The 288,358-nt window shown below is 39.9% G+C and overlaps 1 protein-coding gene and 1 long non-coding RNA gene across 4 annotated transcripts; one reads left to right on the top strand and one right to left on the bottom strand.

Annotated features, from left to right (window-relative positions):
* The first annotated feature begins 99,276 nt into the window (after window positions 1-99,276).
* Window positions 99,277-244,399, top strand: Pla2g4a (phospholipase A2 group IVA). Of its 2 annotated transcripts, XM_021645437.2 has the most exons (18): window positions 99,277-99,432; window positions 122,631-122,729; window positions 140,632-140,713; window positions 159,760-159,908; window positions 160,555-160,668; window positions 176,384-176,421; window positions 178,016-178,157; window positions 189,205-189,341; window positions 201,143-201,365; window positions 202,362-202,476; window positions 209,249-209,386; window positions 209,515-209,607; window positions 214,418-214,489; window positions 217,317-217,559; window positions 224,047-224,231; window positions 234,584-234,779; window positions 236,084-236,241; window positions 243,849-244,399. In XM_021645437.2, the coding sequence occupies exons 2-18, from the start codon at window positions 122,697-122,699 to the stop codon at window positions 243,978-243,980; spliced, it is 2,250 nt and encodes a 749-aa protein (XP_021501112.1). In that variant the 5' UTR covers window positions 99,277-99,432; window positions 122,631-122,696; the 3' UTR covers window positions 243,981-244,399. The 2 variants fall into 2 exon arrangements, with proteins under 2 accessions (XP_021501112.1, XP_060220406.1); XM_060364423.1 differs by lacking the exons at window positions 99,277-99,432; window positions 122,631-122,729 and adding an exon at window positions 140,282-140,466.
* LOC132646369 (uncharacterized) lies at window positions 105,429-140,273 on the bottom strand. Of its 2 annotated transcripts, XR_009584585.1 has the most exons (3): window positions 140,135-140,273; window positions 120,380-120,534; window positions 105,429-108,741 (listed from the first exon to the last, which is right to left on the bottom strand). It is a non-coding gene; the product is annotated as an uncharacterized LOC132646369 (long non-coding RNA). The 2 variants fall into 2 exon arrangements; XR_009584584.1 differs by lacking the exon at window positions 120,380-120,534 and having other exon boundaries at window positions 140,135-140,245.
* Window positions 244,400-288,358: the final 43,959 nt, after the last annotated feature.

Here is a 288,358-nt window from a genome sequence, read left to right as displayed (position 1 = left end):
ATGATATACTGCTGAGTTCATACACACCATATTCTTATTAACCTGTTTAGTATCAAGTGACTTGTGTCTTTAATTTAGTGTTTGTTTGTTTATGAGTTTGATCTTGTAGCCCAAGATGACTGTACCTTTACTGTGTAGCTGAGGATGACTGTGAACTCTTGATCTTCCTGTCTCTACCTCCCAAGAACTGGGCTTGTAGGTTTGTGCTTTGAAAAATGTCAGTAGAATATATGAAACCATTGAAAGGTAATGCAGACTTAGGCTTAAAACCTGTAAAAGTACTGTAATTGGAGGTGCACCATTCACTAGAATTTGCCACAAGAGCAAGCTACAGCTGTTTTATATTTTATCCTTAGGATTTGGCACCATTCTTATAGACACTGAATGCTCGCTCTTTGATGAATGTATAATTCACACAAATTAGCTATAGGTGAAAGTAGCCTGACGTTACAGATTGTTAATGAGCATTCATTATCTCCGTGAAGAGGCTGGTCTGTATTTTTCCATCCTTATTTGAACATGGTGAAAACTTGTACAATGGAAAATCCCAGATAGTAAGAATGTGTTTAAGGATCGTTTCATTAAGAAAATCATGTACTTTTAGCAACATTAGTTATAAAATTTATTGTAGTGACATGTTCTACTTTTTCCTTTATGAGTGGCAGAGCGTAAGTTTAGAGATTTTAACTGGGTATGGCACTGTACGTTATATTCCCAGCACCGGAGAAGTGGAGGCAGGAAGATCTTGACTTTGAGGGCAGCCTGAACTCCATAGTGAGACTCTGTCTAAAGAAAAGAAATCCTGAAACTGAAAACAGATTAGCAGTCAATGGGGAGGTAACCGACAGACAGCCCCCATAGGCTTCCTCATATACTATGTTGATTTCTTCATTGTGGTAGAGCTACCGATCCATTGCATTCTGTGTCACTTCCTGCCTTGCCTCAGCTTCCAGAGAAGTTTGTTTAAGGGAGTTTGATCTTCCCTTTTTTAATATTTCAGTTAAGACTCTTTTTGTTTGGTTGCTTATGAGAAATTCAGGCTGGTTTGGTACTCACACCTTAACCTGGCCTCACACTCACGGCAATCCTCCTGTCTCAGGCTCCTGAATGCTGGGATTATAGGAGTTCATCACCACTTCTGGCCACTCCAGAATCTGTGCTTTCTCGAGTCTCTATAAACACACAAACCTGCTTATTTACAATATTGTACTTATGAAAAGAAACTTGGTCATTGAATGTTTATCACATGAAATGCTTGTTTCCTATTAGTTTTTTTGAGGCAGGGTCTTTGTAGGTTGTCCTGGATGGGAGGGGATTTACTCTGAGGACCAGCCTGGCCTTCAACTAGCAGTAATACTTCTGCCTGTGTGTCCTGCGTTCTGGATGACAGTAGCATACCACCATGCTTGGCTCAATAGGGGTTTTAAAATGCTTTTGAAGCCCTTAAGAAGTCATTGCAAAAACCTAAATTACACCCAGTCTTAAATGGAAATTTGTCTTTAATGAGTCGTTTCTCAGTATCCTTCCTCTGAGTTAGCATTTCAGCTCTTTTTGGGTGATTGACCAAGAACTAAAAGGATTTTTCTCCCTTAGCATTTCTTTGACATTAAAGAAAAAAAAAAAACGTAGTAAAAATCTTACTGGAATCAAATGTAAATTTCCAGTTTCTTCACTGGTCTGTGATACATCCATGAGACATTTGCTTGACTTCCAGTGCCCTTTCAAAAACCTACCTCCAACCACCCCAACTAAATTCATTCTTTAAAAATTCAATTAGAATGTCAGATTTTTATACTCTTTTAGCATTCCCCATCTTCTCTTTTTGATACCTTTTTTTTCAAGACTGTCTTAGCCTACCCTTAAAGTTGCTAGTCAAGAATGACTTTGAACTTCCTGTTTCTCTTGCCTCTGCTTCATTAATATTTCTGCATTGGAGAGTGAACCCAGAGCTTTGGCAAGTGCCCTTTCAACTAAGATATATCTCCAGTCCATCCATAGATGTAGTGAGGAAAGTTTTGTTTGCTGAGGTTTTTTTTTTTTTTTTTTTTGTTTTTTTGACAAGGTCATGCTGTATGGCCTGGCACTCCACGTGCAACCCAAGGGGCCTGCACCAAACTCTCCTTCAATCCTTCTGTGTCAGCCTCCTGAGTGCCGAGATTTACAACTGTTTGCCACATGAAATATTAATCACATGCGGCTGCTATTTTGTATTAGAGACTAATATAATGGTGTGTGGTGGCCTTAACTTCGTAGCACTGAGCAGGAAGAATTGGAAGAAGCAGTAGGGTAACTGATCCACAAGCTGCTTTGTACCTAGGCTGTATTAATAGTGAATTCATGGGGTTAGAGAAGAAAAATTAAAGAAGGTACAGGATTGCATGAACCAGTGAAGGGATATAAAGTCAAATATCATTGGATTTAACTTATCTATTAAGCAATAGACAAGATTACAGGAGGAAAATTCGCTTTTGGTTTATGGAAAACTTCAAATAAGTTTCATAACATATGCTGCTTCTGTATCCGTTTCTCTGTTGAGGGACATCTGGGTTGTTTCCAGATTCTGGCTATTACAAGTAAAGCTGCTACAAACACGGTTGAGCAAATGTCCTTGTTGTGTACTTGAGCATCTTTTGGATATATGCCTAGGAGTAGTATAGCTGGATCTTGAGGAAACACTATTCCTAATTGTCTGAGAAAGCGCCAGATTGATTTCCAAAGTGGTTGAACAAGTTTACATTCCCAACAGCAATGGAGGAGGGTTCCCCTTTCTCCACATCCTCTCCAGCATGTGTTGTCACTTGAGTTTTTGATCTTAGCCATTCTGATGGGTGTAAGGTAAAATCTCAGGGTCGTTTTGATTTGCATCTCCATGATGGCTAAGGATGTTGAGCATTTCTTTAAGTGTTTCTCTCCCATTCTATATTCCTCTACAGAGAATCTTCTGTTTAGCTCTGTACCTCATTTTTTAATTGGATTGCTTGATCTGTTGATTTGTTGCTTTTTAACTTCTTGAGTTCTTTATATATTCTGAATATCAGCCCTCTGTCAGATATAGGGTTGGTGAAGATCCTTTCCCAGTCTGTAGGCTGTTGTTTTGTTCTGAAAACAGTGTCTTTTGCTTTACAGAAGCTTTTCAGTTTTATGAGATCCCATTTATTGATTATTGATCTTAGAGCCTGTGCTGTTGGTGTTCTATTCAGGAAGTTTTCTCCTGTGCCAATGAGTTTTAGGCTCTTCCTCACTTTTTCTTCTAACTGATCAATCCTCACTTGGAAAGACAAATAGGATGGACATTAAAAGAAGGAAAAATCAAGTAACAGGACAGGAGCCTACCACAGAGGGCCTCTGAAAGACTCTACCTAGCAGTATACAGTGTATCAAAGCAGATGCTGAGACTCATAACCAAACTTTGGGTAGAGTGCAGGAAATCATATGAAAGAAGTGGGAGTTAGTAAGACATGGAAAGGACAGGAGCTCCACAAGGACCAAATGTTTCTGGGCACAGGGGTCTTTTCTGAGACTGATTCTTCAACCATGCATGGATATAACCTAGACCCCTGCTCAAATGTAGCCCATGGCAGCTCAGTATCCAAGTGGGTGCCCTAGTACGGGGAACAGGGACTGTCTGTGGCATGAACTCAGTAGTTGGCTCTTTGATGCTCCCCTTCCCCCCGAGGGAGGAGCAGCCTTGCTAGGCCACAGAGGAGGACATTGCAGCTGGTCCTGAAGAGACCTGATAAGCTAGGATCAGATGGAAGGGGAGGAGGACCTCTCCTATCAGTGGACTTAGAGAGGGGCAGGGAGGAGATGAGGGAAGGAGGGTAGGATTGGGAGAGAATGAGGGAGGGGGCTACAGCTGGGATACAAAATAAATAAACTTTCATTAATATAAAACAATAAAAAATAAAATGAAAACAAAAAACATATGCTGCTTCTAAGTCAAATATGTAAAGCATATTTTATTTATACACTGAGTTTCATGGTTTTGTTTTTTTTTTTTTTGACACAGTTTCAGGCTCTCTTCAAATTCACAATGTAGACCATGTTGGTCTTGAACGCCCAGTGATCGTCCTCTTCAGACCTCTCAAGTGCTGGGGTTACAGGAATGTGTCACCATGCTTAACTTTATTGTGTTTCTCAATTTTAGAGTGTTTTCTTTCTATGAGAATATTTAACAAATACGCCAGTGATTTTACTAAGACATCCAAATAAAAGATAGAACATTATACTACATAAAATTATAGAATCTCTCATGTACTACTTATAACAGAAATGCTTATAACAGTCAAAGTTCTGTCTGCTTGTAATTCCATCACTCAGTGAGAGCCAGGAGTTCAAGTTTAATTCTTGGTTGTATGGAAAGTTTGAGGCTTTTTTTTCAGTTGCCCCCCCCCAAACAAGCTCCACAAAATAATTACATTTGAATGTACCTAGTAACATGCTTTAAAATGTACAAAGCAGAAAATGTGCAAAAGCTTAAGGGTAAACATGCAATGTTCAGTTATAGTCTGAAAATATAGGGTAGCTACAATAATCAAAAGATTAGACAGAACTTTAAAATATAGCAGAGATTTTAAGATTAAAAGCTCATCTTATTCTGGACCTCAGTGGCAGCCACCTGTAATCCCTAAGTTGGGAGTCCAAGGCAAGAGGAGCTGCACATAGGCTATCCCGGATGACAAAATAAGAACTGCCTCGCGACAAGGGTATCTTCCGATCTATGCTGTGTAGAATACAGCACCAAATATGTGTAGATAACACATTCTTTTCTAGTAATGAAGAACCTATTTTATTTTGTTTTGAGGTAGGATCTTGTCATGTATTGTTTCTCAGGCTGGCTTGGAGCTCACTAGGCTAGCTCATAATATCTGTTTAGCCTATTAAAACATGCATGCACCAATACACCTGGCCAGATATATGTGCAGATTTAAATCTCTGAGGACTAACTCTAGTACTTCACATATATGCTAGGCAAGTACTCTACTATTGGGCTATAGCCGAGTCTTCTTTCACTTTTTTTTAAATTTATTTTTTTTTATTTATTTATTACAGTGTATTCACTTGGTATCCCAGCTGTAGGCCCCTCCCTCATTCCTTTCCAATCCCACCCTCTCTTCCTCTTCTCCTCCCATGCCCTTCCCCTAGTCCACTGATAGGGGAGGTTCTCCTCCCCTTCCATCTGACCCTAGCCTATCAGGTCTCATCAGGTATGGCTGCATTGTCTTCCTCTGCGGCCTGATAAGGCTGCCCACCCCCAACCTCAGGGGGAGGTGATCAAAAAGCCAGCCACTGATTTCATGTCAGAGACAGCCCCTGTTCCCCCTACTAGGAAACTCATTTGGAGACTAAGCAGCCATGGACTACATCTGTGCAGGGTTTCTTTGAGACAAATTATTATAAATTGTCCAAACTTGCCTTGAACTCAACTTAGTAGACCAGGCTAGCACTGAACTTTGGACCCTCCTGCTTTGGCTTATTTATTATTATTTTTTTGAGGTAAGCTCTCTTTTTATAGCCTTGGCTGGTCCAGATTCAATATGTAGATCAAGTTGGTCTCAAACTCATAGGGATCCTCTGTCTCATCATGCTGGGATTGAAGACATGAGCTATCATGCCTGGCACTTAAGTAGCTGGTATTAAAGGCCTGTGCCACCATGCTTGGCAAACAGAATATTTTTTAAAAATCAACTTAATCTTTGGACATAAACAGATTATAACAAATTTCTAGGGTTGGAATGATTTAGAATATGTTCTTTGAGTACTGTGCAAGTATACCAATCAATAGCACACAGATAACTACAACAGTAGGCAGAGACATAGAGTGGAAGGCCAGCCCTTCTTTCTTTCATTGCTCTTCGGGCCTTTATTCTGAAGCCAGGCAGGAGTCAGGGAAGAAACAACATGTGGAATATATTTATTCTTTAGCATTTTGTCTGCACTTATCAATCATGCAATGAAACTATTCCAGGTTATTTAAAATAACTGTAATTGGGCCCAGGATGTGCAGACCATATCAGAGATGACCTCCCACCCAGTGCTACGAGGCCCATGCAGGGAGCAAGCCTGAGACAAACCCAGTGCAGTACCACATGGTACCAATAGGACACAACACTCCTAAGATGACATTTGAGATGACCCCAGACACCCAGAGGCTCTGGGCACCACTAAGATGAACAAGTCAAAGGTAGAGAGGTGGAAGAGAAAGAGAAACAAAAGGACATGAGCACAATGAAGAAAGGCAGAACTGGAGACGTGAGGGTAATGAGGAACAGTCTGATGTGAGTGTCTGGCAATGCCACCTAAAGCCATGGTGAGGGCCTGGCCTGTGCTGCCACCAAGGCCCATGTCTGGGTCTTGGCAGACAAACAGAAAAAAAATCTTGCTGTGGATGCTGCAATGTGTCACAGTGTGTCACACGGCAGACCCCTTTGTCCACATTTTGCTTGCTGATGTTCACTGCAATGAGTCATTGGTTGGTTAGAGGCCTCTGGCTTCTGCTATACTATCAATACTGTATCCTCACTGGGACTCCTCTGGGATTTACTGTTGTTGCCCTTTGTCATGGGTTCATATTTCTTTTTTGCTTCATTGCCACCAAAGGCCAGACAGATGTCTTTGGTCTGGGCTGCTCCCTGGGTCCATGCTGACATCTGAGGGCTATGCAGAACTGGCTCTACCCCTTGCTTGGACATTTCAGGAGAGCTGGCCCCAAAAGTGTGAGAGCAGAACTGGCCCAGTCCCTTGTCAGCTGCAGTATTGAGGAGAGAGGCCCCCAGCCTCACCCAGGAAGCACGGTAGAGCAGGCCCTGGTTTGGGGAGTTGCAGGTGACCTGGCCTGGAGGGTGTGAGCATGGGAGAGCTTGCCCTGCCACTCGTCTTCTGTGTATGGGTGAAGGAAAGAGATCCTCCACCCTCCTTCACCACACACCACAGTTCTCGATTTTTATCCTAAAATAATTCTAGATAGAAGCAAAACATCAGCAATGAAAACAGACATTTTTACCTTCAAGTAATTAAAAATGCCTGCTGCTTTGGATGTAAAAATTAGAGTACCAGCTAGTTAATGCTGTTATAGGAGCATTTGGGGACCTAGACTGGACGAACATTACATAAATCTGTTAGTGGAGTGCTGGGTGTGGCATAGCTTATATCCTAGTGTTTGGGAGCTGGAAACTGGAGGATGAGGAGCTCAGGGCCAATCTTGTGTTACATAGTAAACTGCAGACCAGCTTGGGCTATTTGGGAGCCTCTTTCAAAACACCCAATATAAACAAAAACAACAATGATGAGAAGAGAAAACTGACTCCACAATCTGTAGCTGTAGGGGATTATCTTTCTGTTTTCTGCTGCTTAAAAAAGCAAATACAAAAAAAAAAAAAAAGGAAGAAATGATAGCAGCAGGATTTGGCTGAGGACTGAGAGGACTTTTAATACATGGAACCACTGACATATCAGGCATTCAATAGTTGGTTCTCAGTGTGCAGAAATTAATCCCAGTCAACAAGGACAGGTTGAAATCTCTTCTGCCCGCATGATAGACCATAGCATGGATTATTATTATGCAGAATAACCTCTTTAGTGGAAATATTAAATTATTTGCACTGTAGCACTGGTCATGCCAAGGGTTACTATGACGCACAGCCTGAATCACAAAGATGTGTCTTGTCATGTAGGTAAAGAAATGATTTAACAACTAGGGCATGATGTATTGGCAAGCCCCTCCCAACCACACCTATCATGGCACATTTTGAATGATTTGTGACTGATTTCTGGTTTGCTCGGAGTAAAGCTGGAGAGTGGTGGGCAGAGATGGGAGGGCTGGTTTATACCGAGTAGACTGGAGACTCTGCTTCTTTAGTCCCCTGCTGTGTCTAGACTTCTTTGGCTCAAAAAAATTGAGGTTTTTTTTTTTCTCTTCAGTTATTTATTATTCCTTATCTGCTACTTAGATTCAAACTGCGATTATCTAGTGCTCAGATAATTAATTCCTGGCCCAAGCTTGTCTCCCCATCTCTCGATCATATCTGTGCCAGCATGGATTGCTTCATCTTTTCATAATATTTTTGTTCCTGGCCTATATTGTTCTTTTATCCATCTCTGCTTCAATTAACCTCCAGGAACCACCAGATACTATTTTTCTCATAGTTTTCTCTGTTCCCTGTTACTGTCAGTAGAAATCTCGACTCACTGTATACACTATACATGAATTCCTTTCCTGAATCTCATAAGTGACATAATGGATTTTCGAGGCAAAATCCTTGGTTGTATATAAGCTTGTTGAAAGCAGAATATCTTTAGTTTTAATCCCTGGTGCACTTAGTGCTCGGTAATATGTTTAAATGCATGAATGAGGATAACGAGCTAAGGAGAAGATGGCAAGATGATTGTGCTGTGAGGTGACTTCATGAGAATGCAGGTAGAAGAAATGTGACCATCTATTGATTAACTCATCACTAATTTTCTGTGGCCCCTGGTAACCACGGAAAGTGTAAGTGGTCATTTGAGTTTCAGAAGTATAAAAATATCTAATTGTAATAGTCAGAGAACTTTAAATCAACAGAACTGGTGTGTGTGTGTGTGTGTGTGTGTGTGTGTATGCATATTAAAATATTTTTTTTTACATGTTATGGTCCAAGTAATCCAATGGTGGTTGTCTCCTGGCAGAAAGGTCATAAAACTGGATGTCTCTTTAGTCCCTCTCTGGTGTTGGCATCCTGGAGGTTTCTTAGAGAGGAGCTAGTCTCCAATCTCCATTGGAATCTTGAGAAGTGGATTCTAATGTCAGTGAAGGAAAAAAAACCTCAGCAGCAGGATAGGTGAACAGCCAGGGAGAGTGGAAGCAAGCAGACAAAACAGGAATGCTTCCTTCTTCTACGTCCTTTTATTTGGGCTGCCACCAGAAGGTTTCAGGTGAGTCTTCCAACCTCAAATGATCCAATCAAGAAAACCCCTCAGAGCCATGCCTGGCTACTTGCATTTTATTTGATTACAGATATAACCAAGTTGACAACCAAGATTAGCCATCACATTAACTTAGATTACAAAACAAGATGTTAAAAATATTTTAACTTTTATTACTTGTTTTATACATGTGCCCTTCTTTATACTTAAGAGAAAAAAAATCGAGAAGTAGGCCAGTCTACTAAGGTGATGTGAAATATTTTTTCAATCTTTGAATGTGTCTAAAATCATCCATTTAGTGCTTCTTTTGCATATTTTTTTCTGTTGAGTATGGGTCTTATTTATAAGGTGTTTGTTACATACCTGAAGTAGCTCATGAGTACAGCCAACATTGGTATATATATATATATGCCTCTGTCTGTCTGCCTTTCTTTCATTCTTCTCCCCACCCCTTATTTTTCTCCTTCTTCTCTCCTTCCTAATCCTTTTCTAACAAGAGTTCACTGTGTAGCCTGAGCTTGCCTTCACCTTGCAGTGTCTCTGCTTCTGTGTGCTGGGATTACAGGGATATGCTACCGTGCTTGACTGTTTATTTCTTTTAAAAATAGTAATGTAATGTCTTTACTTAATTATACAAGTATTAAAAGAAGGCCTCTGTGCTAAAAACAGCATTCTATATTTGCCTTTTAGAGTTGGGTTTTATATAAGGGTGAAAAACAAAAACAGCATTCAGAGGCTTTAATTAAGAAAACTAAGAGGAATGAATCTCTGAGTAGCAATGATTAATTAGGTAGATTCCATCCAATTAAAATAATTTACTCTGGGGTATAAAGAGTCAGGCCAGACAGTGAAGTTCTTGAACAAAAATGCCGACATAAATTTAAATTTTTGGCTCCTGGTATGAAATTGACATTCAGTAAGTGTCAAATCAGTCAAATGAAAAGTGTCAAATGAAAAGGTGAAATAACAAATTCTAGAATTCCTGCTGATTCCAGAATTGGAAGGGGCACACCTGATAATTAAACACAACAATGAGCGTCAACGCTAACCCTTGCCTGAAGTTTCAATTCAAGATGTAACATGGCCCGCTTCAGTGGATTTCCCATCGGCCTTTTATGGACCATGAAATAGGCAGAAGCTTCACTATTGCGCTTTCCCCACCATCCATTCACTCCAACCTCTTTTAGTTGCCTAGAGACTGCTGTTTCCTCTTAGGCATAATGTGACTGGGGGTCAGTGGTGACTCAGGTAAACACCCCAAGGTGATTCATAACAATGTACTGCACCTGGGTGATCCATCCCACAGAAACCTTCTCTAGTTCTGACAACCACTTTAGAGTGCGAGCCTTCTTAAATCACAGGTGTTGTGAGCATCGGACAGAATAATTTGTTTATTGCATAGGAAAATTAACTTATAATATTCTCACTTTAATATCGAAGCCTCAGAATTTTTTTTTAAAAACTCTTAAGGTCATTAGTGAACCGTTATCATTGTCATCTATCACTCAACACTCCAGGCCATCCGTTGTTCACCTAGTCAATCCTGCATTAGGAGTGCAGAAGGAAATCCTATACTTGAGGAAATGAAACACTGAAAAAGAAATGTAACGTTGAAAATATAGCATTGAAAAAGAAACACATTTACCTTTAAAAATAGTTTCATTTTGTTTTGCTTGCTTTTTTTCTGTTTTTTTTTTTTTTTTTTTTTTTTTTTTTTTTTTGTCTGAGACACATCCTACTATGTAGTACCAGTTTATAATTCACTACCTAGACCGAGCTGACCTAGGCAAGCTTCCTCTGTCAGCCTCATATGTGTTGGGATCTCAGGCATATGCTCCCAATACCTGCTAACAAACTTGTTTTTACAGGAAGTAATAAATCTCTGTTTCTACAGAATTGATCTGTGATAAGATAGTCATCTGAGATCTGAGATCTGAGATGCTGCATTCACCTAGGGTCATCATTAGGAGGATGTCACGCATTTAGGAGAATCTGAAATTCTTGGTCTGCTCACCTTCTCCATTGCTGGGATTGTCATCTAGGGTTGGTTGAAGTCCTGAATACAGAGATCGCAGATGAAGAGTATGTCAATGTCTTGATCTATAAGGAGTTCGTAACTATGCTAGCTGAATGAACTCCTGAATCTCAAGTTTCATAGCATCATTTACTAAGCAGCAATAGCTCACCAATGTAAACATACAATAGAGATGTCCTTCTGAGCTCCAAATCCACACATAAGTTGATTGTTGCACAGGTGTATCAGAGAGTACTCAGTTCAACACTTTCATAACTATGCTTACTGGCTCTTGTCCTATCGACTTCAAAGCAGATCATAATCTGTGCTTTTTAATTTTTTCCAAGACAAGGTTTCCCTGTGTAACCTTAGCTGTCCTGGACTCCCTTTGTAGATCAGGCTGGCCTCAAACTCACAGAGATCTGCCTGCCTTTGCCTTCCTGAGTGCTGGGATTACAGGCGTGGGCCACTGCATCCAGCTGTCTGTACTCTCTATACTCTTTTTTTTTTTTAATGAGTGTCCACCATTTGCGTAAGTACAAACTTAGGTACGGACCCACAGTCTTCTCTCTTTCATCCACCCAGAATCAAATCAATTGTTTGTTCTCAAATTTCAGGAGTATCCTAGAGACCATGCTGGTGGAAGCCGAGTGAACAAAGGAGAGAATGTAAAATGAGCTTAGGCTGGGGACAATATGGGGTCTTATCATAAGCCCTCCTAGCCTTTGTCTTTTCTCTTGATGAAATGGGAAGCCATAGAAATGGGACACAGTGATGACACTATGCATGTGATCTGTCAGCAAAAGACAGTGAGAAGGACACAGTGATCAGGGAAATTAAGAAGCCATCAGAATAACGAAGAAGAAATGAGAAAGTGCCTTTGCTTGTGTGTGGTGGAGCAAAAGTTTTATTTCAGTGCAAGAAGCAGAGGAAGGATTTCTGTGAGTGAGGCAAGCCTGGTCTACAGGGAATTACAGGCCAGCCAGGGCTGCGCAGTTAGATTTTGTCTCAAGAAAGAGTGGGAGGAAGAGACAAAAGAAGGAGAAGGAGAAGGAGGAGGAAGTGGAGGAGGAGGAGAAAAAGTGACCCTGGTTATCAGTGATGTTGTTAATAACTCCAGTTCGACTATATTGTAAGAGAAGAGTCACATGATTTATTAATTATTTTATGTGAGATGAGGGATGGAGAGAAGAGTCGACATCAAAGTAAATATACATCAACATCAAAGTAAATATTTTTTATCCTAAGTAATCTGAAATACAGAGTTACCATGTGAATAGATACTGAAAGGAAATACAGATAGTGGACAGATATTATCATTGAATATAAGAACTAAACTTTTATGGGGCTGGAGGAGCTGAGACAGTTTCAATATGTAACCCAGGCTGGCTGTGTATAGGCCAGGATGACCTGGAACCCATGATTCTCAGACTTCCATCTCCCAAATGCTAAGGTTATATGATAGACCATGATCCGTAGCTAGAAGTTTACTTCTGAAGACACTGAGTTTGCAGTGTCTATTAGTTCTTGAAGTAGGGAATATGAATGTGTCTTTTAGTAGATAGCTCTGGATATAGGGAGAAGATTGGGCTAAATATATCATTTGTAAAAAACAAAACAAAACAAAATGCATGGATCAGGTAGAAGATTACAAAACTGGATATAAAATGAAAGGTTGAGAGTTGAAAGAAAAGAGAAACAATTCAAGGACTGAGCCCCAGGGTATATCATTCTTCCTCATTCTAACCAATAAAATTGGGTGACATACACAGAGAAAAAGCTGGGAAAATGTGATTACCAGCAACAGTGGGAGGGCTGAAAACAGCTCAGAGAGGATGAAGATGAAGCGCTGTTTGACCTAGCACTGGGTAAGAAAATGGTGATCTCTGCTGCTTAAATTAAAAATTCCATTGACTTTAAGGGCCAATCTTAGAGTCGGCCTCCTTCTGACTATTGTCCGATGGCACAGAGTTGCAGTAAAGAATCTCTCAAGGTGCATGATAGCAAATGTGTCGTTTTGTGTTCATCCTCGCGTTTTGAAATGCGTTTTCTACTTATCTGACTCTAAATTACGTATGCCTCAAGGATAAATTGGAGTGTGATTGCCATTGTCTCTTGTGTAATACTCGGCAAAGGCTAATGGAGTAGGGACGATATTTACCAAACAGAATTTAATTGAATTGTCTATCAGGTGTGCCAGAAGTTCAACCTTTCCAGGTTAAACACACACACACACACACACACACACACACACACACACACACACACACACACGGTGGATAATATCAGGGAGTAGCCAGGTCTGTCAGGTATCTGTGATTCATCCATTGATGACAAAACTCTTTTTTTTTTTTTTTTTTTTTTTGCCTCATTTGGTTACTTCCGATTCAGAGCAGCTTGTTAGAACAATCCAAGATGAATGCCTTCCTAGTGGAATATCTAGGTGTGCTGGTTTCCTGAGGGCAAAGAACAGCCCAAAGCTAGCTAAGCAAATTAGTGAGCAGTTGTCATTAGTCAGCTATGCCCACCCCAATGAGACTTTATCAATGGAGAGCTTGTAATTTTCCTAGCCTTTTCATGGAAATGTGCAATAGTTCAGTTCTCTACATCTGCAAAAACTGGATCGGGGATACCAAGATCTTTTGTTAAAAATCAAAGATTGATTTCTTCACAAATTCTAAAAATGTTGAATAGTTTTTCATCATTCCTTTTAAAGTGAAATGATTCATACAAGTAGTTGCAAGGTAACATAGAGAACACTAGTAATCATAAAATAATGTTACTGGTAATTACATGGTTAAGTAATAATCACAGGTAATTTTACATTACTGCATTTTATTTATCTTGTATATGTAAATAGCTACACATGTGTCACAGCACACATATGGAAGTCAGAGGAAATTTTGGAGGAGCCAGTTCTCTCCTTCTACTTCATAGATTCTGAGGATCAAACTTAAAATGGTTTTCCTAGGAAAAGAAACTTGCCAAGCAAGACTCTTTCTTTCCTGTTCCTCTCATGTACCCAGGAAAATGCCTGCATGTCCAGTCAATGTGAATTGAATAAATGAGGAATTAATGAATACATGCTCAGGTGATAAACAAAACAAAAACCTATAAATGTTCTTATTTCTCCCCAAATGTGATGGCTGTTACCAGAAAGAAGTGAGAGGGGGCTGGAGAGATCACTCAGCTGTTAAGAGGACTTGCTGCTCTATCAGAGGAGCTAGGTTCTCTTCCCAGAATGCATAGGGAGGCTCACAACCATCTGTAGCTCAGGTTCTGAGGGATCTGACACTCTGTTATCCTCTGAGGACACCAAACACACAAGTGATGTTCATACCCATGTAGACAAAACACTGACACTTACTCAAAAAAGTAGAAATGAATAAAATGAAATACTAGAGAGTAATATATTTTATACCCACTAAACTTTAAAGTAAGCTATTAGAGATTTTTACTTCATATCATCTATTACTGTTACCTCTGTGTCAGTCCAAAATATCTCTCTAATTTCATTTTGTATTTTACTTCTTTATTTTGGGGACAGGGCTAACCTTGAACTCTCTCAGGTTGGCCCTGAAGTTACAATACCCACCCCATTCCCACCCCTGCTTCAGCCTTCTGAGTGCTAGGATTACAGGCACAAATCACTCTGACCACAGTTCTATTATGAACATACTGCGCTAACACCATCCATAAAATCTTGAGCTTAACTAGATGTAGTGACTTAGAAATATAATCCCAGTGCTCAGGAGGCTAGGCCAGGAGGATTACTGTGAGTTCAAGGCTACATGAGACCCAACTCAAAACAAACAAACTGAAGCTGTGTAATATTGCACCTGCCTACTATACTCTTTCTTTCTCACTTTTACTCTTAAGTGAAAGTTGTGGTGATTTTTTTTCTGTTTGTTTGTTTGTTTTTCCTGCAAATAAAAAAAAGGCCTGACAGATTAGAGGAAATGATCTTGAGACATAACTTCCTAACTCGAGACAAAGGTTGATAACTTGGTTTCTACTGTCTATCTTTGCGACAGGAAAATTAGGCAAGCTTTCCTGGATAGATCTTTCAAGAGTATGTGAAGGGGTAAAAGGTTACTTAATGGCAAGCACTAACTTACGCAAACGGGTCAGTGTTAGTTTCACTAGTGACGTATTTCTGATCTTACAGGATGGCGAGTAGTATTTTTTTGCCTCTGGGATAGTCTCCTCATACTCACTACTACCTCTATTTAAGAGGAAAAGGAGCCAAGAAACTCAGAATGAAGCACGTAATAAAATGCTTGACTTGTACCTGTCTAATTGGTCATGGCCATTGCAAGTGTGGAAAGAAGAAACTATAACAGACCGGGGAAGACTAAAGAGACATTGTAACACATGATGTGTGTGTGTGTGTGAGAGAGAGAGAGAGAGAGAGAGAGAGAGCAGTGAGACACCTAATATAGTTTATCTGGTAAAGTAACCTTGGACTCCAGGTCCCGTTACTTCTATGTCCCCAAATGCTGGGATTATGGCATAATATACCACCATGAGTTGTTGTGGTCTATGTTTGTATACAAGAATTTATATACTAAAAATGGCATGTTTTAACTGAAAAAGTAAAAAAAAAAAAATAGACCAGATAAAATCTACCAGCTACTAATAGATTAACCAAATAAATAATATTCTAGATTGTACAAATTAGTAAGGCTTTTAACACTCAATTTTGGCCCTGGTTAATAAGGTTTTTTTTTTTTTTTTTTGCTACGTCAGTTCTTTTTAATTTTTTTTCCATTAGATGAGCATTCAGGAGAGAACAATTATGGTTTTGAAAATGACTGACTTGCTGCTATTTATATTCATTGAGTGCTAAACACCCAGGGACTACATGCCTCGGGGAATGAGGTCCGTGGCAGCCGAGTGGAGGGGTAAAAGGTTTAACACATAAAACTTTCCACTTCTACTTCCCTTGTAGGAAGTTTATTAACATTTACAACCACCATGATGTTAGGAACCAACGCTCATTAAAATCCACTTTGTGAAGAAATAGCTGGCAGCTTCCTGCCAGTTCTTGAGATTGAAGGGACTAGTTGGCAGAGGTGTGACCCAGCTCTGTTCCCGGCTGCTGGGATCACATAGACCCGAATTTAGGAGTCACCACAACAACCACTACTTTGTGAGAAAGCTAAGGTAACCTTGCTCCTCTCAAGGTATTTTAGAAGAGAGGGTTTTGGTAGGTACATGATGTGGTCAGATTTTAATGACAAAGCCAAAGTCTGTTGTGCCTGTTAATGCAGAGGAATTAAAATTGTTACCCTCACATCCCTGACATAAAACAGTACATCCATAATAGATTCAAAGATCAACTGTATTTAAAGAGGGAAGAAACTTGAGAAAGTCATTAATACCTTGAATTTTCATTAACTCATCTCTAGCAAATGGAGGCAACAATATAAATCCTATGTGACATTATTAAAATGATTTTATAAGATAAGTTTAAAAATGCAGAGTGTCTTAATCAGTGTTATTTTGATACTAAGAGACACCATGACCACAGCAACTCTTACCAAACAAACAAACAAACAAACGAACGAACAAACACTTAACTGGGGCTGGCTCTCAATTTCAGAGATTTAGTCCATTAGCCTCATGGTGGGAAGCATGGTGGCACACAGCCAGTCAGAAATGGTAGCCGAGGGCTCTGCGTTTGGAGGTGAAGGCATCAGGAAGAGAGAGATGTTAGGACTGCCTTGAGATTTTGAAACCCCAAAGCCCACCTCCAGCCACACACTTCCTCCAACAAACTCACTCCTCCTGATCCCCTTAAGTAGTGTCTTTATCTAAGCATTCAAATATGGAAGCCTATGGAGACCATTCTTATTAAAAACACCACACAAAGCATCTGGGGATGGACAGATGACTCAGTGATTAAGAGTGTTTGTTTCTGTTCCAGAGACGACCCCCCCACCCTGTTTCATGCCCCACGCCTATATTAAGCTTCTCATAATCATCTGTAACTCCAGCTCCACTGGAATCTAATGGCCTCTTCTGAGGGAACCTAAATACATGTGACACACACACACACACACATACACGAAAGTAAAATAAGTCTTTAAAAAAAAAAACACGAAACTTTTGTCAAATATTTTTTAAATTAATATTAGGTAGTAGATGCAAAAGAACTATAAACAGGTTTGCTTTTATAGCCTTTTTCTGCTTATTTTTACCATCATACCTAAATAAGTACAATACCAACTAATAAAGATAGACAAGCTGGTTCAATCATGGACAGACACATCCATTCTTAGTTTTTAAGCAATTAGAAACAAATGACTCAGTAGAAACCACTGTTTTCACTATTTGCTTTGGTATATAAAATTGTGGGTTTCTAAAGACATTAGATTCTAAATATTTAACTAATGCAGAGCATTTAAATTAGTATTTCCATGCAAATGTAGAAGTCCAAACTGGGCATTTTATTTTTCTCCATTTGTACTTCAGAATATAAGCCAGTCCCTTGTTCTTGAGTGTATTTGTGTGTGTCTGTTTATGTCTATGTGGGTTTGAGGGGTTTTCAAATATTTAGCACTTAACAGAATTTTGTCTCCCCAACCAGATGTTCATTAACCACTTATACTAATTTGTACTTACCAAGATTAAACTAAATTTAAAAACAACATTTACGGATACACAGCAGGTATCCTCAGTATAAAAGGAATGCCTCCGTAAACTTTTCTTGAAAAAATTAGCTTCCAGCCCAGTGTGGTACTGCACGCAAGCAGACACTGCAGTTGGAGGACAGAGACAGGAGGATTCCCTTGAGTACAGGAGCTTGAGGCCAGGCTAGGGGAGATCACAATTTATATTTCTAAAAAATGCAACAGAAATATCATTAAAAAAAACTGTTTTTGCCATGAGAATAAAGGAAGTTCTTTTTTTTTGTAATTTATTTTTTATTGCAGTTTATTCTCTTTGTATTCCAACTGTAGCCCCCTCCCTCATCTCCTCCCAATCCCACCCTCCATCCTTCTTCTCCTCCCATGCCCTTCCACTAGTCCACTGATAGGGGAGGTCCTCCTCCCATTCCATCTGTCCCTAGCCTATCAGGTCTCATCAGGACTGGCTGCATTGTCTTCCTCTGTGGCCTGGTAAGGCTGCTTCCCCATCAGGGGGTGGTGATCAAAGAGCCAGCCACTGAGTTCATGTCAGAGACAGCCGCTGTTCCCATTACTAGGAAGCCCATTTGGAGACTGAGCTGCCATGGACTACATTTGTGCAGGGGTTCTAGGTTATCTCCATGCATGGTCTTTTGTTGGAGTATCAGTCTCAGAAAAGTTCCTAGCTGGGCCCAGATTTTTTTGGTTCTGTTGCTCTCCTTGTAGAATCCTGTTCCCTCCAAGTCTTTCTATCTCCCCCTTCTTTCACAATATTCCTTGCACTCTGATGAACGTTTGGCTATGAGTCTCAGCATCTGCTTTGATACACTGCTGCGTAGAGTCTTTCAGAGTCCCTCTGTGGTAGACTCCTGTCCTGTTCCCTGTTTTCTTCCTCTTCCAATGTCTATCTCGTTTGCCTTTCTGAATGGGGATTGAGCATTTTATCCAGGGTCCTCCTTCTTGATTAGCTTCATAAGTCCTGAAGAAATCTAAGATTCTACCAGGCTTACAAAAGTTGTCATTTTAGTGGCTTTATATAAAAGGCATATCAGAATAGTTAAAGTTTTGACTGTTAAATGTGTGTGCATTTTTTCAAGTGTTGAATAGTGGCCATTCATCAGTCCAAACTGACCAAATCTCTTTAGCTTATTATGCCTCATCTCTGGTATAGGTGAGACTTGCACATTTTCCTGGCCGAGAACAACCTATTTGCTAAATATTGATTTCCATATATATATATATATGTGATGTGTGTATGTGTGATTTGTTGTTATTTTGCTGTGTATGTGCTGGCAGTGGGTCTTTCTTTAGACCTCAGCATCAGTGCTGGTATTGTAGTTCAATAGTGGAAGTCCTTGCCTACTACATATATATATTTATATATACTCCATATATATATATATATATATATATATATATATATATATATATATATATATATCTCCTCTCCATATATATATGGAGAGGAGAAATCTAGGAAGTTGGGGGATGTAGATCACATTGCTCAAAAGCAAGGTCATTTCCTCAGGGAAGGTACGGCCTTTGTTTGCACAGTGGTTGCCGAGACAAACAATGATGCCTAGCAGCGGATAATCTGGAGAAAGACTGGTTAGAATTTTGTGTCTAGCTAAACTAACTGAATGTGGATGGAGGATCAGCTGAGGGCACACCATAAAAAGGAAAAGACGGATTGCTTTGCTGTGTATGTTCTGCTTGCTGAAAGCACCACAGAAATAACAGCCCTGTGCAGAGGTCTGTTTTCTCACAGTACTAGGGATCCAACCCAGGGTATCGAACAGACTAGGCAAAAAAAAAAAAAAAAAAAAAAAAAAATCACACACATGTGCCACATGTGCACACACACAGACAAACTTCTGGAAAAGAATACCACTTTTGCTCCGCATGCACACCAGCCTTTAAAAGTGAATTAAATTGTGTTATTTTATGGCTTTGATTTGTTTATTTTTATCTTATGTCTGGTATTTTGCTCTGTGTTTGTCTGTGCTATGTACACAGTGCCCTCTCAGTGTTTGTCTGTTTGTCTGTGCCATGCACACAGTGCCCTCTCAGTGTTCAGAACAAGGTGTCGGGTGTCCTGGAACTGGAGCTATAAAGGGTTGTAAGCTACCATGTGCGTGCTTGGAGTTGCACCTGGGATAGCAGCCAGTTCTTAACTGCTGAACCATCTCTCCAGACCCCCATATGGTTTTAACTTGCTACAAAATTAAAAATCAATTTTCCCAAAATAAAATCTATTTTAGTATGACAGTGAACATTTTTACCACTTATGGTTGCATTACATTGATTTATTTCCCTGTATGTGTCACTGAATTAATTAATTTATTTCTATTCTGGGCATCAAACCCAAGATCTTGAGCATGCCAGGCCATTGTTCTGCTACTAAGGTACATTCCTAGATAAATGGGATATTTTGTTTAGTTATTTAGGCAGGGTCTCTCCTAGGCTGTCCTCTAACTCAAGATGTAGTAAAGACTGACTTTCAACCAGTACCAGGATTATAAGTATAAGCCAGCTGGCAGACCCAGGTTTCACTTGGTGCTGGGCATTAAAACACAGGGCTTCACTCACACTAATCTGACACTCTGCCAACTGAGCTTGTCCCTAGCCTTAAATGTGCTATTTTTATTAACTATTTCGTGAATAAGTCTGAAAAAGTCGCTGAAGGCAACACCTATACAGCTATTTGAACAGAGAAGTTAAACTGAAAACTGTTCTTAGCACTGGAAGGCACTCTGCCCACGACCAGAGGAGAAACAGAAACAGCCACCCCGCTCTTAAATCTTTACTCTACAGTGGTGACCTGCCCATCGTGCGGCAGCAGTAGCACAAAAATTGTGGAAGTAACCAACCATACCCTATCGTATTTAAGGCCCACCCTATTAAATGCAACCCATACCCGCCATTACTCATGTGGCCAAGAACCTGGGACTAGATAGGCCATAGACCTAGGAGAAAAACCAAAAGCTATTGTTCTGCTAAAGAAACACAGCAATATAATGACATACTGCTATGACCACCTATCGGTGTCTTGTCATCCGTTATCAGAGAAGTTTCCACCTGCAGCACACAGGAACAAATACAGAAGGGAACAAAAACAAAGAGTCACAGCTAGACAACACATGCATTCCAGGCTGGTTGCCAATACTTTCCCTCATACATATTTACTTATGTACCAAGGCTACATGGTAAGACCCTGTTGTGAAAGAAAGAAAGAAAAAAAGAAAGGAAGGAAGAAAGAAAGAAATTCCAATAACAACAATAATAAATAACTGTGGTAATCTATTCATCCATTTACTTAACAAACAAAAACAAAAACAAAAACAACACACTTATTGTCTATGAGATACTAGAGATACTAGTCATTGAACTAGTTAGTAGGGCATAGAAAAATTACTAGAAAACAATGTTTGAAGTTTTCCGTTTAGTAAAGATTCATGAATAAGCAAGTTACTATGATGCATGGCGATAACTGGATATATGTGCAAACGCAAGTATCCTGAGTTTCACAACACACCCCAAGAAAACGGCCCTCCCTTCCTCCCTTCCTTCCTTCTTTCCTTCCTTCCTTCCTTCCTTCCTTCCTTCCTTCCTTCCTTCCTTCCTCCCTCCCTCCCTCCCTCCCTCCCTCCCTCCCTTCCTTCCTTCCTTCCTTTTTCCCTTCCCTTCCTATATCACTCCCCCTTCTAACATTGGTTTAAAAATTGGTATGAAAACTTGGCTGTAAATTGAAGCAATGGAAAGAGCTTTAAAAAGACTTGATAAAATGGGTAGCAGCACTTTGAGGCTGTAATTACTGTGACCGGGAGTCTAAGGCAGGAGAATCACAAACTATGTCAGCCTAAGTTACTCAGAAAGACAGTCCATTTCAAAAAGAAAAAGGAAGAAAGGAAGAAAGGAAGAAAGAAAGAAAGAAAAAGGAAGGAAGGAAGGAAGGAAGGAAGGAAGGAAGGAGGAAGGAAGGAAGGAAGGAAGGAAGGAAGGAAGGAAGGAAAGAAGGAAGGAGAAAGTTGAGAGAGAAGGAGGAGGAAGAGAGAGGAGAGGAGAGGAGAGGATTGGAGATAGAGGGAGAGGGTGAAGAGAAAAGGAAAAGAAAGAGAAGAGAAGAAAAGAGAAAGAATAGTGGCAGAGAGGAGAGTAGAGGACAGGAGGGGAGGAGAAGAGAGGAGAGGAGAGGAGAGGAGAGGAGAGAGAGAGAGAGAGAGAGAGAGAGAGAGAGAGAGAGAGAGAGAGAATAAATGTATTGATGTTTGGTTCTCATACCCAGAGATTTCTATTTTTAGAATAAGAATTAAAAATCATTTTGTTAATTCCAAGTAGAGAATCTTGGAACTAATACATGAAATGACTCTTCTTGAAGATTCCTTGTGGTCCAGTAAAAGGGAATTTTTAGAGGTATTCCCTAGCAACAAAATGAAGACAGGTTTATGGGTTTTCCTGAAAATAATTTATTCACTAGGCTTTGCAGCCATCATGCTTAGGAACCCAATAAAATGTTTTAATGTTATTTATTTATTCATTCATTTACTTAATTATTTTGAAACAGGGTTTCCCTGTGTATCTCTGTCTGTTTTTCAATTTGTAATCCTCCTTCTTCAGTCTCCCAAACCCCAGCTGGGCTTACAGATGTGTGACACTGTGTCCTGCTTAAAGTCCTTTTAAAAAATCAGAAAAAAAGCTGGACATGGTGGTGCATGCCTTTAGTTCTAGCACTCTGAGAGGCGGAGGCAGGAGGATCTCTGTGAGTTCAAGGCCAGCCTGGTCTATAAAGTGAGTCCAGGACAGCAAAGGCTAAACAGAGAAACCCTGTGTCGGAAAAAAAAAATAATCAGAAAGAAAAAAAATTAAGTAGAAGGTAATATCTATCTATCTATCTATCTATCTATCTATCTATCTATTTATTTATTTGGGGTAGCTTTAGCAACTAGTCCACACCATTCGTTCATCCATTGTTCCAGCACTCTCACAGTGGGTTACAGCTAACTAAGTGTGTGCCAGTCACTGCCTGTGTGACCCTGACAAGCTGAGTTAGTCATCCCTTCATACTTAGGCTCTGTCATAAATTCCTAACACAAAGTAGGTGCTTCAAAACATTTATCCATTAATCAAAGCTTTATTAAATATGATAACTTACAAATGTGGACTATGCTTTATGGCAAAAAAAAAAAATCCTAGTGAATTAATAAAAAGTTCTGCCTGACCAAATTTCTTGAGACAAAGTTAGTTCACCTCTCAAACAATTCATGCCTCAAGTAAAACTAAGAAACAAGTAAGAAGGATGTTAACTCCCCCGTATAACTCCTGATGGATCTCAAAGAACTCTTTTCCTTTAGCAGTTACGATGGACGTTTCTCTGAGAGGCCTCAGCAAGGAGGCACAGGCGTGCACACATCCACTTTAAAGATTTGCGGCAATGTGAACTACCTTGGCTTTCCTGATGGCTCAGCCTTGGCCGCACATCTAACGAAACTTTCCATGTCAACCAGTCATTCCGAAATCAATGAAAACCTTTGTTCACAAATGTGCTCGGCGGAACCATCTGCTCACATTTAAACTTGCTTTATCTCCAGGATGATCAGGCAGAAGAACTGGCTCCTGATTTATATTTTCCATGAAGCACTGAGGTTCAGAGTGTTGATATTCCAGCTGTGACATTTGTGCAAACACTGGTTCAATTAAAAAAAAAAAAAAGGATGGAGTTATTTTTAATCCAGGGGCTATTTTTAATTTAGTCTCTCAAGAGTAATTAAATTAGTTGGAAAAATTGCCCACAACAATCTTGTCCTTTCTCTTCTTGCTTGTGCACACTTGAATCTTACTGTCAGTTAGGCCACCTTCACTTTCCTGGACATTATGCTTCCACTTTCTGCAGTGACTATATAGCTTTGGGTCAAGACGCCCTTAAAGATAGCGAACTAACATTGAAAAGACAGCAGACTTCCATCACTAAGCCATGAGTTTTATGGGTTGCCACAGAAAGGTGGAAATAATGAAAGAATCAGTCAGATCAAATAAAAGGAGGACGGCATCATGGAAAGGAGAGATTGAGAACATGGAAAAGCTTTGACAGATTCAAGGAGATAAACTGCTGGGAACAGTTTTGGTGTATCTGTGTAGCTCACGAACTCCACAGGTGTACTGAGAGTTCAAAGCCTGGTTACAGAATAAGACCTTTCCCCAAGCCCTCCTGAACCTCAAAAGGCAATGCATTTGGGTGCTGGTCATGGCAAACATTGTGTCACCATGGAATTTGAGGCTTCGGCAGTAATTTGTAATTTCTCCAGGCCCAGCTCTGTAAATAATGGGGTATGTAGAGCTGGAATGGTGTCCAGAGACCTTTTCTGAAGGGAGATGCACAGAGGGCAAGCACTGGGCATGAACACTGACGTTGCCAGTTCAAAATAACCACAAGTGACAGCGCCCTGTGTTATGTCAGTGGTCACACGTTACAAGGAAATGACTCCAACAGAGACAGAGACAGGTAAGGGTCCATTGGATTCTTGGGCACAGTGTTGTATATAGGTGCCCTGAGAAATCAGGACATGAAAGTCAAGGGTGTAGCTTTCTACTCTTCATCTCAGGAAGGAAAGAGAACCCCAAACGTGGAGACTTAGAGCCAACAGACCCTGGAGATGACACACCCACTGTGAGCTTGCTCCAGTGGCCAAGGTCGCCTGGCGCAGTTAAGAGCACAGGCTCCTACCTGATGCTTCATTTTATTAAATTACTTACATCTTTGTTTCCGTTTTTTTTTTTTTTTCCAGAGTGGAGCTGGAGTTGAGGGAGACAGTGCCCATTTTTTGGTGCCAATTACATAAGTTAGTGTTATGCCTGTGTGTGGCTGATATGTAATAAACTGCTCAAAGATGGTGTCTGTGTTTATTTCCAGATATAAAAAGTCTAAACTGCTTTATCTCCATGTTTCCACTGTTCTTCCACCCTGGCCTTGTTAACATCAATTAAATAACAAAACACCATTCTTACTCCTGTTTTTGCCACCCCTGCCCCAGGTTAAGTATATGATTTTATTATATTAACTCATGTGTTAGAAAAACAATTATTGTTTACTTTTTGTTAAACAGTCCTTACTATTTAGTCTTTTTTGTGTTTTATTGAGATATTTTTAAAATTTATTTGTTTTATTAATTACAATTTATTCACTTTGTATCCCAGTTGTAGTCTCCTCCCCAGTCCTCTCCCAACCCCACTCTCCCTCCCTCATCTCCTTCCATGCCCCTCCCCAAGTCCACTGATAAGAGAGGTCCTCCTCCCCTTCCCTCTGATCCTAGTCTATAGGGTCTCATCAGGAGTGGCTATATTGTCTTCTTCTGTGGCCTGGTAAGGCTGCCCTCCCACCTCAGGGGGAGGTGATCAAAGAGTCAGCCACTGAGTTCATATTAGAGACAGTCCCTCTTCCCATTACTATGGAACCTACTTGAACACTGAGCTGCCATGGGCTACATCTGTTCAGGGGTTCTAGGTTATCTCCATGAATGGTCCTTGGTTGGAGTATCAGTCTCAGAAAGGAGACCTGTATCCAGGTCTTTTTTCCTCTCCTTGTGGAGCTCCTGTGCCTGAAACTCCTCATATGGCTGAGGCTGATCTCAAATTTGGAGTGGTCCTTCCACCTCAGTCACCTGAATGTTGGGATTAAAAGTGCATGCTACCACACTTGGTAAAACGTAAACTTATTATTTTTTTCAAGTGGCAAAGCTTACTGATTAACCAACACAATGAATTCTGGGTCTATAGAAGGTTTTAGCTACTAAGATTAATGAACTCTGTTGGAAACTTCTGGCAAGTAGAAGCAATGGACATACCTCATAAACATCTGCAGCCTCATAGCTGCATCTGATGAAGCAGAATCTATGCATCATCTGCCAGATCCCCTCTCTTAGGCTCAGAATTGCCAACCCACTCAGGAAACAAATAGCTGAACATTGACTGCAGAATCAGTTATATGGAGAAGAGTTCCCCTACTTTCCACACACTCCAAAAAACACACACCCTGACATCTGCAAGCTAACTTTGTGCAGGAATTGTTACCGATGGCTTAAGAACATACCCTCATGTCAGCGGGGTCTAGTAAAAAATAAATTACTTTCAGGAGAGAACAGCAGAAGGGCTCCTTCTAAACCTGTAAGCAATGTTTCAGAAAGTACTTTATGTCACCATTAATTTCTGACAAATAGAAGCCACCTGTGAGTATGAAATACTACTTATATGGATTGAGTCAATCATAGTCTTGGTTTATGAATAATCAGGATTTCACTATAGTCTATCACTTTATACTCACTGATACCCACTAACTCAATGTAAAAATTCACCCAGTATTCTCTCATGCATGGCATTTGCGTAGAATATATGATGTTGATTTTTTGATGTTCCTGTACTTTTAAATTATATGCATATGTTCTCTTAATATCCACTTCCTCAAATTTTTATTTAATATCAATAAAGTGCTGTCAATGGCAAAAAAAAAAAAAAAAAAAAAAAGGAGAGTGCAGTGTTCCGGTAGGACTTGACCACCTTCAGGCTTGAATGAAGTAGTAAAGGGTGGATGGCTGTAACCAAAGAAAGGGACTATGTACAGGAGGCTGCTTGAAAGGATTATGACTTTCGGTGAAAGAATGCAGTCAGCTTGGGGCAGTGTGGCAGGGAGGACATCTGAGTAAACTGCCCTGTGCCTTTTGTAGCTCTGCCAGTGCCTTCTGTGGACCGAATCCCTCCAGTATTTACACAGGAACAGGAAATACATTGTATCTGGAAGTGAACATTCCAACCTCTTTTGTTCACAGTCAAAGAAAATTTTACATCCTCGACACACAAGGAAGACAAAGTACCCTTAACAGGTGTGTCACTGTAGAGCAATGCCAATTTTGTCACAGTGTCATCTGTAATCTGAAACATTTGTATCACTAGTATCAGGAACACTGCTGAAAATCCTAGGTGATGTCAGAACTGTGGAGGCTGAGGTGGAAAGATCATTAGGTCTGAGTCCAGCCTGGGCTATGCAGCAAAACAATCTCAAAGACAAATTTGAAGCATCACTTTTTTTTTTCAATGCAGTTTATTCAGGAACCTTGAACAATCATCTGACCCTGGGGGAAAGCCAGCCCACAGCTTAAATAGCCTCTGGGTAGCCAGCCCCAGCGTGCCTCCTGGGTAATGCAGATAGGTCCACATACATGGAAGCAAGCCAGGTCCTCAGCCTTAGCCAAATGTGGAGTTGTTCGTGACAGAGAGCACTCACCATCGGGAAGGTGGAAGGTGGAAACCAGCTCCATCTTTAAGGCGCGGCATTACCCAGCTCTCTACAGTTCCCCCTTTTTGTTTTAGACACATCAGGCAAGAGTAGAGGTCCGATCTCTGATATTAGATATAAATTGGGACTTTGTACTGATGTTCATTTAGGTGTCATCCACCCAAAGAGCATCAGACCCGTCTGATACCTTTTTCTCAGAGGCGGGACCTGGAGAAGCATCACTTTTAACTACTGAGTCATCTGTTGAGTTGTTGAGCTACAACAATAAAAGTTGGGCCTTTTCTAACACCAGCTTTAGCTCCCAAATAACTGACACAGAGACCTACTAGATTTATTCAACAAGCTTTAAACACTGTACCTGGACAGATATTCATCTGTTCTAACCCCATTATGCTAGACTGGCTACTTCCCAGCCATGTAGTGACTTTTTACCTGCCATCTAGTCTCACCTTGGCCTTCTGCTGTATCTTCTTGTTCTCATGGCAAACTCCTCATGGCACCTTCCTCATAAACCACCCTCCATCTTCTCCCTGACACCCTGAGAATTGGAAATTGAGCCTTTCTATCTCTGCCCAGTCATTGGCTGTTCAGCTTTTTATTAACCAATCAAAGATAATTGGGGAGCATTCTTTACAGAACATTGATACAGTATTCTTCAATAATCATGAAAATACCCATTCTGTGTTGCAACCTGATCTCGGGGCACAGAAATCAGCACCTGCAGACACAGTGCACAGATCAACTACCAACAGTCATCTCTCTAACCCTGATTTTAGAAAAAATTCATCTTGTGAATTCATAAAAGTTACATACATCCTAGTGTATTGGTTTAAACTATCCTGCTAGTTCAAGATGCAAAATGACATTGGTATAAGTCTGAGAAAACTGCAAGAGGTAATAGGAAACAATTCACTTATTTATATAAGGAGGACCTATAAACATCAGTATATAAGAAAGAATAATTTGGCAGGCATTGTGGCTCATACTTTTAACCCCAGAAGTTGGGAGGCAGAGGCAAAGGCAGGTAGATCTCTGAGTTCAAGCCTAGTCTGGCCTGTAGAGTCAGTTCCAGGATAGCCAGGGATACACAGAGAAACCCTATTTTGAACCACATCCCCAAAGTATAATTGTACATTTAGAATAAACAATAAAAAGTTAAATAAGTTACCCAATAGTACCATGTTTAAAATGATGAGTGAAAACTGTAAAAATGAAAAATCAGTTACCAGGGAAAACACACACACAAAACCAGACACACAATTACGGCAAAGTCTCACTGTATATCCCAGATTGGCCTCAAACTTAAAACTCTGCTAAAGCTTTAAAAAAAATCAGGATTATAGACATATACTACCATGCCCAGGAGTTTCTTATTTAATTGAGGTTCTTTTCAGTTTTTCATTTGTTTCTGAGACCTAGTCTGACTCTGTAATCTAAGATATCCTAGGTCCATTATGTAGCCTAAGCTGGTTTTGATCTCAGAGATCAACATGCCTCTGCCTTCTAAGTGATTTCCAGTATACTTCCCTCTTCCCTTTTTTGCAGGAATTCATGTAGCCCAGGCTGACTTCCAATCTCTAGGTGGTCACGAATGATTTTAAATTCCTCATCTGTCTCACCAACACTAGGACCACAAGATTGCACAAACATCATGTGCCTTGAATGAATATATTTTATTGAACAACACTTAAAGTTATTTCCAGCTTTAAAAAAGACATTGTTTTGACCTTGCCTCCTGATCCAAGTGCAGTGAGTTGGTAGTAGTTGTCTTCTCCTCTGTCTTCACGTCTGTCTTTATTATTTTAAAGTCCCATGCTTTGTTGGCTTAAGAACTAAAAGTGCCACCATTCTTCTGTCCAGTGGTGGATCAACTTATATGCCACACAGGAATGAATGAAAATGCATGAACACTATAAAACCCTGTTATGAGCTCATTTCGTGGAGCCTCTTAGCCCTGAGACTGGGAATATCTCTCTTGCCTCTCTCTCTCTCTTGGACTTGCTTTGTAGACCAGGCTGGCCTTGAACTCAGAGATCTGCCTGCCTCTACCTCCTTAAATGCTAGGATCATAGGCGTGCACCTGCTTAGAGACTGGGAATCTTTTAATTCACATTTTATTTTATTAATTTGGACCAAGAACCGTGTATCTTCTTTCCTGGCTCTGCCATTTTGGAGCCTGTTCATTTTTCCAGTCTCCTTTCTGAAAAGGTTGTGGAAGACACTGTAGCTGAGAAGATGATTTGGCACAGGCACGGCCTTAGTCAATCCTGTGGACCCATGGCTTCTGTAACCTCATCTTGTTTCTCCTACAAGAACAGAAGATCCTCCCTTTAGGAGCATCACTAACATCAGAGTTGGAACAAAGCTCAGGACTGCCCTCATTATTACTATTATTTGATGGGGATTGTGGCTTTTATGATTAGGTACAGCTGCTGGATTTATTTGTTTCATCTAAGTATGGTGTTGAGTTGGCTAGTCGTATGTTAGCTTGACATAAATTAGAGTCATCTGACATGAGGGAACAGAATTTGAGAAAATGCCTTCATAAGGTCCAGCTGTAAGGCTTTTTCTTAATTAGTGATTGACTCCAGGCCATTATGAGTGGTGCCATCCCTGAGCTCATGGTGCTGGGTTCTATGAGAAAGGCTGTGCAAGCCCTAGGAAGCAAGCCATTTAGCAGCACCCCTCAGTGTGCTCTGCATCAGCTTCTGCCTCAAGTTTCCTGCCATGTTTGAGTCTCTGTCCTGACTTCCTTTGGTGATGAACAGCAATATAGAAGTGTAAGGCAAGTAACCCTTTCCTCACCAACTGCTTTTTCGTCATGTTGTTTTGTTGCAGCAATAGAAACCCTAACTAAGACAGACGATTATTGCCCTTCACAGTTCTCCATATTCTAGCCTCTTCCCTGTCATGCTTAGTGTGCATTGACCAATGTAAGTCTGCTGTCTTCTCAGTCCCCGTTTCACTTAGCCCATGGGGAGATTCTGCTCTTCCCCCAGCTTTCATGGGTGTAACTTTAAATACCCCGAGACTCCTGTAGGTGTTGAACAACTAGACGTATTTGCACACCACACCATTCTTACACTTATTGTGAGTCCTTTCCGAAGACAGGCCTGATTATTCGCTCTCAGCACCATGCTGAAGCCTTCCTGCCGAGTGTTGATCATCTCCTTCTGGGCCGTGTGTGGGGTCAGCCTGTGGATGGAGACCTTCTCCCAGCCACAGTCATCAACCCGGTGAAAACAAACTTTCAGGGCAGACGTTTTGTTGTTGATGTTTGTTATTTAGTTTTAAAGTAGGGCTGGGCTTGATTTTATCTTTGCAAAGCCAGAACTTTTCTAAATCAGTTTCCAGTGCTTACAAGTTCGGTAAACAACCTGATTGCACAATATGTCCAGATCCCATGTAATGGTACGCACTCCTCTTCACGTCTGTCTTTATTATTATTCTTTTTTAAAAAATAAAATTTATTTTTATTATGTGCGTTGATGTTCTGGCCCCTTGCATGTCTGTGTGAGGGTGTCAGATCCCTTGGAACTGGAATTACAGACAGTTGTAAGCTGCTATATGGATACTGGGAGTCTAACCCTGGTCCTTGGAAGACCAGCCAGTGTTCTTAGTCACTGAACCATCAATCTAGCCCCAAATTTGCATGTTTTATGGTACACTTTGAGAGCAATTCCTTCTTCCATTTTTCATATGTAGGATGCCAGAAGAAGGTGTAGCCCAGATTAAACTTGGATCTTCCCACCTCAAAAAAAAAAAAATCTGGATTAAAGGTTTATCTTTATACCTCAAAGTTCCACTAGCAGTGGGTCTTCCCACTTCAAGTGATTTAATTAAGAAACATTCCCCCATAGGTGTGCCTAGTCATTTGGGTTTTAATTATTTCCATTTGTACTCAAATTGACCGTGTAGAGCAGCCCTCCCAGTACCTGATTGGTGGTGCTCTTTGGGTATGCTCAGAAAGTGTGGCCTTGCTGAAGAAAGTCTATCACTGCAGGTGGGGCTTGAGGTTTCAAAGCTACTGACCATTCCTATGTCACTCTCTCTGCTTCTTGCCTGTGGTTCAAGATGTGATCTCTTGGCTTTCTGGTTCTGTTGACATGTTGGTATTCTGTCATCATGGATCCTAACCATCTAGACCTCCAAGCCCAGATAAACTGTTCCTTCTGTAAGTTATCTTTGTCATGGTATCTTATCACAGCAATGTAAGTGTAAATGATTACTTGAACTTCTGATCCTCTTGCCTTTACTTCCTGAGTGCTGAGATTACACCCAGTTTGTGTGATACAAGACAGAAATACAAGGCATTGTGTTTGCTAGGTAAGCCCTTTGCTAACTGAGCTATGCCCCTAGCTATGTCCTGTTCATATTATTTATGTAATAAGATCTTATCAATAAGATCTTAAATTAACTACCAGACACTAGGAACTACTTATAATTTTTACTTTAAAAAGCATCTCACAGCCAGGTATGGTGGCACAAGCCTGCAGTCCTAGCATTGAGAAGCCAGAGGTAGGAAGATGGTTGAAAGTTCAAGGCCAATGAGCTCTAGGCCAGCCAGATCTACATAGCAAGACCCTGTTTCAAATTATAACAACACCCTTCCCAGTGATAGTTCTTAGTTTACTTTTGTGCCTTCTAGACCTGCAGTTATACTTGCAGTTTCAAGGGTACTATATCAGTCTTTCTCCATAGGAAATAAACTGATGGTCTGCCTTTCTGCAACTTTAGGTAAGAATCTTTGAATCACAAACTACGAGAAAAATTTTGAAGCATAGGTGTTTCCTTGAATTTCTTTTTGCTTTGGTCTTAATCAGATATGAACATTCTTTCTTCTCTTTTTCTTTTGTTGACATGGGATTTTTTTATAGATTCTAGCATGACTTTGTACTTAGTATGTATTCCAGGACGAACTCAACATAGAACAGTATCCTTGCCCCAGTCTCTTGAGTGCTGGGATCACCACTGTGTAATGCCATGCCCAGCTGAAGATTCTTGTAGCTCTATATGAGCTTATGAACCCTATTCTAAACCACAATTCTCTCTTCAGGTTGTTCTTGCTGGACCTGATCATCTCTATTGCTAATAGTAGCAGCTAATTCTATAGTAAATCCCATAATTCTTCTGAAGTTTAATATACAGTATAGTTCGTTACAAATCTATTTAAAGCAGGGTATTTGTGCTGTACAGTCATGTACAGTTGTGTTACAGCTCTGAATTCTATGCACACCTTTAATTCCAGTACTTAAAGGCAGCAATAGGCAGACCTCTGTGAGTTTTAGGCCAACTGGTCTACATAGCAAGTCCCAGACCAATCAGGATTACAAAGTGAGACCTTGTCTCAAAAAGTGGGGAAGGATTTGGACCTTTTTCTGTTTGAATGTGAAAGTTTAATAATTATGTTGTCTTTGTTAGGGTTTCTGTTGCTATGAGGAGACACCATGTAGACAGCAACTCTTAGAAAGGAAAACATTTAATTGGCCCTGAATTAATGTTTTTAGTGGTTTAGTTCATTATCATCATGTCATTGGGCAGGCAGCTAGAGAAGGAACGGAGAGTTCTACATCCAGATCAGCAGAAAGCAGAAGTGAACAAGACACGCCTCCTCCAAAAAGGCCACGCTTCCTAATGGTGCCATTACTTATGGACCTAAATGGGGTCCATTTTCATTCAGACTACCAGAGTTGTTGTCAGACTGCGAGATTAATGTATCTTGACTATTCCATGAACTGCTTGAAAATAGACCTAATGACATCAAGATTTAAAAATGTCTTGTGTTACCTTGTAAAACCAAAAATTTAACCAAGAAGCAGAAATGGGAGAGTGAAAATCAGTAAACCAGTTACCTAAATAAAGCACCGAGGGCCAGCAAGATGGGTAGTAAGTGGAGGTTCTTGCTGTCAGGCCTGATGATCAAGCTGAGTTTAATTTCTGCCCAAAGGTGGAAGGAGAGAACTGAGTCCTGCCACTTGCCCTCTGACCTCCACACACAGGTTGTGGTGTGCATACACACACCAGAATAAATAAATGTATAAATGAAATAGATTATTGAGATTTGTGCTTCATTTCTTCCTTGTTCTCTGTTCAAGTTTAGGATACCTGTGCCTAACATCACTAGTTCCACCATTCCTCTTCCATAGCCGTGGAAAAGCCTACGGCCCTGGGCATAACAATAAATGTTGACATAAACGTTGACAGAGAAAACAAAGCCCAGACTTTAGATCTTAGTAAGAGGATTTTGCTGATGGGACCCGTTTCAACAGTTTTAGCCCTTTTTCAGTTGTTGCTATTTTTCTCTCCGGTTGGTCCCCTAGGACATCTATCTGGACTTTTGAAGAACAGGGAGGACAAATGCAGCTCCATGTTATCCTTCCACATCTCCGGATGCCTGAGCTCCATGTAGACCAGACTGGAGGATGAGGGAGGACACTGGCTGACTTCTGCTATCCAAGAGCAATCTGACCGGAAGAGAAGACAGACTAGAGGAGGCTGTTACCCCAAATGGGAATTCCACAAGATTCCAGAACCATGAGCTGATGTCTTAGTAACTATAACAGTGCTATCAAACACAAACATACAAAGCTTTCTTTTCCAAAATGAATATACAAACACAGGGATTTCCTTCCCTGGGCTGTTTCCACTGGGGAGAACTCTGATGGGAGGGAAAGTCAGCAAGTGGCAACCCAGAACAAGGGTTTGAAACCCCAGCATCGTGTCCTGCAGTAGTTCTTTACTTCCAGGAGCTGACTGATTTTATGACTGCAGTGACTCATCTTCATCCCCATTCCTCAGTTTACAAACCACACTTGTAAGACACCATCACCTTGACAAATTTGAGCTTTGTTGATGTCTGCCATTCATCGTGGGGCAACCACACAAGAAACATAACCAGCAAGATACAAATCTTTCAATTTATTATAACTTTAAAGAAATGCTTAGAAAAGGTGAAATCCAGACAGGTAGCGCCTCAGTGATTGTCTCAGGCCGCAGGTGGCAGCGAGAATTGCTACAGAGGTTGGCATGGTAACTTACATTTGCAATTCTGGCACAAGAAACTGAGGCAGAAGGATCTCCGTGAGTTGGTGGCCAGCCTGGGCTACTGAGTTGCAGTCTAGCCAGGGATACAGAGTGAAACCCTGTTTCAAAACAAACAAACAAACAAACAAACAACTCCCAATCAATCAATCGAGGAATAAATTTTTTATAAAAGATAGAAAACAAGAAAGAAAAGGAGAGAGAGAGAGAGAGAGAGAGATTGTAGAAAGGAAAAGGAGGTCTCTCTGTGAGGAACAGAAGTGTCCTCGGTTGTGTGAAATGCTCTGAATTCCATGCTTATAATGGGTGATTGTTATGCTAAACTACCCCTTAATTAGAAACTCAACTGTATTGTGTCACCCGGAGTAATACACAGTCCTACCTAAGCCTTGACATGTCTGGCCCCCTGTCTGTCCTTCATTCTCCTGCTCCAGCCACTTCCTTCCTCAGGACCTTTGCACACTGGCTCCTCACGTTGCCTGTGACCTCCAAGGGCACTGACCTATAAGTGCACATAATCTTACATAGACACATAATTAAAAAGAATAAAATAGCGAGGCATGGTGGCACTTATGGTTAATGTCAGCACTTGGGAGGTAAAGGCAGATGGTGTCTGTGAGTTTGAGGCCAGCCTAGTTCACAAAATGATTCCAGGTTAGACAGAGCTGCATAGTGAGACCCTGTGTCAAAAAAAGAAAATAGTAATAATAATTAAATCTTAAAAAATAAAGTGTCACTTTAGCTGGACTCAGTGGATCATACCTGTTATGAGTAAGATAACACGAGGCTGAGGCTAGAGTATGCCACAAGTTTCAGGCTAGCTAGTGCTACAGAATAAGATCCTGTCTCTAAGCATGCAGAAAAAGAAGAATAGTTCTGCTTCAGTTGGTAGGACACCAATCCCCTTCTCCCCGCCTCATCCAGTTTTCCAGGAGGGCGCTGCTATCTCACCTCCCATGCACCTTGCTGTGCTTACTCACCTGGACCTCAGCTCCTGCCTCTGACCTGGATGCAGAGCCTCACACCCACTCAGGCTCATAGCCTCTTTCTGAGCTTCCAAACCTCAGCCTCTCCTTAGGCCATGACCTTACTCTCTCAGCAAAGTGGGATGAGTTTCTTTCACTTAGGTCTCAGTTGCAGATAGGAATCCCTGTCATACATACACACACACACACACACACACACACACACACATGACATACACATGAGCTCATACAAATACACACAGAGATATGGACAAGGAGAGGTGAAATTAGGCCAATACTGGGATTTATAATTTGTTTTGAGGTAGGACTACCATAAACAAACAAACAATTCATAGACTCTTAAAATACTTTAAAAAATTAATTCTGTGTATGTTTGTCTGTGTAAAGCTGTGCATATGAGTGCAGATGTTTGAAGAGGCCAGAGGTGCCAGAGTCCACTGCCACTGGTGTAAGCCACCTGATATGGGTGTTTGGAGTTAAACCTGGGTCCTCTGCAAGATCAGTTGCATGCTTGTAACCACTGAGACATCTATCCCTCCAGCCTCCAAAACTCATAAACTTTCAACTCTGTGCTCAACTTCTGGGAGAGCATTTTCAGATTCCACGTGAGGGGGAGCAGGTAGTAATTATCTCCCACCACCACATTTCAATCGCCATACATATCTGTTAAGAAGAGAATTTCCCAGCCTTATTCATATCTGCCGGAGTCAGAGATTACTGGGGCGTTCCTGTGTTCTCTTGGTGACAGAAGCTGAAGAGAACTACTTTCAGGAACTCAGGCCAGGCTTAGTGATGCACAGCCACAATCCCAGCATTCTCAGTGCTGAGGCAGAAAGGTTACTGCCAGGAGGAGGCCACCCACAGCACATCCTGAATACCAGGCAAGCCAGGTCACATAGTGAGAGCCTGCCCCCACCAAAAAATCTGCAACCCTCCTACTCATCCCTGTCTTCAGTTTTATTTCTCATCAGGGTGCCTATTGCCATCTGCTTTACTGCATGTTTTTCTGGTTTATCTTCTTAAGCACTTTGTCCGTGTCCATCTTCCAACTCTCACTATCGTTTTCTTTTCTTTTTTCTTTGCTTTTCTTTCTTAGTTCTTTTTTTCCTTTCTTCGTCGGTTTCTTTCTTCCTTCTTTCTTTCTTTTTATTTTCTTTGTTTTCAACACAGGGTTTCTCTCTATTAATAACAACCTTGGCTGCCCTGGAATGTCCTTTGTAGACCAGACTGGCCTCAAATTTATAGAGATCCGCCTGCCTCTCCCTCCTGAAGGCTGGAGTTAAAGACATAGGTGGCTATGCCTGGTCCAACCCCATTCTTAACAAGAATGTAAGCTCTGGTGCCTTCTAAACCTTGAATATCTCCCAAGGGTTCTCATTGTGAAGGCTTTGACATGATATGACAAGGAACTGGTAGTGTTTGGAATCAGAAGGCAGGGCCTAATGAAGGGAAGTCGGGTTATCAGGAACATACATTTGTCGGGCATACTGGGCGCTGAAGCCTGCCTGCTTCTCTCTTTGCTTCCCTCACACTCTGAGCTCCACAGTCACCAGTTAGTCCTCAGTTTTCAGCTTCCACCCTGCTGGACTGTACTGTGAGGTCCAAAGCAACAGAGCCAACTGACCAGGAACTGAAATCACTGCTTTCAACATGAGCACTTCTTCTTCATATTCTGTCCCAGTGACTTACAACAACCTGACTAACAAAATCTCTTAGAAGACAGGTTATATTTTTGTCCCTAGCATTGGGACAGGGCCTAGCATGTAACAGATGTTCAAAATATACTAGGAGAATAAAAAAGGAAAACAAAGCTATGGGCCCTGCATCTGAGCCCGTATGAAAAGGAGGAACAGGCTATCTGGGGCACGAGACTAGCCCATGAGGCCACCTTCTATGTCCTTGCTTAAGGAAGGATGGTGGTGGCTGTGGACATACCCGTGACTGAGGGCTTGTTCCTGATTTTGAACCTACTTATTCAACCACATACCTAAATGCTCATGACTACTCCCTGAGGGACTCAAGAAGCAGAGGAGACCTTGAAGTGTGTGGGTAGAGGGAGAGACCGAAGTAAACAGGCTTTGTAGTATGTCCAAAGTCTGCTCTTATCTATTACCGCCGTCAAAGAATTCCATCTCAGATCCTTCTGCTCTAGTTCATTGCGTAAAGCTGAATGCTTGCCCCGTGCCTGGCCCAGCCGGGGACGGAGTGCTAGAGACCAAAAAAGGGACCATCTCTGCTTCAGCTCCTCTCTCTGTGCGAGATGAGTACATTGAACCCCATCCCCAAAGTGAAGAGTCTTGATGAGTAAGGATGGGACAAGGGCAGATCAGGGGAAGCGCCTGACTGTTCTGAAAGGAGTAGAAAGGCTTGCTAGGAAGAGTGTGGATGTCTGGAATCTAAGGGGCTAGTAAGGATAGTGAAGAGGGGAAGCTGTGTATTCAGAGGCTATGGGAAGAGATATCCTGGGTTCAGTCTTGGACATGAGCGAGTCAGAGAGTCTAGGAAACCCAGGAGTCCTGTTGTTCCAAAGGGGAGAGAATTTTTTCTGCCCTTCAGAGGGTATTCAGAGGGTTTGGAGGAGTTTTCTGATGTCAAACCCTGAAAGTGCTGTTGACTCCTTAGGTATGGGGATTCCCCTATTCCCTCCCCCCCCAAAAAAAAGAAGAAAAGAAAGCAAAAAAGGAAGGAAGGAAGACAGAAAAGAAGGAAGGAAGAAAGAAAAAGATACAACTCAGGCAAGAGACAGAAATCTCCAGTATTTCAAATAATTGCCCTCACAGGATTAGCTTATACTAAAGGAACTTGAATGAAAAAAGGAAAAGAAAAGAATGTGACTGCTCCTAGGTATGGTAGAGGCAGAAGTTTGTTACAGATGTGTGGAAGAACTTAGCCAGAGGCAGGAACATCTGGGAGACTCCAAAGTGGACGTAACCAGACTGAGCTGGGCCATGTGGGGACACCAGGGAGAGGACTCTGGAAATAAGGACAGAGGAGAGATGGAAACCGGGTGCAGCAGCCAGGAGGCCCAAAAGAGAGTAGATGAAAGAGCAGGTAATGAAAATGTTTGGGTTATATAGGGAAGGGCAGCTGGAGGAAGGGCAGCCCAGCCCTTGGCTGGAGACGTTTAGGGTGGATAGCGGATTATATCAGCCAGGAGGGTCCTGAGGGATTCTGGGAGGACCTGGCAGCCAGGTCTGCTTTGATAACATTAAATGGGTGCCCCAGCCTGTCCAGGTTTGAAATGGAGTCACCTCTCAGTCTTCTAAAAGTATACTTGCAGGGGGTTTGTTTTGTCGTCGTTGTTGTTTTCAAGTTAAGATTGATTTATTTTCATTTTATACGCATGAGTGTTTGCCTGAAAGTATGCGTGTGTACCTCTTGTATGTCAGGTTCCTAAGTATGCCAGAGAGGGTAGTGGATTCCTTAGAGGTGATGTTGTGAGCTGCCATGGGTGCTGGACACTGAAACTGGGTCCTCTGAAAAAGCTAAGTCAGGGATGTTAAACGCTGGGCCAGGCTTCCACCTCAGCTTGTTACTAATCAGTTTTAGAAGCTATTTCTTTTGTTTTCTGAGATTTTATAAAATCACACCATTCCCCTTTTTTGTTTTTCATTCCAAACCCTTCCATAAGCTTCTCTTTGTTCTCTTTTAAAACCATGACCTCTTTTTTTTCATTAATTGTTGTTACATGCATATATGTATTTGCATATGCATACATATATGTTTCTAAATGTATAAATACACCCTGCTCACCCTTTGAAATACTACTCATGTGTATGTTTTCAGAGCTGAGCAATCTATGTGCTCTTCACTGGGGAAGACCATTTCTCCCATTGTCAGCATTTCTTAGTTACCTGTAATTCTTTTTGTAAGGTTGAGGTGAGGCCTGGTGATCATTCCCTAACCCACTTTCGTATGTCTATTTTTGTCCTTGTTCAGCTCATGTTGAGGCAGCCATGTTGGTGAGACTTTATTGGAGTAGCTTCAGATAGAGGCAAAATCGTATAGACAGCCCCTGATTCTGTGGCACTTAACAATCTTCTTGCCCTGTCGTCTGTACTGTTCTCTGAGCCTTAGACGTGAGAGTTATTTTGTAGATGTCTGTTGGGACTGGGATCCCCAACTCTACATCTTAATTGGCTACCGTTTTCTGTAATTGCTCTCTATCTGTTACAAAGAGAAGTTTTCTTGATGAGGCATGAGGACTACATTTTTTTTTTCCTGTGGGCATAATAACAAATGTTGAAGATGTACTTAGGATTATGGTGGTTTAGTAAAGTAATGGCTTTAAGTTCTCTTTAAAAATCCACGACTTCACTAGTCCCATGTAATTTTCTAGGTTTTCAGTACCAGGCATGGTTTTTCTCTTGTTGAGTGGATCTTAAATCCAATTAGAGAGCTGTTGTCACTGCCAAGGTATGGGTTAATGTGCCATGCTTATCATTGTGGTTAGTGGGCGCCATTTTGGGATAAGACTGTTGGTTTATTCTCTCTTTTGGAAGCTTGCAAGGTACCTTCTGGTATCATAACATCTAGCCCACAGGGAGGAAGCTTTCAGGTCAGATCAGCTCAGGGACCTCTGGACCCCTGTCTGAAGTGCATGGTGTCTTCAATATCAGGGACTTACCTTTTATCTCTGGTGGGAAACCAAAGGCAACAGCAAGTTTGTAATGTTCTGGAGTCTCTTGGGCAACCCTGACCAACTATACAGAGGAATTCTCATGCCAGGTGTTCGGGTTTCTGTCAGAAGGTCTTTGGCTTTTTGAAGGATCGCTGTCAGCCCAGATTAGAAATTTTAATTTAAATTGTATACATATACACAGACATACACAGATTAGAGGATTTTGTTTTTAAGTAGTTAATAGTATTCCTTATGACTTTTTCAGATACCCTTACTGTTGTTTTATCTTCCTTTCCTTCTGTACTTAGTGGCCCCTCTAATTAGAGACATCCCTCATTTTTCAGTTCTTCCACCAGATCACTTGTCTCCTGCTATACCTCTCTCTAATTGCTCCCCTACCTTCTGACCCTAGCAGTGGTTTCTTTTGACTTTGCTGATTTCTAAAGTTTCTCCAGGAAATGTACTCCCATCTGAAAATCATCTCACTGCAGAAAGAGGGTAATGATCAAGAAAACAATTGACAACAAATCCTGAAGGGGATGTGGGGAAAAGAGAATCCTCATTCACTGTTGGTGGGACTGTATAGCCTTAAAATCAGTGTGGAGAATTCACAAAATTCTAAAAATAAATCTACCATATAACCCAGCTATAACCACTCCTTGGCATATGTCCAAAGGGCCCAACTTTCTATTCCACAGGTAGTTGCTCAGCCATGTTCATTGTTGTTCTATTCACAATAGTTAGGGAATGAAAACAACCTAAATGTCTTCCTACCAACGACTAGATAATGAAAATGTGGTACATATCCACTATGGAATATGACTCAGCTGTGAGAAAAAAAATGAAATAAGGAAGTTTGTAAGTACGTCTCTCTCACTATTGCTAAACCTGGGTCAGCGATGTGTGATAACGTCTATTTGAAAGAGTTCCCTAATTTAACATGAATAATCTTCTGTGAAAACTCAGTTCCCCTGTTTACTGAATGTATGTTATATAATGGATCTATAGGCCTGCACAGCCCGTGCCTTTCCCTCTCAAGATTACCAGCCTTTGCCAAAGGTAGAATTCCCAATAAATAGCCATTCATATCTCAGGCACTGCAAGCAAGAACTTAATGATAGACACTGTGAATTATTCTGAGGCCTGTAATTTTAGCGTTAAATCCAGGGTCCTTGGAGAGGATTTTGTGCCTCTATTGGCCACCATCTCTCATGCTTGAACAAAGTCTTACAGCCTCTAACACAAGTGTCAGGAAAACCTGACATACAAGCAGCTCTGTTCCAAGTGGCATCTGGTCTCCCTGGGTTAGGTTGTCAGAGTCCATCACAGAAGATATCCTCAGGGCACTGATTCTGACTCTAAATACAGCAGGGCAGCTTTATAAAGGCCTTTCTCACCTCCCACCTCGGTTCCCAAGGGAACAGCCCTCGGCCTCAACTCAGCCCAGACACTGCAAGCACTGGTACTGTCTTCTGGATGTTTTGGTACATTTTGTCTCCTTATTTGAAGTCCCCATGTCCTCAGATTGGAGAAAACATAAACCAAAAATACTTGAAGCCTTCATCCCATCACTGGGGTAGTTAAGGCAGAAGGACTGGCATAAGATCAAGACCAGCTCTTTCCCACTTTTTCTTCTAACTGATTTGGAGTATCTGGTTTTATGTTGATATCTTTGATCCACTTGGACTTTAGTTTTGTGCAGGGTGATAAATATGGATCTATTTTCATTTTTCTGCATGTAGACATCCAGTTGGACCAGCACCATTTGTTAAAGGTGCTGTTTTTTTTCCATTGAATGGTTTTGGCTTCTTTGTAAAAAATCAAGTATTCATAGGTGTGTGGGTTTATTTCTGGGTCTTCTATTCGGTTCCATTGATCCTCCTTTCTGCTTCTATGCTAATACCATGCAGTTTTTATTACTATTGCTCTGTAGTACAGCTTGAGATCAGGGATGGAGATACCTCCAGATGATCTGTTGTTGTACAGGATTGTTTTGGAGATTCTGTGTTTTTTGTTTCTCCATATGAAGCTGAGAATCTTTCTTTCAAGGTCTATAAAGAATTGTGTTGGTATTTTGATGGGAATTGCATTGAATCTGTAGATTGCTTTTGGCAGAATGGCCGTTTTCACTGTTAATCCTGCCAATCCATGAGCATGGGAGATCTTTCCATCTGCTGATATCTTCTTCAATTTCTTTCTTCAGAGACTTGAAGTTTTTTTCAAACAGGCCTTTTACTTGCTTGGTTAGAATCACCCCAAGGTACTTTATGTTATTAGTGGCTATTGTGAAGGGATGGGCATTGGTTGTAGGAGAAAACAAGTAACAGGACAGGAGCCTACTATAGAGGGCCTCTGAGAGACTCTACCTAGCAGTGTATCAAAGCAGATACTAAGACTCATAACCAAACCTTCGGCAGAGTGCAAGGAATCATATGGAAGAAGAGGGAGTTAATATGACCTGGAGAGGATAGGAACTCCACAGGACTAAATATATCTGGGCACAAGGGTCTTATATGAGACTGTTTCTCCAACCAATGACCATGTATGGATATAACCTAGAACCCCTGCTTGGATGTAGCCCGTGGTAGCTCAGTAACCAAGTGGGTTTCCCAAGTAAGAGGAACAGGGACTATTTCTGACATGAACTCAATGGTGGGCTCTTTGACCTCCCCACCCCCCAAGGGAGGAGCAGCCCTGCTAGGCCACAGTGGAGGACTTTGCAACCAGTCCTGAAGATACCTGATAAAACAGGGTCAGATGAAAGGGGAGGAGGCCCTCCCCTATCAGTGGACTTGCAAAGGGGACAGAAGGAGTTGAGGGAGGGAAGATGGGATTAGGAGGGAATGAGGGAGTTGGATACAGCGTTAATAAAATGTAACTTCTACTGCTACTACTACTAGTAATAATAAAGATCAAGACCAGCCTAGGCTACAGAGCAAGATCATCTCTAAAATAAAATAAAACCCAACCAAACATAATAGTATGTGAGAAAACATAACTTCTATGTGAAACATGGCCATTTTTTTCCTTAGTCCCTAAAAAAATACAGTTCAGTAACTTTTTACCTAGCATTTACATTGCTGTCATATTGTAAGAAATGATTACAAGTATACAAAGGGATGGGCATAGGCTCCATGAAGCTATTATACCACCCTTATGTAAGGGATTTACATAACCACAGATGCGTTATCTGCATAAGTCTTGAAATCAATTCTTGAAGAAGACCAGGTTTCAAGTACGTATTCCTTGAGCTAATTTGGGGCCCTTGGTAGACTTTGGAATATTACAGCATGGTTTTATTGCTGCTATAATTTATAATTTATAACTTTTGAAATGATATAATGGACGCAGTTCATTAAGAAAGAACAAAAAATAATAATAATTCAATCTCCAGATGGCAGTTGGCTAGTGAAGTGAGTTGGAAAGACATTGTGTGTGTATTTGTGTGTGTGTGTGTGTGTTGGGTGTGTGTTAGAAAAGAAGCTTATTTATCTCAAGCTGGCCTCAAATTCCTGATCGTTTTTCCTCTATCTCCCAAGTGCTGTGATTTATAGGCATATGTTACCATGTCTGACTTTTTTTCTTCTCTCTTCTTTTTTATTTATTTAGTTATTCACATTACATCTCACTTGTAGCCCCCTCCATCCTCTCATTTTGATTCCTCCTCTTTGTCCCTTTCTCATCCCCCTATCTGCCCTTCCCTGCCCCTCAGAATAAAGGAGCCTCCTCCCCCTTGCTAATCTACCCTAGCACACCCACCCAGTCTTGTCAGGACTGCATACTTTCTCTTTCACAGTGTTCTGGCAAGGCAGCCACCACCAGGGTGAAGGGATATAAAGACATGCAGCAAAGACCATGTCAGAGACAAGTCTCATTCCCTTTCTGGGGATCCACATGGTGGCTAATCTGCCTATTGAGAATATATATATGTAGAGGGTCTAGGTCTAGTTCACGCCTGGGCCTTGGTTGGCACTTCAGTCTTTGTGCTTTCACTACTGTTCTAAAATTTCCAGGAATTTCAGTCACATAAAGATAACTCTCAGAAAAAATAACATTAGAAATTAATCTTTCTAGTAAAACAATTTTCTATTGACTATTTGACTAATAGATTTGGCCACAGATATCTTTTCAGAAAGTTCTGTTCTATTTCTTACCCTAAAATATATTTTTATCCTTGTTAGCTATCCACAGATATGTACCCTTGGGCTGCACATTCCTCATTACAATGCCCAGTAAACTTGCTTGAAATAAGGTCATGAAGTTTGTTCCTTTGAGAACTCACAATGACAGAGAGGGACAACAGACAGACTCCAGTTAGTGCTAAGATAAAGCATTAAGATCTTGTTTGCTGCAATAAGAAGATAATGGCTGCAGGCTCTGGCTAGGCCATTTGCTTGCTTTAGGGCACAAGTTACTTAATCTCTTTATTGTTCAGTTCTTAATGAAATCAGGGTAATGATAGGGTTCAGCTCACAGCAGGATTAAAAAGCTAAACAAATACCTGTGTAAAGTACTTATTTAGGCCTGGCTTATAATAAATGCTTCACAATTGTTTTCTGTTATACTTCACTGTTCTCTAATCCGCAGAGAGATGCTCGGCAAAGAGGCAAAGCTTGGTTCCCAATCATGAAACATATTTCTGGTTGTTGCTATCTCATGAACTTTACCGAAGTTGTTTAATCTAATAGAACCACAGTGCTGTCATTTGTAAGATCTTAAAGAATACAATGAAGACTGAAGTATTGAACTGTGTTGAGGAATTCATAATAAAAGCTCAGTTTTTCTTTCAACGTGAATGCTGTACAAAAATTACACATAAAATGGATATTTTGATATCATCAACTTTTTTGCTTGCTTATAGGAGCTAATTTATTCAACAGTGTACAACCAGCACCTGGTATTGTGGCTGTATCTTATTTGATACCGAGTATTTCTGTACTTCACATGAAGGGAAGGAAAATTTTCTGCAATTTGGAATGTCTGGAAATTTTATGAAAAACAATGGATTCAAATGGACTTCGAATAAAGTTTAGAAAAGATGGTCTTCATTTAAGAGAGAGTGACCTTGCATTTTCTTTCTTTCCTGTTTCCTTTTTTTGTTTGTTTTGTTTTGCCTTTAATTGCAGTATCTGGGTAATACTGCCTTCTAAGAATGAGTCTGGAAATATTTTTTCTCTGTTAACAGACTAGTTTAAACACTTTGAAAGTTTGTTAGGACCAAGAAGTAAATATGTCTAGAGCCTATTGTTTCTTTGGGTTTTGCTGTAGAGTCTTACTATATAGACCTGGCTAGACTGGAATTTTCTATGTAGATCAGGCTGGCTTTAAACTGGCATATATATGCTTGCTTTTAATATCCTGGGTCCTGGACTGAAGGCATGTGCCACAATGTTGTCTTGTTCAGAGTTTTTATATTGTCTTGCTTCAATTTGGTAGGTCTAGAAAATTACATAATTCTAAATGTTTCAAAAGTTCAAAATGCTGCATGATTCCCTGGTTTTCAGTGCTATCTGTTTTAATGCTGTCTTTCTGGCCTAAATTTATTTTAATTTATTTCTTCTCTCTTTTGGTTAGTTTGGCTAAGAATTAGTCAATCTTGCCTATCCTATCAAATAATCAACTCTTGGTTGGTTGGGACAGGGAATCCCATAGACACTGAAACAATACAAGTTATTGCCATTGCTTTTGGTTGCTCACCACCAGAACTTGATGGTGAGATGCTATTTCTAAAGATATCATATACTTGAGTCATAAAAAAAAATACAGAAACCAAAGATATCACAAACCTGAAAACCTTATCCATATTAGCTAGCATTCATAGTCCTGAAAAGTGCTATGCATGCTTCAAGGGAGGAAAAGTAACTGTAAGCCCACGGAAGCTACAATAGAGAACAGCCTGGCAAGACATGCCCATTAATGTATAGAGGCATGAATGTTACAGAAATAACCAGTTGATTTCTAGTTGGATTTAAGGCCTGTTCCACAAGACAGAACTTACTCTTGGCAGTATTAGCTGGGCAAAGAACTAGGTACATCATAGGCCTTAGGGGGCAATTTATTACTATTATTCTTTTAAAAAGACATACTATCAAACTCTCCTTGAAAGGGGGAGGTATAAAGACCTGGAGGGGGCAGGAGCTACACAAGGAGGCCAACAGAACTGAAAAATCTGGGCCCAGGGGTCTTTTCTGAGACTGATACTCCAACCAAGAACCATGCATGGAGATAACATAGAACCCCTGCACAGATGTAGCTCGTGGCAGCTCAGTGTCCAAGTGATTCCCTAGTAACGGGAACAGGGACTGTCTCTGACATGAACTCAGTGGCTGGCACTTTGATCACCTCCCCCTGATGGGAAGCAACCTTACCAGGCCACAGAGGAAGACAATGCAGCCAGTCCTGATGAGACCTGATAGGCTAGAGTCAGAGGGAAGGGTAGAGGACCTCCCCTATTAGTGGACTTGGAGAAGGGCAATGGAGGAGATGAGAGAGGGAGGGTGGGATTGGGAGGGGTTGAGGGATGGGGCCACAGCTGGGATTCAAAGTGAATAAATTGTAATTAATAAAAAATTAATTTTTAATGAATAATTTACCTTTATACCTAAAAATTAGTGCATCTTTCAATCTTCTTCAGAGAATCTTCTTTATGCAGTAGATGATGATTAGTACAGAGACTCACAGCTAGTCCAAGTACAGAAATTAGTAGGCTAACAAGTGCTAAGTTCTTAAATGGGACACCTATCAGGACTCATAAGAGAAAAGGTTCCAAAAATAACCTAGCTATTAAAGATGACTGCTGCCATTAGTACCTGATAGGGCTGCTACACACAAGAGCTCACTGATGGTATAATTGGATGCACAAGACCTGCAAAAATTCAAACCAGTCAAAATTTCTGCATGAAGACTGGGATGTAAAGTGAATTAATTAATTAATTAAAAGTATCAATGACAAAAATTTCAGCATAGATGGGAGAGGGACTCACAAAATCCCACTCCTACCTGAGAAGTTGTTGGCAGTTGACGGCGCTGGGAAGGAAACATCCGTTTTCTTTTTTTAGTTTACAGGTTCTGGTTAGGTTGCCCATGCTCCAGTGACTGGACCTATAGCCATGCATACACTGGTATCGTCAAGTAGACTCATTGGGTTGGAAGGAAACAATGCCTAAAGTTAGTAGGTTGAGGTGGCAGAATGGTGAGAGTGGGAGAAGTTAGGGGGAGGAAAGCAGTGGTGAATTTGATGAAAATACAATGTATTCGTGTTTGAAGGTCTCAAACAACATATGAAAATGTATTTAAGAATCAACTCTTTATTTTTTTTCTTTGTATTTTTCTTTAATTTCAGTTCATTACTTTGAGCTGAGGTTGCTTTTGTTCTTGTTGCAGAGCTTTACGAGTTATTCTAGTAGGACCCTGGAAGACAGTAGCTTCAACAGCAAAGAAGAGTGTGCAGGCGTGCCTCAGAGGCTTCAGATGGAGAGAAGGCCTCTAAGAGCAATCAGATTAGAGATCATTCCTGTGATGTTTTGGCAAAGAATCTGACTGCCTTCTTCCCTTGTCCCAAAAAGTTGCCAGAGCTGAAATTAAAAAAGCAGTGGACTAATGTTTTAAATAAAGGAAATTTCAAGACAAAATAATGTTGAATCTATTGCATGTTGCTTCGTGTTGCTTCTACTAATTTTATAATTTGCTCTTTTTTTTTTTTTTCAATGCAGTTTATTCAGGAACATTGAACAATCCTCGGACCCCGGGGAAAGCCAGCCCACAGCTTAAATAGCCTCTGGGTAGCCAACCCAGGCGTGCCACGGGGGCAATGCAGATAGGTCCACATACATGGAAGCAAGCCAGATCCTCGGCCTTAGCCAAATGTGGAGTTGTTCGTGACAGAGAGCACTCACCATCGGGAAGGTGGATGGCGGAAACCAGCTCCATCTTTAAGGCATAGCATTCCGCAGCTCTCTACAGTTCCCCCTTTTTGTTTTAGACGCATCAGGCAAGAGTAGAGGTCTGATCTCTGATATTAGAAATAAATTGGGACTTTGTACAGATGTTCATTTAGGTGTCATCCACCCAAAGAGCATCAGACCCGTCTGATACCTTTTTCTCAGAGGCGGGACCTGGGGCATCAACCCGCATGCAATCAGACATGCTCTTCTCTGGGTCCAAAGCGGCTGACCCTGAGTGCAGTGCTTAGCCTCGCATCCTGAGCGTATCATTTTAGCTTTTTATGGTATCCAACCATGCTTGGGGAGAATGTCCTGCTTCAATGGCTGTAAAGGCCTGAATGATCATGGCTGCATCACACTGTTGTGAGACTCTAATCTTGCATATATACCACAGGCAAACCAAGGAGACCAACACCAGAAGGCCTGCTAACACTCCCATGCCCGCCCATTCCTTCAGATGATTCATGGCTGCAGCAATCCATGTTGATAATCCTGTGGCTAGTCCTGCGTCCACTCCGGTAGAATTTACTGTGACAATGGCCACTCTCAGCTGCTCCATCGTAGTATCGAATTCTCCAGTCCAATTACCTAAAATATAGCTCGACAATTGTTTAGACAGATTTGCAGCGCAGGAAAAATTCTCATGTTGTATGCTAGTGACACAAAGTCCAGCATACTTTCATTGACAGCCAGGTTGAGCGATTTGCCAAGGTCTATTCTTGGAGATAACCTAGAACCCCTGCACAGATGTAGCCCAGGGCAGTTCAGAGTCCAATTGGGTTACATAGTAATGTGAAGAGGGACTGCCTCTGACATAATCTGATTGGCCTGCTCTTTGATCACCTCCCTCTGGGGGGGGAGCAGCCTTACCAGGCCACAGTAGAGGACAATACAGCCACTTTTGATGTGAACTGACAGACTAAGATCAGAAAGGAGAGGAGAACCTCCCCTATTAGTGGACTTGGGGAGTGGCATGCATGCAGAGGGAGGAGGGAGGGTGGGATTGGGATGGGAGGAGGGAGGGGCTTATGGGGGGATGCAGAATGAATAAAGTGTAATTGATGAAAAATTTAAGAAAAAAGGGAAAAAAATAATTTAAGAACCTTAAATGACTTTCAAAATTGGAGGAAAACATGGAGTTAGTCAATTGGCATGGAGCACGTCTCGCCCCTGGGGGCAATGGTCTCCTGAACCTACTCAGACCTCGGACACCACCACTGCTAGTTCTAGAACTGACGCAGGATGTTCCAACAAGGGGTTAAGGCTTCTCATAATTTGCTCTTTTTTAAGACATCAAGGTGTGCCATTAGGTTGCTTATTTAAATTCTTGCTATTGACGGCATCCAAGATGGCAGCGCCAGGAGGATACTGCATCTGAGGAGCAGGACAGCAATGTTGATACAGCAACCAAGAGACTGAACTCTGGGCCCTAAAATAACAGCGATCATGTTTCCCAGGTGGGAGGAAACTCCATGGTGTGGGAATCAGTCGGATTTGCTCTCAGGTCACCCAGCTAGAACCTTGAAGAGATCCCGGGTCACGCAGGCACTTGGTCGCCAGACCAGAGCCATAAGCCTGCCTGTCCTGATCACATTCCCAGGCTGAAGTGGGTTTTCCCCGTCACGAGGAAAACCCACAGGGACGAACTGACCTCAGGTCACCCAGTCTATCCTTGGCAAAGATCCTGTAGACCAGCAGGCGCCAGCCCAGAGACCTGCTGTGCACCCAACTATCCTTCACAGACAGAACTTTGCGTCCCAGGGCATCAGAGACTGGAGTCCCTGTTGGGAGAAAACCCCACAGGGAAGGAGACATCTTATTGCACTCAGCCGACACCCCGCCCCCCAACACACACGGAAAGTTCTTGGGAAAAGGTCTCAGGTTCCTGCCTAGTCACTAGCTTGGAGCCACCACCCGCCAGCGCCTGCATGCTCTGTGCGCCACTCCAAATACCACAGACTGGGTCTTCCTGTTGGGAGAAAACCCCACAGTGGGGGAAACATCCGCCCCTACCTCAGGACACCTAGCACTGGAAAAATTTCTGGCTATTCCCAGGCTCCTGACTCTAGCCTCCAGTTACATGCATGAGAGCGGAGCTCACCTGCCACTGACTACCACTTGGGTACTGGGGCACAGAACCCCAACCTCAGACCTACAGAAGCCTGGGATCCTCGAGATCAACCCCCAGATACTGCTCCAAGGGGCATCCAGTTATCCCTAATTAAACTGACCAAACCACGGGGCACCCAGCTTACAGCAGCAGCTCACTAAATTTATAGCAAAAACCCAGAAGCAGGGCAGCTGTCTCCAGGACTTCTCCAGGTGAGAGGAGAGCCCCCCTGACTAACAAAGACCGCAGGTACCACTCAGGCCTGAGGTGAGCTGTGGCAATTCCTGAAAAACACCAGCCTTCCAGTGACTATACCCAAAAAGCTGAGGAGGCCTCCTTCAGGAAAAACCATCTTCCTGCCAAGGGGATTCTATTCACCACAGGATTCCAGGAACCACCAGAAACTAGCACCCAACACCAAAGATAGCCCAATGGGTAGAGGCCAGTATTAAAGCTCAGCATAAGGCAGAGCAATATGGTATCTTCAGAACCCAGTTACCCAGGTGCAAGCAGCCCTGGACACCCCAGAATAATTAAAATTCAAGAAGATGACCTAACATCTATGCTTATGAAGAGGATAATAGAGGACACAAATAAAATGCATAAAGAAATAGAGGAAGATAAAGACAAACAGATTATAGCCATCCGTAAAGAAATAAAAGAAGTTGTAGCCAAACAGTTTGTGGCCTTTAGAGAGGACATACTTAAATCACTGAAAGAAATAAAAGAAACGAAGGATTGTCTAAACAAACAGTTGAAGGAATTGAAGGAAAAACAGAAAAATATAGTCAGACAGGTGAAGGAAATCAACAAAATGGCACAAGATCTGAAGATAGAATTTGAAAAATTAAAGAAAACCCAAATGGAGGAAATTGAGGAGAGAAAGAACTTAGGGAAGAAAACAGGAACTACAGAGGTAAGCATAACCAACAGACTACAAGAGATGGAAGAAAGAATATCAGGTGTGGAAGATACAATGGAAGAAATAGATGTATCTGTCAAAGAAAATGTTAAATCTAAAAAATTCCTGACACAGACAGTCCAAGAAATCCAAGACAACATGAAAAGACAAAACCTAAGAATAATAGGAATAGAGGAAAAAGAAGATTCCATCCTCCAAGGCCCAGAAAACATTTTCAACAAAATCATTGAAGAAAATTTCCCCAACTTAAAGGAGAGAACTAGAAGAATACAAGAGGCCTACAGAACACCCAATAAATTAGACCAGAAAAGAAAATCCTCCTGCCACATAATAATCAAAACAAAAAATACTAAAAGCTACAATGGAAAAAGGCCAAGTAATATATAATGGCAAACTGATCAGAATCACACCTGATTTCTCAACAGAGACTATGAAAGCCAGAAGGACCTGGGGGGATATCATGCAGACCCTAAGAGAACATAGATGTCAGCCCAGGCTACCATACCCAGCAAAACTCTCAGTCCTCATAGAAGGAGAAAACAAGATATTCAACGACAAAAACAAATTTCAACAATACCTACACACAAATCCAGCATTACAGAAGACACTAGAAGGAAAAATACAACTCAAGAAAACTAACTACTTTCAAGAAAACATAGGAAATAATTAACCTCACTTCAGTAAAACAAAAAGCAACCAAGCACACAACCTGATGACCACAGCCAACATCAAAATCAAAGGATCTAACAGCCACTGGTCATTAATCTCTGTCAACATCAGTGGACTCAATTCTCCAATAAAAAGACACAGACTAACAGAGTGGATGAATAAATAAGACCCAGCAATCTGTTGCATACAAGAAACACACCTAAGTCACAAAGATAGACATTACCTGAGGCTAAAAGGCTGGAAGATGGTTTTCCAAGCAAATGGACCCAAGAAGCAAGCAGGAGTAGTCATTATAATATTTGATAAAATAGTCTTTCAACCAAAATTAATCAAAAGAGATGGGGAAGGACACTTCATACTCATCAAGGGAAAATTCCACCAGGAAGACATCACAATCCTAAACACCTATGCTACAAATACAAGGGCACCCACATTTGTAAAAGAAACATTAGTAAAACTTAAACTTCACATAGATCCCCACGCATTAATAGTGGGAAACTTCAACACCCAACTCTCAACAAAGGACAGGTTCACAAAACAGAAATTAAACAAAGAAACAGTGTCTCTAACAGAGATCATGAATCAAATGGACCTATCAGACATCTACAGAACCTTACACCCAAACCAAAAGAATTTACAGAAATCATGAAATTTGTAAGTAAATGGTGGGAACTGGAGAAGATCATCCTGAGTGAGCTATCCCAGAAGCAGAAAGACACACACAGCATATACTCACTCATATAGACATATAATATAGAATAAATTTACTAAAATCTATACACCTAAAGAAACTAATCAAGAGGGAGGACTCTGGCTAAAATGCTCAATCCTCATCCAGAAAGGCAAAGAGGATGGACATCAGAAGAAGCAGAAAACAGGGAGTAGGACAGGAGCCTGCCACAGAGGGTCTCTGAAAGGCTCTTCCCTGAAGACTATCAAGGCAGATGCTGAGACTTATGGCCAACTATTGGGCAGAGTGCAAGGAATCTTATGAAAGAAGTAGGATATAGTAAGATCTGGAGAGGACAGGAGATCTACAAGGAGAGCAACAGAACCAAAAAATCTGAGCACAGGGGTCTTTCCTGAGACTCATACTCCAACCAAGTACCATGCATTGAGACAACCTAGCACCCCTGCACAGATACAGCCCATCACAGTTCAGTGTCCAGGTGGGTTCCATAATGGGAATAGGGACTGTCTCTGATATGAACTGATTGGCTTCGATCACCTCACCCTGAGGGTGGAACAGCCTTACCAGGACAGAGAGGAAGACAATGCAGCTACTCCTGGTGAGACCTAATGGACTAGAATCAGAAGGAAGGAAAAGAAGACCTCCCCTATCCATGGATTTGGGGAGGGCATGGGTAGAGAAGGGGGAGGAAGGGAAGGGTTGGGAGGGAAGGAGCGAAGGAGCTACAGGGGGGATACAAAATGAATACCTCCTGTCCCTTAAATTCTAGCATTACAGGTGTGTAACACCTTGCATGGCTTCTTTAATTAAAAAAAAAATTTGTGGTCATGTATATATATGTGTTTGTGTGTAGCATTGTGCACATGAGTTCTCTTGGGGACCAGAAGAGGGCACTGGATACTCTGGAGCTGGAGTTACAAGTAGCTTTGAACCACTCAATGTGGGTGCTAAGCAAGAAATTCAGGTCCTCTAAAAAGCAGTGTGTGCTTGCAACTGTTGAGTCATCTCTCCAGCCTCTGGCTTCCTAATTTTAATATAGGCATTTATAATTATGTGCTTCCTTAATAGATCTTTCATTGTACGTCAGAGGTTCTCGTAGGTTGTGCTTCCATGTACAATAGATTCTATGGAATTACTTATTTGAGACATGGTTCCTATAGTGGATTGAATCAGAAATGCCCCACATAGACTCAGGTGTTTGAACACTTTCACTCCATTAGGTGACACATTAGGAGATAAGGTCTTGTTGGGGATGGGCTTGTAGAGTATATTGCCTCACTCTACTTCAGGTTGGTTGTTGTTCTTCTCTTTCTCTTTCTCTCTGTCTCTGTCTCTCTGTTTCTCTCTTCCTCCTTCCCTCTTTTCTTCATGTTTGTGGTTAGGGATATGATCTCTAGCTTCCGATCCGTGCTCCTATGCTCCTTGTTTGCTACCATGGCTCTGCCTCTGAATGATGGATATTTGAGCCTCTGAAGCTCGAAGTCAAAATAAACTCTCTCTTCCTTGGGTTGCCTTTGGTCCTGTGTTTCATCACTGCAATAGAAAAGCAAACTAAAACAGAAACTGCTACCAGCAGAGAGTAGGCATTACTATGAAGAACCTGACCATGCTGTGTTTTAGAAGAATGTGGAAGGCTTTGGAACTTTGGACTAGAAGAGTGGTTGAATGGTATAATCAGAGCTTGAAGGGTTGTGTTAGGAGGATCCTAGCAGGCAGGAACACTACCAGCAAAGAGGACTGTGGAGGTCTGGATGAAGAGGGTTTAGAGGAAAGGAAAGACTTTATCAGCAAGTGAGCTAGAAGCCATATTTTGGCAAACCATCTGACTGGCTTCTTTCTATCCTTGTCTTAAGAAATTGCCTGAGGTAAAATTGAAAAGTAATGGGCCATTTTTTTTTATTTTAAAGAAAGGAAACTTCAAGACAAAATAATGTTGGATCTATAGTTGTTGTTGATAATGCTTATGAAGTTCTACAATGAAAGAGAACAAATGAGGCAGAAAAATACAATATGTACAGTTCAGAGAGAGAGAAGAAAAGAACACTGGGAAGCTTAACACTATACAGCCAAGGCATGCACTGGAAGAGAGGCTGTAGTTAGTGCAATTAGGATGAGATACAAAGAATTTTATATCTCAGAACAACTTGAATAAAATTATTTCTGAAAATTTGACACATAGAAGGCAGGGCCTCTCACAAATTGATTGTTGATCATGGCAGTGTTATTCATATGATCTGGCTTTAGATAAATGAAAGATTCAAGAGTGAAAGGGGACATATATTTTTCCTCTCATTTTAGATAGTCATGAAAACCAGGCAGTATGTAGCAGAGCTGTCCCTGCAAGACTGTGAGAGGTCTGTGTGAAGCTATGAAAGTGAAACCTAGGTTTCAGTGTAGACCTCAAGAAGCTGGGGATGACAGAGTTGTGGGATGTCAGCCAGAGAGAGCTGCATTTAGAGAATTGAAGCAGCCTAAGAGAGAATTATATTGCAGGTGATAAAAGCTAGAGAGGTAAAGCCATCTAAGTCCTTTGGTATAGAGCATGGAGCTAATGGATTTGGTCTTTCTCCTGGCAGTTCCAGTCTTGCTTTTGATGAGTGTTTCCTCATGTGCCTCCATTTCTGTCATTAGCGATGGCAAAAGTCTATTCTATGCCACTATATATTGACACATTCTTCCCTAAGTTGATTTTGGTCATGGTGTTTTATTGCACCAACCGAAAAGCAAACTATGTTGGCCTTCTAATGACAACAATTTCCCAGCATCAGCCCCTTAAGTGCTGGAATTGCTTAATTATATATGCAGTTTGCTTTTCAGTTTTACAGGGGGCTACGATCAACAGATTCTATTGAGTCTCAGAAAAGATTTTGGACTTCTGAACTGTGCTGAGTCCGTGAAAGACTATGGAGGGTTTTGAAGTTGAACTAAATTCATTATGAATTTTGATGTGATCATAAGACTTTGAAGGAAAGGGGATAGAATGTGGCTGCCCGAGCAAGAAATTTCACCCATTGGCTCAAGTCTTTAACCACTTCGTCACCACTTGGTGTCACTGTTTGGGGAGGTTTAGGAGGTATGGCCTTGCTGGAGAAAGTGTGACTAAGGGTGAGCTTTGAGAGTATATAACCTTGTCTTACTTCCTGCCCCCTTCCTCTCTGTGCGTTATGCTTGCATTTGAGGACACAAGCTCTCAGCTTTCTCATCCATCTGCCATGCCTGCTGCTTGCTGCTGTGCCTCAGCCCTGTCATAATGGATGCTTAGCCCTCTGGAACCATAAGCCAAAATAAATTCTTCCTGAAGTTGCTTTTGGTCATGGTGTTTTATCACAACCAAAAAGCAAACTAAGACACAACCCATGATGGCTTTGTAATGACAGCAATTTCCCAACACTAGCCCCTTCTGTGCTAGAATTATAGATGTTAACCACCATACTGGGTTGATTATGAAGATTTTAAAAATTATGCCTATTAATCTTTTGAATGATCAAAGCATATTTTTCAATTCTGTCTACATTATTGTTTTCTGTAGCTCTCTAGCTGTTGACATCTAATTTTATTCTATTATGATCTGATAAAATATAATCTCAGCTTTTCATTAATACTTATTAAGATTTTATTTATACCTTAAAATATAATCTATTTTTTAAGAATGTTCTATGGGTTTTCATTCCTCAAATAGTGTGAAAAGTACAATTTTCACATGATAGATTTATTAATTGTCCTATTATAGGAACACCTGCACAGTGATGCTTAGTATGGCAATAATGGCACAGCTATGAAATCCAGCTGGATTGCCCATCAATGATACATACATGCATACATACATATATCAAAGACAAATGTGTTTTTCCACATGTGGAATTCATTGATGGAGGGAAATCAAACAAAAGTAAAGGAGTAAAACGGGACTATTCAGGATGAAGAAGAAGAACAGGAAAGGACAGAGGGAAGGAGGATAAGAAAGAGCAATAAAGGGGTGAGTATAATCAAAGCACATTATATGAATGTGGAAATGTCATAATAATTTTTTAAAATATGTTTAGTGGAATTTGTCATGACAAGAAGCTCATAAGACTTAAACTTCAAAGATATGAAAGAACAATGACCCTTGGAAAATTCTAGGGATAATATCATTCAAGTGTAGTGCAGGAAATCTTTACAGTTCTGAGGCAGAAATAATACCTATTTACCATGGACTGAGATCAAGGAAATATGAGTGTAGAACTAGGTGGCTTTAGAAACAGAAAAGAGCAGTCACAATGAACTTTTCCACATCTTCACAGTAGTGGAAGAGAGCCAGTGAGATGGCTCAGTGGGTACTTGCTGCCACTCCTAAGCCCTGACTGAGTGGTAAAAGGAAAGAAAAGGAAAGAACTGACTCACGTAAATTGTTCTCTGACCTCCACACAATGTAAAGCAACGTAATAAGAAGTTGTAGGGGAATAATTTGTCAGGTTGTGTTCACAACTTTGATTTGATAAACTTAATAAAATTAGTTTCTCCTCCATATATTATCCAAGAAAGATAAGATATCCAAGGAAAATAACATTTATCATCTACTTGGATTGGAATCTTTAAATGATATCACACACACACACACACACACACACACATACACACACACACACACACACAGCAGCAGCAGCAGCAGCAGCAGCAGCAGCAGCAGCAGCAGCAGCAGTAGCAGCTTCAAAAATCTGCTGTCTTGTAACTTTGAGTTTTACCACAAACACAAGGTGTGTGTGTGTGTGTGTGTGTGTTTGTGTGTAGGTGTCCTGGTTTTGAACTTTTCTTTTGTGGCTACTTCCTCGTGTGTATGGAAAAACAAAACAAAACAAAACAGATTTCTTTCTGCATGTTGAAACTAGAAGAGGTTGAGGATGTGAGAACTTCAGATCATATTTCCACTACTTGTTAGAAGAGCTTGGCCTGTTCATATACTCTTTCAATTTCTTATTTCCTTTGTGAAAATATCTCCTTTCTAACTTCAAATGGCTGTACTTTGAAGCTTATCACCATCAAGCATCTTTGCAGGAAGTCTGGACAAATCTTTCTGCTCTCTGGTGACACTTGCCTAGCCAAGAGTCTTCAGTCTGTCTCTAAAGATAAAGACTTGTTTGCATCCATGCTTCCTTCTCCCTCTCTCTCAATCCTTTCTCTCTCTCCTCCCTCCCTTACTTTCTTTCTTTCTTTCTTCTTTTTAAATAAATTGTACTGGGGTCAGTTGGTAAGGGAGGAGGGTTCCCTCTTTCTGAGGATTAGGGAGAGGAATAGGGGGGTGAGAGGGAAGAAGGGTGAGACCAGGATGCGACGAGGGAGGGGGCTATGTTCAGGATGTAAAGTGAATAAATTTAAAAAAATAAAATTAAAATAATAAATAAATAAATAAATAAATTGTCCTTTCTCTTCTTAATCTCTCTGTCCAAGCTTTCTTCATTACTCTCCACCCATCTTCTCAAGAACTTTGCCTTGGGGACAGTCAAGATGGCTCAGCAGGTAAAAGCATTTGCTTCAGAAGCCTGATGACCTGATTTTGATAAGTAGAACGCACGTAAAGGTAGAATAAGAAAATCAACACCACAGTTGCCCTCTGACCTCCTTATGCATGAGTTGTGCACATACCTTCATCCACATACACATAAAATAATAAAGAGGTTTTTTTTTTTTTTTAATTTGAAAGAAGTTTCCTTGCTGGTAATACCACATTGCCTTAGGATCCTCAAAGTCACACTCTATGGTTGTTCTTCCCTTTAGCATTGAGCTTGCTTAATTCTCTTTTGAATTAAGAATAATGAACAAAACCTCTCCAATCCCTGGCCTCCTCTACATCCATTCTCATGTACCTGTCCATTAAGGCTAGCCTTTGCAGTGATCTACCAGTTATCATGCCTCCACATCTGAGCGAGCCTTCATTGCTTACACTTGTCTCTATGTATTTCACCCTTAGTGGATACACTACCTTCTTGCAATTAAGTCAATGGATAAGTGTTTCTTCTGACATTCAGTGGCATTAAATATTGCCCATTTTCTTCCTATGCCCATTTTTTTATTATTTTAACAAGCGCCCAATATTTATACATCCTAATATAATTCTAATATATTAGGGTCCAGTCTCCAATACTTCACTTAACTGTAATTCTTTTTATGGCATTTCTACCTTAATGTAGAATAACCTTAGAGAAAGGACTTCCACATATGACATTGTGGGATGCATAATTCAGTCAATAGCAATGTCAGCTTCGCACATTTTCTGCGTTCTCAATTCCAATGGCTGGTTTCAGAGAATAGGACAGTTATCCTCCCAGGATCTGTAAAAACAAAAATGGGTTTTGCCAGGAATTTGACAAATCCTGGAATGCTCAAGTTTCTGTTATGAAGTAGTATGACATTTGCATATAATCTACATACAATAAATCATCTCCAGATTACTTATAAAACCTATTAGAATGCAAATGTTATGCTAATTGATGTTATACTATATTATTTAGGAAATATTGACAAAAAGGAATTTATATATTTAGCAAAAACAATTTTTAATCAAAAGTCACATTTTTTTCTTTAAATACTTTTCATTCACAGTTTGAATTTGATAGTGTAGACTCAGGGATCCAAAGGGATGTCTAGGAGTAATGAAGAGAACAGGTTATCAAGGATTGACATCCACGCTCTTTCTTGCCTCTTAGTTACAATTTGCTTTGGAACTTTTTTCTGTTTCTGAAATGGGTTTGGTACAGCATCAATCTCATAGGACTTTTGTAATATTGATTAAAATAAATTGAAATCAGGCGTGGTTGGTACCACAGCTCACTCTTGTTACACTAGCAGTGTTCAACGTCCTTAGTCATCAGGGAAATGCAAATCAAAACAGCCCTGAAATTTTACCTTACACCCAGCAGAATGGCTAAGATCAAAAACTCAACTGACAATCCATGCTGGAGAGGATCTGGAGAAATGGGAACCCTCCTCCATTTCTGGTGGGAACATAAACTTGTACAACCACTTTGGAAATCAATCTGGCACTTTCTCAGAAAATTGGGAATAGTGCTACCTCAAGATCCAGCCATAGCACTCCTAGGAATATATCCAAAATATGCTCAAATACACAAGAAGGATATTTACTCAACCATTTTCATAGCAGATCTATTTGTAATAGCCAGAATCTGGAAACAACCTTGATGTCCCTCACTGAGGAATGAATACAGAAATTGTGGTACATCTACAGAATGGAATACTACTCAGCAATTAAAAACAAGGAAACCATGAAATTTTCAGGCAAACTGTGGGAACTAGAAAAGATCATCTTGAGTGAGGTAACCCAGAAGCAGAAAGACACACATGGTATATACTCACTCAGAAGTGGATATTAGCCATATAATATAGGTTAAACATACTAAAATCTATAGTCCTAAAGAAGATAAATAACAACGGAGACCCTAGGGCAGATGCTCAATTCTCATTCAAAAGGATAAATGCGATAGATATTGGAAAGAGGATAAGAAAGACAACAGGACAGGAGCCTACTACAGAGGGCCTCTGACAGACTCTACTGATCAAGATATTGAAGCAGAGGCTGAGACTCATAGCCAGACTTTGGGCAGAGTGCAGGTAATCTCATGAAAGAAGGGGGAGATAGAAAGACCTGGAGGGGACAGGAGCTCCAAAAGGAGAGCAACAGAGGCAAACAAACAAATAAACAGACAGACAAACAAACAAACAAACAAAGTGAACCTTGGAGCCCCTGCAGAGACTGATACCCCAACCAAGGATAATGCATGGAGAGAACCTAAAACCCTGGCTCAGATGTAGCACATAGACTCAGTCTTCAAGTTGGTTTCCTAGTAAAAGGAGCAGGGACTTGCTCTGGCATAAACTCAGTGACAGGCTCTCTGATCTCCTCCCCCTGGGGGTGCATTCTAGCTAGTCCACAGAGGAAGAAATGCAACCAGTTTGGTGGTCTTTCTTTCTTGAACCTTAAGAACTGGTTCCCATTCTCTGCTGTCTCTTTGCCCAGGCCAGTAGGTACCACCCTCTTGACCCATTTAATACATTAACTAGTGTCCCTTGCTGGTGGCTGAACTCCCGTGAATGTCTCTTCCTGTAGACATTCTTGAAAACAAGCAATTTTCTTCATGTCATGTGTGTTCTCAGTATAAATTCAACAAATAGACACCCCTATCCTGGGGGATTAATAAGACTTTATAACCTTTCCCAGCCTACCTCCATTTCTCCTCACTAACCAATTTTCATTCCATACCATGCCCTTCAGTTACTTTAGAACAGTGCCTTCTAAGAACTGGTTTTTATTTTTAAATTTATAGAATATGGATCATCAACACAGTACATGCATGACACACTGTCACAAGCTGTACTCGTGTGTGTGTGTGTGTGTGTGTGTGTGTGTGTAGGCAATTAGGTGAGTGGCCCTATCGCTTACCTGACCCACTGCAGATGAGAGAATCTAGATGTAAGCAGGCTGTGACTCTCCCACAACACACCGCACCTTGTGATAGCTGATGAATGGAGCAGATGGCTCTTAATTGAAAATCACCCCCCCCCACACACACACACAATGTGATGATAGGCACTTTCCCCTTCAGGAGCCAGCCTACAGAAAGGTAAAACATGCAGGGAACACAGACCATCATGTGCAGAGAGCACAAGCCTCCCTTACTCCCTGAATGAGGCGGCGTACTTGTGTAGTCCCTTCATTTACGATGCAGAGGAGGAAGATTCTGAGCTAGAGAATTCTGAGGCCAGTTTGAGATATATAGTAAGATCCTATCTTGGACAACAAGAATAGCCAACACTGAAATAAAGTTAACTTTCAACATACTTAACTTTTAAAGCAGTGTTACTAACTTCTGAGCTTAATTGAGTTGATACAGTCTATTGACCCAATAAAACAAATACTCTTTATTTTTATTTTTATTTGTTTTGAGACAAGGCTTTATAATGTAGCTCTGGTTGTTCTAGAACTTGTTATGTAGACCAGTCTGGGCTCTGCCTCCTGGGTGCTGAGGTTACTGGGCTTTGCCACCATACTCAGCAAACAAATACTTTTTAGGTGGCAAACAACTAACTCCCTTCTTAGTCAATCCACTTGTCTATGTGCAGCAAGTAAGCTCATTGCCTTCCTGAAACAAGGTGTGAGCTCCGGGCACAACTGGCTTTGGCAATAGCACAAGATGAAATCTGGCTAAATGGTTAGGTGGTTACAAGCTAGCTTCTTTGTTTCTTTGGTTTTTTTTTCAGAAAAAAAAAAAATTAAAATGTCCTTAAGCTTCAGAATCTGTCATACAGATGTAAATACCATTACAGCTTCCAAAATCAAATGACTCTTAAAAAGCATGAAGATGCTTTGCGATTCTTGACTCACGACTGTTTCTAACTATGTGAATAACTAAGTACTAACTTCTCATCTTGGCCTTTCAATTCTTGGAAATAATGGGCCCCCTAATTTTAAAGTGCTTTCCCAAGATAATCTAAGGTTATTTAACAATGAGTACATTGTTTCATCTTTAGGACTGATAACAAATACATACAAACATAAATTAGCCCCCTTTTCTTCTTCCAGGTGATTAATCAGAGAGATTTGAATTACAACCTATTTCAAAGAAAGCTTTTACACATAAGGAATTTATGAAAAGTGCATAGAAATTTAGGATTATAAACTAAATTCTTTAAAACAGGAAATTTGTGGAACTCTGCTAATAAAAAAGGTCAAAATTGTATTATTAAGTGACTGATTCACAATATAAATAAGCTGACAGTACAAAAATAATTTAAAAGAAATTTAGGAAATCTATTAGGTAAGATATTAAGTCACTTGATTTTTAAGAAAGTAACTTACAGTGTTCTAATACTATAACTTGGCTTGCTTCCTTTGGAAAAAAAAAGATTGGCTAGACATTTTGAAATTCTACCAATATATTCATTCGCTCTCAGAGAGAGAGAGAGAGAGAGAAAGAGATTTGTGATAGTGTCCCATCCTGTAGCCTAGGCTGGCCTCAAACTCATGACCACGGTCTTGCTTCAGGCTTCCAAGTAGTGGCATGAAGCACCACTCTTTGCTCCATTTTAAAGCATCTTTCCATTACCTTACCCTCACTTCCAATATGTTTCTCTCCTTTTTTACTTTATTCCATTTAGTTGTCCCATATTCAAATGCTTCAATTATCAAGTAAATCACAAAAACAGGAAGAAAAAAAAATCCCCCCGATCCTGTGTCCTGCTCTAGCCCTTTTCTTTTCTCAGCTACACTTATTTGATTGGCAACATTTCCCTGTTTTCTGCATTTCTTTAATTTTTCATTATTCTTGGATTTTATGCCTACCTTTCTACTGACAAGGTTCTGTCACATAATGATAGCCTTTTGTCAACATACTTAGGGGATGTCCTCTTTCTCAGTGTGAGCATTGCATACTGGTAATGGTGTCTGCACTTCTTGGCTCACCCTGACCTTGATGGGATGAAATTAGTCACCCACACTCTTGTTGTCTAGTTTAGTTGGGGGCGCCAGACAATTGCTGAGGAAGCAGCACGTTTAAATGGACCAGGGACTACAAGACAAGTTGTCCTTGGGGCAGGGGCATCCAAATTTCAAAGGGCTAACCGGGTGAGGACAGCCATAGAATCCCTGTGGTAGCCACCAGGGTCCATAGAGATCTAGAAACAGTATCATAATTTACGTGATTGGCATTTTTATTTCTCTTGGTATTCTTATATACATCAATTGTTCTCTGCTTTCCCTTAGTTGTTCCCTATCTCCCTGCTCCTTAAGAGTTGGTGGCATTCTCAAAACTCCATTCTTTCATGTCCTCCCTGGAGAGACCCTAGGAACCCACATGGTAGAAGGAGAAAAACAACCTTATCTACACAGAAAGTTTGGCAACAGTTGGGGCAACATAGTGGGAGTAACAGTGATTTCAAAAGAATTTTTCGGAGAGTCTGGCCAGAGGTCTTTCTTCCGTCACTTAGCCCTGCAGTGATTTGTTATGTCCTCCCTCTGCTGCAGTTGCTCGCTTGCGGTCTGGCTTTCCAACCTTTATCTCTCCAGAGATGTTCTTCGTGGCTGTGAGGCCAGAGGGACTGCAGGAGTGACCCATTTACCTTGATAGTTATGTGGACTTTAATCCCCCCCTTTATGTCTGGCTATGTAGACTAGGACCCCAGACACAGTCTGGCACCACCATATTCCTTAGTTCTCATTATTTGCCAAGTCCTGGAAGCATTTTTGTGGCTGAGCACGTACTTTAGCTTTCCAGATTCCCTCTGTGACCTGATTCGTTTTGAAGGAACCGGACCAACCAGCACAGTGCCTTAGACTCGTGCTGAACCAGCAATCGGTTGCTCATGTTCTCTTTCAGATGTTTGAGCCACAGGCAGCCTCTCACCCACTACTGATGATGTCTGCAGTCAGTTGTCTTGCTGCTTTCCTTTGAACCATCCTCTGATGTTCACATTTGACATTAGTATCATTTTCTGTTTACGTAAATGAGCCACACCTGCCTGTCTTACTAGCATGTGGAAAGAACAGCAGCTGTCAGAATGTTGCATCTTACTGACAGGTTTCCATCGTACTGTATCTTCTATCTTTCCAGATGACTTCCCTTTACCTAGAATTTCTTTTTTATTGCTGTTTATTTTTGAGATTGTGATTTAATTACAAAGTTTCTCCCTTCCCTATCCTCCCTCCAAACTCTCCCATACATACTTCCTATGAACCACACAGGTGATCTTTAGTCATCTGTGGCTATGTAAAGAGTTTGTGGTTTGTCTACAATTTCTTTATTTTGTTCTCTATGCTTCCACATTATTTTCTTTTTCTGCTCTCCTCCCCCACTACCATTTCTTTTTTGTTTTTCAGCATCTGTCTAACTGAAAACCAGAATAGCTGCTTGTGGTGGTGCACACCTCTGAGCCCAGCACTGGAGAGGCAGAAGGAGGCAAGAGGATCAGAAGTTCAAAGTCATTGTTAACTACGTGGACAGTTCAAGCCCAACCTGGGATATGTGAGACCCCATTTTGAAATAACTAAGTGCACACAGAAACAATAAGAGTAGATATTCGGTAGGCTTTTTCTGTTCTGTGTGTTTATTATATGAATTTCTCAATTCAAACCGCTGAACATGCTGCGAACCTGATTGCTCCAATACACCGGCATCCAGCAGCAGCTAAGCCAGTCCTCAGAGCAGAGGTCGCAACTTCAGCTGGCTGTGCAGAAGGGAGGCTCCTTCCAGATCCCTTGTTAATCTCTTCTTGCCTCATCCCTGTGGTGTATGGCTGGCTCCAGGCAATATGTCTGGGAGAAGACGCTGTCTTATGCTGTGGGGAGCGAGCAGGGCACTGAACACCTGCCTTGTTGCATGAGCCTGAATGACCTCACTGTTACAGGAGAGGTATGGATGAGATGAGCCATTGTCCTTTGAGGGTACAGTGTTCTCTGATCAGTTAATACTTGAGCACATGTTTATCTTACGTCCTCATTGCTATGGGCTTCTTTAAAGCTTCTTGCTGGGTTTAACACAGAAGATTGATCATATCACTCACAACTGCCATATTACCTGAATGGTGTTATTTATATTATCCTCGTAGTGGAAAACTGTTCACAAATCACACAGACGCTATGCCATGTACCTTCCTCTGCTGAAAGAGCTCATGATATGATAACAAGTGCAGCTCCCAATTGGACAGGTAGCCAGAGTTGAATGTTAGTTGTTCCTTGCTCATGACCTAAGTAAGACTTCTTGCAGCCAGAACTCTCAACTAATCAAAGACGATGTCTGTTCTGTCCTATATTCAGGGTGAAGTGAATAAGTCCTCTCTTCTGAGAAATCTTAATAACACACAAAACAGGGTGCAGCTGCACCAAGCCTTGCATTTTGGAGGTAAGGAGGAATCTTTGAGGTTATTCAGCAAAGCTCATCATCTGTGGATGAGGAATCTGAAGTCCAGAGAGGGCTGTGAGCCCTTTCTACATGTCACGTAGAAAGCTTGTGCCAACCTTGAGGATTAAGACCCCCCTTTTTTCCTTTTATCTTCAGAAGGATAGTATTTCTCCTACTTGACTGTTTTCCTTAGTTCAACTCTTGTGAGGATCTCAGAAGCTAGCTTCATGATTCCAGGACTCTAAACTCTAGAACTCCACATCTATTTTCACTCACTGGAAGTAGGAGCACCAGTCAGATTGGTACTGGGGAATCTGTGTGACCCTAGATGTCTGGGGCTTCCGCTTAATGCTTTTGTGATAACTGGGGCTGTAGCGTGGTTGGTACAGTGCTTGCCTAACATGCAGGAAGCTCTGGGTTAGATCCTCAGCCCTGTATAAAATAGGCACGGTAGCACACGCCTGTCATTCCAGCACTCAGGAGATGGAGGCAGGAGACAAAGGAAATGAGAGTCATCTGTGGCTACGTAAAGAGTTTGTGGTTTGTCTAAGTAACTTTATCCCTGTAGGTTCAGTTTCATCACAAATATGTAAACTGTAGAGAGTCACTCCATTACGCCAGTGTTGAACACTTGATGTGTGTCCTTCCTTTCCTCTTGCCCGTTACTACGAGCCTCTATGTTCTTTTTATGGTACCTTGAAACAAAATTAAGTAGAAATCAGGTAATTATTATAGAGGTTCTCATGTCAAGTAGCTGTTCCTGAGTGTAAGTCTAAGGGGAATTGCATATAAAGATCACACAGTGATTGGTCCCCTTTCTACTTTAGGGTGGGCTAAGGGAAAACACTACTATTTATCTTCAGAGGATATCTATTGGAAAGAACTCTTAAAGGTGTGATCCCCGCCCCCTGCTTGTTAGCTTTTTATACTAAGAATCTTGACTTTAATTACAAAGGCAGTTGGACTGTAGGAACTATTCTGGTAAGCAAACAGGACTAGCCTGGATTTCTCTAATTCCTGTAAGGAGCTTGTGTCTTTTGAGAAAACTTGTTGCTGTCCACAGGGGAAAAAAAATAAACACTAAGAAAATTGGAACTGGTCCTGTAGTTGGCTTACCCGAAAACACAGTGGATTGGTCCTGTTACATCCTGCTTTGAAAGAGAACTGGGGGAGCCCAATGTTATCTTTTCCTGACAACTCTCTGGTTTTGGCAAGGCCACCTCACTGCTCATGCCCTCAGGACCTCCATCTTCTTTCATCAGTAAACAGGCCTTCCTGATTTCACCTCCCAATCTAGGCAAGGCTGAGACTCAGCTTTCCTGTCTCATGCACAGGTTGTTATTCCTCATATCCGTCACAGCAAATGCAAAAATTGCTTCTTTTACTCTAAAGTTTTTTATAAAATTTACCAGCTTTGTCCAGAAGGGTTCCTCATTAATGCAAAGCCCTGTTTGTACAAGGTGCTCCTGCTGTTCCTGTTATTTCTTGGGCAGTTTGACTTCCTGATTTACATACATTCCCACAGATGTCCTATACGCTGCAAAGCTGCTTCTGCCCTGGGAAAGTCCTTACATCATATTTTGTTTGTAGCAGCAGGGTCTCACTACACAGCCCAGGTTGTCTTTGAGCTCCTAACGAAACAGTGGGATTACAGGCGTGCATCACCATGCCCAGCCACTAATCAGTCAATTTGTCAGTATTTTAACATTAAAGTCAATGTACAAACTAACTACAGTTTTATATCCATAGACTTCAAAACCAATACTAAAAGTAACATCTGCTATATCCCGTTCCCAAATATTTGGAATAAATTTAATAAGAATTGTGTAACATTGCTTCACTAAAACTACAAAATATTAGTGAGATAAATTAACAAAGGACTGAGTATGTACAAAGACTCAATACTATTAAGATGCTCCATGGCTTCCTATTTCTCCAAACCCGTGTACAGTTTCTCTTCAATCTTAACTTCAAGAGATTCTTTTAAAGCAAACTTTTTAAATGTAGAAGTTGACAAAATGATTGTAAAGTGTATGTGGAATTGATTCAGGGCTGGGCATGCAACTCAGTCACCGGCATACTCGCCCTGATTTGAGTACCAACACCAAATAAACCAGTTGTGTTGACATACATGCAGACCCATGACCCCAGATCTTTGGAGGCAGAGGCTGGAGGATTACCAGTTCAAGGCTAACCCCAGCTACCTAATGCATTTAACACCACCCTGAGCTACAGGAGTCTCCTTCTAAAAAAAATAAACAATTAAATAACTCAAAAAATGAAATAAAAAAAATTTAAAGTTACATGCTAATAAAAATGTAAAACAAATGAATAATTTGTTCTTGGTAGGAGTATAAAAGAGTTTAATCATTTTTTTAAAATTGGTTTGCTTGGTTGGTTTTGGTCTTGGCTTTTACTCTGTAGCTCAGGCTAGCCTTGAACTCTGCAATCTCCTGGTCTCTATCTTCAAAGTGCTTAGATTACAAGCATGGCCCACTATGGCTACCTTGTTTATTTTGTTTGAGACAAGATCTTCCTACTTAACCTTTGAATCAATTTTAAAAGTTGAGGATTCTGAGAATTTTAAACAAATCTTTCCCTGTGATCTAGGAAATCCATTCTTAAAGGTTTGTTCAAGAAAAGTTAAAGTATGTGGTCACAAACGTTGGGATAAGAATACTAACAATAACTTTATCTAGGTGAGCCCAATTCTAGAAATGGTCTGAATTGCCCCCAGTGAAGGACTAGATAAACGAAAATATAATGAATGGCTGTTTAAACCTTTAGAAGAAATGAGCTATAGATGATTATGATAATACAACAGCATCATACATAATGATACTATTTTGATGTGAAAATGCCTATCCAAAGCCAGATAGACAGACTAGAAAAACATGTCAGAGTAATAAAAATCAGACCCAGGCTGTTCCATGGCAGGAAGACATTGACTAGAAAGGGGCAAACCAGAATTCTCTGGGGCTGTGGGCCCATGTTTCAGCTTGCCGTGGGATATATGAGTTTACCTATTTACATTGTTTTGCTTTGTTTTGGGACAAAATTTCTAGCTTTGGCTGGCCATGAGCTGCTCTTGAGTTTCTAGGGATGACGTGGGACTTCCTCTGTTCCTGCCTTCATCTCCTAGATGATGAAATTAGCTGTGTGTCACACACCTAGACAATGCGAGTTCCCTTCAGGACCTCAATTTTTCCTCTCCTGTTCTCTAGGAGGAGATGAATGGAGCACAGAGCACAGTGAGGTGGATTTAGAGTCTAGCTCAGTGAGTCATGGGAAACACGGGGATCACTTCTTCATACACATTGTTGTTTGACTTTGCTAGTCTGTCATTATACATTAACCTCAATTCTGACTCAGCAATCTTCCATGGCATTGCAAAATATAATTTCCCAATGCTATTCAGGGACAGGTCATTGAGTCTTTATTGCTAAGATACATTTCTTCCGACTTCATAGTAAGTTCTCTTTGATGTGATATTTCTTCTGCCAGAAGTTTAAAGGTCATAGACTAATGTGTAATCTGTGGTAAAGAATGTTTTTTTTTTTTAAAGAAAAAAATTTCTTTTGTCACTTTCTCTTTGACTCAATAGCACACAAAAAGAAATGACTGGCAAGCCTCTTATTTCCTAGGCTACCACCATATTCTACTTTAATGTCCTATTGTGTTTTCACTAGGGTTTCCATGTTATTATTTGTCCATTGTCTTGAGAGTGACTAAATTGAGAGTTCTATGGTTACCTGTAGACCATAGAACCCGAGACCTTAGCTAACAGTGGATATGAATTCTAATTTACAGTCTAAACATCTTTCACTTTCTGGAAATATATTTTATAATGAGATGAGGACTTTTCATACTTGTTGTTATGAGTTCTAGATAGATACACTGAGCAAACAGGCCATTTCTTTTCCTTACTAGGGAATCTTGACAGTGACAGCAAAGGGTGGAGGATTTCAAGTTTTCTTGAAGCATTCGAGGTCCCTAGTGTGTGGTTTGATGCTTCTGTTTTGAGTATGTGAGCAGACATCTGGACACCTGGATTATTTTGGTTACATAAAAAAGCCCAACAACAAACAAAAAACAGGAGAATGAGTGAATTTTAGCATACACTCAGCTTTCTGTGAGAAGAGAATTGTTTTAGGGATTCTTAACTTCCGGCAATTCTTGTTCTTGTGAGCCTGAAAAGGAAAAAGTATACGTCATTGAGTATACACCAGGTTCAGCTGGACTGCACTCATGACCTTTAGGAGGGATCTGGCCATGAGTTTGGAGTTGCCTGAAGCTTAATCTCTTGAGAATTGTATGCTTGAGTGCTTGAGTGTTTTGGGGGCATGACTTCCACTCAAAAGCAAACATGACACTTAAGTTTTAATATTCATATACCTGGGCAGCCAAAGTCTTATGAAACTTATACTCTGGTACTGACAGATAAGACTTGGAAAAGATAGTATTCACAATTTGACATCATCCCTCCCCAGGAAGACTTCCTTGTTTTAATTTCTTCCCCTTTTCAGGCCACTCATCTATGTTACAAAGTTTAGCATTTATTATATTTATTTGTACAACAATTTATAGATATGCAATTCTTGTAATACAAAATTCACCCATCTAAGGTATACATTTTGGTGGTTTTATTGTTTTCTTAGAAGTATGCATCCACTATTGCAACCTAACTTTAGAACATTTTTAAGAACCTAAGAAAGAAACCCTATACAACTTGCACAACCCCAAAGGATACAACACAATCTCTACATCTAAGGCTCACGTCTTGGGAAATGAGTGGAAAGATCGTAAAAACCAGTAGAGCAGAAACTTTACTGTGAGATTGTATCTTTTGCCTATGACAGGGAAGCTACCTACATGACATGTCAGCAATATGGTTGCTTAAACAAAACCAGCACAGTGGCAATACCAGTCGACATACCAATATGCATGGGGAAAACTTCATGGGGTCCCACCCCTAGATGAAGAGCTTCAGGTAAGTAACAACAGTTAAGAGAAGGAGAATTAGTATTCCCCTGGATCAGCACCCCTAGTTGGTTATCCAATTCCAACTGGTCAGCCCTATACAAGCAATGCTAAATGACAAAGTAGGCTCAATTTTTATATTTGGTTGTGAATGAATATGTGTAACAATAATTAAAAATAATGAAAGATATTTGAATTGAGAGAGTTGTGGGAAGAGTTGGAGAGAGGAGAATGAGGGGGGAAAATTTAATTAAATAAAAAATTTAAAAGAAAGAAACTCACATCTATTGGTAGTCATTCTTCATTGTTCTCTTTCTAGCCTCTGGTAATGACTAATCTAATTTTGGTTTTTATAGATTCACCTATTGTAGATACTTTTAACAAAAGCAATCACATCCAATGTATGGTCTTCTTTCACTCAACATAATCCTTCTAAGATTCATCCATATTATAACATGCATCAGGCATCAATAGTTTAGTGTTTGATGGCAGAGGCATTGTATTGTCATGTTACATTCTATTTATCCATTATCACTTGATAAGCGTTTGAATTGTTGTCTTTTTTGTTACAATGTACCTGTGAAGTCTTATGTACAAGTCTTTGAGAATATGTTTTTTTATTTTTTTTCTTTTAGATGCTTAGGAAGGAAATAGCTAGGTCACATGGCAGCTTTTCTAACATTTTTTAAGAACTCTTTTTTCTTAAAGGTATTATTTATTTATGTATATGAGTGTTCTATCTGCATGAATACCTGCATGCCAGACAAGGGCATTAGAGGGTATAGATGGTTGTGAGCCCTGTGTGGTTGCTGGGAATTGAATTCAGAGCTTCTGGAAGAGCAGACAGTGCTCTTAACCGCTGAGGCATCTATGCAGCACACTCTTCTAACATTTGAAAACTACTCAGCAATCAAAAAGGAGGAAATCATGAAATTTGCAGGCAAATGGTGGGATCTAGAAAAGATCATTCTGAGTGAAATATCCCAGAAGGAGAAAGACAAACATGGTATATACTCACTTATATAGACCTATAAGATATGATAAACATAATGAAATCTATACACCTAAAATGATAATCAACTGAGCGGACATGGGGTAAGATGATCAATCCTCATTTAGAAAGACAGATGGGATGTGCATTGAACGTATGACAGGAGTCTACTGAGTGCATCTGAAAGACTCTAACTAGCAGTGTTTTCAAAGCAAAGACTCATGACCAAACCTTTGGCAGAGTACAGGGAATCATAAGAAAGAAGGGGAGTTAGTCTGATGGGGAAAGGATAGGAGCTCCACAAGGACCAAATATATCTGGGCACAGGGTCTTTTCTGAGACTGACATTCAACCAAGGACCATGTATGGATATAACCTAGAACCTCCGCTCAGATGTAGCCTGTGGTAGCTCAGTAACCAATTGGTTTCCCAAAGTGAGGGGAAAAAGGACTATTTCTAACAGGAACTCAATGACTGGCTCTTTGGCCTCCCCACCCCCGAAGGGAGGAGCAGTCCTGTTAGGCCACAGAGGAGGGCTTTGCAGCCAGTCCTGAAGATACCTGATAAAACAGGATCAGATGAATGGGGAGGAGGTCCCCCCCATCAGTGGACTTGGAAAGGGGCACGGTGGAGGTGAGAGAGGGAGGGAGGGACTGGGAGGGAATGAGGGAGCGGGACACGGCTGGGATACAGAGTAAAATGTAACTGATAAGAAAAAAATAAAATTCAAAAAAAAATAAAAAAATAAAAGAAAGGGGAAATGAAAAAAAAACAGTTAATGATTTTATAAAAAAAAAAAAAAGAAAAATCTGCAGAACTGCTTTCTAAAGCGACTGCACACCCTACACAGTGTATGAAGGAACCTGTTACACCCGTGTTTGTTTACATTTGCTATTGCCTGTCGTTTTGACTGGAGTGATCATAGTGAGTGTGCAATGGCATCTCGCTCTTGCATTCACCTTAGCTAAAGGCCACTAAGCATTCTTTTATTAGGTTATTAGATAATTGTATATATTATTTGGAAAAATGTCTATGCAAATTTTTATCTACTGGTAAATTCAGCTCCTTGACTTGACTCTTTTTATTGAATTGTAAGATCTCTTTATTATGGATACAAGTCCTTTATATTGATGAATTATCTACAAATAAACACATCGTCATCATGTGTAGTATGATCCTAAAATGATAGGGATGAAATTTTACTTCATGATCATTGTGTGAACTTCCCCTGTGGAGATGCAAACAAATGTCTGCTCACCACAGTAGAGCTTTAATGACAGAATAAAGTACCATTCCAAAATAGCCAACTCGGAAAACCAGTGAGTTTACTTGACTCACTTATAAAGCATAGGTGAGGGTTTACTCTCAGGATCATGGGTGACCCCAAAGCAGCCTCACCACAAAAAACATCGCACTCCAATATGTATGAAGACTTCCTTATAGGGGCAAGAGGCCCCTCTTCAGTTAATTTTCGATACTTTCTCATCTGCTGAGATCACTAAACCAAATGCAGCTTGGGCAGAGTTACATGTGGCTGGGGAAGACGTGTAGGAGTCAGCGGCTAGAATTTCCGGTGAAAGTTTAATGATAGCCCACCCCCTCTTTCCATGAGAGGGCACCCGCAGGCTCTGTTTTGAGAGATTCTTTCAAGTAGTTTAATGCACCAATGAGGAGACGAAGACCACTTAGGACTAGAAGACAGTACTCTATGGGTGTGATAAGCAGCTATTATGAACTATGTGTAATTCCTGAGACACAGTCTAGATGCGGTCAACAGGTTGAGGTCAAGTATGCGTTTCTACCTCATCTCCCGTTGGGCTTGTATCGTTCTGCTTTTCCAAATGATAGTACTTCTGAGCTGTCTTTGGTAGCCTCAGGTGATGCTTTAGAGTTCTTTTGTATTATTACTAGCATTTCATCACCCATCTTCAGAAAAAAAAAAATGTCTCTCAAGTAGGAATCATCTTCTCTTTTTAAAAATCTGCCTAAAAGCTTACTTAGTTTTAGTTTTTGAAGAAATAATTGTTTTGTAGTGTGTATATATATCTATATTCACAGTTCTCAACTTGTGGTTGCCACCTCTTCGGTGTTGCATATCGGATATCTTGTGTATCAGATATTTGCATTATAATTCATAACAGTAGCAAGATTACAGTTGTGACATAGCAATGAAAACTATTTAATGGTTGGGGTCAGCAGAACATGAGGTGCTGTATTAAAGGGTTGCAGCATTAGAAAGATTGAGAAGCACTGGTCTATGTGCATGAGTACTGGTGCCATTGGAGCCTAGAAGAGAGTATTGCATTCTCTGGTGCAGGCGTTACAGGAGACTGTGTGAGACAGCTGAAGTCGGTGTTGGGACCTGAACTTAGCTTCTCTGTAAGAACAGTATCCATTCTTAATCACTGAGCTATCTCTTTTGCTACCAGCTTATTTATTTATTTCTGTGACGGGGTCTCACTCTATAGTCCCATATCACTTCAAACCCAACTCATTATGTAGCCTAAATTGGCTTTGAACTCATAGTTATCCTCCTGCCTGAGCTTTGTAAATGTGGGGGTTACAGGCATTCACATCCTATACCAACCTTTTATCCCTTTATGTTCTACAGGGCTAGATATTCAATAAACATGTTTTGAATTCTATCACACTCTTTTTTTTTAAATTATTTTTTTTAATTTTTCATCAATTACACTTTATTCATTCTGCATCCCCCCATAAGCCCCTCCCTCCTCCTCTCCCAATCCCACCCTCCCTCCTCCCTCTGCATGCATGCCACTCCCCAAGTCCACTGATAGGGGAGGTTCTCCTCTCCTTTCTGATCTTAGTCTATCAGTTCACATCAAAAGTGGCTGCATTGTCCTCTACTATGGCCTGGTAAGGTTGCTCCCCCCCAGGGGGAGGTGATCAAAGAGCAGGCCAATCAGATTATGTCAGAGGCAGTCCCTCTTCACATTACTATGTAACCCTATTGGACTCTGAACTGCCCTGGGCTACATCTGTGCAGGGGTTCTGGGTATTCTCTATGAATAGTCCTTGGAGTATGAGTCTCTGGGAAGTTCCCTATGTTCAAATTTTCTGGTTCTGTTGCTCTCCTTGTAGAGACCCTGTCCTCTCCAGCTCTTACTATTTCCCAGTTCTTACATAAAATTTCCTTCACTCTGCCCAACAGTTGCCCATCAGGCTCAGCATCTGCTTTGATAGTCTGCAGGGTAGAGGCTTTCAGAGGCCCTCTGTGGTAGGTTCCTAGGTTGTTTCCTGTTTTCTTCTTCTTCTGATGTCCCTCCTCTTTGCCTTTCCAGATGGGGATTGGACATTTTAGTTAGGGTCCTCTCTCTTGCTTAGTTTCTTTAGATGCACAGGTTTTAGTAGGTTTGTCCTATGTTGTATGTCTATATGAGTGAGTATATACCATGTGTGTCTTTTTGCTTGTGGGACAACTCACTCAGGATGATCCTTTCCAGATCCCACCATTTACCTGCAAATTTCATGATTTCCTTATTTTTCATTGCCGAGTAATATTCCATTGTGTAGATGTACCACAATTTCTGCATCCATTCTTCAGTTGAGGGGCATCTGGGTTGTTTCCAGCTTCTGGCTATTACAAATAAAGCTGCTACAAACATGGTTGAGCAAATGTCCTTTTTGTGTACTTGAGCCTCTTTTGGATATATGCCCAGGAGTGGTATGGCTGGATCTTGAGGAAGCGCTATTCCTAGTTGTCTGAGAAAGCGCCAGATTGATTTCCAGAGTGGTTGTACAAGTTTACATTCCCACCAGCAGTGGAGAAGGGTTCCCCTTTCTCCACAACCTCTCCAGCATGTATCACACTCTTTTTTTATACTTTCATTTCTATTCTCTGTTTTCTTTCTCAGATTTTCAGTGTATCCTGGAGCTTTGGACCTTCAGTTTGACAACCAAGTTTGTGGGTACACAGAACAGAAAGTGACTCTAGACAAATTAAATATATAGAAATTCCTTGGAAATATGTATACCATTTCTGGAATTAAACAACAACAGACAATCAAGATTAGGAATTTACAAGAACAAGAGATATTCCCCTAGTGGAAAAGATGTTCGGCAGCTGTACACATCAAACAATGTTTACTTCAGTGATGTCATTCAAATTTAGCTATTCTCTTTGTCATGTGGTTTTTATTCTCCAGAAAAATAGAACTACTAGAAATTCGTGGGTATATAGGTACATGGATGGATGCACAGAAACATGGATAAGGATAGATAATGATGAGATCTCCACATACATGTAGTGGCACAAGTCAGCACACATGCACGCACAACAAACACACAAAATAAATAAGTAAGCATGGCAGAATAATGAGGCACATAGTAACCTATCAACTTGACTCAACTCTAGAATCATCTCTGCAGGATCTTTCTGAAGAGAGAGATCTGTCTACACTGGCTTGGCCTCTGGACATGTCTTTGAGGAATTGCCCTGGTTGTTAACTGATGTAGAAAAACACAGCTTACTGTTGGTGGCACCTAAGTGGGGCCCTGAATTGGCCAAGAAAAAAGAAAACCAGCAAAACTTTAAAAAAGGGAGCAGGCAGACAGGAAGTATGGACGCATCCATTTCTCTCTGCTCTTGACTGTGGATGGGATATGACCACCTATGTCAAGAGCCTACTGCTCTAGCTCCCCTACAATGACTGTTACCTAGAATTTCAGTTAGCCCTTCTTCCCCCAAATTTCTTTCGGTCAGAGTATTTTTTTTTATCACAGCAACAGAAATGAAACCAGGATACCCTCAGAGACACATCTGAAAATAAATGTTCTATCAGCTATGTGTGTCCCTTTTATCTGTCCATTCAAGCTGATATAGAAAGTTAACTGGTGGCTTTCACTTAAAAGTGAAAATCTCAAAAATGGGATTATTGAAGTTCAGGTTATGTATAGAACCTGTGGCTGGGCCAAAGAACTGAATGTAAAATATTGGGCCATCTCCATTCTCCAAAAGGGAGAAAGACTCCTAGTTACAGATTCTTATGGCACCATGTACAGGAGTAGGTGTAATAGGACCCTCCTGTAATCTCAGCATGCCAGAGGAGACAAGAGGATCATGAACTTTGAGTTCATCATCAGCTACATAGCCTGTCTGAGATGGGACTGGGCCATGAAAACTGTCTTAAAAATAAACAGCCCAAAGCAAATTAGAATAGCACAACAAACACCAGCAAGAGTCTCAGCTGAGAAAAAATCAATTCCCCAAATACAAAGAAAACTGTTAGTGAAAAGAAATGTATTCTATGTAGTGAAAGTATCTGAAGGCATTCTGTGTTATTTAGCTGCTAGTCTTCCTCACACCATTGTAACAAATACTATTCCTTCAGGATCTCTCTGACATCCTTATTATCCATTTTTTCTTATGTGGCTTTCTGAGAAAATATGAAACTCAACAACAGATTGAGTTAATGATTGGCGAAAGACAATTGATTAATTGACATATGATAATATCCTTTCATTCATTTGTCCATTCATCCATCCTTCCATTCATCCCTGGATTCACTTGAAATCTCTTTATTTTCTATTTATTGTTCAGGAAAAGACCAATGAAAAGAAACATACTCTGAGCTCCTGGGACATAGACAGTGTTCAGTGAGGCACACAGATGAACACTAATGATTTATGTGACTAAAGGCATTGGACTTTGTTCCATTTTGTTCAGCCAGAGCATTGTTTCCCAATCAGAGATATTTGAACAACTTTAAGACAAGCTAAAATTTATTAGGTGAAGAGCATGTGAGAAATATTCTAGAAGAAAGAGATATTAGCATGGTCCTATAGTAGATGGGTTATGTTATTATATTCCAACTTGTAAGAAAGACAATGAGCTTGAGTAAAGACTATAAGGAAGAAAGCAGCAGGTGAAGAATCTGGGTCTGAGGCAATCTGACACTGCAGAGGTTCAGAACAATTAATTAGTCTCTACCTTATAGCAAGGCATTACCCATGAAGGGTTTGAGAAGAAAAGAGTTAACACTATGAAGTTGTTTTTATCATCAGTTTAAAGATTGATGTGTGAAAGTGTCAATTGAAATGAACAAGATGTATACAGAGTCAAAGGGTAGTTTAGAAGTACTGTCAAGATCCTGAGGATGGAGGATGTCGAGGAATAGGCTATGACAACCAAATATATATTCCATTCACTGAGAGAGGAGATACGAGGGTAGGACAAAGATCAATGTTTTAGAGTCAATCTTATTACATTCCTAGTACCTTTGGATATGGAGATTTCAAGTAGAGAGGTTGATACATAGATCTGCATGTATCATATAATGCTTTGAATTTTAGAAATGTTAAAAGGTCAAGGAAAAGAAAAACCTGTAGTCTGCAAAATTTCACAGAGGCAAATTCTTGCTTATTTACCATACGGGATCACCTTCTCAAAATTACAGAGGAGGCAAATGATGATCATTTATAAATTATATTTTACGAAATTATCAGTGAGAGTTAAAGAACAAATGAAATACAGCTCTTTCTAACACACAAAACTAAATCAAACATGTATCTTTTTTTCTAAATCACTTTGATCAGGGCAGTAAATAATCTCTTTGTTTTTGTTTTATCCAATGTACTAATTCTTTCTCTTTTTGAAGAATGTTTTATGATGAACATTTTCTTCATGGGTTTGGATGTGTTCATGTGTATTTCTACATATTTTGTCTCACTACACCATTTTTCATTGTATTATAAACTTTTCACTGAGTAGAAAAGGTTGTAATTTGCTAGTGAAATTTTTGTAATAACAAATAGGTCACTGACCCTTGAGTAAGTGATCTGAATTTCTCAATGACATGATATAGTTTGTGTCACTCAAAATCCTCAATGGTGGCATTACTGTCATGCTCATGGCAAGTCAGCCCCCAGCTGGCTTCCTGGTTTCCAAACAACTGTAAATATTTATGAGTATCATTTATCGTTGTTAATTTAAGGAGCTCTTGGGGAAAGAAATGGCCTTTTTCAAGTGATTATTTGTGGGAATATGAGTAGGAAATCATCACTCATTTCAGATGATAACATTTGTATCTCAGATGGAACTTTTGACGGTGTCTGACTATAATAAACTTAGAGGTACAGTCTCAGAGCTAAACTTTGATACAGGCAAGAGACATTAATACAGAGCTCTGTGGAATTTTATTATTAGGTGTTTAAAAGAATTATTTTGTACTTTATAAATCACTTTAACTAATACTCTTTAAGAGAGCTAAGAGATCTCTAGAGTCTGTGTTTACGTAAGTTACAACATCTGGGCTCCATCCACCATAAGTTACCACTTTATTTATTCCACTATGTCACTGCCTCTACTTATTTTCTCTCCAAACAATTCTTGGAATCACCTTTATTATTTCACTCCTTTAATCTAAAATTACTAGCTTTTTGATGCTATCTCATATAGTCTAAGCTGGCTTTGAGCTTCCTGTGTAGTTGAAGATGAAACCTGAACTTCAAGTCTTCCTACATCTACCTCCCAAGATCTGGGACTACAGGTGTGTGTAACCACACTCCACAATATATACATACACACACACACACACGCACACACACACACATATATATATAGTGCAAATGCTTCTAGGAATGGTAATTAAGATAATTATTCAAATGCATTTTGGTGTGACAATAGGAGTAAAATGATTTCCCAATACAAGGTCATGACTGGAAAAAATAGGAGTAAGCTCTATTAGAGAAGTAGAAAGATATCATAAGTGAAGAATAATGAAAGGCTTGGAGATCTGGCCACAAGGTTGCAAGGAATATTCCTCAGAGAAAGGCATTCTACTTCTCACACAGAATGTTTCTGATCATATTCTTTCTTTTAGCATTTACTTATTTTTATTTCATATGTATGACTGTTTTGCCTCCATGTATGTGTGTCCAATATGTACATAACTTATGCCCACAGATCTTAAAAGAGGGCTGTGGTGGTCTGAAGGAAAATGGCCCTCATGGGCTATTAGGAAGTGACACTATTAGGAGGTGTGATCTTGGTGGAGAAAGTGTGTCATTGGGGATGGACTTTGAGGTCTCAGATGTTAAAGCCAGGCCCAGTGTCTCACTGTTTCTTCCTTCTGCCTGCAGATCAAGATATAGAACTCTCAGTTCCTTCTCCAGCACTGTCTGTCTGCATACCACCATGACAATAATAGACTAAACCTCTGAACTGCAAGCCAATTATTTTCCTTTATAAGAGTTGCTGTGGCCACGATGTCTATGCATAGCAATAAAACCCTAACTAATCCAAGGGTATACGATCCTCTGGAACTGGAGTTACAGAAAATCCATTAAAGAGATGGTGGGAAATGAACTCATTCCTTTTAATAGGCAGCAAGTACTCGTTCTTAATCACCAAGTCATCTCTCTCTAGCCTCACAAGTGTCCTTTAAACATTTTGTCTTTTCGTTGCTCTAGAACCCTCAGTCTTAATAGATAAAAACAAAAAGGGGCATGATGGGTACAGTCCTTTGTAGGTAGAAAGAGGAGGAGTAGAAATTAAAGGTTACCTTTGACTTCACAGTACTTTCAAAGCCTGCCTAAGCAAGGTAAGATCCTGTAGCAAAACAAACAAACACTTAAAAAAGCCAAAATTGCAAACAAACACATATAATTTCTTTGTAAACATTTCTCAAGTATCACCTTATCAGCTACTTGGGGTAAGACACAGCTTCCATTTTCAAAGAACAGGGAAATTTGATTAGGTTGTTTATTTTGAGGGAGAATCAGTCATATAACCAAAGGTACTCCTACTATCTCTTTTTCCCAGCTGATTTGATAAAGATAGAAAAAAATTAAGCTAATGAGATGTACATTTTGGTATCTGTATTAATGACATAAGAAGCATGTTCATGCCTTAAAACACAAATACAGTAGAATAAGAAGTAAAATAAACAAAGAAAATACTAATCTGGAGTCATTAATTGTAATTGCTATTAAAAAATAAAAGTGATTTTGACTGTTTTTAGTAATTATTGAGCTAAACGATTAGGGAATCACCTAATTCCTTTCAACTCTGAATGTTCTCCCAATCAACAGAGTAAATCTTTTATTGTTACTCATTCATAGCATCATAAGGCTGAATCAAGTTGTAACCTGCTTATTTTGGGTTTTTGAGACATGGTCTCTCTTGGTAGCCTAGCCCAGCCTTAAACTCACTGGGTAGGTAAGCCTGACCTAAAATTCCTGAAGGGTCATCAAAAACATTCAGTGGGTAAAGGCACTCACCATCATGCCCAATTACCTGAGTTCATTCTGCAGAACCAACACTATAGAAGAAGAGAACCAACTTCTCCAAGCTGTCCCCTGACCTCGACACCTATGCCATGGCATGGTCGTGTTTGCTAAGGTTCTTTAGAGATTGTGTTTAAGAATTACATAAGTCGGTAAAACTGTCACGTTTCTCTCCTTTCACTCACCTAGGGATACAAAAGTATATCATGTCTCGTTTGCCAATTCAGGAAGGGGTCAGAACTGATGGCATATCAGATCCTAGCCGATAACACACTTGAATGCCACAATAGTCATTGTTCAGGTGGTATCTGACAAAAAAATGCCATCAGCCAATGCCTTCAGGGTTTTACATGAGCTCAGAGATGCAATTCTATGTGCTACTATGTTTGTAGGTTTATATGGGATCATTTATCTAGAGATAGGGTCTTACTCTGAGGCCAGTCTCCCTCTGAACTCAGCAATCCCCCGTTAAGCCTCCTGAGTGCTGCGGTTATTGGTGTGGAACACAGCTGGATTTACATAGACTTTTATAAAACAGTAGTTACTTGCTGTAAATTTGAAATGGTCATTGCTGGGCTTCTCCTCAAAAGTATCCATTTTCTCTTACTACTCATCTCCATCTTGCCTCAGCTGTCCATTTACCCATTCAATCATTTACTCAAAGTGGGGTTTGAAGACTAAATAAAGTCTGTACTGTAATGTAGGTGCTATAGTATGCAGGAGCTAACTTACAGACTCATCTGCCTTACCCAGTGGTTTCTCTTCTAACGATCTTCTGAATTCAGCTGTGGGTCTATAGATTTTACTTCCTTATTTGTCACTAGACTCTCCCATTTTCCTTTCTTTTACTCCTGTCACATAGCTGGGCACACCACAGCTTCTCATGTAGGCTTTGATGCTCCGGAAAGCAGACAGTGTAATTAGTTCTGAGCCAGCCTGTCTACAGTGAGGCTCTATCTTTGAATAAATGGCCCTTCATAAACCTACAAAAACACCAACACAGAGTCTGTAATGAGGTCAGGGCTGGTGTGTTTTTGGTGTACATGGCTCTCTCAAGTTTTAGGGGCAGAAGCAATTAAAAGAGCAGACAGAGAAAATGAAAGCATTAGCCAGGAATGCTTTGTATAAACAATTTTCTTTCACTCTACTTCCTTTATATTCTGCTTACTGCTTACAATTACTTTTCAGATAAAGGGCCATCTGCATGTTAAATTGGTTGCTCATAGAAGTAGAGGTTCCTGTGTATGGCGGCTTGAATGAGAATAAACTCATATGCTTGAATGCCTGGTCCCCAGGTAATAGAATTGCTTGGGAAGGACTAGAAGGTGTGTCCTTGTTGGGGTTGGTGTGGCCTGTTGGAGGAGGTGTGTCTCTGGGGGTGGGCTTTGAGGTTTCACAAACCCATGCCAGGCCTAGTGTCTCTCTCTGTTTCTTCCTGCAACTTGCTGATCAGCTCTTCCCTATTGCTCCAGCACCATGCCTGCCTGCCTGTGACCACACTGACTGCCCTCTGAAACTGTAAGCAAGTTCTCAATTGAATGCTTTCTTCTAAAATTTTTCCTGATCATGATGTCTTCACAATAGAACAATAACTAACATGCTGTGAATGACTGTGTCAGTCCATGTATGCTAATTTTCAAGTTTCTGGGTTTTGTTGTTTTAATGGAGTGCTGAGAATAGGAAACCAGAATGATGAGAAGTGCTCTTAAAGGCGGGTGGGCATGGTGATGAAGGAAGGGTCAGAGACCTTCAAAGACAAGCAGACAGTCTGGCTTCTAGTTGATTGGCATTACTCTTTAGAGAAACACATTTGGCTTCCCTGTGCTTCTCTGATGCAGCACTCTAAACCACCGTAGGAGTGAGAGTCTTAGAATTCACTGGTACATCATCAAATATACTTGAAACTAAAAATTAAAAATAAAAAAAAAATAGAAAAAGCCCCCTTTCTTTTCTTCAAATTACCCTATAAACTCAAGCATTGAGGGAAACGGTTTGGAGACCACATTCAGAACAAGGGAGTTACAGTGGGCAGTTAATCTGAATGAGGAGTCACAGTTCTGCGTGTGGAAGTCTGGGATCCCCACACAGGATGTTGAGGGATAAGCAGCTCCCCTAGGGAAAGAGAAACAGTCCTGGTGTTATTCTTTAACTACCCAGAAGCCTTTAAAGAACTAGGCAGGGTATTCAGAAACCTAATGAGCTATGCTGTACATGTAAATGTTCTCGAAACTTCTTTTCCAGGCAGGGCAGGGTTATTAATACAGTCATCGTTTCAAGGGCATACAAGGTTTTCCACATACAACTTCATTCAATATTTTTAAATCTTTTATCTGCACTAATCACATTTAACAGCAGGTTATTTATTTATTTTTGTTCGCCTGTTTTGGATTTTGCTGTTTTGAGACAGGATCTAATATAGTACAGGCTAGTCTCAAATTCAGAATATGACTAAGGATAACCTTGAACTCTTGTCTCCACACCTCAAGTGCTGGGACAAGAGCAAGATTTAATTTTTTTTTTAAGTTTTATGTGTATGGGTGTTCTGCATGTGTGCATGCTTATGTACCACCTGCGAACCTGGTGGCCACAGAGGCCGAAAGAGGGCATTTGATCTCCTAGAACTGGAATAAGAGACAGTTGTGAGCTGCATGTCAGTGCTGGGACTCAAACCAACTCTTAACCACTGAGCCATCTCTCCATCTCAAGACTGAGATTTTAAATTCAATACAATTACTTTGAAATACTTTTGTTCCTAGGATATGAATATTGCTAGATCACCAAATGAGCTGCTTTGTTAATCCATAACATATTGAGTTGTCATTGAAATTCCACTCAACACTTAATGTTTTTACAGTCTCGGTTGTGTTATCTATGGTGAGGAGATAGTAAACACACACTGCTTATGTTACCTTTGTGTATGCATAGAAGTCATTGGGTACAGAGTTAGGTTAAAGAGAACTTTGTTTAATAGAGATGCCAATCTTTTGGGAAAATCAACTGCTACGCAAAAATTGATGAATTTTCTTAATATGTCTCTAATTGTCAGGATGACTCTAAGATTAAAAATAACTAACCTGTGAAAATGGCTTTCACTGGACCAAAGATCAAGTAGGGCCAGAAGTGGTTCAACTATTTGTGCCCACTAACGCAGAAGACATGGAATGTATAATACTGTGTAGGAGCAGTTCAGCTGCTTCGGTTTCAGCACACAGGGTGTGAAGGCTGAATTGTAAGCTTCTGGGGAGGAGGTAGAAGAAGCAAAGAATATGGCCCCTGCGCAGGGCAGCACCAGTCAGTTTCTGGCTTTTATTGCTACGCAAAAGGAAACAAGAATTCTCCTGTCATTCTTCTTAAGCATTGCCTCTTTCTCAACTTTCAATTTTTAAGTTAAAAAGCTTTCTTTTTATACATACCCAGCCAAACATTTATAATTCTTCCTTTCCTTCTGTCCTGCATCCCCCTTTTATTTTCTCCCACTGTTGTCCTCAGACACCTTAGCATCCTAGGTCCACAGTCTGATCATGTGAGCCTTAGGCAGTGTCCCACATGTTAGGCAACTATGAAATATCAGCTCTTACTGCACCATTTGAATTCCAAAGACGGAACCCAGTCTATTTGTTAAGTGTTCAATGTTTTGTTCCAAAGTTCCTACATTTATTACATGGGAAGTTTTCCTGATTCTGCTTCTTTTGAGGAACATGAGAAATGTGAATCAATCATCCTTAAAACACGAGTTATTCTCTAGTAAGGGGAACAAGGACTATTTCTGACATGAACTCAATGGCAGGCTCTTTGACACTCCCCCACCCCCACCCCCAAGGGAGGAGCAGCCTTGCTAGGCCACAGATAAGGACATTGCAGCCAGTCCTGAAGAGACCTGATAAGCTGGGTCAGATGGAAGGGGAGGAGGTCCTCCCCTATCAGTGGACTTGGAAAGGGGCAGGGAGGAGACAAGGGAGGGAAGGTGGGATTGGGAGGGAATGAGGGAGGGGGCTACGGCTGGGATACAAAGTAAATAACCTGTGATTAATATAAAAAAATAAAAAAAAGAAGCTAAAAAAATAGAGAACCACCTGCTACATCTCTTAGCAACCAAGCTCCTTTTACTATGAATTTCATAAAAGGAAGCTTAAACAGTAACTGGGGTCCTTGAATACTGTTACTCATATGTCCTGCTTTCATTTCTGACAAGGTATTTCTTTCTGATCTGCCCTATCTCTTTGCTTTGAATAAAGTATTCATGCTACTGTGGAAAAAAAAAAAAGCACGAGTTATCCTGACAATGATAAATAAACATGTTTACAAAAGATGCAATAAAATTTTAAACAGACCTCAACAGCAATAGACTGATTTCCCACAGACTGTTTGGAAAGCAATTGAAAATAGAGCATTAAATGGAAGATGCCAAGGAGTTTCCGAAGCTGTGGGTGAGTTCCACCAGAGCACTTTGCCTGCTTAACCATTCTGCAATTACAATGGCTTACTGGATAAGAAGGGTTGGTGAGGTGACACCCCCTGCTGACCTATTGGAAAATGCTTGGATCATTGACCTAAGAACAGGTCAAATCTCTGCACCTTTCCCTTTCGTCACTGTGGTGGTTGGTGAGGTATGTTTCTTTACTCCTGTTCGAAATACAGATTAATAATTATAGGAACGTTTAGAAGGATTAAGATCTTGGCCATTCTTATTCTTCACTCTTAGCTTCCTCGAACTCTCCTGCAATTGAAAAACAATTTAAACAATTCAAGGCATGAATGTGCTTTCCTGGAATTCCATTGTATTGTCAGCTCTGCATTCTAAGTTACTTGGGATGATTTTTAGGAAACAAGTTTCACAGATTTAGAAAATTGAAGGGGAATAAGTGTTTAGTAAGCATTTAGATAAGACAACAAGTGTTTTACACAAACTTTATTGGTTAGGCATCTTGATTAATAGTGGCTGACTTACATCAACGTCAGCATGCAGACTAAACTTTTGTTTTGTGGTGTCTGCCCTTGGGTACTTCTCTCCGATATTCCTGTCTAGGCAGTTCTGCATGATCCTTGCTTTGTAATTTGAGAGAGCTTTGGATTTTCCCCTAATGAATACAGCTATATGCTTTCTTTAGTTCTTGAAAACCTCCTAATGTTAGTGTTTTCTATTTTACAATAATTTAAAAAGTAGCAAAGCAGAGATTAATAAGGATTTTAAACCGAAAAGATATAATTTTTGCTAGAAAAAGAGTGCATACTCTGTCAACTGAAGAGGTTAATATTGAGAACTATGAGGACTTTACTATACTCACAGTCCCAAAGGTGTGAAGATTTTATTGTAGGTTGTCAGTTAACATCATTTTATGTCAAATTTTATGATTTTACATGTATGAACATTTTGCCCATGCATATGTATATGCATATCTGTACACCGTATGCATTCCTGGTCCCCTTACAGGCCAGAGGAGGGCATCAGACCACTGGAACTAGAGTCAAGGACAGTTGTACACCATGTAGGTGCTGTTGACTTTGACCTGCTGTTCTAATGCTAAGGCAGCATGAGTGTGACTTTTTATCATTACTTATTTTTATTATTGTTGGACTGTGGGTAAACAATAAACCTTGAAATGAGAATTTCAAACTGTATACACGGCTAAGAGAATTTAGTAAAACTTTGTGTATCTGACATGGTTCTACAGAGGAACAAAACCAATTGTATAGGTGATAGATAGATAGATGATAGATAGATAGATAGATAGATAGATAGATAGATAGACAGACAGGCAGACAAACTGATACTAAGTGATTAAATATGATAATTTATTCTATGCTGTTGAAATCAGGAAGTTCTACAAATTGCCATCTCCAAATTAGGGAAATAGGAAAGCTGGTGGGACAATCCAGTCCATCAGCAAGGGACTGAGCAGTAGGGTATCTAGTGACTCCTGCTGGGGTGAAATGTCCCTCAACCAAAGGTCTGAGAGCCAGAGCTCTGATGTCTTATGGTGGGGAAGGTATGACCCAGCTCTGGAACAGGAAGCCCATTACATTTACACCTCCCTTGCCATTTTCTTCTATCTGATGCCAGCTGGTAAGGATGCATCTTCTTCACTTAAGCTTTTGACCAGATGATGACCATCTCTTCAGCTACCTTTGCAGAGATATCCAGAGATGATGCTTACCAGCTAGCATGGCATTCTTTCGTGCGGTCAAATTAACATCAAATTTACCATCGCCCTATTTAAGAATATTTGTTATTAATGCTATCATTAGTGCCAATGTTTCATAGTCATATGTGTAAATGTATTTAATACTCCCAGTAGTTTATGAGATATTGGCAGAACATGTTGGGGTCATTGTTTTTTTAATATCCCTGGACAAACAGTATATAGAAAGACTTGAGTAAGGTATATTGAATATGTAAATGAATTTTCATAAAAAGTAAAACTAGGAGTGTTGTGGTAACCCATAAGTAATTTTCTTTCCTTTTTTTAAGGAAAAAAAAAAGTGAGGAGAGTAATATTGTTTTCAATGGGGAGTTGTCTCACAGGGAAGAAAGTAGTCATACTACTGAAATCCTGTGGACCACAAGAATTTAACAATAATTCCAAGACAAACCATTTAGAGCTCTACCCTTGGTAATGAGACTGAAATTATGCAGGGAAAGAATGTGCCAAAGCAGAAGAGAAGTAGTAGTATGAATCAACTAGAAAAAGAAAACTACAGTAGAAAATAAGCTCAGCTCAATTCTGGGAAGATAGCTTGCCTCTTCCACAAAATAAAATATTAAAAATTACTTATTACACCATCCTTATATTTAAACTAGTATTGATTCCAATTGGAAATTAAGAACATATGAGATACTATCACAAAACCATGCTGAGGTTAATATGCATGTACAGTTATAAGAAATCCTGATAAAATTCTGATTTCAACCAGCATGTACTACAGATAGGATCACATCTGTTATTTATATATTTGGGGAGAGAGTTTTACTATGTATCCCAAGCTACCTTTGAACTCACAACAATCTTTCTTTCTCATCCTCCTCAGTGATAGGAATATAGGCATGAGCCACCACAGCAGCTCAAGTATTATCATATTCTCATCTAATGAGAACACACAAGGTTAGAAATAAGACTAAAACTAGCATGAAAAGGGATATACCTTTTGCATAGTGTCTCTATCACAGTCAGGAAGCAATTGCAAACATTTGCTATTTGTCTTTTGAGATGTAATCACGGTACTATGATAGGCAATAAGAAAGAAGTGACAATCTCTACTAAAAAAGCACACACAATGTACTTAGTGATACTGGCCTATAAAATAAAATACTGAAAATCAATAGCCTTCAGTTAAAAATTGATGCAGGTTGATTTTTTGTTTTTTGAGACGGTGTTTTCTGTGTAGCCCTACCTATTTTAGACTTGATTTGTAGACCAAGCTGGCCTCGAAATCACAGAAATCTGACTGCTTTTGCCTCCAGAGTGCTGTGGTTACAGGCATGCATCACCATCACCTGGCTTATGCGTAAGGGACTAGGGCATGGTTATCTAGGGCTGTCGTGGGAAGGTGGGTAGGGAAGGCCTGAGGCACTTTCCTCAAGGCGATGAAAGCCTTTCCAATCCTTTAGCCAGTTCTAGGCAATGACCCATGCAAAGGCACAGGGCAAGTGGTATGCTTGGTTGAAGGATGGCAGTTAGATGTTAGCTGAAGTACAGGTTGAACTAAGGTTGGGGTGTACAAAATAAGGGGTGACTTACGTGTGGTGTAGGGTCTTGAGATTTGGAAAGTAGAACTTGGGTGAAAACAAGAATCTCCTGAGTCTGGGAGGCTAGGGAAAAGGAATTTGTGATTACAAGTCAGCTGGAAGGGTAGAGATACCCATCTGTTCCTCCTTTAACCTCGTGCCTGTTCGCCTCTTACACCTGTCACAGAACGTCCTGTGCACTGTGTGGCCAAACAAAGGGTTCCCTAAGCACACGGTGCTTACGCCTCAGTAAGGAGAGCCACAAACACTCAAGAGACAAAGGAATGAAGAAAACGAAAGTTACTGAAGACAGACAGAGGAACCGACAGAGACAAAGACACACACACAGAAAGACAGACAGACAGAAACGGACACAGAGGGGGAGGGCTTTTTTGTTTGCTTTTTTATTAAGACAGGCTGGCCTCACTTGCCTTACCTTTCAAGAGTTAACTGTACAGGTGTTTACTGCCAAGCTCAGCTATGAGTTGTTTTGTTTTGTTTTTTAATTTTGAGCTGAGAGAAGGAGAACGGGACCTCTCTGAGTTGACATTCCAGTTCAGATTTGAAGTCATATACTTAGGAATGTGATCATAGTCTGGTGAAACAACTGCCAGGAGACAGGCAAGATTCAAAACACTGGAGACCACTGGAGTTAAAAAGTAGCAGAGCAGGTAAAAAACGGGTGTCCATGCAGGCAGGGTGTGTAAATGAGTAGACAAGGAAAAACCCCAGAAGCTTAAACCTCCTCAAAGGTAAGGTGACAATGCATGGGCATAGCCATGAGGACTCATTCAGTCATACATAAACTGAGTAAAATTGGAATTGGTAGAATTTGCTATGGGTGTGGTGACCAGATGTCAGTTTGGAACTGAGGTCATGCTTCTGGTTAGGTTTTTGTAGTAATATAACTGTCATCTACCTATTTCTTTCTTTCTTTCTTTTTTTTTTTTTTTTTTTTTGCATATGCTTTGTTCAACTTTGCCTACTTTTTGGGGGTATTTGTGGGGGTCCAGAGGGATCAAACCCAGACCCTTGGATATGCTGAAAAAGCGTTCTTTCAGTAAGCTATGTGCTTTTCTCCTCAACAGAGGTTAGGAATCCTTATCCCAGAAAATTCTTCACACAGAATGCATTTTCAATTCTACAATTACATAGCTTCATATTTATTTCCTTTTCAAATAAGGTCTCTCTATGAGAGCCCAGGCTGGTCACAGACTTATTGCTGAGGCTGGCCTTGAACTCCTGATCTCTTGCCTCTGCCCCGCCCTACCAAGTACTGAGAATGCAGACAGATGATGGATATTCTTAGTTGAGATGATTTTCTTTACTAATGTAGCCATTCTGTAAAGATGAACTTACCACTTAGGAGTTGAATGTGACCTTTCTTAGGCTTTGAATGAAGGCTCCCTCCACAAGGTTTTTAAAGTGCTGAAGGCTTGCTCTTCAGCTAGGTAGGGTGTTATTAAAAAATGAGTGAAACATGAGAGCTCCTCCTTCATCAATGGACTCAATCTGATAGCATTATTTGGACATTATTATCCCTTATCTTGTGATCCCCCATCTCTCTGATTCTGTCATTCGTTCTCTGTCCATATTTCTGTCTCTTTCCATCTCTGTCTTTCTCTCTTCTCTTCTCTTCTCTTCTCTTCTCTTCTCTTCTCTTCTCTTCTCTTCTCTTCTCTTCTCTTCTCTTCTCTTCTCTTCTCTTCTCTTCTTCTCTCCTCTCTTTCTGCTTTCTGGCTACTATAAGCTGAGTAGCTCTGCTCCACCATACCCTTTCATCACATTTTTGTGTGTGTGTGGTAGAATTCATTTTACACCCCAATAGTAGCTCCCTCCGTCCTCTCCTCCCAGCCCCAGCTTCCCTCCCTCTTCCCCTATTCCTCAGAAAAGAGTAAGTCCCCTCTACCAACCCACCCCAGTTCACCAAGTCCTGTTAGGACTGAACATCTCTTTTTACCCTGTGGTCTGGCTAGGCAACCCCTCCAAGGGGAAGTGATCAAAAATCAGGCAATAGAGTCTATGTTAAAGACAGCTCCCCCCCCAACTCCACCCCACTTACTAAGGAACCTACATGAAGCTGGAGCTGCCTATCGGGCTACATCTCTGTAGGGAGCCTAGGTCCAGTCCATGCACGGTCCTTGGTTGGGTGCTTCCATCTCCTCAGGCCCTTCTGGGGTCTGGTTAGTTGGCTCTTTTGGTCTTATATTCTCTTAAGGTGATTTCAAGATCCAGTTTCTTTTCTAAGTATATAAGATTTTTTAAATCAAAGCCATTTTCTTCTTTTTGCTGCTTATCCCTTTCTTCATCTCTTTTTATTTTAAGATGATGGCCCCCAAGATGATCATTTTGCGAATGCAAAGTATGTTAGTAAACAAGGATTATTTAGGCCTCTTCCCCAGGTTTATACAAGATGCATATTTAGAATATCAGGGCCTGTATGTGTTGAGGCTGCTTCTTGGTTCAGTAACTTTGTTCAACACAACTGCTTATTTTATTGCTTCCCCTGTTTACTCTCATCACTGTAGGGTGGGGCTGGTCTGCTTTCTGCCATGGTTCCCTCCACTTCAGCCATTTGTTCAAATGTTCCTTCTGTTCCTCCCAGTTTCAGTCATTTTACTGCAATATGCTCTTCAGAAATGATCGGAGAACCCTGCTTTCTTCAGTCAGCCAGTTCTGGCACTTTGTAGAGTCTCAAAAAAGTATTTTTAAAAACCACAAATAGAGGAAACAGCAGCATATCAGATTATGTTAACTGTGGTAAGAATTCATGCCCAGTGCATTGTCTTTAAAAAAGAATGTTGAAGCAAAATTAGAGAGCACTGTTGAGCTGCACAACAGGAAGCAGCGGAGGAACACATGTTGTGTGTTACATGCAGAGGAGAAAGTCCCTGTGCTTTGGGGTGTTGATCCATCATCATGTTCCATTTCCAATCAGTTGATATGAGTTGTCAATTCAAAATATCCAAACTACAAAATAGTAGAGAGTTGTGCTAGTGGGCTTTTAGTGCCAGCTTCACACAACTTAGAGTCACTTGAGAAGAGGGAACCTCAGTGGGGGAATTGCCCAGATCAGAATGGCCTGCAGCCAAATCTGTTAGGAATTGTCCTGATAACTGATGAGGGAGAGCCCTGCCCACTCTGGGTGGCAGAATAGATTTTTGAGATAGTCCAAGGAATGATATAGGAAGCTGAGCTTCTGATCTGAAGCTGCTGCAACTAAATGAATATGAAGAGCCTGGTCCTGAAGGGCCTTATTTTATTACACAGCAAGTAACACACACACACACACAATCATAGTGTGCTATAAGCAAGGTTCTTAGCCCCTTGAATTACTTTGTTGACAAAGAGTTGGGGCAAAGCTTGGTGTGATTTAGGGAAGCGATTGCTTTCCTTTCACTTGTTAGTGACAGGACAAGAGAGCAAGAAACATTTGGTTAGTTTTCTAACCAACTTTTCAAAGAATGTAACTTCTTAAGGCCATACATTTCCAAAACAAAACAAAACAAAACAAAACAAAACACCCTCAAGAGAGCTCATAGAAATGTTGGCTTCACTTGTGCATTATTAAATTGTATTATTGACCTCCCTTTGCTGAAGTCTACTCAGTCCTCACTTCAAAGGCCCAGCCTACTCAGGCAGCTGGAGATGGATGGTGTCCACCATTGCTGAGTCTACATCGAGGTATCCACGGTTTCCCTGGGTGAAAGGAACACAGGCTGTGCAAACTGGCTTGAGGCCCATGCAGTGTGGTAGTGACTGTGGAGAACACTTAAGCCGTTTACCATTTATCAGTTTCTTGCTGTGTGCCTTATCCTTCATGGATACATGGCACATGTAAATTCTGAAGACTTTATGTGGCTTGGCTGCCCTCTGTGCTGCAATGGCCCCTGGTGTGAGGGGTCAGCCTCCACTCAGAATAAATACCACACATCTGGAAATGAAGTAATGGGCTAATGAAGCACTCCAGCATTTCCAGAGTACCTGCTGTAACTACGGACATGGCTCTGGAGGCTCTTGAGTTGTGAAGTTTAGAGGAATTTATTCTGATGACAGAATTAGTAAAATAACCATGTGTTCACTTTATCAATTTCCCATTGTGTCAGTATTAATTAGGTTGATAATAATGTGACAATACTATTATTTTTTGAATTTTCTTTTTAGATTTATTTAATTTTCCTGTGTGTTTGCATGAATGTGTGTATGCATGGATACAAGTGTCCATGGAGGCTAGCAGGTTTGTTGGATCCCCTGGAACTGGAGTTATAGGGCAGTTGTATGCCACGGCGGGGGTGCTGGGAACTGAACCCAGCTCCCCTTTAAGTGCTTTTAGCTACTGAGCCATGTCACCAGCCTTGAGGATCATGCAAATCATAAAGACTTTTGAGAATGTTCCAGTAACAAAATAATAGTTGCAAAAAAAATATCAGCATGGTTGTATGCCCATGACTTTCTTGAGTGATACGAACAGCTGTTCCTTAACCAGAGAGAAGTATGCTACTTTTTTTCTTTGAAGCCTGCCCTTGCCATTTCTAGTCAGGTCTGCTGAGTAGACTTGCTCTGAGTTCAGGTTCCAAAATTCTACTTAGAGGATCCCTTGCCTTCCTGTAAGTGACACAGTTCAGCCATGCTTACCTGCACTGGGGTGAAGAGTCTGACAGAATGCACACTACGTGCCTTGTTCATAAAGAGAACAAACCTTAGGATTCCCTTTAGACCTCACTCATTTTTTTGTGTGTGCCAGATGATAATTAAATCTTGTAATATTATGTTCGTTGACTTCCTACAATGGAGGGGAGGACATGCTAGAACACTGAGTGTCCTTTTCTATCAATCTCTGCCTTATTCCTTTGAGGCAGAGTCTCTCCCTGAGCCTAGTGGAGCCTGTGCTGTTTAGCTGGGCTAGCAGCCAGGAAACTGCAGCAATGCTTCAATCTCTGTGCTCCATAGCACTGAGATTTCAGGTTTACAAGACCACATGTGGTTTGTTATAGGGGTGCTAGGATCTGTGCTCAGGTCTTCATGGTTCAGCAGCAAACATTCTTAACCACTGTACATCATCTTTCAATCTGCCGCTTCTATTTTCTAAGGGAGCAGACAGAGAGGTCTCCGAGGCAGGATCTTAGTCCCTGCAAGATGAATCATGGCCTTGCCTCTGAATTCTCCTCATTGTGTGTTTTAAACAACAGTGTAAAACTCTTCTGATATGTATAAGTCAATCATAAATTCCAAGCTATAACCTTTTCTGTGTAAACTTTTAAATTTTCTTTGGCACCTGTAGCTTGTTTTGTGCTATAAAATGAATGGTAGCAATGATAGTCTAAGAAAGGGTATTTAAAAAAACACATGGTTTGTAATGCCAAATATTCCCCTTCAGTTTTTTTTTTTTTTCATAATTTTCAGATGACAAAACTGATTCCAACTAAGATTAAACTCTTTACTTATTTGGGCATAAATTTTCAATGTAAACAGCATCTTGAAGATAAAAATCATGAATCTTGAGCAGGGTATGGTGGTGCAGTCTATAAATCTAGGACTTGCATAGTAGAGGTGGGAGGATCAGGAGCTCAAGGTCAAACTGAACTATAGGACCCTGTCTCAGCAAATAAAAAACAAACAATACCTTAAGCCATACATACTGTATAACTGCATACTGTCTCTAATTCTAAATTGAGTCTGAATCGTGGGTCTTGTATAAACTCACCTCCACACTATGGAATTGTGGTTAACTTCAATCTAATTTATTAACAACCTGTTCCACCCTGATGGGCCTCCTTCCACTAGTGCACTATGCCTGCTTGACAGTGCTTGATCATTGTTTCCCATTTTGACATCACTGTCTCTATTCCCATCTAATCTGCTGTCAAGAAGTTTAACTACGGCAGTCCCTGCAAAAGCTCAAAGATACCAACATCACCAATCAGCAGCCTTCAAACTCAGAGCAGAATAGGCGAAATAACCTAGAGCATTTCACTCTAGATGTCCTTCAAAACGTTTAAAAACCTGACCTCCAACATACATTGTTAAAATTGCCTCCAACTCCCGTCTCTCTCCATAAGCTCTGCTGTGTGGTAGAAAGGCCTTTGGGCTGCACACATTTAGTTCCGACCTCTGTTTTTGTTGTTTCTGTTTACCACCAAATTCCAGCTTCAGGGTCCCCTTTGGATATCTGATTTAATTTAGCCCTTTTTTCCTCTTTGTTCACTTCAGTGCTTGCTGTTCAAAGCCCCTATGCTGGAACTCTCATGAGTATCTTTACGTTTTCATGGGCCTATTTAGGGTTCTTTGTACATCCTCTCTGGTCCTCTGACTGGAACATTCTTCCTGTATTTGGTTTCGTCTTCCAGACCACAGCCAAAATGTTACATCCTTAGAGAAGCTTTCTTGGGACACAATAGCATCAGAAGTCCATCTTGTTCTCTGCCTTCCCATCATGAAAACATGGATCTTGTCTATCCTGTTTGCTCTCTCTCCAGTACCTCCTGCAATGCTATTTTGCTTTACTCCTTTGCTCTCATGTACTAACGAGGCTTGTCTGTTGATGTGAAGGTTAGTCTCTGCCACTAACACCCTAGGAATCCATTCAGAAATAACATTTCCTCAGCCATCTTAGCATCCCTTATCTTGCACCAGTTGATTCAGAAGATTTAGCCAACACAGGATACATGAAGAGATGTTTAAGTTGGTTGTACTATCGATGCTTTTCCTAATAGGCCCACCTAGAAGAAAAATAATTGGATTATCTTGCTAATTTCTGTGTGTGAATAAACATGGTATATACATGTGTTTATAAGTATTTGTGTGTATATATGTTCATGTGTGTTGCAGGTATATACCCGGAGGTCAAAAGTCGATACCTACTGTCTTGCTTGGTCACTTTCCCCCTTGAATATTTTTAAAAGTTATTTTTATTATCGCTGTCACCTATGTGTAGAAGGCCTGCAGGCCAGCAGAAAAGATCAGATTAGTTAGAGCTAGGGTATAACGGTTGCATGCTCCTGAAGATGGGTTCTGAGACCCTAACATGGGTTCTCTGGAAGAGTGGCAAGTGCTTTTGAGCCATTTCTTTGGTCCCTCCACCTTCCATTTAATTATTTGTTTGTTGTTTATTTAGAGACAGGATCTCTTACTGAACTTGGAGCTTACCAGTTCAGCTAGATTGGCTGGCCAGCTAGCCCCAGGAATCTACATGACTCTACTCAGTGCTATGGTTGTAGAAATGAATTTCTGTGAATATGAACGTGAGGGACCAGGGCCGAGATCCTCAGCTTCCTTGGCAAATATTTTAGCAACTGTGTCATCTCCCCAGACCCTCATTAAGCTCATTTGGAGCAAATGTGATTCTTTCATTAAGTAAATGTTTCTTATTTTTCCATGTTTATATTTATTATTATTAAAATTGCATTTATATTAAATTAATAATAATAATAATTGTGTGCACATGTCTATCTATAGTGGTAAGAGAGCAACTTTGAAGAGTCGGTTCTCTTTTTCCACTATAGTGTGGTATCCAAGGATCAAACTCAGGTCAACAAGTTTGCTTGCCAAGCACTTTTATCTACTGAACCATCTAGACAGCTTTTTTTTTTTATTTTCCTAACTCCCTCTCTCTCTTTTTTCTTCTTTCTCTAAGACTGGATCTCACTATGAAGCCGTGGATGGCCTGGAACTGTCTATGTAGACCAGATTGACCTTCAACTCACTGAGGTCTACTTACCTCTACCTCTGTCTCTGTTGCACTAGGATTAAAGAATTGCACCATAACCAGCATTTTTAAAAGCAGTCTTCTGTATATTTTTATTGGGAGTTATTTCAATTTTTACTTTTTCTACAAAATTAATCAGGATAACTGTGGAATTTAAAGCCACGTGATAAATGAAATGAAATGTAGTCCTGGTATGTGACTATCTTTGTAATTTGGGTAAAAAACAAATTACTTGTTTTGTGATGTTTTTAGTTGAGGAAAAATGACATAAAAATGAAGGATGAAGACAGAATTTTTCAAAGTAGCAGAGGCCTGATCATGTGTCTGAAAGAGCAAATAGGAAAGTGATTCTGAGGTTTCAGGCTGTGGCGTTATAAACACACATGAAAGAATGCTATTATTATCTTGGCCCCAGACAACCAATGTGTTAAAGAAAAAACCTTCTAGTGACATCTTTCAGGGCTCAGCTACTTGAGAAACACTGGAAATTTACTCAGCAATAATTCTTTCTACTCAGAATTGCCTCAACCAAGAGGTAATGGGCTTAGGCTACTCACTGTCGTCAGTGCATTTAAATTCCATCAAGCATAAATATTTTCAAAACCCTGCAGTGCCTGGAAGTCCTTCTCTGAGATGAGTAATGAAGTTTGTGCCCATTGTGACAGAGTCACTAAAATTGGACAGTAGTTTGCTGTACCAAATTTAGAGGGATCTTGGAAGGCAGAAAACAACTTGTGATATTATTGCTGCAAGTGGGTAGAAGGAATCAGGGCAACCCAATTCCTAATCCAACTGTTTGTCAAAAATTTGTGAGTGATTTGTCTGTAGCTATATTTTCTAAGGTCAGCTGTCATATTTATTTTTAACTGTGTGAATCTTTCTATTTATGCCACATAAACTTGTATTTTGTGATAGAAAGGAGGAGTCAGATTTGCCTTTTATTTTACTTGTGAGTGAGAAAGGAGTACTTAAAAGTGTAGTGGTAGGAATTGCTAGCCATGGCATCCACTCTTGATCCCTGGGAGGTGGAGGCAGGAGACTCAGGAGTTCAAAATCAGCCTTTGCTAACCAGTTCCCTTAGAGTCCAGCCTAGGCTGCATGAGATGCCCATCACCACCACCACCACCCCATTTCCTAAAACAAAAGCAAATCAATTACAAAACAAGAACAAAAATGCCTTCATCTTTGGTTTATACTTCATGTTTTGCCTCCAGTTTTGTATTTCAAATTCCTACTCTGCATTCTATTCCTTTTTTTTTAAAATTAATTACACTTTATTCACTTTGTTTCCCCCCATAAGCCCCTCCCTCCTCCCTTTCTGATTCCACCCTCTCTCCCCCTTCTTCACATATGCCTCTCCCCAAGTCCCAAGTCCACTGATAGGGGAGGTCCTCCTCTCCTTCCTTCTGATCTTAGTCTATCAGATCTCATCAGGAGTGGTTGAATTGTCATCTTCTGTGCCCTGGTAAGGCTACTCCTCCCTTAGGGGGAGGTGATCAAAGAGCAGGCCAATCAGATTATGTCAGAGGCAATCCCTCTTCCCATTACTATGTAACCCACTTGGACACTGAACTGCCATGGGCTACATCTGTGCAGGGGTTCTAGGTTATCTCTATGCATGGTACTTGGTTGGAGTATGAGTCTCTGGAAAGACCCCTGTGTTCAAATTTTCTGGTTCTGTTGCTCTCCTTGTGGAGTTCCTGTCCTCTCCAGATCTTACTATTTCCCACTTCTTTCATAAGATTACATGCACTCTGCCCAACAGTGGGCCATAGGTCTCAGCATCTTCTTTGAGAGTCTGCAGGGCAGAGCCTTTCAGAGGCCCTCTGTGGCAGGTTCCTAGCTTGTTTCCTGTTTTCTTCTTCTTCTGATGTCCTTCCTCTTTGCCTTTCAGAATGGGGATTGAGCATTTTAGTCAGGGTCTCTCTCTCTTGATTAGTTTCTTTAGATGTACAGATTTTAGTAGGTTTATCCTATATTACATGTCTATATGAGTGAGTATATACTGTGTGTGTCTTTCTGCTTCTGGAACAGCTCACTCAGGATGATCCTTTCCAGGTCCCACCATTTACCTGCAAATTTCATGATTTCCTTATTTTTCATTGCTGAGCAATATTCCATTGTATAGATGTACCACAATTTCTGCATCCATTCTTCAGTTGAGGGGCATCTGGGCTGTTTCCAGCTTCTCGCTATTACAAATAAAGCTGTTACAAACTTCGTTGACATATGGAAAAATGCAAATAAATCCATACTTATCACCCTGCACAAAACTAAAGTCCAAGTGGATCAAAGACCTCAACATAAAACCAGACACATTAAATAGTTTAGAAGAAAAAGTGGGGAAGACCCTAGAACTCATTGGTACAGGAGACAACTTCCTGAACAGAACACCAACAGCACAGGCTCTAAGAGCAACAATCAATAAATGGGACCTCCTGAAACTGAAAAGCTTTCAGTTTCAGTAAATCAAAGAACACCATCATCAAAACAAAACGACTGCCTACAGATTGGGAAAGAATCTTCACCAACCCTTTATCTGACAGAGGGCTAATATCCAGTATATATAAAGAACTAAAGAAGCTGAAAAGCAGCAAACCAGGTAATCCAATTGAAAAATGGGGAACAGAGCTAAACAGAGAATTCTCTGTAGAGGAATATAGAATGGTGGAGAAACACTTAAAGAAATGCTCAACATCATTAGCCATTAGGGAAATGCAAATCAAAGCGACCCTGAGATTTCACCTTACACCCATCAGAATGGCCAAGATGAAAAACACAAGTGACAACACATGCTGGAGAGGCTGTGGAGAAAGGGGAATCCTCCTCCACTGCTGGTGGGAATATAAACTGGTACAACCATTCTGGAAATCAATCTGGTGCTTTCTCAGACAACTAGGAATAGCACTTCCTCAAGATCCAGCCATACCACTTCTAGACATATATTCAAAAGAGGCTCAAGTACACAATAAGGACATTTGCCTTCTCTTCTTGATGGATTATGACGGACTGTGATCGGGACCTCTCTGCCAAATAAAACTTTTGCATTGTAAGTTGCTGTCAGTCAGAACTTTTATCCCAGCAATAGAGAGCAAACTGAGAGAGGAATAAAGGAGAACAGTGCTTTTTAAAAACACTGATGATATTAGTCAGGAGAAGAATGAAGGTGTTGCAGAAGAGTACAGCTTCCTGATCAGGGTTCTTAGGATAATGGTGTTTCATAGATTCTCATGATGTGTTTTGAGATATGGCTTCACTATGCTGGCCTTAAGCTCATAGACTCTCATGTTTCTGCCTCCCATTCGCTGGGATTACAGGTGTGAGCTACCAGTAAGCTTGCACTTGTAAGGGATGCAATATTTTCTTCACATAATAGTTATCAAATGCTTCAAATTGCATTGCAAACTTCAGATTCTGCCAGATTTGTTGTTTCTAAGTCTGAACAAGTGTGTTTATTTTTTATTTTTGTAAAGTCTTAAACAACTCAGAAGTTTTAAGTTTAGGGAGAAAAGTTTGAGCAGGTTTGATTTTGAAAGTGGTGTAACATTGTTCAATTGTAAGTTACACACACACATAATTGTGTGTACATATATATGTGTGTGTGTGTGTATGTATATATACATATATTTGTTTTTGTTTAAAAGTTAGCCTTCTAAATACTTTAAAAATGTTCAACATAGCATATCTTTTCAACCTCGCTTTTGCTGTGTTAGAAAAAAGAGGAAGTAGTGACTGGATAAAGACAAGTAACAGTATTACACACACACACACACACACACACACACACACACACACACACGCACGCACAATATCCCGGACCAGTTAGGCCACATATTTTTAAAGCATGTTTTCTGACTTCAAAGGCCTAATTCAACACTGAGAATTTTACCAGTGGAGCTCTTGTCCTCTGGCCTCCCTTGAATTCCACCTTAAAGTCCACCGTCAGAGCGACGACCCGCCCACTTCTTATCCCCGCCCACCAGCGGGATAAGAACTTTCTTGAAGTCGGAACCGTGAGGGGGATCGTGACTGACGGAAAGCTAAAGGCACCGAGAAGCCTGAGGAGTCTCCTTTAACTCTGGGAACTGTAAGCGAAGCCTTTACTCTCCCCGCCTGCCTGCTTCCTCTTGCACTCTCCGCACTCTCCGTAGCTATTCCTTGGTCAGCTTGCTAGGAGGAAGGCAGCCACACGCGATTGACCTCACTTCTCTCCCGCCTCTGCCTTTGGGGAAGATTCACAAAGCAGGCTTCAGTTTCCTTCTAACCGATGAGCATTTGCTTTCCTGGGTGTAAAAGCAGATTGTTATAAAGGGAATTAAACTGTTTCCTTCAGCGGGTGCTGGGAATTTTAATATTTATAGAGAAGTGAGTTGGCGCGTCTTTGTGTTCCACGTGATGCCACCCAATGATTCCTGACTCCTGGACTCAGCTGCACGAGCTGCACACTGCTCGACAGTGAAGATCTTTAGGGGTGCTTTGGTCACTCATTTAAATTTTAATTGTAAAAATAAAAAAGTCATATTAGTGACTTATGCAGAGAATCCCTGGGTATTTAATGTGTTGCCGTGTTACATGACAGACAATATCGACTAACCGTGAACTAACAAGCACCGCTGTTCTCTTGGTCTCTGGGGAACTTGTTGTGACAGGAAAACAGGTCAATGTTGTTTTTTTTTTTTGTTGTTGTTGTTTGTTTGTTTTTAAATACTTGATGAAGTTGTACGTTTGAATTTTGAGAGTGAATACTATTTTAGAATTGGAGTTCAAAAGAAGGAAGGGGAAAGGCATTTGATTTTGAAATAACAGTGGCTTAACCTTCTTTAGTCTTTTACAGCTTGTAATGATTCCAGTCTTATGTATTCACTTCAGAACCTATCAAAGCAGACGCTGAGACTTATGGCCAACTGTTGGGCAGAGTGCATGGAATCTTATGTAAGGAGTGGGAAATAGTAAGATCTGGAAAGGACAGGAACTCCACAAAGAGAGCAACAGAACAAGAAAATTTGAACACAGGGATCTTTCCAGAGACTCATACTCCAACCAAGCACCATGCATGGAGATGACCTAGAACCCCTGCACAGATATAGCCCAGTTTAGTGTCCAAGTGGGTTCCATAGTAATGGGAAGAGGGACTGCCTCTGACATAATCTGATTGGCCTGCTCTTTGATCACCTCCCCCTGAGGGGGGAGCAGCCTTACCAGGGCACAGAAGATGACAGTGCTGCTACTCCTGATGTGATCTGATAGACTAAGATCAGAAGGAAGGAGAGGAGGACCTCCCCTATTAGTGGACTTGGGGAGGGGCATGTGTGAAGAAGGGGGAGGGAGGGTGGGATCAGCAGGGGAGGAGGGAGGAGTTTATGGGGGGATACAAAGTGAATAAAGTGTAATTAAAAATAAATAAATAAATAAATAAATATAGCAGGTAAAAAAAAGAAAGAAAGAAATATGCTCCTGCTGTTGCCTGACAATTTAAACTGGGTTCAGTGAAGGCCAGTGGAAAGCGTTAGAGACTAGAGAGGTTCGACTCAGAAGGGGGAGGTTCTATTGTTGTGTTTGGGATTCTAATTTGGGAAATTTCTTCTGTTTGTTGGATCCATTGAAATACAGTCAAAGAGATTCACAGGGAATTTAATGAAATAAACCCATTGAGTCTGAAATTATGTCCCAGGTATACTGAGACCTTGCCAATGAAGTTGGTCTTTGCTTTCACTGAGCTCACAAAGAGTTAAATTTTAAATTAAGCAACATTGTGAAGTGCACAGAGAAGTTTAATTGGCCTGTCCTCAAAGTTTTACAAACTTCCTCTAACAGAAGCATATTTTATGGGAAGAGACACCCACCATTTCATTTTTTATAGCTTTTCATATTTATTTTTAAATAGGAAAAATGAAATTATGAGACATGTGTCTTAGCCCCTGGTGAGGCTCATGTCATAGCGGTAAATTGGCCTGTTTGTAACACTTGTCTTTCCTACCTCTGCTGCTTATTAGGCAGAGTCCTGAGGCTGATTGTTTGAATGTTTAAATATTAGTAAACATGTTCCAAAAAAAAAAGAGGAAGACAGAAGTTGCCATGGTTTCCTTTCTTCCCCTTCTGTTTATCACCACATCCCCTCACTCTCCCTCTCCATGCTGGTAAGTGGTATTTCTTTCACCACTTTTCTTTCTTTTTTATCAGTGACTCCTTCACAAACATTTTCAGAACTCTGAGTCCTAGGATAATGAACCTTTGATCTTCCAATGCACACAAATCTGAAAGAAAAAAAATTCACGCACATGCCGAAGGAATGGACTGTTTCATAGAACTTTAGGTTTTCTGATAACATATCAAAGTAGCAAACTACTTTGCTTGTGAGTAGGGGAGTGCCTCATTGTTGATACTGTAGTATCCACACTGGCACCTGTTCACTAACATTTAGGAATTCCAAACACTTTAGTGCCTAGAAAGCAAGAGGCCTATATTCTAGACTCAAACCCATAATAATCTGCCATGATATATTAGACTTGAGTCTTTTGGTTTAACCACAATAAATGTTATGGCGAAATAGATGCCAGCTTTCGATTGAAGCATGAAAGACACCCATATATTCCATTTTTGTCCTAACATTCTGAATTAGATTTCCCAGGTTGATCATGTGTTTTAATATTATCACTTACTACAAAGATAATTAACATCCACTGTCAAAAGCTTGTTAAATAATAGAAAATTGCAACAAAACAAAAAAATTGTTCTCCTCTACAGTGTTTATTACTTTTAAGTAACCTTCATCTATTTATTTACCTTTTTAGTGAATTATTGATTTTTTTAACATACGTTAGTATATAGAAAAAGAATTCCTGTACTTTCATTAATTTATGCTTTGACACATTTTCCTTTATAATATATATTCTACTCCCTTATAGACTTGCAGATTTGAGAGTTAGATTTTGGTGCTGTTTTCTATGGCACTTTCTCATGACTTATATGAGTCTATTAAAACATTTTTTTTTGTAATTGTGACTCTATATTCATCCATATTTTAGCAAACACTATTGAGTCTCTACTCTGAGTCAGATACCATGTATGTGATGATAACTTACCTATGAACTAAAGACTATGGCTCTTGCTATGAGCTATCTTCAGTCTGTGGATATGCTGAATTGACCAATCATAAATTATTGAATATTTAGATTGATTCTAAATATAATTTAATCTAGAGCCATTTTTATTAGTTTGTATAGCTCAGTATGAGTCAGTCTTAAAAGTGCATTTCTAGATAGCAATGAGATCATAAGCCACCTAGTTACTTTTAATCTCCATATTGTTATTTTTTAGCTGTAAAATAAGAATAAAAATAATTCAGTATGTTGATTCTGTAACTAGTAACAGAGTACTAGTTACTCTTTGCCATTTTGCTTTTGAGAAGTGTATCCATTCTTAAGTAGCTTGAGGTGTTGCAGCTTGCCCAAGATAACATTGGATGGTATCATACAGAATAAGCTGAGAATCCAGTCGTTCAGACTACTGCTACTGGAGGAGTGCCACCTTATTTACAGTGGTATCTCTTTCTTAAACAAGTCTGGCAAATGTTCAGAATAGTTATTAGAAGTCTGCATTTTTCAATGTCACCTTAATTTTTTTTTCTCAGCGTTAACTCTTGGACTAACAAAGCTAAACAACTATAGTTGACATCATCAAAGATCTTTTGGAATCTTCATAGATTTTGGAGAATGTCAAGGTATTGCCAATACAGATGTAATTCCAAAGTTGAAATAGAAATCCTGGATATACTATCTTCGCCAATATTTAGGTGGTTGGTTTCAGTGTTTCATGGAACTTCCCTTCCGAATGGGTGGCAATGAAGAAGGACATGAAAGCAAATCATATTCTCATAGACTCATAGTTCATCATAACTGAGGAAATACAAGAGAATTCTGAGAAGATGCCCCATAAACTTGTGTGGCCTCTCTCTCAGCTCTAGAGACATTCAGGCTTAGTGTAGAAAAAGTAGGGCAAAGGCTAAGGACTAGTTACTAAGAGCCAAGGCTTTTTGGTTTTTTTGTTTGTTTGTTTGTTTGTTTTTAAAAAATGCCCATGTTTGTCAATAATAAACTTTGGCCAACTCATCATCTTCCACCTCTTGACTACTGGGGTAACAAAGAGCTGGGGAACTTCAGTTTTTTTCAGAGAAGGCAGCAAGCAGGGAAGATATTCTTCTCATGGTTTGATACCATTACCTGTGTGCGCATGTGCATGTGTGTGTGTGTGTGTTGAGAGTGGGGCTGAAGCATGTTTTTTGCTGCTCTTAATATGTAGTTTTTGTTTTATTGTCTGTGACTCTTAATACAGTCATAACAGTCTTTAAATACAGTTTCCTTCTCTTCTAAAATAAATGTAAATAACACAGTGCTGACCATAAGCAGATTTGAAATGCTGCACTACCTGTACAATCACTCAATTAATTCAAATGACTTTAGAGAAACTGAACCAACACCCTTGAGAGAGATGAGATTAAAAGATAATCATCGAACAGTCCTCAGCTTTCTTTTCCTCCTCATTAACACATGCATCTATGGGCAATTTGCTTCCTTTTCTTGTTCCTTTGCTTGGCTTTGTAGTCTGTAGACAAATTTTGGTATTTTAGGTGAGAGTAGGTTTTGAGCTAGCCCACATGTATCCCTCACATGTCTAATTTCAGCATTCTTCTGAAATATGGAAAACTCATGTGTCTGCAAGGCTCAGCTTATATTTTCTTACTCGTTTGTTTGTATTTGTGAGCTATTTCCTGATCATTTAGTTTGAAAAAGTGGATTCTGTTATTATCTCCTATTATTATAGTGCTATGTGCATAAGAACTTTGTTAATAAGTGAGGATGGTAGACAAAAGTAATTCCTGCTACTTAGGAAACTGACTCAGGAGGGTGAAAGAGTTCAAGACATGCCTGGGCTAAACATTAAGTTCATTTGCTTGTCAAGCATTCAGTAAGCTTTTGATTTAGTCCCCAATACTGAAAAAGGAAAACAAAAACAAACAACAAAATGAACAGAAAATTCCATTTTTTCCACTGTTGATGATAACTGTGAATTAGCAGAGCGGTCGCTGCTGTTGACATTTAGAGATGTGAAAAGAGAAATCTGGGAAACATCTCTCTGTCCAAGCCTGTCCAAGGCATCCACCCTGCTGTACTTTGCATATTTCATTAGAGCAGCTGACTTGTTCATTTTCCTGTTCTTGATGTTCTGTATTTGTGATTGTCAGCCCTGTCCTGCTCAGGTTAGTAGAGACATTGTAAGGGAAGGTTCAGAAAAGTACATTGTCCCGAAGTCCAGCCCCCAGCAGCTCAATCGTTCTGCCCTTGTAACTTGGTTACTGATTGAGAGGACAATGCGCTAACACTTCAGAATGAAAAAGTAGTTTCTGATTCGTAATTTCAGGGTCTTTGAACTACTGAGTATTTTATATAGGTACATAGTACTTTAAAGAAAATAAAGCATATGATATTTTATCAAATCTACAAAATAGTCATTAAAAAGTGATTTTTTTTAATGATGCATGATAAAAGATTCTTATTTAACCTAAGGATTTACATCCAGGTTGGTAACAGAGAAGCTTCTTAAGAGTATTTGGAGTCTTAAGGTTCTTTCAATCCCTCATTATGCCAGACAGTATAAAGCATTTGCATTCACCCTTTGCAGAACAAGCTTACTGTTCCTAGCAATCCAGACAGACACTTACAGTAAGGAAGATCGATGCTTCTTCTCAGGGCTTATAATCTTCAGTTATAAACTCGTTTTAGTATACATATGCATGACTTGGTCATAAATATGAAATAGCTGAGGCCTGCATACTGGGTGCAACTCTGCCTCAAAAAACATTAGGTCAGCAGGTAGCTTCTGAGTCTCAGTCAGTGAATTGGCACACTTCCCAGTTGCACCATACTTCATGCCCGCATCTTTGACAAGATAAGCGAGTTGAACACAGTCCATAGGCAGCACACTTGTTGTTAACCCCTGGTTGAAAGATAATTCCTTGTTGGATTCATGAATCTACAATTCCAGAAAACACTGCTTGTCTAGGGGAAGCAAAAGCATCTCTTACATTTTTGGGTTCTGATATTTATTTATACAACAAAAAGTCAATTGAGTTTGTAGTTTCTTTGCCTGTGTTTTATGCAATATTATGAAAACACCCAGAGAAGTAATTTAGAATTTAGAGCAATTATGTTGGAATTTATAAAAAAAACAACTTGTATACCTTATAATGATATAGACATTCTGTATCATAGGTCATTCTATATAGTCTTTCATTTATAATATGATATATTAATTACCATTAGTGACTTACTGTGTCTACCATAACCTCAAATAGGTTTCTACCTTCTTTTCACTCAACTGTTATAAAGAAGAGAAAGATAATTTTAAAATTAGCTGAGTTCATGGCCACATATTAAAGAACAAAAACTTGACATTTTTATAGTTCATGGAACAGCATTTTACTTCAGTGTTCATGTCCAAATAACATCTTCTAAATATTGGTAGAGTCTTGATTCTTAGAAGTTGTAACAAACACATTTTAGGAAGATTTGTTATAGCAAAAATTACAATTTAAAAAAATGTTTCTTGAGACCCAGGGTATAGTTTCAAGTCTGTAATCCCAGACAGGTAGATCACAAGTTCAAGGCTTACCTAGGACACAGAATGAGTTGAAGGCTAGCCTGGTCAGCTTAGTGATGTCATGACTCAAAGTGAGTAGTAAAACAATAGGGCTGGGATATAGTTCAATGTTTGTGTATTTGCTGAACTTGTGCAAGGCTCTAGCACTAAAACAAACAAAAAAAAAACCTAAATATCAAAATAAAAAGGTTTAATTTAAAACTATTAAACAGTCATTATACTCTGTTGCTTAGTATTTATTTTCTGAGCTAGCAACAACCAGGGATTTAAAATTGACATATGTAAAAGTTTGCGATATTTAAACATAACTTCCTTTCTCACTTGCGTTGTCTGTAGTGATGCCTCTCTCTTGTTAATGACAGATGATGAAATGGTCAATTTAAAGTGTGAGGGATGAGAGGCAGTGTGCAGGCAGTGAACAGAGCGAGGACAGCATGGTTCACTCTGGCTCCCCGCAGAGAACAGCATTTGTAAAGGAACCTACAAAGAAGCAACCACAGATGAGAAGCCAGGGGTTTAGGGCAATATGGGAACACAGGAAGGGTAACAAAGTTTGAGTAGGATGCGGATGGAGATTGACCTCTGTGTTAGAGAAGGTAGAGCTTGTTCCTGATCTTCACCAGGTCCGTCTCAGTGCAGTGATGGAGACAGACTAGAGGAGAAGGTGAAGTGGGATGGAAATGCCTGAAGCCAGCGGACAGTGCAGATATGGGTACAGCAAGCAAAGGATCCTTTCTAGAAGGATCAGGGACTGATGGAGACTGCAGCATATTTTCCAATCAGATAATCTGAGCGAACATGATGAATTAGGAAAGTCTTTGTCATCAGAGCAAAGTCCTTGTGGAGCTAAGGATCTTCTGATTCTGAGCCATGTCCACCAGGTCTATCCAGGAGAAGGAAGGTGGCCTCTTTAGTGAGGGACTGTCACATGCAGAGAGTCTCAAGCTAAGAGAGTGTGGGTGGGTAAGATGCTGGAGGTTGTGAAGGAAGCCGAGTCACTTCCATGAGGAGTGGAATTCTAAGATATAACCACTACCTGGTTGTGTGATGTCTCTGTAGCTGTGCTTAGATGATAGGTGTGAAGGCAGCTGCAGAGCTGATTGTTGAGTGTATGTGTCTTCTCGTTTTGTTTCTCCCCCACCCCACCACCCTTTTCCAAAAAGAAGGAAGGAAAGAAGAAAGGGAGGAAGAGAGGAAAGGAGACAGGAAGGAAGGAAGGAAGGAAGGAAGGAAGGAAGGAAGGAAGGAAGGAAGGAAGGAAGGAAGGGAGAGACAGAAAGAAATGGAGGGAAGGAGGGGTAAGGAGGGAGAAAGGAATAAAGAAGGAAGGAAGAATTGAAAGCCTTGAAAATAAAACAGTGCATTAAGAAAAACAAAAACCCAAACAGGACCAAACCATAAACATAAAACACCTCAAATAAAAATACATAGAAATCCAGGAACTTTTAGGACTCAGGTCATTTTATGCAAGTTGGTTAGTAACTGGCAGGGTGAGTCACTCTTTGGCTTGGTTTCCAGTAGGCAGGAATGGAGCCTTTGTTTCTTTCAAACCCCTGTTGGGTTCCATGCTTCTCCCTGTCTGTGTTAGGTCTGCTTCTACACTTGATTGGATCCCAATGGCTTTTTTCCTGTTCCAAGAGCCGACGTTCTGGAATCTGTTTTCTTCATGTCCTAATTGGTAGAATTGCTGCTGAGGTTGGTTTGGTTTCTCAGTGTTTGTTTGCCTCCTCCCCTGCTTCTGCTGGTATCCTAGTGAAGTCCTTAGGTCCTGCTTGCAGTACATCACTAGCCATTTGTCTATCACTCTGGTTTCTGAGGAAAATTTTAAAAATATATTATTATTTTAAGACAGATTTTTCTGGGCTGGAACCCACTCTTTGGGCCACCTAGGAGCCTCAGTTTCCTGGATCTGGGATCACAGGTGTGTGTCGTCTATTATCCCTGGCTCTTGGAGTGTTAGTGTATCTGCTAAGACCTTCTAGAATTTGATTGCTCTGGTGGAACTCTACAGTACAGGGTTGGGAATTATTGTATCAGAAGAATGCTTGCCTAGCATGTGTGAGGCTCTGGGGTCCATCCCTAGTACCAACAAAAGCAAATCTTAGGTGAACCAAAATCATATTATTTCTGAGACAATTAGTAATGAAACAATATTCAAAGAGAGGATCTTCTTTAGAGTCCTACTGTCAGGATGTGCTTTCTTCAACCTGACCTTTTTTTTTTTTGTTTTGTTTTTAATCTAAAAGTCACTACTTTCTTGTTTTTCAATCACCAGAGTCTTAAGGAACAGCTGGCTCTCATAAGCAAAGTGATGAGTTCTTCCCGTCCATGACAAAAACAATATTATTGAAACATTGACTCATATACTTCTTCAAAGCTAAAAACAAAAAAATAAAAAAAAAATCACATTTTCTTAAGTCTATTAGCCATTTTCATAAATTCTCTGCACATAAAAGAGCCTCACTTCTGAGCTAATTAGAGCCTTAGTCTGAGGGGCTCAAGCTGTCCAGCATGTAAGACGAGTGGACACTCTGGACAGAGGCTTTGAGATTGGTCCTGGCTTTGCTGTGACTAGCAGTACTGCCCCACTGGCAGGCCCTCCTTCCCATCACCCCTTTCCTCCTCTCCCCCCTTCCCTCCAGGTTCCAGGTCATGAAATGGAAAGTCACTGTGCACTTCCCTCCGGGTTCTGCCCATGTGGCTTAGGCGATGGCTTAGTTCTGTCAGCCAGCTTCCTTGTCTGTAAAATGAAGGGGAGTGCCAAGCATTAGTTTTGATAACTTTATATTTACAAAAGCAATGGCAGGCACTGAACTGAAACCTTATAGATTTGATTAATGCCTTTGGTACAGCTTTCTAGCTCAGGCATAAAGGTTGAGGAAACATAGAGTTGATTTTTAGAAGTATGATAGTAATTGTAATCTAACCAAATTCAATCTAGCATTGTATAACACCCGAATATTCAAGGTACAAATGCAATATGGTGCTAGCAAGTGAAAATGGCATAGAGAGAATGTTTTCTTTTCATGTGTTATTTTATTTAATTTTGAATTGCAAGATGAATATATTTTATATCATATTAACCTTTAAAGTTCTAGGAGGCATTCTGTTCTCAAAATTTTTGAATAAAATTTAGAACAATGCTGGTGTGTGCTTCAGAGACACCAAGCCACACTTAAGTATTATTTAATACTCAGAGACTGTCATAGTACTATATCTCATAATAATTGTTTCATTTAATAATCTGGTGGTTTTATTAATCTCATGCTGCATTGAGGCGTTCCTAACCTTTACTAAACTGCCAGAGTGTACAACCAAAAGGCGATCAGGAAGCATTGAGAATACTTTCCTAAAATACAAACTTTGTTTTTACAGACCCCTTAATCCTGCAAAAGACTGGGTTTGTTTCTCATTTCAAAAGAGGATTGCCATTCCTTCCCAGTATTTATAGTCAAGTAGAGAATTGTGACCTTGAAGACCTATTTCACTTTATACAATTCTGGACCTGCAGTCTTGTGTTCTCATGTTTTAATGGTTTAACTTCATGATGATTAAAAGACAGCTGGATGAAGTGCTCCCCCAAATTAACACAATTTCCCTTTATAGTTTTTAGTTCACTTGTTCCACTTAAAGATCTTGTTGATATTCACATTTTTTGAAATTATTTTATTTTATTTTTTTTCGAGACAGAGTTTCTCTGTATAGCCTTGGCTGTTCTGGACTTGCTTTGTAGAACAGGATGGCCACGAACTTAGTGATTGCCTTTTCTGCTTCCCTGAGTGCTGGGATAATGGGCCTGCAACTAGGCCCAGAAACATCCACATTTTTACTGACAGACAAGATAAGTATCTCCAGTTTCCAAAATAGTTGCTGTTTCATGCTGGTTGAAAAGCAGAGTGAGGAAGATCATCTAGAATTAAAATGGCCCCCACAATACAGTTCTGCTCATCAGATGGGTTTCCAGGAGGCTTTGTATATACTCATTGTTTTAGAGAAAAGATGGGTCTTTCTCTGTGGACAATCTGGGTAAAAATCATTGGTAGAAAACCAAACCAAACCAAATCAAACCAAACCAAACCAAACCAACCAAACCAAACTCCCCAGAGGGGAGTGGAGCTCTGAGCAGAACACAAATCCTCCCAATGAGGCATTTTGGGGGTTTACAGTCTGTCTCTGTGTGTAATATTTGTAAGCAAACAACTTGTAAGATGGGTCAAATATTAGAAAGTATAAAAGATGAAATAAAGCATGAAGTCATCTTTTGTCAGCCACATGGTGAAATTAAGTTACTACTTGTTATTGAATTCATTCATTCAGTCTACTTCACACCACCAAAGGACTAACTTAGTGACTTAGCCTACTAGCCAAACTAAAATGTATATGTTTCATTTTAACTTTGATTAATTTTTAAAATCTTTACTCTACACACTGAGGTATAGAATGAGAAATGAATGTACAGCTGTCCTCTAACTGAGCTAACTTGGCTGAGCTTGTCTGTTCCACAGGCCTTTGCTTACATACCTGGTACATAACGATGGCCAGCATGATAAAGAGTATTTCCTCCAGCTGAAAACTTTTACCACTCTAAAATATGACCAGAATGGCCACTTGCTTAGGGGAAAAGACGGCAAAAAATAGCCAACCTGAATGTCAAGGAAAGAACATGAGGAACAGGCTGGGCATTGAGGAGGCTTTTGCTTTGTGGTTCACTATGAAACTGGGCTGATCCATTGGCTTCCCCTGAGTAAGTGTTTCCAAGTGTCACGGTGGTGTAGGAAAATACTAGAGGAGCGTTACAGAGTGAACGTTCATTGATATGGAATGCTTGACGTTATGCATGGGAGCTTGCTGAGTGGTCAGATGGGTGGCTGCCCCAGTGAAAAGGTACTGTGCTGCCTTCTAACCAAAAAAATCTGGCTCAGGTTAGCAGGCCTTCTGGTGTTGGTCTCCTTGGTTTGCCTGTGGTATATATGCAAGATTAGAGTCTCACAACAGTGTGATGCAGCCATGATCATTCAGGCTTTTACAGCCATTGAAGCAGGACATTCTCCCCAAGCATGGTTGGATACCATAAAAAGCTAAAATGTTACGCTCAGGATGCGAGGCTAAGCACTGCACTCAGGGTCAGCCGCTTTGGACCCAGAGAAGAGCATGTCTGATTGCATGCCGGTTGATGCCCCAGGTCCCACCTCTGAGAAAAAGGTATCAGACGGGTCTGATGCTCTTTGGGTGGATGACACCTAAATGAACATCTGTACAAAGTCCCAATTTATTTCTAATATCAGAGATCAGACCTCTACTCTTGCCTGATGCGTCTAAAACAAAAAGGGGGAACTGTAGAGAGCTGCGGAATGCTATGCCTTAAAGATGGAGCTGGTTTCCGCCTTCCACCTTCCCGATGGTGAGTGCTCTCTGTCACGAACAATTCCACATTTGGCTAAGGCTGAGGATCTGGCTTGCTTCCATGTATGTGGACCTATCTGCATTGCCCATGTGGCACGCCTGGGTTGGCTACCCAGAGGCTATTTAAGCTGTGGGCTGGCTTTCCCCAGGGTCCGAGGATTGTTCAAGGTTCTTGAATAAACTGCATTGAAAAAAAAATAAAGTGACATATAGTTTTAAAATTAAAAAAAAAAAATCTGGCTCAGTCTGGCGTCTCAAAACAGGTAGCCATCTCCCATTCGCTGTATGCCTCATGCAAGCAAGCACATCTCACTGTTCACAAGGCTTTTTAATAACTTTGTTTCGTATCCTGTAATTTCCAAATGATTTCAGATGTGCTTTTTTTGTAAATTGTGTTTATTTTGTGAGCATATGTTTGTATGTAGATATTGCTTATGGTCAATAGCTGTGCATGCTCACTCTCTCTGTCTCTCTTTGTCTCTGTCTGTCCATCAGTCTGTCTTTCTTTCTCTCTCTCTCTCTCTGTGTGTGTGTGTGTGTTTAGGTCAGAGTGCCACTTAGGAGAGTTGGTTTTCTTCCTTCACCATGTGGGTTTTGCCTATTGAACTCAAGTCATCAGGCTTGGCAGCAAGTGCCTTTTCCCACTGAGTCATCTTGCTTGCCCTTTAGTATCACATTTGCCATGTCAGAATGATATAGAAAGGAAGAATTGCTATGAAGCAGGTCAGAATTCTAGGGCTGGCTTAGTCCTGTTAATGTTTCATACTACTTGGGAGAGGTGTTTTTACGTAATGTGGTTGTATGTTTGCCTGAATTTGAGTTGTCAATTAGACCAGTCATTCAGCCTTCAAAACTTACTTTGTTTTAATCTCAAAAATGTTAATAATAATTACCCTCTTGTTACAAAAAACCAATGAGATAGTGTGTGTACTTTACTTAACAAAGTATCTGGGAAATGATTAGCAAGTGTGTTTTTAGTCTTTTAGTAACTTGTTATGGTAGGTTTGGTTGATATCCCTGGGAAGCCTGCTTTTTTTTCTGAAGGAAAACAGAGGAGAAGTGGATCTGGGGAGAGATCACAGGAGTGGAGGAACGGGAAACTGTGGTCAGGATGTATTGTGTGAAAGAAGAATAAAACTACTTAAAATATTTAAGTCAATATCAAATCAATTCACTCGATCACAACTATATCACAAAAATAAAGTTTAATATGGAAAAAAATAGTACTGAAACAAGCAACTGCTTAGATACCTAGCAATTTTTAATGCTATAGTCTATGAATATTGACATTAATTCTCAGCACGTCTTCATCTACAGTCTTGGCAATTTCCCTCAGTTTACCATGAAAAGTCTTCATTTGTTCTTAATTGAGAGTAGTTAAATAGTATCTGCTGGTCCAACTAAAGAACCTGGAGAAGGAAGCAGAACTCTCCCTGTACCCTTCAGAGTCAGCGCAGCCACTGTGTAATGAAGCACACAGCTGTGCTGAGCGATCACTGGAAACACAGGAGTCTGAGCTAGTGAATGTATCAAGAAGGCTTCCTCTGAGCAATTACGCACAACCCTGAATGGCTGACAGTTCCAGGCAGAGTCACAGAGGACTGGGAGAGTCTTTAGTCCTGAGCCTTACCAAGAGCGCCATTTCCTTTTCCTTGTCCCTTCCTGTGCATCTACTGTGCTTCTCTGAAGTCCCATTTTAAGCCATTAGACTCGGTTCCTACTCCGAAACTCTGGCGCATGCTCTGTAGGTGGTTGTGGGTTTAGAGTGAGCTTTTAGGAAGGCACATGTGAGAGATTGGGAAGAAGCATTAGAGACCCAACAGAGAAAGCAGATGGGAAAAAATCAGTTCCACAGGAAGAACATGGGTTCCAGCACTCAGCACCAGGTTCCTCTTGGTGATGTGCTGGGCAGGCTCTGCAGTTACATGTCTGGGCTGAGAAACCCACCTAGTTTGGTAACCTGTGCCTCTGAGTCTGGGAGTATGCATTTACATCTCCTAGTGAACAAGGAACCTCTCATGCTTTCTGTGCTAAAGTAATGTGGCGTGGGGGACGTTTCTTAAACAAGTCTTAGACATTTAACTGCCTTTTTATTTGTTTGTTTTGACACAGGGTTTCATTTACGTAGCCTTGACTGACCTGGACCTGGCTATGTAAAGCAAGCTGGCCTCTGGCTCAAAGATCCACCTGCCTCTGCCTTCTGCATGCTGAGATTAAAGGCATGTGCCACCACCACAGCTGCACACATTTACTATTTTAATTGCTCTTTATTTTTCTCTGCCTGTGGGTGATAGAAAGCTTTGCTTAGCTTTAGCTAAAAACAACAACAACAAAAAAGCATCATCCATGCCATTCGAGAGCAGAACTTCAGTACTTCAGTAATGCCTGGGTGGTTATGATGTCTGGGAAGGATGCTGACTGGACACAGAGCCAAGCCCTTTTATATCCAGAGCACCTGTTTATCCAGCATAATGGAGAAATATTGGCTGTAGCATCAGACAAGCCAGTGACCCAGTGTTTTTACTTTTTAAAATCCTAGGGGATTTGAAATGCAAGCACCTCATATTTTCTATTTAAAAGTCACTGTTAACGGTAAAAAGAAAAGCACACGAAAAAAAAGATCAGAAAGAAGGAGAGGAGGACCTCCCCTATCAGTGGACTTGGGGAGAGGCATGCATGCAGAAAGGGGGGAGGGTGACACCGGGAGGGGAGGAGGGAGGGGCTTATGGGGGGATACAAAAGGAATAAAGTGTAATTAATAAAAGTTAAATAAATTTTTTTTTTAAATAAGATTTGTTCAGCAAATTGGCCAACTTCAGATGTCTTAGAACTCTCCAGAGCACCAAACACCTCTCCCAAGGTTGAGGCAGTTTGGGAGAGCATCATTTTTAGAAACAACAACACATTATTGTGTTCATTTCATTTGACTGAGGTTGGAGTTTACACACATTTGCTCATTTTATCCTCCCAGTGATTCTGTGAGACGGAGGGGCTGCTTTTCCTTTCATACAACAGATCAGGATGGGAGAGTGAGCAAGCTCTGGCTCTGGCTGAGGAAGGTAGCACTACATTGTGAAACTTCATGTCACTACCTAGGAAGTGTAATTCCTTTCCTTGCCTGCCACCAGATGCCATGGCTCTAATTATAGCCATCCTTTCCCTTTGTTACATCATCCTCTGGAGTGAGACAGAGGTGACAAAGCACTTCAGGCCCGGCGTTTAGTTTTTATTCACTTTTTCAGAGAAGCGTGTGTTGCCCTGACATGACTAAACGGGTTCTGGTCACAACATACGATATTAATCACTTGTTGAAAGCCAACAGCTGCATGACACACAAGCAAGTGTGTGTTGGGACGTGTACCCCAATTCTGAGTATTCTGGAGGTTTCAGATTATAGGGCATGAGGAAAAAATGGGGGAAAAGTTAAAAACCAAACCAAACCAACCAAACCATGAACTTCACGTCTTTTACTGAAAACTTGCAAGACAGTCTTTACTCAGGAAGACTGGTTATTTAGTCCAGTTAGAAGAAACAAGGGAAGCCTTCTGTTTTATGGATAGTCATTGTGACAGTTGTGCAACTTTGCTGTAGTAAGATTTCCAGGACTTAGCTAATTTTGGGGGAAAGGCATTTTCTTAGGGTTTAATATGGAGAGTTGGGTAGAGATGTCTTAATACCACAGAAACCTAAGAGTATCTGCTGCCATTACTGTCAGTCACAGGAGGGGAAAAGCGGGTGAGACAAAGCTGATTCCTAACCAGAACTTCAAGTGGAGTCACTGACAGTAATTATGCATGACTTTGTCTTGAGGGAAAGTGACTACATCGTAACTTGATTCCCTTAGGGTTGCTTTGCTATTTCCTGGGATGAAAATTGCACATATAAGTGACTTCTATTGACATTTCTTTTTTGAGACAGCATCTCACTATGTTGCCCTCGCTGACCTTGAACTCACAGACCACCTTCCTTTGCTTCTAGAGTCCTTGGATTTAAGGCATACATCACTACAGACCCCATAACATACGCTACATTTTAAAACAAGCTAGAGATAATTAAGGTACAAAATTCCTAAAGTGTTAAACAGAGTTCTGTTTGCCTTTTCTTAAGTTTCCTTATCATATGTAACCAAAGCACATTACGAAAGCCAGGACACTGACATTGGTACAATATCATAAATATACAATAGTGCTAAAGTATCGAAGTATCATAAACTTTATTTATATATTTACAAGTCTTTGGAATTATTTAGTTTGAAATCCACTGACTTTTGGCTGGAGGACAAACCCATGTACATTACTTTGCTGTTTTGTTTTTGAGATAATTTCTTACTTATGTAATTGTCCTTTATTCATTCATAAATATGTTTATTTTTATTTATTTATTTTTAGGTTTTTACTGGTATATACAATGATGTGTGTTGCTGTGACATTTTCAGCAGTGTTTATAATATATTTTGATTGCATCCACTCCTCACTACCTTCTTTTGTTTTTTCCTGCTTTTGTTGATCCCTTCCCTTTTGCTGACTAGTATATGCATTGCCTTGTGCTTTCATGTTTCATTGGTTTTTTCTTTTACTGTGAACCAATGAACTTCATTAGGGTTACAGCATAGGTGAAGGGTTGTGTCAAAGTAAGGGCATCTGACCAGTGGTTATACCAGTCAAGAAAACATCACTCTGTCCTCCAGGAAACACTAAGTTCCTGTAGATCTCCAGAGAGAGGAGCTGTCTGATGAACCCCATCTTATTCCATGACAAGATATTGCCTATCCCAACCTGTGCATGTCCTGTGTAGGTGATCACAGATGCTGAGAGTTCAAGAGAATGATGAGCATGTCCTGTTCAAAAGAAAGCCTTTCATACCACACCACTCTAACCCTTTTTTTTTTTCCTTTCTGGAAATTACATTCTTTCTATCCTCTGTTTTACAATGTTCTTTAAGCCTCTGGGAAAGGTGATATAGATGGCTGATCATTCACTCAATGCTGTCTTATACTTAGCATTTTGACCAGTTGTGAGTCTACACAGTAACATCTAGTCACTGCAAAACGAACCTACTTGATCAAAGCTGACACCAACACCATTAATGGGCATAAGCATAAATATTTGTAGGATGATTTGACAAACCATCATATCTAATTACAAAAGAAAAAGCAAAACAAAAACCAAAATATCAAACCATGGTGTCATCCCCAGTAAGACCTGTGACTTCACCGATTGTTGGCTTTTGATCACATTTTCAGTAGCAGACATGAATTCCTTCCTGTGGAGTAGACCTCAATTTCAATTTGAAAGTAGTTGGTTAACCCCCAAGATTCATGCCACTATTGCACCATTCAGCATGTGGAGTCCATAGCTGAGAATATTGATGATAATTTTTCCCAGCAGCCCATGAACCTGCTTTGCACCCATGAAAGCTATGAAAACTAGATAGCTGAAAGAAAGATTCAGTTCCAGCCTGAGTTCTCTTGGTCTTATATCCAAGTATGTGGTTCTTTAAGCATTAGAGTCTTATGATTTAGTCCTGGCAGGCAACCAACAGCAAATACAATAGCTCACAGGATTCTCTCTGGGCAGACTGACCTTGAATCTATGCTCCTCCTGACTCAGCCTACCAAGTTCTGGATTACAGACATGGGACACCTCATCTGGTTTCACATTTTTTTGTTAATAGAGATAAGGGTGGATTTCCATATGACACTGTAGTTTCCATTTATCTACATCTTGTTTCTATATTTGCTTATTTTTAGTCGTCTGTTCTTGGTACTCTAGCTATTTTCTGGTTATCCTTCTTGTTTGTTTGTTTGTTTGTTTGTTTTGTTTTGGTCTGGTGATCCATTTAAATAATCTTGTAAATAAATACATCAATGATATTTGAATGAGTTTGTTAGTAGTTCTAATAATTAAGCTATATGCATTAATTTATATTAACTTAGAAATCTTCTTCATATGAGCAGTACCATTCTTCTAAAAGTCTCTCCATGTAGTTACAATTCTTATTCACTTGTCCTATTGCTGGCACATATCATATCTGCATATGTTATAAATCCAGTGCCACAACATTGTTATATATTTCTATAAACTTCATGGCTTCAATAAAATGTAGAGATAAAAGTAAAACTTATAGACTATTTGATATTAATCTACATTTTATTGAGTCTGGTATTCTTCATTTTTTTCTAGTGTCTTCATTTCTAGTACCTTTTCCTGGCTCTAATATAGCTACAGTTATCACTTCCCTCTCTGTGATACAGTTTTTACATATATACACATTATATACGTATATATAAAATCTAAACACACACACTGCCTCTTTAAATCAGCTCAGTGTAATTTTATCGCCTTATGGCATAACAATAAAGATAAAAATATTAATATTTAAATTTTTTATTTGTTTATTGGTTTATTTATTACTGTTTCTTTCTGTGGATTTGAATTATTGTCTACTGTTACTTCTTTACAACCTGATGAACTTTCTTTGCTATTTCCTGTTTCCACTCTAGCCTCCCTCCCTCCCTCCTTCCTTGTTCTGACCCCAAGGCTTCATGAATGTTAGGCAAGTGTTCTAATACTAAGCTCAATTTCCTGTCCTTTAATATTTTTTTAATTAATTTCTTAGGTTAGCATGCAAAGTAATGGGTTTCATTATGACAACTTCATTTATGAGCCATTATGCTTTGGTCTCATTCTCCCTTTCCTAGGATTCCCAGTTGATCTCTTCTCTCTATCAGCTAATATCCACATATAATCTTACTGATTACATGGATTCTATCACCCTTCTTGTTTCTCACTTCCCTTAAAGGTTCCTTCCTTCCCTTTGCTTATAAGAACTCTATAATTTCTTGACACCAAACACATACATACACACACACACACACACACACACACACACACAGAGAGAGAGAGAGAGAGAGAGAGAGAGAGAGAGAGAGATACTTTTAGATTTATGTTATGTATCTTTTACTAGTTTAATAAAAAATTCTCCCTGTATTTACTGCTGTGGTGATGTCTGTGTTTATTTGTCTTTCTGAAAGAGTTTGGTGGTATGGTTTTCTCAGTGTACAGTTTGATTCTTTTAATACTTTCAACATGTGATCTCACTGCCTTCAGGATGCTTTCTAAATTCATGGAGTTTACAAGTCCCTGCCTACTTTCTCCTCTCTGCCTTTAGGATCCTCACACACGATATCCTTCCTCACACTCTTTCAGCACATCAGGAATAAGCTGAGCCTTATCAAGGTCTTTCTCAATCAACCTTTTTCCCCTCTGTTTTGTTGGGGGTTCTACCTGGAGCCTCACTCATGGCTCTCTGTGTCATTTTTAATTTTCTGGCTGGTCTGTTGTCTTTTGGCTTGCTTACTTGTCCCAGACAGTGTGGTTCCCATTATAGGTAAGACATATCTGGTGTTTGTTTCTGTGATCTTTGGTTCCTCAGACAACTTCTGGGGTGTGGATTTTTCCATGTTCTGTCCAGCCCCAACCAGCAAGGAAGCAGAGCTGTACATTCTCAAGGCTTCCTTGCCTTCCCAGTTAGATAGTGAGAACTTTACTCTGAGGAACTGGGGGTAGGGAAAGGGTAGGAACAACTCCTTCCTAAATGCTACAGGTTTCCATTGTTCCTGGTTCTCAGCATATTGAAAAAAATGTTCACCTGTCCTCTGTTCTTTTGTCAGTTTCCAGGCTTGTTAAATGATTGCTTGTGACACTTTTGCCTTGACAATGTTTCTACAGCAAGAACTTCTCAAATTCTTTTCTCTGCTCTTCTGGAAGTTGGTCTAACTCAGTATTCAACCTTCAGTGGAGGTTTTGGCCAAGACCCTGAAATATTTTTTGTTAAGATAAAATATACTAAAAATGGATTATTGGTATACTGTATATTTTGTGCATCTTTTTGTGGTTGTTTGTTAGTTTGGTTTGTTTTGGTTTTGAGAAAGGGCCTCATGTATCTCAAACTGACTTCAAACTCATATAGCTGAAGATGAGCTTGGATTCCTGACCCTCCTGCTTCTGTCTTTCCTGTACTGGGATACAGGTGTGCATCACCAGTTTGTTTGGTTCCGGGGGTTGGACTATGCCTGCGATGTGACTATTTGATTTCCCACCTTTACTACCCTTCAATGATTGTAAGTTGAAAATTTGTAAGGGCATTTTCCATGGAAGAAGAAATAAAAATAGAGTAGAAATATTAGATCTAAGGAAGGGAGGAAGGAAGAAGTCAGTGACCACACTTTTCCCTTACTGTAATAGGCTTTGGCTTCAGCTGTAAAAGGACCTGGCATCTAAATCTATGAGTTCATTTTTGTTTATTGCAAAAGTTAACAAAAATCGTCTAAGGCAGCCTGAAGTTTCATTAGAGCTGGAAACAGTTTGGACCTGGATGGAATTAAAGGAGAAAAGAAAAAGGAAGTTGTTCTAGGACTAAAGGATTAATGCCATGAGTCATGTTTGTCTAATATCTGGTTATCTTGTTATTCTTAACCTTGTAGTTTGAGAGAGGAGGGGATAAGGAGAGATGGGGTGGATTTAATAATATTAATCTAAGCACATTGTATGCCTGTGTGAAATTACCAAAGAATTATGCAAACATTTAAGAAGAATATTAGTTGGACAATTAACCTCTTAACTATTTTGAACATATTTCCTGCCTTTGACTTGAGTACCAGGGAAGTCTCTGTCCATGCCTGGCTAGAGGATGTGGTTTTGGACCAATAGCTAGCTGGTGAACACAGTAGTTATGAATGGAGTTACTGGATAAGAAAAGAGGAAATAAAGTTGCTGATACCTGGTTTTGGTCCCTAGCAACAGATTTCCTCTAAATGAGTAGTCATCTCAGTTCTTGTGGAATCTTACTTACTCCTCTTTTTGTTTTTTAAAGTAGGGATTCATTTATAGTATTTTTGCTATTAAATACAGTTAGGTATAAACAAGAGGAAAATTGAAAAAGTGCTGTTGTGAGAAGTTCCTTCATGCACTTACTTGGCATTGTTCCCATTTCTGTCCATTATACATTTATCCACCGAACACATCTCTACCTTGAACCTGCTGTGTTGTAGGTACCATGCTATGCACACAGAATAGCTGCACGGACAAGGTGAACATGGTTACTGGCTTTGAACATCTGGCTTTAATTCCTGAAGGGAAGGAGGACAACATTGTAAGGGGCTTGAAGAAGTCCAGCATATAAGCAGAATCAAACATGGTCTGAGGGTCACAGAAAGTTTCTCTGTGGAAATGACCTTGGAGTTTAGGTCTGGTTTAGCTGGTGTGCAAGTGCTATCTGTACAGACCTTCAGGACCTGGCCCTGCTTGCTTTGTAACCTCACCATCAACCATTTTGCTTTTGGTTTTTATTGACCAGCCACAGGACTTCACTTCCTCCACAGGCCTGCTGGGAAGATTATCTTCTATGACCACTACTTCACCCTCAGTGGCGAGCCCCTTTCTAGTGCCTAGCTTTAGGAGACTCTTGCTTTTTCCTCTTGCATTATTTATTTTCTGATTGCTCTGTAGAATGTAAGTTTCTACAAAGATAACCAGCTATCCCAATTGTCACTTTACCTCTGGGACCTTGGAAGATGACTGATACACAGCAGCTGACTGTTCTACTTGAATATTTGTTTAAAAAGTGGGTGCACAGAAGAGCTAAGTGAGAGCTTTTCATCCAAAAGAACATCCTACATTTGAAGAAAGAAAAGAATACCTGATATTTGTGATAGAAAAGAGGAGTGAAATTGGATGAGAATGAGGATGTAGGTGAAATCTAATATTGAAATCTTTATCGAACTGTGTTGACTTGAGTAATGAAACCAATTTGGTGGACTGCTCTTAGCATTTACTCAGAGGGACAATAGAACTGCTGTGCATTGTTTTTAGTGAAAGTATTACATTCAGCTTGTTTCCACACTTAGTTTATACTTTAAATTACATTATTACATATCATATCTCGTATAGAACATTATATTTTATATCATTATATAATATATTAATTTAACTTATAAATTAAACATTTTACTTATATTTATTTTAATATAAAATTAATATAATTACCCATGTATATTATAGTATAGTCAGAAAAACTTTTCCTGTTTTAGTCTACAGTAAATAATTATGAAAGACTCATTTACTGATCAAGTTAAGAATGTCTGGTTTTCAAAGACTAAAGCACTAAAATGAAAAATGCTTTCACAGAGGAGGTCGACTTCAAAGTACTCTTCCAGCAAAAGACATCAGTTCTAGGAAGTGAGGTTGCTTTTAGTAACATACAGGCATTAGATGTTGTGCAATGTTACTTTGCTACCTCTATAATCTCTCGGTTTCTGAGATACATGAGCTTTGCCTTGTTCACTGCATTTAGTGCCTAGCATGTGCCTGTACTTAGCAATGACAGCTGTTGCATGAATGAGTAGATGTCTGCAGAGAAACATTTGTATTTTTCTAAAACTGCAGTTTGTGAATTGAAAAGCTATAGAGGCCTGCTGGCCATACACATGCTAGGCAAGTATTCTTCCACTGAACCACTCCAAAGCCCCACTTACAGGTTTTAACATGAATAATTTTGGTGAGAATACAAGTCATAACCTCCTTTATTTTCATAGATTTCAATATGGAACCTGTCTATTATAAGAAAAAAAAGAAAATTTAAAAAGGAAACAAGATCCCTAATGAGACAAAAACTACCAAAGCAAAGCAAAACAAAACAAAAGGCACTTACTAAGTAGGGTTCACTTTGTTTTAGCCAACAACTGGTGGGCATGTGGCTAGCTCTGGAATATAGTTGATATTCCCAGTGACATTCTGTTGTAGAAAACTAATTTTCTCTTTCCCAGAAGGTATCAATTGGTTAGAAATAGCTTATCATGTTCACTTCCTGTTCTCAGTGAGTGCTGGGGTTTTGTCTGGTTTGAACCTGTGCAGGTGTTGTGTATGTTGTCACGGTTTCTGTGAGTTTTACCATTTTTTACTGTGTTTTACCGTTGTTAAATCTGGGAGACACTATTTCTTTAGTCATCCACCACCCTTAGAACCTTTCACTTCTTTCACATAGATCCCATTAAGTCTTTGATGAAGACATTCCATTGAGGGCTGAATTCCCCAAAGTCTCAGTCAGTTGTGGGTGTCTGTGCTAATTACCATCTATTACAAAAAGAAGCTTTTCTAGTCACCATCATTTAAATCCTGGGGCCTAGTCCAGAATGAAACTTAACGATGACGATTGCTTGTTTTGTAGGCTTAAAGAAGCTAGAGTACCAGAGAAGACCTGGGAAGTGTGAGAATCTCTGCATCTGGGACCAAAATGTCATTCATAGATCCTTACCAGCACATTATAGTAAGTGTTATATTTCTTGAAGGAAAGCTGATGTGTTCCGTGTGTATTTGTGTTTGTGTGTATGTGTGTGTGTGTGTGTGTGTGTGTGTGTGTGTGTGCATGTGTACTGCTGGTAAGACTGAAATTTTACGCTACTCCTTGAATTTGTACTATACCCATGAACACAACGTGGTACCTACCCTAGGCTATGCTGCATTATAAAACAAACTCGTGTTTTTTATTCTTGTAAATCTTCAGAGAACAAAGGGTTTTAGAGAAGAAGGTAACCAAAATATTAGTAACAGTACCAAACTTCAAGGAACAAGGAAAAAATAGTAGCACTTTGCATTTATCAAAGAGCGTAGTTGCATGTGGCTTTGTAGAGAAAAGACAAATGAATTTCTGAGTTTAAGACTGTGTGTTGGCATGTATCTCCAAGGCAAATAATTCTGTAAACTTTCACTTTGCTAGAATGCTAAACAAATTCTTCTATGGTTGGTTATTTTCAGTGAAGAGTTCAAAAATTCAAATTTTATTCATTGTAATTTTCTGTATTTTATGAAAACACACAGTCACTGTTTTGATTAAAACCCAACCCAACCCAACCCAACCAAACCCAAAACAAGAACAGAGGAGAGATTTCCTGGCTGAATTCAACACTTGGGATTCAGTTAAGTTTCAGTGGTCTAGAGGCAGAATTTATGATTATTGTTGAATAACCTATAAGCCTGATTTTTGGTTACTGAAACTCTGTTTTCATATTTTTTCTTCTCTAATTAACATTTCTTTTCCTGCATGAATTGCAGGATTAATGTATAGTTCATATAATGCTTTCTTCCTTTTTATTCACACCCTGAGTCCCCAAATTGCATTTGTCCCTTCCTTCATAATAAAAGTTCTTAACAAAAGTTTAGTCTTGTGCTAAATTCAATGAAACTCTGGCGTTTTCCCTTCTCAGGTCTGCTAGCCATTCTCCCCTTGAAATCCTCCTTAGATTTTTTTCATTTATATTCTTTCCAGTTGTTACTTCTTAATTTTCTTAATTCTCTCTATCTTACACACACACACACACACACACACACACACACACAGCCCTTTCTCTCATTTCCCCTCCTCTTAGAGATGCATTGCTAAGCTAAACTTGTTCTAGTTTTACTTATGTATTCCACCCAGGAGCCATCATCCAAATAAAAATATCCATTTTAAATACTCCCAGGGATTGGTTCCTGTTTCTTGCAGTCCATAAATCTTTTTAAAGAAATATGTATTTACTCCTAATTTCATAGCTAAATTATATGTTATTTTATCCTACATTTCTCTAAAAATCTAGCTTCAAAATTATGTTTTAGAAATTCATTCATGTTGTTGTAAATAAAATTCCACATGCATATATTGGCACATTATTTCATTAATTGAGTAGATTGTAAACTATGCATTCTACTGATAACCATTCTATACAGCAGTAGAGATTTGCTATACTTTAGATACTTACATATGTATGACTTGATTTATTTTTTATTCATAATGGTCTATTAGTCCGTGTTTGTCCCAGTACCAAATTGCACTAATTGCAAAGATTTGAAATGTGTATATATAGTATCATAAAGTTCTCTATTTCTTCTCCAAAACTAAAGATGGTTATTGATTAATTTTACTTTTAAATCTTCATATAAATTTTGGAATCATTTGTAAACTCATGTGAACATCTACACACACACACACACACACACACACACACACCCCATTCCTTTCACTCCTGTAATGACTTGACAGATAGTATCAATTAAGATAGAAGTGATATGTGACAATACTAAGGTTTCCAATTTATTAGCAACCCACAAAACTAACCCAGAACAAAATTTATTGAAATCATCTTTAATTAACTCAGTAATATGTTGTAGCTTTCTGTAAGAATTTTTATATATACATATGCACATATAAGAATAGTCATGTTTATACATATGTGTGGATATAAACATATATATACAGATTTATACACATATGTATGTATGTATTTTTGATATCTTAGTCTTATTGTAACTATATTTGTAAATTTTATTTTTTAATTAGTTTTTGTGATGGTTCAAATGAGAACCACCATTGGCTCATATTTTGGAATGCTTGGTCCCAGTTAGTGGAACAGTGTAGGAAGGATTAGGAGATGTATTCTTGGAGGAAGTTTTTCACTGGGGGTGACCTGGTGGTTTCAAAGCTCAAACAAGTTCTCTCTGCCTGCTCCCTATGGATCAGGATGTAAGTTCTCAGCATCACAACTGCCCCCTGCTGCCATGCTTCTAGCTGAGATGATAATGGACTCATGCTCTGAAACTGTAAGCAAGCTTCCAATTAAGTGAGTTCTTTAGAAGAGTTGGCTTGGTCATGCTGTGTCTTCATAGCAGTAGAACAGTAACCAAGACAGTTTCTGTCTTCATATGAAAATATAATTGTTGTTGATCCAGTACCGCACTGGAGTTCTACTAGTCCTGTGAACTCTTTTAGATTTCTAGCTCAACTATTTCTGTGATCTGTGAATGCTGCTAGCTTTCCTTCTTACAATATGATTACTGGATGTTAAATATCCTATTGTTTGTAAACCATATTTCTTATTTCGTAATTTTTGAGATGTCATATTTTATTATGTTTTTAATTTTCATTGTGATTTATTCTTTAATATATAGAGCATGTAGATGTCTTGGACTCATTTTGGAGAGAGGCTGGCCTCGAACTCACAGAGATCCACTTGCCTCTGAGAGTGCTGAGCTTAGAAGCATGTGTCACTGTGCCCAGCTGATATGACTTTCTAAATTTTTAAACATTTGGTAATTCTTTTCCATTGCTATACCTCAAATGTTCAGGATATACTCCATAGCATTTTAAAACAAGTTTATATGTGCTTATCATCTAGCATGTCATCTATTTTGATAAATAATCAATACGTTAAATGTTTCATACCTAAATTTTACTTTATGAAATTTCATACCTAAATTTCACCCCCAGCGAAACACCTCCTCCAACAATGTCACATCTCCTAATCCTTCCTACACTTTTCCACTAACTGGGACCAAGCATTCCAAAATATGAGCCAATGAGGGCCATTCTCATTTGAACCATCACAAAAACTAATTAAAAAATAAAGTTTACTGTAACATTAAGATATCAAAAATACATATATACACATGTGTATAAATCTATATATACATATATACACAGATTTATACATATATATAATGTATATTATATATATGTATACAGATTTATACATATATAATGTATATTATATATATGTATATATGTATCTATATGTATATACAAATTTATATGCATGTGTATATGTGTATATATACATATATATGTATATACAGATTTATACATATATATACATGTATATATGTATAAACAGATTTATACAAATGCATATATATGTATATATATAAATCTGATACATATATCATTTAATAATATGTATTATTGAATTAATACTGCATTATTATATAGTGAGTCCTTTTTATCTATGATAATGTTGCTTTAAATTTACTGCATCTTTTATTACTACCCTTGTTCTTTGTTTAGCATGTCTTTATATTTTAATATTTAAAGCATTCATCTTTTAAAAAGCAAACAATCAGCTTTTTGTTCAAAAAATGCGTGTGGAGAAAAATCTTTGCTTTTTGAAACAATTTTTTTTACTTTTCTTCATGGTTATGGGTTTCTATAAATTAAAGTGAAGCTAGTTAAAAAACTACTTCTATAAGAGACTTATTTTTATTTTACTTATGTATATATGTGAACATGAATGCAGGTATCTATAGACGCAAGAAGAATCAGATCTTCCTCGAGCTGGTGGTATAGACAGGTGTGAGCTGCCAAAGCAGGTGCTGGGAACTGAACTCTGGTCATTAGCAAGGATATTTATTATACACTCTTAACTGATCCAGCTTTCCAGCTCATATCTTGAATACAGGTTAAATTTTTATTTCTCATTCCATCATCTTTGGAGAGACAGGTGTTTTTATATAACTTTCAAAGAATTTAATCAGACGTCCATGGAATCTGGCTTCTGGATCAGATAAAGAAGAAAGACAAGTGAGGGTCTTAAGCTTGTGATCAGTCTGCAACTCAAGTATTTGTGCCTTTAGTTCCTGCTACTTACAAATTCCTACATATTACAATTTTTATTTGATCACTTATTGCCATTTTTGGATGGCTGCAGTACAGCAATTCCTTTCGAAATCACGGGAGTTAAGGACAAATATAGCATGTGGGAGGTTCTCCCTCTTACTTTCATATGTGTATTTTGTTAAATCCTGATTCTACACCTCAGACTATAAATGTGTTACTTGACTTCCCGAACTGCACAGCACTTTTATTTTTATTCATATTTGTTTGTTTTTGTTTTTTGTTTTTTTAAATGTGAAACAGGGTCTTCACTATTGTGGCTTTGGCAGGCCTGAAATCTACTGTGTAGTTTAGGCTGGCTTTGAATTCACAGATTATCTGTTGGTCTCTGCGTGTGGAGTGCTGGGAATTAATGCATTCGCATAGCTTTTTTAAATGAAGAGGATCCTATGAGTTCATAGTTTTCTTCATTTTCTTGGTGATGTGTGTGTATCCTAGCAAAACTGAGTGCATGTGTGCAGATGAAAATATGCTTGATGGCTTTCATAGAAAGATATTCTCTACCAATTGCTTTTGAGTCGGAGTCTTGCTGTGTGATTGAAGTGGACTCACAGCTCACTATGTGGCCCAGGCTAGCCTTCAACTGACAGCCATCTCTGTGTGCCACCCTGAGATTACAGACATATGCCACAGTACCTGACTAGAGAGATCTTTTAAAACTACGTTACTGAATCTTCTAGTCTAGAGTAACATCAGCAGAAAGGGAAGATAGAACAAGCCAGAGAGCCCATAATGAGCAATTGGTGCCAGACACCAGCTGCTAACAGGGTGGCTGCCCTAAGGCCTAAGGATGGGGTTTTTCAAACTGCACCTCTGTGTTGGAGACTACCATGGGATGATGCAGTGTTTGCAGCCAACAAGCTCTCTTGCCCTTAGATGGCAGGAGAGCATGGAGAGACAAATGTGAGATGGAACTACCTTCCCATTAGCCCAGAGTTGTTTTCAATATTAAAGATATCCATGCCTTTGGAATTTGTTGTAGCTTTTTGTTGTTTTGTTACCATGGAAATATTAACTTCATAAGGAGAGATCAAGAGTAAAGCACTGACGAAACTAATTAGGGTGGCTCACACCTGTAATTTCAACACCAGGGAGGATGAGAGACAAGAGGATGCTGTGAGTTCAAGGCTAGCTTGGACCACGTAGTTCCTGGACAGCCTGGACTACAGTGTGAGTCTCTGTGTAAAAAGAACAAAGCAAAACAAATTGTATGAAAGTTTCCATCCTTTTACTCAGAAAATGAATCATACCCTTTTAGTTAAAAAATAAAATAAAATAAAATCCACACTTTTTTCCTACCACATATTAGCAGCAGACGCTCCTGCCCACATCCACAGGAATGAAGGCTAGCCTTTAATTTGTCACATGATCCACTCAAGGTGATGATTCGACCCTTGTGTCCATGTCTGGGCACAAGCCTGCACTTAGAAGCAAAGTCTAGAAATTACGAGTCATATTCATATTTCTGTTTTTATACCGTAAAATACTTCAGAAACCCATAGGTTACCAAGATTTTTTTTTTTTTAAAGATACTTATTTTTAATCATGGGGGTGTCTGTGTTTGTATGTGAATTTGAGTCAGGTATCTAAGATGGCCAAAGGTGGCCAGTCACCTGGACCTGGTGTTAAAGGTGCTAGTGAGCCCTCTGATGTCACAGCTGGGAACGTAATTCTTATCCTCTGCAAGAGCAGAACACCTTCTTAACCATTGAACTATCTGGCCAGGCTGACACTATCAACTTCTGTCTTTCACTTCTTAAATTTCTGCTAACTTCTTTATAAAATCTCATCCAGTTTTGGGAGTTCCATCTCATGTGGTCATATTCCTATGGACTTCCACTTCTTGAGTTTTGTTTTTGTTTGTTTGTTTTTTGTTTTTTAGGAGTTATATAGTATGGCTAGTGTATAAATGAGTCCATCTTTGGTTCATTGTCTTGGTGTATTACTTCTTCATGCTACTAACCACCTCAGAATTTGTGCTGAGTATCACGAAGAAATTTACCTGTAGAGAAATATAATTCCTTGAGGACAGAACTTGGTTTGTTCTTTTCAGAGGCTGGTGTTTGACAGTTTCCTCCAAGATTGAAACATTCCATCCCATAGGGATGCTCCTTAAGCAGGAAGGTAAACAACTCAAATAGCTTCAGGAAGTCCCTAAAAATGATCAGGTTCACTTGGCTCTTCCCTGACAAAGAAAGAAATAAAAGATGCGAAGACTCCTAGACCATGCCAGCTGCCTGGAATAAGCAGAAACTTAAACCCAGCTGCCTGAAAGAGGCTCAGACCAACTGAGACACGCCCCTCCCCAGAAAGAACACTGATAAAATTCGCTAAGTTTCTCCCTGCCAGAGTAAGCAATAAAAGCTACAGAGCCTCTCAGGTAATCCAGACTGCAAAGAATTTTGAGATCAGAAAAGCTGCCTGGAAGGAGCGGAGAGCCGCCCAGCTGCCTGGAAAGAGGTTTAAGACCAGAGTCATTTGGGAAAGGAACTCTCCAACCTGCTGAGCTGCCTACAGGTTGTGCAATGTGCTCCAGGTTCCCAGCTTTGTGAGCTGTCACCCACGCTGGGGTGGGCTTTGGTGATGCAGCTAGTTTTGGTACATTTCTGCTCGTGTAAGTCACCCCTCACCCATATTCCTGTAAGTAACTCCAGTAAAACTCATTGGTTCATCAAGTTGGACTGTGTCAGCATCTGTACTTTGGTCTGTCTTAGACTTCCTATCTGGGGTGAGTAGATGAGTGTGAGTGTGTGTGTGTGTGTGTGTGTGTGTGTGTGTGTGTGTGTTGTGTCTCCCCAGAAAACATTTTGTCACACAACAGATGTTTAGAGAAACTGATAGTCTGGTACCAACTTAATCCTAGTGTCATGGTGCTTGTTTTCTGGATGGCCTGGATGGCATTAAAATGTAATGCCAGTGCATGGGAAGACTTTATACGTTATCCCTGTGGTACAGATTGTGTAGTTTCTGTTCTGTTTTTTGTCTCTTGAGACAGCTTCATATAGCCTGGGCTGGCTTCAGCCTAAGCTGTGAGGCTGTGACAGATGTAGAACTCACAATCTGTCTGTTTCTGTCTCTCAAGTGCTGGGATTTTTATTTTAGTTTTTCCCACTTCAGTCATCACATTCATTGCACATTTTAATCAGTTTGGCATGGTATTTCCAAACATCCATAGAGCATGCATTGGTCATATTCATCTACTCCTCTTCTGCCAACCTTCCCACATGCCCTTCCCAGTCCCAGTTATCAGTTGCTCTTTAGTGTCACCATGTGAGAGAGAACGTGTGCTGCTGAAGAAAGAGGCTATGCTGATCATGCTTTTACAAAGAACAGAAGTGACAGAGAAGTGCCCGCACTAGCTACATGTCCTACAGTGACACTGCACATCAGGAAGTGAACTGACAATAACCAAGAAAGGTGACACTACTATCAGGGTAGTTTTTTGTTTTGTTTGTTTGTTTGTTTGTTTGTTTGTTTTTTAAAGCTCTGAGGTCATCTGTTGTTGCTACTTGCTGATCAAAGATCATTAGCTCTCTGAACAGTAGTAAGATTCTGTCCACCCTAACTGTACTCCCTGCCTTCATCATCCTTAATGTACTACTAGCAGCCTTCAGTTTAGGTTTTGGTTAAAGTGCATTGCGGTAGAGGAAAGTGCCGTTTATACGTACACTCTGTCTTCCTTTCCATCTGGTTAGTTTTAGGATAGTTTCTTTAGATCTTTCAATAGTAGAAGTTTAAATGCAGGGAAACCATCACACTGGCTTGATCTCACTTGGTTGACTCTTTCAATGTTAATCATCTTAGTTACCAGTGTCAACATAATTGTGTACAGAATCAACTGAGTACACTAGCTTTTTTTTCCCCTATTGTTTGGTAAATTTTAATTCACTATGGAAAAGATTAAGGATGAAGACAGATACTCAAAGTAAGGTAATTCTAGACCTGCAGGCAAGGCTTAATCTTGGTGACTAAGTCAAAAGATGGAGCTTAGATTTGACATCTCAATAGAACTACAGCATCTTTTTTTTCCTGCCAGCTACCACCTAGCACTGTCTTGAGTCACTGGCTTCTTTTGGAGAATGTTAGTTGTGGAGTAGGTGTCATTTCCTTTGGCGGCATCCCCAAGCCATAAGCAGCCGTCTATCATTCCAGGTTGGAACCCAGCCCAGACTAAGCTCCTTTGAAATGATATGTGATATTGTTTTTGGGATGCATGACAAGACATCCCCAGAAGATTCAATGGATAATCATTTATTGAAAATGAACACCCTTTTCCAAGAATGTAAGCTGGGCTTGCTTTATAGTTACTTCCTTCTTAAAGCTTACAACTGTAAGAATGAGACACTGAAAACTACGACAGTACTTTTAGGAAACAGTAAGACAGATGAAGTGTGTCCAAAGTTGACTTGGAAAAAATCAAGAAAATCAGTTTGTTCTTATTTCCTGTGAGGAGCCTGGGAGAGTTTTTTTATTCATGTAATTAAGGTGAAATGAGACTGATGAAAATAATCACAGATTTTAAAAAAGGGCTGCAAGGGTCAGAGTAAGATCAAGTTCTAGATATCTAGGTAGATCAACTACAGGTTTGTTTGTTTGTTTCTAAAAGAGAAACCCATCTACTCTACTTTTGCAAGGGAACACAGTCATAATTACTATTGGTTTGGCTTTATTCTCTATTCAAGCAAGGAATGTATAGGGACAGCCATACTGGAATCTAAAAAAAATGGTTTACTATTCATGTAAGGTGCATACCTTACTAATAAATCACTCAACCTCTCAGAGTTACATTTTAATTGACCTTTAAATATAAATACTAATACATGGAACTGGAGAGATGGTTCAGTGGACAAGAATACTTGCTACTCTTTTGGAGTATTTGAGTTTGGTTACTAGAATTCAACCAGGGCAATTCATAACCTTCTCTAACTCCAGTTCCAGGGACCAAACATTCTCTCTTGACCTCTCTGAGCATCCCCATACACATATATTCACACATACACATAAATAAATAAATAAATAAATAAATAAATAAAGATACTAAAAGCTAATATAATTTATAGCAATTATTTATAATAATATATAGCATATTATATGCTATTATATAACATATTACATATTATATAATAGCATATTATTTTATAAGATATGTTATTTATTTATTTTGCTTTACTTTGCATCATAGGCAATCATAGCCCCCTTCCTTGTCTTCACCTGACTCACTCTCCTTAGCTCTTCACCTTATCCTTCCTCTTCTCCCTCTCAGAAAAGGGGAGTCCCCCTACTCATCCCAGCACGTCTAGGCTCATCAGAACTAAGCACATCCTCTACAACAGTGGCCTAACCAGGCAGTCCCACCGGGGAGAAGTGATCAAAAAGCATGTAAGAGAGTCCTTGTCAGAGACAGCCCATTCACAGCCAAACACTAGGTAGAGTACAGAGAGTCTTATGAAAGAGTGGGAGGAAGGATAATAGGACCCAGACCACACAGGAGCTCCACAAGAAGACCAACATAGCCAGCTGACCTGGGTCCACAGGTGCTGGTGGAGATGGAGACATCAAACAAGGACTATGTATGGATATCTACTAACAGATATCTACTCAGTGGACAGGCTGGTCTTCATGTGGCTACCCTAGTAGGGGAAGATCTATTCTTTAATTATTTCTTAAAATTATGTTTTTATTATTACAATTTATTCATTTTGTATTCCACCTATAGCCCCCTCCCTTTGCCCCTCCCAACCCTACCCTCCCTCTTTCTTCTCCTCCCATGCCCCTCCCTCAGTCCACTGATAGGGGCAGTCCTCCTCCCCTTTCATCTGACCCTAACCTATCAGGTCTCATCAGGACTGGCTGTATTGTCTTCCTCTGTGGCCTGGTGAGGCTGCTCCCTGCTCAGGGGGAGTGACCAAAAGCCAGCTACTGAGTTCATGTCAGAGATAGCCCCTGTTCCCCTTACTAGGGAACCCACTTGGACACTGAACTGCCATTGGCTACATCTGTGCAGGGGTTCTAGGTAATCTCCATGCATGGTCCTTGGTTGGAGTATCAGTCTCAGAAAAGACCCCTGTACTCAGATTTTTTGGTTCTATTGCTCTTCTTGTGGAGCTTCTATCCTCTTCAGGTCTATCTCCCCCTTCTTTAATAAGATTCCCTGCACTCTGCCCAAAGCTTGGCTATGATTCTCAGCATCTGTGTTAATACCCTGCTGGGTAGAGTCTTTCAGAGGCCCTCTGTGGTAGGCTCCTGTCCTGTTTTCTGTTTTCCCCCTCTTCCAATGTCCACCCTGTTTACCTTACTGAAAGAGGACTGAAGATCTGTTATTTATAATAATGTCTCATGCTTGTCAACAGTAGGGCTCTTGGGAAGTCTGAGAAGCAGCACCTAGTAGAATACCTAGAATTTGATGCACACTCAACAGGACCTTGTGGTGATAACATTTTTCTTCTGTGCTTTATTAAGAAGCATTTGATGTGAATATACATGCAACAACTTAGAAGTTAAACTAGAAATAGATAAAGGTATTGCTCATAAGTTTCATATTACAGGGAAATTTTGAACTTTGAATAGTCATATGCTATTACATGTTCAAAGACATAAATAAACACAGATCCCTGGCAGGTAAGCAAGCTTACATGTAAGAATAAATATATGTGTGTATTCTTTTTTTTCTTTTCTTTTAAATGTAGAACCCCTTAAAGATTAGCTTACTCTAAAGCTCACTTTGTAGCTAGGGATGGACTTAAATTCCTTATTTTCCTGTCTCCTTCTCTAGTGTGCTAGGGTTCTAGGCATACATCTATATTTAATTTTGAGTTTTTTTAGGTAGAAAAATCTCATACCTGAAGTTGGATTTTCCAAGGCATTTTTCATTTTATTTTGAGCCCAGGTATTATCTGTCTTGGTTTGTTTTCATTTCAATATAGATGCCTAGTTGTTTCAGCTGCATTTGATGAAAAGAAAAATCTCTTTCATTGGTCCACTTGTCTATTCTTTCACAAGTACCATACTGTATTGGTTACTGCAGCACAGGAAATCCTGAAGTCTGGGCTCTTTAGTTCACCATGTTTTCCTTTAACATTGTATATGATAGTCTGGATCTTTTGCTGATACATTTTGAGATCCATTTATCAATCTTGAAAAATAATTTTTGGTATGTGTTGGATCTGTAAATTTGGGGTGGTGTTTTGTGTGGGTGTGTGTGTGTACATTTCTGCTATTTATTTTTTATTTATTTTCTGAGAAAAATCTTACTGTCTAGCTCAAACTGGCATCTGACTGGTGCTGCTGCCATTGGTATGCTGGGGTTATGCATATGTACCACCATGCTTAGCACCTCAAACTGTGTGGTATTAATTTTTATTTTTTTTTAATATCAATCACAGGTTATTTACTTTGTATCCCAGACGAAGCCCTCCCAATCCCCCCTCCCTCCCTCATCCCCTCTCTATGACAGGGTATTTTTAAAATAATTTTATATTTTATTTAAGTTTCTTTTAGGTTGAAGCATACGTTTGCTTCTTATGGACTTGCCTTCCACACCGAGCATTATACTTTCTTTTTAATTGTTCTGCTTCCTTGGTATTCTTCTTTCTCTTTCCCTACCTCTGGCTGGTTATTCTTTTCCCAAGATATCCCCCTCTTCTGCTTTCATGTCGTCTATATCCCATTAGCCTCATCTTTCTCTCTTTTCTTAATATTCTTTTCTTTTATCTTTTCATCTTTTGTCTAAATATATGATTTTAACACACAGATAGATTAAAGCATACATCTATATATGTCACATATGAATTTTTAAGTCTAAATTATGCAAATGAGAGATGTATTTTTTCCTGTGAAGGCTGGATTATTTTACTTGATGTAATGGTTTCTAGTTCCATCTATCATCTGACAAATGCCATGGCCTGCGACTCTTTTTAGACATTAGACTAAATTTGCTAATATTTTTTCATGAGGGATATTAGTCTGTAATTTTCATTTGTTATAATATTTTTGTCTGGTTTTGAAATTAGAGTAGTGGTGGCTGCCAGCAAAGAATTAAGTTTTTGTCCTCCGGAAGAGACTGAACATAGCTGTTGTAATTTTTCATTGTATAGAATTCATGTGAGCCCATGTAAATTACATGCTTTCTCTTTGGAAAGAGTTATCAGTTCTTGACTCGTGTTGTTTTAGCAAATGTGGATTTATTGAGTATGTTCAGTTTTGGTAGATTGTTTAATGAACTGTTCCAGTTTATCTATTTTGTTAATTTTTTAAATTCTTTATTAATTACACTTTATTTACTTTGTATCCTTGTGGTTCCCTCCCTCCTCCTGTCTCTATCCCTCCCTTCCTCCACCCTCTGCATGCATGCCCCTCCCCAAGTCCACTGATAGGGGAGGTCTTCTTATCCTTCCTTCATATCCTAGACAATTAAGTCTCATCAGGAGTGGCTGCATTGTCTTCTTCTGTGGCCTGGTAATGCTACTTTCCCCTCAGGGGGAGGTAATTAAAGATCAGGCCAATCAGTTCATGTCAGAGGCAGTTCCTGTTCCTATTACAATGGAACCCACTTGGATATTGAACTGCCATGGGCTACATCTGTGCAGGGGTCTTAGGTTATCTCCATGCCTAGTCCTTGGTTGGAGTATCAGTCTCAGGAAAGACCCCTGTGCTCAGATTTTTTGGTTCTGTTGCTCTCCTTGTGGAGTTCCTGTCCTCTCCAGATCTTAATATTTCCCACTTCTTTCCTAAGAGTCCCTGCACTCTGCCCAAAGGTTGCCCATAAGTCTCAGAATCTTCATTGATAGTCTGCAGGGCAGAGCCTTTCAGAGGTCCTCTGTGTCAGGCTCCTGACTTGTTCCCTCTTTTCTCCTTCTTCTGATGTCCATCCTCTTTCCCTTTCTGTATAGGAATTGAGTATTTTAGCAAGAGTCCTCCCTCTTGATTAGTTTCTTTAGGCATACAAATTACCAACACAATTCTTTACAGACCTTGAAAGAAAAATTCTCACCTTCATGTGGAACAACAAGAAACCCAGAATTGCTAAAACAATTCTCTACAGTAAAAGATCTTCAGGAGGTATCTCCATTCCTGATCTCAAGCTGTACTATAGAGCAACAATACTAAAAGCTGCATGGTACTGGCATAGAAACAGACTGGTGGATCAATGGAATCGAATAGAAGACCCTGACATAAATCCACACACTTATGAACACCTGATTTTTGACAAAGATGCCAAAACCATTCAATGGAAAAAAGACAGCATTTTCAACAAATGGTGCTGTTCCAACTGGATGTCTACATGTAGAAAAATGCAAATAGACCCATACTTATCACCCTGCACAAAACTAAAGTCCAAGTGGATCAAAGACCTTAATATAAAACCAGACACACTAAACCGCTTAGAAGAAAAAGTGGGTAAGAGCCTTGAGCTCATTGGCACAGGAGAAAACTTCCTGAACAGAACACCAACAGTAAAGGCTCTAAGAGCAACAATCAATAAATGGGACCTCATGAAACTGAAAAGCTCTGTAAAGCAAAGGACACTGTCATCAGAACAAAACAACAGCCTACAGATTGGGAAAGGATCTTCACCAACCCTATATCTAAAAGAGGACTAATATCCAGTATATATAAAGAACTAAAGAAGTTAAACAGCAACAAATCAAGTAATCCAATTAAAAAATGGAGTACAGGGCTAAACAGAGAATTCTCAATAGAGGAACATTGAATGGCAGAGAAACACTTAAAGAAATGCTCAACCTCATTAGCCATCAAGGAAATGCAAATCAAAACGACCCTAAGATTTCACCTTATACCCATCAGAATGGCCAAGATCAAAACCTCAAGAGACAACACATGCTGGAAAGGCTGTGGAGAAAGGGGAACCCTCCTCCACTGCTGGTGGGAATGTAAACTTGTGCAACCACTTTGGAAATCAATCTGGTGCTTTCTCAGACAACTAGGAATAGTGCTTCCTCAAGATCCAGCTATACCACTCCTAGGCATATACCCAAGCGAGTCTCAAGTATACAGTAAGGGCATTTGCTCAACCATGTTTGCAGCAGCCTTATTTGTAATAGCCAGAAGCTGGAAACAGCCCATATGCCCCTCAACTGAAGAATGGATGCACAAATTGTGGTATATCTACACAGTGGAATATTACTCAGCAATAAAAAACAAGGAAATCATGAAATTTGCAGGTAAATGGTGGGATCTGGAAAAGATCATCCTGAGTGAGCTCTCCCAGCAGAAAGATGCACATGGTATATACTCACTCATATAGATATATAATATTTTGTCAATTTTGAAACAGAGTTTTTTTTAATTCCTTTTATTGTCATTTTGTTGTGCCTGACATCATAGTGTTGCTGCCTTTTGATTTCTGAAATTAAATAACCCATTTTCTTGTTTCTAAAATGCCCTGGTTGAAGGTTTACTGATTGTATGCTATTCTATTTTATTTATTTACTTTTTTTTTTTTGAGATAGTATCTTACTATGTAGCCCTGGTTGGCCTGGAACTCTTCCTTTGAACTCACAGAAATCTCCCCGCCTCAGCCCCTGAATGCCGCGATTAAAAACAAACAGCACCATGCCTGGTCCTTTTAAAGAAGGGCATTTTTGTGTCATTGTTTTTCCCTATTCATTTTGCATTTTTAATTTTATTGATATCTGCTCTCACTTTACTATTTTTTGCTTATTTTGTATTTTAACTTGTTTATTTTTGTGTTTCTTAGGGTGGGAGCTTAGTTTGTTCATTTTCAATTTTCTTCTTTCTAGTTAAAGAATTAGATACTATAAATTTCTCTCTAAGCACTGTTTTCATTGCAGTCCACAAGTTTTCCAAAGTTGTATTTTAATTTTCTTTTAATTGCTGGTATTTGTGACTTTCTTTTATTATTTTTTTTTCCACACCTGTTATTTGTACACTTGAGTAGTTGGTTATGTCTGTGTATTTGAGGGACTTAATAAATATTCTTTCTTAATTTTTAGTTTATTTAATTCCATGTGTTCTGAAAACATTGTTTTATTTCTATATTTGAAATAAGTTAAGGAGTGCTTATTGTTCACAGTGTAGTTTATTTTGGTGAATGTGCCATGTGAGATTGAAAAGAATGTATGTCCTGATACTAGATGACATAATCTGTAGATGTTTATTATACACAGTGATTTGATTGACTTTGAGGTAACTGTGCCTTTATGTCTTTTGTGCTTGCTGTATTTATTACTGGTAGCAGACCATTAAAATCTCCAGCTGTGAGATTTTTCTTTTCTTCTTGCTGTTACGTATTACATTTTCCTTCATGTGTTCATGATATGTTACTTGATACCCATATATTAAGGATTATTACATCTTTTTGAAGAATTTACTCATTCATCTTAAGTATTTCTCCTCTTTATTCCTGATCATTTTTCATGCCTAAATGTTTTGTCTGTTTGAAACATATGTAGCAAACTAGTTTTCTTTTGATTAATGGCTGCCTGGCATATTTTTCACTATATTTTTACATTTATAGTAGGCTTACTCCATATAACTAATGCCAGCTAATTTTAATGCACACCAGAGAAATGACAACCATTTTTAAAAAATGTTGCTGGGAAAACAGAATATCCTCCTGAGAAAAATGAAACTAAATCTATATTTGTCACACACATACACACACACACACACACACACACACACACACTCACACTCACACACATGAGGGGTGGGAGGAAGAAATGGCCAATAAAGCTGGAAAATGTATTCAACATTCTTAGCTTATAGCTATGGTAACAGGCATGAATGTGGACAAACAACAACCTTGAATCACTACTGAAGGGAGTATAAGCTGGTGTCACTCATGTGGAAGTCAGTTTGGAGACTCCTCAGAAAGCTAAAAAAAAAAAAAAACAACAACAAAAAAAACAAAAAACGAAAAAAAAACAGCACTATCATATGACTCAGCTCTCTCATGGCTGAGCATATATCTGAAGAACTGTAAGTCTTACCACAGAACTATTGAACATACACTATATCCTTCACAATGGCAAGGAAATGGAGGCAACCATGTGATCTCCATCAACGGATGAATGAGTAAATTGTGATACTAATATATATGTATGTATGTATGTATATAAAGGTTTTATTTGGGCATAAAATGAAGTAACGACCTTTGCTGGGAAGCTGAAAATAACTATGTTATGTGCAATAACCCAGACCAAGAAAAATTACATGAGTGCGTGTATATGTGTGAGGGGGGCATCAAAGTAGAATGGAATTTATCAGAGGATGAAGAACTCATGAGGGAAGTGGAAGGAGAGGGTGGTGGTGTGTGTGATGTGACTCAGGGGAGGACACTGGTAGAGAAAGGAGGGGGCCCAGGCAGAGGCTCATGGCGCAGAGGGAGAGAGCTGTGGGAGAGGAAAGTGAGTTAGAACAGAATATCATGACAGGTGTGTAGAAGAATGCCATGATGAAACACGTCACTTGTGTGTTTATTTAAGTTAAATGATGTGATCTTCGGCACAGCTGACAGTGAGCTAAGTGAGCTAGTGGAGGCACACAGTCCTGTAGCTATTTTATTGGCAGAGGCTGGAGGACCAGGATTCAAGTTCATGGTGAGCCTCAGAAGGCTCGAGGCCACCTGAGCTCCATGAGAACCCTGTTAACCCGTATGAGTCTGCCCTATTTATATTTTGTGCCGTTTGCCTTTAAATTAACACTTCTTCATAGTATTACCATTGTCTCAGTTTTTTTTTGAAATTTAAATAAAAAAATGACTTATTTGTCTTATGCACTTCAGTGACTTGCCTGCATGTATGTATGTGCACCACATTGCATACATGTGCTCCAGAGGCGAAGGCAGCAGATCTACCAGAACTGGAATTACAGGCAGCTGCTATGTGGGTGTTGGGAATTGCAACTAGCACTCATCACTGCCGAGGCCCCAGCTTCTTTTTAAGTAACTGCAGACATTTTACCTTGCTAGGCAGGTGCAGAAACATTACTGAAGTAGACTTCTCTAAGCTTGAAACACAAGACAGAAAACAACAACAAAACTGTGCACTTGACATATTTTGCTCTTTAAACTGTGTAAATCCCCACTTCCCTATTTGTTTTAGTGAGTAAGGGTGTTTCATATCTGGTTTCCATTTAGGCAGGGTGTTTAACAACCCTCCACCCTGTTAATTTTATTATATGTGTGCAGACTTTCAGGCTATTAGAAAAGCAACCTTGCTGAGCATCGGTTTTTAACAAATACATTTAAGTCAATAAAAGTAGCTCACCTGTGATTGCCTAGGGTCCAAAGCTGCCTTCGGAGGTTCAGAAGACTTCTCGTGGGCTCTGAGTAGTAGCAAGAAATGCCAACAAGCCTGAGTGACTTAAGCTTCTTGTTCTGGGTTCACTTCTCTAAGCCACACTCCCTAGTCAGAGTACAAAGCCCAATTGTTCTAGGTGCCTGCCAGCTGATTTACATCCGCCCCCACGCCCACCGAGCAGCAAAGACATTCTCCTGTTCTTCTCACCTTCAAGCAGGAGCTAGACTCCTCAATGAGTCTGTGGTGGGAGACAAGAGAGAGTTGGGAGAGGAACAACCCTAGGGTCACAGATGTTTCTGGTACGTGTGTACTGACTTTCATGGAGCATAGTTTTAATCTGTCTCGGCGAAAAACAGGAGATTCCTTAGGGAATGCTTATTTTAAACATTATTTTATTTCATAATAATCATCCTTACTGTTATTATTTAAATGATCTTACCCCCCCCCCTTTTTTTTTCTTTTAGGTGGAACACCAGTATTCCCATAAATTTACAGTAGTGGTTCTACGTGCCACCAAAGTGACCAAGGGGACCTTTGGTGATATGCGTGAGTACTTGATTTGTTGTGTGGCTGGAGATGGGGAGTCTACATGTCTCAGGAGGTGGGGGGACTTACTGTTAAGTTGCCTGATTCCTTGACAAGCCAGGGGTGTTCCCTCCTTAACCGATTATCTGCGAGTGACAGCAGTTTGAACCATTCTGATGCTGCCATCTGTCAGAACAGCCCTTCACTTTGGCTTTACATTAGCTGAAAGCAACTGCAGTCAAATGACAGTCTTGTTACATAGCTCTGTGGAACTCGAAGTCCCATTTCATCCTATTTGGAAAGAGCACCGAGTCGGGACTTCAAACAGGCTGCCTCTGTGAGGTACAGTGCTTATAGGATTAAAAAAAATGCAGTGACTGGAATTCTTCTGCCCCTGAGTGTTTGTTATGTATGGGATAGCTATAGAAACTGGTGCAGGACAGCAGCCTGAGGATCATGTGGCATTAACTTGTTGGCCGTCTCCTTCGCTGTGCGCAACACACTTTTCCTTGTTCTTCTGAGAAGGCAAAGCTCTCGGGTGTGGAGTACAAAGGAAAGTGTATAAATATGATGACTGTGAATTTGTAAGTGCATGAGTATTGCCATAGTCTGGGAACTCTCAGAAGTGTTGGAGAAAGAACAAAAGCAAAATTTAAAGTGGTGGGATACGCAGACAACATCCTTCTGCACGTTTTAGAAACACCTCTCCCAACTGTTTTTCCTTTGCTCTCATATGACTCAGCAGAAGACTTCTGACACCAGCAAGTAAGCAATTGATTCTAAAGTAGAAATCAGCAGTATGTCTTCCGACTCAATTCAGTGTGACATTCTCTACCTGTAGCTAATTTTACATCATGCAGGACTGAGTTTCCAAGAAAAACTGCAAGCTGCAGCTTTTTAACCTGGGCTTCGGAACAACTGATTAATAACTAGTGCTTGCTTAGTCCACTCCCAGCATTCAGTTCATTTGCCTGGAGAGTAACTCATGGAGCTCGGGGAAATTCTTACAGTTATCACTTTATTATGGAAATATCTGTAAGACACTTAAATAAAGAGCTACAGCACCATGGTGGCAAATGCCTTTAATTCCAAAATAGTGGATTCCAAAAAATCCAGGACTATGTAGAGAGACTATCTCTAAAATGGGGGTGGAGGGAGCGAGAGAGGAAGAAAGAGAAAGAGAGAGACAGAGATAAAGAGACAGACAGATGGAGAGAGACAGAACCAGGCATGTGGAAGAGGAGGGAAAGAGCAGAGTTCCCTGGTTTCTCCAGGCATCACCCTTTGGGAACCTTTTTAGCTCAGTACTCTGATGGCTTTTCCTGTCATGTCCTTTGGGGCTTTTGTGGAGACTACATCATGTCTCCTGAAGATAGAACTGGAATCCATCAAGGCTTGTCTCCTTAAGTGTTTTGTTTTATTTTTTTTCCTTATCTGGACATAATTGTTCCTCCAGAGTGTGAGGCAAGTCTGTTCTGGAATCATTTGTATCTTAGGACTAGCTATTGTACTGGACTGGCTGATCAAAGAATTTCTTGATGACCAAAGGGTAGAATTAAGTTTCTGTGATCTGCTCTGAGGGTGGGAAATTTTAGTCTCTATGGCTTGTGTCAGAGAAGGGGTCATGACCCAGGAGCCATGGAGAAGAACAGAGTGTCCTAGGTCATCACAGCACATCTGCAGAGTGACGCTGCATGGCCGAGAGCAGGCAGAAGGAATCTTGGGTGGAGACTGTCTAGAATAGGTCCAATATTGCCAATGAATATTATTAACTCAATGCACACTCAAGGCTAGGATAGGGAAGACAGGGCCTGTGGGGGGAGGGGGAGGGCTCAGAGATTATTATCTATGCAATAGGGAGAACTGGATGGCATTGAAGTGGCCCAGCACAGGACCAAATTTTCACTCAAAATGTTCCAAAACTCAACTAAACTAAACTCAAAATAGTAAGAAAGAATGTGAGGTCTGAGCCCAAGCTGTCAGTGAGGTTAGTGGATATTAGAACTAAGAAGAATGGGGCCACACTCTAATGGCATTAGTAGAGCTGAGACAACATTGGCAATGTCTTCAAAATTAGTCACATCCCCTGCGTTAGTTGGTTGAATATTATGCTTTTGTCTATGCTGCCTAATCCCGCTTGTCAGTATTGTCCTTTTATTCCTATTTTACCTTTACAGTTCTTTGCCCTTTTCTCACTTTAAATCACAATCTTCTGTGAAAAAAGCACACTTGGGATGGCAGGAGGGAGGGCAGGGAGGTTCACAGTAGTGTCAACATTTATCACTTCTGATGTTAGCAATCATGTCTTGGAGTGGCTGGCAGCTGCTTTGCTCAGGCCTTAATCAAAAAGGCCTGGCAGTAGAACTGGTCAACCGCTTGATGAAAAGGCCTTTCTTTCTTTTACTAACACTGTGCCAGTAATTCGGCAGCCAGGCTAACAATAGACCTGATTTGACTTTTACAAATATGTCTATTATCTCTCAGACAAAGCAGCAGCAGTCTTCTTCTGTCAGTGCTGGTTCTGTTGTGTGGAGACAATGGGTGTGGCGATACTTGGGATGCAGCTCAGAATTGCTGTGAACATCAGCTGTGGCTGTGTGGTCTCTCGTAGCCTAATAGTATCGATACTCTGATAGTATCGATTCTGATAATCTCACCTGGTATGGGCTGGATTCCTCTGGAACCTGAGACAAATATTTGTTGTGATTAATCCAGGAACTAGACTAATGAGACTAATACTGTGTTGATTTCTGTGCCCACAGTGGATGTGACACATGTTAGACCATTGGGCTCCAGATGCATCTTTTTAAAGTAGAGGGCCCAAGGACGGAACAGCCCACTGGGTACAGTTGAAAGCCCAGAGTTAAGGCTCAGTGATCAAGTGTTAAGCCAGTCTTCCCAAGACCTGGAAGACCTGCAGAGCAGAAATCTCCCTATTGCATTTGTTTTATTTTATATATGTGAGTGTTTTGCCTGTGCATGTGTATGTCTGTGGAAGTCAGACGAGAAGTCTGGTCCCCTGAAACTGGAGTTATGGATGGTTGTGAGCCACTACATGGGTGCCGGGAATCAAATTAGCGAGAACAAGTACTCTTAATTAATGAGCCATCTCTCCAGCCGTATCCGATTCCAATTTTATGCTGCCTGTATTCTTTTAGAAAGTAAATTTTTTAAAGATTTACATGTTGGTAAAGAAGAATGATGGCAAGCATGTCTACTACGTGATTATTTTGGTGGGTGAGGCTTTGCTGCAAGCATCTAGTATCAGTGATGTTACCAAAGTAGGGTTACGGAAAGAAAATGAACAGAGGGGACTTATACCAATCAAACTTCATGGCAAGCTTGCCTAAACAGGGGATGCAACAGACAGGGCCAAGGCCTTACCTTTTAGAAGCTGCAGGGGCTGCAGTGAGGAAAAGTGTAAGATCCTCAAAGCCAGATTTAGCATGTTTGCTTGCAATAACTCTTGGGTGACAAATGAGCATAGGAAACTATAAAAGCATTTGTAAACCATAAACTAAACATCTAAGATCCAGAGAGTCAGGATAGCAGATGCCTACACCCTGTTTTCTAGTGTCTATACTAAAAAACAAGTTTCCACTAAATTCTCCTGTGGTTAAAGATTAGGGAGAGATTGCTACTGTAGAGATTTCATATGGTGGTCTTTCTCAAAGAGACCACCTATCAGGTGGCCTCTTATATGCTGTATCCTTATATGCTTTGTTTTAGATAACACTAACCTCATACTTCATTTTCTCTGCTGATGAATTATGCCACTCTTCATAGCTATACTTAGAAACGGATGAAGATGTAGGCATTGAAGATCCATTGAGCACTTTTAGGTCGTGATGCTTCTGTTTTGTCTCCACTCCTCCTGGTGTATACAGCTTCCATATGCTCCTGTGTTGCGAAGGTCCAAGCGTTTTCAGTTTTCACTGGTTTTACTTTTTAAAATAAATACCACAAACACCTTACTGCCTTTATTTTGCTTTCTAATTCATATGAAGACTGCCTAATTACATGACTCAGAACATTTTATCCTAGAAGCCTGACAGAAACAAACACAAAGGCTTGAATTCTGCATCACAATTACATTCTTCAGTAAGACCTCAGTGGGAACTCAAAATCAAGTGGCCACATTTTGGTCAGGTCCTATATACACATGAATATTCACAGATCACCCAAGCTCTGCATCTCCCATACAAGAGATTCCTGCTGTTTAATGTTCCCTTATTTTAATTTATGACTCTATAATATTTGCCAGGTACTTTCTCTGCTTTTAACCACTACAACATTATGAAAATTGTTTTATTCACCTCTGCAAGTAGCTTTGGTTGAGAACAGGCAAATTTTGTTAAGTACATGTTGCCTGTGTGAAGTTTAGAGAAATCTTTGCTGTCGTTTTTACATATTTTCAGAGACTATAAAGTGCAAAATCAAATTCACTCTATCAGAAAAAAGTGTTTTTAAAGATTTGTGTGTGTGTGTGTGTGTGTGAGAGAGAGAGAGAGAGAGAGAGAGAGAGAGAGAGAGAGAGAGAGAGAGTGAGAGAGAGAGAACGTGTGCTTATTTAAACTTGTGGAGGCTGGAAGGTGCAGATTTCTTCCTTTATTTACTCCATTTCTTCCTTTGGAGCAGAGGCTCTTAGAACCCAAGAACGTGAATTTTCTTATCTAAACTGAAAGCCAGTAAGCCCTAGTGATCTTCCTCACTCTGCCCCCTTTGAAGCTGGGGTTCCAGTTGTTTGTAGGAGACCTCATTTGTTGATAAAGCTGTTCTCAACTGCAGTCCTCAGCATTTCTCAGCAAGTGTTCTTAACAGCTGAGCCATCTCTTTGATGCCATGGAAGAGTTTTTAAGTATTTTGGACCACATGGCTTCATGTGGAAATTCATGACACACTTTGTTTGTACTAGCTTATGGCCTTGAGAAAAGAGATACCCCTGCAGCTTCACTTCTGTCTTCAATACACATTTAAAAAGGAATCAGCCGCAGTTCTGAATTGTTACTTAATGCAGAGGAAACAGCTATGACATTTCAGAAATAACTATTAAAGTGCCTTTAGAATTAATTTTGACTACATGTCCATGTAAACATAAAATATTTGCAAATGTTCAGTTATTTTTGAATTGTACTGTGTCATATATTTCACAGTCCAGTAAACCATCATTAACATATCACTGTGTGGTGGTGTGAATATTTATGTTTATACTCAGGGTAAACAGGACTCACTTAGCATATTTCTAAATCACGTTAAATTTGACTCAGCTTGTTCTGATCAATTTGACACACTCTTGGGTCATCCGGGAACCATTGGACATGTGATTCTGGGTCATATAACAAAGCTGACTGGGCAAGCCGTTGTGAACAAGCCAGTAAGCAGCATTCCTTTATAGCCACTACTTCAGTTCCTGCCCTGACTTCCCTTTGTGATGGACTGTATGTAAAAAATGAAACAAACCCTTTCTTCCCCAGTTGCTTTTGGTCTTGGTTGTTTTACCATAGCAATAAAAAGCAAACTTCAGGCCAAACCCCAGCTCACTAGAGGTAGGTGAAGGCGGGGGTGGGGGGTGTCGATTGTCTTCCTTTTTCTAAGAAACTGCTAGAATTCTAGATATTTAGAATTGCCTGCTACTGAGGAGGAAGGACTGCTGCAAGCCTTGGTCATGACCACCATTGGCTTCGAATCTTCAAGCTATAGGTTTTTATGGGTCCTGACCTTCTGCTTTTGACAGGAAACGAAATGCCCCTAAGGGAAGATTTCTTTAAAGTTTGTGTAACACTGAAGGGAACTTATGAACATCCTTAAAATGGTGTGAGATCCAGGCCCTTTAAAAAAAAAAGCCTTTAAAAAATTGTGTGTGGGGGGAGTTAGTATGACATGGAAAGGATAGGAGCTCCACAAGGACCAAATATATCTGGGCACAGGGGTCTTTTCTGAGACCGACATTCCACCAAGAACCATGTATGGATATAACCTAGAACCTCTGCTTGGATGTAACCCAGGGTAGCTCTGTAACCAATTGGTTTCCCATAGTAAGGGGAACAGGGACTATTTCTGACAGGAACTCAATGGCAGGCTCTTTGACCTCCCCATCCCCCAAGGGAGGAGCAGTCCTGCTAGGCCACAGAGGAGGACTTTGCAGCCAGTCCTCAAGATACCTGATAAAACAAGGTCAGATGAAAGGGGAGGAGGTCCTCTCCAATCAGTGGACCTGGAAAGGGGCAGGGAGGGTTTGCAAGGGAATGAGGGAGCAGGATACAGCTGGGATATAGAGTTAATAAAATGTAACTAATGATAAAAAAATAAAATAAAATAAATAAAAATAAAAATAAATTGTGTGTGTGTGTGTGTGTGTGTGCGTGTGTGTATGCATGTTCATGTTTTGCATGTATGCCACAGCATGTGTGTGGAGTCATAGATGACCACAGTGTCAGTTCTTACTTTCCACCTTGGTGGATAGGTGCTTGTTCACAGCTTCAGACTCAGGATCCCTGACAGACAACCTTCCAGGAATTCTCTAATCTTCACAACCCTTCTCATTGTGGGGACATTGGGACACTTAGTGGAATGTCTGTCCTATGTATTCTGAGGATCCAAACTTATATCATCATGGTTGCACAAAGGTTTTTTTTTTCCTAAACCTACTGAGCCATTTACTTACCCACCTTTTCCAGTTGTGTTTCTAAAGCAGCACTCTAAATCCCACCTGTAAGATCACCCAGTTCTATCCTCTTCAAAAGATCACAACCCCTAATACTTCCCAGTGAAAGGACCTTGGACTTCAGTTTTCCTATATGAATATATTGGTACGAGAGAAGAGCTATCAGGTCTGTGTGGACAGATGCATTTTTTTTAAATTTAGTATTTTGAGCAACAGCAGATAAATTCCCATAAAGACATGTGATCCCCATGGTCTGTATCCATCTTGAGTCCCACAGTGATCAGAGGTTCTAGCAAAGAGGTAGTTATATTGATGAAGAAATGTAATATCCATCAGTGAGCTGTCAGGTTAGGGTTAGGGAAGGGTTAGGGTTAGTGGAGTTTTAGGATTAGGGTTAGGGGTAGTGGATGGTAAGAGTTGTGGTAGGGTATTGGGTTAGGGTTAGAGTTAGAGTTAGTTTAGGGTTAGGATGTTGGGTTAGGGTTAGGCTTGTCAGTAACCTGGGGGTCTCTGGACAAGTTATATCTCTTCCCTTCAGCTTGCTTTTGTCATCTTGGAGATGTATTTCGTGTAGCATAAATGAAGTTCTTATATGTGTGCTCGGTACATACTGCCTGTCATGTAGAACAGTTTCCTACATTGACATAAAAAGATATACATACTCTCAAACATTATTAGAACAAAAGTTCCATTTTGAATTGTCTGTGTACAGGGTCTCTTTTACTTTTCTTTTTGGAGATAAATTTGTGTTCTGAATTTTCTTGTTGAGGAATCTTTGGATTTTTCTTTCTCAATGTGGGGGAAAGAAATAGAATGGCATTTTCCTCGATATGCTTCTCCCGAGACCATGTTGCCTCCAGGACAAGTTGCTTCATGCTCTTACCCTCATGCACTTGTAAAACTGGGCCTCTGGTTCACTTGCTGTTTTTTTTTTTTTTTTTTTAAATTAGTACATAGGCCTGAGTCTGGCCCACAACTAAAATCTTAAGGAATACTGGGAAAATAAATCAAATTGATTATCCTGTCTTCCTGAATGATGTTTCCATTACTGCTTCAGGGAGGAGAGAAATGGAACTGGAAAAATAGTTTTATGTTAGCCTCCCCCCCTCTAATGTGCCCACAGAATATAAATGCCTGTGTTATTTTGTCCACTTGTTATTAGAAGTTTTTGAGGCAAACCTGACCGAAATTTTTATTGAAAATTTTGTACTTTACTTATGGAATTTCAAATATTTTTCTTTGTAACTGGCATTGCTGTTTCCCATTTGCTCCCCCAAAGTATGTATTTGGTAATTTCTTTCTCTAGGGTTCAGCCTTTAGGTTATGGCTGAATATGAGTTTTATAAGAGTTTACAAATGCCTTTGGAATGTTTTTGAGTCCACCCAAAAGTTTAAAGGGCTCTAAATCTAATGAAATTATTTCCCAGTGGTCATTTCATAGAAGATAATTTCAAGATGAGTCAAGTGTCCCATAACATGTTTATCTCACATGTCTTCGCTCTATGTGACAATGAAGAGAATGCGTTAGGAGTGGAGAAGTACCAAGTACTAAAATGGAATGTTTTCCTCATCTATTTAGAATGTCACATCCTATGTAAGGAGTCAAGTAACATTATGAGGTCATTTATATGTTTTTCTCTAGACTTAAACTTGAAGAGTGCTAGCATGACTTCAGGGCTTATGAATTCAGTTAACCATATCATTGTGCATTTCAACAACATTGATTGGGTGGAATTTCACCCAGTTTATGGAATTTCACCCCATTTATTCAATAGAACAAACAGAAGTTTATTACAATGGTATAGGTATATATAGGTATATATAGGTGTCCTTACCATTCCCAATAGGGATACACCGCCATGTGCTGCTTTTCAAGGCCCTGTTACCATCTACTCAGTTAATTTCCTATCACCCTGTCCCACAGAGGAACATCTTCACCTTCATATTCCTGCTTGCATTTTCATCTATGCTCTCAAATGCTGTTCTACCAAGTGAGGACAAAGCTTTAAAAATAAATCTCTCTTAAAGTTGAGTTATAACTAGTCTCCTCTGCATGTGCTAAATGCAATCTTTTTGCTGAAAAAGCTTACCCTGCCTCTCTATCTAAAAGGCCATGATTAAACTCTAAAAGAATTAAATAAAATGAGTTTAATGTTTTTTTAAGTTTCTAAAAACAAGGTACTTTCTTAAAGTGCCCCTGTGAAATAAAATTGCCCTACTGCTTTAAAATTTTGAGCACTTGTATAGCACTAGCATTTTTAATTATTTTTAATGTTTTAAAGGTTTTTATCCTGAGAATAAAAACTTATTTTTTTAATTATGTAGGGACTGGAATGATTAATTAAATGTAGCTAAGATGTAGTTGGAGTATCACTGAACATTACGTATCCAACCTTGGAAATATTTTCCTGTTTTAACTTTTCCTTTGATATATCAAAATGCATTGTTTGTTTAGGTCCAGGCTTGTTTTGAACTCTCTGTGGCTGGGGGACATCCTTGAACATTGATCATCTTTTCATTCTGTCTCTACCTCTGAAGTGTTGGGACTATAGGCATGTACCATCACATCTGGCTTCAGTGAAACAGTTTAGATAAAATTCCAGGCAAAATTCAGATCAAAATGTAATAGCAACATTGGAGTTTTGACTTTTGAAAAGAAATATTAAGGAAGTGTACCCCAGACTTTTTGCAGCAATTTTCCTTCACTAATATCCTCATCAGCAAATGACTACACAATAGTTCTGTGTAGTCAGTGCTTGCTGAGTTCCTTGAGAAAGTAAGAAAACCATCCTATCTAAGGAAGGTAACTGCAGTGAATATGGGTTTTACACTAAAGAGGAAGCTTTGCAGAGAGGCCAGAGCCAGCTCTCTTGTGTATTGCTCAAATGTCCCCTCCACCATTTGTCAATTGTGTGAATTTGGACCAGCTACTCAGTCATTCCATGTCTCAGCACCATCAGCTGTTAAATGAAGTGATGGTTACATCTTCCTCCCAGGTTCCTCATGAAAAATAAATGAAATTGTGTTGTAATATGCACAGCATAAGTACTTGTTAGATAACCAAAGGGGCTGAGAAAAATTCTTATTTATTTTATCTATCTATCTATCTATCTATCTATCTATCTATCTACTTCTAGTTATTTATTTATTTCTGTGGCTCAATGAAATATTGCTTTTTTTGGTTTTTTTTTTTGCAGCTTGTTTTGGTTTTGTTTGTCTTTTGTTGTTTTGGTACAGGCTGGTCTTAAATTCCACTTTTTTTTTTTTTTTTTGAGAATGTTTTCATGTAGCCTATACTAGCCATGTAGCTAAGGATGACCTTGCATTTCTGGTCCTCCTGCCTTTGCCAGGTGTTGAGATTACAGGCACGTGCCACCATGTCTGGTTTGGGGAGTACTGGGATTTAAATGAGATCAAACTCAGGGATTTGTGCATGCTAGGCAGATGGAGAAACACCTCCTGTTTGGTTTTTATTTTAATCTTAGAAACTAGTAATTTCTTTAAGGCATTAAGTCGGGAGCCCAGAATCTCACAGTTGCTGTCTTTGGGGCCAGAACTCCAGCCTGAGTATTCTGCTCTGGACATTTTGGGAAGGTTTGTTTTTTGAGTGTTTTCTGCTTACCTGGGAACATCAGGCAGGCTTATGCAGCCAGGCAGAAAGTCTTGGGTAAGCTCCAGAGAAGACTGGACCACTTGACTACAGTTTGGGATTAGGATGGTAATGTCAGAGGGTGCTGGAACGTGGGATGGAATATGGGAGCATTTTATTTAAGAAAAGTATTCAGGAAAAGTTTTTAAAATCAGATTGACCTAATATGTCTGTATGGTATTGCATGAACACATTAGGTTTTTTTGTGTTTTTTTTTTTTTCTAGTACATAAATATCAGATAGAAACAATTGTTTTATTCCAATGCATTGGTTTTAAGTTAAGGGGTGAGTTTCCCTCTCAGGGCACATAACATTATGTTTAGAAACACTTATGTTAAAATTGAGGATTCTAACTTCTGTAGGGGGGGGAATGGTAACTCCTCCTAGCATCCTTCATGAGAGGCAAGAACCTCAGTCTAGAGTGCAGAGTTATCCAGGTCAGGCATTGGTGTGCCAAAGCTGAAAAAGACATCATTTCTGCCTACAATACAGTAGATTCTTAGATATTGGAATGTGTGTAGTTAAAATGAACAATATAAATGAATTAATATATTTTCTAACACATCGTAAGAACTTCTGGGGTGTTTATTCTGTATATGTGTGTATGTATGTATGTGTGTGTGTCAGGAGGTCACAGGTAAGGCTCAAGTGTTATTCATTGGGAGCCATCCACCTTGTTTTCGATATAAAACTCTCATGAGGACTGGGGAGTTACTGACAAGGCTGGCCAGTGGGCTCCAGGGATTTGCCTGTCTCTACTTCCCCAGTGCTAACATTTCACATCTGTGCCATCGTGTCCAGTTTCATGCGTGGGTGCCGGACATTTAACAAAGGTCCTCAAGTGTGTGTAGCAAGCACTTTTACCCACGGATCTGTCTCCCCAGACCCGAGAGTTACTACAAAGATACTTTTTTTTTTTTTTACAAAAATAACGTCACAGAGACCTAAGTAAAATGGCCATTAAGAAACCATGCCATGAAAATTTAGTTTTTTTTTTTTTTTTTTTTTAGATCTACTGCTAACTTTCTTCTACAGCTTCTGCACTTTCTCCAGTTTCTTGGTGTTACCTTTCACTATTTCTGGCTACAAGGATTCCAGTTTTGAGCCTTTTCTGAAGGGAAGATGGACTGCTACCTAAAAACACATAGCCTGATGGGTTCCTGTTCTGGTAAAGGGTTGTTCAGGAAGACTTGGGATTTGTTTTTCTTTCACTTCTAGGAAATACAGATTAAATACAAATATATTTGGAAGGAATGGCTGGCACTAATTTATTTTGAAATACAATTAAAAGTATGGGTAGATACATCAGGAAAGTTGAGGCATATTACTGAGAAGTAAAAAAAGGGGATAATATTGAGCCTATAGTGAGGGCCACCTCTTCCTCAGTGTCTCTCATTGCTAGATGACCATTTAGCATATTCATTATGTTCTTGTGATGTTTTGGATTTCACACTTTACTGTTGGATTCACCATTCCACTATTCAGTGGTGGATAAGAAGTAAATGATCCCTGTCATTAGGAAGTTTACAGTGTAGTACAGACAGAACTTGCTTAAGATTGGTTTGTTTGTTATAGCAAGGACTCTGTCTTAGAGAGCCTGAGTTAAAGCCTGTTCATTGTTTTCTGCGCATGTGTGTGGCATGCATCCCTGTAAGTAGCAGTAAGTATCTATGGCATCATGTGTACTTGTGCATCCACACTTGTGGAGACCAGAACAAGAGGCAAGGAACCCTTCTCTATCACAGTGTGCCTTGTTTCTTTGAGGCAGTGTCTCTCACTGTACCTGTAGCTTGTGAGTTTAGGTCAGGGTAGCAGCTTGTAGACTGTAGAGACCCTATTCCCTCATCCACACTCAGTCTCTGCCTCACTTAGGATAGAGATGCAGGAATACAAGGGAACACACCAGGCATTTTGCTGTCAGCCTGGGACTCAAAGTCCATGCTCACATGTGCGCATCAAGTATTGTTAGCCACTGAGCTATCTCTGCAGCTGAGTTAAAGCCTGTTTCTGAATGATCTCGTTTGACTCAGTCAATGTCTACAAATTTGCCTTTTCCCCTGTGGAGAGAGTAGTTATGTCTAAATAGTGACTTGAAACATTGCTGTTTTTCTTGTTTGCGGATGTACGTATACTAATCCTGTTGGGAAAATGAATATGAGTCACCAGTTTCATCTAATAAGAAAGCTGAACAGTCAATTCCTTAGGTAGGAAAGTACCAACTAAATAGGACTGTGAGGAGACCATCTCATTTCGTTTATACCCAATGTATGGTGTTTGGACTCTTTTCTTGAACAGTGTTAAGAGAACAGCAGTGGCCTTATATCTTTGAACTTGCAATATGGAGAGAAAACAATGATGTTATGGTTCCAGGTTGCAGTACAGTCCTACTGTGACAGAACAAGGATTTCTGCCCCCCAGTATGCATGGGTAGATTATTTGTAATGTGGGTGTGATTTTGGTTTTTACTGTTCATGTGCAGAAGTATCATTGCACGTGTGGAAGAGAAGGAGTCTCTGGCCACAGGAGAACCTGGAGGTGGTTAGTGAGGAGACTTTGTGGTTTCTTCTTTTTCCCCAGCATGTTTAGGCATGACTTTGCAGGAAGTGAAGGTAAAAACTATGCTTCAGAAATACAACTGTGCAGGTGTTATGGAGACTGCTTTCTAAATTAGCAACTGAAGGATTACGTTATGCCCAAGGCAATGTGGTGTTCCGTGTGACTGGAATTATTACTAAAAAGCTAGATAGTAGGCTCATTTCTAAGGAGTAAAATCTAAAACTGTGGAGGCAGATTGAATACAAAATCTCTGAGGAAAAGAAAATGCCTCTGCTTCCTGACTCCAGCAGCTATAGAATGTGGTGTCACAAAGTCCAGTTGGAAAATTGGGAGAAAATGACAAGGTTTATATCCAGTTTTTGTTTTGTGTTGTGTTTAGAGAAAGAATGATGGAAGGGATATGGGTTTGGTTTGTGCATATCAAGTGAAGGATTTTCAAGGCAGTAGAAACAGATTGAAGGCCCCATAGTGGACATAGATTGAATATGTGGGTGAGAGAAATAATGGTGTTTTGTGCAGGCCGGAACCCTTGAAGGACAGTTAAAGAAAACTAGAGTTGACTTTGCATGATTAAAAAAGAATGGATCCTTCCAAATTGCAGTAAGGTATATGTGGACCTGTGATCAAAATCTTCCCCCTCTCGTGTCTATACCTCCCTTCCTTGTGCCCTTGGGGAAAGAAGGGATGCACCTTGGCTGCAGCTTAAGTCTCAATCACCAAGTTTAAGATTTGAGAGGAACTGTGCTGCAGAAGTATACAGAGACTCTAGGGGTCCATATTATGTCTTTAAAACCAATCTTCGAGATTTACCGAATTTGTAATTAGGTGTATGTGAGTGGGTATGAGTACAGGAGACGAGAAGGAGCCTTCCCAGCCTTTCCTGCTCAAGTTACAAGCTGGTGTTTTGTGTATTGCCTGAAGTGGGTACTTGGAACTGAGCACTGAACTTGGGTCCTCTGCATGAGTAGTATGTGCTCTTAACTGTTTAACCATCACCCTGGCCCCAAATTAAACATTTTAAGACTGCAAATGACTGTAAAAACGTATTTTGAAAATCATTGCATATATGTTGGTATAAAAACATCTTCCGGATTTTATGGTGGACAGAAAGAAACAGACCCAGCTTACGTACGGTCTGCTTGTGTTTGTTTACATAAAGATGAAATCGGGCAAAAATATTCTATGGAGATAGAAAGCAGGATAGACATCATTGTCGTAGAGGGCGTGGGGAGATTCCTAAACGGGTAAGGTGGTGGTCTGTGTTTGGATTTCAGTGATGGTGTTATGGATGGGAGTCCAGAGTATAAAAACAAGCAAGCTTTTTGTTCTTCAGGTAAAAAATTCAAATTAGGAAGTTTTTACTTTTTATTTTTGAAGTTCATGGTTAAATGGTGCTGCTAACCATCTTGTGGTAGGAGCTGTGGCAGCCACTCAGCTACCTTAGAACACCAGTATGGAACAGATTGGCAGTTCCCAGATCTGCTGTGGATTCTCATGTCTGGTTGCCATTGTTACTAATCATACAATTTTCAAAGAAATGGCTACATTTGGCAACATTAATAGACTCCAAACAAATTCTTACATAATTTTTTTTTTATTTTTCTGGTTAGGAGATTGTTGAAAAATAATATTTAAATGTAGTCCATGATCTCAAACAAATTGCTTACCAACATATCTAGTTTATTTTATTCTTGGAGATGGTTTTCATGTTGCAACTTGAAAATTAATTAAATGCTGGAGAGAATTTGCAGAGGTTAACTGAACTGTGTTTAACGGTTCCTGACAGATGATTCCTGTACAAAAGGCCACGGTAACATTGTTACCTTCCTTATGTTAAATGTTTATATGGGTGTTACATACTGCTATGTTCATTGTAATCTTGTAATCTTATGTTTTAAGTCCCTGGTTTTGAAATGTTCAGTGTGTAAAAGAATCATCTGATTATGTTATTTAAATATGAAGATTTCCAAGCCAAACTGAAGTTTCTGATGGGAGATGAAGGGACCTGCACTTTTCTTTTTCCCTCCCTCCCTCTGTCCCTTCTTCCTTCCCTCTTTCCATTTCTCACTTTCTTTGTTCCTATATGGTTCTGGGAATGAACTCAGGGCTTGCCACATTTAGACAAGTCCTCACATACCGCAAGTTCCAGTGTGCAGTTTTTACCAACTGCTGCACATAATTCTGGGAAAGTAACCAATGACTTGAAATATGAGAAACAAACTTTTAAGCCCACTACTACTTATGGTAATACTGACTGCATTTTTCAGGGACCCCTCTTTCTGAGGTCTTTGGTTTTTGTTTGTTTGTTTTATGCCTCATTTCCAAATCAGTAAATTATTCACCAACTCACTTTATTTCAAGCAAGGGGTTTAAACTGTTGTGAGGTAAAGTGGAACTGAAAAAAACAATAGATGCTTTTGAAAATAGAATTGGTAAAAGGTGAAAGATTTATACTATCTGAAGAGAAACAGGAGTTGCCCTTGTTCCATAATCACACAGTCTATGACCTGGATAAAGCTGAGTGACAGATGGGAATTTTATGGCTTTAGGCAGGCCTCCTTAAACAACTAGAGTTTATGAGTAAGGTTCAGAGCTCTGGAATTCTGAAGCTATTCCTGGTGCATGTAGCTTCATGTCATCTTCACGATAATAAAAATGATCTTTATCCTACACCCCCATCATTTTTTGTTTGTCAAGATGTAGATAAAAGGTTTAGATGCAAGAGCGTTTCTGCCCACACATATTTTGCTTCATTACTTGTTTAACTGGAAATAATTTGGGTGATCACTGGTTGCTGATTAATGGTTCAACATCAGTGAATGGCCCTGCAGGTATGACTTTATAAAGTAATAGATATGTGGCATGGTGGTGATGGGGTTCCTTTTCTTGACTTTTTTTAAAAAAAATGCATTTCTAGGAAATTCTCTTAAAGCACTGGGCTAAGGTTTTAGCTGTCAAAATAGGCTGATTTCCCTTTTCACAGATTCCAAGTGTGCTGCTATTCTTATAGATTATTATTATTATTATTATTATTATTATTATTATAGATTATAGATTATATAGCGTGGACTTGAACTTTAAAATACACCCCTTAAAATTTTCTTTTATTCTGGATTCTCTCCCAGGGATCAATGTCTCTTAGTTTACGTGATGAACAGAGATGCAGACTATAAAATCAGAGTTTAGAGCAGGTAGTGGTTTTCCATCTGACCGCTTCTCTCACCTGTCCATTAACCTTTGACACCTTACCTTTGCAACAAGAGAATAAAACATGCAATAAAACATGTCACTCTTGACAGACATTTTAAGCTTCTCACTTTGACTTTATTTAAAAATAAAATAAATCATAGCAAGACACAGGGATACTGTTGAACTGGGTTCTAACTTTTCAAAATGTTTTGATATTTTGACATATAATAATACTGGTATTTTTTAGTATCATTTTACCTTTGTTTGTTTGTTTGTTTATGTTAAAATGTTTTAAGCCAAGGCAGGCACTGACAGTCTAAACTTACCAAAAAAGGTCATATTTTTAATTTCCACCTTCCATTCTATTTGCCACTTCCTTTTCCTATCTGGGTTCTTCCAAGGAACTTGACTTTCTTTTCCCTTTTTTTGTCTGCTCTGTGATCTCTCTCTCTTCTTCCTCTGAGACTCAGATGAAGGGCTTTAGAGAGATGAATTAGTGGTTAAGATTACTTGTTCTTACAGAGAACCTGGGTTCAATTCCTAGCATCCACACAGTAGCTCATAACCATGCCTCACTCCAGTTCTAAGGGATCTGATGCCCTCCTCTGACCTTCATGGACCCCAGGCACACATGAAGTGGACCTTCATGCATGTAGGCAAAACATTCATACACACGAAATAAAATAAAAACATCTTTGATAAAAACCCAAATATGAAGCCTCAGATAGCAATTCCCCCACCTACGATTTGACCTGATTTTTGCATAACCACTTGAGGGAGTGAGCTAGGAGTCACCAGTACGGTGTATCTGCTTGTCTCCCATTTACATTGATGTTAAAATTAGGTTATTTGTTTTTTGACTCACTTTCATAATTCAAATATATGGTTTAGGGCTTGGCATCTTATCAAAGCTGAAATACTTTTTGACAGGCAATCCTGACATACACTGTGAGCTTGAAAGTGCACTAAATGAATGAATGTTTACCATACACATGCCTCCACTTCCCAGATAGCTTTTATATTTTAGCATGGGTTTACTTTACTTCTCCCCTCTACTTAATATTCTGGGAAATATATTTGAAAACAAACAAACAAACAAACAAACAGCAAATGGCCCTGTTAGAAAGTACTGACCCAGTGGGGGTACATTTGCTGTGTCATGTGAATATTCTCCTTGAAGCCATGCATCTGCTTCTAAGCCAAAGAGGACGGCCTGTTTCTCTTTACAATCTTTGGATGCCATAGCTGTTCTAAACAAATGTTGATTTGCATTTGGTTTGAAGCTCTGCGGAATTGAATAGGGGAAAAGGAGCAAGTTGAGGGGCCAGAACCATCCCTGTGCTTTTCTCTCATCCACTCTATGGCTGCCTTGCTGTCTCATAGCTTCTCTGCCCTAGTCTAGGAAACTTAAATGCTGCGTCAGAAGAGGCGAGAACTTCCAGTTCTCCAAGGTGGCATTTTTTACTTGTGTCATCAGAAGCTTCCCTATGTCGGTGTCAGCTAAACAAAACATGAATAATGAAGCACCCTAGACTACTTTTAGCCTGCTTGCTGCTGGCTTGGGAATCCTAGCTGAATTTTTATAAAAGCCCTGGACATTTATATAGCACTCTTGCTTTGAGACTTGCTGATCTTGCACAGTGTCACATGAGCTTTGAGATAGACATTTAAATGTAAAACAGTTCCAGAGGCCATTTCATCTGCTGATTTTTCTACAATGAGTACCAAAACAAACAAACAAACAAAAAACCAAAAAAACCCAACAACTTAATTTTTTTTAAGTCTAATGACTAATAGAACAAACTATGAACAGTGTTTAAAAGAGTAAATGAAGAACATTGGTTACATTATTTGATGTAATAATATGGAAAACAAAATACATATTGATAATTTTATTTATTTTTAACCATGGAATAATAATAGCTTTTATTACATGAGCTCTGTGTGCTGACTTATTTGCCTTTCTGGCTTTTGCTCCTTTGGTCTTCTTCAGAACTCTTGTTTCCAGCCATCTACTCAGCACACTGGCCCAATGTTGGTGGGATGCGGGCAAGAAGCCTGACTCATTGAATCTGCCTAAGACTGTCAGCGCTACCACCCTTCTCATAATGCATCTTAAATGTTTTGAACACTTTTTGTTTAAGATCTTTTACCTTCAGGAGTGAGGTTGGTCCTCTCCTTGCAGTCTAAGGAGAGTGTGCAATGGGATACATACCACTGTCTGTAGGGTGTGCTGTCAGTGGGCATGGTATGATTATTCATGAGTGTCTGGGTAAACAACAGTTCATTATTAGATATACTGTCGACAATTTGTCAGTGATCTTCATTTTGTGAGGATAGCTCAGGGTCACAGGTGAAGTTCCTGAGATCCCAGTGCAGGGCATAGAACTTTTCCTTCCTTAAACCTGGACTGTTGTATGTGGTGGTGATCAGTTTTAGCACTGGTAGCAGGATAGCTCAGCATGTTTTTACTTTTTCTCTGGGAGGGCGGAGGTCCCTCCCTTGACCGCCATCTTTCAGTACTTGTGCCAGTTGCTCTGAGTGATGCGCATTGTACCATTGCTTGGTGTTGGCTGAAAAGATATTTCTATACCCTTATTTTCTTGCTTCTCACTCTTTGTTCTGCTCTTCTTTACATGGAATTTTGCGTTTTGTGATCTTTCCCTTATTCCTTAGGGGAAAGAAGCCATAGTAGTAGTGAGAGTCAGATGAGTGTAGTTTCTGTCATTGTAGGGTAGCTGGGTCAAGGAAGATGTGTAATTCATCCTTGAGGTGGATGAATTTCTGTGTAGATTGCTTTACAAATTATTCCTTATCATTGATTGATCTGTAGTGGAAGGGACATACTATGTAAAAAGCATATAACTTGTGATGTTCTGTTACATATTATCACATTTTGGTGTATAATACTGCAAACTTACTGGAAACAAACTGACAATTTGTATTACTAAAAAGCTAGGGACTGTCAATTACATTTTTGTCCCCATCTCTTTCATTTCCTGTCCATAGTTGACACTCCAGATCCTTATGTGGAACTTTTCATCTCCACCACCCCTGACAGCAGGAAGCGAACAAGACACTTCAATAATGACATCAACCCTGTGTGGAATGAGACCTTTGAGTTCATTTTGGATCCTAATCAGGAAAATGTTTTGGAGGTAAGTGAATCATCTGAGCCCTGTGGACAGTGCTTGTTCCCAGGGAGCCAGACATCTAGTCTCTTCTTCACTGCCTTATTTCCTGTCAGTTTACTATGGTTACCTGTGAGCTAGGCGCCATGCTTGCAGAGCTGGTAGATGGTGTATGTGAAGTTATGTGAGTGCTGAGGTGGCATTTCAGAATGTTCGTGAACGTTGGGGAAAATACACTTTCTGTTCTAAAGGTGGGAATTCATTAAAAAAAATACAAATTCTGTCCATTGGTTTTAAGATACATTTACATGGATTGAGGCTTTGCCCTACCTTACCTGGCCTAGAACTTTATGTGATAACCACTGTTTTTTAAATTATTTACTTTTTAATTTCATGTGTAGACTGTTTGGCCTGTGTGTATATTTGTACACTGTGTGCATGCAATACCCATGGAAGTAAGACAGGGGCATTAGATTTCTTAGAGTCCCTAGAAGTAGAGTTACAGACAGTTGTGACACACCCTGTGGGTGCTGGGAACTGAGCCTGTGTCCTTTTGGAAGAACATCTAGTGCCCTTCACTTCTGGACCATCACTCTTGTCCTCCATGAGAGACATTGTAGATATGATTTCTAAAGATTGCTGGAAACTATATCTGCTCTCTTTTGCTTTGTAGATCACATTGATGGATGCCAATTATGTCATGGATGAAACCCTGGGCACAGCTACATTTTCTGTATCTTCTATGAAGGTGGGAGAGAAGAAAGAAGTCCCTTTTATTTTCAACAAAGTAAGTAGCAGCAGAATCACTTCCCACTCCATTGTCCATAGGCATAGGTTTATTTAGAAACTCAAGCTTAATGTTTGAAAACTTATATTTCCTATGGACTTTATCTTTCATTTTGTTTTCTTTTTTGCTTTCTGTCCTTATCTTGCCCTCCCTTGTTATTCTTTGTGGTGCTGGGGCTTAGACCCAGGACCTTACATAGGCTATGCAAACATGCTACCCCTGAGCTGTATCAAGAGACCCTTCTACTAATATCATTAAATATATAAACCTTAATTGAGGTGATAAATACTTTGATGCATTGATTATTTTTGTTGTTCCAAATAATTACAGTGAAATTAAGCAATAGCTTCAGACTTAGGTCTGCCAATATAATACAAGCATTTGGGATAATAAGATGTTACACAATGCAAACTATTCCACCACTGTGTGACACTTTGTTGGCAAATGTATCTACTAGTATAAACACACGTGTCTACTATTGAATACTTTACTATAAGTTAAGCATCGCTAAAGAAATAATTTTGTCTCAAATAATTAAGCCCAAATCAATGAAAGGTCAGAAGGAATAATGCGGCTTATTTTTATCTTTCAAGTTTGTCACAATTTGTTAGTTATTTATGAATAAAAAAGAAACCTTAGATAAATTATGTTTGCGAACAAACTCATAGTATCCTAATGTATGAGAAATGCATAGGAAATGAATCAGAGTGTTTCTGGTAAGACATGTAATTGGTGAGCTAGCTAAGACATTATATCATGTCCAAGGAAATACCATTTTCACTCATCTTCAGTGTAATACTAATAAAAATCATACACTGTGCAACAGGTCTGATACAAAGAGGTTTATTTAAGGGTGCTATGGGAAAGAGATGGAAAAGACAGTGGGGGAGTATAGCAGAAGAGGAAGGGGAGATGGGTTGAGGGCCCCAGGAAAGACAGTCAGAGAGAGAGAGAGACAGAGACAGAGACAGAGACACAGAGAGATACAGAGAGAGAGGAGTGGCAGGTGGGTTTTATCCCATGCACCTGGTGCAGGTGATGGCATAGGATGAAGGTGGTGACGTAGGACGTTGTGAGGACCCTAAAGGACCCTGAAGGCAGGCCAACTGAATTGCCTGAACACCAGCATAGCACTTAGGATGACTTGTATGCTGTGTGCATGCAATACCCATGGATGTGAGACAGGGACATTAGATCCTTAGAGTCCCTAGAAGCGGAGTTGCAGACAGTTGTCACACGCCCTGTGGGTGCTACTCACACAAACCCATAACTCTCAGCTCCTCTCTGTTGCCTTCCTATTGTAAGCTCAGATGACCTCTTCCCATGTGATCCCTCATGATTGCAATCTGTAGTATTTTCTGGTATTAAATTATTTCTATTGTCAACTTATCAAATTCCAGTGGTAAATAAAATAATATAGGCTAGGAAAAGTGAAACACCAACCATATGTGCCTTCAGAGTCCATTCATGACTTATGTGCACACCATGGAGGTGCACTTACTTAGAGGTTAACTTAAGATCACAAGGTTTTTTCAGTAGTCCGCATGACCTGACCACCCAGAGATTTTGAGAACCGACATCTGTGTATCTCCCAAGGGTCCTTTCCCTATTCCAGAGGGCATATCCTCTATGCAGTACCAAGAGGTGCATGTTTCACTTTTCCATGGACACCTTTTAACTTCATCTCATTCCCTCAGTTTATAAATATTTATGGGAAAAAAATCTACAATGTACCAGCTATTGTGTTTGTACAAGGCATATGAGGAATAAATATACAAAGTGTTATCCCCTCAATTATCTTCCTCTGAGGTAGAAATGATGTTGGGGTTGTAATAGGAAGTGGAAGAAGGTGGATGCGTGTATGTGTGGGTAATAAGAAATCACATTCATTTAGATAAATATCACTGATGTATGTAGATGGTTTAATAAGAAGGCAGAATAAAGGAAGTTCATCTTGTGAGAAGAGGCCCCAGGCGATTTGAACAGTTTGAATAGAGAACATAGCGGTTAATACCTTGACATTTGAAGCTAGTCCATTAGGCCTTTGAATTACTTATTATCTTTTTCATCCTGGAAATTTAGTAGTTCCTCTGTGACTCATCTTATTCATCTGTAAAAATAGAGATAGTATCTTATAGGGGAGTTATTGTGAAAACTATACATATTAAAACATAATATAATGATTATCGTATATAAATTTAATTATAACTTGTTATAATTTATTACATAAATTATAAACTACATATCCTTTAGTTGTTTAATATTAACTATATAGTGCATTGTACCTTAAGTATGCAATAATAATTAAAGCATAAGTCGTAAAGATGCTATGTGTATGCATACATACAAGGCTGCTTAGAACACTAGTCTATATTAAGCACTATATATGAATATGTTTTGCTCTTTTTGGTGTTATGGTTTGTGAAAAGGGTATTGTTTCAGGGAACAGAGGAATAGTTTGGGCATTCTAGGCAGAAGCAATTGAAAAGGTTCAGTCTTGAAAAAAGGAAGAGAGAAAGGGCACAGCGGGTTAGAGGCTTGCCCAAGTACATGATGGTGAGTCCTAGGGCAAAGAGCGCAGAGGTGGTCAAGTACATCTGAATGCCCTGCCGGGCATTTTAATAACGGTCTGTTGAGAGCTTTGTAAACATGGCTTAGCCTTTCCAAAACAGTTCTATTCTTCAGTCTCTGATCCAAAAACTGATTATGAAAGAGGATATTATGGAGGAAAAATATATTTCCTTCCTTCTGTCATTTCCTATGGTTAAGTTGTATAACCCTTGAGCTCTGAAGAGGCTTTCTACATTCCTGAATTCAAAGTAGGTTACGTAAACTTTCCTTAGTGTGTCTGGGAAAATAGTTAGCCAAAGAGCTTTTCTTCATTACTTTTCTCTCTAGAGTCCCTTGCAGTTTGCATTTGAATGTCAATCCTTTGAGTTGAGGAGTGGTCCTTGGAAGAAGTAGAATTGGCTGGTTGACTAGCTCTGGGAGTCTTTCTTGGATCATGTGGGAGTATCCCATGGGAGCCTTGCCTTCCTCTTCAGTTCCTGAGATAGGATCTTCCCTAGGTGGGTGGTTTTCTGTCTGTAACACTCACAGACATGTAAGAGAGAATGAGCAAGCTGCCAATGAATGCTAGGAGAGTGCAGACTTAAATAAACCTACAAGATGGTTATGGCAATATGACATAATAAGAAGAGCACTTGGCTTTGGTGAAAAAGTACAAAAACTACAAGCCAAGACATTACTAGTCAAAGCTCCCTCAAACTTCTGGCATCTGAAAGTTAATACTGACTCAACACAGAGTCGTGTCTGTGGCCAGAAGACAGCTGGAGAATCAACAGGAACCTCCAATTGGACTTGGGCTGACTCCCAGGGTGAGCTCTGGACATTTGTGGGTAGAAATAGGATTTGGAATCTGTAATCTTGTTTGTATTGACATTGCTTTCCTTCCAGATGTTTGAATTGTCATTTGTTTTCTCTGAGTCTCACTTTCATCCTTAAAATGAGGGTTGAGAACACATTATTTCTTTTTTTTTTAATTTTATTTTTTTCTTATCAGTTACATTTTATTAACTCTGTATCCCAGCCATGTCCCACTCCCTCATTCCCTCCCAGTCCCTCCCTCCCTCCCTTATCTCCACCATGCCCCTTTCCAAGTCCACTGATAGGGGGGGACCTCCTCCCCATTCATCTGATCCTGTTTTATCAGGTATCTTCAGGACTGGGTGCAAAGCCCTCCTCTGTGGCCTAACAGGACTGCTCCTCCCTTCGGGGGTGGGGAGGCCAAAGAGCCAGTCATTGAGTTCCTGTTAGAAATAGTCCTTGTTCCCCTCGCTTTGGGAAACCAATTGGTTACTGAGCTACCACAGGCTACATCTGAGCAGAGGTTCTAGGTTATATCCATACATGGTCCTTGGTTGAATGTCAGTCTCAGAAAAGACCCTGTGCCCAGATATATTTGGTCCTTGTGGCGCTCCTATCCTTTCCCCATCAGACTAACTCCCCTTCTTTCTTATGATTCCCTGTACTCTGCCAAAAGTTTGGTTATGAGTCTTTGCTTTGAAAACACTGCTAGTTAGAGTCTTTCAGATGCACTCAGTAGACTCCTGTCATATGTTCAATGCACATCCCATCTGTCTTTCTAAATGAGGATTTATCATCTTACCCCATGTCTGCTCTCTTGAATCTTTTTAGGTGTATAGATTTCATTATGTTTATCATATCTTATAGGTCTATATAAGTGACTATATACCGTGTTTGTCTTTTTCCTTCTGGGATATTTCACTCAGAATGATCTTTTCTAGATCCCACCATTTGCCTGCAAATTTTATGATTTCCTCTTTTTTGGAGAACACATTATTTCAAGGCTCCTCTCGGGCTTAGTTCTTTTGAATACATTCTCAAAAAGCTTGCAAATCTTCCCATTTCATGGATAGTAAAAAATAAAAACAGCAAGAGTAAAACTCTTTCATTTCCATATTACATAATTTCAAAATATGTCAGTGGAACAAGCTTTAATATAAGGAAAATGTGAGTTTTTATTGCATGCCTGAAACTTGCTAAGTATTAGAGAGGCACAGATATCCATTTTCAAGAACCTAATAATCTGTTTGAAAAGTAAATAGTCATATATAAGACGATGAACACGAGGAGCTCATGTGCTCAGTGTGAGCTGCTTCATTATGATCAAACAGCAGAGGACATGATGGACAATATTCTAGCTCCAGGGACTCATATTCTCGTAAGGATGGTAAATAGGCAACAGTGATGAAACAACTAATCCCTCGACACCATCTAGTGATAAATACCAGGAAGAAAATTCCATAAAGCAAAGTAATAGAGCTGGGTGTGGTGGCACATGCCTGTATTTCGAGTACTCTGGGAGGCTGAGGCAGGAAGATAATGAGTCTCAGACAAGTTTGGCCTACATAGCCAGAGGCTATATTATAAAAAGAAGGAACAGGTCTGGAGAGCTTGGTCAGTGACCAACCTCTACCAAGTCTAACAACCTGAGTTTGACCCAAGATCCACATGGTGGATGGAGAGAAGTGATTTCTCCAAACTATCCTTTCAGCTTCACTTAGAAGTGCTTGTGGCATGTATGGGAGAGCTCACACACACAAAATAAATAGATAAAATAGAAACACTACAACAACAAATAACCCCCCATCCCAAATAATCTGACAGTCTGACAGATAGGAGCTGGTGTGCAACTGAAGTTTTCTGTTCATAGAGCCAGGAAATGAGGCCTCTGTGAAGTATTCTAACTTCCCCCAAATTTTAATTATGAAGTTTTTCAGACTAACTCTTTATGAGTTCAAGTCTTTCTCCAGTGAACAAGCACAAACTACCCATCATGTTCTGGAGTTAACATTTGCCTGCTGCGTGTCGGTTGCATATTTCTTCATCTTGTCACTCATCCATCAGCTAACCCCCTTGGATACCTTTATAAACAGATGGCAGACAGAAGTGTGCCATACTGCTAAGCACTTCCATCCGATATTGAGTACCATTCATGAATTTTATGTGATCATTTTAAGTGCCACATGGTTAAAGGAATCAGGCACTCATTTATTAATTCATTCATTCCACAAGTGCTCTCTCATTCTATAATTCACATTCTGCTGCTGTGTTTGCTTGTCACCCATTCTCCATCTATTTACAAATAACCACTGAATACCCAGGAGTGGGCAATCACTCACTGGTCACTGATTTCAGGCACAAGCAAACAAAACAAGCTTAATTCTTAAGTTAGTATTCTGTGTAGTAAACCAGATGAAAAGCAAGTTAAACTAGGGGTAGATGCTTCTGTTAGTGACAGCAACAAATGCTGCATAAACCAGGGAAGAAAACTGAAGGCATTTGTATATTTGTGTAGGAGAGGAGGTAGCAAATATCGTTCTAGAAAATACGGCTAAGAAAGGAATCTTAGAGGCTGAGGGCAGGAGACCCTTCCTATGGTTTCAGTGTATCTTCCTAGAGTTCCAGAGCTCAGAATGTGTGGCAGTGTTGATAGGTGGTGGATTGGAGGCTTTATGATGTGGGGCTTCGTAGGAGGTATGCCACTGTGAATGTTACCCATGGAAGGGATTGATGCTGGCCATTTATGCCGGTTGAGGAACTGTTAAAAAGAACACAACTGGTACCTTAACACTTTTTTGGTTCTCTGTTTTTGATGTAATCTGAGTGTTACAATTGTTGCCATACCATCTGTCATGAGGCCTTCATGGGGCAACCTGATTTGGACTTTCAGCCTCTTAAATTATCTAAGCTATGTAAATCCATGTTCTTTATAACATACATAGCTTCCATGGTTATAATTGCAGAAAACTGAGCAATCTAAAAGCCCAGATTTCTTGGCAAAGCAGCTGCAGGAAGGAGGATGGCTCCAGTGCAGATGAAGAAGAGTAGAGAGAAGGGCAAGAGACTAGGTCTGAAAGGGACTGAAGACAGTAGGTCACAGCCATCGTGGGTAATGTGCACATCAGGGGCTCAGTTTGTCCTTGAAGCAAAGGTGTGGCCAGAGTGACTCACTGAAAGGGGTAGAAGACAGTTCTTAATCAGAATTACCTTAGGAACTGCCTGAGGGAAACCATCATCTTAGACTGACACAAGTTCCAGAAGCAGTTTCTAGGTAAGGATAAGGAAGAGAGAGTTGATGGATGAAGGAAGGATGGGTTCAGGGGCTCAGTACACAGCAGCACCTAAATGAGAGATGCAAGAATTGACATAGCATCTTCCCATTTGAGTAGTGAGTCACAGCAGGTTTGTGCCCAGGTAAGAGGAAACTGAGAGCAACCAAGGTTAGGCTTTTTTTTCCTAAGAAAAGGAGAAAGGAGTTGCAAGGAAAACATTACCATGTAAAGATACTTAGTGTGGAGACAGGTGTCAAAAAGATGGATGCCCTAAGAGTAGGGTGCTTCCCAGGAAAGTGACTACAATGGCAATGCAGAGTGATAGGTACTAGGAAAACCTCTCTGTCATCACGTCTAATATGTAAGAGCTGAGGAATTTAGTGCAGCCGAGAGCTGCTGAGTTGGAAAATAGGAATTTCTGTTGGAAGTTCTTCCCTAGACTACCATTACTCAACTTCTTTCGAAACATTGTGTGTTGAGGACAAAGTCAGTTTTAGAGCTGGGTCCCCAGTTTTTTATACCAGTGGCACTTTTCAAGTCAAGATTAGGTTGCATTATAATAGTCAGAGCTTACAGAATACCATAGCTGTCACCTGAGAGCCACTGGGACAGCCTCAGTTTCATAACCAGGGGCCTCCTGCTTGTTGGAGTTTGTAGTTTGTCACTGATTAGCTTGAGTGATGGTAGACTTGTAGTTTTTTCCTCACGTCCTCGTCTATGAAGCAGGGTTACACCAAGTACCCACATTTTAGGGTTGTGATTCTGGATAAACAGGTTAATACTGAGAAAGTATTAATACAGTGCATGGTCCAGCAATCACCAGATAAATACTAGATATTCTCATGATAATTGTACTCAGTCAGATTCAACCAAATGGGAATCACATGCTTCATGAGACCAATTTAGCTGGAGAGCAAACTTATTTGTCTTTACTTACTTAAACAAACTCAGTTAAATATGGGTAGAGTTTAATTTAGCAGCCATTTGTTTGAAAATAATTCAGACTACTCTAGTCACTCATTCTTGAATTTCTCAAACACAGTTCTTAGGTTATAATAGCCAATTTTGGTCCAAAAAATCTAGATAGTGATTCTTAACCTTCCTAATTCTGCAGACCCTTTAAGACAGTTCCCCATGTTGTGGTGACACCCAACCAGAAAATAATTTTGTTGCTACTTCATAACTGTAATTTTGCTACTGTTATGAATCATAGTGTAAATATCTGTGTTTTATGATGGTCTTACGTGACCCATGTGAAAGGGTTGCTTGACCCATGAAAGGGTTGTGACCCACAGGTTGAGGACAATTTATCTAGTTTCCTCAGAAGTCAATTGGATGTGTATGAAGTAGCCCACTTCAAACAAACCATGAAAATGTACAGTTTGGAGGCCAGACAGAGAAATTATACTTATTTATCGTTCCGGATAAAGTAAGTGTGTTTTGGCCAATACTGTAGCCTCAGGTTTACACTATGTTTTAATTTTCTGTCTTTATTTGGAAGTTAGTATTATTGCTTAAAAATAGCCCCATTTCATGCTTCTGTGGCATTTGTGTAGCTTTATCTGATTGCTTTCACTGTCGCTAAGTCATGTCTGTGACTTAGGAATGAGTTCTGTGGAAGAGATAGTGGCAAAACCTTGAAACAGCGGCAGTTTTGAGTGTGAGTTTGGAGCGCTAAGTTTGTGTCAGGATGATTTCATTGGGGAACTATGTCTTTGGTGAAGTCAAAGACTCTAAATTAGGTAAGTTTAGGAGACAAGGTAGAGTTAGGAGGAAAATCAAGACACTACTGAGGCCCCAGGTTATGATGTTCAGCAGGATTTTCTGGATTTACTGTGATACATTTAGTGGACATCATACTTTTAAAAATTGTGAATTCTGTTCTTTTCTTGTTTTTTTCAAATGAACACTGGAGATAGACCCCAGGCTTAGGCATGTTGGGAAAGGACTTTACCATGGATTTTAAAATGTGCCGTTCTATTTGGCCAGCAGTAGGAGTATACCCCTACCATTCCCATCTCATTATACAATCAGCAGCAGAGACAAACAACACTTTACAGCACAGTTGTGCTAATCCAAAGGGAGCTGGTAGGTTACATGCATTCGCTGTATTTGATTTATGGTCCCTTTGTGCTAACAGTTTTATCAACACACAGTCCTACCTCAGTGACATGACTTCCTTAAAGTCAGGGAATCACTGGGTAAGATTATGTACTGGAGAACTATATGTTATCTTGTCACAAACAAAAACTGTCCGAGAGGAAGGACCCTAAATTAAGAAAATGCCTCCATAAGATTAGGCTGTAGGAAAGCCTGTAGGGCATTTTCTTAATTAGTGATTGGCAGGGAAGGGGCACTACCCTTTGTGGATGGTGCCATGCCTGGGCTGGTAGTCCTAGCTGCTATTAGAAAACAGGCTGAGCAAGCCAGGGGGAGCAAACCAGCAAGCAGCACCCTTCTGTGTCCTCTGCATCAACTCCTGCTCCAGATTTCTGTCCTGTTTGAATTACTGCCTTAACTTCCCTCAGTGATGAACCTGGAAGTATAAACTGAAATAAACCCTTTCCTTTCCAAGTTGCTTTTGGTCATGGTGTTTTATTACACCAATAAGAATTCTAACTAAGACATATGTCAAGAGCACCAGACAGTTGACTATGCAAGGAATAGTCCAAATATAGATCAAACAATTACTGTATTTAAGAAAGAATATGATTTTTTTTTTTTTTTTTTTTTTTTTTTTTTTTTTTTTTTTCTAACAGCAATAGCCACTAGGGTGAATCTTCTCATATTGTCACAAGAAATAAGTTTTAAATTACAAGGTGTTTTATAATAGTCCTGCATTCTTGGGGCTCCTGTCTTGGGCAGTGAATTCTATCAAGAGAGTACAGCATAGTCAGATGCAAGCCATTGTGTAGTACCTAGCCATAGGTGTTTGAATAATTTTGCTGATGTAAAAGACCAAACCCTGGGAATTTCTTAGATAATACTAACAAAAATAGTATGGTTTAACAGACAAAAGCTAAAGAGACGAGGATTACCACAGAGAGAAAAGTGGTTTGCTGGGAGTTCTCTAAGAAACCTGGGTTGTTGTATGAATTATCCAGCTTTTCATAATTCCCTCTGATGGTCACATTGGTAAAAAGATGAGCTGAGGAATTGTCAGGTCGTTGAGAATAAAGGGGAACAACTCATAAATAAAATAGTATAGTTTCATCTTTCAAATCTTTAAAGATTGTCCAGGGTATACTCTAGACTACAATTGTCCTGGGACTTTTGTTGTTGTTTTTTCATGACAGGGTTTCTTGAGAAAACAAGACAGAGTTTCTGGCTGTCCTGGAACTTGCTCTGTAGACCAGGCTGGCCTCAAACTCACAGAGATCCACCTGCCTCTTCCTCCCAAGTGCTGGGATTAAAGGTGTGTGCCACCACTCCCTGGCTTGTCCTGAATTTTTTGAGTAAGAGAACATTTTTGGTAGAATATACTAATTTTAAGTTCATCAGGTTTTATATTAAAATGGTATTTATGAGTGTCCCCTTGTAATGCCTGTGACTTAGTTTGCATTGTCAGAGTTATGATCTCCACTCTTCCCTCAGAATGTCCTTTGTCAGGTTCATATTTTGTTCTTCACAGGGAGGAATTACAAGCAGGCTATGAAAATGCATCTCTTTGGAAAAGTGACTCTTAACTTTCAAATTTTCATTTGCTTTATCTTGCATGGGTCAGGTAAATACAAATACATTTAAAATACCATTGTTATTTCTTTGACAGATGTGAACAGTTCCTGAATCAATGTGGCAGTCATTTGCCTTTGTTTCTACTTAGAAGAAATGAATGAGAATGAACAGACTAGGGATCAGAATTTAAGATAATGATTTATGAAAAGGAAACAGTACAAATATTAAAGTGTGGAGGTAGTATGTTCTAAGGTATTTGAAGAACTCTTCACTGATAGGATAGATTGTCAACTTGAAGATTATTTAACTGTGTGGATCATTTCAGTGTAATAGCTTAAAAGTACCAGATACTAAATTTGTTGTTTTAGTTTCATTCTTTCAGCATAATCAAGGGAACCAGTGGCTTAGGCACATTAAAAATTACGTTAAAGTCAGAAATATTTTCAGCAATAGTTTCTGTACTCCACTTTCCCTATTCCTTCTCTGACTGAACATGTTCCATGGTAGATGGCAAAATTCTTCTCCACTGTGGAATGCAAAGAAGAGGTTTCCACAAGAATGTGTAATTGGTGCTGCATGCTCTTTACATCTGTGGTTCTGAGAGGAGTTGGAGGTTCCAATTTGTTCTGGCCCCTTGTTAAGAATTAAGGGCTGGTAGGAGGCAGAGGTGCCTCAGGGGTTTGGTCCCCCTTTTTCCTAATGCTCTGACCTACAACATGGAAGCCTGCAGTGAAGGCCTGTTTTCGGAGTGTGGGAAGAAGCTTCAGTCATTGTTTAATGCCTCACAGGAAGTACATATTTTTGTAGCCGTTTTAGCTGAATGACACGTTCCAGGTAAAAGATGTGAAGCTCATGAATATCAGGTTTTCCAGCAAGTCTGAACACAGTGCATTGTGGGTGGGGGCCGAGTAAGCCTTCCTTCTCATCCTCTGGGTTCTGCTTGGGCAACACGAGGGAAATGAGCGGCTGACCCATGACAGGAGCCGTAGCAGCACATCCTGAAATGTTCCAGATGACAGAAACATCCTGTGCCCGCTCTTACTCCACTTTACCTAAGTAGAGTATCTACTATCTAGGATCAGAACATCTTAAAGAAGAAATAGCGAGGAACATGGATAGAAAGGGTATTATCCTGGGAACACAAATACAGCCATAAACATAGCATTGACTATTGTAATATGTAAGTTGGATCAGGACCTGCCAGTTGAAAATTCAGTTTTGTATTAGCTATTTACTCTGATGAGGTATACATTGCAATAAAGCATAATAGTTTATCTTATATCCGCTTATACGTAGAGATTTGGCCCTTTAGAGAGAAATACCTTAAATTTAATCTCATTTCAGTGGCAAATTTAATATATTTCTTTGGAAAAACAGAATAGTTGGCCAGGTTTGGTGGGACATGGCTGTATTCCAGAACACTGGGGCCCAGGAGGAAGAATTGCCAGTAGTAGCACAGCCTAGGTTACACAGTGAGACTTTGTCTCAAAAACAAGCAAGCAAGCAGGCAAGCCAGCAAGCAAAACCCACAAGCAGCAACAACGATAAAACAGAATTTGTGCTGCTGATGCTCGTTTATCTTACTAAATAACCCCAATAAAGTTATTAGCAGAATATCAAAGCAGATACTAAGACTCATAACCAAACCTTCGGCAGAGTACAGGGAATCATATGAAAGAAGGGGGAGTTAGTATGACATGGAAAGGATAGGAGCACCACAAGGACCAATTATATCTGGGCACAGGGGTCTTTTCTGAGACTGTTTCTCCAACCAAGGACCATGTATGGATATAACCTAGAACCCCTGCTCGGATGTAGCCCATGGTAGCTCAGTAACCAATTGGTTTCCCATAGTAAGGGGAACAGGGACTATTTCTGACAGGAACTAAATGGCAGGCTCTTTGACCTCCCCACACCCTAAGGGAGGAGCAGTCCTGCTAGGCCACAGAGGAGGACACTGCAGCCAGTCCTGAAGATACCTGATAAAACAGGGTCAGATGAAAACAGAGGTCCTCCTCTCCAATCAGTGGACTTGGAAAGGGGGAGGGAGGAGATGAGGGGGGGAGGGTGGGATTGGGAGGGAATGAGGGAGTGGGATATAGCTGGGATACAGAGTTAATAAAATGCAACTAATAATAAAAATAAAATTAAAAAAGAATAACCACTGTTTAACTAAAAGATAAATCAATAATAAACATTAATAATCAACAACAATAAAAAAAAGTTAATTGGTACAAAATTTTTTCCAGTTCTGTTTTGGGAAAGGTTCCAGTTGAAATTTCAAAATGGGAAATCAGGCATAATGTCCTGGGATGTGGGCTAGGCAATGCTCTGATTGATAGATACATGGTAATTATTTTTTAGGCTGTTGCTTTTGACTTACGACAAACCACAGTTCATTTGGGCATGAATAATTCTTTTTGTCCTAGAATTTTCAGGGTCCTAGAATTTTATCAGCTCTAAAAGTAATATCTGCATCTTGATTCATGAATTTAGATTTGCAAAGTTAAGTAGAAGAAATGTTATTTTTGGGTCAGACTATCCCACAACTTTATCATTCTTAGCAATTGGATATTTTCTTTTTGACAGAACAAGATTCAGCAGTTATTCCTTGATTACCCATCAGTTTAAAATACTCTGCAATGAACTTAGTAGAAAACTATTTCAGTTCAGTGTACCATGAGTCATATTTTTATATAGACTTTATTATCTTTTACTTATAAGCTCATACCGAGAATAGTCAATAAATTTATTTAAACCTTTGGAAAAGTCTTGCCATCTTCCTACACCTTGAACCCCAAAGTTAACAAATCTAATTATTTTTAGTATTGACGGTTTAGTTTGACGGTTCTAAACTCATGCCCTTCATATTTCAATAATATTGTAGCTATATTCTATAGTAGCGATTGAACAGTCACTCCAACCTATGTTTTTATGGTAACTGGTACCAATGAAAGTAATGGCAGGATTTTACAACTATACAGCAACTTTCAGGACATTTTCTCGTTGGTTCTTGTGACAGTCTTAAGGAACATTTCTCAGCACTGATACCATCAGTACTAATGTCAGAGGTCTTTCAATTCAGCAGAGATGCACTCTCTGGGAAGGCACCTTTTCAGACAGCTTTTGCTCTGGATATTACCCACCCCCTTTAAGTTAAGCAAAACTTGTCTGCTTAACAGGATACACTTTGGTGGGCTCTCAAGTAGTCTTGAGGAAGTAAAACCTGAATCCTCTGAATTCCACTGGTGGATGTTTCTTGGAGCCTAGTGGGTACCCAGGAGACCTGGGTGTTCCAGTTCCAGCCCCGCTTGTTACACACGTGCATATGTGAACTCCCACCAAGGCTTTCTTTACTTTCTTGGCCATGGTGGCTACACCTTAAGCAGCTCCCAAACAGCTCACAAAAAGGAGTGTGTCTTATTTTGTTTTATTTTTCTACTTTTTACTGATTCTTTTTGAGTCCCACTCATCTCCCGGTGCCCTTGTACCCATCCTCTGCCCTTGCAGCCCTCCTCCAAAGAAAATAAAAAACAAACAGAAATCAAAACAAAGCATAGAAAACACCTTGTCCTGAAAGCTGTTTGTCACAGTGTGGCCCACAGTATACCCCTCTTTCTACACATTTTCACTTGCAAATGTTTATTGCAATGGTCTAGTTCCAGGCCTCAGGTTTCTTACCATATCAGCAATACTTACTGGATCCTTCCCCTGGTTATCCTGTTGTTGCCCTGTGTCATGGAGATCCTTCGGTTTTGGATCAGCAGGACCAGCCCTTTCTTGTGTTCCAATAGTCCATAGATTATGTAGATTTTAGGGTAAGCCACCTCAGAGCCCTGAATCTGGCCTGGGCGGTAGCTAAGCTGGTCAGCCTGCCAGTTCTCTCATATCCACACCTCCAGGGCAATATCTCTACCACTGTCTGGTCTAGCCCACCCAATGCTGCTGCTAGCAGGGGCCAGGATCAGCTTTCCTGCTCTCTGGCCCTAAGAGTCAGCTCACTGCACCCATGCAGCCAGAGCCAGCTCCACTTTACTTCAGAGTTCAGAAGCGGGGCCCAGTCTCCCTAGTGCTGCACGGGGCGAGGGCCTGGGCCAGTTCTATTCTCTTACCCTTGGGGGTGGCTCACCCATGCCTTTACCATCAGGACCAGCTCCACTGTAGTTCCCAGGCCAGGTGAAGAGCCCTCTTTCCTGAGTGCTACAACCAGTGAGGGGCAGAGCCAGCTCTACTGCTCTAGTGACCCTAGCTCCAGCTCTTCAGCTGTTTTTTGATGTTTTATGTGTAATTATCGTGGAACTGAGTATTTCAGTATGGGAAGAAAACAACAAGGCAGTGACATTTCCTTTTTTAATGAAATTGCCAATTTGACAATTTTACATTTAAAAAATTTCACCCTATTCCCTCTCTCATCTACCCTTCTACTCCTACTGAACACCTTCTTCTAATTTTCCTTTTCTGTTGTTTTTTCATTTGTTTTTGTGATGCACTGAGTCTATTTAGTAAGGATTGCTTGCATGAGTATGGGTAAGGGTTAATTCACTGGAGCATGGGTAACTTATCAGTGGTTACTGAAGAAAATGATTTCCCATCCCCTAGCAACCATTAATAACTACTAATAACTCCTCGGGGAAGGGTAGGACCTCCCGACTCCCTCTTCTGTCTGTGATGGAATTTTGAGAGGTCACCTTGTGTAGGTCTTGTACAGGTGACCATGGCTTCTGTGAGTTCACAAGTGCAACAGCCATGTTATACACAGAAGACAGTGTCTCATAGCATGCCTATCTATCCTCTGACTCTTACATTCTTCCAAACCCCCTTTCTTTGATCTTTTCTGAGACTTGGAGTGAGTAACATCAATGGTCCATTTTAAACTGAACACCCAACATAGTCACTTATTTTCAGGACTTTTTTTCAGGTATAGGTCTTTGCATTAACTGTTGCTCAGTGGAAACAGAAGCTTCTCTGACCAAAATGAGAGAGGATCACTAATTCATGGGCATAAACAAATATTTAGAAGGCGGTTTGATATCATGATAACGTGTAAAACAGCAGTAGTAGATTTCACCTCAGGGCCTGTGACCTCCCCACACATGGGCTTTTGACCAGGTTTACAGTACAAGGCATGAATTCCCTTCTGTGGATCAGGCCCCAAATCTAATCAGAAAGCAGTTGCTTACCGCTTGAACTATTAAGCCACTAATCAGGCAGAGGCGACTCTAATACTTGCTAACATAATTTGTCAGATAGAATTATATATAACAACTAACAAAAACTGATGAGTCTGCATGAAACTGTTACTTTTTCATTTGTTTAATATGTTACTTAAATTTTATTTTGACTGTATTATACTAATCGCATTTATTTTATTACCTTATTTATTGAATATGTTTCTTTTATAGGTCACCGAAATGATTTTGGAAATGTCTCTTGAAGTTTGGTAAGTTCTTACTTAATAAGATGAACAATATTGAGAGTGATATTATTAAACACTATAATAAATAATTCCTAAAGCTTTGGATACATAACAGTATCATAATAGTCTCCTTTAGCTGTCTACTCACAAAATCCAAAAAGCAGACTTGTGCATTCTTTTCTTACTTCCCCAATAGTTTAGAAACTGGGTAATAGTTGTCAGAATGAAAGCTCATTTTCAAGGGCCCTCCTTCTAGTAACATATTTATTCCCATAGAAATATTTATGCTTTTTAAAGCTTGTTTCCCATTGTTGATTGGCCACTGACAACTTGTAATAATTTCTTCCATAGTTGACACAATGCATTATGCTTGCTCTGATTTTTTTTAAGCTGGCATAGGTTTCTAAGAGGCCACAGAGGAGGGCTTTGCAGCCAGTCCTGAAGATACCTGATAAAACAGGATCAGATGAATGGGGAGGAGGTCCCCCCCATCAGTGGACTTGGAAAGGGGCACGGTGGAGATGAGGGAGGGAGGGAGGGAGGGACTGGGAGGGAATGAGGGATCGGGACACGGCTGGGATACAGAGTTAATAAAATGTAACTGATAAAAAAAAATAAAAAAAAATAAATAAAAAAAAGAAATTGTTGCTGCCACTATTGAAAAGGAGGAATATAAATACAGGGATTCTGGTGTCTTATAGATGTCACTACATTTGTGGGTATCTGGAGATCTGTTATTTGAAGCTCATTTCTTTTCAAAGGAGTCTGCTATTAGACAAAGGAATTTATCAAGACGATATTTCTGCAGAGATATTCCCTGGGCGGCAAGCACTTTATGATGTTAGTGAATTTTATGGTGTTAGAGCTGGGGTGCAGGAACAGGGGAAGCACTCTTGAACCATGTAAGATTGTAAAGTACCAAACCCAAGAACCACAAACATCCTTCCGTATCGAATCACTTCCCAAATTCTTTACTGTCCTAATATACAACATGCACTGGCTACTTTTGTATTACTGTAATAAAACACCATGACCAAGGCAAGGTATAAAAGAAAGAGTTTGTTTCAGGTTTATGGTTCCAAAGTTTAGAGTTCAGGTTGATGGAACAGAGGTAGCAAGTGGCAGGAGATGGAAACAGCAGCTGAAAGCTCATATCCTCATCTGCAAACAGGATGTATTGTGCACATTGGGAGTTACATGAAAACACTAAGCGTGCCCCTAGTGCTTTTCATAGCATGGCCATACCAGGTATTCAAGTGCCCAAGACTTGGGAGGGACATCTCACCCGGACCACTACACCATGTACTGAGGTGTCTTATTTTACCTAAATATCAATTTTTTAAAGAAAACTTTTAGTTAGTTTATGTCTGAATACTTATTGCTAATCTTTTTCTTTTCTCTATCTTGAGTTCGGTCTCAGATCATTGCTCGCCGCAGGGCACACACTGCTTTAAGATAACCATCATTTTGTGTTCTTGTTTGAGTGGCTTCCTGGGAAATGGTTCGAGGGGAGCAGTCCGCATACATTAGTGCACTGTTGGGGGACACAAGAAGCTGGATACCACAAAGCAAGGCTCCTGGGAACCCTGGCTCACTGATTCTTTGTTTTCCACCATAGCTCATGCCCCGACCTGCGGTTCAGCATGGCACTGTGTGATCAGGAGAAAATCTTCAGACAACAAAGGAAAGAGAACATAAAGGAAAACATGAAGAAACTCTTGGGTCCACAAAAGAGTGAGGGGCTATATTCCACACGTGATGTGAGTCCAGAATTTTTAAACGTTATTACAGACTAATGATAATCTTTCAGTATTTTTCTCCAAACCTTTCCCTCAATATGGGTGTTATTTCTTTATCTTTTGGGTTTAGGATAAGTGGTCCAAAAATGAGGAGATGTTGAGGAAGGTCCAACTGACTGCTGATCATATTTGGTAATAGTTATAGGCTATAGCAGTTATTTCTAATTTTACTTTTATAACAGTGTTAGTTCTGGAGCTGAGCAGAAAATACAGACATTCTCCTAATGCTTTCCATTCACACATTTGTATAATCTCCCAGTCTTAGGGTTCTCTAGAGAAACTGAACCAAAGGGATGTGTGTGTGTGTGTGTGTGTGTGTGTGTGTGTGTGTATTTAATATGGAAAATGACTCCTGTATATCATAGGAGCTGAGAAGTCCTGTGATATGCTATCTGCAAGGTAGAATACAAGGGAAGACAGGGAGACAATCTAATCTTGTCCAAAGGATTTGATAACTATGAGTCTGAGGCTGTAGGCCTAAGAATTAGGGTGGCTGGGGTGGTGGGGTGGTGGGGTGGTGGGGTGGTGATGTTGGTATCATCCTCAGAGACCCAAGAGCTGAGAATCTAGCAGGACAGGTAACCAAGGGCAAGAAGACATGGGTCAATATTGAGCCATGCTTGTTCACATAGGGAACAGGAGGTGTTTATAGACTTCTTGAAAACCACCCTCATAGACAAATGCAGAACTACTGTTTGATTAGTCAGCTGTCTGGGTATCCTTCGACCCAGTGGAGTTAACACAAAATTTATTATCGCATTTTTGGACTGTTCACCATTCACATCAGAACAGTACACTTGTTAACATCAACATACCTGTAACTGATGCAAAATTGCTCAAAGGACACACCGCACATAAGGGTTTGCAACTGATGCAAATTTTATGGGTTCTGCAATGACCCATGTCTACAGAATCAGGGGAGATAATTTTGTTGTCTTGTTGTCTTGGATGCCCATTGTCTTCCATCTACTTAATTCTCCCCCTCACATGACCTCTGACGTCCACTTAACTTTCTCCTGGCAGTCAGGTAATGCGAAGTCTTTTCAGACTGGATTATTTCACATAATAATGTAAATTTCAGCTTGCTTCACTTATCATGGCTTAATATAGTTTTTTGTTTTTTGTTTATTTAGCACTGAAACCCTCCACTGTATAGATGTAACACACTTTATACTGTCTAATTCAAGTTTAGATTTGTTCCTTTTATTTTTATGTATTGGGGTGTCTTGTGTAAAAGGAACTTTTACGTGCCTGCTTCAGTTGTTTGTCTTGGAGGCTTACTGTCTCCTTCTGCTAACCTAAGCCTAGTTCTGGAAGCTTCTGTCCACCATATACTCTAATGTAGGCCTGGAATGTTTTCAGCCTCTGAGACTTACAGCTTAATAAACTCACCCTTTCTTGTTCTTCCTGAGCTCATAGCTGGCTAGTTCAATTCAGCTATTTTGGCTCAAATTCCTCTTTCAGTCAACTTATTCAATCTGGCTTTTCTCTCAGCCTCTGAATTACTCTGCTTGGCCTCAAACTAACTTCAGCAATATGCTCTAATCTTTTAGCTCCTTCTCATTCTCTGGCTTGTTCTGTCTTCACCTATATCTACTTTTTTCTCTCTTCAAGCTGTCTCTATATATCTGTTCTGGTAAAACTGCCTCTTCTCTCTCTCTCTCTCTCTCTCTCTCTCTCTCTCTCTCTCACACACACACACACACACACTCCCTTTCTCTCTCTTTCTTTCTGCATTGCCCCTGAAGTAGCTTCCCTTTCCTCTCTCTTCTCGAGGGAGTTGGGCATATTTTATTATGACAAACCTTTTCCTGATTCATCACTTTTTCTGCCACTCAATTAGACATCACTTTCAAACATAGGAGTGTCCTTCTGCAAACTAGCTTTACCTTCATTGTTGGGGATTAAAGGCCAACCACAAATGGACTGAAGCTTTTCTTTACCTGAAACTTGCAGTTCAAGGTAGACCTTGGACTCAGATCTGCTTGCCTCTGTCTCGTGGATTAAAGACGTGTTTACATTCCAGCCAGATCACACTGAATTACAAAGTCTTTGGATGAGATCTCTTGATGGAGTAGCTATGTTCTGAATTAAAATATCGCTACAATCTTGTCTGCATGTGTCTCTGTTCACTGCATGCATGTAGCTCCCATGGAGATGAGTAGAGAGTTTCAGATCTCCTGGGACTGGAGTTACAGAGAATTATGAGCTATCTTGTGTATTCTGGGAATTGAAACCAGGTTCAATGAAAGAGCAGCCTCTGGTTTTAACTGCTGAGCCATCTCTTCAGTCCCCACTAGTTGTTTTTGTATTGTTTGCTTTTTTCATAAGGCATGCAGGTACTAATCCTAATCAAGAGATGTATAAAGAAATAAAGTTTTCCTAGCTAGATATCTGACATTCCTTAACTGAACTGAGTTACATATAGAAAGAGATTAAAAAGTATGTTTCAAATCCTTCATATTTCAGAGAAGAGAGCTTCTAAATACCATGCAAAATTGACAAAATTGTCAAAACAATGACTTCGACTTATAGAGAGTTCAGAGTAATTGAGAACAGTTATTGACAGTGCAATATTTGAATTTTACTTTCACATTTTTTTTTGCTTGAATTAGAGTAAACATTTAGTAATATCTTTTATAACCCCTTTGGGCCCATCTATCCTTTCACTTATCTATCTATCTATCTATCTATCTATCTATCTATCTATCTATCTATCATTTAGATAGATGATGTCATCTATCATCATCATCTACCTAACACAGTGTTTGTCTCTTTTCTTTTATCTTCTATCAGTCCATCTCTATAAATGAAACCTATGAGGATAAATCATTACAATGATGAAATTTCTTGGTAGTGATAGATAAGCAATTTTTGGCTTATTTCTATGAGCTTTTTCTATTAAGTGGATATTCTAAATTAACATATTTATTCATTAAATTTATAAATATGCACTTTCATAGACACACACACACACACCAACCACACATCAGGGTTTCAATATAAATGTAAATTAATGACAAAGTATATTTGGAAACAAGACTTAATGGTTGGATAAGGACACTGGGTGAATACACAAGGGATGATAGGTTTCCAGCTATGTTTTCAGGGAGGTGGGAAGCCAGTTGGTGATGCTGGAGTGGCTTTGATTGCTGTGGAGCCAACTAATTGTAAGATACAATGGCACTTATAAGGGATTTCTGCCAGAAGGACACGAAAGGGAAAAGTGAAGCTTCCATTTAAATTCCTATCTTAAAAAAATGCAGAGGACTAACTCTCTTTAATTGTGTATCTTTGTTGTCATCCTGACAGATATTTTGAAGAATATGTGACAGGTTATTGTGTTTGGTTAATAGTATTTAGAGAACCTGCCTTTTTAGTATATTACTCATTTTTTGTTTTGTTGTTTTTCTGTTTACTCGAAATGTAGACAACAAACGTTTTACCAGCAAGTCTACAACTTCTTTTTGTTTCCATCTTTATTTTATATTGTTAGACCATTAGATCCTAGAAATTATATTTTAAGTTGTTCTGATTTCTGTCATATATTACTGATTGAGACAACTGTGCTAGCTGCTGGAGAAGATAAATCTTGAGGTGGGTGGCACTTACGGTTCTTTACTTGGTGCGTTTAAAGCCTTGTTTGACAGATATCTAAGCAAATTAAACTAATGGTGTGTCAAGTGAACAGCTGTGGAGGAATGCTGGAGTTGGCGGGAAGGCGGGAGAATACTGGCCATGTCATGTGGAAGGAGTGTGCTGGGATGAAAAGGAGGTTCTCCACATTCATGTTCATCACTATCCCTCATAATCTCAGGCTCCTTGTCTAGTTGCTGTTCAGGTATTTTGCAATAATTTTACTTTTTTCCCATCAACTCCCTCCTTATTCCATTCACAGCTAATACCTTGGCTCCTAGACAAAGGCAAATTAAAGTCAAGAGATAAGAATTCCATAAATCTTTCTCCTCTAAGTTTGGGCCATAAGATTGACATGTGCAGCCTGTGCCTTTCCTTCATAGTTTCTTTCCTAATTTAGGAAGGGAATTTCCTTTCCTTTCAAATGAATATTTGTTATTATTATTTTTTATTTTTTATATTAATTACAGTTTATTCACTTTGTATCCCAGCTGTAGTCCCCTCCCTCATTCCCTTCCAATCCCACCCTTTCTTTCTCATGTCTTCCCATGCCTCTCTCCAAGTCCACTGAGAGGGGAGGTCCTCCTCCCCTTCCATCTGACCCTAGCCTATCAGGTATCCTCAAGACTGGCTGCATTGACCTCCTCTGTGGCCTGGCAAGGCTGTTCCCCTCTCAGGGGGAGGTGATCAAAGAGCCAGCCACTGAGTTCATGTCAGAGACAGTCCCTGTTCTTCTTACTAGGGAATCCACTTGGATACTGGGCTGCCATGGGCTACATCTGAGCAGGGTTCTAGGTTATCTCCATGAATGGTCCTTGGTTGGAGTATCAGTCTCAGAAAAGACTCCTGTGCCTAGAATTTTTGGTTCTGTTGCTTTCTTTGTGGAGTTCCTGTCCTCTCCAGGTCTTACTATCTCCCCCTTCCTTCATAAGATTCTCTGCACTGTGCCCAAAGTTTGGTTATGAGTCTAAGCATCTGCTTTGATACACTGCTGGGTAGAGTCTTCAGAAGCCTTCTGTGGTAGGCTCCTGTCTAGTTTCTGTTTCTCCTTCTTCCAATGTTCATCCCGTTTGTGTTTCTGCATAAGGATTTATCCTCTCACCCAGGGTAAGGTTTTGTTTAGCTGTTTTAAAACAGCTTTGAGATTTCCCCTTATACCCATCAGAATGGCTAAGATAAAAAGCTTAGTGACAGTGCATGCTGGAGAGGTTGTGGAGAAAGGGGAATCCTCCTCCATTGCTGGTGGGAATGTAAACTGGTACAACCACTTTGGAAATCAATCTGGTGCTTTCTCAGACTATTAGGAATAGTGCTTCCTTAAGATCCAGCTATTAGGATCCAGCTATATCCTTCCTAGGCATATATCCAAAAGATGCTCAAGTACACAACAAGGATATTTGCTCAACCATGCTTGTAGCTGCTCTATTAGTAATAACCAGAACCTGGAAACAACCCAGATGTCCCTCAACTGAGGAATGGATACAGAAATTGTGGTACATTTACACAATGCAATACTAGTCAGCAATTAAAAACAAGGAAATCATGAAATTTGCAGGCAAATGGTGGGATCTAGAAAAGATCATCCTGAGTGAGGTATCCCAGAAGCAAAAAGACACACATGGCATATACTTACTTATTATTGGATATTAGATATATAATATAGGATAAACATACTAAAATCTGTACACCTCAAATGAAGATTTATATCAGACATGGACTGCGAGCTGTAGTTCTTAGGAACCACACTGTGTCAACTATTTGGTCCTTCCTAGGCCCCTCTCCATCTATGTTGATAGATTCTACTTGAGTATGGATATTTTATACAAAAATATACAGATGTTCTTCACAGCATACTTTGCATTCTTTCATGGTTCAGGCATCCCTTCACTGTTCTATTGCATCAGGTCTGTAACAGATGCCAACATTGTCTTACCCTGCCTTTTCTGACCACATAGCTGCCTACGTCCTTCTGGCATTTGAAACACTGCCCCTCCTCTCTGCAACATCTGCTTCATCATGGGTCTTTAATTGCTTCACTAATGAGCCTCTCAGTGTCTCCAACTCGGCATTCCTAATACTAAATCGTTAGTCTCTGTATCTCCTCTTTCCCACTTTCTGTCTACCCAGAATTCAGGGGGATTTTTTTTTTCAAAATATGAATTTGAGTCCATTAAATCCCTTTTCTCACACTTAAAAGTACATTTTTTTTTTTCAGAATCTACCATGGTTGTACCTAAAAGTATTTGTACAAATATTCATTTGATGTCTGCTTTTCCCATTATAATGTAAGTTTGATGAGGGACATACAATTGTCTGGATGTCCACCTGTGTGTTTCTGGCACCTAGCATAGCTTCTAAAACAGGATACTCATTAAATATTTTGTGTGAGCCTGAGACTAGAATTAGGCAGTAGTTGGCAGCATTACCTTTTTTTTTTTTTTTTTTTTTTTTGGCAGCATTACTTTATGGAGAGGTGGAATAGAGGGGGGAGAAGAAAGGGAGGAGGAAGGAAAGGGAGACAGAAAAGAATATCAGGCTTTGAAACAGAGGAACACCAATATCTGGCTCTTAATAAAGAGATGGAGGTTTAGATAAGAGGATTAGACTTTTAAGTAGACACATCCATGGATCACATTAGTGTAGATGTCCACTGGGCGTGTAGTCTTGGTTTTCAGAAAAGTGATTGCTGCTACTACCCTTGACTGGCATTTCCTAGTGGAAAAAAGTAGTATGTCTTCCTGGGAAAACCAAAATTGGCTTCATATTTGTAAAAGTAGTAGTATAGTAAGTTGCTTCATTGTTGTTGTGTGCACAGATGGATAGGGTAGGGAAGTTAAGCTTTTTCTTTGAAATAGCACTCAAAAATGTCAAATTCATGTTTTTTAAGATGGCTTCTAGAATTCTGGTTTGACTTTCATCTACTCCCTTCCCTCAATTTACACAGTCCATACCACAGACCACTTGATCAATGCCATCCATCCCATAGAATAAAATTTCTATTATTATCTTAATTGGTCTCTTATTCTCCTGTTCTCCTGCTCTCTGGAAAGATCTGCAGTACTTCATAGTTGTCCTCTAGGAATAGGAGACTGGGTTGTTCCTACCTCAAGAACAGTATCAAGGAAACCTCAAAGTCAAGAATGTCCCATACTGTTGTTGCTTTTCAAAAAGAAACAGTGTTTGGTATAGGACCTTGATGAGTTTAAATCTTGAGAGAATTTGAGCACATACTATGTTGCTTGTGCTTCTGCTGTGAAATGGAGATGATGTCTCTCATAGGACCAAGGGAAAGAACGCTAGGATGTATCTAGCACCATGTGCAGAGCACAGTAGTTATACAATAAAACGGTTCATTATAAGCACTCTTGGGGATTATTGTTCATTACTTTGTATTCTGTGACAATAGCTGTTAATTGTAATATCCTCAGTTTCCTGCGTGGAGAGTGGGCTGGTCAAATAGTTAAGATTTCTAATAATCTGAGAACTTATGTTCCTAAATACTCAGCTTTAAAACAACAATAAAAACTATTGATTTTGATCGTTTGGGACAGTCCTTCTTGTTCAGATTGAGTAGACTTGGGCTTTTTCATGTTATCACCCTTTGAAAGTAGCTTCTATTTTGCATGCCTTGTGTGTTTACTGAAAGGAGATTCTCTTTTTTTTTCTTTATTAATTACACTTTATTCACTTTGTATCCTCCTGTGGTTCCCTCCCTCTTCCCATCCCAATCCCTCCCTTCCTCCACCCTCTGCACGCATGCCCCTCTCCAAGTCCATTGATAGGGGAGGTCTTCTTTTCCTTCCTTCTGATCCTAGTCAATTAGGTCTCATCAGGAGTGGCTGCATTGTCTTCTCCTGTGGCCTGGTAATGCTTCTTCCCCCTCAGGGGGAGGTAATTAAAGAGCTGGCCAATCAGTTCCTGTCAGAGACAGTCCCTGTTCCTATTACAATGGAACCCACTTGGATACTGAATTGCCATGGGCTACATTTGTGCAGGGGTCTTAGGTTATCTCCATGCATAGTCCTTGGTTGGAGTATTAGTCTCAGGAAAGACCCCTGTGCTCAGATTTTTTTGGTTCTGTTGCTCTCGAAAGGAGATTCTTTAAACTATCACATTCTCTTTCATGATTGTTGCTGTGGAATTTAAATCTGATAAGCAAGCTTGTTATTGAACAACTTTGGTGCAGAGCTGAGATGGTTCTGTGAGTAAGACATCTAAGATTTTTGTTGAATGTTTGGTGTATTGGGATGGTTCTCATTTTAAACATTATTTTTGGGTATTTGATAATTTCAGATTATGGGGTTTTGTGTGAAGAGAAATGTTCCCAAAGTTGTTTGGGAACTACAATGTGGAGTTAGAGGAGTGGAGAAATGAGAGAAGATCTACCCCTCTTAAGAGAGTTACAACAAAAATGCTCTGTTGTTCTCCTTGTAGAGCTCCTATCCCTTCCAGGTCTTTCTAGCTACCCATTCTTCCATAAGATTCCCTGCATTCTTCCCAAATTTGGCTATGAGTCTCAGCATCTGCTTTGATACCCTGATGGCTAGAGTCTTTCAGAGGCCCTCTGTGGAAGGCTCCTGTCCTGTTCCCTGTCTTCTCCTACTTCTGAAGTCTAACCTGTTTGCCCTTCTGATGGAGTAAGCATCTTTCCTAGGGTTCTCCTTGTTGTTCAGCTTCTTTACAGAGCCAAAAAATGTGGATCCAGGGGTCCCTGCAGAAACTGATGAATTATCCAAGGACCATTCATGGAAAGGACCTAGATCCCCTGATCAGATGTAGCCCATGGGCAGCTCAGTCTCCATGTGGGTTTCCTGGTAAGGTGACCAGGAACAGTCACTGGAAGGAACTCAGTTGTCTGCTCTTTGATCACCTCCCTCTGGTGAGGTAGCCTACAGAGAGAGAGGACCCAGACAGTCCTAAGGAGACCTGATAGGCTAGGGTCAGATGGAACTGGAGGAGGACCTCTCCTATCAGTGGACTAGGGAGGGACATATAGGGAGAGGAGAAGAGGGAGGGTGGGATGGGAAGGAGATAGGGAAGGGGTACAGCCGGGATGGAAAGTAAATAAATTATAATAAATAATAATTATAAAGAAAAAAATACTGATGATCAGAAAAAAAGATGCTGTTCCTTAGGTTATTAACAGTTATTTTCACAGGGTCCTATTCAGTCAACAATAACCTTCAGCAGTGTTTATGATGAACCATTTTCTTGCATAACTATTATGTGATCTGCACATTTTTCTAGATACACCATTGCAACTAGTATCCATTGCTTTCACTCTATGAGAGACATCATCTCCATTTTACAGCTAAAGCACATGCAATACAGTGTATATCCAAATTCACTCAAGCTTTAAGGACTATCCTTCATGTTAAACAAACCACCTTAGACAAACAGAAGTATGGAGTGGTCCTTAACATTCTCTGTATCTGTCTTAGTAACAGAACAGAGCAGAAGGAAGAAAGGCAGAACAAAACAGCTTCTGAAGCAAGTCATGGAAAGAGCCTTGAGCTGTTTGATTATTATCCTGTTTGTATGTTTCATCTAGAATATTCTCCCTCTCACTTTCACCTTTATTCTAAAGTTACACTTTGTACTATTGATTCTTACTCTGTCAGTTCTTAGAGATTGTAACATAGGGCAGACAGAGTAAGATGCCTGAAAGGTGAACTGAGCGGGTGAAAGCTTCCTCAGCAAAGGTTCTGGAACTCAAGGATTAGATGAAATATTTCTTTTCAAAGGTGTTCGGGGGACTTCAAAGGCCTTGGAATGTAACAAGAGCTGGAAAGCAGGTGCTCAAGAAGCCCAGACTACAGTAAACAGGGTGAAGCATATTTTGAGGAGCCCACGGGCCCTTTAGAATTGAGGATACCGAACTGAATGCATGTATGAAAAGTAATAAGGGGGGGGTGCTGTGGGGATGATGTAGATTTGTTGTATAAGTCTGGCTGCTTACCTTAGGAAAAGATTACTCTCTGTCACATAGGTGGCCCTCATCTAAGAAGCTGGAGGACAGAATTAACTAAAAAGGCTAGGCTATCTAGTTATTCAAGAAGGAATTATGCAGTACCTCCTTCGGATTTGGTGCTATCAGCTTTGTGGGGCTTGGACTTTGTTGGTCCATATTGCAGGTTTAGACTTTGTAGTCTCTACAACTATGTGAACCAATGTTTTTACAATGAACATCTTTCCCTGTAGACACATATTGTATTGTTTCTAACACAGGACTATGGGGAAAACGTCTTTTGTGATGGTTAGTCTTTGAAATTTATGGGAATGTAAAAGCCCTTAAGCACCTCAGAGCTTTCTTCTCTAAGGAAGAAAGTTAATAGTATTTATGAACCATACACCAAGAGAGATTAAATCAAGACATGAGCTTTTGGTAAATGCAAGTTCATTTCCTGTCATCCTATGAGAAAGTATTTAAGGATTTATTGACATATTCATACACAAACATTAAGATATTAAGTCCAAATATAAACTAAAAACTTCTTAACAGCATGTCTTACCTGATTTTGTTCAAATAGCAGTCGGGGCTAAGAGATGCACACATTATTTCTCTGAATGTTATTTCAGAATGACTGTTCAGAAGACTATATTTTAGCATCCAAATTTACTCTTCATGATTTCACAAAATTATGCAAGATTATTTGATTTTAAACATGCGTATGAAATAGAGTTTGCCTACACATCCTGGAATAGAATGTCTATTCTAATCCTGCATCTCCCTCAATAAATTTCACCATTTTCTATAACAATGCTAAAGAGGAAGAAGAATGGCTTTTGGTGCTAGTTAAATCTTAGCCCAGTTCTTGTTTGTACTGATTATTAAGCTGTCTTTTTATGGAGTCTGTATTGTGGGTGCTTCATCCCTTCCAAATGGAAAAAAAAAATGGCTTCTGACCACATGCCTCACTCTTCTTTCTAGTGCCAGGTCTGACACCATGTGTTATCAAGCTGTTTACTCAGCTATAGATCACTAGCCCAGAGACTGAAAGAACATTATTCTTTTTAGACCTCACAGGGTCTAAAGAGAGACCAAATGAAACAATGCTCCTGAAAGCAATATATAGGCTATAGTAGGCTGCACAAGCATAGAGCTTGGCTGTGATGGTTGTATTATAGCTATTGTTAAAATAATATGTTTTTCAATTGACCTTGATTCTTGATTTTTTTTAAATGAAAAACTTCTTTTAAGAAATTAAGTATACAAAATAAAATGAATAAACATACAAAAGAAAATTAGCTACTGCCAGCGTGTTAGTAATATATGTTAAAGTGAAATATGTTTAACCTTAGAGTTGAAACTGAAATGAAATTAGTTTATGTTTTTTGTTGTTTGTACAATCTCTGTGTTGCTTCATTACAGGTGCCTGTGGTGGCCATTTTGGGTTCAGGAGGGGGTTTCCGGGCCATGGTGGGATTCTCTGGTGTGATGAAGGCACTGTATGAGTCAGGGATTTTGGATTGTGCTACCTACATTGCTGGCCTTTCTGGATCCACATGGTTAGTATGCATTTTTAATTAATTTTATTTTTCTAAAGGTTTACACTTTATCTAAGTCAAAAATTAGGAAAGAGCAATTTACAAAATTGAATCTTCAAGTTATTAAATGTTTCCGTCTGATGCTACAGTAAGCTTAAGAACATCTTGTAATATAGATTTATTTCTAGTTAAGACTATGGCCATTAGTTTACTGTTTAAAGCCAGTTTTGACCAATGTTGTAGTTAGGGCATAAAAGAAAAGGATAGCCTAGTTGAAGATAATTTTAGATAAATATGACAGTAGTCAAATAACATACTCCACCCATAATTAATTTAATCTTCCTATAATTTGCTGATTTGGAGTTTTCCAGAAACATGTCTAAGTCTATATGATTCACTAGGTATTCATCTTTGTCTTTAGGGCAAATAGGAAAACAATGCAAGATGCTATAGACTACAGAAGAGGGAAAATGGCTCTGGATAGCACAGATGTAGTAGGCCTCATTGGTTCCTATCCAACTAAGTATTAAACTAGTCCTTTAAGTCTATTTAAACTCCTCTGAACCAGGTGGCTAGCTATAACACTCACAGGTTAACATTTTTGTCCCATGGATTTACCATTTTGTGAATAATATTTAGATAATATTTTTAGAGAGATTCTACATGTTTGTTTGTTTGTTTGTTTGTTTGTTTTTGTGTGTGTGTGTGCCCCTACCACATTTGCAGCATATTGCAAATCAAATAAGTATCTTATCTGTGGTAGCCCACACCCTTAATTCCAGAGCTCAGGAGGCAGAGGCAGGTAAACCTCTGAGTTTAAAGTCAGCCTGGTATACACAGTGAGTTCCCAGGACAGCCAGGACTACACAGAGAAACCCTCTCTTGATTCCCACCCAATCCCAAAGAGATGGTCTTCTTGAGATGTCTCAAATGATACCATCACTTTATTATAATATATCTGCCTCTGACCTAGAAGGCCAACTTGAGTACTCTGTCATGGTGAAGTTCATGTGTTAAACTGTTGTAGTTTATGTATTTAGCATTTTAAAGCCTCCATGTCATTTCATCCTATGAAGTAGATATAAGCTTCATTTTTTTCAGCTAAAGAAAATTTGACTCACAGGCCAGGTGACTTGTTTGTCGCTAGATGGACCAGCTTTAAGGTCCATAATCTAACATTTTTGGTACTAAATTATAATCTTCTCTTAAAGAGTTATACTGTTGATATGGTTAGTTCCGTGTTCTAAGCAATTGAGGCTACCAGCTACTTTTTTACGTATTATATAGTTTCCTATGTAGAGAATCTAGAGTTGTTGAATTTTTTTCCTAAATATTTTGAACCAGATTCTGTGGTTAAATAACCAATAACCCAGGGCCATATTTGCCACCTTCATTGTACCCTCAAAATGATTTATGTCTTCTGAAGGAAGGGTGTAGCCCATCATTATTCTTTCCCTTGAAGGAAAGAGCAGGCACCTGCCTGTTTCATGAGTAATGTGGTGAAAACACTTGGACCCTTTTGTTCAGTCGCTCACTTAATCATTTTGTTATTTGCCTCTGCATGGTTTTGTTTTCTTCACTCGATATTTATTAGATCCTTGATGCTTTTTACTGACTACAGCAAGAAGACCCTTTTCTTAAACATATCCAATAAATGATGTCTAGGCCTTGAGCACTGACTTGAGATAGAATTGTGTATTTGTGATGTAGATCAGACCTTTAGCCATTGCCTTTGTCAGATTTGGGCAATGTCTTCTTACATGATCTTGTCAGGAACCTGAGAACAAGTCCTGTGAAATGTAAGCGAGTTTTACATTTGTACACATTTTCATATAGACGTGATGTCTGCTCTATCTCTTTTCCTTTAAATATTAGCTTTGTCATTTTTTATTCCGCTTTCACGAGTGACTCTCGGTCTTTCCATTCTGCTCAAAGGTTGGCCGTAAGTCTCAGCCTCTGCTTTGATAGTTCTCAGGGCAGAGCCTTTAAATCTTTGTAATACATGTTTACTCGCAGGCCACTTTATGTTTACATGTGTTGGTACATAGTCTCCTGGATTTCTTTTGGTGAAATTAGGAGATAAGGGCTGTGACATATCAGATATACTGTTCTTCATTTAGGTTTTGCTTCATCCTCTTTGATTGCTCTGTCTTTTCTGTCACCATTATCTATGTACACAGCTTTTCTCCTTGATGCTAGGCCTTCTCCATGACCTCCCACTTGCCATGTTAATATCTATATAACAAGCTTTAGTGATTCCACAAACCTTTACCATTTGACTACTTGGGTTGTTGTAACCAACATATTAATCCATGGAATCCTGAGAGCACCAAAATGTGACAAACAAAGAAAAGAGGAAGAAGAAAACTAAAAGAAACAGCAGGAAAGCTTGAGGAGAATCAGGTGAAAGATGAGTCTCCGAGAGCAGGATGGTGAGTGCTCTGAGAAACAGCCTAGCCTGAGTTTGGAAAATGTGTGTGGTTTTAATTAGGAATCACTTAATTAAATTAATCAGTTATTTTAATCATAAAATTACATGAACTGAAAACATAAGTTCAAGCATAGCAATGTGAAAACTGAAAAAAAGAAAACCATCTCAGAAAGGGGGAAAATCAACAGTCCTTGTTTGAGGAGACTAAGGACTTTCATGTTTTATTTTTGAAATAAGAGAGTTGGATATTTAGGTAGATGTCTGAGGTACAGAGCTAACTTAAAGACAAGAAAGTAAAAGGTCATAGATCAGAGATAGGAAAGACTTAGACAGAGATAGATCATAAGGTAGAGTGCACACACAGGAAGCAATGAACTGTGAAAAGGAGGCATTTCCTGAGATACAAGAAGGGCTGAGGGTGATTCATGTTAGTGATTCTTCTTTGAGAAAGATAGGTAAGAAAGTACAAAGTTCAGAGGAAGGAATTCAGAAAGACTTGGAAAAACAAATTACACTTTATGTTCTGTAATGTTTCATATTCTACAGAGACATTACCATAATTTGGCAGAAATGAGATAGAACAAATACATATGTGGAGCAGCCCTGGACCTCCCAGGCAGTTTTCTGTGATCACAAAATACAATTTCATGTTGGACGAAGGTTTTCTTTTAACTCTAGCTACCTTTACAGTAATTATTTCTGAAATTATTTTTGGATGATGCCTGTGACTCATTGAACATAAACTTGGGAGATTTGGCATGAGTAAGCAAGGAGAGTCATGATGATATTTCTGTATTCTCTTGTTTAGGCTTCTAACAAAGCTCTCTTCCACAGAGAAGCTGTTGTCTTGTAACACTAAGGAGCTATATAGTATTAATTGCCATGCTTGTATGAGGATACCTCTAAAGAGAAATCAAGATATCTCCATGTCTATAGATAATAATAATAGGCGCTCTTTTGTTAAATTGGCTAACATGAAATTTGCGGATGAAAATGTACTTTAGCATGGAGAATTCCTAGAACAATGTGGAGGGTCTTCTAAAGTCATGCAGAATCTTGGTTGAGAAGGAGAATTACTCTGGCACATTTTTGAGTGTAGAAACTCTAAAATGTATGCACCCAAGAATTATAATTCAGCAAGTACCAGGGCCTGGGCATTAATACTTTGAAATGTGCACTGTGGGCTGTAGGATTTTAAGATAAGGATTGCATTAAGATTTTTTTTCCTCTGGAATGGCATAACATAGAAAATTTTACACTTAAACTGGGTGGTGGTGGTGCATGCCTTTAATCCCAGCTTTTAGAGAGGTGGAAGCAGGTGGATCTCTGTGAGCTTGAGGCCAGCCTGGTCTACTGAGTGAGTTCCAGGACAGCCAAGGCTACACAGAGAAACCCTGTCTTGAAAAACCAAAACAAACAAAAAATTAAAAAAAACAAAAAGAAAAATTTACACTTAAATGCATTTATATAGAAGCCACGAAGTAGCTTATATAAATAAGTTGAGAATTATAAGTAAATAAGTACAGATTCTTACATAAATTAATATGAGACTACTGCATTCATTGATTTATAGATGTTCTTCCAAAAACACTCTTTAGAAACTTGATTGGTATAATTGGGGACAAAAATTAAGACTTAACTGTGGAATTATAACTGGAAGTATTATATGTGAACTTTAGATGCTCTTATATTGAGAAAGCTAGTTATGTTTTGCTCTTGGTAAAACAAAGGAGACAAGGAAAGCCATTTAATCGTAAAAAGCTGCACAGAAAAAATTAGTTTCCTGTTATTCTATTTTAGTTACCAGTAAAGCCAAAATTCAAATCCAAGTAGACACAATGCTATCATGCAAATTCACTCAGGTGAATTTAAGGAATATGTGTTCATAAGGGCTGAACAATAAAGACCGTTAACTTGGTGCCAACAAACTATTCTAGGTGCTTGTGTTCTGTCTGTTAAACTGGAGCTTAAATCCCCAAGCCAACTGCTTCCTGAGAAAATGAGAAGTAGGAATAGAATGAAATTGAAGGACTTTAGTTCATCTGCTGGAAGGCAAAAGCAGAGGACAGAGGTAGCTGTTCTCCTTATGATCAATGAGCTGTGGGCTCACATCTGTGTGCATCAATTCCCTTGCAAAACCTTTCCCTGACATGGACACAGTCTGAGAATTTAATCAACCTATAATCACTAAGTTTTTTGTTGTGGTTTTTTTTTTTTTTTTAACTCGCAGAAGGGATAGATTAGCGCTGGGAGAAATACAGGGAGGAGGTAAACCTCTGTATTATTTGTTACAGTTCATACAGTTCATACATTTGTTATTTCGTACAGTTCATACAGTTCATTCAAAATTTAGCTAAATATATATGAAGAAGATGTACTACAACATAAATAGATTTTGGATAATTATATATGTCTGTTACAATAAGAAATGTCAATTTCAAGTAACAGAATGACCACAGCAAATGACCACTTGGCCTGAAAAAAAAAACAAAAAAATATTCTGTGACTCAAATGAACTCTGATGTAAAGCCATGCTCACATTTATCCTGTCACATTTGGTAAAAGATTTAATGTTTTTGTTATAATATAGACTACATTGGATACATTAAATATAGGAGGGAAAGAAAGGGGAAATATAAAGTAAGAAAATGGACACTATAATGAATAGCCTTTGTGAGCATGTGTCCTGTCCAGTGGACAGGAGTTCAGCGGGTTCCTAAGAAGGGGTAAAAGAATGGGAAGGGACAAGAGACACAAAGAATGAGAGCAACTCTATAATCTGATCCAGCTCTTGTTTATTTGAAAATTTTCACACAACTTTATAGGGAGAAGGCAGGAAGGGAAAACGTGTCCACAAAATAGTTTACAAAAGATAGCAGGGTGGTTGAAAGATGCATGTTTTTGAAGACTAAATTGGATACATTAAATATAGGAGGGAAAGAAAGGCGAAATATAGTTTAAAGAAAGAAAATGGACGCTATAATGAATAGCCTTTGTGAGCATGTGTCCCGTCCGGCGGGAGTTCAGCGGGTTCCTAAGGAGAGGTGAAAGAACGGGAGCGGACAAGAGACACAAAGAATGAGAGCAAATCTATAATCCGATCCAGCTCTTGTTTATTTGAAAATTTTCACACAACTTTATAGGGAGAAGGCAGGAAGGGAAAACGTGTCCACAAAATAGTTTACAAAAGATAGCAGGGTGGTTGAAAGATGCATGTTTTTGAAGACTAAATTGGATACATTAAATATAGGAGGGAAAAAAAGGCGAAATATAGTTTAAAGAAAGAAAATGGACGCTATAATGAATAGCCTTTGTGAGCATGTGTCCCGTCCAGCGGGAGTTCAGCGGGTCCCTAAGGAGAGGTAAAAGAATGGGAGGAGACAAGAGACACAAAGAATGAGAGCAAATCAATAATCTGATCCAGCTCTTGTTTATTTGAAAATTTTCACACAACTTTATAGGGGGAAGGCAGGAAGGGAAAATGTGTCAGCAAAATAGTTTACAAAAGATAGCAGGGTGGTTGATGATGATGCAGAATACCACAAGGATGTTTATTAAAAGAGATACTAGAAGAATGTGAGCTAAGTTTGTCTAGCCTGACACACAGATGTCTCATAAGTTCCAGAAACATAAATCTCTCACCTATAGACAGTTGTTGCAGCTGTCTGTAACTTTCCACTAGCTGGCCTTGGCTCCTGGCAAGCATGTATAATGTATAGACTTTAGGGCAAAGCTTTCTAGAATTCAAAAACATACAATCTATGTGAGGTTAAATAATAAGTTATGGACATCTATGTGGAAGTAGAATTATCTTAGTAATTTGTGTTTATTTTTGGTTTGGCTTGGTTTGGTATTGGGGATTAAACTCAGAATCTCATATGTGATATGGTAGGACCAAGTGTCCTACTGCTGAGCTAAATCCTCAATTATTCTTTGTAATGAAACAAAGAATTTTTTTAAATATCTTATAAAGAATGAGCTATATTCTGGATATTTTCAGAGCTGAGCGCCTTAGAGTCTCAAAAAGATGTTTTTATTTTCAAGTATTGTGATGTCCTTTAATATAAGCCACTATATCTACATATGCATTTATTAAATCTTGTTTTGTATTATTTATTAATTTTATTTTTATTAATTACAGTTTATTCACTTTGTATCCCCCCATAGCTCCCTCCCAATCCCACCCTCTCTCTCCTTTATCCACCCATGCTCTTCCCCAAGTCCACTCACAGGAGAGGTCTTCCTCTCTTTCCTTCTGATCCTAGACAGGTCTCATCAGGAGTGGCTACATTGTCTTCCTCTGTAGCCTGGTAAGGCTGCTCCCCCCTCAGGGGGAAGCTATCAAAGAACAGGCCAATCATGTAATGTCAGACAGACCCTGTTCCCCTTAATATGGGACCCACTTGGATACTGGGCTGCCATGGGCTACATCTGAGCAGGGGTTCCAGGTTATCTCCATGCATGGTCCTTGTACCTTGTTTGGAGTATCAGTCTCAGAAAAGACCCCTGTGCCTGATATTTTGGTTCTATTGCTCTCCATGTGGAGCTCCTGTCCTCTCCAGGCCTTCCTATATCCCCCTACTTTCATAATATAAGTCTCAGCATTTGCCTTGATACCCTTCAGGGTAGAGCCTTTCAGAGGCCATCTGTTGTAGGCTCCTGTCCTGTTCCCTGTTTTCTCCCTCTTCTGATGTCCAACCTCTTTGCCTTTCTGAATGGGGATTGAGCATCTTAGCCAGAGTCCTCCTTCCTGATTCGTTTCCTTAGGTGTACAGATTTTAGTATGTTTATCCTATATTATATATCTAATATCCACTTATGAGTGAGTATATACCCTGTGTGTCTTTCTGCTTCTGGGATACCTCACTCAGATGATCTTTTCCAGTTCCCAACTGGAACTGCAAAGTTCATGATTTCCTTGTTTTTTTTTTTTTAATTGCCCAGTAATATTCCATTGTGTAGATATGCCACAATTTCTGTATCCATTCCTCAGTTGGGGGGCATCTGGGTTGTTTCCAGCTTCTGGCTGTTACAAATAAAACTGCTACAAACATGGTTGAGCAAATGTCCTTGTTGTATACTCGAGCATCTTTTGGATATTAAATCTTAACAGGGTCCAGAAATTTTCATCCTTTTGCTGTGTGTGAATCATGATGTAGAATTTTGGATAATTATCCAAGTAGACAGAGACTGGATTTTTCAAGTACTCTATGCTGTACTTTTTAAAATTTATTATTATCATTTATTACAAATTATTCAATTTGTATCCAGGCTGTTGCCCCCTCCTTTATCTCCTCCCAATCCCACCCTCCCTCTCTTGTCTCCCACTATACCTCTCCCCTAGTCCACTGATAGGTGAGGTCTTCCTCCCCTTGCATTTGACCCTAGTCTATCAGGTCTCATCAGGACTGGTTGCATTGTCTTCCTCTGTGGCCTGGAAAGGCAGAATTCCACCCCCCCCCCAGGGGGGAGGTGATCAGAGAGCCTATCACTGAGTTCATGCCAGAGAAAGCCCCTACTCCCCTTATTAGGAAACCCACTTGAAGACTGAGTCTATGGGCTATATCTGAGCCAGGGTTTTAGGTCTTCTCCATGCATTGTCTTTGGTTGGGGTATCAGTCTCTGCAGGGCCCCCAGGACTCAGGGTTTTTGTTTGTTTGTATATGTGTTTGTTTGTTTGTTTGGGCTCTGTTGCTCTCCTTTTGGAGCTCCTGTCCTCTGCAGGTCTTTCTAGTTCCCTCTTCTTTTATAAGATTACCTGCACTCTGCCCAAAGTTTGGCTATGAGTCTCAGCAGCTGCTTCAATACCACGATAACTGCAGTCTTTCAGAGGCCATCTGTGGTAGGCTCCTGTCCTGTTCCCGGTCTTCTCCTTCCAATGTCTATCACATTTGTCCTTCTGAATGAGGATTGAGCATCTTCCCTAGGGTCTTCTTTGTTGTTTAGCTTCTTTAGGAGTATAGATTTTAGTATGTTTATCCTATATTATATGGCTAATATCCACTTATGAGTGAGTATATAGCATGTGAGTCTTTCTGCTTCTGGGATATCTCACTCAAGATGGTCTTCTCTAGATCCCACCATTTGTCTGCACATTTTATGATTTCCTTGTTTTTAATTGCTGAGTAGTATTCCGCTGTGTAAATGTACCACAATTTCTGTATCCATTCATCTGTTGAGGGACATCTAGGTTGTTTCCAGCTTCTGGGATGAATAGAGTGGCTAAGAACATGGTTGAGCAAATATCCTTGTTGTATAATTGAGCATATTTTGGATATAAGCCTAGGTGTGGTATACCTGAATCTTGAGGTAGCACTGTTGCCAATTTTCTGAGAAAGCACCAGATTTATTTCCAAAGTGGTTGTATAAATTTACATTCCCCCCAGCAGTGGAGGAGGCTTCACCTTTTTTCACATCCTCACCAGCATTTGTTGTCACTTGAGATTTTGATCTTAGCCATTCTTCTTTTTTTTTCACTTAAAAAATTATTTATATCTTTATAGTTTATTCACTTTGTATCCCTGCTGTAGCCCCCTCCCTTATCCCTTCCCAGTCTCACCCTTCCTCCCTTATATCCTCCCATGCCTTTTCCCAAGTCCAGTGATTGGGGAGATCATCCTCCCCTTCCATCTAACCCTAGCCTATCAAGTCATATCAGGACTGGCTGCATTGTTTTCCTTTGTGGCCTGGTAAGGCTGCTCCCCCATTAGGGGGAGGTGATCCAAGAGAGAGCCACTGAGTTCATGTCAGAGTCAGTCCTTGTTCCCACTACTAGGGAACCCACTTGGACACTGAGCTGCCATAGGCTGGGGTTCTAGGGGTTCTAGGTTATATCCATGCATAGTCCTTGGTTGGAGTATCAGTCTCAGTAAAGACTTGTGTGCCCAGAATGTTTTGATCTGTTGCTCTCCTTGTGGAGCTTCTGTCCCCTTTAAGTCTTCCTATCTCCCCCTTCTTTCATAAGATTCCCTGCACACTTTCCAAAGTTTGGCTATGAGTCTCAGTATCTCTTTCAATACTTGACTAAGTAAAGTCTTTCAATGGCCCTCTGTGGTAGGCTCCTGTTTTCTCCCTCTTCCAATGTCCATCCCCTTTGCCTTTCTGTATGAGGATTGATCATTTTACCTAGGGTCCTCTTCCTTGCTTAGCTTCTTTAGGTGGGCAGATTTTAGTACATTTATCCTATATTCCATGTCTAATATCCACCTATTCAGTCTGGCGTTTTCACAGACAATTAGGAATAGTGCTTCCTTAAGATCTAGCTATACCACTCCTAGGCGTATATCCAAAACATGCTCCAGTACACAACAAGGACATTTGCTCAACCATGTTTCTAGCAGCTTTATACAACCCAGATGTCCCTCAGCTGAGGAATGGATACAGAGATTGTGGTACATTTATACAATGTAATTCTACTCAGCAATTAAAAACAAGGAAATCATGAAATGTGCAGGCAAATGGTAGGAACTAGAAAAGATCATCCTGAGTGAGGTATTCCCAGAAGCAGAAAGACACACATGTTATATACTCACTGATCTTAGCCATTCTGATGTGTGTAAGGTGAAATCTCAGGGTTATTTTGATTTGCATTTCCCGATGCTGTACTTTTATTACTATCTGGTGATTGTACTAACCAGAATTTGGGGTATGCTTTTGACAAATTATCTTTACCAGGTTTGGGATGACAGTTACAAAATCAGTTGGTATGATCAATACATTTAAATAGTTTTTATCTTTTTCTTAAGCATATGTATTTTTTGTGAGCTTTCATTCTCCATTCCTTAACTTATTTTTTCAATCTATTGTTTTTCAACTTGTCTATAGAAAACTCTATATCCAAACAGACATTCTAAATCATTATTTAGTGAGAATAATTTATTCAGTAAGGACTAAAATTTTGTAAAGTCTTTTAAAAAATAATGTCTATACTTCAGAGGCTTTGGCAGTCATTTTAGAACTTCAAGACTAGTCCAGGGTACATGTGAAATCATGTCTCATAAAACAAAACAAATTGGGCATGGTGATGGATGTCTTTAATCCTAGCATTTATGAAACTGAGGCTGGTGAATCTCTGAGTTGAAGTCCAGTCTAGTCTACCTAGAGAGTTCCAAGAAAGTCAGAGCTACATAATAGAGAGACCCTGAAACACAAAACAAAACAAATTTAAAAAAAAATCCATGAAAAATAATAAAAGTTACCAGAGAAAGAACATGTTTTAAATTCTATTTTTTTAAAATAATTGATTATATGGGCCTCTTATTTGACTTTATCAATTCTTTCTTTCCTTAATTTTAAAACAGAATATTTGCAAGCCATGTGACTCTTTAAGGTTAGAGCTAGGAATATAACCAGAATAGTGCCTAAAATGAAGCAGGTTTCAGTAAGAGTTAGATTTCCCTTCCTGAAGAGAAGCTAAGCCATGATGGTCGACACGGAGATGAACACATGTACTATTTCATGGATTTGTTTGAGTTTCTCGGATGGTGGAGTATTTATGTTTCTGTGCATTTTGTTCTGTCCGTGCGGTGAGCTGTTACATGTTGGGTTATCCACTGAGACTGACAGTGGTAATAGTAAAAGTTTATTTTTCCAGAAGCAGGTCAGAATTTAACAATGGAAACAGGTAAGTAAAGAGTATCTCCTTATGAGACCTACAGTATTTGACAGAGATTTGGGTTTGTAGCAGGGAAGCCAGCAGCAAAGTGACTCTTATCTGGTTAATAAATTAAAGTCTCATGGTGATTTTTTTCCTGTCATTTGAAGTAGCCAAAACATCTGATAGCCAACAATCTTCATCTGGCAGGAATGCCTTCTTCATCTCTAGGGTGTTTGCCTTTGGCTCATCTCCTTAAGAATTCGGAGTTCTACCATGGCCACAATTTTGCATTTTAACTACTTGACCAATGCACAAATTTTTAAAGAAATAAAAAAGTAAGGCAAGAAAGGAGAAAGAAAGAAAAACATTTGTCACAAATGCCGTGTACCCACAGTAGCAGACAGCTCAGTTTCTCTATGTAGACTGTTGAGTTTATCAAGTTCCAGACAGGTCAGTTTAAACATGACTCAAGAGTGTTGTCATCCATGTTCAGTAAGTGTGATAAGGACAATCATTCCGGGCAAATTGCAGGTGTGGCCATCCTTTTCTGACAACTGTGAGGACTCTCCATTCCTCTTCCAGACTCACTCTCCCCTACATCGCTTCCATCATAGACCATGTCAATTCTGACTACATATTTTTTTCTTAGATAAATTAATGCCTTTAACCGGATGAAGAAGTTAGCCAAATATATCTGCCATTCTTCATCATGTGGTGGAGAGTACCTTCTTTGTTTGGGGACCTTCTATGGAATGCCCGTTATCTTTACTATATGATGTTTTGATTTATTTGCAGGTACATGTCAACCTTGTACTCACACCCTGATTTTCCAGAGAAAGGTCCAGAGGAGATTAATGAAGAGCTAATGAAAAATGTTAGCCACAACCCACTCTTACTCCTCACACCACAAAAAGTTAAAAGATATGTCGAGTCTTTATGGAAGAAGAAAAGTTCTGGCCAGCCTGTCACCTTTACCGACATCTTTGGGATGTTAATAGGAGAAACACTAATTCAAAATGTAAGTCATGGTGAAACTATAATGCTCTTAACTGCAGTAGGCAATGTAGATTAATTATGGTGTCTGACACTGAAGAAGGTACAAGACATCGTGTTCAGTCTGCTCTGCTCAACTTATTTCCACAATCATGTATGTGCTGAACATATCTTCCCTGCTAGATAATACGATTCTTCACTTCAAACCAGTGCTCATCAACTGATTCAAACTATTGTCAGTTTGACATGGAGAAGAACTCTTATCTTGTCTCTTTGAAAAGTCAATTTTTCACTGCTCATTCTCCCCATAAATAGTAATCTTTTTAAGTGAGATGGTGAATACAAGTAATATTAATAATAGAAAAAGAGGAATTTTTTTTTCTTTTTCTCCTCAGCAGATCAGAACATGGACTGCTCTTGTGGAGGACCTGAGTTGAATTCCCAGAACCTATGTCTGGGAGCTCACAATTGCCTGTAATTCCAGTTCCAGGAGGATCCAATACCTTTGGCCTTTATGCATACCTGTGCTCACACGCACATGTCCACTCCTAGACACACACACATATGCATATTTTAAAATAATAAATAAAAGTGGTAGAAGAACAATCTTTGCCTGGTAAGAGTCAGAAAAGGAAATGGATCACAGGAAACACATGTGCTTTCTGTATCACCACAGGGTGATGTGTCGTCTGAGATAAAGCAGGGGAGGCAGGACAGCCTGTGCCAGTGACTGTACTGGAGAATTAGTTCCCAGCACGGTAGCTGCTAAATCTTCCCCCACTTCAAATAGTGACACAGTCCCAGAGATTTGGTTATTTTAGAATACAGACCTTTTCTTTTCCCTCCCCACAGAGCTTAATTTTAGTTGTCTATTCGAGACTACAGATTTTCAGAAATAATAAATTAATTTTATTATAAAAATTCAAGTATTTACTTAAGCGCATCATTTCCAATAGCTTTTATCTGTGTCCGTGTCTATGTACTTAAAGTCATTTCATTCTTTTTGTGTGTGCATGGACAGAGGATGGACACGACCTTAAGCAGTTTGAAGGAAAAAGTCAGTGCAGCGCGGTGCCCTTTGCCTCTCTTCACTTGTCTCCACGTCAAGCCTGATGTGTCGGAGCTGATGTTTGCTGGTAGGTCCCATTTATCAGAACATCCCCTGAAATGAGGATTTCTAATCATTTTCTTTGCATAAAAAGCTCTACGTAGCAGTGTATCAAAGTAGTTCCCGAGACTCATAACCAAACCTTGGGCAGAGTACAGGGAAACATATGAAAGAAGGGGCAGTTAGTATGACCGGGAGAGGACAGGAGCTCCACAAGGACCAAATATATCTGGGCACAGGGGTCTTTTCTGAGACTGTTTTTCCAACCAAGGACCATGCATGGATATAACCTAGAACCCCTGCTTGGATGTAGCTCATGGCAGCTCAGTATCCAAGTGGGTCCCTAGTAAGGGGAACAGGGACTGTCTCTGACATGAACTCAGTGGCTGGTTCTTTGACTTCCCTAACCCCCATGGGAGGAAAAACCTAGCTAGGCCACAGAGGAGGACATTGTAGCCAGTCCTGGTGAGACCTGATAAGCTAGGATCAGACGGAAGGGGAGGAGGACCTCCCCTATCAGTGGACTTACAGAGGGGCAGGGAGGAGACAAGGGAGAAAGGGTGGGGTTGGGAGAGAATGAGAGAGGTGGCTACAGCTGGGATACAAAGTAAATAAACTGTAATTAATATAAAAAATAAAAATAATAAAAAAAGCCATAGGCAATTTCAGTTGCTAATTATAATACATTTTCTGTAATCTAAGATAGTTTGAAAATAAAAAAAAATTAATCTAGATCATTTTCTGTGTCGAAAGGGTATTCCACTAAAATACACCTGATACCTAATTATTTAAAATAGTGAAATGGAAAGTAAATGCTGGAACCAGTTATTCAGTGGTCCCATTTTTGAGGACTGCTGACAATACGAGACCTGGTGTTTTTAAGCTATGTTTATACTTGTGGCTGAACGACAAATTGCCTTATTTCTAGGTTGTTGTTTCATTTATAGCTTTGAGCTTTTGAGTGCTGTGAAAGTACATCGTGTTTCTATAAAATCCCTGCCTCATTCATGTAAAATGAAGGGATGTCTCTGACCATGTTTAAGGCCATCTAATTTCATTTACATCATGCTCTTAAAAGAAAAGAAAAGAAAACAAACAAACAAAAAAAAACCCACCATGGATTAGCACCTGTTAATCCATAATCCTTTTGTAATTTAACTCTCTCTTTTCTCACACAGGAATCCTTAATAGTTTATAAAAAGTGATTCATTCACTAATATACAAGTATTTATGAGTGATATGAATTAAAATGTTTATTATGCTATAGCTTCAAGACAGCACTGTTTACAGTTATTATTTTAGTTCCCTGTTAGTGGATCTTAGGGAGATATGTGTTTTTAACTTTGCTTCACGGAAGAGCAAGTAAAATCTCAGGAATACAGCTTGGATTGTGTAATCAGCAAGTGGCCAGTCGACAGCAGAACTGAGAACTGACCTTGTAAAGCCTTTATCCTTTTAATAACTTCATATTGGCTTATCTGATTACTGACCTTGTTGGATGAAGATTTGTTAGGCTCCTGGGGTTGCCCCTTTTCGTTGCTATAACATATTGTTCTTGTCTGTAAGAGCTTGTTGTTTGTTTGGGAAATTTACAGTAGGCATTAAAGAAATAGAGAAAGACTAGAGCTGTCTCTGAGTACACTACCATCAACTTCTTTTAGCCTACAGTCATACATCTCTTAGTAATGTTTTGACAAATGCGTGTGACAAAGTATAGGAAATACTTTAATCAGTGGCAAGCCATCATTAAAATGTCTACACATTTTTACCAAATTAGAGTGTTTTATGAAAGCTGCATAGGAAAAATTAGTCTTTGGGAACTTAAACACGAAAAGTATTTAAAAGGTGAATTTAATTCCTGGGCTCTCAAGGGTCAGAGGGAGGCATGCATGAGGAGTAAATGTGTATTCCCAACAGCAAAAAGGAGCACAGATTTGACCAGGGTGTAGTTTATACTGAAGACTTGAGAGTTTATTATATAAGAGAAATAAATGCTGTGATGAAATCGCAACCTCCTCTGTAGATATTCTTTTGGGGAGTCTTGAAGTTTTGGGGACTGGCTGATTTCTTAGTGCTCACATTCTACTCAGACCTTGGAACATCTGGAGAAATCACAATTTACCCTTCAAGCATTAAGATAAAGGTTGGAAAGGCATGAGTTTAATTCGTAAGCCTCAGTTTCTGTGCTGAAATCTCCCTGGCAGGCCATTTGATCTCTGATATTTATGTTCCTCACTATTTCACATATTGCTCTGCATTACTTGTACCATGTAGAGACAGTTACAATCACTTATGCATAAAACTGACAGTTGTAAAAATCATTTATTATTGTTGTGACAGTTACTATGGCACAGTAACAATTATTTATCGCAGTGACAATTATTTTCATCCATGCTTTTACTTAACAACCATTAGGAAAATTAACTAAAATTAGAATTCGTTTAAAAAACAAAGTTCTGGAGGCTAATGTAGGCTGAGTTCCACTTCATTTGTACATCTTCAGTCTGAATGAGTCTGATCTGAAAATCTGAGTCTATGAGATGCTGCACCATTAACCTTCACTGTTAATCCTCTGTGATAAGGAAGGTCAGATGTGTCTTCCATTAGCTATAGGAATCTTGTTCCCAGAAAACATATTCTGAGTTGTGTGTCATGACTACACAAGTGGTTTTACCTGAGTAATTAATTAGAAAGGAAAGGAAAAGGAAGGAAGGAAGGAAGGAAGGAAGGAAGGAAGGAAGGAAGGAAGGAAGGAAGGAAGATCAGGAAGGAAGGAAAGGAAGGATAGAAGGAAGGAAGGAGAGTAAAAACATGTCTTTACTTTATTGCTTGAAAATACCTTTCTACAGAACAGAAATAATTATTTCAGAAAGCCTGAAGTAATCAGTGAATTATTTTTTAGAATGCCAAAGAACCCAATCAGCTAACACAAGTTTTTATCGTCTCAGCTTCATAAATACCAGAGCATGTTTTTCTTTCCTCTTGGAATAGCTTTAGTTGATTTTTTCCTTTGGAAGGTTTTCAGCAAGTGAATATTAGTGTTTAAACCATTAAATGTTCTGACTCCTCCACTCTATTACATTGCTGAGAAGATTTAAAACTACATTTAAGATTTTTCCAAGGGTGACTAAATTACATGCGCTGAGCATGAATTATCATTATGGATTAGGCATCATGATAAATTAAACCAATTTTGAGACAAGACCTTGCTATGCATCTCATGTTACCTGCCTTAAATTCCCAAGTTGTTGGAATTATAGATATATGCTTTGTTGTATGCTAACATTTATGACAGAAACCATAGTTCTGAAACTTATTGCCTTTCCTCACAGAAGTGTAATCTCATTGAAGACACAAAACTAAAACCTGGAGAAGTTAATAACATACATCTGAAATGTAATTATTGGCTGAAACATGTAGACATGACAGGATAGCATTATATAGCTTCAGTGTAACCATAAAAATACTTGACAGGGGTGACTGAAATAAGATTCAGGTTGGACTTGGAGGCAGAAGTCATCTTTGAATAGGAACAGCGTAAAAATGTTTAGAAAATAGCCAATGCTCTATTCTGGAGAGTCATTAAATCTTGAGCTCTCCATTGAGGAGCCCAGGACGTACACACATGCTGGTATAGACTAAGTGTCCATGAGAAAGACTCTAGTGCTGAATTAGGGGCAGTTTGACCTTCAGCTGTGTTTACTTAACTTTATGATAATGGGAAATAGTGATTGCTTTGGGGCTGGGCTAGAGGGCTAGTTCTTTTGCAGAAGTCCTTTGGTGAGGGCCTGGAGGGATAGCTCAGCAGTTAGGAACACTTGATGCTCTTGCAGAAGACCTGGGTTGGGTTCTCAGTATCCACATAGTGGCTAACAAACATCCTTACCTCCAGGTCCAGAGGATCCTGTGCCTTCTTCTGACCTCCATGGGCACCAGGCTACCATGTGATTCATATATTAGGCAGAAAATTCATACACATAAAAAAAATAAATCTTTTAAAAATGTTTTTTATGTTTATATATTTTATTTTATTTTATTAATTTTTATTTTTATTAATTACAGTTTATTCACTTTGTATCCCCCCATAAGCCTCTCCCTCCACCCCTCCCAATCCCACCCTTTCTCACCTTTCTGCATGCATGCCCCTTCCCAAGTCCACTGATAGGGGAGGTCCTTTTCTTCTTCCTTCTGATCTTAGTCTATCAGATCCCATCAGGAATGGCTGCATTGTCATCTTCTGTGGCCTGGTAGGGCTGCTTTCCCCTCAGGGGGTTAAAAATGTTTTTATAAAGTTCTTTGGAAACTGGAAGGGAAAGACACTAGACACATCTTTATTTTCAAGTTCAACTTGTGTCACTGTGATGAGATCCTGAGACCAAGGAGACACCATTCAGGACAGAAATAAGTAGACAGATGCTCAAGATCAGTTCATTTCGATGGCAGACTTCATGGAGTCAAGCAGAGTTTTCAGCAATGAATGAATCAGTCAGTCAATAGAACAGTTACTTGGGCTGTGGTAGTGTAATTTCCCAAAGTAGTTAAGTTGGAGAGGAAGGAAGGTGATGTATTTTTTTTTTTTCAGACAAGGCTAGTGGGAGGTGATGATGGAGCATCTGAAAGTAGTGCTGGGCAGGAAGAGCGGAATGAGCAGATGAGGATGCAGGAGAGAGGCTAAAATTGAAACGTATGAGTCAACAGCTGGAGGGCTGGAGCTGAATTAACAGGAGGTAGCCTTCAGCAAGGAGCGGAGGGTAGATCTGAGCTTTTAGAAATGTCTGTCATCACAGTGTATAAGCCAACAGCTGCAATGAAGGAGGGATCAATCAAAATGATAGGGGAGAGGCAATGTATGTTAGGTCCCAAGACAGTGTTAGAAATTACAGCACTGACACAGGGGTTTTCCAGCTGGCCTCTGCTGTAGTGCTAGTCATGTCTCACCAATGCTCCATCACCCAGTCCAAAACAGGCCGCCTTCAGACCGAGCACCCGCAGAGGAGCCATTCACCTTGGATTTGAATGAACCATGCTAGCTCATCGCAATTATGATTTTACAACTTCCTTTGTGAAAGGCGAGTATGCTCCTCTCTTGAGCAAACAGTATATGTGAAGCACAATCCTTTTTCTAAAATGGTGATGGCACTCTTCTTGGATGCTCAAATTCTTGAAAGTTAAAATTGTGTCCGTAATTGATATAGTTCAGTATCCCTGTGGAGTCTTGTATTTCTCCAAGAGGACATATCACCATTCTCCATTGATTGGGATAACTAATGTAGGAAGAGTGCCCTCCCCCCACACTGAGTTCAACTTTTACCACAAAAGAATCACAGAAAGGCTTGTGGAGTTTGTAATCATTTTCACTTTGAATGATATGTTTGGGACATAGCATTGCAGAAAAATAAACTGAGTACAATAGGGATGGCAGAAGATTGGGAGTCGAGAAGGATATACATGATGTTGCAGCTTTATAGAGAATTCCTAAAAAAAGACCTCAAACTAAAGGTTAATAGAAGCCATGAAATTGCAGAAGGGAACAGTAAGTTGAGGATCCTGTGGAAATGGCTTTGAATTCAGTGGAATAGCAAGAGGGCTTACATGGTTATGGTGGAATACTATGATGCGTAATAGAAAATTTGATGGGAGATTTTTTGAAGTGAAAAGATGGAGAGTAGCTGCCTTTCAGTTCACAGTGTAAGGAGAAGGCATTAGAAGGCTTTCAGTTGAGATTGGAGTTCTGTGATTTCTGTTTCCCAACCTGTTTTGATCCTAGTAGGTGGGAGTTGGAGGAAGGACACTGAGAGAAAGGAGAGGGTTGAGACATTTTAGGAAGTCACTGTGGAGATCCAGAGAGAGGTTGCAGTACTCCGAGTAGTACGGTGATGATTCCTGTGGTGATGATATAGCTAGACACGTCTGATGATAGACCATATAGCACCTGAGTTTTCAGACATGGTCTATTATGTCAAGAGAGATAGTCATAAAAGATGGTAAAGTATGGTGCTTTGAACAGCAGTCCTAAGAAAGGCAGCCAAAAGGAGTACCACAAAAATTGCAGTGGCTGCTATTAAATGAACAACTAAAATGTGTCACGGCTTCCCCTATACTTTCTATGTTTCTTAATTCGCTGGGATCTTAACTTACAAACCATCTACTGATATTATCCATGTTGTTAAGATTGGGGAATCAAGACCTGGGAAGACAGGTCATATATTCAGGTGATGAGCAGTTAGCGAGCCACGGCATAAGGATTGACCCCAGACCGTCTGGCTCCAGTGCTCCTGTTCTGCAGTGTCCCTTACTGTTCCTACCTTGATATACTGCTATGAAACCAGAGCAGTGTCTTTTGTGTTATTGTTGAAACTTTGGAATACATGCTTAATAGAAAAATGTTAGGAAAGGTACAGAAAATTCTCCTTTTTATTGAAGGTTTGACCTCTTTTGTTCCCTTTTAATGGATTTTATGAGTTAGAATTTTTCAGTTTTACAGTCTAAAAGTGAAGATGGGCTACGCAAAAGATGGCTAAGTTTTTAGGTAGAAAAATGTATTTATTTTGTGCTAACTAGACTTGACAATTTTTATTTTGTAATTTATGAAAATTAGACAATTTTTATATTGTCTTTTTCATCTGTTTTCTTCCTCAGCACCACATAGTGTCATATATGTAGTAAGTATAGGTTAATGTGTTTTATTACCTAGTTTTAATGATTGAAGTTAATCATGGTGCTCTTAAAGTCATCATTAATATGTGAGTCTTTATGTTGCTTTCCTATTAATGAAGTATCTCGTTTTAAAATGCTTTTAGATTGGGTTGAATTTAGTCCATATGAGATTGGCATGGCAAAATATGGTACCTTTATGGCTCCTGACCTGTTTGGAAGCAAGTTTTTTATGGGAACAGTTGTCAAAAAATATGAAGAAAACCCCTTGCATTTCTTAATGGGTGAGTGATCAAAAGCTCTCTCTCTCTCTCTCTCTCTCTCTCTCTCTCTCTCTCTCTCTCTGTTTCTCTCAACTGTTTTAAAATCTGGATGCATTTTAAGTTGTTCTCTGTTCCCGCCTTTATTTCAGGTGTCTGGGGCAGTGCCTTTTCTATACTGTTCAACAGAGTCTTGGGAGTTTCTGGTTCACAGAACAAAGGTTCTACAATGGAGGAGGAATTAGGTACTGTAAAAGTCTTTGATTGATGAAAAACTCTGCTACACCTATAAGCAACACATATATACGTGAAGAACATTAAATCTTTATAAGGGTTTTAAGTATCAATTTATCAGTAACTTGGTTGAAACAATCTAGTTGTTTCATAAAAAGCATGTCCAAATTATTTAAGTTCTGTTATGGCATTACAGTTGTGAAATTTATGAAGACCACTCACTGTTCCTAAGAATAGCTTGGACCAGTGCATCTCCTATTTTTTCCTCTTTATATTTCTAAACATATTATTTTTATCAAAATGTACTCCTTTTTAGGATAATACAGTAGCTCCTTAAAGACCGGATTTAGAAACACACGAACACACATTATTTAAGGGCAAATTCAGCCCTGTAACTTATCTATATAGTGCTAACTCACTAAAGTTATCATATGGTACAAATCACACTAAAAAAAAGCATATAAAATTAAGTTGTGTCTTGTGAGCTAAAAAATAATGGTTTTCTTTAAATGTAACTCATCCTATAATAATTTCAAAGCAAGTGCCATAGATCTTTAAAAAGTAAATAAATTATATTGAGTGGTTTATATTAATTATTAAAATAGTACTATAGGAATACTTTGCTCTGAATGGAAAAATCTGACTTTTAAAAAGAGCATGCATTCATGACTTACCTGAAGTCCCCTGATCTGTATCCAGTAAGCACTATGTTTTGATGGATTGTGGGAGGAACACACAGAATACTTAGTTAGAATTTGGGGGCCAAAGATGTGGTTTCATTGGTAGAATGCTTGCTAGCCTGCAAAGTCCTGCATTTGATCCCCAGGATCATAAACCAGGCATAATGGCACTAGTTTGTAATTCTAATACTCAGGAGATGGGGGCAGAAAGGTGAGAAATTCAAGATCGACTACACAGGGTTAGAGAACTCCTTGGGATACATGAAACCAAGCAAACCAGCAAAAATATTGAATGAATGGATTTGGTGCCAGTGTATCAAGGACCAGGGCTACCAGTCAATTACCTAGTATTGTTTTCTGTCCATGAAATCACAGCTCTGTTTGGGGAACACAGACTACAACCAATACATTTTTAAAAATTAATCAATTCATTTTAAGAATGCGTTCATGTGAAAAGCTTGCTGTGTTTTTGTTTTTGTTTTTGTTTTCTAATATGTGGCCTTTGGATATTAGCAATGGCAACTGACACAGTGAAGCTTTATATGCAAAAGAGAATCTAATTGTAACATGACATGAAATGACACACATGTTATTCCAAGCAGTACTGTTTCTCCTAAGAGAATTTCAGTTGTTGATAGTTTTTTGTAGTATGCAAGGATTCATTAATATTCTCTTTAAGAGTATCGTTTGTTCATTCAGATCATTCTTAAGTAAGTATTGGAAAATTAATTTTATGATGTCATTAGGTCTGACAATGTCTAGATACACATTAAAACAAACGGGGCACTTATGGCTTGTAGTACTTGCTGTCCTCCAAGCATCACTCAGGTAAGGGGCAGGCCAAGTGAGTCCCAACTGGAGCCCGAGGTTATTCTTAATGGAGAGTTGCAATCTCTTCATGGTTTAATGATATTCAAACTGGATAAAGAGAAAGGGCTGGGGGAGCCTCAGCAGTAGAGCTCTTGTCTAGCATGTACAGGTCCCTGGGTTGGATCACCAACACCATAACAACAGCAACAAATAGGGGTTATTACCCTGTCAGGGCAGAAGATCGTAAGATGGAACCTTACTTGGACTTCATAGAAAGATCTTTCATAGCCTGAGCTAAAAGTACAAGGATGTGATATTCCTGCTTGGCTTATTTTAATAATAGCATCCTGAGTGGATGTCTTATTCAACTTTAGTTTTGTGGAAGCTGCTCAGTGTCTTCTGAATCACTCCAGCTTTTCTGACTTACGTGAAGGTTTTTAAAAAGGAAAACACAGAGCATGCCCACGCTGGGTGGCCTGCTTCCTGTGTTCCTTCTCTACTGAATTATCCTGATAACTCAGGTTAATTATTTTTTTCTCTTCCTCCTCAGGCAGGAAGAGAATAGGGCTGAAATTACACATCAGAAGGTGGGCGAGACAATGGCTATAGTCCAAAGAAAAGGAAGATGTTTACAGCTCATAGTGCTGAGAAATCTCTGTGGAGAAGTCCCGGTGGGGCCAGCAGTCTGGCCGCTGGCTGCTCTGTGTCAGACTGAGGGCAATGTGTATTGTGTACTTGGGATCCTCTGATCCTCTGATTGGCATGTTACTTTAGATTATGTAAGGGTTTCCAGAAATGAAACTGAGAGGAATCAGGACTTCTGGGGACTGCTTCATCCTTTGGCTGACTGCGATCTCCCTTTTCCAGGGGCATTCAGAATGGGTTTGTTTGCCTGTTCTCTTACTCTCTTACCTTAACAAAGACTTTAAGGTACACTGAATCCCAATTAAGTAACTTTAAATGAAATTATTTACTTTCTCCAAGAGTTTTGCATGTGCACAAAAAGAGCTGTGTAAAGATAACAAAATGTGGGTTCAGATTGAAACAGTCATGCCCCAAAAATATCTTTATGAAGAAGACTGCAGTTTTCTTAATTTAATATACCAAATAGAGCCAAAGTAGAACAAAACTAAAGCAACAGTGACAGACAAGAGGAAATGCTTAAAGAAAGAAAGATCATAGAACAGCAAAGCTACCCAAAGTTTGTGACATCTGGAATGGGTCTTTTCTTACTACCCTCTTCTACTATGCAACAGAATTACTGCTGTCATAGTTACAAAAAGAACAATTGCATTAGCTTTTGAGTATTTTACTTTGTTGAATCTTGTATTCATAACTAATGCCAGTGAAAATATAATTTAAGCTCTCAGAAATTTACTAAACTTTCTATTATGTAACTACCCATGCATCTGTCAGTTAAATGAGTTTAACAGATATATGGAGAGAAATATGGTAAGCCACCTACTATACCTCTATTTTCTGAGCTTAATGGTTTCTCAAATGGTTCGGTGAATGAAGCACTAAACTTGGAACTAGTGTCTTGAAATTGAATAAAGAAAAATAATCTTTTTGGTACCCTGCTTGGTAGAATCTTTCCGAGGCCTTCTGTGGTAGGCTCCTATCCTATTCCCTGTTTTCTCCCTCTTCTGATAACCATCCCATTTGCCTTTCTGAGTGAGGATTGATCATCTTACCTAGGTGCCTCCTTCTGGCTTAGCTTTTTTAGGTGTACAGATTTTAGTATGTTTATCCTATATTAGATGTCTAATATCCACTTACAAGTGAGTATATACCATGTGTGTCTTTCTGCTTCTGGAATGCCTCATTCAGGATGAGCTTTTCTAGTTCCCACCATTTGCCTGCAAATTTTATGCTTTCCTTGTTTTTTTTTTTTTGTTTTGTTTTTTGTTTTTTTTCTGAGCTGAGCCTCATAGCCAAACTTTGGGCAGAGTGCAGGGAATCTTATAAAAGAAGGGAGAGATAGAAAGACCTGGAGGGGACTGGAGCGCCACAAGGAGAGCAACAGAACCAAAAAATCTGGGCACAGGAGTTTCTGAGACTGATACTCCAATCAAGGACCATTCATGGAGATAACCTAGAACCCCTGTACAGATGTAGCCCATGGCAGCTCAGTCTTCAAATGGGTTCCCTAGTAATAGGAACAGGGACTGTCTCTGACTTGAACTTAGTGGCTGGCTCTTTGATCACCTCCCCCTGAGTGCAGAGCATCCTTACGAAGCCACAAAGGAAGACAATGCAGCCATTCCTGATGAGACCTGATAGGCTAGGGTCAGATGGAAGAGGAAGAGGACCCCCCCCCATCAGTAGACTTGGGGAGAGGCATGGGAGGAGATCAGAGAGGAAGGGTGGGATTGGGAGGGAGTGAGGGAGGGGGCTACAGCTGGGATACAAAGTGAATAAACTGTAATTACTAAAAAGAAAAAAAGAAAAAGAATCTTTTATATTTGCTACTAAAGAGGAAGAAAAAAATCACTACAGAGAATAGTTCATATGAACCAGCAGAAAGTCTGATTTTTCTGCAAATGGTGATCACAAGACTAACTTTCAGATTCTACAAATTAGGCACATTTCCCCTGGGAAAGGGTGGCTAGTCATTAAACCAGCTTTTACTACTGCCCTTGTAGTAAGGGTATATATAGTGTTTCTTAGTTTTCATGGCTGATATTAATATGCTTCAAAACACAAATTCTGCACATACTGAAAATCAACAGATAGTTTTCAGTGTTGGCAAAAATCAGAGGTTAATTAAAGTGAGTTTATGATATTCATGTTCTGGAGACTATATTGCAGAGCATTTGTAGATTTGCTCTTTGTCCTTCATAAGCACCACTTAAAGATATAATCAAGCAGTTATTATTATTAAAGTTAAGGTGAACTCATTAAAATCCTTTCCTTAAAACTAGGCATTGATAAATTTCCACTAATTATTATTATTATTATTATTTTTTTGCTAGGATGTTTTGTTAACCAGTTATAGATCGGTTTTTAAGAACTACTAAATCTGATGTCTCCATGTACAGTACTCGTGTTAAAGTTCCAAATGGGCACAGTAGTCCTCCTTCTGTAGTTTTGCTCAGGTTTCTTTTATAGTTAAAAAGGAATAAGATCTAGTCTCACCACCTGGACCTGGTTGGCTTGGAACTTGCTTTGTCAACCAGGCTGGCCCAGAACTCACAGAGCTCTGCCTGCCTCCACCTCCTGCATGCTGGAATTAAAGGCACATACCACCACTCTCTCATCTGCACAGTAAATGTAGTCGTGAATTTTGATGCCTGAGATGCCTCAACAATTTCTTTTCTCCTTTCCACAGAAAACATTACAGCGAAGCACATTGTGAGTAATGACAGCTCCGACAGCGATGATGAGGCCCAGGGACCCAAAGGTAAGGGAGTGAAAGCTTTCCTGCGGATGGTGAGCAGAGGAGGGGTTGTCCACCCAGCCTCATGTGTGCTGAAGATGTTCTAACCCCCGAAGTGTCAGGAGAGGGGCTGTCCGGCGAGAGACAGGACAATTGCAAAGGACAGAGGGGTAGTGGAATCAGATCTTCTCCTTTCTTTTAAAGCCTCAAATATGTCTGCACTCCAGCAGATGCCGTAGTTGCAGTAAATAGCCTGTCTGACGGCAGTACCGGATTCTGTTTTTTCTAAAGCAGTGACTTCTCCTAGGCGTGATATGCATACAGGGAAGTTTTCCATCTTCTATCTTCTATCTTCTATCTTTCTATCTTGTTTTCTATCTTCTCGGATTATCACTAAGAGTGAGATTAGTTTTTCGTAGCTGGGCTGCTGTTATATGCTGATGGGGCTATGCAAAACAGGACAGTTGCCTCATCACTGCTACACATGTAGCTGCACATGACCATAGCATGGGGAGGAGTATGCTGTGCCTTGGCAACACACACACACACACACACACACACAAAACAAAACAAAACAAAATAACCTTATTCCTTGGCATCTTAAGCTTTTTAGGAGGGCAGAGCTGAGCAAAGTTTCAGCCCTGGTTTTGCTCACAGCCCAGCAGCCCCATTGATTAGCTGGGGCCCTCCAGAGACCTCACCCTGCAAGAAACACATCTTAATTCCAAAGTAATTCATTGAAAAGTCCAGATTATACATTTTGTTAATTGTTCTGACTTGCATTTTTAATTTGTTTTTGATGAAGGAAGCAAGCTAGAATAAAGGGCACACATGCCACCCATCTGGTGCTTTGAGAATAATTAGGGAAGACTACAGAGTTCACATTAGCTGTTTGTTACTTACCAAGTAAATCACGGTAAGCAAGCAGACCATGTAGTCACTACTCAGCACTGGGCAGTTTTTGAGGCTGAGAAGTTCAAGAACTTTGAGTTTGCTGGTTTTGTTTTCATTTCATTTTTAACTTAGAGGTTGACATTGTGGATTTTTTTTATTAGTTCTTACTGTTCTTTTTAAATAAATATTTTGAGAGTCTTTTTAGGTTCCATGAAAGATGGAACAGATAAAGCATTTTGGTAACTCTTCCACTTCATCCTCTCCCAGACAGCATCCTCCGCTGTAACTTGTTCCATCAGCGTGGGATCCTCTGTTACAGTTGATGAACTTCCATCTTCCATTGACGAGTCACGACCTCTATGAGCCCCTACACACTGTAGTTCACTCAGTTACGCTAGGGATCATGCCCTCTGTGGGTGATGATCGTGAGCAGTATCAAGCACTGTAGTGTCACATGGGGTAGGTTCATAGCTCTCAAAAGCTCCTCCCCTCTACCTAACCATTCCCCTCTCAACTGGGAAAACTAATTACTTTGCTCTCTCCATAGCTTTGCCTTTCCTGGAATGATGTATAGTTGGAACCATGCTGTCTGCATCCTTTTCAGATCCATTTCTTTTATGCTATAAATAAGTACCTAAGTTACCCCTGTGTCTGTTTATGGCTTTATGTATGTTTACTATACATTTGTTGGAAATTATAGAAGTTGAATGTAGATACTCATCTCTCAAAACACACACACAGGGCCGAGAGAGTTAGCTCAGCAGTTAAAAGCTCTAGCTGCTCTGCCCAAGGACCCTGGACTCCCGTGGCAGTTCACAATCATCCTTTACTCCAGTTCCAAGGGATCTGACGCCCTCTTTTGGCCTTCTCAGGCAATGCATGTACACTGTGCTTGTATGTAGGTGCAGGCAAAATGCTCTAAAATACAGACAAATCTTTTAAATCTTAAAAAAAAAGAAGCCAATAGACCGAGTTTTATGTGAGTATGCATATTTCTTCACAAGTTCCTAGAAACGAGAGCAGAAGCGGTTTGAGCAGTGTTCTGTGACCTTGATTCTGAGTGGATTCTGCTGATAGCATCATGCTGCAGAGGCTTGCATTATAAGGCTCTCTCCTCCTAGTTATAAGGCCAGCTGACTCCCTGAGAGCCTCACGCTGAGATCCAAATACCATCAATCCTCATAACAATCAGATGAGACTTCTTAATGAGGAAACGAAGGCTGGGAAGGGGTTCATAGCTAGCAAAGACTGGAGGGGATTGGAGCTCAGCAACGAGCACTTCCCAAGAGTTAATATGGGCATAGGTTTTAGAGGGAAAAGTTATGTGTGGCCGCTTCTTCGGACCACTGGTGAAACCTAGAACACCGTATAACATTTGTTTAAATTATAGAGTTTTAAATTCCCAGACTTTATAAGCAAGGATGAACTGACAGGTCATACAGTGAGTGCACGAGGTTGTTTGTTTATCAGCAGTCATATGGTGGGTCTTTCGCTGTCTTGCCTGACCTTTAGTCACCCTTGGGTTTTTACTGAGCAGGACAGGGACTCTTAGGAAAAAACGAGGAAACATAAATATTAGTATTAAGTAATATGGTCTCTCTCTCTCTCTCTCTCTCTGTGTTTGTGTGTGTGTGTGTGTGAATGTGTTAAATGGAGGAGAAAATGTGTTCTATGGAGAAAAGAGAAAGTTAAATGTTTATATGAAAATTTTAAGTAGATCAAGAGGTATCAAATGATGAATAAAGACTGACATTGTGTGTAGGTAAGAGGTAACTACGCACACTTGAAATCAAAAGGGATTGGGCATTTATTAAATATAAATGAAAATATCAAGCCGAAGCCCTAGAGCTTTAGTTTTCATTTTGGTGATTAACCATACAAAGTTAATAACAGCAAAGCCCTCTACGTCTTGGCACATGTGTTCATATTTGGCACATAACGTGTTCCTTCCCTTCAGGCACTGAGAATGAAGATGCTGAAAGAGAGTACCAAAATGACAACCAAGCGAGTTGGGTCCATCGTATGCTAATGGCCTTGGTGAGCGACTCTGCTTTATTCAATACCCGAGAAGGACGCGCGGGCAAGGTCCATAACTTCATGCTGGGCTTGAACCTGAACACATCCTACCCACTGTCCCCTCTGAGAGACCTCAGCCCCCAGGACTCCTTCGATGACGACGAACTCGATGCAGCCGTAGCAGGTAAGTCTCAAAACGGAAGCCGTGTGAGCTAATTCGGGGTATCTTTATTCTTTCTCGGGGAGAAGCATGTTCATTCCCGTTAACATTTAATTAGACTCAATTTTAAGAACACTGACTGGTGAGGGACATTGTTATATTTTTTTTTTCTTTGAAGAAAAATACATTTGGATAGGAAATGGCCTAGTCATACTAGAATAGAAAATATTCTTTGAAATACCAAAAGCACCACCCGACCTTTTAAAAAAATCGGCCAGGGTTCCTTTACAGGCAACAGGAAGCTTCTACGGTGATGATTACAATGAGCGCGAAGTAGGGAAATGGGTGCTTACAGGATTGTTCCAAGGATAAGAGAAGCAAGCGCAAGGCTTCCAGGAGTGACTCTCAAAACACCAGAATCATTCCCCAAACGCGTCCACAATCGTGCCTGGCAGCAGCAGCAGAAGAAACACAGCTGTGTCTCATTTCTTCCTTTCTATCCGGTGGGCGGGCCTCCTGGACAAGGCCCGGTCTCCGCAGATGGAGCTTCGAGGGTGTGATGAAAGTGCGCCACGACTAGCGCCCCCTTGTGTTGATGGAGAGCACGAAGCACAGGGGTTGGAGTTCGCAAAGCCTGGGAACAGGGAAATTGTCACTCCAGTTCTCAAAACAAGATTAGGAAATTTTGTGAAGTTTCCTGGTAAGAATCTTAGTCACTTTCAGACTTGTCGCTAAGCCCAGTCCCCAAGAACAGTAACCTTTATTACTCAGTTCCTTGTGACTTACAGGTTAAATGTTACATTTGCCTCGATGATAAATGATATATATCCTTTTATTTTGTGGTGATCTTAAATTTTCTTTTCAATCACACCATCATTTTTCCTTAGTTGTCCAAATATTATTTCTTAATCATTTCTGTCTTAGGGTCATTATCAAGATGCTGTAAAACTTTAAAGTGGATATTTGAAACAATAACAAAACCTCCCCCAAATTTCCTGTGGAATTTTGTTCATCACATCCACAGAATACTTTTTACATTATTGTAGGTTTCAGAATTTGTTTTGTTTTGTTTTGTTTTGTTTTGTTTTGTTTTTTACTTTAAAGGGAAAAACCACTGCATTTTGTATTATGTGCATGCCCTTAAACTCTAGGATATGAGTTACTTTTAATTATGTATTGATTAGCCCCAAATCTATTCATAGTGGCTATAATAAAATTCTACCTGCGAGAAAGTAGATTTACCTGAACTAACATTGCACTGAAACATTCAGTTGGTGTCATTATTATCGCTAGTGGCACATGGCTGTACTCTCTGTGGCAGACAAATGTTTCTTTAGAAACTTGTGCCTTATGGTGATGGCTGACTCACAAGCTTTTAGATCTATGAAGACCCCTCAGCTACTTAAACTTTCTAGACAAAGAATATGAGAGAAAATCATTCTATTACCTTTGTTCCAGATTGCTCAGCAAATCTGGGCTTGGGTTGCAGACCTCTGGGTCTGGCTGGTGAGTCGTCCCCTTCACTACACAGCATCCCCGGTAGTTTCATTAGTCATTGTTTTGCTGCTGTAAGAATGGAAGTTTTCTTGATGTATACTTTGTTTTATCTCTTTTTCATTGTCCTTTTTTCCAACATAGTTCCTCTGGGGTTTGTGTAGCACGCATCCTAGCCAATTCATCCCACATTTTAATAACTTTCTGGTAGTTTTGTGGTATTGCATATGCTTTTATTTGTCAGTGTTTTGGACTGGAAGATAAAGCACTGAATTCCCAGTTAAAGTTTTAATATTAAACACTATTTTATGTGTATACAAACAACATAAAAACAGTTGAGGTATATTGAAACTACACAGTCACTTGTTGCTTATGTGACATGCAGATTAAAAGTGGCCATTCTGTATTTTTATTAGCCAAATTTTCTGACTGTAAGAATTATGCCTCCTTATTGATCTCCCTGTCTTAAGTTGCTCAGAATCTTTACCTGGTTTCTTGCCTTGATTTCTTTTTATAGTCATACAGAATTTAGATGTACCTGTAATGTGCTAGGTTCTAAAGATCCACCAGAAAACAAGTTAAACCTGGCCATTGCCTTCAAGAAGATTAAAGCCTCTTTTTTAAAAAAATTTTTAAATAAGTTTTTTATCTTTTATATTAGTTACAGTTTATTAACTTTGTATCTCATCTGTAGCCCTCTCCCTCATTCCCTCCCAACCCCACCCTCCCTCCCTCAGCTTCTCCCTGTCCCTTTCTAAGTCCACTGATAGGGGAGGACCTCCTCCCCTTCCATCTGACCCTAACTTATCAGGTCTCTTCAGGACTGGCTTCAATGTCCTCCTCTGTGGCCTAGCAAGGCTGCTCCTCCCTCGGGGGTGGGGAAGTCAAAGAGCCAGCCATTGAGTTCCTGTCAGAAATAGTCCCTGTTCCCCTTACTAGGGAACCTACTTGGATACTGACCTGCCATGGGCTACATCTGAGCAGGATTTCTAGGTTATATCCATACATGGTCCTTGGTTGGAGAAACAGGGAGTAAAGTCTCTTAAAGCCTTTCCTCCAAGAGCTGATTCCTGAAGGGTTTCTATATGTTGGTTACAGTAACACTAATAGGAAAAGAGAGAACTAGCCATCCTGATTCTGAGGGTCAATGAGGGTATAGTTATAGAAGAGTGTGGCCCTTGTGGTGAGGTTTGGAGAATAATCACTGTATATATCACCTCATTTCATTCCTCTCCCCTGAAAAAAGACTTATTCACAATTAAAAAAGAGAATGGAGAATGGCACAAGGAGCTATATGCTGATAATCCTAAGTGTATATATCATATGCATGGAATATTTGTTTTTTGAGGTTTGTTGTAGAGATTTTAGTTTTGTTTGGAAATTATTCTAAAATCTTGTTAAATTTATTACAGTTTATTCACTTTGTATCCCCCTCCCTCCCTCTTCTCCTCCCATGCCCCTCCTCCAGTCCACTGATAGGGAGACTCAGTGGCTGGCTCTTGGATCACCTCCCCCTGAGGGGTGGGTCGGGGGCAGCCTTACCAGGCCACAGAGGGCAGCCAGTCCTGGTGAGGCTTGATAGGCTAGGGTCAGATGGAAAGAGTTTTAAAGTTTTCATTCTTTACTTATGTTTATGTGTCTGTGTTTGTGTGTGTGCTCAAGGAGATGAGAGGAGTGTCAGCTCCTTGAAGCTGGAGCCCTGGCTGACAACTGCCTTATGTGGGTGCTGGGAATTAAACTTGGGTCTTTTGCAAGAACAATTTGTGCTCTTAACCACTGAGCAATTTCTTCAGCTCCAGTTTTTTGAGATGCTTTTGAAATGTTCCAACATAAAGCTGTTTTCTATTAATAATTTTTGGAAACAGGTTTATTCGTACATCTCACTAAACATTATATTAAAATTGTTCTGTAATGTATTTCGTGTTTACTCAATTAAAACATATAGGGAAAAGTTCCAATCAGTTCAATAATAAATTCATTCTAATTTATTGTTTAGACTTTCACCATTTGCTAAACATAATTGTATATTAGACTGAATTAGCCAAATTTGTTAGTTCTTTTTCAGATGGAGGCTTTCCAAAGATACATCCTATCTTCTTTCAGTTGCTTACACATTTTTGAAAAATCTTGTTTACCATGGAAGTTTAAAGGTTTATCACAAACTGTGATCATTTTAGTTCAAAAGATTTTATTAATATTTCTGTTTATAGCTCAGAGCATAAAGGCACTTACTATCTTGTCTGACAACCTAAATTAAATCCCCAAGACCCACCTGGTAGGGAAAACCCTGACTTCCATCTGTGTGCCATGGCTTCTGCATGACATCCTACTCCACATACATAAACAACCATAATATAAGTAAACAACCCCCAAACCTTATGTATTGTATAAATGAAATGCCACAATTAAGATAACAATTAAGACCATTTCCCTTTTAATTGTATACATCCTCCATGCAAAAAAGAAAGGTTAAAGGCTTGTGTCCAATCTACATGTTAATGTTGGGAAAAACATTTTATTCTATGATAATTCTGTTCACACACATTAAAATTTGCGTGTCCTAAAACAGTTTCTTAGTCCAAAGTAAGAATGAAAAAATAAATGCAGTATTGTGTGCCTATGACTTCAGCTTCCAGGCATTTTTAAACAAGATAAATTGTAAAACAATGACTGTAATATAGTTATATGCCTGCAGAAACAAAGTTTGGAGGAGTTGTTCATCAGTCATGTGACTTCTTTCCTGTTTACTTTGTTTTTATACTGTTTACTGTGGCACACATTATCTGGACTAGGAAGTCGACGTGAGTTGATTCAGGACAGAGTTCAAAACACAGATATCCAAATATTTGTCTGTTGTGAATTGAAATCTATGTGATGGATTCATCAGATACAGCTTAACTCTTTAAGGCAATGGTTCTCAATTTGTGGGTTGTAACCCCTTTGGGGCTTGAACAAACCTTTCATGGGGGTCACATAGCAGATATCCTGCATATTAGATAGTTACATTAAGACGCATAAGAGTAGCAAAATTATTGTCAAGAAGTAGCAGCAAAGTAATTTTATGGTAGGGGGTCACAGCATGAAGACCTGTATTAAAGGGTCACAGAAACAGGAAAGCTGAGAACCACCGCTTTAAAGAACCTTATAGACTTACAATGCAGTTCTTTCTGTATCTGCCAGAGAACCAGATAAACTCACTCACAGAGAAATTTTGAGTGCTTTCAGACATGGGGGAATTTTGCCCATTGAAGCATAAAACAAACTTTCTACATAGTAGTTGTCACATGAGAAATTGGCCTTAAAAGTATAAATATACTTTCAAAACCTGACTCCCCTCTCTCATAACATACTGAGACAGCCTGCTCAGTTTAAGTGTTACTCTGAGGGTTCGAATACTTATGTTCAAAGCTGACTGACATCTGAAACCCAAACCAGGCCTTTTATTAGTTGCATATCTTGACCAGTTATGTTGGCATAATCCATAGTTTGTTATAAAATAAAAAATGAATGGTAGCTGTCGGAAAGCCTCATTGTGAACTTCACACAAACTGCTGTTACTCCCGGGAACATGCCATCTCCTTGACTGTTACTATAACATGTCCAGTCCCGACTTTCTGAAATCTCTTTGATCACGGAAGTCTTGTTTTGCGTGTGGAACAGCTCTTAATGTTTCACAAACTTGTGCTCATGGCAACGCAGTAAAGACTCACTACTTCATGTGAGTTTGCCTGGAGCCAGAGCAGTGGTACTCAGACCCAGTCAGGTCAGGAATGCATGCACGTCGCCATCATCTCCTCAAGGCAATCTTGGCCTTAAGAAAAGGAGACAGCTAGTTTTCTGATCTATTTTGCTGAACCTATTAGCTAGAATTAAAAGAGAAAACACAGGGTCTTCAAAGCCAGTGAATTCTCGTGTCTTATATTAGAGAAAAATCCCTGCATTAAACAGATTCTATCATTAACGTTTTTAATGTTGTGTTTAACCACGGTCGCATGCTGGAAGGTATTCATGGATCAGCTCTATGCAGTGTAGTCCCTGCTTCTTAAGCCATCCATTTGAAATGGTTTCAGCGGTTTTGATTGTCCACTGGTCCCTCCTTAGTCCTGGCTCTTACCTCTCTGTTATTAGTTCTTCAGGGCAGGCATTCTGAGATTATTAAATGGACAATTCCAGAAATATTGGTTGGACACTTTTGTATCATTATTCTTGTTTCAGGCCAAAGATGCCTTCTCAGAAATGTCTCCCTTGATCACGGAGCAGATAAAGATGCTTGTTTGATCATGAGCACCTTGATCATAGGTGCTCCTTCTTCAGCATGTTGTCTGCTGATGCTTCTGCCATGGCAGGCCTCTCGCTGCATTGTCTCATCAGTGCGTTTGCTTACTTGGCAGTAAAATCATGGTACCTTTTAAAGTTTACTTGGCTTGTTCATTCCCAGAATTGTTCCTGAATGGGGTCACACAGCTCATACTTACGGAGTGTGTCGTTTGGAATTTTATCTTGGACCCTTATTCTCAATATAATGTGCAGTCAGTCCAGAGAGAGGTAGATAGATCTGTTCGGACTCAGCCTCTTCCCGGTTGTTTCATTTTATAGATGGCTTTTAATTTGCTTCACCCTCCATTTCTAAATGTCCTCTCCTTTGGCTCTCTGCTACAAAAATTAAACAAGATGATGTCTGAAGAAATGTCTTCAAATCAGTAAAGACACGGTAATGGGATATAATATTACTAAAGACATCGTGACTAGTGTCAATGACAGTGCCTGAGCTAAGTTCCTGCCTTAGCATCTTATTTGATAAAAGCCTTTGTGCTGATAGTACACATGAAGAAACTAAAACTTAAAGATGTGAATTTATCTACATCTGTCAGAGTTAAACTTGTAACTGATTTTAACAAAGTTGGATGACCTAACCACGCAGAGCTCTGTCTGTCATATTTACAATGGACATTTATGTACCTAAACTACTGTCAAATGACCATTTAATCCATTCTTCTCTTGCCTTTTGTCTTTAAAGATCCAGATGAATTTGAACGAATATATGAACCTCTGGATGTCAAAAGTAAAAAGATTCATGTTGTAGACAGTGGGCTCACCTTTAACCTGCCATATCCCTTGATTCTGCGACCTCAGAGAGGGGTGGATCTCATCATCTCCTTTGACTTTTCTGCAAGGCCAAGTGACACAAGCCCTCCTTTCAAGGTAAGGAGCCTCACAAAGGAGAATAGGAGCATGCCCATGGAAGGATGCATCCCACAGTGGGCTCGGTCCCCTTATATAAATTAGGAATCAAGACAATGCCCATATGCCAATCTGATCTGGACAGTCACTCTATTAATACTCCCTCCTTCCGTGACTCTAGGCTGTGTCAAATTGACAGTTCAGGCAAACTGTGGGAAGCACTAAGTGTTCCTAGGATGAGGAGTGTGTATGATGATAAATCTTTATTACCTGTAAAATTTCACATGTTCAAAATATGTTGTTGTTTGGTCTCTTTTGAGGCTGTTAGCAGTATTCAGACAAGAAACGGGAGCTGGTAAGAAGATGACAAATTGCGTGCATTTTGGAGGATCAGTATGCAAATGTGTTGGTGCTTCCTGGATTCAATGAACAGGGAAATAAGTGAAAGGGATGAAAACGTCACAGAAATGGCAGTGAGCAAGCTGGAAAGAGCAGGGTGTTCTGACTGTGACAGGCTCTTAGGAGGGCTCCAGGGGAAAAATTTTTAAGATTAGAAAGTAGGAAATGGAACCTTGGAGGATTTCCAGCAGCCAAATGAAATAATGAAATTGGAATCTTAGGATGATTAACCTGAGTTGGTGGATGGAAGGCAAAAGGTTAAATTTATGACTTACTGTAACCCCAGCATAGCATAATAAAATCTTGAATTATGCAAGCCACGGGCAGAACCTGGTGACCCGTGAGGGACAAGGAGGAGGTAGGTTCCAGTGATGACTCCGAGGAGGTGGTTCTGATGGTAGAAGACACTGTATTAATCATTTAACCAATGGGAGTGCAAAATGTCAAAGCCATCATTTGATATGAGTCAGAGTTTTACTACTGAATGAGATGATACCTACCGCCAGCCAAGGAGTTTTGGGATACCACTTAGTAATACAAATAAGAGGCATTATATTTTTCAAGAGCTTTAAAACGTTTTACTTTTTATCATTAAGAAGCACATATACTTAGAAGACATATGAAAAATGGAAGATATTCCAACCCACTTAGATATAAAAGATGCTGGTGTTTTGATGGGTTTTTCCTCTTTCACTCTCTCTTTGAAGGTGTGTATGGGTGTATATGTCTGTATGCTAGTGTATGTATTATATGTATGTGGTGCACTCATGTGAGTGTGCAGTGCAAACAACCCCTTAGGCATGTGTGAAGGCCAGAGCAGGATTTGAGGTATTGGTCTTCACCTTATTCCTTTGAGACAGACCCTCCAAATGAACCAGAAGCTCACAGTTTTTTTCTAGGCTGGGTCATCAGCTAGGTTTTAAGTCCTGCCCATCTCCATTCCCCAAGCGTTTGCAACCATGCCTGGATTTTTACATGGGTGCTAGAGAATAAAATCAGTTCCTCATGCTTTCAAATTAAGTGCTTTCAATCAGGAGCCATCTCTCCAGGGCCCAATTTTCTATGTTTAAAAATGATTATTATTGTCCTTGTTGTTAGTGTGTGTGTGTGTGTGTGTGTGTGTGTGTGTGTGTGTGTGTGTGTATGTGGGCCTCTGTAGAAGTCTTAGGACAATTTGTAGGAGTTGGTTCTCTCCTTCCTTCGTGTGGGTCTAACTCAGGTCATTAGACATTTATCCACTGAGCCATCTCACTAGTCTGCTCTTCTGCTTTTGAGACTAAAATATAGACATTTTCATTAAAGAGTAGAATGTAAATGTGGTGAGAAATTACATCTTTGACTGGACATTGCCTCAGTAGTTCTTGCCTGCCATGCAGGAAGGCTCTAGATTCAATCCCTAACACCTCATAAAATCTAGGGTGGTGGTACCCATGCAATCCCAGCATTTGGGATGTGGAGGCAGGGGTACAGACGTTGAGATCATACTCAGATACCTGAGTTCACAGCTAGCATGAACTCTATTTTAAAAAGAAAAAGAAAGAAAAGCAAAGAGCTATTGACTTCATTTATTATTTGCTGATATGAGTAGCATTTCCTAAGTACAGTTAAATCTCAGATTTCACTAGGAGGCTATACAGTGCTAAGTATCCTGGCTTTTGATAAAGGTTATGTATCCAAAGTTAACAGTATCAGTAAAAGGGGTGCTGTTTTCTTTACAAGACTATTAAAAAAGTCTGGTCTCATGATCCTTACATTACATGAGTCCAAACCTTATTCCTATTAGTTTCTCTAGGAAAAGCAGTCCTGTGTCTCATTTTTATCAAGTATCACTTTTATTGCTCATTAGTAATGTAGATACAGACGTCTGTTTGTTTCACATTAAGGCCTGCCTGCCTGTAATGCTCATGGCACTTGTCTCAATGGCCAGAGCATTCATAAGTAAACAGAAGGGAGAAGGCTGTTTTGGCTTTGATTGAAGAGCAAGGAAGCTGGGATACAGCTCACTACCGTTTTTGCTGCTGTTTGTATGTTTGTTTGTTTTTTGTCTTTCGAGACAGGGTTTCTCTGTGTAGCCATGGCTGTCCTGGATCTTGCTCTGTAGACTAGGCTGGCCTCAAACTCACAAACTCACAAAGATCCTGCCTCCTGAGCGCTGCAATTAAAGGTGTGTGCCACCACTGCCCAGCATATTTTACGAAAACAATATTTTAAGTCATTTTGTGATAACGTACTCTGTTATAACACATATCATATATTGTACATGGGTCTGGCTAACTCTTTCAGTACTCTTTTGAATGATTCAGTGATTCATGACCAAAGGCCAGACAGAACAATGGGTCCACTCCATAAAACAAAAGGAAAATGGAGAAGGCAATGAGGTGGTGGTTGGGGGGAGTTTGGGGGAGAGAAAGATGAACTATTAAGGGAAGCATGAAGTGGGCTATACTTCACGAGTGTTAGAAATAATGTATCCTTGCTAAATCCATCTCCATATAGGTCATTTGGGGGGGGCCCACAAATAAAACAAACTAAGCTGTGGTTTCTACATTAGCCTCATTCATGTGTAGGTACTGGGTGTGGCTCTTGGTGTAGACCTGTGTGATTTACGTCTTAACCTGGGTCACCTCATCGCCTAGCAGAGACTTTCTGCTCACTGTCCTACCGTGCCTTGTGAGGGAAAATACCCACCTGAGCCAGTCCAAGTGACAGATGTGCAGACAGCAATGCATTAACCTGGGTAATGGTGGTACAGCATGCCTGAGGACTCTGCCCAGCACTGACTGCGGCACCTGCAGGTTTGCTTCTCGTGCTACCATCACAGAATTGTTATTAAAAAGTGACATCAGGTATATGGCTTAAAATTGCAGAGAAGTACTGTATCTCCGTTTTGGGGGCCAGCAGTTGAGCAGGGTCTGAGCAGGGCTGTGTTCGCTGTTAGGATTTGCGGTAGAACCCTGATTCTGTAGTGGAACCTTTTTTGCAGGTTCTAGTAGCTCTGCATGCTCCTTGCAGTGTGGCTGGATCACCTCAGTCTTTACTTGGCCTATGTAGTTATGAGTCTCTTTGCCTTCTGTTAGCAAAACAATCATTATACTTACTCCTTATCCCATAATCGAGGCTAAGCACAGCTCAAGAGCCTTAATTATACTGGGAAGAGCTTTCTTCGGAGCCAGTGGAATGGATGAAGGCTGAAAGCACTGGCTGCATGAACCTGATAACCTGAGTTGTTCTAGCCCCATGGTTCACAGTGGAAGGATAAATTTGACTCCAGAAAGTTGTTCTCAGACCCCTGAGAACATCATCATCAACTGATGATGATGATGATGATGATGGCACTGATGATAACAATGATGATGATGATAATATAACTTTCTGAAGAACCCCTTTAATAAGGTCACATTCATAGTAGGTGTGGGTTTATCCTTTTGGGGTCACCTTTCAATCTACCATACCCATTTCAGTCACTGAAGGTCTGATGAGTTGTGATGAGCACATAGAGCCAATACAGATTTTCCCAGGGACGTTTTCTGCAGGTGTATACCTGGCTCATGGTGGGGTGCTATCTGCTCTAAGTGTTATGCAATCTTGGTGTCCCCCTACATACTGCTTTATAGGCCCCTGAAGACCAACACTAAGCTCCCCATTAGAAGAGATGGTGACCGTAACCACAAATATTGACTTCAAAGTGGTAGTTCTGTCTGTCCCCTCCTGTATTAGTTCCTTTGATTTAAAAAAAAATCATTATATTGTTTTAAACATTACATCATTTATATGCTGTTAGGCCATCTAGCTCCCCAATCTTAAAAATGGGTTTTAAATAATGAGAAATTTGTACGATAGTAAGAATCTATGCTAGGTTTTCATACATATGAAAGTCCCATTTTCTATAGTGAAAAACCAATTTATTACTTATCTGTCTTTACACAGGGAAATATATATTATATACCTAAATTAATTAATTGGCACTTGTACTTTATAATGTAATCTGGATATATTTCAGTTAAATCAGTGGTTCTCAACATTCCTTTAATACAGTTTCTTATGTTATGGTGACCCTCCCAACCGTAAAATTGTTTTTGTTGCTACTTCATAACTGTAATTTTGCTATGTTATGAATTGTAACATAATATCTGTGCTTTCTGATGGCCTTAGGCAACCCATAAGAAAAGGTCATTAGACCCCCAAGGTGGTTGCAATCCACAGGTTGAAAGCTGCTATATTAATTTGCTTTTTGTTGTTGTTGTTATGGTTTTGTACTCAAAAGGAGCACAGGCATTTTTTAAAGTATCCTTTGGAAGAGAGTCCCTAATTCTTTATAGAAAGCTGTGTTTGTAGTTAGTACTACGTTAACTTACAGAACATCAGTGCCTGGAACAGTGAAGCATCTTGGAAGAAAGGAGCTTTACTCACAGTCTGTGTCATTGTTTCTCAGTCTTTCTGGAGAGGAAAGAGACACCAGGAAGGAGACGTTTCTCCATCCTGTAATCACAGCCTTTGCAGTCACCAGTGTTTAATCTTTTCCACATCGGGATAGGAGAAGAAAAGGGAAAGTTTCCGTCACTTCCTGATTCCAGTATAACTGTCCAGCTAAAAATAGCCAGACCTCTACTACAACTGGTTCCCTTTCCCTCTTTCTCCACACAGCCACACATCATGTGGTCATCCCCTGACTCAGTTTGTAAACACGAGAAAGCTGCTTTTCCTTGCCCTCACGCAAGTGCCTAACTGCATGAGCTTTGGTCTGACAGTGATGTTGAATAATCGTGAATGAAACATTGTGGCTCGTGCTAGACGTGACTAACAGGAGGAGCTCAACTGGACCAGGTGGGCGGGGGAGGAAAGAGGAATGAGAAAAGTGTTCGCAAACTTCAAGTGAGAAGTTTTACATCTGTTAACTTTTTAGCAAAGCATAGCTGTATTCACCAAAAACTTTTTCTAGAGCAACTGCTTTTGTATTCATTGAATTCCTTTTCCCCACAGAATTTCCCCACAGAATTTCCTTGTAAATTCTGGAAGAATTGATCAATCAAAGTTCATAGCCTTTCTTCTTCTTCTTCTTCTTCTTCTTCTTCTTCTTCTTCTTCTTCTTCTTCTTCTTCTTCTTCTTCTTCATCTTCTTCTTCTTCTTTAGTTTGCTAGAATATTCAGGATTTTTTATTGCTTACTTTTTTTCAGATTATAACATAATAACCTCATTTTTCCATAGTGAGGATTTTTGGTTTTCTTAAAAACACCGACATGTTACAGGGATAAGTTTTTGTTTTAGTCCCAGGTATGGGATATGGTGACGCTTAAGATTTTCCACAGAAGCTGACTATGATTTGTGTAGGGCACAGCCAGGGCATGATTTTGCCAGCTGAAGATAGTTTCTGCAAGTGTATGGCATTTGGAATTCTGGGGACTCTTGAGAGGGTATATAAATGCTGGAGCCCTGAGAGGGGCTGCAGCTTGCTGCTGCTGCTGTTTGCTGCTTGCCGCTTTCTACTTGCTGCTGTTGTGGTGTGTTGCTGTTTGCCTGCCAAGTGGTCAAGTGCAAAGAGACGAGGAGAAGAAACTGAATATTCTGATGATGAAGATCAAACTTGCCCCAAGGAACTTGATGCCCTTAATCAACAAGAAATAGCCTAATGATAAAGATGCCCTCTTTCCCATTTATCCTTCTTTCTCTCCTACCTAGTGTTGGGGGGTTGGAAGGGTGGAATAAAGGTAGAGATGGGTGGAAGAGAGTAAGGAACCCACAAAGCAGAAAAACTCCAGCTACATTTCCCCTTCCCATTCCTCCCTCCAAACTCTCCCATATGCCCCTCCTTGCTCTCTCTTGAGGCTGAAGAGAAAGACTAGGAGGCCTCAACACTACACAAAGAACTACAGGCAAATAAGGAATCATGAGGGCAGGAGAAATAGCCATCCCCAGGGAAAAGCATACCAATTGGTTACCCAATACCAAATGGTTATCCCTGAAAACATGCATACAAGTAACAGTATACAGACTGATCAGGTTGTATTTAGGAATGTATGTGTATATTCATAAATACATATACATGTAAAGCTCATGACTTTTATGAAACAAGAAGAGTAGTGAAAACTGTATATTTTCTGAATCTCAGATACCAGATTAAAGTACTTGCTTGCTTGTCCACCTAAGCTTTTCACATCGCATCTCTAATCTTCTCGGCGACTCTGTGAAGATAGCAGTAATTGGTTTTATTTTGCAGAGGTAGAAAGTATAGTAGGGAGAAATAGGAAAGTATGAGATATAGGTGAGATGTGCTCTCGAGTTGGTCATTTCGGGGATAGCGTACATGCTAGTCCCCATGCTATCTGTATCTCACAATCCCCACAGAGACTTTAAGATGTCATGTAGTGTATTTTAGGTGGCCTCACATGAACGGTGCCTGGTGGCTGTGGTGCTTATGTAGATGGTCTTGGATCATCCAATTAGCACATGTCTATTTAAGGTGGACCTGTTAAACTGTATAACCCAGGTACACGGTCAGCCTCTGCCTTCTATCCTTTCCCCAACTGTTAAACTACTTTTTAGTTATTTCTCTCATTGACTTAAATGCTTCAAAGCTTCAAATTCAGGGCCCACTTAAGGGTAGGGCATGGTAAGAGGCTCAGTGGTATTTGTTGTATGAATTGATAAATATTCTGAGGAAGTAGTCGAGGCTTACTGCACACTCTTCTGGAAATGGGTAACTTTTTCATACCATCTCTGACAGCTTTGGATCCGAAAGGTCACGGGCTTGCTCTCTCTTCCCTGGAAGGGTCTAGCTGCTGTAGTGTTGAAAGCCATTCAACAGCACGCACTGACTGGTTTGCCTTCAGCTCCAAGCCTGTGACTTAGGGCAGCCAGTAATGAGTATCATTGACTAAATCAATATGACAAGCATGTTTTGAAAACAGGAAACTTTAGTGGTTTGCTCAAAACTTTGTCTCTTTAAACATCTCTCTAATTGGTTCCTGCTTTTCTTACTTTCTTTTCCTTTTGTTTTCTTCATTTTTTTCCCTTCTCTTTAACCCTGTTTATAGATTAGATATTTGTATAGCACTTACCTGTGTGATAAATGTTAGTCTAGGTAAATGCTAATTCATCTTCGTGTTTTAAAGTTGAGAATATTAAGCGCAGAACCAAGCTCAGACTAGAGAACTGACATTTGGACTCAGGCGTGTTGGGCCCAGTCTGTGGTTTTACACCACAGTGCTCTGTAACCATTTATTTATCCTGGCCCCTGAGACTGCATAGAAAGAGTAATAAGGTCTACTTTGTTGATTCCCCAGGTTAAATTTGTCTTAAATTGTTATTTATGTACATTTTGTATGTGGTTTGTGCATGTGGGTGCATGCATGTGCACAAATGTGTGTGTGAATGGAGTGCTTATGTACATGTCTATGTTGTGTGTAAACATGTGAAAATGTTGGGTACATGCATGTTCCTGCACCTGCGTGTGGAGGTCAGAGGTGGAGATCAGATGTCTTCTGCAATGGCTCTCCACCTCATTAATTGAAGTGGGTTTCTCACTAAACTCATCACTCATTGTGGAGGCCTGAAATTCCATTTCCTTTTCAAACAAACAAACAAACAAACAAAAACCCCCTCTGCCAATTTAGAGATGTAAACATATTATTTAAACATAAAACTAATTAATTTTTAAAATTTGCATAATTTTATAACAAATGTTAAAAAATCAAAAGGAAACATCCTTTAAAAACCGATTTACTAGTAATACAAAATCCTATGAAATATGATATACTATCATACCCAAGAACTTACAGAAACCATTAAGTAGGAACATCCAACACCAAAAGCTCTACAATCCAACTGTATGTCATAGCTACTCAAAAGCCTGCAACTTCCATTTTTAAAGAATTTTCTCTACAAAGAATCTTACCAGTGATACAAGAGCCTTTGCCATGTTGATTCTGAAGTTAATGATGAGCTGCACTTGAATTTCACATTCTTAGTAAAACAATTTAATTGACGTGTTTTTTACACTTTGATGAAGATGGCAGGTATAAAATCTAGTAACATGGTGTCTTAGGGTTTCTATTGCTATGATGAAACTCTATGACCAAAAGCAACTTTGGGAGCAAAAGGTTTATGCTATTTTTCAGCTTGTAACCCGTTGCCCAGGAAGTTGGGTCAGCATTTCAAGGCAGGAATCTGTAAGCATGAATGTATGCTAAGGCGAGGGAGAAGTGCTGCTTACTGGCTTGCTCAACTTGCTTTCTTACATACCTTACAACTACCTTCCCAGGAGTGGCAACACCCACAGTATGCTGGACCTTTCCCCATCAATCACTGTTGAAGAAAAGTGTGCTGCAGGGCAGAGCCTTTCAGAGGCCCTCTGTGGCAGGCTCCTAACTTGTTTCCTGTTTTCTTCTTCTTCTGATGTCCATCCTCTTTGCCTTTCTGGATAGGGATTGAGCATTTTAGCAAGAGTCCACCCTCTTGATTCGTTTCTTTAGGTGTACAGATTTTAGCAGGTTTATCCTATATTATATGTCTATATGAGTGAGATATACCCTGTGTGTCTTTCTGCTTCTGGGATAGCTCACTCAGGATGATCTTTTCCAGTTCCCACCATTTACTTGGAAATTTCATGATTTCCTTGTTTTTTATTGCTGAGTAATATTCCATTGTGTAGATGTACCACAATTTCTGTATCTATTCCTCCACTGAGGGGCATCTGGGCTGTTTCCAGCTTCTGGCTAGTATGAATAAAGCTGTTACAAATATGGATGAGCAAATGTCCTTATTGTGTACTTGAGCCTCTTTTGGATATATGCCTAGGAGTGGTATGGCTGTATCTTGAGAAAGCGCTATTCCTAGTTGTACAAAGCAGATGCTGAGGCTTATGGCCAACTGTTGGGCAGAGTGCATGGAATCTTATGAAAGAAGTGGGGGATAGTAAGATATGGAGAGGGCAGGAGCTCCACAAGGAGAGCAACAGAACCAAAAAATCTGAGCACAGGTGTCTTTCCTGAGACTCATACTCCAACCAAGTACCATGCATGGAGATAACCTAGAACCCCTGCACAGATGTAGCCCATGGAAGTTCAGTGTCCAAGTGGGTTCAATAGTAATGGGAGCAGGGACTGTCTCTGACATGAACTGATTGGCCTGCTCTTTGATCACCTCCGCCTGAGAGGGGAGCAGCCTTACCAGGCCACAGAGGAAGACAATGCAGCCACTCCTGATGAGATCTGATAGACTAGGATCAGAAGGAAGGGAAGACCTCCCCTATCAGTGGACTTGGGGAGGGGAATGCGTGAAGTGGGAGGCAAGGTGGGGATGGGAGGGAAGGACGGAGTGGTTTATGGGGGGGATACAAAGTGAACAAAGTGTAATTAATAAAAGTTAAAAGAAAAAAAAGAAAAGTGCACTGGCTATGGAGAAAAGCCTGGTTTTGAAACATTGAGAGAGAGAGAGAGAGAGAGAGAGAGAGAGAGAGAGAGAGAGAAGTACCCCACGTGCTTACCTACAAGCCAGTCTTAATGGAAGCATTTTGTCACTTGTGCTTTCTTCTTCTCAGATAACCCTAGCTTGTGTCAATTTGACACAAAACAACAGCACAAACCAACCAAGACACAGGGTTTCTCATTCTTCACTCTTGAGAGTGTTTAACGCCCCAAGGCTTAAAACCCATTCATATAGTTGCAAATACTTTGGACCCATTTATCTTTTTCTCTAGCAAATTCTTACTCAGTTCAGTTCATTAATAAATTTGTCAAATGCCTGTTTAGTCAGCCCGTGCTGAGATTTGACATAATGACACCAGGTTTGTTTAGAGAGTAATTTTTACAGATATTGGACATTTTCACAGCCTTTGAACAGTGTTAATTTTTTTTTTTTTTTTTTGTCTTAGCAGCTGCAGGCAGATACTAACACTCAGTGAATTTAGAATAATGAACAGACTGGATGAACAAATGCAGACTGAAAATTTCCAAATGCATCTTTCTCTTCCCTGCAGGAACTTCTGCTTGCAGAGAAGTGGGCTAAAATGAACAAGCTCCCCTTTCCAAAGATTGATCCTTATGTATTTGATCGGGAAGGACTGAAGGAGTGCTATGTTTTTAAACCCAAGAATCCTGATGTGGAGAAAGATTGCCCAACCATTATCCACTTTGTTCTGGCTAACATCAACTTCAGAAAGTACAAGGCCCCAGGTATGTTTCTATGAAATTGAAGTGTGGCTGGCAACATGGCTGAAATTAAGGTGTCTTTAATTTACACTGATGCTTATATTCCACGGAGGCTGTCTTATGAACCATGACTACATGGAGTGCTTCTCTCATTGTGACAAATAGCTGTGATCTGAGAGCCCTAAGTTCTTCCTTTCCTCACCCCACCCCCAAGAGTTAAAGTTCTTTATAATAGAGAAACTGAAAGATGAATGACAAGCTCAGCAAAAATTGCTAGGGCGTTGAACCAGAGTCGTGGGTTTGAAGGGCTTCCTTCTCTAAAGGATATTAAATAGTTTGACTTTCATCTTTGTGAAATGGCTTTTCTTTTAAAAATAAAATCATGAAAAAGGCTCTTGGAATATTAATTGACCCCAAAACTCAATGTAGTCTAACAAGACAGCATAGCTGAAGCTTTTGGGCTGTCACATTGTATTTTACAAATGAGAATCTAGTTCAAGGAATGGTTATTCTTTTTTACTATATCTGGAGGAGTAGGTGGGCTTTCTGGCATCCAAAAAGATACTCGTTAACAAAAGAGGGATGTCTAAGGCTTTAAATTCTAAATATTTTCAGACCAGAAGATGCAGTTTTCTATTTTGTGAATCAAAAGATACAAACAGCACACACACACACATCACAACGGATGAGGGAATACAGAAAATATTTTTTTCCCTAGATTTCTCAGAATGATAAAACAATTAGTAAGGGTGGAGTTGTGATGGCAGAAGGAAGGCTGTGTGTCATTTCTGGTTTCAAATGGAAACCTTAGTTTCAAATTAAAAAGTTGGTTCAAACTGAAAGCAACCTAGAATTTTTTTCTATTACTGGTAGTTCTCAGGAGAAAACAAGAGGTTGGTAAGTCCAGGGGTTTCTGCGGGTTGAATAGGATTCAATATTTTGGGTTGGATTTCCCCAGAGGAAGATTCTCAGGACAAGTTTCGAGTGCAAAGGGTTTATTTGTGAGAGAGAGGAAGTGATACTGGGCAGGGAGACAGAAGACATACCACATGTTAGAAAGCCAGCTACCCCAAGAGGAACATTTGACCCATCTGGGAAAATATAAGGCAGAGCTCCCAGGATATAGAATCGCCTTTTACAGCCATGTACGCGCAGGCAAAGGCGCTGCGTGTCGTACCAACTTGAGTGTGGCTGACTGGGAAAGATGTAGGTACTAGAATCATGGGCTCTCGGGTGACTTTCGGTACTGTCTTCACAGTTTATATGGTTTGGAAGATTTTTCTTTTTAATTTTTCAGAAGCAAGATTCATATTCTTTTTGGCATATAGGTGTCCCAAGGGAAACCAAAGAAGAGAAAGAAATAGCTGACTTTGACATTTTTGATGACCCTGAATCTCCATTTTCAACCTTCAACTTTCAGTATCCAAATCAAGCATTCAAAAGGCTACATGATCTGATGTACTTCAATACACTGAACAACATTGACGTGAGTATCTCTCCCAACTGTTAGCATGATAAATGACTAGCATACACGTGAATTCAGGAAGAAGGAAAACAAGCCTTGGGGTGGCCGTACCCAGAATGTGCTGCCTTGTTTCTCAGGAATCATTTCACTAACCTATAAACGAACACTGAACCTTCACAAGTAACAACATCATTGTCTGTGACTAATGAGAGCCCACTCTTTTTACTATAGTGTGGAGACAATGTTAAATCTCCAGCTTTCTTGGTATATGCATTTTTTCATTTTATGATAAAATAGTTTATGAAAAGAGGAAAGTTATGGAAGGGCAGAGCATGGGCAGGAGAGTGAGTGTAACCATGAGTGCCATTACTGCAGAAATCTCACCAATGGCTTAAGGAAAGCATGCTTTCAAATGTTTGCTTGCTGTATCTCTTGATAATATTGCCAAATACTACAGCCTCTTGCATTTTCAGCCTTTGAGCTAGCCTGTGTGCTTCGTGAAAGAGACTTCTTCAGCAAGCCTTTCCCTTTCAGTATCAAACATTCTTATCCCCTGCACATCTGCTGCTAAAAGTCCTCGTCTGTGAGATTGCTCAGTGCTAAAGGTCCCATTTCAGAATGCTGTTGTGTGATTGAAAATCATCAGCTTGTGGGCCCAAATCAAAGCATTTAGCCAATTGTTATTGGATGTGAAAGCTGAGCTCATAGGCCTACTTGGACATAAAAAAGAAAATAAGAAAAGAGAGAGGTTAGAACCATATCTCCTGTCTAACTGACTGGAGATTATGAATGGCTGAAGAGAACATATAGTTTTATTGCTTCTGTGGAACTTACCCAGATTCTGTGCTAAGAGACAACTAACACACATCCTTAGTGTTTCTGAGGCAGTTTTATATGGGGCAAATGCACTCATGATATAATGGCCATAATACACTAATCAATACAGTTTTGCAACCATATGAAATTTTTTCCAATAAACCTCAGTCCCTATAAATTCTAAAATCCCTTCTTTTTTTTCCCTGTATTTTCCAGTCTGTGATGACTAATACATAACATACTTACCAAAAGTTGCAACACATCATTTCCTTAACATATGCTCTGTAAATCTTACATGGGAGTCAATATTTAAAACCCTCATGCTACCTTATTTCTGTGCTGATGGTTAAATTTTAAAGAAAATAGAGAAATAAATACTGTGACACAAGGAACATTGGGAAACTATCAAAATAAAGTCGTATTTTATTTTGTTTAGGTTTCGTTTTATGTAGGTATGGAAGAAGGGGCATGAGCACAGGCGCCCCCAGAAGCTGGGGGTGTCAGATCTCCGTAGAGCTGGAGCCACGGGCAATTGGGAGGTGCCTTATATGGGTGATAGGACTGGAGAGCTAGAATTGTAGGAATGATAAATACCACTTTAGAAAGAAGCACACTCACACATGTATTTTAAACAACTACATTTCTCTTGCTATTTTCAATTCCTGTTTATATTAGACCTGCTAAAACATTTGCTGAAAATAACTGTATACATACCTTACAGGCATTCCTCCAGGTAGTTGATTCGACACAGACATCGAAATAGTAAAGCCTGAACAAAAATAATCACGAGATTCTCAATTATCATTAGATTCTTCACAAACTATTAACTAAGTAATATATATAAAATAAATATTTATATATATAATATGTATGTATGTGTATATATAATATGTATATATAAAATGTATATATATGTATATATAATAAAATGTATGTATAATATATATTATATATATAATATGTATGAAATTTGGGAATTTTTTATCCTGCTCACTGTTTCCCCAAAACTGTTCCCAGCTATCTCCCAATTTCATACCCACCCAACTTTGTGTTTCATTGTTTAGTCTGTGAAGTCCAATTAGTTCTACCAATATACTCTTGACTGTGTGTCCATCCACTAGAGAATGTTCAACCTACCAGGAGTCTTATACTTACAGAAAAAACAAAGCAAAACAAACAGCCTCTTCTATCAGTTATCAATAGCTCCTGAGCTAGAGTTTAATCTTCGTAATTACCTCTGTCCTCGCTAAGATGAAATTTTGTCTGGCTTGAGCTTGTACAGATTCTGTATTTGGTGTCGTAACCATTATGAGTTTCTACATGCAACTCCCCCCTTTTATGTAGACATTCTGATAGCTTCTGCTAACATTTGTGGCCTGACATTTAGAAGCAAAGATACAGGTTTTATAGTATCTTTACATACAGGATAGGTCATGTCTTAGTAACATTTTTATTGCTGTGGTTAAGATACCATGACCAAGGTAACTTATAAGAGAAACAATTTGGGGCTTATGTTTTTAGAGGATGACTCCATGACCATCATGGTAGGAAAACATGGCAGCAAGCAGGCAGGCCTGATTGTGGAGCATTAACCAAGAGCCTACATCTTGAGACACAACCACAAGGCAGAGAGAAAGCAACCTAAGATGGCATGGGTTTTTGAAACGTCAAAGCCCACTATCAGTGATTCTCCTACTCCAAAAGGACCACACAATCTAATCCTTCCCAAACAGTTCCAAGCAGGGAACAAACATTCAAATATCTGAGCCTCTGGATGCCATTCTCTTTTGAATCACAGTGGCCACTTGTAACAGAACATACTACTCAAACTTCATGAGGTTTGGATTCTTCCTCTTGAAAACAGAAGCAATAGGACACATCACAGGGGCAGTGTGACTAGGAATGTGTACCCTGCTAACGGAAGCCACTTAATTATGAGGCGCTTAGCTGTGTATGGCAGTCTCCTGCTGTCCTGAAGTGCATGGAAAATCTGCAAAAGGAATAGTGAAAGTGTTAAAGGATTCACCATATAGACAACTTGTGCAGATAACAACAGTATAGGTATTACGTAAATGTTTTGAATAAATGAATGTAGGCTTTTTCCTAAATGAAATGGCCATTTAATTTATATTCAAGTGGAATGACCACTTACATTCAAATGACCACTTACATTCAAATGGCCACTTACATTCAAGTGAAATATGCTTATTTGTGTGTGTGTGTGTGTGTGTGTGTTATGTGTTATTCTATTTTTATTGATATCTTCCCTTTGGTAACCTCTTGCATGTCATTTATCCAAGAATAAAACACATTTTATCACATAAATTCTTGGTAAGTAGTGATGTATAAAATTAATTAAGTTTTGCCAAGCATATGATGCAGCGAAGTGCATTTGGTTCAGCTGGTGAGAGCCTCCCACACCATCTGATTGGAGTAGCACCTGGACCTAGACTCTAGCAACTGCATACGGATCCTTAGGGTGGTTTTCAGATGGCAGAAACTGTCCTAAAACACGATGCAAAGTCATTCATCTACCGGAGCCTTAGAGCATTTTCAAACTTGTAGCCAGAGCCACTGGGCCTTAAGATGTATTCCCTCAATTTGCTTTCTGACCTGTTTTGGCTCTGAAAAGGCTTCTGAGTGCCTAAGAGCTTGGAGCTCCTGTTGATCATGTTCCTAGGATATCCTTCAGAGGACTTTAGCCTCTGCTTTGGCTCACTTTCTGACAGCAGTCTGGCTTTTTCATTAGCATCAGTTTTCTGTACTTACTCAGTCCTCCTGGATTCTTTTTCAATGAATATTACCTCAATGCTTTTACAGTTAGGGAATTTTGTGGGATTTACGTTTTTTCCTTTTTAGAGACTCAGGGTATAGTGATTTAGACTGGTGGACGTGTGGTATGCGGTGTACAGAGGCTTTGGATTCAGAGCAATTGAGTGTCTAGCCACTGCTCAGCTCTCTCTTAACTGGGTGACCTCGAACTGATAGATTATTTTCTTCTTTTGTAAGGGGAAATGACAATATATTTTATAGCAGTAGAACAGGGTTTAGTTAAAATACCTTACAGATTTAGATTATAATAAGAACTCAGGAAATTGCAGCAGCTATTACAACAAGTAATTATTAGTTTTTATATTCTCTTCTGCTTGTACATTATAAATTATAAACTCCATTAAAAACATAACATTTATTTTCTGTACTCTAGGGATAGTGGTCATAATGCCTGGCACATCCAATGAATAAATGCTTTTCATAAAAGCCATTGACTGGTTGATGATAATGTGGGTCAGGATAAGAGTTGTCACTCTTTAGAGATGGAGTTGTTGACCATGACACATGTATACAACACATGCCTGTCTGTGTAGCATGTTCACTCATAAACCACTACTTTGATCTGGAGGAAACATAGATTTGGAGGACTCTTTTACAGTACCCGTTGGCTCAGCGTGTTTTCCATTCTCATTCAGCTCTCAGTGCAGGAGGCAAATTCAGGCAGCCCCTACGATGCCACTGTACCTCACTGTTCACCACTGGCCAGAATGCACAACCAACTTCAGGTTTTGTCAGATGGCCTTAGGAAGCCTTTTGATTAGTTATTTCTCTCGTTCACGTGACAAACTATCTGACAGAAGCAGGAAATGTTTATTTTGGTTCACAAATTAAGCATGTCATCCATCATGGTGGTGAAGGCCTGTTTGCAAGAACATGCAATGTTGCTGGTCACACAGCAGTGAGGACTACTGTCCATGGGATGATGCTGAGGACATATAAGTTGATTCTTCTCACCCCATTTAACTCACTACCCATATTCATGCTCAGACATTGACCTCCTAGGTGAGTCTAGATCCTGACAAGATGACAATTGATGTTGACCATTGTAGTGTTAAATCAGAATGAGGGAAAATGCATATCATAAGTACTATTAGTTAACTCACAGTTTAATGGCATTTCATCATTACGATTACACTGGCTAGGTACAAGTTAAGGCTTTTGCCTATTCAAAAGATAATCTGCAAGTTGAATATCCTCACATATTTTTATCAGGCCTGCAGGGGAGGTAAGACAGTGGTTCCTCCTGCCTGTCACACATGGTATTGGCCTATATCCTAAACAAAAGATAGATGAACCAGCGAGAAGCCTCAAATGAGCAGAATCTTACACAATATGGAATCCTTTAGAGAAAAGATTCAGAAATCTAAAATGGAAAACCTATTCCTTTTTTTAATTTTTAAGTTTTGGGAAAGGCATACAGAAATATGATTGTTTAAAATGGGCAGAGTCCAATTCTGACATGAACCCCGAGAGGTCTGTTTATTTGAAATTTTTTCTGGTCTCTGTGTAGTATTTCAGTCCTTCTGGTTTGAAGGCAGGGTGTATTGAAGTGTCTTACTGTATGCCATGAGATGCGGCAGAGAATTCCTTTATGGCAGTTTCTAGTGGGGAGTGAGAGCAGTACTTTTAAACCTTGGGCTTAGACAAAGGGAGTTCTAACTTCTGTATCCCCCTTTGGGGAAGCAGGATCCTAGTGCCTACGGATTGTGTGTGTGTGTGGGGGGGGGTAGAGAACAGGAACAGACAATAGGACAGGAGAACATGTTTCCAAGGTTTTTTTTTTGAGGCTTTTGTTTGAGGGTGTGTTTTTATGATGCCCAGCACCCTCAAACTCGCCTGTCTTTCATGTTCTATGTGATCTCATCTCATTTATCTATTGGTTGAATGTGTCTTTATTATTAGCTGTGCCAGGCTGTTTCAGGTACACAGAGATGCATAACACTAAAAGAGCAAAAAGCTCAGGCTTACAATCTTGTCACTCAGAAAGCTAAAGCAAAGGATCACAAGTTTGCAGTCTGGGCTATATAGGGACACTCTGTTTCAGAGAACAAAAAACAAACAGAAGGAAAATTTTTGAGTGCTTAATAGTGAGCAGATATTTCCTACTAAATACTCAATACTCAAAATTAGCCCAAGAAGCATGATGGATAGATGTGTGTGTTTGTTTGCGTGTGTGTGTATGTGTCCTTGTGTGAGTGCACATGTGCTTGTGAGTGTATGTTAATTTATAAGCAAGGGAACTGAATGGTTAACTAGGAAAAGTGCTCTAAGTCACAGTTTTGGTGTGGAACCTGAGTTTAAGTCATAAATCTTTCCTACTCTTCTCTGTCAGCCATTTATCTTTCAAGTGGCCTTTTGTCTTAATGCTCCACAGTTTCTTTTCCAACCAAGCCAACCAGTTTCCACATGCTTCATATGTCCCCCTTTACCACAACATTCCATCCTTAGCTTTATATGGCTTTTATGGAGAAAACTGCTTGGCCCTTCTGCTTATGACATCATGCGAGTTTAAATCCAGTTATATTGTCCCTGTGGTTTATCCTAGGCATTTATTAATTTAGAAAATATTTGTTATGTGTCATTCATAATCTCAGTGCTGGGCCCACACACTAACTCTCCATGTTTTCATGATATTTCAGATCTCATATGAAAGTAAACATTAGCCAGAAAACTTGCAGTAATTTTGCAGTAGTTGTTTCTTATACTGGTCATGTTTTTATTCCTCTCTGAAGATATACCAAAGATTTCCACATTTGTCTACAAATAGTTGAATTGGACACCTCCAAAACTGTCTGATGGGAGGGAGGAAGATCTCATTTTCCAAGTTTATTATTTATTTATCTACCCACATTGCTGAAAAATTAAGGGGGCTTCTTTTAAAGAATTGGGAAGCTCTTGAATGGTACAGTAAAAGACTGCATGGATCATACTTGGGATGAGCAGTGAGGCTATAGAAGGTCAGGGTACAAGAGTTATTGCTAAAATAAACCTGGTGGGAAGGCTTTGGCATCCCATGGAAGGAGAGAAACAATTATATAGACCTTCTAAGATCACTCCGAGTAAAAATAAAAGTTAGAAAGATACAGACACTAGATAATATGTCTTAGATACATCCAGCTATACCTTATAGCATGCTAAAAGCTTTACAACTGCCAAATGATTTACTGCTGAGCTTTTCTTTGCATGGGAGCAGCAGGCTCCAGAGCAGCAGCAGGCTGTGTTCTGAGGGATTGGAAGCCTGGTCAATGGTTTCATAGTGTCACTGTGCCACCTAGTGGTTCAGCTTCCACATTCTTATCCCAAAAGATTGGGGTTTTTCTTTATAGATGTGAATGTTGACTTTCCTTCATTTAAAAAAAGGGAGGGGAGCTTAAATATTAGGAAATGAGCAGGGTCCAAATGTTGGTAAACTCACTAATTTGTGATACTAACACTATTTCTCCTGTTTTCTTTTCTTTTTTCTTTTCTTTTTTTTTTTTTCTTATAATGTTAAGAAATTGAACACAGGGCCCCATAAACCCTGGCAAGTACTTTGTTAACTGAGCTCAAAGCAGCCTTGGCTTCAAAACTTAGGTTCTTCCTGGTGTGTGTGTGTGTCTGTAAATTCACTGTTAAAGAATTAACACCAGACAGCCATTACTAGTATAATATTCCCTGGGTCTTTTCTGTTCTAACACTGGTTGGTTTTACCTGGCACTTCTCTGCACCAAATGTGGGTTGTCTGAAGGAGCAGAAACAGGCTGATAACACAGCACACTGGGATCTACAAAGACAGAGACCGTTAAAAGGAAATACAGTAGCTCATTTGAATAGCAGGGTTGATTTGCCGGCTCACACCACACAATAAGCCCATTTTTGTCCACGTTTATTTCTTATAAGCTTTGTAGCCGCCTAACTTTCACCACACAAAGTTTATCAGCAATGAGTGTTTCGGGGATTTCTAGTTGTGCTCACCATTTACCTTCTGTGTTGACTGGCAGGTGATAAAGGATGCCATTGTTGAGAGCATCGAATACAGAAGACAGAACCCATCTCGTTGCTCTGTTTCCCTCAGTAATGTGGAGGCAAGAAAATTCTTCAACAAGGAGTTTCTAAATAAGCCTACAGCATAGTCTGTGTGCTGGAAAGATCAAGCCGTTTGAATTCTGTGATAATTGGAATTAAAGCACATCGTCTTGCTGAGCAAAAGAGACTGGCTGGTACTCAGAGCTGTGGTAATTTAGCGTGTGTTAGGTGGGAAATGGTGTTGATTATGGAATACTTAGCAGCAGTTTCTGTCAGTGTGAGTTTTCTGACATAACTATAGGGGTATAGACTGTACTTTAAACATTCCTTACCTTTTTTTTTTTAACTTGAGCTTTTTTATACATAAAAATGTGTTTTCTTTTTAAAGTATTTAAGGCTTCCCAGTGTGTGTGAGTGTTATTCACGAACTAGGTTTGTTCATGCCATACTACAACACTATTTTTAATTTAAGTATTCATACCTACACATCTGAAATAAATACTTTGATATACAAATTACCACGAGAGACTTGACTTTTTGATATCACTTTCTCTGTAAGTGTGCTTTGTATGATGTGTGTGCATGTGCTCATGCCATGACGGGTGTGTGGAGGCCAGAGGACAACTCGGGTTTATCCCTGAGGGTTTCTTTGTTGTCTGTAGCTGTGTATGCCAGGCAGCTGCCTTTGAGTTTCCAGGGTCTGACCTGTCTGTCTCCCGTCTCACCATAGGGTGTGGGGATGACAGATGTGTATGCTGAGGTTGGCTTCCCATGAGGATCCAGACACAGAACCTTAGGCTGATGTGGTGGGCACTTCCTCCCCCTCTCCCCCCACTGAATCATCTCCATGGCCCTTGGTAATCTTTCAGTGAGAAACATTTTACTTCTACTTTTATGAAAGGCTTTCGCATTCACTGATCTCAAGCGATGCAAGCGTGAAACTTACAATTTTTCTTAAAGGTGTATTTTTATTTTTAATTGTGTGTGCTTGTGTGTCTGTGTATGTGGTTATGTGTACATGAATACAAGTGCCCACAGATGTGAGGCCATATTGACTCAGGGTTATAGAGGAAATGTTGAGGAAGCCTTCACTCCGGAAACCTCTAATGTGAGGACAGTAGGAGTTGGCTACCTCCCCCCCTCAACCTGGCACCTCGAAGCTGGTTCCCCGACCTTCAAGAATTTATCAGCCTGATATTTATCAGGCTTCACTCCTTGTTTGACCTTATAAGGTTCCCCCTATCCTACCTGATATACAGAGGAAGCATCTCCTCTGCTCTGGCCAATTGTACAGGGCCACACAAACCTTGCCTTAGAGACTCTGGCCACCTCCCCAGAGCCATAAATACCCCTCCCCACAGTGAGCTGAACCAGTTCTCCAAAGCTGTTCCCCACTGTGTTCTCAGCCTACTGAGAACCTACACCGCACTCAACCACACCTGGCTAAACTTCATTCCCTCCAGCCCGGTACACAAGGGGACTGGTTCCCTGAGGGAGAAGAGGACACAAGGCACTAAGTACACAGAGCCACAGGTGTTAGAGGTGGTTGTAATCCACATAACATGAATGCTGGGAACTGAATTTGGCTTCTCTCCAAGAGCAGTATGTGCTCTTAACTGTTGAACATGCCCTGTGAAACATTGTAATTTTTTTTCTTAGAGGGAAAAGTTTATATAATTTGTTCAGTAGGTGGCATTAATTGATATGTATTTGTATAACAATATGTAACCACTTCTATTGTAGTGTGGTATCCTGGACTTGAGCCGGAACAGCGGACACGGGGAAGTAGTGAGAGCTGTGCCCAGCTTAACTAAGTCAGTGCTCCGGGACGTCTGTACTGCAGGCCCCTAGTTTCAGGAGCAGCTGGACTACTGTGCTTCAGAGACAACCTTCCAAATATAATGCCTGTCTCTACTTCCTCTGTTCTCTGTCACTCTTATTTCTTTGAGCTAACTTTAAACTCTTTTTTTCTATAAGTATCTTCCCTCTCTCATTCTGTGAGAGTGTCAAAAAGTCATAAAGAGTACCCACCATACCCCTTTTAGCATGCACAGTATTGGTTAACCCTGGCAAAAGTACCTGTGTTGGGGACTCCAGAGATGCATTAGCTATTTCTTTTAATCATTAAGCAAAACACCTGCCATAAACAGTGTAAAGAATGAAGGACTTAGACTTTTGGTTGCTTAGTAGGTTCTTGGGACATCACGGTGGCAGGGGCATGTCAACCAAAAGGGCATTCACCTCACAGCAAACGGGTGATAGCAAGGCTCTCAGGACAGATGTCCCCAAGGACCCACCACAGTAACTTATTTTTCCCACCCAGCTGTTGGGGTTAATCTGGAGCTACCATGTATTCAAATGTTAATCACTTGACCCCCGCCCCTAAGGTCATTACTGCTCTAGTGGCAAATTCTCACATATCCAAAATGATGTTATGTAAACTTTGCCTCCAAAACTATGCCTAATTGGCTAAATAAAGTCATCTACAGCTTGGATGGAGCAGGGAGAGGAGAGGTAGGCAGAGACAAGGTTTGTGAGCTTGGGGTCAGAAGGATCATGAAAGGAGAAAGGAAGGAGGAGGAAAGGAGGAGCCGGTCACCCTGAGTTGGCATGAACTAAAAACACATGGCCAGGAGGAGCTCACTCTGAGGACTGTCATGATGGAGAGAAGAAGTCCAAATGGAAAATGTCCAAGTATTTATGGGGATTTCAGCTGGGGAGGATACAAGGTAGCTTAGAGGGTTAATGTCTGCCCAGCCCCAGTGCATTAAGACTTATTAAAAGTCTAAAAGGTTTCTGTGTCTTTTATTTGAAAATAGCAGGTTAGGGAATAACTGCTATCTTAATAATTACAATGAATCAACAAATGTTAATAATCATTCAATATCCAGACCCCATCTCCTAACATTTCCAGAGCCTCCAAAAATCGTGCCACCGGCTGTTAATCAGCCTTACAATATGTGAGCCCTTTTATGGGACCTAATTAGTTTTATTAACCAACAATAAACAAGTATGACAGAGCATGATAAATTTAAAAAAATGGACAAGAAATGAGAGGTGTTGGATTTGTGTGACTTCAGATGGGTTTTGGGTAGTCACAATGTAAAAATGGCATAAAAGCAAGGGTGTGACCCTTGAGCCTCTGGGGAAGATCATCCCTGGAAAGGGTTGAGCACAGGCCTGCCCTCTGCATTGAAGCCTCACACATGCTTTGGGAACCAGGAAGGTACTGCAGGCCCAGCATAGAAAATAGTATTTGTTCAAAACGACAATGCTGTTTACTTTTAATAAATATTGTGGTTCTGGGCATCACCTCAGAGCAATACTGTTGTTTGTGTTTCATTTATTCTTCTGAATATCCCTGTGAAGGACCCACACGAGATATTATTAAACGTAACCTAACATTCCTTGAGATGATGTCTGAATGGGGTGCTCTGCCTTGTGGCCTTTGTGTCACACTCTGTAGAAGTGAATGGGGGGGTCATGCGGAAGATCACAGTATAGGAGTCTGGAATCACCCAGGCCCCTGCTTCTCTTTGTCCACATACTTGTAGTTAACTACAGTCGCATCTGCTTCTTGTCTATGCAGCTTTGTTAATTTTCTCAGTTATGAATTTCTTGGAGAGACAATTTTATTTAAAAAAAAAAAACAACACATCAATGACACCCTTTTAAAGGAGTTTAGGATAACTGAGAAGCCTGTCAAAATTAACAACTTCAGTTATAAGCAGAAACCTCTCGCTACCTGCTGGAATGCCTCACTTCCAGGGTCATCTTGCCTGAGATGCACTACCTAAATTTAGTCACAAAGAGGTATCAGACCAACTCAAACTGGAGGAAACACAGACAGTAACTAACTCTCGGGACTGTTAAAATAGGAAGTCAGGGGAAGTTGAAGACCTTTTTATTTTGAAAATTTAAGAGATGTGATAACTGAAAACCAAATGATTGTGACCCGAATTCCTCCAGCTAAGAATGTCAGTAGGACAATTGCTGGAACCTGGGTGCACATCAGAGGCTTTGGTTGCAGTCATGTAGTAATGCAAACATCTTGATTTTAAAAAGGTGTCCAAGACAGCATTTCTGTGTTGTCCAAGCTAGTGTCAAATTTACACTGAAGCCCAGGCTGACCAAGAAGTTGCCGTTGTCCTGGCTCAGCCTTCCCAGTGCAAGGATTACAGGTATATGCCGCTATAACCAGGTCAGTATCCTTGCTTTGATGGTTGTATTGTAGCTTTGTGGCAGATCATCCTTATTTTAATAGATACACATTATCCATAAGGCTGGGAACTGGGATTGACAAAATGCTTCTAAGTGTGTGTGTGTGTGAGAGAGAGACAGACAGACAGACAGAACCAAAGGTCTCCATATCTTATTTGAAACTTTTCTGTACGCTTGGCATTGGTTCAAAAATGTCACAAAGGGTTCCAAATGTTGGTCATACATCTCAGTCAGAGGACTGTCTCAAAATTAAAAGGGATTTGCATCAGTATTTCTCTTGTTCATATCCACAGTTTCTGCTTTAACCCAGTTTTTGTATATTGAAAAAAAAGAAAAAAAAGAAACCAAAGAAATAAACCATTGAGAAACATTACCACAGAAGTTCTCTCCATGACTTTTCAATATTTTTTTCTAATGGTTCCAGGTGAGTATTTTATGATGTCCTGATTGTTTTATGCCAACTTACAAATCCAATTAATGCAGTCCTTGGCTATATATGTATACAAACAAAATAAGAAACATCAATTAATAAATGAACAATAAAATAAATAACAAGAAGCCAGGCACAATGGTACAAGCCTGTAATCCTGGCACTTAGGGAGACAGAGGCAGGTGAGGACAAGGCCAGCCTGGTCTACAAAGAGAGTCCAGGACAGCCAAGGCTACACAGGAAAACCCTGTCTTGAAAAAACAAATAAAAATATAAATAAATAAATAACAGTGAATGGGAAAATTGCACTTTTTTGTTGGTCTCTAAACAGTGCATATCTATGGCATTTATTGTTTCTCATACCTGCAAGATGCCATGTTCGGCATGAATGGCTAGTGTTCCTCCAAATCCCCTTAACTAAACTGTAGCTTCCATCCTTCAGGTCCCGTGATACTAACTGCATTTCTCTGAGACTTGCTCTGACCTGATGACATTGGCTTGGGTAGTTATGATAACTTTCTTGGAAACCTATAGCCATGATTAACTGAAGTGGAGTACAGAGGTCACTGTATCTCAAGATGGAACCATTTTCTAAAGTCTTTCATGGTCCAGAGTTCTCTCTGAGTTAAGATTTCAATAAACCTACCTCTTTGACTTATCTCTCTTTTATTTATTTTTTATTTTCTTTTATTCTCAGGGTCAACAAAGTATATTCCTTTAACATATTGCTCAAACAAACACCTTCAATTTGGTTTATTTCTCTGGAGAATTTGACGTAAGATGGGCTAAAGAACATGAGATTTGATGTTGTGTGAAACACTTTACAACCTTGTGGAAGAGAAAGAAATAAAATATGTAACTTATGAAGTGACAAATGAAAAACACACAAACACACATTGCTGTTTTGGATTGTTCTTTAAATCTAGGTAATATGGAGAATTTTCATGATGCATCAGCCTTTAGGCTGAATAGTTAAAAGATAAACAGAATTGCAAATGGGATTTAGGAGACAGGTTATTTCTCCACCAAAATGAGCTTATTTCTTTCTGCTGGATTCTTTATCTTTCAATGCATTCTAACATTTCTTTAGGGATTTGGACACTGATTCACTGACATATTAGTTTAAGAAAATCTAAAACTTCAAAATGTTTTTCACAGTGAATTGCTCATATGCTGCAACAAGCTAAATCTAATAAAATGAAACAGAACAAAACCAAATGGGGAATTCTTCACTGAAATCTAATGACCTGAGTGTGGGGCTGAAAGAGGTACATAGCTCCATATTTGAAGGTAGACTTCATCTATAAAGCCTAAGCAAGAAGGTAAATTCTTTTGTGTTTGGGTGAAAGGTTCTGTAGATGTCCGTGAGGTCCATTTGATTCATGACCTCTGTCAGAGTTATTGTTTCTTTGTTTAATTTCTGTTTTGTTGACCTGTCCTTTGTTGAGAGTGGGGTGTTGAAGTCTTCCACTATTAATGTGTGGGGGTCTATGTGTGGTTTAAGTTTTATTAAAGTTTCTTTTACAAATGTGGGTACCCTTGCATTTGGGGCATAGATGTTCAGGATTGTGATGTCTTCCTGGTGGATTTTTCCCTTGATGAGTATGATGTGTCCTTTTCTATCTCTTTTGATTAATTTTGGTTACCACTCCTAGGCATATACCCAAAAGAGGCTCAAGTACACAATAAGGACATTTGCTCAACCATGTTTGTAGCAGCCTTATTTGTAATAACCAGAAGCTGGAAACAGCCCAGATTCCCCTCAGTGGAGGAATGGGTACAGAAATTGTGCTACCTCTACACAATTCAGCAATAAAAAACAAGGAAATCATAAAATTTGCAGGTAAATGGTGGGATCTGGAAAAGATCATCCTGAGTGAGCTATCCCAGAAGCAGAAAGACGCACATGGTATATACTCATTCATATAGACATATAATATAGGATAAACCTACTAAAATCTGTACACCTAAAGAAGCTAATCAAGAGGAAGGACTCTTGCTAAAATGCTCAATCCCAATCCAGAAAGGCAAAGAGGATGGACTTCAGAAGAAGGTGAAAAGAGGGAACAAGTCAGGAACCTGACACAGAGGACCTTTGAAAGGCTCTGCCCTGCAGACTATCAATGCAGATGCTGAGATTTATGGGCAACCTTTGGGCAGAGTGCAGGGAATCTTAGGAAAGAAGTGGGAAACAGAAAGATCTGGAGAGGACAGGAACTCCGCAAGGAGAGCAACAGAACCAAAAAATCTGAGCACAGGGGTCTTTCCTGAGACTGATACTCCAACCAAGGACTATGCATGGAGATAACCTAAGACCCCTGCAGAGATGTAGCCCATGGCAGTTCAGTATCCAAGTGGGTTCCATTGTAATAGGAACAGGGACTGTCTCTGACAGGAACTGATTGGCCTGCTCTTTAATTACCTCCCCCTGAGGGGGAAGCAGCATTACCAGGCCACAGGTGAAGACAATGCAGCCACTCCTGATGAGACCTAATTGACTAGGATCAGAAGGAAGGAAAAGAAGACCTCCCCTATCAGTGGACTTGGGGAGGGGCATGCGTGCAGAGGGTGGAGGAAGGGAGGGATTGGGATGGGAGGAGGGAGGGAACCACAGGGGGATACACAGTGAATAAAGTGTAATTAAGAAAGAATTAAAAAAAAAAAGCCTAAGCAAAAATAACTTCCCTGTGACAAAACACCTGAGGAAAATTTATTCTGACTCATAGTTTGAGAGGGTATAGCCCATCATATTGAGAAGGCATGGCAGGGATGGTCTCAGTGGCATGCAACCATGTTGATGGCCCAGAAAACACTGACAAGTCCAGCCCACAGTAGCCTTCTTAAGTCTCCAACTCGGAAACGTCCCATAATTCCCCCAAATGCACCACCATCCTGGAACCCAGTACTTAAAACACATGAACCTATGGGAGATACTTCACATAGAATATATCAGAAGGCTTAGAAAATTTTAATAAGATTACTCTGTGGAGTAGGTGCTTATAAGGGAATGTTTTGACACAGAGGTGATGGCATTATGAGAGTCATCTCCAAATAGTTTGACTTGAAAACACATTCTTCCCATTGCCTCCTCCCCTTCCAGAACTCCTGTCAGACACAGCCTTTGAGTCACGTTCAATGATGAATCTAGATGCACTTTTATTTCCTGCTCAGTTCGGTTTCACAGGTCAGTCGCATAGATGGATTAGAATCAAGGTGGGTTGAAAATTACTTCTAGGTCTCTTGTGACAGTGGAATTAGACATTATGAGTTTCATATAAGGAAAATATTCCTACTGGTTAGATTTGTTCAAAAGTAAAATGAAAACCATGATTGATTCCTTGTCCTGGTGCTTATCACTTACGTAGAGGACATGACGGCAAGGGACCTATTTATTAGGTGGGCAGTAAGTCAAAGCTTAGGTGATTTCTTCACTTCGGTACTTTCCACCTCAGAGAATAAACATCTTCAGTTCTGTTTGTGCTTTAAAGAAGATGCCTGTTAACCCACGGAAACAAATCTGTGAGTGTGGTGTTTCAGCGTAAGCAACTGGTTACTGAGGGAGCTATTTCCTCCTAAAAACCATTATACAAATTACATTTGTAATTTGAATACAGTGCCTCCTCAGAGCCAAGGAGCCTTTTTTAGTACCTATATCTACTCAGAATGTATTAGACTAACCTCATTTCTTTTTTTTTTTTCAATGCAGTTTATTCAGGAACCTTGAACAATCCTCGGACCCTGGGGAAAGCCAGCCCACAGCTTAAATAGCCTCTGGGTAGCCAACCCCAGCGTGCCACGTGGGCAATGCAGATAGGTCCACATACATGGAAGCAAGCCAGATCCTCAGCCTTAGCCAAATGTGAAATTGTTCGTGACAGAGAGCACTCACCATCGGGAAGGTGGAAGGCAGAAACCAGCTCCATCTTTAAGGCATAGCATTCCGCAGCTCTCTATAGTTCCCCCTTTTTGTTTTAGACGCATCAGGTCTGATCTCTGATATTAGAAATAAATTGGGACTTTGTACCGATGTTCATTTAGATGTCATCCACCCAAAGAGCATCAGACCCGTCTGATATCTTTTTCTCAGAGGCGGGACCTGGGGCATCAACCCGCATGCAATCAGACATGCACTTCTCTGGGTCGAAAGCGGCTGACCCTGAGTGCAGTGCTTAGCCTTGCATCCTGAGCGTATCATTTTAGCTTTTTATGGTATCCAACCATGCTTGGGGAATAGCCACAGGATTATCAACATGGATTGCTGCAGCCATGAATCATCTGAAGGAATGGGCAGGCATGGGAGCGTTAGCAGGCCTTCTGGTGTTGGTCTCCTTGGTTTGCCTGTGGTATATATGCAAGATTAGAGTCTCACAACAGTGTGATGCAGCCATGATCATTCAGGCCTTTACAGCCATTGAAGCAGGACTAACCTCATTTCTATGTCTCTATACTGAGTAAGGACATGGAGAAGGTAATAAAGAAAATGCTTTAATACTGAAAATAGAGTATAAATATCTATTGGCTGAAGAAGCCCTCACAACCAATGCCTAAAGAACTTCTGGCTGAGTTCTTTCGTTCCCAAACTTCCCATATGCTTCTTACCATACCCTGTTTATTAACTGCACTGCACTCACTCATAGTTCTCTACTTTGATCTTCTTTGTTGGCTTGCTCATCTAGAGACAGTTGTGTTCTGTAAGGCTGGGGAGCTGTGTGACCAGGGGAGCTGGCCTGGAGCAAAAGTGAGGTGTGTCCAAACTCCAGAAATTTTGTCTTGAGACCAGCAGGGGTAGAACTGTTCTCTCCCTGCCCTGGGCCAGCATGTCCCAGTGCAAGTAGCCTTAAGACCTCTGCCTCTACTGTCCTTGTGGTGGTGTCCTGGTGGGTGGCCGGGTTACAGCTTAATTTCCTTACTCCTTATAAGGTCACATCCAGCTAGCACCTGGGATTTCTCTTCATGCATTCACAGCACTTTGGCCATGGGCAATGATGCACACTCACCCTAAAAGCCTCTGCCCACTCCCCAAAGGTTTAAAAAGCCTTTGTTCCCCTGAGCGAAGGCTTCCTCACTGAAGCTGTCTTTTGAGAAGGTTGTTTTTCACGAGCTCACTGATGACCAAGATTCTGCATCTCACCCACCTGTCCTGGCCTGGCTAAGCTCTCCTCCCCCAGTCCAGCTCAGTGCCCAACGAGCCTGGATCCTCCAAGGGGAGAAGCAGACACGGGTGTCAGTGCTATTGTCCTCCAGTATGTGAAGCGTTAAGTGCCACTCTTGCAGAACTGAACGTGACTCAGTCTACTCCGATCACGATGAGTGTAAAATCACTCCGTGTTTGATTTTCCACACAGTAAATAATAAAACCATATCGGGTTTGTTTTCTGATCCTTTAATCAGCCTAAGCGCTCACTCGGTAAGTACGTAGTTTTGACATTACTAATTTTTGTGTTACTACAGCCACAGTGCTATACCGACATTATATGCACATCCAAGGACATGGTGATAAAATTAATTGGCTCTTGGGAATCATGATGGAATAAGGATTAATGACATGACACTATTAGGGGTAAAGCTAGGGGAAAATATAGTCAATGGGTTGATGGTCACAATATGACAGAAGACTCTACCCTTGTAGGTGTCAATGCAGAATTTCACCAATCCCAACCCAGCTTTGAAACTCCTCTCAAAATGCGCTTTACTTATTTTTATGTTATATAAATACAAGTTTATTTGGAGCAGCACAGGAGGGGGAGGGAGGGAGAGAGAGAGGAGAAGAGGAGAGACACACAGAGAGAGAGAGAGAGAGTAGAGGAAAGAGAGAGTAGAGTGGGGGAAAGGAAGGCGGGGAAGGGGAGGGCGAGGGAGGAAAGCGCCAGAGCCCAGAGGAAACAAAATGTCTGGATAATGTAGTGAAGGCCTCTGGAAAAGGAGAAGCCCCACCCCTAGAGGGCAGGGTATTCCAGCCACACCCTGCAGCAGCTAGGGACTTAACATCCCAGCCTTTTGCTGAGAATAAATGGATATCTATCGAGCAATGAATCATCTTTGACTACTTTCGTCTGACATGAAGGGACATTGATTTTGGGGAGTGGGGGAGAAAAAGGCTAGAATGTTAGCTAATTCAGATGAAAACAGACTGTTGTATTTGCTGTCCAGGACCTGTGAGACCATCTGTGGCTAGGAAACTGCAAGCCCAGCTGGAGCAGTCTTTGAGGTTTAGGCTAGAGCACTTGAGTTCTGGATGCAGCTCTTGTGGAAACAGGAAGTTAGAACATACATGCATATTACGGCCTGAATATACGTTTGAGACTTTTAGGCCTATGTTTTGGTAGTTGGAGGGGTATGGGTCCTAGGACCAGGGAAAGAAAAAGGAATTTCCTGACTCTGAAATAGGAAATGGATGGGAAATTTAGGCTGTTGAGTGACAGTGGCATGTGACCTGTGGATTCAAGTGGATCTCCTGAAGCTTACAAAAATCTTTTTTAAGCTTACAAAAAGAGACGAATTGGCTTGGGAGACAGTTAAAAATCTGATTAATGTTAAAGCTCTGAACACTCTTAATATATCTGTGGGGAGAAGAGTTTTTATATGCTTAAATCACTGTCTTATTACCAATTTTAAAACATCGTTCTCAGACTCTCAAACACTTTCTTAGATCCTCAGACCTTACATAAACTTTACACTTTTTTGAGAAGGCAGGTGAAGACTTGTTTTTTTGATATAAAACTGATCTTCAAACCCATCAGAGGCCAGAGAAGGATAAATTACTGCAGCAAGCATAATCCAAGTGGCCAATGTATTGATTAATATGACAGAGGCCTACCCATTATCTACATGGACTTCCCATTAGGCTCCTGCGGTGTCAGTGTCTTTATTCTGGGCACAAGTCCTAGGGCAGCATTTCAGCATCTGGTGCCGGGCCCAACAAATTTGAGAGGTCTTTTTTTTTTTTTTAATGAATAACAGTTTATTCACTCTCTATCCCCCCTGTGTCTCCTTCCCTCCTCCCCTCCCAATCCCACCCTCCCTCTTCCCCACCCCTGTCCCTCTCTCAGTCCACTGATAAGGGAGATCCTCTTTCCCTTCCCTCTGATCCTAGTCTATTAGGTCTCATCAGGAGTGGCTGCATTGTCTTCCTATGTGGCCTGGTAAGGCTGCTCCCCCTTTAGGGGGAGGTAATCAAAGAGCAGGCCAATCAGTTCATTTCAGAGACAGTCCCTGTCCCCATTACTATGGAGGCTACTTGGACACTGAAGTGGCATAGGCTACCTTCGTGCAGGGGTTCCATCATCTCCATGAGTGGTCCTTGACTGGAGAATTAGTCTCAGAAAAGACCCCTGTGCCCAGATTTTTTGGTACTGTTGCTCAACTTGTGGAGCTCCTGTCCTCTCCAGGTCTTACTATTTCCCACTTCTTTCATAAGATTCCCTGCACTCTGACCAAAGGTTGGCTATGAGTCTCAACATCTGCTTTTATACCCTGCAGGGCAGAACCTTTCAGAGGCCCTTTGTGGTAGGCTCCTGTCCTGTTTCCTGTTTTCTCTCTTTTCCGATGTCCATCCTCTTTGTGAGAGGCCTTTTTATAGAGGAGGAATTTGGGAGAATGACTGAGCTTATTTTGTCTAGGCAAAATGGATCATTCAACTCTGGGTGTTGTGTTTGTCCACAGTTCAGGCAGGGGCTTAGCAGCAGGCAAATTGGGGCAGTCTTGACCAGTAGCACAATCATGGTGGAGTCAATTGCCCAAATCTTGTTGGAGGCCTGTGGTCACTGCTAGAAGCTGGGATCTCTGTCGTATTGAGCTTTTTTATTAAGCATTTAAATGTTCTTAACATCCTGCAGATTCTCTGGCAGTTTGAGGACCATGATCTATTAAGTAGAGCAGAGCCAAACAAACTTTGATTGTTTTTAGTTAACTATCCTAGGCTTAACCTTGAAAACATAAAAAAAGAAATTAGGGAAAACTTAATCAGTTTTTAGCATGACTTTAATTATATTTCTGAACTACTGTCAAAGCAAAACATTTCAATCATAGGTACAGTTCGAGAGACTGGCAATCCTGCTGATCCTACCATATTGCATCATTACAGACTGAACTATAAAAGCTTGAAAGAGAGAAGTGGTACTTGGCAGTCAGCAAGGTACTGAACGTAGTTGGCAGCCCTCAATAAAGGCCACCACTCTCACACATCAAGATGGCTGTCAGTCATGTGGCTGCAAGGTAGACAAGATGGCAACAAAGCCATTGCTCCACCCTCTTTATCCAACAAGTTGATCAGCCACGTGCTGTAAGCCACTGGCAGCGGTCAATTTAACAGTGCCACCAATGCAGGTGCCAGTGCTGCATGGATGGGAGGGAGGTAGAATAGAGCAGGAAGGGGTTAGGTCCGACCTGGGGCCACATGTGCAGAAAGCAGCCACAGGAAGTGGAGGAGGGGGAGCTGTGAGAATAGTTGCAGTTTGGAAAATTTCCAGCAGACACCCAGTGACACCCATCCTTCTAGCCTTTGTTGGAATTCCAAAACTATGAAAGTGGCATCCCCAGTTAATAAACTGGGATTATTGCTTCGGGCCATGATAACATATGGTCAGACATTTTTGAACTTCAGGTGCTGCTTAGAACAAAAATCTGTTTGGTTTTTTTTTGTTTTGTTTTTTGTTTGTTTGTTCCAGATGCACTAGCTTTCGAGTGGCCAGGGCTGCATCTGAGGGGTCCTGGATCAGAACAGGCAGAGAATGATGAGATATAAAGACAGCCACACAAGTCCAGCATGCTGTGCTGGGTGGGGCTCAACTTCCCCCAAGTCATGCCACCAAGTGATTGATGATCAGAATGAGCTAATAGTGAAACAAAGTTATGTTATATAAATGAAAGGTTATTAGGAGCAGTGAAGGAGGGGTGGAGGGGAGGAAGAGAGAGGGGAGAAGTTCATGCAGAGAGAAAGAGGAGAGAAGAGGAGGAGAGAGGGGAGAAAAGGAGGAGGGGGGAGGGGAGGGTAATGGATGGGGGAGGGAAAGGCAGAGAGAGGGAGAGGAGAGAAAGCAGAGAAAGAAGATGTAGAGAAGAGGAAGGTAGGGGAAAGAGGAAGAGAGAGAGGAAATGGCTGGGGTCTCAAAAACATAAATGTCAGGGCTGGAGAGATGGTTCAGTGGTTAAGAGCACTGGTTGCTCTTCCAGAGGATCTGAGCATTTGACAACCTCACACAGACATACATGCAGGCAGAATACCAATGTACATAAAATACAAATACATTTTAAAAACGTCCCATGCAAATTATGGAAATTTTTTAGCCAGTTGTCAAAATCCCTTATCCACCATGTCTGACAACTTGAGTTTGATTCCTGGAACTCATGGTGGAAGGCGAGATAGAATGAATGGGCTTGGGGGGAAAAATGCAAGTTTCAGAGCTAAGGGAGCAGCCTTGATGTAAAGTGTCTACCAGAGTAAAAGTCCTGGATTCACTCCCTAGGATAAAAACAAAATTGTTGATTTTCCTTTTGTTTTCTTGTTTGTTTGTGTGTTTGTGTGTGTGTGCAAAAAATTGATTGTCATTTGTTTATTTAAAAGTTTTCTGTAGCTTTCATTCACTTCAGGAAAAGTGGAAACTCCAAGGACACAGTTAGCTCGCTGTTGTCTAGCCTCTGCCTTTTTCACTGTGCTCACTCTCCTGCCTTCTCTCATCCCCTTCAAGCTCTCTTGCATTTCACATTTTAGCTCATCACTCTACATTAATTTCTTATAACTTCTGCCTTTGTTATTATTGGTCACATCATCAGCAATGCTTTTCTCAACCCCATCCCATTGGCTTAAAGATGCACCTCTGTATAAAGACGTATCTTCATTAGTTCTAGAAGCCTTCTTTCTGTATTTCCTTGCTTCCCTATCTGAGACAGGACTGGGCATACCACCATTTAACATTGTTTTTAATTGTTGTTGTTAATTAAAAGAGAGAAGAATTTGAAAAGCATTTAAAATTAGCTGTCTGATGTGTTTGGTACAGAAACAAAAAGGATTCTTGTCTAATTCGTTGCCATGGTATCATCCAAGTTTATGGAGAAAGTAAATGAGCAAGCTTCAGAGTCTTTTTTGATGTTAAACTCTTTCAATTCCTGAAAGAAATGTTGCTTTTTTTTAAATATTCATGCCATTATTTTTAAGTGGCAGGAACCCCATCCCACACAACTGGCCCCCATTCCAATCTCAGTAGCTTTGCTAGTTCCCCTTGCAGCTTGGGCTCAGCTGACCTGCTCAGCTTCCATGCCAACTGTGGTGTATAGCCTGTGTTTGTGCTACTCAGGATAGTTAAAATTCACAGTTCTCCTAACGTTCAACATAATCAGTGCCTAATTCATCAAAATGAGTTATTGGCAACACAATGAATGTTCTTTGTGTGAATTATAGCAGCCCTTGTTAATTGCCTGAAATCTGCAAACCTGCAGGAAACATTTGCAATAAATTGATTTCTTCCAGACTTTGCCTTAGTAATAAATACATCCTCCTGGTGATTAATAAGCACCCCTCTTGATTTTGTTCCTTTTTAATTAAAAAATCTGAAGACAATCAAGAGAATCTCAAAACCACATTTGGCAAAATACAACAGCAAGTACACAAAACAGGCCCGAGGCACTGAAACTGTTCTCCCTCTAATAGCCACTGTTGAGACCATCTTAGTTGCTAATGACAGGAACAGAATTCAGATAAGTAGGCAAAGAAAAAATTTTCTAATCTACATGACTAGTGGTGTCTAGTCTCAGATTCGATCAGGAAAGAATGTGGAATACACTATCAGTGTCTTCCTCCGCTTTCATCTCTGGGGCTCCTTGCACTGGAATCTTTCTGTCGAGATTGCTCCTTTCTCTGAGTCATTCATATCAGTCTACATAAATTCTATACTTTGTGCGCTTAGAGAAAGATTTTTCTTTCTACACATTTCCTTCAGAGCTGAACCCTGAAGTGTCTGCTGTCTCCTGGACACATCCACTTAGTGTAATAGATACTGAGGTGAAGTGGGAATGTTGTTTACTGAGTACCTACTGTGTGCAAGGTATTGTCCTGTGAACTAGTCATAAAATGCAAGAAAATGAAATGAATGTCTTCCTGCTCTAAAATTTCTAGTGGAAGAAATGTTGACCGAGTAGTTTTACATGCCAGCTTTCTAGTGGAAACAACAAATTTTCAACAATAGTTTTATATTGAAAGTATACCTTTGAAAACATATTTTAAAACAGAGGAGTAATGCAAAGATGTTTTTAAATAGCCAATATGTAAGCAGCCATAACATCCGCTTCCATGGATCTTGTTATGATTTTTTGTTGTTGTTTATACTACAAAAAAATTCAGTCAAAAATAAGAACATGGCGCTCAGAAGCACATATATTCTAAAACTTTACCAATTAGACAAGACTGGGTGCATAAAAAAGGTTCAGGCTGGGAAGATGGCTAAGTTGGTAGGGTGCTTGCCTAGCAGGAAGGAAACTAGGGTTCAATTCTAGTACTGCATAAATTAAGCATAGTGACCTGTACCTTTAATCTCAGCACTTAAGAATAGGAAGTAGAAGGATGAGAAAATTTTTAATTTAACTTAATTTATTACAATATATTCACTTTGTATCCCCGCTGCAATCCCCTGCCTCATAGTCCCACTCACTCTCCTTCTTCTCCCCCTATGACCTTTTTCTAGTCCCCCGATCTGACCCTAGTCTATCAGGTCTCATCAGGACTGGCTGCATTGTCTTCCTCTGTGACCTGGTAAGGCTGTACCCCCCAGGGAGAGGTGATCAAAGAGCCAACCACTGAGTTCATGTCAGAGATAGCTCCTGCTCCCCTTACTAGAGAACCCACATGGAAACGGAGCAACCTATGGCCTACCTCTGAACAGGGGGTGTTGGTGCTTTCCAGGCATGGTCCTTTGTTGGAGTATCAGTCTTTCCAGGACCCCCTGGGCCCACGTATTTTTGGCTCTGATGGTTTCCTTGTGGAGTTCCTCTCCCCTCCAAGTCTATCTCCCTCTTCATCCACAAGGTTTCCTGCACTCTGTCCAAAGTTTGGCTATGAGTCTCAGTATCTCCTTTGATACCCTGGTGGGTAGTCTTTCAGAGGTCCTTCATGGACGGGTTCTGTCCTGTTCCTTGTCTTCTCCTACTTCAGATGTCTATCCTGTTTGCTCTTCTGAATGAGGATTAAGTATCTTCTCTAGGGTCCTCCTTGTTGTTTAGTTTCTTTAGGACTATAGATTGTAGTATGCTTATCCTATATTATATGGCTAATATCCACTTATAAGTGAGTATATACCATACGTATCTTTCTGCTTCTGAGTTACCTCACTCAGGATGATCTTTTCTAGTTCTCACCATTTGCCTGCAAATTTCACTATTTCCTTGTTTTTAATTGCTGAGTAGTATTCCATTGTGTAAATGTACCACACTTTCTGTATCCATTCCTCCATTGAAGGACATCTAGGTTGTTTCTAGATTCTGGCTATTACAAATAAAGCTGCTATGAACATAGTTGAGCAAATGGTGGGGCATATTTTGGGCATATGTCTAGGAATTATATAGCTGGATCTTAAGGTAACACTATTCCTAATTTTCTGAGAAAGTGCCAGATTGATTTCCAAAGTGACTGTACAAAGGTTACATTCCCTCCAGCAATGGTGGAGGGTTCCCCTTTCTTTATAACCTCTCCAGCATGCATCATTCCTTAAGGTTTTTTGTTTTGTTTTGTTTATTTTTTTTAAATCTTAGCCATTCTGATGGGTTTGAGGTGAAATTTCAGGGTCATTTTGATTTGCATTTCCCGCAGATCTTCTGGAGATATCTCCCTCCCAGATCTCAAGCTGTACTCTAGAGCAACAGTAATAATAATTTAAAAAAAAAGCATGGTATTGGCATAGAAACAGATTGGTGGATCAATGGAATCGAATAAAAGACCCAGAAATAAACCCATACAACTATGGAAATTTATTGACAAAGAAGCCAAATCATACATTGTAAAAAAGATAGCATCTTCAACAAATAGTACTGGTCTAACTGGATGTCCACATGTGGAAAAATGCAAATAGACCTTTATTTATCACCCTGCACAAAACTAGAGTCCAAGTGGATCAAAGACCTCAACATAAAACGAGACACACTAAACCTGTTAGAAGAAAAAGTGGGGAACAGCCTAGAACTCATTGACACAGAAGACAACTTCATGAACAGAACACCAACAGCACAGGCTCTAAGATGAACAATAAATGGGACCTTGTGAAACTGAAAAGCTTCTGTAAAGCAAAGGACACTTCATCAGAACAAAATGACAGCCTACAGACTGGGAAAAGATAGTCACCAACCCTATATTGGACAGAGGGCTAATATACAGTATATATAAAGAACTGAAGAAGTTAAACACCAACAAACCAATTAATCCAATTTAAAAAAAATGGGTACAGTACTAAACAGAGAGTTCTCAACAGAGGAATATTGAATGTCAGAGAAACACTTAAAGAAGCATGAGAAATTTAAGGTTATCTTTAGTTACATGGCAAGTTTCAGGACAGACTAATCTACACCAAGCCCTGTCTCAAAAACAACAAAGATCTCACATAAGAATTGTATATGTGTGTGTGTTTTCTTCCTGAGACGTGCTAGCATGTTTAAGACCAGTTCCATGGATCTTGTTATGACTTTTTGTTTATACTACAGAAAAACTTAAGTAAAAAATAGGACTATCAAGCTTAGAGGGATATATATTCTGAGAACTTTACCAGTTAGGCAAGATTGGGCACATAAAAAAGATTTAAGGCTTGGATTCTCTAGATTGAGTTCTATATGAACTCTCAGGTCTTTTTAAGCCTTAAAAACTGGACGATTCTTCTCAATGTAATTTATTTTCAGGCTCTTTAATAGTTAATATTGTTGAATGTTCATTCTGAATGAATGCATCATTCAGAATGAGTGATGCAGAGTGGACAAAATTAAATAGTAGAATCACAATTTATATTACTCAAATTATAGAAGGACATTATAAACAACCTTATCTGAAAAGAGACAAAAGTTTTATTCTTTAATGACTCATGCGTCAATATTTTTAAATCCTGTTAAGTGACTTTGAAAATGCTTAGTGATACAGAATAATGATTTATTTTCCAACATGTGCAATCTGTGATTAGATTAACATCTTTCTGATCAGTTAACAGCCTCTAAGTGTAGCTGGCATAACCTTGGCAGCCAATGGGACAAATATTTGATGACAAAGAGTCCTAAGTGTTTCTGACTTAGCCTTGTTAGTACTGGCATTCTTTGATGTAATAAGAACAAAAGAAACATCCACCTAGAAGACTTTGCTTTTTGTCATTCTTGCTTACAAATGCAAAATACTTGTAACGAACAGTAAAAGTAGCTAACCCTAGTGGCTTTAGATAGTATATACATAGTATATATATACCAGTATCCATAGTAAAGACATACTACACAGGAACCACTTTTCTGGGTGTTTTGCATCTTGACTTCTTTTAATCCTCAATAGCCCTTTGAAATGTTGTTACTCTTAACTTGTCTTGCATATGGGAACAGAGGTGACAAAAATCACAGAAATTTCTCCAGTCAACATTGCGTTCTTGAGAATTGTACATTTCCTCTCCAACAGGAAGCCATGCCGTCTTTACTACTGAATTGACCCCCCCCCACACACACACAAGGGTCCCTTTGTTCTGTTCTACAACCCTTAGAATGTTTGTGGTCCCCAAAGAAACTTACTTAATTGCCTAGAACTTATGCATCCTGGTTTATGCTTCTCAGGGGGACAGCGTTTCTATTACATATCCCACAGAGAAACAGGAGACTTAGCTCTGTCTGAAGGGACTCACATTTATGCAGGAGGGTGGGATAAATATTTGGAGGGTCTGATTGAAATCTCATTGTTGAAGCAAATCCATCTACTTAAATGGCTTCCCAGTGTTTGGCTTTGTAGGCAAGGGTACTTAAGCTAATTGTATTAAATATTCAAAATTATGAACTGGCAAGGGATAGAGCAATTAATTGAACATAATTTCCCAGGATGGTTGTAGGCCACAAGACGTATCAAACAGCCATTGAAAAGAGATGGGAGAAGAAAATGAAGTAAAATTCAAATGATTTTACTAACTCCCACTGTAACACCAGACATAAAATGTTTTGCTGGCTAGATGAGTGCTTTGGGTTAAATAAAATGCTGGAGTGTCAAGCACATTAGAAGACCTTCATTTTCTTGTGCAAAATTCTCTCTGAGTAGCTGAAGATGACCTTAATTTTCCAACCCTCCTGCCCTTTCTCACTGAGTGCTGGGATTACAGGAGTATGTGACCACACCTGCTTTATGGGGGACTAAGGTTTAAACCAAGGGCTCCCTGAAAGCCAGGGAAGCACCCTGAGCTACACCCCCAGGTTTCAATTATCATTTTATAAGATAGCTTGAAAATAAAATTAAAAATTAAAAAATGTGAAACCCTTTAAGTAATGTCTTCAAATATTAATCATTATCATCTTCTTCCATTAAACATTACTTAATCTGAGCTAAGAAATAACAGAAGCAAATAAATAGAACGTTTCAACAAAGACTCGTTCCTCCTGGGACTGACACCTTTTTCTCTCAGGAAAGGAGTCTGTTTCCCACATGTCCATCAGAAAACTTCATAATTTCCTCTCTTGTAGCACACTTGACATGTTTTCTCATTTTTTGAGATCTTTGTGTTCCACATGGCATTACCTGGTGAAAACAGGTGAGCACATACAGGCAGTGAAAATTTAGAGTCCTGCAAATAGGCACATTCTTCCAGAGACTTTCAAGTAACCTGGCTCTGGCCATAGTTTCAGACATTAGCCCTAGGATTAAGTAACAATTTGGCTACTCGGAAATGCTCAGCAGCATTCTAGTATAGTAATCTCACTTGCACACATGAACAGCTCCTACAAGTAGTTTCCTTTGCTTCATTTTCTTCAAACTAAAAATAAGTTTTAATTACAATATAGTCTGATTATGACTTTCCCTCCACTAATTGCTCCCACATTAGTTTTCTTTTCTAGTTAATACAAAGTAGAAAGCATTAAAGAAGGGAAACTTTTTTATTTGTCTTTTTTGTAATAATATGAGAAACTCAAATTTTTGAATTTTTAAAAATAATTTATGTAGAATTATTTCAGTCCCTACTAACTAATGTAAGAAATAGTTATATTTTTTCCTTTTTCTTTTCTTTTTCCTCTGGGATAGTATCATATAGCCTGAGGTGGCTAGTTTTTGTGCCAGTTTGACACAAGGTAGGCTCATCTGGGGAGAAAGATTATTAAAATTAACATTAATACAGAAAATGTCTTTATAAGAATGGCCTGTACGCAAGTTTGCAGGGCATTTTCTTGACTGGCAATTGGTGTGGGATGACACAGTGGGTGATATTGTGAGCCCTGTGTTATAGGAAAGCAGGGAACAAGCAAGCCATGGGAGCGAGCTAAAAAGCAGCGCCATGCCATGGCGTCTGCGTCAGTTCCTGTCTCCAGGTTTCTGCCTTGAGCTCCTGCCCTGACGTTCCTCAGTGATGAGATGAGACCTGAGAGTTGTAAGCTGAAATAAATCCTTCTCTCCCCAAGTTGCTTTTAGTTATGTGTTTTGTCACAGCAATGGAAACATAACTATCACATAGCCCAAGCTGGCTTTGAAGTTACTGTGTAGGCAGAGATGACCTTGAACTCCTGATCCTCTTGCCTCTAACCCACTAAGTGCAGTCATTACAAGCATACCCCAACCCACCTGGCTAAATACTATTTCTTGAAGTATTTTTTCTTAGAATAATGAAAAAAGAAGTTCATAATGCTGAGGCTATTTTATGATGTCGAATAGGTTACTGTAAATATTAGCTCTCAAAGAACAGTGTATCAGATCATTTTGGTTTATGTATTCATGTATGAGAAAGGACATGCTCTGATTTCTTCTGTCTTTGGTTCGTTCACTGACTGATGGTATGAGTCTGGCTTCCCAGGAAGACACGTTGTTACTGCTCACCAAGTTCATCCTGGCAGATCCTGCTGGGCTTTCCCCAGTCCCTCTCATCCACTTGTCAGACTTCAGTGTCCGATTCTGAGTTTTACTGACTTCACCAGAAGCAACAGTGAGAAATGAGTCATCTGGAAGCCACGAGAGCGTTCTTCTTCTAAACTGAAAGTGCAAGGCAAAGAGAGGAAGGTTACAAAGTTTTACTCCCAACGCCTAAAATTGGTTTAAAACGGCCGGGGAGGAGGACCTCCCCTATCAGTGGACTGGGGTTAGAGGCATGGGAGGAGAAGTGGGTGGGAGGAGAGAATTGGGAGGGAACGAGCGCGGGGTGGGGGTGGGGTGGGGGTGGGGGGGTTTACAAAGTGAATAAATTGTAAAAAAAAAAAAACAAAAAAAAACCCTTCAAGTTAGGTCGCCACCCTGCCCTCAGGGGCCTCTGCTTGCAAGCATTTTAAACAGTTTATAAAAGATAATTGCACCAAAAAAACGCATGACGCAGTATTTACGTAACTTACACCTCTTAGCTTCACATTTTAGGTGAGTGATTTGAGGCGTTTCCTGAAGTCTTGCTTCATCACTTTTCGCTCTGATTTCCCCTTGATTAGCAAATCAGTTTTGTGTAATGTGCAGTGAGTCAGCAGTCTTCGTACGAGGAGAGTCTGGCCGCCAAAGGATGACAAATACCTAATGTGCACTCTGAGGGTCACTGTGAGGGTTATCACAGATGAAACCTATAAACATTTAGATCTGAGTCTGGCAGAACTTTAAGCATTAAATCAGTAAACTCTAAATAATTACTACCGCTGTTAGGGATTATTCTGGACCCGCTTTTTTGTGGTGTCGTTGCCTTAACAGTATGGGAATAGGGCGATGTGAGCACAACCCACGGATGTAACAGTGTCCATCAATTATAGTAGAAATCAATTTTAGATCCCTTTGCAATCATCTATAACCAAACAGCTGTGATGGTTTTGGGCAATAAGATAGGCCTACAAGTTAGGTTGTGCATAATTTTATTACCCCTATTTTTCATCTTTCGCATAGGAGAAAAGGCACAAAAATCTCTTGGTCACTCAGCATCACATACCCACAGGATGGTAGAAATGGGTTGTAGAAATCTTATTGAAGCAAACTAATATAATATCTTGGTCTACATATTATCTGTTTATTTCTCCTCAGCTGCTTTAGGGCATGATTTTCACGGTTTGAGCCATGGTGATACTTACCAAATCTTGAATGAAGTTCAGACTGATTTCTACTTCCAGGGAGTCAGGATACACAGCCCTTCCTACTCAAAGGGTGTATCTGTGATGGCTGAAATACGAGGCCTCTGCAGATACACACATTCCTGCAAACTGAACACGTTACCCTATGGGAGAAAGATGATTTTATGTATCTGATTGAAGATTTTTAAGATGGAGTTATCTGAATGGGCTCATATATATGTGTGTGTGTGTGTGTGTGTGTTTTCCCTTTATTTTGCATGGGTGGGGTTTTCCCTGCATGTCTGTGTGTCACATGCATGAAGTTCTCAAAGGGCCAGAGGCCAGGGAGAACATTTCATTTCCTTGAAACTGGAGTTACAGACTTCTGGGTCCTTCTGCAAGAATAGCTTGTGCTCTTACAGGCTGACCTACCCCTCCAGCCTCACAACCGTCCTAATGAAAGAAAGAGAAAGGCAGAAAAAGCCAGAGAAGAAAGAAGCCCAGAGCTCAGAGTGCACTGCCAAGATGGAAAATGGTTTCAGAATACAGAAGAGTGGTTCTCAACCTTCTTAATGGTGAGACCCTGTAATACAGTTCCCCATGTTGTGGTGACCTCCAACCATAGAAATTATTTTTGTTGCTAGTTCTTAACTGTAATCTTGCTGATGTAAATATCTGTGTTTTCCGGTGGCCTTAATGGGATCATGACCCACCAATTGAGAACCTCTGCTTTAGTAGCTTGAAAGGCAAGAAGCTTGAAAAGCAGCCATGACAAGAGGTTTTCAGTTATGTGGTAGCCGTTTTCAACTTCTCACCCTCATATCTGTATAATGTTTGGGCTAATTTAAGACACTAAGTTTCTTGCAGGAGCAATAGAAAGTGAATGTACCTTCTTTGCGGTGTCTGGAACCCATTCTCTCTCATATGCACCCTCACAAGTCAGGGCATCTGATTCATTCTGTGTTCTGAATGACTTGATTGCAACATACTCATGAAGCATTCAACTCATTTTTGTCATTAAAGAGTTTTGAGAAATTCAGTCTGAGAGCCTGGAGGAGAGAAAAGTGGGAAATGGGGGCCTGGCTCTTTAAAGCCTGTGGGAGATCGTAAGTGGTTTTTCAGTTCTCTAAGGAATCCTGTTAAGGCCTTAGAAGCCATTTGTCTTGTACCATTAAAAACAATCATTGACCCGTCAACAGGAACAACAGCAGTTGGTGATTCTGGGCTAACTGCATTTTCAAGAGCTGTTCTATGTAGAGGCACGCATTCATTATGAGTTAAACATGTGAACACACTCCTGGTAACATCTTTAGTTTATAAATACAGAAACATGCCCTCAGCAAAAAGGGTTCTATGTAATTAGATATTTTGCTTATAATTAACCTTGAACTAATTGTTGTAAAATAACCTTGAAATAAATGTTGTGAAATAAACTTTTATGAACTTAGAATTATTTTTAGTTATAATATACACTTTAAAGTTTTTTTTTTCCCTATCATTTTTGTCTCTAAGTTGCAATTCTGGTAACTGGCAAGGTAGGTTATAAATGATTAAATATCCTTGTTCATCAAAGGACAAGCAAGAAGATGCCATTTCTTGAACTGTCCACTTGGTGGCAATAGCTTACAAGACCAAAGAGATGATTTGTTGTGGTTTTTAAACAGTTAATCTTTGCCTTTAGGTCTGTTTTGAAGAAGATACCAAGTTGGGTGGGGTGCAGAGCTTATACTGCTTTTAGTATCTTTTCAAAATAGAATAAATTTTAGTAGTGCAACGACTTTGATTTATAACAAATATTCTTTTAAGTGAGAATTTACTCTGAGATGCTTTTTACAAAAAAAAAAAAAAAAAAAAAGCTGATCACACATACTTGGTTAATTCTTGAGTCCACAAGAAAACTTGTAGAACTCTGTTAGCATCTCCATTATCAGGCTGTTATAACAATGACAAAACCTGTGGTGATACTGCCATGACATTTATCGTAAGTCTTCCCAGTATCTTCAGGAAAAATAGCATATGATATGCATTTCTTACAGTCAATTACACACTATTTTCTTTCTGTCATTGAAGCTTTCATGTTAATGACAAAATTCTCCCAATCAAGACTTTTTAGTGCTACAATTTGTGGCCAGATCAAAGTTATAAGGTTCTTTTAAAGGAATAATCCAGGCAGGAAACAGGCTACTTAGCAAATGCTTAGTAAAAACTTGAAGAGCGTTTCTGAAATAGTGTGGCTGCTGTGCTTCTCAGCTGAGGTAGGTTGATACCATCAGTGACTGAGACACTAAGGAAAGATCTCACCTGGTCCCCAGTTCCTCCTTACACTCACCTCACAGCTGCTTATCAATAAATCATTCTCCTTTTCTCCTTTTGTCACCGTTTTCTCTGGTCTGTGCAGCAGGTTGTTAGCACCCTAGTCTGGGTGCTGCTGAGGCACAAGAGTGGTTTGTCAACGTCTCATCTTCTCCCTATCAGAATGGATGTGTGAGGCTCAGGTTCATTAGCTCTGAGTATGTAAATATGTTGATTAGCTCAAGATAAAATGTACTAAGTGCCATAGTTTCCCCTAATCACGAGAGAGAAACGAGTCTTCTCCAGTCACCCGAATTTCAGTGCCAGCAACCTCACGTTTAACAGTCCTTCTCTTAGCTATTGGAATAAATATGAACTGGGCTTTTGGGGTATAAACACTCACATGTATTTGAACCCTGATCCTACTATGTGTGATCCTACAGAGCACATTACAAACTAGATGAAGCCTTCCAACATATTTTCCTTTGTGGGGTAGCTGTTTCACACGTTTAAAAGGTGACTTAAATGGGAATAATTTTTAAAAATTTATTTTTATCATTTTTCGGTGTGTGTGTGTGTGTGTGGGTGTGGGCATGTGAGTGCAGATATCTGAGGAGGACAGAGGCATCAGATTCCCTGGAGTTGGAACTATAGATGGCCTGACCTGGGTGCTGGAAATAGAACCCCCTTCCTTCGGAAGAGCAATAAATTCTAACGCTGAGCCACCTCCCACCAACTCTTCTATGGTGGTAACTGAGTCATAGAAGTTTCATCAGTGATAATCAAATATGAAAAAAGTTAGAATTTCAGCAATGTCAGTCTTTCTTATGAGGAATAAAATGATAAGATATGAGAAAAGAAAGTCAGTGAGTGCTAGGAGATAGAACCAAGCTCGATCAATCAATTGGGGAAGATCAATTGAGTGTGTGCTTACTAGTAAGCATGCAGTGGCCACTCAGTACCTCTGTTATTGATTGGTTGATCACACATGTTTTTCTCTGTTAACATCAGTTCTTTATTTAAAAATCAATTTTTCTGTAAGGAAAGTCTAAACAGACGTCAGCATGTTTTGACCTTTTTCATCTGCCAAGCATGCTGTCTCATTCTATCTAGAGAAGACAGACTCACACAGAACAACGGTAAGACACACAGTGGAGGGGTACCTGGGATGTGGCTCTGTGGAGTGGTGGCCGTGCTAAGCCTACAGGGTTCTTCTTCTTTTTCTTCTTCTTTTAATTACATGATCCACAGACTTTCATCAAATGACGTATAATCTTTTGGGAAAATAAGTCACACAGAGACTAAACATTCAGCTAATAAAGAGAGACATAAGAAGTCCATGTGTCAAAATGTATAATCTTATACTCATCAGTTGAACTGACACCACAGTCTGGAGAAACATATCATATAAGGAATTATATTTAAGAGAAATCCTTGTCAAACACACTCAACTCTAATGTTCCTCTGGAGGCTGGTTATAGCAATGATAAAAGCCAGCACAGATCATCTGATTTTATGCTTTTCTAGTGTTCTTTTCTTGTAATCTAATTCTTCACTAAAGTTTTGTGTCCTGAGTTGTCTTTTTCCATTTTGTGGCCTTGGTGTAGCCTGAGGAGTAGAAGATCTGGCAAGAAGAGGAAGGAGACAGGCTGTGAATGTTCCATGTCTTCTGGGGCAGCAGAAATATCATGTAGCAGGAACCATCAGAGGGCAGATGGTTTCATGTGTATGAGTTAGTGGAAAAAAGCAGTAAATGCTTTGTGGTTCCACAGCTCCCTCCTGGAATGGAAAGCAAATGGTATCAATGACTGCTGTCTGTTGTCATAGCGTGACACCCAGGGGCAGAATCCAAAGGGTTATATCAGATGTCATGTCTCCTCAACCCTAATGTAGCTTTCTGGGCTTAAACTATTTTAACATTTACCTCAAATTTCTATACCATGTTATTATTGTTCTTCAAAACCCAGTCTTTCATCTCACAATATATTCACAAAATGCTACATAATTTTGCAAAATAGTCTATTACTACATTTTCCCAGGGAGTTTAGACTTGAGTCTTATACTCTATTGCCAGAAAATAAATTACACAAACCACAGACTCACGCATTTTATTTATTCAGTCTTTGTTACCCCACTATTTTGGGGGTTCAGGGTATCTTTTGAAAATGTTGTGGCTAGAAGATACCAACTTGGGTGAGGCAAGAAGGAAATGTTTCAGCACTACTCAATAGCCAGCGTTGGTTCAAACTTGAAGAGTCTGATTTTAATATTGCTGGTCTCTTTGTGGGGCTCCTGTCCCTTCTATGTCTTTCCAGTCCAGGGGGTCCTGAAGAGACTGTTGCACCAACCAAGGACCATGCATGGAGAGGACCTAGACCCCCTGCTCAGTTGTAGCCATTTGGCAGCTCAGTCTCCGTGTGGATCTCCGAGTGGATCTCCGAGTGAGGGGGGCAGGGGCTGCTACTGTTGTTGAACTCAGTTGCCTGCTCTTTGATCACTTGCCCCTAGCAATGTGGCCTTACCAGGCCACAGAGGAAGAGGAACCAGGCAGTCCTGATGAGACTTGATAGACTAGGGACAGATGGCAATGGAGGAGAACTACCCTTTTCAGTGGACCAGGAGAAGGGGAAAGAGGGGAAGAAGAAAGAAGGGTGGGACTGGGAGAAGTTGAAGGAAGGGGGGGCTTCAATTGGGATACATAATGAATAAATTGTAAAAAAATTAAAATTAAAAAAGGACAAACTTGTAGAGTCTGACACTGAGCAGTTTATTTTAGGCATATGTAAGCACTGGACAATTTTGGAAAAAAGTTGTCTGATGATAACTCAAGCCAGTGTATACAGCAAAGCTTAAGATGTGATTTCACTGAAACTCTTTTCAAACTACATACAAGCTCTTCAATAAAGATGGGTTCCATTGATTGAGAAACAATGTGCAAGATAAAGGTTTAGAATGACTGAGATAAACACAAAGTCCAGATGTGGCCCAGCCATACAGATATCACAGAGGTCACCGGGTTATCAACTGCCTCTGCTCCATTTGTACATGTGACATTTTACAGAAGGAATGGTTTTATTGACTGAGAAACGACGCTCAAGATAAAGATCTGGGGAGGAACAGTTTGTGGTAAACATAAGAGGCTGGAGGAGTCAGGTCTAGCCTGACTCTACAGATAGCACAGGTCACTAGGCTATTAACCACATCTACTCCCAGCCTTCTGGGCAGAAAACAGGTTATCATTTTTCTTTGAAGAGACAGTCTTGTGTGCTTAACATGGCTAGTTTCTCTAGTGCTTATCTGTGAGCACAAGGACCTCACGCCCTCAACAATCTTCATCTGGAAGAATCAAATTCGCTTAAAGGAAATAAACACGCTATCTCTGGAAAAGTTGTGTGTCAGGTGGTTCTGCTGACTTAACTGAAGAGCTATGGCTGCTTTGACATCTTGTGTGAATTTTGCTTTGCCCCAATTCTTTCAGGATCTGAAGTTATTTTGTCAGGGCCCAGCTTCATATGCCAGCAGCTCCATCCAAAGGAGGAAAGAAAGAGTTGCCAGGGCCTTTTTTATATGTAAGAGCAAGGAAGCTATGCCTTAAATTCTCCTCTCATTTCGGTGAACACAACATCTATGCCTAGACCAAACACTGGCAAAGAGAACACGAGGTTATCCATTATTCCAGATAACCAGTGGAGAAAAAGGTTGCAGGAGAGCCTGTTATGAGGTTTTTTTTTTTTTTTCAGGCAATATTCTCCTAAAAAAGGACTCTAGTTCTGCCACCTCAACATTGCGTCTTTCCCCATTTCTGTTAAGTGCAGAAGATCCTTTCAAGAAGAATGTCAATTTGAGTGATTACTGTCATAGAATCTCTGCAGTGAATATGCGCACAAATGTTAGTGTGCAAACCAACCTGAGAGATCCTAATAAAGGACGGTTTACACTGTTACTCTTTCTGATTTTTCACTCCTTTGTTTTGCTTGAGCTTTCTTGGTTGTAAACTAGAAAATTATGGCAGTCATCATGGTAAAAATTGGGCCTTTTAATTCCCAGTGCATGTTAATGAAATGACCTTCAAAGTTATGCACGTCAAGTTTGGTTTTGCAATCAGTTTTCTGATGCTTAGGGGGAGCAGGAAAGGACTTAGATATTTAGTGGCAGATCTGTCTTTCAGAGAGACAGTGACAGACAGCAGAGTGTGCTTGCTGTTCCTTTCAATTTCTTGGCTAGGCATAGCTAAATCCTGTTCTATTTCATGCCAACGCCACTGTGTTAATGGGAGAAAGAAGAATAGCTCAGACTGTGATGAGCAAGCTGGGACACACTGATGTGAATCTCTACTCCTGTCTGTGAAACTGATCCACATTCCTCCGTCTCCTAAAGAAATAGAGGTTCCTGTTATTTGCTGTTGTTAAAAGAATAAATTAACATAGGAAGAAAAGATGCTTTATTTGCGGACAGTTTTCTTTAAATTTAAAACTAGTAGTAAATGGTGACACTGATTACTATTAATATGGTCCAGAAATAAAGACTTCTGTTCACAACTGTATAGATTAATGAGAAAATTTCCTATCACTGCTTTAGTGTTTTAAAGTGACAATTACTGCCCAGATTTGCTGCAAATAAAAAACTACTCAGTGTATTATCATTCCCAACTGAAATAGCTGGGTACATTTGCATACTTTGTCCATCTAGCCAGTGGGATACCGGCATTGAATTTCTGCTCACAGTGCTTCCTTCACAGAAAGACGGAGTGATCAAAACTCTCAAGTCTCAGGTGAAGTGATATACTTGGGCTTCTCCTCTAATTTTTTTTCCTGCCAATGCTGTAGTCTAAGTGAAGGAGAAGAAAAACATGCAGAGGAAATAATAGAGGTTAAACAATCTTGCTTATTATACATATATTTTTATATTATATGCATTCTATCCATTTCATTTTAAAGAATGCTTCCCTGAAAACAATGCCTATTTTATAAATCAGGTGAACTTATTGGTAACTTGGAAAATGTAATAACACAACCATAAAGTTCCCATGAGCCAAGATGGCATTAACCGAGAACTTCCTGCATTAAAGTCTTAGAGTCAGCCTAGGTATTGGCAATTGCCTGGAGTGAATTGGATCCTTTCTTATCATTTCCACAAGTTGTTAAAGCAGAGCCAGCAAAATGCAGACTGCTGGACCAGAGATACAGATTAGCATGCCACAGAGAGGAGTGTGTTCCCCTGCCCTGCACTCCTCCAGTTCCACAGAACACAGTGCCAGGGTGTGCCACACTGGGGGGCACTGAGCTTGAGAAACACTCCCAACATTTTACGGGGACTTAGGGACATTTTGGTGAAATGTGTTCAATACAGACTGTACTTCATTACGTTTATCAATAAAAACATCTGTGCCTTGTCTCAGAAAGAGACACTCCAGTTTTTTTTCCCCCAAGGCTTTTACTTTCTTTTTTAAATACAACCAGTCCAAAACAAAAACAAACACCATCATCAGGTTTGTGAAAGTGTCACAGATTTACAGAGAATACACTCCTGAGGCCAGGCTATCCACATATACACATACAGTTTTGTTATAAATGGTCCATAGTAATATATATATATATATATATATAGTATAAAATATATTTGTTATTTTTCTATAACTTGGTTCTCTTAAAAGTTCTGTGAAGAAAGCTTATCCTCCTCTCTTAGGTATAAGGAAATCATGTGTGTCAAGCCTCTTGTCCAACTTTACAGAGATGATTGGGGCAGATCCAGAACTTTACCACTGTTCTGCTCGCCATCCCATTCTTTTTCTGGCTAACCTTCACAGCAATCACCCTGACAAATAGGGAAAAATAAATGTGGCTATTTTTGATACTGAGTTCTACAAACATGTCCGTTTGACTTTTTACATTACTCCCATCAGAATTACAGGATTTCCTATTGTCACTCTCCTCATAATCAGCCTCCTTATAGATTAAACCGTGTGCCCTGTCATTCAAACAAGTATGCAAAAAATGGTGGTCAATGAGGCAATACGATTTTTTTTTCCTTCAATCAAACCAATTGCTGAGTATAATTATAATCTTGGAAGATACAGTTAGAAAGATGTTGAATTAAATTGAGCTCTGAAAATTGCTCACCTCATGATTCCTTCTGATTACATCTTGGCATAATTCCACCAAGTTTCAATATGTAATTTAGGGATAATGTATAATTGGTATCAGAACCATTGCAGCTTCTCTACATTTAAATGGGAGGTCGGATTTTATTAGTAATAACTATAATACTCTGCTAAATAGGTTGTACAACTTAGCTGCTCATTAGAAAATTATTTTTCAGCAGGAATACCTTACCTTCACATATTTAGTTCAGATTTTAAGTAGGAAATTTATTAACAAAACAAATATTTACTAGAAGGTAGGTATATATTTTTAGAGTTATATTATTATAGTTAGGTCCTAATTATTACCCCTGGTGTTAAATTCAAGAACTTATTTTTATGAGGTCTTATTTGCAAGAAAAATTTAATCCAGAAGATAAGCTCTCTAAAGATATTCAGTAAGACTTAGGACCACAGTGTCAAAATACAGGAGAAATAAATTTCTCCCTCGGGTTGATTTTAAAACATTTTGTTAGTATGGTAGTATGATTCATGGGGAAACAGCACTTTCATATTAAATATTCACTGAAATATTCACATCAGATGTTGGTATCTACCAGCAGAAAATAGTGTTATCTGGACTGGACTTAAGATAATCAGCTCACCTAAAAGGCAATACTCTCAAGTGAAGCGAATTTGGAGAACTGGTTAGAGCAGTAGTGATGGCTTTTTTTTTTTTTTTTTTTTTTTTTTTTTTTTTTTTTAGCTATTTGGGTTCTTCTACTTCCCTTCAATCTTTATTCCATCCTAATCACTAGGTAGGAGGGAAAGATTAGCTGGGAGAGGGGCAGAGGCTTACCTAGGCTACTTCCTGCTGATTAGGGACACTGGGTTCCCTGTGGGAAGTCCAGTTGTCAGAATCCAGCAAATGCAGCAAAAGCAGCAGTGGATTGAACCAGCAGCAGCTCTCCCCTGAAGCAGCAGAGGAGCAGCGGGCTCTGTCCAGGGGCTCTCCCGTTCATATACTCTTCAGAGTCCTAGAATTAAACCGTCTGCCGCTGGCAAAGGTCATGCCCCTGCTAATGCACAAAACAAACCATAATCACCTGCTGTGAACCAGCCTCTTACCCGACTCCTGGGATTAAAACAAAAACACATTCACATACCATGACTGGGTTATCATAGAAACCAGAACTCTCACTCTACAGTGGCTCTCAACCTATGGGTCACGACAGAAGGTGCGCATCAGGTATCCTTCATGCTAAGATGTTCACTTTACAATTCATAGCAGTAGCAAAATCACAGTTATGAAGTAGCCTCAAAGTTATTTTGTGGTTGGGGTCACCACAACACGAGGAACTGTATTAAAGGGTCACAGCATTTGGAAAGTTGAGAATCAGTGGGTAATAAGTTTTCATGCAGTCCTACTACGTATTAAATACAGACCCTGAGAGTCCAGCCATGAAAAAACTTGTTTCTCTTTTTTTTTTTCATATTTTCTTGATCACAGAGTCTCTTTATTTGGTAACTATGCTGATATTTAGGAAGTATGAAACTCCTCTGATGCTCTTTTTATTCAGAATGCCTGAGATCACAATGTTAGGGTGCTTTTGTGTTTTCACATACTGGTTAAACTCCTCCTCCTTCTCTTCATTTGAAAATATTCCATTGTCAATACTTCCTTTTTTTACGTTACTCTGAAGAGACACAACGGAAAAGTTTAATACGGCAGGTGAGAGAGGATATGGGCCTGAGAGATGCTGCAAGATGAATGGAGGGCATTTGGTGCTCATTGGCTCTTGATGCTTATTCATGTCTTGACATCTGCATCCCTAAAATGGGAACCGTTTCTCTAACTGTTCACTCTAAAGTGTACACAAGCTATCTAGCTTGAAATGCTTCACAATCATTCACAAATGCTGCCAATCATAATGGTGTGTGTCAGCTATCAAAAAGTGGCTATCAAAGTTATATGATATGGGTTATGTTTCTTTTTCACTAAAATATCCTTTTGTGATCCGTTCACCAAATATTCTGTATAAGTAACCCAGAACTCTATAAGACCTATATTCTTTTAGAAATTAGTATTGAATAACATTGCATTTGTTTAGTTTATCCAGCTCTATTGTGCTACCATGTGGTAGATATTCCTTTGGCTTCTATAGCTACACCAGCAAGACATTTTTCTTATATCTGAAATTTTAAGAAAGTTCTTATACTTTTAGTGAAACAAAGAGAAAATTATAGGGATTTGATAAAGTAACTTGATGATAGGACGAGAATAAGGTAAACATGTCTGTCCTAAAAGTAAGTAAAGCCTGATGTTTGCTGAAAGAAGTTCATCTCTGGGTGGAAAGTGTGGGAATGACATGATAAGAATTACTGGTTTAGGGTAGAATTTACTCTATATTTCTACATCACTTTACTAGTGTTGAAGATACAATTTATCTCATGTTTCAGTTTCTTCTCAGGAGGCAAATCATGTATAAAGTTTAACTTTTTTCAGAAATTTGTTTATTACTGTTTATTTCCCGTGGTGTGTGTATGTGTGTTTGTGTGTGTGTGTGAGTGTATGTGTGTGTATGTGTATACGTGCACGTGTGCCTGTGTGCTCACTCACACACAAATGCATGCGCATGCGCACGTTATGACTTGAAGGCGTCTGTTCTCTCCTTCCACCGTGTGGCTTTGGGGGAACAAAACCGTTTGGCAGATTTGCTGCATTTTCTTTACCCACTGAGTTATCCTGCCAGCTCTAACTCCATTTTAAAGCCTTTGCTGGGACTGGGAGGAGACTGCGTGTGGGAGCAGAGTGAGCTGCTCGCTATTGCTGCGGAAGTAGAAACCCTGCTCTGACTGAAGATGCGGTGACCTCCTGGCTGGGAAGAGAAAGGATGACATTGCCCTTCGTGGGTAATCGCAACAAAGCACGACTGGGGCTGATTTCTAGCATGCACGACATCTAAAGATCCTCTTACAGAGAGCATTATTTTTTCTTTTTCCTGTGAAAACAGATAATCCCACTGAAACTAAAATTTTGAAGATGAGAAACAGGTGAAGATGATAGTATAGTCCTTGGCCTCCTCTTGTTAATTATTCTAAATGTAATTTGCAATTTTATACATTACTGAAAGAGTTCTAACACTTGCCTTGTGCTGTGAGTCATTACCTCGAGGTGCCTCCTGATGCAAACGCCCCTGATAAAAGAAAAGAATCACTTATCCCAGCTTCCACGGAGGAAGCTTGGCTTGGTGGCTTACCTAGCCTGGATAATGTAGTCCCTTTTGGCATGTATGGTCGTTAGTGTTCCTGTCATCGATGAAATCACAAGTCCTGCTAAAGAATGTCATCTGACTATTCCTTTTTTTCCAACATAACATTTTTATTGATTATTTGGGAGTTTCACATAATGTACCCTGATCGCAGTCCCTTCCCAGTCTTCCCAGATCAAGCTCCCCCACCCTTGTGACCTCCCTCTGAAAAAAGAAGAAAAGAAAAAAAAAATTACCAAGTCCAATTTGTGTTACTCATATACTCGCTGGAGCATGGTCAAACTCCCAGTGGACCCTTTCCCTTAAAGAAAACGAAGTCCTTCTCTCCCCACCAGAATTCTACACTGTGTTCTCATCAGTGTTCGGTGATAAAAAAAAGACACCTGCTTTATGAGCATAACTTGGTTAATAAGATTTGTACTGAACAAAATACTTGGCATCTTAGGCATCAGACCTCATTCTGATTTGCTTATTAAGATTATTTGAGAAATGTTTCATGATTATGAAGACATTTCTTTTTTTAATTAATTTATTTTTTTATAAATTACAGTTTATTCACTTTGTATCTCAGCTGTATCCCCTTCCCTCATTCCCTCCCAATCCTACCCTCCCTTCCTCATCTCTTCCCATGCCCCTCCACAAGTACACTGATAGAGGAGGTCTTCTTCCCCTTCCCTCTAACCCTAGCCTATCAGGTCTCCTCAGGACTGGCTGCATTGTCTTCCTCTGTGGCCTGGTAAGGCTGCTCCTTCCTCAGGGGGAGGTGATCAGAGAGCCAGCCACTGAGTTCAGACAATCCCTGTTCTCCTTACTAGGGACCCCACTTGGACATTGAGCTGCCATGGGCTACACCTAAGCAGCGGTTCTAGGTTATATCCATGAATGGTCCTTAGTTGGAGTATCAGTCTCAGAAAAGACCCCTCTGCCCAGATTTTTTTGATCTGTTGCTCTCCTTGTGGAACTCCTGTCCCCTCCAGGTCTTCCAACCCACCCCACACCCTTCTTTCATAAGATTCCCTGCACTCTGCCCAAAGTTTGGCTATGAGTCTCAGCAACTGCTTTAATACTTCGCTGGGCAGAGTCTTTCAGAGGCCCTCTATGTTAGACTCCTGTCTTGTTTCCTGTTTTCTCCCTCTTGTGATGTCTATCCCATTTACCTTTCTGAGTGAGGATTGATCATCTTCCCCAGGGTCCTCCTTCTTGCTTAGCTTCTTTAGCTCTACAGATTTTATTATATCTATCTTATATTATATGTCTAATATCCACTTATAAGTGAGTATATACTGTGTGTGTCTTTCTGCTTTTATGATAGCTCACTCAGGATGATCTCTTCTAATTCCCACCATTTGCCTGCAAATTTCATGGTTTCCTTGTTTTTAATTGCTGAGTAGTATTCCATTGTGTAAATGTGCCACATTTTCTGTATCCATTCTTCCTTTGAGGGACGTCTGGGTTGTTTCCAGATTCTGGCTATTACAAATAAAGCTGCTACTAACATGGTTGAGCAAATGTCCTTGTTGTCAAATAGAAATATTTAGCATTCACAAGCAAGATAACCAGGTGATGCACCAAGTCATTTTAAAACATTCTTCCATTTGTCTCTTGCTTGATTATATATATATATATATATATATATATATATATTCTTGAACTTGAAAGTATATATATTCTCTTAAGAAGCATGCATGCTTTCCATTAGACTAATAACAAATCACACTGTCTTGCCTTTAACATGGCAAACTTGATTTAAGTAATTCCCGGGTAGGTAAAACTGGGAGAAGAGCTTTCAACATGAGCAGCTTTAGAGCCCGGTGTGAAGAAACACCTCTCCTGGTGCAATGTTCCCAGGAGTGCCCGGGTCCAGGCCATCTGGATTCATATGCTGGCTATGACACATCCTAATGGTATGACTGGGGTTATAATCTTTAACTTCTAAATATATGTCATTGACAACCTTATTTCATAAGGCTTTCTGATGGTTGTGCAAGACAATGAATGTAAAGGCTTTATGTTGCATGTAACACTTGTTCAATATGTGCTAGCTAATTATTGTCGCTATGACAGACAAGAAAACCCTTAAAATATCACCACAGAATTTAAAACTCCATTTTCCCTATTTAATCATCATGATGCCGCCTAAAATAAGAAGTTCAGAAATTCTTCCCTGCAAAATTAAAGCAAAATTGAAATCCAAAGCTTTTGAGATTTAATCACTTTCTCAAAGGCTTCACCTCTTAATACTATTGTGTTTCAGTATATTAATTTTGTGGAGACATCAGCTTTCCTACTGCAACACTTGGCAACATATCACAGTATGAAAATTTGGCAGTATTGACATAAGTGATACAGAGGGCTATGGGTTCAAGGGCAAGCAGTCAAGAATAAGTAAATAAAGAGCTGAGGAGAAAATTTAGGGTACGAGTAGAGGAGGGAAATTAGGGTACAAGTACTGTTAATACTGGGTCTGCCATAATATTGGGTGGTTATGCAAAAGTCCAACATAATTGCTGAGTTGTTCAAAACTGAAAAAATATCACCTGAAACTGTATCAACAGTTCATGTGAAATTAAAAATGTGTATAATACAGGAGACCATATTAGTTAATGAGTAATTTCCACATCCGCTTACCTGTTTTGCTTTTAGCTTTGCATATTTCAGTGCTAAGAACAACCTATATTCTCATATTTAAGTTATCCCATTGCTCATTATAAATTGCCTGCCTTCAACAATTATGGAAGATATTAGGCACAGCAAGACAGGAAGAAAATTGAGTCAGTTCTGCTAAAGGAAATATTGCTGTTTCTATAGCGTTTACTAATGTCACTTTGAGAAATCTAGAGAATCTGTTTTTCTGTTCAATTATTAAAGACAATATGCTCATGAGACTAAGTCCATTAGTTCTGAATTTTGCTTCATGCTGTTCTGTATGGGGAGATGCTGCTCCAATTATCCCTGGCAATATTTGGCCTTTTGATATTTTTCTTTCTGCTTATTACACTCTGACAGTGATTTATAAATGCTCTAATATATTTACTGATTTTTTTGTTTATTTAAAAATAATTGAAAATGCTAAAATCATTTTGAGGAAACTGGTGAGTTAAACATAAAATCTATCTTTGTGTTCCATTAAAATTTCTACATAACCCTGAAGTGACAGGCACATGCATCTTTGGAAAAGAAAATGCTGTTTATTAAAAAAGAATAAAACATTTGACAACATGTATCGTGCTATTTTAGAAATGCATATGGAAATAGCTATGGAAAATACAATGCATTATAATTTGGTGCATTAGAATTTTACTCAATAATATTCCCAAAGAATGATAGCACAAAATTTATTCTATTATGACTGGAATGATAAAACATAGAAAATTAACATTGGAGGATGTCTTTGTACACTGTGTATTCAAAAACTGGTTTCTGTACTGAAAGATCTGGTTGCAGTATGGACTTTGCCACTGCGATTTTTATGATGTATCTCCTGTCTCAACGTTGTGTAAAAAATGTTCTCCATCACCTTCTGATTGGTTAATAAAGAGCTGGACAGCCAATAGCTGGGCAGGAGAGAATAAGGTGGGCCGGAAACAAAGAGAGGGAGAGAGAGAGGAGTCATTATGAAGGGAGTCATCATGAGGACAGGGATGAACATGGAGGTGTCAGGGCAAGACTAAGATGGCAGGGAATGGGCCACATGACTGGGAAGTAAGCCAGGCCAACATAGTCCAGCTAGAATAGCTCAGCATCTGCGCAGCTAGAGTGCTGTAAGCTAATAATAAAAATAATTGGTCTCCATATCCTTAGTAGGGAGCTAGGGTGGGCATTGGGAAAAAACCTTGCATTTTACAAATTAAGTATTTTGTTACCTTTAAAATAAAATCAAAATCATCTAGAAAAAAAATCAATAATTCGATATTACGGACCATATTTTTGCCACCAGACATTGCCAATAGAATGACAGATGTGACTTTCTTGGTCAATAATGTGACTTTCTTGGTCAATAATGTGACTTTCTTGGTCATGTTTTTCAGAATTATTTATAACTATATTTAGAGTATGGAATGTTGGGAGGCCCTGAAAAAGCAGTGTGTTCCTCTATATTGAATAATATGCTTGATAACTGGTACCAAATGATGCTAGCTCTGTGAATCACTAATTCAGTTACTGTAGAGGGCAAAAAGGCCTTGTGCACACAGATAAGCACTGGGAAAGCAGGAAAGTTAAACACACAGCTTACTTCTGCAAAGGAACGAGGTGCTTAGCTGTTCTTTCTGGAATGCCAGGAATGATGTAGTTTTACAATCTGGCGATCCTCTGCTGTCTGATGAGACAGGCTCTGCATCCATCTCCCAGAATTTACTTACACCAAACAATATCCTTTCCCCTTAAATGATATTCTTTCCCCTTAAAACCTTCAGAATTACTTTTAGCCCATAAAACTCATTCTTGAGTGATATCACTTGTGCTTTACAACAGCCTACATGACTTCCATGTTATCTCAGGGGCAAGCCATTCCTGACTCCCACAGGCATTATATTTTCCTCAGAAATCTTCCTAGACCCCAAATCTTGGCCAATATCTCTGAGTCAAGAGTACCCACTCTTGTGAAAGAAGACAGATGTACTTTGTAAATAATCTCAATGTAAACATGTTTTAAATTGGTGTGCACTTGGGATGGAGTTAATTTTTGTCTGAATAATTTTTTTTTTCAAAATTGTGCTGTGCTTTAATTTGACTAAAGTAAGATGATCGGGGCCAGACTCTAGAAGTCCTGGAAACAATAAAACCAGCCTGAGCCGAGTTTCCTTTTTACCTCACCCTGATCTTTGTTTGTTTTCCCTGCCTGCTGTAAAGCCTGCAGGAGAATCAGCACAAGTTAACAGGTATGTAGAGTGCTTATTCAGACAACTGTGGGAGAGACAGAGTATCCACTTTCGTTTCCCACAGTGGGGCAGGAAAGATAAAACAGAGCAAATGGAAGACTTTCCAGAAGAGGATTCTTAGAGAGATGGGGGAAGGTGCAGGGAACCTATCAAGGATGATGCAGGTGACTTAGAGATTAGCAGGAGCATCTGAGTTCTGTCTTTCAGCCTGAGGTGGAAAGAATAAGGGATGCTCTGCGGAAAGCAGCGGTAGCTACTGAATTCTCAGCATCTTCCTCTTTTGTCTGAATGTTAGTAAGCATCCTTGATTGTAGCTTGAATGGCAGAGCCTGAATACGGTGATAAAAGCTGATGAAATAGACAACTCAAGAAAACAAAAGAAATGATTCTTTAAGCCAGAGGTTGAGAAATGTGCTGATATTGGATCTTTAAGAATGGTGCTTGCCAAAGGAGTCTCAGGGTAAGAAAGAACTCTTAAGCTGTAGTAGTGCATCCTATTCTAGATCTTAGGTGCCTGATGCTGCAGTGTTGCAAGTTCCCTACCAGCCTGAACTACAAAGGGAGATAAGAAGAGAGAGGGTGGGGAGTAGAGGAAAGTAGGGAAGGAGAGAGAGAGATAGAGGAAAGTGTGGAGGGAAGGAGGGAGGGAGGAAAGGAGAAAGGAAAGGAAGGAGGGGAAAAGGTAGAGGAAGAATGGGAGTAGGAGAGGCAGAAGGAAGAGAGAGGAAGGAGAGAGAAAGAGGGGAAAAAGCAAACACACACACATACAGAGAATTAAGATTGGTAGCTGTTACTAAAAATATTCCATGTAGAATTGGTTTCCCATAGTAAGGGGAACAGGGACTATTTCTGACAGAAACTCTTTGACCTCCCCACCCCCAAGGGAGGAGCAGTCCTGTTAGGCCACAGAGGAGGACTTTGCAGCCAGTCCTGAAGATACCTGATAAAACAGGGTCAGAAGAAAGGGGAGGAGGTCCTCCCCAATCAGTGGACTTGGAAAGGGGCAGAGAGGAGATGAGGGAGAGAGGGAGGGGTTGGGAGGAAATGAAGGATCAGGATACAGCTGAGATACAGAGTAAACAAAATGTAACTAATAATAAAATAATAATAATAAAAAAAGAAAAAATAGACCTTTGACAAATTAAAAAACAAAAAAGAAAAATAAAGCTAAGATATCTCTGTAAAGAAGAAAAAAACAATAGAAATGACAATATGAGGTTGGGGAAGGAAAGATAGAAATAAATGTGGCCAGATTTGAGAGAAGTAGAACCCAGTATCAACATAGGGGTAGGGGTTAGAAGAATGCTTCTCCTGGTAAGGAATGCCCAGGCCTGTCCGGAAGCTACTACCCAGAGGCAGTTAGAGAGATGCATTTTATAACTGCTCATAGCCTCTCATAGCCCTTAGAAATGATCAGCCCTGGCGACATCCTGGCTCAGACTTTCAGTCTCCAGCTTGGTGAGAGGATACACTTCCTCTGAAGCCTTTCAGGTCCTCCATAGGCCACTCCGGAAAACTACTGTACACACCGAATTTAACTATAGAACTCATTAATCTATGCAGCTCTGGCCATGTCTCCTATTTTCTGGTCTCCTTATATATTTCAGTGAGATTGAATTCATACTGATGCATTTTCCATTTATATTTTACAATGGACATTAAGTTGTTTTGTTTTGCCAATTAAATACATTCATGCTAGACTTTTCAATTGTGGTTTTATTTTTTTTTTGCTCATTATTTCCACCAAGCCTGTTTTCCCTGGATTAACAAAATTGAAAATGTATATTTTGCTAACTAGATTTAATTTACCCAACACAATTAGCCCTGTACAGTTGTAGATATGGCAATTCTATTTTTATGCTTATTTCTATCAATGATTTTCACCGTGTCTTTTATGAACAACTGTGGGCATTGCTGTCCTGAGAAAACTGTAAAACTGAACTTGAAAGAGACACAAATGAGACTGGTATTGGAGACAATTGAGAGATACACATGGAGACACTTACTCAGATATGACATGAAGTCAGCAGCCATATTTTCAAATGCATTTGGATAGCTCTGGGGCTTTGAGGCTAAGAATGCAAGTACATGACTAGCATCCTGGCACTTAGAAGACTGAAACAAGGGGGTCACAAGTTTGAATCTGGACTGGTCTACATAGTGAGTCAAGGCTACAAAGAGAGACCCTCTTGTCTTTAAACACAGACAATTCAGTCCCCAGAAGACAGGCCTGTGCACGCTGACCAGCTGAGCTGCTACCCACTGATTAACTGAGCTGCCTTCCAAGCCCGGTGCTTTGAGTCAGTTCACAACAACATGTGTTCTGTCTGCAAGCTGCTGGAGTGAGTGGAGGAGCCCCTCCTGCAGAACCAGATGTCCTTACTGAATAGGGCTGGTCCAAGGCTCACTGGCCTGCCCTCCAGCACGGAGTCACTGTGGCTGCAGCCTGACCTGCTTGCCCTGCTGGGAGACAGAGACCCCAAGGCAGTGGTGCTGCCTGCACCCTACAAGCACAAAGGTATAACCTAGAGCCTTGGGGCAGCCAGCATAGAGGGCAGGGAGGTGTGTGGCAGCCTAGAGCTCACATGAAACCACAGATGTCCTGTCTAACCTTACAAGATCACCCAGATTCTAAGCAACAGCAGGATATCCCAGACAAGTCTCAGCGATGGTCCAGTATTTATGTATGTCAGAAACCAAAACCCTTGAACCAGACCAACAACTCATTGCAATGAATATCTGCATGTAAAGCTGTTTGAACACACACACACACACACAGACACACACAGACACACACACACACACAAATTGACCAATGCCACTATGATGAATGAGTATGAGATGGAGAGGTGGGAGGGATGGAGGAAAAGAGCAGTATGTGAGTGGTGGAGAGAAGCTGAAAGGGAGATGGATAGCAATGATAGGTGTGATAGAGGGCTGCGTTGGACTGAGGAATTGCCAGGACTGTGTCATTGCCAGGAATGGCGGACAGGGTGGCGTGCAGCAGCCTAGAGCTTGCACTCTGGCTCAGGCCCGGAACACGCGGCCCAGCTGCATGATCAACCTGGTTCTGGGCAATGACAGGATGTTCAAGATGAAGAATGGTTCATTTCCTGGATTGGGCCTCCTGGAAAGACCTGTGCTATGCTGTGCTATGTCTGTGCTGCCCCTGGAGGCCACTTTCCCATCTGTGGTCCACTGTCCCAGGCTTGTTGAAGCCAGAGGTATATATGGATGTCTGTGGTCCTACTGCAGCTGGGAGCAGTATTAATATCCTCAGCCAGAGTTACCACCAAAGGCAAGTCAGAGGCATGCAGATCTCTCTGAGTTTAAGAGCAGCTTGGTCTACAGAGCGAGTTGCAGGAAACCAGGACTACACAGAGAAATCTTGTCCACAAAAAACTAACAACAACAAAACAAAAAAAAAAAAGTAAACAGGAGGGAGTGAAACTTGGTGACAGATTATGTGCCTGGCACACATACATTATGCTTATCAGGCTCTATATTCCATCCCAGTATTCTAAAAAGAAATAGAAAAGAAAAAGAATTAACAGGCAAATACTAGAAAGGGATGTTTCTGATTAAAGCATTAGTTTGCAACCTGTGGGTCACGACCCCTTTGGGAGTTCTACAGGAATGTCCTCGGTCTGAGCCACCGCTTGAAGCCATGCTTCCACTGGGGTCGGTCTTGACATGAGTAGCTTGCTCTACCACCTAAGGCCATGGTGATGTCTGAGTCTGTGCTGCCGCTGAGGGCCATGTCTGGGTCTATGGTCCTACTACAGCTGGGGTCTGTGTTGATGTTCATGGACTGTGTTACCATCAAAGGCCATGTGGATGTCAGTGGTCTGTGCTGAATCATGAAGTCATGTTGATATCCGTGAGCCTTGCTGCTTCTGGGGATCCTGCTGACATGAGTGGCCTGTGATGTCTCCTGCAGCCATGTTGATATCTGAGGCTATGTCTAGGTCCATGGTCTCATTACAGCCAGGGTCTGTGATGTCCACATCCATGTTGCTACCAAAGGCTATGTAGATGCCCATGGTCTGTGCTGCAATCTGAACCCATGGAGATTTCAGCAGTCTTTGCTGCCACTGAGGGCTATGATGGTGTCTGTGGCCAGTGCAGCAGCAGAGGGCCATGATGATTTTCCTGGTCTATGCTGCCACAAGAGACCATGCTGAGGTCTGTGGCACATGCTGATGTTGGGTATGATGTGGATGTCCGTGACCTATGCTATTGCCAGAAACCATGTGTAAGTCTACGACCTGTGCTCCTGCTGACCATAAAGGGCAAGGAGTTATTATGCCATGGTATTTGTGACTGCAGACTTACAGTTGAGAAAGCGGGACGTAGAAGGCTTTGGTGACAACCCGTACCCCATCCCCACTCCCTGACCTCACAAAAACATTAACAGCTCAGACAGAAAGCTATCAAAGAGAACTCTTAAAAATTGTGACAAGGATGGCCAAGTGTAGCTCTTCACAACTGATAGCTTCTCACACCTGTGCAGGTGAAGGACTCAGTTTTCTTTAAGTGGGGTGGGGCACGCTCTGGCAGTTTGACCATGCTACAATAAGTGTGCGGGCAACACAAATTGGGCTTATTTTTGATGTTGTTTTTTTCTTTTCTTGTTCTTCTTTTTTTCATGGGGTAGTTGAAGGTGGGGAGCAGACCTGGGGGGACTGGGATGTAAGGGTGCTCGGGTTCATTATGTGAAATTCCAAAATAATCAATGAAAATATTAAGAAAACCAAACGAAACCAGATAAAGCCCAACTTTCCCCCTAAAAATAAAGAGATACTTTATCTCTGGCTGAAGAGAACACTCTGTTGGAAATCATGGGACAAACTGGGCCCAAGAAACTTGGATCTACTTTCAGAAATTCTGTTTCAGCTTCAGCTCTGTATAGGAAACCCCACATAGGGAGTGAAAGCAGTAACTCTGTCTTAGACTTCCTAGTGGGATGAAACACCATGACCAACAGCAAGTTGGGGAGGAAAGAGTTTATTTGGCTTACGCTTCCATATCATTGAAGGAAGTCAAGGCAGGAACTCAAACAGGCAGGTTCTTGGAGGCAGGAGCTGATGCAGAGGCCATGGGGGAG

Source organism: Meriones unguiculatus, chromosome 11, assembly GCF_030254825.1.
Source record: "Meriones unguiculatus strain TT.TT164.6M chromosome 11, Bangor_MerUng_6.1, whole genome shotgun sequence".
Classification (NCBI taxonomy): Eukaryota; Metazoa; Chordata; class Mammalia; order Rodentia; family Muridae; genus Meriones; species Meriones unguiculatus.
This window is presented reverse-complemented; position numbering and strand designations above follow the sequence as displayed.

What these genes read in the sequence shown, in the direction of transcription:
- Pla2g4a (XM_021645437.2), top strand. Translation starts at nt 122,697, where the DNA reads ATGTCATTCATAGATCCTTACCAGCACATTATA. An exon ending in ATCCTTACCAGCACATTATA is followed by an intron (nt 122,730 to 140,631) that starts GTAAGTGTTATA and finishes TTTTTCTTTTAG; the next exon opens with GTGGAACACCAGTATTCCCA. An exon ending in ACACAAGCCCTCCTTTCAAG is followed by an intron (nt 224,232 to 234,583) that starts GTAAGGAGCCTC and finishes TCTTCCCTGCAG; the next exon opens with GAACTTCTGCTTGCAGAGAA.